The sequence below is a fragment of the Pseudorasbora parva genome, chromosome 18 (genome assembly GCF_024679245.1).
Source record: "Pseudorasbora parva isolate DD20220531a chromosome 18, ASM2467924v1, whole genome shotgun sequence".
Lineage (NCBI taxonomy): Eukaryota > Metazoa > Chordata > Actinopteri > Cypriniformes > Gobionidae > Pseudorasbora > Pseudorasbora parva.
In genome coordinates this window covers 29801896-30090253 of record NC_090189.1, presented here as the reverse complement: position 1 = coordinate 30090253, position 288358 = coordinate 29801896, and the positions used below count along the sequence as shown (strand labels likewise).

General features: G+C 38.2%; 13 protein-coding genes, 2 long non-coding RNA genes and 1 other non-coding gene across 23 annotated transcripts in view; 9 read left to right on the top strand and 7 right to left on the bottom strand.

Moving 5' to 3' along the window:
• amot (angiomotin) overlaps positions 1-33114 on the bottom strand; it is a 42134-nt gene extending 9020 nt beyond the window's left edge. Inside the window, exons 1-12 of one of the 4 annotated variants that reach the window (XM_067424007.1) lie at positions 32993-33114; positions 32667-32717; positions 13357-13500; positions 12895-12962; positions 12554-12614; positions 10678-11716; positions 9560-10082; positions 8747-8891; positions 6913-7005; positions 6602-6747; positions 5089-5238; positions 1585-1775 (exon numbers count right to left, since the gene is read on the bottom strand). In XM_067424007.1, the coding sequence (XP_067280108.1) occupies positions 1585-1775; positions 5089-5238; positions 6602-6747; positions 6913-7005; positions 8747-8891; positions 9560-10082; positions 10678-11716; positions 12554-12614; positions 12895-12962; positions 13357-13500; positions 32667-32717; positions 32993-33080 (2699 nt within the window). In that variant the 5' untranslated portion in view covers positions 33081-33114. Of the gene's footprint in view, positions 1-1584; positions 1776-5088; positions 5239-6601; positions 6748-6912; positions 7006-8746; positions 8892-9559; positions 10083-10677; positions 11717-12553; positions 12615-12894; positions 12963-13356; positions 13501-14902; positions 15851-31104; positions 31486-32666; positions 32718-32992 lie in introns of those variants that run through there. The other 3 variants (XM_067424008.1, XM_067424009.1, XM_067424010.1) reach the window with 3 other exon arrangements.
• Positions 33115-37796: 4682 nt separating this feature from the next.
• pgk1 (phosphoglycerate kinase 1) lies at positions 37797-49687 on the bottom strand. Its single transcript, XM_067423153.1, has 10 exons — positions 49529-49687; positions 47487-47537; positions 47109-47264; positions 45560-45704; positions 41433-41536; positions 41176-41295; positions 40160-40274; positions 39735-39914; positions 39258-39435; positions 37797-38625 (listed from the first exon to the last, which is right to left on the bottom strand). Exons 1-10 carry the CDS (start codon positions 49591-49593, stop codon positions 38486-38488), a joined length of 1254 nt encoding a protein of 417 aa, XP_067279254.1. The 5' UTR covers positions 49594-49687; the 3' UTR covers positions 37797-38485.
• An 862-nt stretch (positions 49688-50549) lies between these two features.
• On the bottom strand, positions 50550-51696 carry cox7b (cytochrome c oxidase subunit 7B). The gene is made up of 3 exons (XM_067423436.1): positions 51544-51696; positions 50860-50981; positions 50550-50781 (listed from the first exon to the last, which is right to left on the bottom strand). The coding sequence occupies exons 1-3, from the start codon at positions 51578-51580 to the stop codon at positions 50707-50709; spliced, it is 234 nt and encodes a 77-aa protein (XP_067279537.1). The 5' UTR covers positions 51581-51696; the 3' UTR covers positions 50550-50706.
• Positions 51697-52023: 327 nt separating this feature from the next.
• On the top strand, positions 52024-52134 carry trnal-caa (transfer RNA leucine (anticodon CAA)). The gene is made up of 2 exons: positions 52024-52061; positions 52089-52134. It is a non-coding gene; the product is annotated as a tRNA-Leu (tRNA).
• Positions 52135-55369: 3235 nt separating this feature from the next.
• On the bottom strand, positions 55370-57496 carry pgrmc1 (progesterone receptor membrane component 1). The gene is made up of 3 exons (XM_067422868.1): positions 57149-57496; positions 56199-56354; positions 55370-56096 (listed from the first exon to the last, which is right to left on the bottom strand). The coding sequence occupies exons 1-3, from the start codon at positions 57435-57437 to the stop codon at positions 56002-56004; spliced, it is 540 nt and encodes a 179-aa protein (XP_067278969.1). The 5' UTR covers positions 57438-57496; the 3' UTR covers positions 55370-56001.
• A 1270-nt stretch (positions 57497-58766) lies between these two features.
• fam114a2 (family with sequence similarity 114 member A2) lies at positions 58767-68293 on the top strand. Its single transcript, XM_067423906.1, has 14 exons — positions 58767-58908; positions 59353-59599; positions 60367-60466; positions 60560-60661; positions 60753-60880; positions 62274-62408; positions 62559-62717; positions 62805-62928; positions 65253-65338; positions 65420-65539; positions 65668-65807; positions 65885-65957; positions 67663-67716; positions 67833-68293. The coding sequence occupies exons 2-14, from the start codon at positions 59372-59374 to the stop codon at positions 67929-67931; spliced, it is 1548 nt and encodes a 515-aa protein (XP_067280007.1). The 5' UTR covers positions 58767-58908; positions 59353-59371; the 3' UTR covers positions 67932-68293.
• Positions 68294-68349: 56 nt separating this feature from the next.
• mrps17 (mitochondrial ribosomal protein S17) lies at positions 68350-69889 on the bottom strand. The gene is made up of 3 exons (XM_067423495.1): positions 69773-69889; positions 69451-69595; positions 68350-69317 (listed from the first exon to the last, which is right to left on the bottom strand). Exons 2-3 carry the CDS (start codon positions 69571-69573, stop codon positions 69024-69026), a joined length of 417 nt encoding a protein of 138 aa, XP_067279596.1. The 5' UTR covers positions 69574-69595; positions 69773-69889; the 3' UTR covers positions 68350-69023.
• LOC137046335 (uncharacterized) lies at positions 68359-102814 on the top strand. Its single transcript, XR_010898937.1, has 3 exons — positions 68359-68849; positions 102117-102209; positions 102351-102814. It is a non-coding gene; the product is annotated as an uncharacterized lncRNA (long non-coding RNA).
• Positions 102815-111602: 8788 nt separating this feature from the next.
• Positions 111603-114551, top strand: LOC137046044 (uncharacterized). Its single transcript, XM_067423097.1, has 5 exons — positions 111603-111769; positions 113045-113245; positions 113498-113605; positions 113861-113887; positions 113992-114551. The coding sequence occupies exons 1-5, from the start codon at positions 111631-111633 to the stop codon at positions 114549-114551; spliced, it is 1035 nt and encodes a 344-aa protein (XP_067279198.1). The 5' UTR covers positions 111603-111630.
• A 106-nt stretch (positions 114552-114657) lies between these two features.
• On the top strand, positions 114658-143274 carry elnb (elastin b). 3 transcript variants are annotated; one of them, XM_067423608.1, is made up of 53 exons: positions 114658-114788; positions 114919-115074; positions 115157-115219; positions 115328-115354; positions 116816-117100; positions 117211-117237; positions 117433-117552; positions 117774-117833; positions 118676-119071; positions 119160-119243; positions 119351-119398; positions 119491-119541; positions 119633-119665; positions 119744-119821; positions 119995-120036; positions 120109-120366; positions 120466-120492; positions 120763-120966; positions 121091-121120; positions 121792-122133; positions 122219-122248; positions 122373-122585; positions 124530-124559; positions 124649-124864; positions 124958-124990; positions 125070-125246; positions 125353-125385; positions 125992-126069; positions 128136-128195; positions 128317-128349; positions 128438-128527; positions 128609-128665; positions 128756-128851; positions 128956-128994; positions 129104-129127; positions 129233-129259; positions 129949-130032; positions 130739-130765; positions 131289-131339; positions 131438-131944; positions 132024-132185; positions 132384-132434; positions 132520-132567; positions 132700-133017; positions 133109-133147; positions 133247-133414; positions 135627-135695; positions 135836-135883; positions 135994-136035; positions 136174-136236; positions 138575-138631; positions 138779-138835; positions 142205-143274. In XM_067423608.1, the coding sequence occupies exons 1-53, from the start codon at positions 114707-114709 to the stop codon at positions 142249-142251; spliced, it is 5487 nt and encodes a 1828-aa protein (XP_067279709.1). In that variant the 5' UTR covers positions 114658-114706; the 3' UTR covers positions 142252-143274. The 3 variants fall into 3 exon arrangements, with proteins under 3 accessions (XP_067279709.1, XP_067279708.1, XP_067279705.1); XM_067423607.1 differs by having other exon boundaries at positions 117774-117835; positions 118669-119071; positions 119747-119821; XM_067423604.1 differs by having other exon boundaries at positions 117774-117835; positions 118669-119071.
• Positions 143275-144437: 1163 nt separating this feature from the next.
• Positions 144438-147032, top strand: LOC137046882 (uncharacterized). The gene is made up of 3 exons (XR_010899107.1): positions 144438-144763; positions 144832-144903; positions 146777-147032. It is a non-coding gene; the product is annotated as an uncharacterized lncRNA (long non-coding RNA).
• Positions 147033-152797: 5765 nt separating this feature from the next.
• On the top strand, positions 152798-166061 carry limk1b (LIM domain kinase 1b). Its single transcript, XM_067423328.1, has 15 exons — positions 152798-153461; positions 160204-160342; positions 161069-161178; positions 161288-161455; positions 161554-161659; positions 161749-161933; positions 163571-163760; positions 163860-163946; positions 164028-164159; positions 164285-164344; positions 164633-164698; positions 164783-164942; positions 165038-165093; positions 165184-165341; positions 165432-166061. Exons 1-15 carry the CDS (start codon positions 153412-153414, stop codon positions 165613-165615), a joined length of 1851 nt encoding a protein of 616 aa, XP_067279429.1. The 5' UTR covers positions 152798-153411; the 3' UTR covers positions 165616-166061.
• A 1116-nt stretch (positions 166062-167177) lies between these two features.
• On the top strand, positions 167178-178954 carry zgc:162239 (uncharacterized protein LOC558037 homolog). Its single transcript, XM_067423095.1, has 11 exons — positions 167178-167204; positions 167290-167517; positions 167623-167707; positions 168139-168225; positions 168359-168482; positions 170959-171093; positions 171202-171319; positions 171453-171542; positions 178204-178300; positions 178568-178707; positions 178815-178954. Exons 1-11 carry the CDS (start codon positions 167178-167180, stop codon positions 178824-178826), a joined length of 1143 nt encoding a protein of 380 aa, XP_067279196.1. The 3' UTR covers positions 178827-178954.
• A 488-nt stretch (positions 178955-179442) lies between these two features.
• Positions 179443-194359, top strand: septin4a (septin 4a). 2 transcript variants are annotated; one of them, XM_067424496.1, is made up of 13 exons: positions 179443-179534; positions 181274-181413; positions 182391-182705; positions 182872-182968; positions 184500-184586; positions 186029-186152; positions 186328-186462; positions 189694-189811; positions 191114-191215; positions 191299-191395; positions 191951-192113; positions 192231-192330; positions 192659-194359. In XM_067424496.1, exons 2-13 carry the CDS (start codon positions 181393-181395, stop codon positions 192716-192718), a joined length of 1419 nt encoding a protein of 472 aa, XP_067280597.1. In that variant the 5' UTR covers positions 179443-179534; positions 181274-181392; the 3' UTR covers positions 192719-194359. The 2 variants fall into 2 exon arrangements, with proteins under 2 accessions (XP_067280597.1, XP_067280598.1); XM_067424497.1 differs by lacking the exon at positions 181274-181413.
• A 144-nt stretch (positions 194360-194503) lies between these two features.
• mntb (MAX network transcriptional repressor b) lies at positions 194504-246659 on the bottom strand. Of its 2 annotated transcripts, XM_067424494.1 has the most exons (6): positions 246198-246659; positions 216380-217046; positions 207810-207851; positions 207347-207458; positions 196727-196919; positions 194504-195652 (listed from the first exon to the last, which is right to left on the bottom strand). In XM_067424494.1, the coding sequence occupies exons 1-6, from the start codon at positions 246268-246270 to the stop codon at positions 194973-194975; spliced, it is 1767 nt and encodes a 588-aa protein (XP_067280595.1). In that variant the 5' UTR covers positions 246271-246659; the 3' UTR covers positions 194504-194972. The 2 variants fall into 2 exon arrangements, with proteins under 2 accessions (XP_067280595.1, XP_067280596.1); XM_067424495.1 differs by lacking the exon at positions 207810-207851.
• An 8361-nt stretch (positions 246660-255020) lies between these two features.
• pafah1b1b (platelet-activating factor acetylhydrolase 1b, regulatory subunit 1b) lies at positions 255021-285001 on the bottom strand. The gene is made up of 11 exons (XM_067424772.1): positions 284830-285001; positions 269748-269999; positions 264391-264475; positions 264215-264289; positions 263909-264115; positions 260489-260657; positions 259974-260076; positions 259507-259735; positions 259283-259384; positions 257141-257297; positions 255021-257054 (listed from the first exon to the last, which is right to left on the bottom strand). The coding sequence occupies exons 2-11, from the start codon at positions 269777-269779 to the stop codon at positions 256981-256983; spliced, it is 1233 nt and encodes a 410-aa protein (XP_067280873.1). The 5' UTR covers positions 269780-269999; positions 284830-285001; the 3' UTR covers positions 255021-256980.
• Positions 285002-288358: the final 3357 nt, after the last annotated feature.

Genomic DNA, 288358 nt, shown 5'->3' with positions numbered 1-288358 from the left:
TACGCTATCTTTGTATTTACAGGGTAACGTTAGCGTAGTGAGATATAAATGCTATGTGTTTACTAGTGTATACGTTAGTTCATTGACAGATTGATGTTACAGCTAGCTAATGTCAATAAACTTTTTATCGGTAAATGTAGGCTTGTCAGTGATGCGTAACGTCATCTATGCAGTGTAATAACTGTTACAAAATTTTTTTTTTGACACAGTAACACTGTTATAAACCATCTACAAAAGTAAGCTTAGTGTAGTGTTACCACATTAACTTTATCACCAGCGTACACAGTTTGTGATAACAATAACCATAACGTGTTGTTCATTATAAACATGGGATTATGAATTATATTGAGAACGTCTTACATAGAAAGCATGTCGCAATGTCTTACCCTGTAAACTTTAGCCGCATTAATCGTGAAGTGTGCAAGCATTTCAGACTACACTCACTTCTGCTGGAGGTGCAGCAGGAACACAAATAGTTGGTACCAATCTTTTTTTCAGGAGGAGCTTCTTAGCAAAAACTGCTTCAAACTGACCATTTTTTATAAAGCAGTCTAGGGAGATGATTTGCGGTTTGCGCAGACATAAAAGCATTGACATTGATTGGGGGGAATATTCCCTTCGAAAACAAAACTCAGCCATGGCGTCTTCAGCGGTTCGGATTTAGAAAAATCTAAATGACTGCTGTGTTTGTTATTACACCCAAGAACAGAACCCACAATCGCTTAGACGCCATTCTGCTCCAGCCTATCAACAAGGGCGGACTGGCGATGACAAAGCTCGCTCAGGGAGGGTCTGAGTTGAAACGCTGCTGTCAATCAACAATCGTGGGAGAGGTGTGGGGTGTGGAAGGCTTGATTTGAGGGGAAAACATATAAGGAGATGGAAAAAAAAACACTGGATGGATTTTTATCATTGTAGGATGTTTGTGTACAGGCACTGCCAACACACATTTCCGTACAATCAACTTGTAATAGTGCATGTACCATTATATGACCCCATTGAAAAAATATATCTTTTAATTTAGTTTTCAGCACAATACTCTTGAGAAATATTAAATAACAGTGTATTTCTTTATTTATGGTTCTTGCAAAAAGACTGATTCTTCAAAGGTGGAAACTGGATTTTGTTCCAACATTCGATGGGCTACTGAGTGAGCTAGTGAGCATTATTCATATTGAGAAGTTACGATATATTAATCATGACAAGCATGATATTTTCTTGAAAATATGGAAGCCTGTATTAGATTACTTGAGAATATGATCATTATATACTGGGTCTCGTACTGCATTACATATTTGTAACGATTAATCTACCTTCCTGATGTTACCACTGTGATCAGTTTGGAACCCCTTTATTTTATGTATCCGAAATACTTATCCTCAACTAGAATTGCTTAACTTTTATGTATTCGGTATACCGTACCACTGTTTCCTTTGTTGGACCCTTGTTCAGATAAAACAAATGTCATATCAGAAAATTAAATAAAGTTATAGAAAAAAGAAAAAGAGAAATATTAAATAACTTCCTTCTACATTGTTGGTTAGACAACAGTCTTAGTTAGTGTATAGCAGTGAACTTGCGTACCTGTGTGTGGCCACAGAAGCAGCGGCGTCCAGCGCAAACTGTCTCATGACGCTCTCCTCCAGGTATTTCTGCTCCCATTTGGTCATGTCGGCCTCCAGGGCCAAAATCCTCTCCTCTTTTTCTCTCAGGTGTTCCATCAGAGCCGCTGTGCTGAACTCAGGACCTACTGTGTTCTGAGAACCACCATGCCTCTGTGAGAGCGAGAGAGGAAGAACTATTGAGACATCTTTAATTCTGACAAAAAATATGTAGCTAAAAATAGCTATTTTTTCCCATTTAAGCTAGCTAAACAGGATTTCCCCATGCTGATATCAAAATAGGTTCAAGTTGGTAATTGAACCAAGATTCTGCATGGTTTGAAAGTGACTTCTGTGTGAGCGGTGCTTCATACATTGCTACACTATTGACAATTGACATTTTTTGTCTGCGAAAATTCGCAAATGTGGCCACACCTTAACATACGAGTACCGCTGATCTAAAGTATTCTGATCTCATCTGAAGGTTGTTTCAGGTGTCCAGGTTGAGGGAACAGCACAGAGGAAGGATGTCCAGTTTCTGGGCCCCTAATGAAGAATACAGCTGTCTACTACTCCGCCTCCTCCTCTTCTCTTAATATAAACACATTCTCATAGGAGGCTGAGTTGCAACCTTTCCTCCAGATTAGGGGTCAGTAAAAATGCGACACAGAAAAAAGGTACGTAGGGAAACAGATCCTCTCTACAGGGAGAGTGTGAGCTCTTGCTGTCTATGACTGAGACTCATTCATGTATGAATGTTTGTGTGAAAAGAGGAAATGGCTGCATTGCATTTATTGCCGATTGATACAAGGGTTTTCGAACTGAGGTCTGGGGAAAGGTTCAAAGTAGGGCTATCACTAAAGATTATTTTGGTAATCAAGTAATCGGTCGGTTATTTTTGGCGATTAACTGAGTAATCTGATCTTTTTTTGTGGTAATAAAAATAAACTTAAGCAAAGACCTAAGCCTTTATAATAATTTAAAATACAATAACAATGAGGATATAATATTTGGTTCAAATAAAGTATCAAAAACAATTTGTAATCATATGGTTTCATAGAACAATACATGTTAAAATATATAATATACAAATATATAAAAAAATCTCTGTGTGTACATTATGTATTACGCCCGTTTCACACATACTCCGTCTGCAGTGCGTGTGCGGTGCGTGTTGCGTTGCGTGTGCGTTGAAGGAGCCCCACACCCTCTAGTCCTTTCACATATGCTGCGTTTGCAGTCCGCAACTGATCCGCTTTTACATACCACAAACACAGCATTTATTAATGATTTTTTATTTAAAATCCAGAAGTTGTTACTGATCTTGGCTCATCAGAATTGCAATTCTCTTTGTTTAATCTTTCTGAGTAGACAGCTAACGTAGGCTACAAGCCTACATTTAAACAACATTTTTTTCAATTCATTAATTCATATTTATATATTAATATACTTTAGATTTAGCTCACACAAAAGGCAAAACATTTAAACATAGGTTATAGCTTAAAATCATAAACAATAGTCTATTCAAAAACAGCCGACTCTCGTCTTTTCTTTCGTTTTTAAACCCTTTGAAAAGAAATCCTGCAGGTCAAAAATAACTTTGCATTTCACCTCCAAGAAAGTACGAGTGCTCTTCATTATGGCACATTTTTTACCTAAATGCCAGGTAAGGTGTCGTTTTGTTGCTTTACTTGAGAAAAAAGCCATGTGTTGACTTTGAAACGAGTATATTTTAAATGATATGCATCCGTGTTGAAATTACTAGATTTTCGCGTCAGTACATGTTTATTTTAATGCGAACAATGTTCTATCACTTTAATGCAGCAACGCAACGCAGCGCAGCAAAAAATAGACTCGGTACGAAAACGATCCGTGCACTGCTGCAGACGCAACGCACCTGGAACGGACTGACGGACAGCATCCGCGTGCAGTGTGAAAGCTGTCATCCGTTAACATGGGTACGGAAAAAAATACGCAACGCACACGCACTGCAGACGGAGTATGTGTGAAACGGGCGTTATAACAAATACGTGCAGAGGACGCCAACGGTCTGGTGTTGTTACAATTTACAGCAGATCAAATCCTTTTTGATTTGGCCATGTTTGCTCTCCATCTCCAAGTTTGGCCAAACAACATTTAATTACAATGTTTACTTAAAGGGATAGTTCACTTTGAAATTAAATTTTGATATGTTTTACCTTACCTCATGGGCATCCGAGATGTAGGAGTATTTGTTTCCCCAGTAGTTTCAATTTTGATCATTTTAGGTCAAACCGTTCTTGTCTGTGCCTCACATAATGCAGGTCTATGGTCACCACCTTAAAGAGCATACACAGAGAAGTCCAAATTAAACAATCCCCCATCATAAGTACACACCGATGGCCTAAGACACAAAACGAGCGGTTTGTGTGAGAAAACGAACAGTATTTATATCGTTTTTACCTCTTGTACACCACAGGAAACACGCACGCGCGCCCTCGGATCAGTCGGACGTAGTGGTGTACAAGAGGTAAAAACGATATAAATGCTGTTGGTTTTCTCACACAAACCGCTCGTTTCGTGTCTTAGGCCATCAGTGTGTACTTACAATGGGGGATTATTTAATTTGGACTTCTCTGCGTATGCTCTTTAAGGTGGTGACCATAGACCTGCATTATGTGAGGCACAGACAAGAACGGTTTGACCTAAAATGATCAAAATTGAAACTACTGGGGAAACAAATACTCCTACATCTCGGATGCCCATGAGGCAAGCTAAAACATATCAAAATTTAATTTCAAAGTGAACCATCCCTTTAATCTTTAATATTTTTCTACTTTTTCTAAAAGCTACAGCCACTGTAATTTCTTGAACAAGAACACGTGGACACAAAAAACAGGCAAAAACAGGTTTAGACTTTTATTTTGAAATCGCAATAAACGGCTGCATATTTAGAAAGATACTGATGTATTCTCCTATGTTGATGTAGATTTATAAATGATTTACCCTACAAATCTGATGAAATGGCGTACACCGCGATGAACAACAGATGAACGTTATAAGCAACCCAAACTCGCAGAGTTCGAGATCGTGCTCCGTTTGTGTAAATGATCGTGTGGAGCAGAACAGAGCCGCTATTGAGACACATGCACGTAAATGAAGCACATATTAAACCCCCATGGCATATATGCCTTTGTGAATTCACAATAGCATTATGCTACGGGTTTAATACATTGTGCAGCCTTAGAAAATTGTCTAAAATGCGGTTCATGGTTTCATGTCAGGGGAATGCGCCACTTGCAATATTTTTTCCATTACTCGACATGTATATATTGCAATCAAGGATTTTTTTTTATAATTGAGTACTTGAATTTAATCAAATAATTGTGTCAGCCCTAGTTTAAAGAGGAATATATATATTTCACAAAAATGTATATCTGAATATTGGATTTATTGTTGACAACAAACAGAATGTGGTCAAATTGAGGCAAGCTTGTTCATCACTTACCTGTTGCATTCGCAGTGATTCCAGCTCTCTCTCCAGTCGTGTGCGTAGCCGATGCTCCAGCTGTTCTCTCTTCTCGCATGCGGCCTGAAGCTGTGCTAAAGCCTGCTGCATCCGCTCCACCTTCTCCACATATACCTGCTTTTTCTTCAGCTAAACAAACACAGAGAAATGCAGGTCAAACCCTGCTGCTCATGCTGCACACAGAAGCCCGCCATCCACCTTACAATGCCTCCTTGTATCATTCAACCTCTCTCTCCATTGCATCTCTCAAATCCACCAGTGGTCGTAATTGCAGCCAAAATGAATGCCCCAATTTAGCTCTTGGGGGGGTGGGGGGGAATCATAACACAGAAGAGTGAGAGAGCGAGTGCAAAAGTATTTGGCTCCCGTTTGGAAGGGGTGGGTGGAGAGGGCAAGAATTCAGCCATCTTCAAGTCCTTTCATGCCAGACAACTCAAGAGGCTTTGTTCGGGAAACAAGCGGGCGTTTGTGACAGGGTAGAACAAAAGTGGAAAGGCCCGGTGCATTTTGGGACGCAAGGGTGCGCCCCCCGTTCAACGATGGCCAAAAGGCCATCTGGGAGCACGCCAGAAGAGCTCAACCACAGATTCCAACTGTTACAAACACTCAAGACCGGAGGTCAGAACCATCAACAATACTTCGGTTTGAAGGTTTTTTTCTCTGTTTTTTTCCTTGAAGCTTTTTTTGGCCTCAGGAGATGTTGTGTGGTTTCAAAGCAAGCTGCAGCCAACGGTTCACTCAAGCTTGAAGATCTTAACTGCAGCGATGAGAAGTTGATGGGAAGGACTTCAAAGAACTTGAGAAGGTTGAGCTTAAACATTGTGGCGGAGAACCACCGGGATGTGTTTGAGGGTAAGTGGGTTATGACTCCGAAATGTCCTTTTAATTCCGGTTTCGTTAAAGTTCTCCCACTGTTTACCAACCATGGACACTCATAAGCAGAACATTTTGACAGATGTTAGTTTATTTCCCCAAATGCAATCTGGTCTGCTGTACTGTTCAATGGTCAGTTCATTTTAAAGCAATCTGTGTAGTATCTGGAATAGATCAAGCCCTCTCTTAAATCTCCCCAGTGAAAGATGTGCCAAACAGGCAAACTACCTCAGCCCTTCTTTTGGATGGCAGCATGATTCAGCAACTAATTGGCCAAAATAAATAGACAGATAAATGAAAACAGAACTTGTTATGAGAAAGTGATGTACTATGTGACCACAAGAGGGCACACACATACATAAATGTAGAAATATGGTCACAGAAATTATAGAAAATGTAAATGTTGTTGACATGTAGGTGAGAATATGAACACCGGAGGAGTGGGAACCTAAATGTCTGTTTTGCTGTGATTGTGTCCTAATTTTACAATTATAATGTGATTAAAAAGTAAACAAATGCATCATACATTCAAAGACACAGCTATGGAGTGAATTAAAGCATGTGTAAAACAAACTCCTAAAATGGAACACGGGCACCCTTGATTATCAGTGAGCTTTACCTCCTCTTCCAGCTTGACCACTTTGGCTTGGGCATTGTTTAAGGCCTGGTCACGGATCTCAATGTGCCTGCGCTGGTCCTCGTTGGTGGAGCGAAGCGAATTCAACTCGATCTCCAGCTTCTCCTTCTCTCTCTGACTCTCTTTACCTGATAAATGAGTAAAATGAACATTCTGTACTTTCTTTCCCCATATAATCGCAACTGACATTTGCTTAAAATAAACTGCATTTCAAAACCAATCTATAATTAATACAAATGCATCACATTGGCTTCAAGGAAGTTCTAGATTTCTTTTAGATGAGGTCCACTCACCCTGAGCCAGAAGCTGTGAGATGGTTTTGCGATTGTCCTCGGTGCCCTCACAGTCTTTTGCTGCAAGTTGCTTGTTGGCGGTTTCCATTCGCTCTATTTAAAGAAATACACAATATCATTATACTTCCCCCCCAATTTTATGGTTCAAAAATATGACAATGCTTCATAAAGTTGGGTCATGTGCAAGAGATTAAATCAGAAAATAGGATGCCAAAACCAGACTGTGTCAAACTGATAAAATGAATCCATATGAAAGTTTATGTGGTATCTCATTACCAAATGTGGTTATTATTTTCTTGGGGGAGAAAACCACAATCAAGCCTTTCCAAAATACTAACACCAAAATAAAAATATTGAATTTTTACTTCATACATTCAATGAATGCAGCAAACAGCTGTGATTATTTTAACAGATGCTTTGTGCATTATTCTTCATCCTACCAAAACACCCTAGAATATGAAGCTCAGATTCCATGCCTCCTCTCAGAAATGATATACTACTGGGACTGGTTGCTCAGCAAATTAAAAAACAAAAATCTAACAAACATTTAATATTTATATTTTACAATTCCAAAAGAGCAGTCTTTGACATAATTCACAAATGCACAGTTAAGTCAAAAACTGGCCCAGATAAAAGGGCCATTATATAGTAGGGGTTGCTGTTTTTTTGAAATGGCAAACCATTCATCAAGGAAGCAGGCCAAACGTTAAAACAATATTTCCCCCATGTTAAGTCAACCAGACTGTGAGATGAGCATTCCAGAATCAAATGCCTTTCCCCCACTGTGCCTCAGTGCCTCGCAATAAAATTAAGATTCTTATCTAGATTTAAAATATAGATGAGAAGAACACTAGACACAGTATAATATTTTAAAAAGATAATTATGCTACAAGTGGTTGCCAAAGAGTATTACTGCACCTCAACTCATTCGTGTCCCTAGCAATGAATGCACCAAAGTTTAAAAGTTATGTTGAAATCCCTGACCCTAAAAATAAGCAATATTTATGGACGCCGTCGCAAACGACACTAATTATCAATCGTGAGAAATGTACTTTAGTGAAATCCATGCTTGAACAATAGCAGTAGTAGTATATCAGGCTACAGAAAATATGAGAATCACAGGGTGAAAGAAAGAAACAGCAAGAGAGAGAAGAAAAATTTGCTGTAAAACTCTTGGAGCTCCCTGTGGACAAAGTCTGGGCATACTGCCATAAATCAGGGGTTCTCTGTTCTCTGCTGGACTAAAGAACACAGCGAGGCATGATCGTAGAGGTGGCCACACTCAGGCAGAGTGGGCCTGCTGACAGCAGCAGAAAAATGAGAGCAAGAGACTATCGCTTTGGACTCCAATAGATACTACACAGAGCCATGAGATTTGACAAAAAAGAAAGCAAACTGAATGAAACTTCAAATGCTTTGAACTTGGAGGAGAATAAGAAGCCTTTTTTAATGGGAAGGACAGAATGTTGGAGCCAGATGGGATCACCGCAACATTCTCATTTACTGACCCCATAGTGTTACTCCATCTGATGTTCATACATAATGTTAACAAAATTTGGAAGCTCTACTCGGCTCTACTGCAACCTGTTATATCTTACTGTGATCCAGTAATCCATTTCACCCTGTCAACCATAAGCAGGTCTACTCTTAATGATTTTCAAGCTAAAACAAGCTAAAATGTTGCAATATATAATAAAAAATGACAAATATGCTTTGGAATCACTGCTTATTCATAAGATTGAATATAGTGGCAAGTTACAATTCATGGACACTCCTTTAATAACACACTCTTAATACCCTGCTTTTTCATTCAACTATCCTGCTTTGTTCTCACCTCTTAGGTCCCTGTTGAAGTCGTGTACCCTGCGCACCTCCATCTCCAGCTTATTCCTCATGGTCTTCTCAAGAGCTTCCCTCTTTGTGGATGATTTGGCCAGGTTTTCATAGGCTTCAGACACCATTTGGATCTCAGTCTCCAGCTGAAAAAGTAAAGAGACATCTTACAGAAAAAAATAAAGTATGGATTTTCAAAATTCAAAAGAATACAGTATTATGCACAGGAAAAAAACGAATGTACATTTCAAAGAACACTTCCTTATCTCTTCTACCCCTTCTCTGCAAAAATGGTGCTACTCTCAGAGCTGATACTTGGCGATCTGAGAGCCTATCACAGGGTTTCCCAACCCTGTTCCTGGAGGCACACCAACACTACACACTTTCACACTCTTCCTGATTAAACAAACCTGATTTAACTCATCAGCTTGTAAGTAGAGACTCCAAGACCAGAAATAAATGGTCAGATAAGAGTGACATCCAAAATATGTACTGTTGGTTTGCCTCCAGGAACAAGGCTGGGAATTACTGGCCTATCGTGACCTCTGGCCCACTTGAAAACAGTTACAAAATAGGTTACATGTCTGTGGTACCTGTTATGACCTGAATGAAACCAGCATTCAGCATTTTTCCCCATATCTCTTCAAGGATCTCCACAGAAGACCAAATTGAAAACAGATCACTGCTGAATGCTTTTGTTCACTCAGTAGCTAGCTAGCTAAACTGTTGTTGTTCTGAAAACTTTACTTGTGTGACATTTTCCAGTCTCCTGACATAATTATAATATAATGTGAACCTTCAAAGACGTTCTAACCTTTTGTAGTTTGGACACCTTTTCCCCACACACTTCCAGCTCTTGCTTAAGCAAGCGGTTCTCTTCAGACAGCATATCCACCATTTGCTGGGCACGTGCCAGCATGGCGTAGGGATCCCCTTGCATGGAGTGTGGATGTTGGTAGTGTTGTCCTGGATTCTGTTGCTGCTGCTGGGAGCCCTGCTGATGGTACTGGTGCTGCTGCTGGTGCATGTGAAGGCCCCTGGGAGCTGACCCGTAAGGATCATGAGGAAACACATGGCTGCGCTGATGGGGAGGGTGACCTGGACCTTGGCCATATGGATCGCCTTGGTGGGAACCGGGCCCCTGTGGGCTACGGGCACCCATTGAGAAGGGCAGCTCTCCTTGGTGCCCCATAGGTGGAAGAGGGTGAGAAGAGGCCAAGATGCTGCTGAGAGTGGAAGACTGAGCACGGGAGAGAGAGCCCCCTGATGTAACAGAAGATGAAGGGCTATGGTGATGAACAGACCTTTGGGAGTGACTTGAACTCTCCTTACTTGACCTAATGAGGGCAGAGAAATGAATAATATTCATATTTTGATTGATTACAGAAGTGTGAAAAACAAAAGAATGTATGAGTACTTTCAGTGACCTACAAATAATTAAGGCTGATTCAAACGTGCATAACCAACGGCTTCTTTTAACAGATTAAATCACCGTTGGGAAACAATGACTTGTCCAAAGTCAAAACTATGCAATGCATTCCAACCGTTCATAAAAATATTTTTCACAACATTCCTGATTCTCTGCAACATAACAGAGAAACTGTCATGTTGTGACATGTTGTAGATGATTATTAGAATTTGATATGCATTCTTTTGCTATATGCTACACACTGGCTCTGAGGTGAATGAATTCAGGGAAACAGGCAAAACTGGCTTTTCCCATAACTGGTTTCCTGACAACATGTCCCAGCATCGAAGGGAAGGGCTGTTTTGAGACTCATCATTTGGAATTTTTCAAAAACTGATAAGTCAGGGAATGTCAGGGAACTTGTGTTTTGAGGTGCATTGTTCCAGATCCTACAAATGTCCTAAAATTCAGCCCATTCTTTAGCTTTTAACTCTTTAACTTTAGTAAGCACTCTTTTAGCTCACCGGAAAGAGCCATACTCTGGTGGTGGCTGGTACCGGACATGAGGAATGTCAGCTCTGGCTGGCTGGCTTGTGCAACGGTGGTCTGGGTAGTAGTGTCCAGTCTCCTGGTGCTGATGGTGCTGCTGCTGGTGCTGCTGCTGCTGCTGGTGGTGCTGTTTGGATGGAGAGGGCATTGCCTTATATGGGTAGTCTGGTGGTGGACCCCTGTGTGGGGGTCCAGAGGGTTTATAATAGTCTCCTGGAAGTCCAGGGGGAGGCAACTGTGGGGAAAGTGGGGAACTGGTAACAGGGGCATGTGCCTTGACCCCGCTGGTGGCCAACGAGAGCTGCATTAGTCTTTCACTGAGAGAACGTACATGGCCTTGCTTTAGATCCTTGAGCCCGTCGTCTTGGTGTACTTTGCTTCCATTCACTCTCTGTACCGTGGGCCTGCCCTCTGGGGGTCGCACCTTAGGGTTGCTGACGCCAGTCACGTAAAATGCCGCACCAACTGACGGGGGTATCTGTGGTTGAGGCTGCTGGGGCTGATGACCACGGAAGTACTGCGACTGCACCTTGGCTTGGTCATATGTGGGCAGGTCTTCAGGATTCTGCCCCATTCCACTCACACAGCTTCCACCGCCTGACCCGGTGCCTCCACTGCCACCCCCTCCTCCTCCTGCAGAGCGTGTGCTGAGCTTCTCCATGCCACTGTCTGCCTGCAGCTCCTGGCCCTGAGGCTCCTGCCTCGCAATGTGAGGGACCATCGAGAGCTCGTCCCCTGGGTTGCCAGGCCCTGGGTATCCACTCACTGGACCTTGTTGCTGTTGCTGTTGCTGCTGCTGCTGCTGCTGTTGTTGTTGTTGTTGCAGGGCAAGGTAATTTCGGCCCTCCCCATAGCGCATTTGCTCCTGCAAGAGCCGCTGCAGAACTGTATGGCCACTACCGCTGCTGCTGCTAGCTGATGTGTCCTCGGAAACTGAGGCTGCCGCCCTCATTTCCAGCTCCCGTGACCTGCCCAACTCATGGAAGGAGGAGCTTCGGGCACGGTCCACACTCCCTGTGTAAAAAAACACACCAATGTATGATAAATTAATAAACACAGCCACTACCTATTATCATAAGCTGAACCATAATGAAGAAGCTACAAATAAGTCAGTTTAAGAAGCTGAAATAAAAGAAAACAGGGAGATTGACTAATGCATGTTCTTAGAGAGCTACCCCAATCTCACACCCCAACTGTACCAAACTCTTCACACGTTGACAGCTGGGCATCAGTCTTTAAGGTTATTATTGCTAAGTTATATGACACCAGATTCCACTTTAAATGTGTCAATGGTAACTCTCAGATGATCTTCAACCACTACTAATCACTATTACCTTATAAAGGATTAATCAAAATTACATTGTAAAGATCAGGAAGAGCCCAGGGTCAAGGTGTTAAAGTCCACCCATGATGCAAATCATTTTACCAATACCATATACAGTATATACCACATTACTGTACAACAGCTCCATTCCTTTAACATGCATTGCAGTTGAGTCATCTGATTATCCAAAGCTTATACATCTTCAAAGCTTAAACCCCAATCTCCCTACTGTCGGCTTGAGCTGTAGACACTTAGAAATCACAGAGAGCAATTTAAAACAATTGAGCTGTTAACGCATACAAAGCCATTATGTGGAAACCATTCCAAAACATTAGTGCCAATGTGGGGTGTAATGTGTAGTACCACTACAACTACATTACTACTGCAAAATGAAAGGTTACTGTCATTTAGTTTTGTTTCTCTTAATAGGTGTTAATCCGGAATGGTTGCCACTACTGGCCTTGAACAGAGTTTGTAGTTTAGTGGTTATTGCACCATCTAAAAAGTAATGAAGGGGAACTTATTACGTCTATTGTTTTCTGATATTCCCCGCATTCTCAAGGAGGATGAGGCTTTTTTCCGAAACATCTGTGGTGAATAAATAAATAAACGTAAAATGAGTCAGAAACAGAGCCATCAGTGTACAACTGCTTTCCAATTTGGAAAGCCAGAGAAAGTCGATAGAGTGAAAGAAGAAAAATACATTTCATAGTGACCCCCCCCCCCCCACCCCCATACTTTAACTTCCACTTCCTGTCATTCTCCAATCTTTCGTTCACCGAGACCTCCTCAGAGTCAATGACAGAGATGGCCACAAACAAAAGCAGGAAGAGAATATGAAATGGCGAGGTCACAAAAAAAAACTCACGGTTAAGATGAATGAAATGATGGCTGATTTCTGTTGATGAATAACTGGCACTTCATATATTTGAAAAGCTGAAAATTGTGCCAAAAAGATATTTGTAAGCAGTTTTATGTAACTTGTGTTTACGCAAATCAGTTTATACTGCAACCTTCGCCCAGTGTGGTTAGAGAAACTTTGTCGGACATATCTTTGGATCTACAAACCCCTTTACTGGAAAAATGTAACTACTTTTATTAATCATTTTAAGTATAAAATATAGCACACCTTTTAAGTGATGATAATTGTATCCAAACAGGTTCTACAATTTGGTAATTTGAATCACAGAGTAGGACAGACTAACTAGCCTATAACCTCTAGTGGTTTCTTTTGTCCCACTGATGTCCACCCCACCCATCTAGGTTCCTGTCACTGTGTAATTTTTGCTTATCTCCATTACTCTACTGTATATTCGACCAGGTCACCTACCTGTGCGGCTGCTGTAGCTGCTGTCGTGCGTCACTACTGGCTGCTCATGGTGCTGACATTCACTAGGGTCGCTGCTCTGAAGAAGCTCCTCAAGTTGCTCCAAAACACACAGCCGGTCTGCGAGGTCCCGAATGCCAAGCCACTCTAGAACAGGAAGGCACTCTGGCGAGTTAGAACAATGGGGGTGGGGTCCAAAGACAACTAAAGGGGCTTTTTTTTTGGGTTGTAGAAAGAAATACATTTCATGTGAAAGATAGGGGATGTGAAGTATGTTCATTTCCTGATTGTGACAAAAAAAAACACAAGGGCATTTCTTTTTTGGTTCTACCCCCTCACAACCATTACAGACCGTCCTGCAGCTGTGTAGCTAGGTTATAGAAAAATACCATGCTCAGCTACTGGACAGAGACCAGCAAGAAATTCTGACAGATATCAAATAGTTAAAGGAAGTGAGGATGGTTCCAGATCAGTTGGTAGAGATAGCACGGGGCAGTAGTTCAATCCAAACAGGATGTAGGGATGTGCATAGTTTTAAATGACTGGCATAAGCTACATGCTGCCAAAACACTGAATGAAGTGTGTGAAATCTTTATGCTTCTCTGAAAGCACAAGTCTCTGAAATTATTTTAAAACATATATGACCTTTTTAAGGCCATTAACATTAATTTTTATAGTGACATATACATTAAAATTCTCATTACTGTAATACAGCATGTTTTACTTGTGAGGTCGTTTTTAATTTCTATATTATTTTATGGGATTACAGTAAAAAAAAATAGTAATATACTGTTAAAAAAAATTTTTAACTAAAAGCAGTTAAACACATTCTACAATGACATAATTACTTAATTTAGATAACCCTTTTTCAGACAACACATTTTTGAGAGAAAACTCATTACAAGAACTCTTGAATCACTCACACCAAACTTCACATAGCTATGAAACCAAATCATACAATAAACCAGACCCCTCACTAATACGCCCCCAACCTCGGCAAAAACAGAAATAGGCTACAGATTCCTCCTCTCCTCACACCCCTGCTGACGCTCGAACCAAGTTCCTTGACTGTTTCAGATAAACTGTTTATTCCACGGCCAGAGCGCCCAGAAGTGAATTCATGGAATCTGACATGGCTAAAAGTGCACAGATAGGTCTCCCAACAAAAGTTTCCAAAGGTTCTGACCTCAGAGTCCTGCCATGGTCGTGTCAGTGACACTGTGCGCTTACAGTTTAAGTACTGAGCAAGGTATGGAGCATGTCAAGCAGGATTCCCAGAACTACAAACTTTGGAGAATGTTTATCTATCCTATTAACTTCAATAACACATTCCCTTCAAATTTACCATCTACAACATGCATACACCAAATGCCTCTTTTGTATAGGCTGACGATAGCTTTAAACAAAGTTCAAACATTATCATATTAGATAAATTGTAACTCTGAGGAACTTGGCATCCTTTTTACAGTGCAATCACACAAAAAGAAAATGAATTGAAAACTATTAAAAGTTTGTAAAATAAAATACAGCCAACACAAATTCAACTCACAGATGCTCCTTTCCACCAAAGACGTCTTGGGTGAGAAAACTCCACTGAACTCTCCTAACCCGTTGACCATTTGTCTCAAGTCGCACTCCTTTGTTCACACGCTCAACGATATTACTGCAGTAAGCTTGCACAGTGAACTAGCTAATGCATTCCATCAGGTGTGGCTAAAAGGATAGGTGAGCTGGATCACTGCCAGTTATCTACACACCTTCAAACCTGCCTTCTGCTGTTAACACTCCAACTTACATCAAAATGATCCAATTATCTGAGACTGGGTGTGCGGTACATATCTGAAATCTGACTAATAATCATAGTTGAAAAAATGATTGCGGTTATACAAATTACTTTTGTATGATGCTTGTTCGAAACCTCAAAGGTGATCAACTTTATTTGATCCAGTTTTTTGGTTTTAGAAACATTAATGAACAAGTGATCAGTTTGTTGGAATGTTTATTTTAAATTACTCACTAGGGGTTTCTGATCTCGCTTAGTGTGCTAAGAAATTGCACCTATTACACTTCAATTTATGTACGCTACAATAATCCAAATAGGTTTCATTTATTGAGATGTTGATGTGAAATAAGTTACTTGCAGCGAACAAACCTTTCTCAGGTAGTCCACCACATAACTGGATTTGAATGAAAAGGAGACATGGGATAAATGTACAATCTGTTCAAAGGCATGTACTTCCATTCAAAGACTGCTGAATAGAGTGTTAGGCCTCGTCAAAACTAATACGTTTTTTGTTTGAAAAAGCATCTTTTTCTCTCCATTTTGGCCTTCTGTCCACACTGAGACTCTGTTTTTACTAAAGAGGATCTAATGCTATTTCATGCATTCTGACTTTACTGAAGAGTTGGATTCTCATGCTAAACATGGCCAAAATGTTAAAAAAGACACGTTGGACAGAGTTTCTGTGCCAAATACATTCCTTCAGGATTCAAATAAATTTCAGAAAGCTTTTTTTTTCCAAGTATGGCCCTGTACGACGTCATAAAGCGTGGAATTGCTTGTAAGGGCACTTCTCCTGGATAAACGCCAACCAGAGCGAGAGCAAGAGCACGTCCATCAACGAGCTTCGTTCAGTTATGGTAACCATCGACAGTGCTGTCATTTTCTTAGACCAAGAAATCAACAATGTCACTAAGAAGTGTGTCAATGGTTGTGAGGGAAATTTAACTTTGTTCAGCTTCCCAAAAACACAGTGTTAAGGAAACAGTGGATGCAGTTTCTTTAACAGAACAACAGAGTTCTGAAAGGGTTCCCGGTCATGTGAAACTGCACCAAATGTCTGTGTTCTGTTGGCAATCGCTGCGTAAGGGCATTTAATGTAATCAAAACGAACAAATAGGGAATTGAAAGTTATCCAGGGATTTTTCCATGATGCATTTTGTATGTGCGCGCTTGTGTTTAGCTCCGCCAACTGCACGCCTGCAATACTACTCTATAGGTACTCAAGATAACATGAGATTGGCAGAAACTGTGCGTGTTATGTACCCTTTAATGACAACAAAGCTTTTTGGAAACGCTCTCTAAATTGGATTCATTTGACGTTTTCGCGTTACAGTGTGTACTGTGAAAACGGAGGTATCTGAAAACGATGATGCATGTTTAGTCATGTGACGCACATTGTACCGACAGATATTCATGTTTACACTGGCATTGTGCCTGTTATGTGCTTTTCACTTTCACACAATTGCTAAAATATGTTACTTTGCACACTCTTCATATGACAGTCCTGCAAAGATGACAGAAAATGTACTTGCATTTGCTGTCCTGCAGCAAAACATCAGAGCAGTTGCATTTTAAACCAAACATATAATGGTGAGTGGACTGCGACCTGGACGCATCAGTGAATGGCGAGATATTTTGCTAAATAAAATGATCCTACTAGAAGAATTGCACAATAACTTCATTATGTTTCGTTCATTCTGTATAATCTGGGGGCGCTTTTATGAGGTTGTACACATGCGCAATAAGATGAATTAACAGTTTTTTCCAACGTTAGTGTGGATGAGAAAAAGGAAAAATATTATACATGAAAATATGTAACCGTCTTCATCTTTTAGAAAGGGGGAATCATCAAAAAGGATCATAATATTAGGGGGCTCTTGCCCATCAAAAGGCCCAAGAAAACCCCTGGACTAGTCGGTTGTTGGAGGACTAGAAGATTAGTCAACCATCGTGACCCATTAATAACCCTAACATGCTGTCAACAGACAAATCGCTAAATGTCAGGCCAACTTGAGCAAAGAATGCACCTGCTGAGAACAGTTGAGTAATGTAGAAACAGGTGGCAAACAACAAGTCCGCTGATAAGAAACTGAAACACCTGGCTTGTCGTAACACAGCCAGCAGTTATTTCTTCCTCATATTCCTAACTGCTGCCGCCCATGCCTCTTTCAAGAGCAACTAAACAGAGCCAAGAGCTGGGAAACAACTTGTTGTCAAGCTTAAAAAGTGCAATTCATAAAAAAGGCTGGTAACCCTTTACAATAAGGTTTTATTAACATTGGTTAACTACATCAGTTATTATAAACTCATAATTCAAAATATTTCTAAAGCATTTATTTATCAGTTAATTTTAATCTCAACATTCACTAATATTCAATTCAAATCAAAAGTTGTATCTATTAACAGTAGCCAGACAGTAGTGGAGTATTTTTACTCTGCTTAAGTACATTTTTCAAGTGCCTGTACTTTATCACTATAGTACTGTACTTTTTTTTTTTTTTACTTTTACTTTACAACATTCCAAAGCATAATATTGTAAATATACTGCATTATGTTTCATATTGAATATCATTTAATACATAATCACATAAAAATGTAGTACTCAAGTAAAGGCAATTCAAAATTATACTTGAGTACAAGAAGGTACTCATTTTGTTTAAGCATTAACGGTAACAAAAAAATGTATTCATGAAATGTGCAGTAAAAAGTATGACATTATGCTTTGGAATGTAGTTAAGTACAAGTTTTTGGCAGGCTTCAAGCTGTATAAAAAAATCTCCTCAAGTTTTCTATAATGTGCCAAAAACGTTGAGGAAACATTTTCACAAAATACAATCTTGCTTCCTTGACAAAAACTTATTTGGTTTTATAATGAGAAAAATTCTGAAGTTCATGAATATAAATCGTTTCGAAATGTCACATTTTAAAGGTACACTATGTAACTTTTGTTTTGCTCAAAATCAACAAAATTGAAATAAAGAGTCAATACATCATCAGTTTTTGTGTTCCTTTGATTCACTATGGTAAGCCTATTATAAGCATTAGAGTAAGGTTGACCCACTGTAGTCACATGGACTATTTTAATGATGTCTTGACTACCTTTCTGGACCTTGAAAGTTGCAGTCTATGGATGGATCAGAAAGCTCTCAGATTTCATCAAAAAATATCTTCATTTGTGTTCTGAAGATGAATGAAGGTCTTACAGGTTTGGAATGACATGGGGGTGAGTAATTAATAATAGAATTGTAATTTTTGGGTTAACTAACCCTTTAAAATGTTGTAAAAGGAAAGCGGAGATGGCGTATTAGTGAACAGATACATTTTCATATGCAGCTCTCTAACAGAGTTCATTATCTATCGTGAAGGTTCAGTTGAAGCGTTGTGCTGGAATTTATTTGTAAAGAAGGACCATGTCTATTAAAAACTACAGTAATGTCTTTAGATACTGAGCATGAGATCCTTTCCAACTAAAAATCGTATATCTCTTAAGCTTAATAGTGAATATTAAACATTCACTATTAAGCTTAAGAGATATACAATTTTTAGTAGGATGTAGGATATACAATTTTAGAACAGTAGGATGACCATATTTATCTGCACAGTCATGCAGAGACAAAGCACAAAAACGTTAATCCATATGTTTTTTTGTTTTTTTTTACCACAATAGGGACAAAAGTTACTTAGAGAACATTTAAATTTCAGTGCTAACCATTCTGAGAAAGATCAGATCATTCAAAACTAGATCCATTCCTCCAACTGTATTTCTTATGTTTCTGGTTTCTGATGGTCTGAAACATTTTGAATGGATGCTGACATTATCTAAATATTTACGTTTCATGCAGTTTCCCAGGGCCCCCACGCGGACAGTGTTTACTCGGGTAATACATCAGGAATGTGGCCCAGGGTAGGTTTGAGTGCAGGCCCGATGCTGGCACTCTATCAAACAGCCTCTGACAGTACAGTCCATTCCTGCCCTCATTATGCTGAGGCACTCCAGGTTCTTGGTACAGTGCTGACAGATGTTCAGGTTAATATCTGATCCAGGATTGATGTTAAAGCTTGACTTGCTATAGCATTTTGGAATTGGAGAGTTGTCCCGAGCTGGTTTCTTGACTGTTACATTAGGACATGGTTGATAAACTTCTTAACTATTTCCAAAAATACACAGTGGTTTGGTATATAGGGTGACTAATCACATCACATCTAATCTTTCAACACACTTCTCCTCCCCCTCCCCCTACATTTTCAATGTTTTAGTCATAAAAGACCAGAAGCTGACAATAGAATTAATCTCCAAACGGATATATATATATAAGTCTAAAGAGAACAATATGTGTTTACTGGTGTTGTGATATTCTTGGCTAATGCAACAATAAAAGGCTTACTGGTCAATGACAAATAAGCATGTCCAGTTCTCAGAAACATGGTCTTTGTATTTAAATTTTTGTCTGGAATGACTCTAAAAAATGTCATGTGGTGTGACTGTCAAGTCATATTTCACTTACTCCTTGAAAATATATACATATTTTATGTTTGTTATTGTTTTTTTTCAGTTTTAAAATATATTTCATGTAAAAGACATCCTGAATCTTTACAAATACCCTGAATTTTTAATTCATATATTTTATGAATTACAGCATAATATATTTTAGCATAGTATTCTTGTCATAAAAAGCCAAATTAAACAATATTTTAAAAGATGTATTGACCTTGACACACATCCATGAGGGTCCATAGGGGTCCTTTTTATGATATAATTTCCTGTTTTATGCTCTCTTTTTTTTTGGCATGTTGGTCATACATCATGGCGACTAAAATATTAGCAGTTTTGAAGTAGTTTTGTTAAAATAATTGTCTAAGTACTAATAATAGACGATTATACCAAACTACTTAAACTTTTCAAAAATGTTATTCTTTAAAAGAGCCCTTTTTTTTGTTGTTGCTCCACTATGATTTCCGGAGGACAGTTTCATCACTCTGACATTTTTTTACTTATGCTGACCAAAGCAAAAATTTTAATAAAATCATGCTCATTGAAGGTATATTCAAGACAATGTGAATTGCATTGTAACATATTGTTAAATAAATGACTAGATTTAGAGACACAAATGAGAATCATGTGATTTCCCCCATATGCTCATGTTACTATAGGCAAGAACTTTACCCTTTGGTTCCACTTTTCAGAAAAACTGTGACAAAAGGAAGCAGGATTTTCCATTGCGTTTTTTTGTCTCACTTCCCGAACTCTGATGAATATTGCCGTTGGCAACAACGGTAAACTGTCTAATGCTGACAAGTGGTTGGGCCACATTCCACAAGGGCTAGAGTTTCACCACGACAACCTCCTAAACATAAACCTTAAACATTAAAGCGGGAAAAATCAGGAGGGTGACCTTAGAAAACGTCTGTTAAGGCAGAGCAAGCAGCCTTCTTATAGTTTAAAACACCACCCCCAACTTTCGCAGGCACTGTTTACATAACAGGGGAGCATTAGTGGAAGGTTTCCAGGGGTTTAATGAACTCCAGAGAGCTCGTCCATGTTAAGAGATCTTTTATGCTTTATGTAGGACATGATAACACTGACAATATTGTTACTGGTGAAGGAGGAGCTAATACAGAGGAAAGTTTGTGTGTTTTTGAAGAGAGAGAAGATTAAAAGGCAGAAGATTAAAAGTATATGGATTCATTGTGCTCTATATATATATATTTATTTTTTATTTTTTTAACTTGCTTGCATAAAACCATTAAACTGTTAGTTTACCAAAAAAATGAAAATTATGTCATTAATTACTTGCCATTATGTTATTCCAGCTATTTTATTAACCTTTTCAAGGCCCCGCCAGGTAGTAAAGCGACTCCAGTGGTTCAACCTTAAGTTTATAAAGCAACTAGAATACTTGGCGTAGTGTAAACGGTGCAGCACTTCCCATTTCTACAGCAAAACTACTTGCCGTGGAGCTCACGTCAACAGCGCCGACCAAAGGTAAGTCAGTGTTCTGGAAGCCCAGTACTGTTTACACAGCATCAACCGCATAAGAGTCTGACACAGGCTAGAAGAAATTGTTGAATAAAGTCGTTATTTTTGTTTGATTTTTACACACAAAAAGTATTATCATCGCTTCATAAATTTAAGGTTGAACCACTGGAGTCACATGGACTATTTTAACAGTGTCTTTACTACATTTCTGGGCCTTGAAACTTTTAATTACATTACAGTCTATGAGGGATCAGAGCGCTCTCAGATTTCATCAAAAATATCTTAATTTGTGTTCCAAAGATAAACGAAGGTCTTACGGTTTTGAAACCACATGAGGGAGAGTAATTTTTGGGTGAACTAACCCTTTAAATATGCTATTGTTAGTCAGTTCCAGGTGGTATAAAGGGGTGGTGGGATCATATGATTGGATAAAAATCTGGGTAGTGCAACATGAGCAACATAAATAATTTTGGTTTGGTTTCCTGGTAGAAATTTTTTACATTTAAACAACGATCTACTAAAGGTAATTTTGCCAATGCTTAGCATTACATAGCGTATAGACACCTCAAAATTTAAATAATTGGACTAAAAACTCTTTCGGAAACTTCATGAATTTCATGGGATTTTTAAGGGGGGGAAAAGACGTGGACCCCAAACCACAACAAACTATTCTCACACACTAATTTAACTAGCCTTCCAGTGTGCATCCAATGAGTGGATAAGACAGTGACAAAGAAACAGTCCGAGAACAAAGACACATGCAGACCGAGAGATTAAGGCAGATGGGGGAATTGAGAAACACATGGCAGGAACCGAGCAGGAAACGTAACATTCCATTCTGGAAAGGTCTGGCGCTGCAACCGTGGAGAAAACGTAAAGCACAGCCTCCCCTTGTGTCCATTACTCCCAGCTCGGAGAGATTCTCACACTGCAGGACTGGAAAAGCAGTAGGCCAAGAAACTCTGACACATCTGCTCCTTCTCTCTACCGCCGTTTCCATGTTCGTCGCAATATGTCTTCGCCACATTAATTCACCTCCTCCCTCAATTGAGCTGCTTTCTTGGAATTCAAGCGTGATTCATTTCAAGGGATTACGCTCTTTTAAACATGCGAGAGGGCTTATGGGAAGTCAGTGCTGAGAGAAACCAGAGGACAGCACTCAGGGCCACAACACTTCACTGCACAGTGGATTTGACTGTTTTAGGACAGAATACACTTCCAAAATACTCACTTATTTGGACATGGTTGCATGGCAATACCATCTTGTATTGTCTACTACCATTATACCATGGCATTCTCTGAAGTATCAGAGTATCATGTGAAACCACTGAAGATGAATATACTGATCATACAGTACATCATGCATGAAAAATATTAAGCCTATTTTAGGACCATTAAGGTATCTGAATATTATTCATTATCAGTAAGCTCATGATTAACCCATTACAAGCCCATCATAACGCATCTGGGAATTTAACGATCTCATAAACTTATTTTAATTTATACATTAATACTACTATGATATATAAAGAGTTTGCAATCTGAATAATGCAGTTGTTTCTTATTATAGTAAGAATGAGATGGTTTTTCATTCTGGTAATTCGATTTTGGGAGGTAAATGAGTAATCGTCATGAAATGTGACACACTGCTGTAAGGGTTTGAGAGATTTACCAATATCAAAATACCAGTATTAGAGTAGTATTATTTTCTGGGATTTTGTCGATGTGGATGATGATCAGACAATATTTTGCTGAATGTGTTTATTGTGTTGGCATCTTGGCAGGTTTAGGACCGCCGTGGACAGTTGACTCACAAAGTTTTTGTTACTCTTCATATTCTGAGCAGTTGATTTTGCATTTTTACCCTTATAAAGGTCAATTTTTTTCCTAATTAAATTTTGCCAATGCATCCGTTATCATGTCAAAGTATTACAGTTAGTCAATGAATTTAATTAGAATAATAAGACACAATAGGGCTATTACCGATGAAATTACATCAGTATCAGCTAAATTCCTTTTTGCAATGCAAAGGAAACAGAAACTTCATCTGAAGTGGCATTTAGATGCATTTACACAGACTGTTTAATGCAGCTGCCGTTCAACCTGCAGTTACAACTGCATAAATAATGTTTTGATGTTTTATGTTATATGAAATTATTTTAAAATTGAAAGATCATTTAAATATGCAACTAAAACCGCCAGTAGATGGCGACATGTCAATGTTAATGCGAATCATTGATTCTTTGGGCTCTATCGTACACGACGCAATTGTTTCAGCCCGACGTAGTTTTCATTTTCCTCTCTGGAAAAGCGCTCAGTCTTTCCGCTAGCCTGACAAGCCAGACCCACATCAAGATGTTTGGTCTGGAAACTCACCATAGACAGGGCTCAATCCGAGGGGCGGGATAAACGGTTGTCTTTCAAACTCCCTCTGCACGCGATAGGATAGTACTGCAACCAACCAGAGCAACGACGGTGAAGGGGAGCTCGCTGACTGATTTAACATTCGCTGTATCCGGTCGGCTAAACTCCGAACACATCTTCCCTTTTTAAAAATGACTTCAGTGCCGCTCTTTGTTCTTTTCTCAGAGGAAAGCTTAACTCCAAGTCTTCCGGAGGCGCGGGCAGAGCTGTTTCGAAAGGCCGCCGCCGTTCACCAGTTTCTGTGTTTACTAGAAGACTGTGTTACTAGAAGCACGCAAACGCAACTCGTCTGTCGTCATTATGGCCCCGCCCGCCGACTCTATACACGATGTGATTGGGCCGTCCAGATTCTGAAGAATACAGCTCAGATAGGAATTGAGAGTTGCTAGACCACACTTGCGGGCAAATTAAATTTGCTGCCGCTAGGGTGCGTCTAGATTTCTAGGCTATCTTTCCGCCATAGCATGAGCAGAACTAGCTTCTAAAGGGAATGAAGATGAGATGTTTATTGCACGTTGCGCTCAAAACACAACCATGACTCATTAAAAGAATGTGGACAACCGTTTTTGGATCATGTGCCTGGCGCGCCAACCGTTTTTTCCATCGTTAAACTAGCAAAAGTTGATTCGGACACTTAACCATGCACTCATATTGTAAAAATAGGGCCACGTATTAAAGGGTTAGTTTACCCAAAAATTTACATTAGCTGATGATTTACCCTCAAGTCATCCTAGATGTATATGACATTCGTCTTTCAGACGAATACAACCGTAGTTTATTTTTTACAAAGTCCTAGCTAATCCAAGCTTTATAATGGTAGCGAATGGTTGTGTAATTTTTTAAGTCTATAAAAGGGCATCTATCCATCATATAACTGCCCCACACGGCTCCAGCTTTAACACCTCTCGTGGATAGTGCTGGGCAACAAACTCAAGCCCCTCTTCTCTTATATCAAACAATACACAAAGAGTGGGGAAATATGTTGAACTAAATAAGCACGCTTCTTCATTCAAACGCGCTACTATTCCGTGTCTTTCTATGTAAACACTTAGCCTGCCGTGCAAAACCAGTCCGCTTACTAACGTTACAATTGTCTACACAAACCACGCGTAAACACACACACACACGTGCACAACTGCACTTCCCACATGTACACCTTCAAAGACAAAAATACGACGATATAATTCAAGTATAAATATGTAAATAACACAAGTCGCTAAGCATATTATATAGTTGTATTATATAGTTGTACCACATAGAGACGTCCTGCTCTAGTCGTTTTTTGCTGCTGCTCCTGTTCAACTGCAGCCTCTGGGTCTGATTCCGGATCATAGATGTATGGCTGTATCTGATTAAAAGCCATATTTTTATTTTGAACAAAGTTTTTTCCCGCTGTTAGGGATGACACAGCTTTACGACGCACTCGACTCAACACAATAGCAGCAGCGCGCACACTTCATTATTTAGCTCCGCTCACACGATACGCCTCCGCTCTGCTTTTTTCGGAAAGACTCGGAACAGCGCATCTTTCTTATATAATTATAAAAAAAATAAAGACTTTTCGGAGATATGCAGGATGCAATGCTACTCTATAGGTACTCAAGATTGACATGACACTGACTGAAACTGAGTGTTTCACCCCCCCCCCTTTAAAAACTCTTGTTTTAGACTAATTCATGACCGGTGTTTTGTTTTGCAATAACCTGTGCTTCTGCGTTCATCAATACACATGCGTCAAGGGCTCAAGGGTCAAGGGTTACTCTTACGCCGCAAGTCGACTTGTGTACTGCTGACCGCCAGAAGCTAGTTATTTTAGTCTATAAAGTTTTAAACATGGATATTTTTCTTACACAAACACTTCAGAGGGCCTTTATTAACCACCCAGAGCCGTGTGAGGCAGTTATATGATGGGTAGATGCACTTTTATGGACAAATGAACTAACAGCCACTGCCATTATAAAGCTTGGAAGAGCCAGGACATTTTTTATATAACTCAGATTGTATTCGTCTAGATTTTAATATACACCTAGGATGAAATGTGAGTAAATCATATACGCTAATTTTCATTTTTGGGTGAACAAACCCTTTAATTCAACTGATTCATTAAATGGACTGATTGATTCAGTAACGAAACACTGTGTGTTGCTCAGAAATGCAAAACAGTTCAGTTGCTGAACTATTATAACAGGCAATACTTTGTCTAAAATGCAAATCACTTATAAAATCAATAGCTGATATTTTTTTTGGGGGGAGGGGGACGACTGAACTATTTGTGTAATTGCTTAACTATATACTATATCAAATAATATAAATATAGCCTAAAAGACAAATACTCATACAAGGGAATTTTTACTCCATTTTATGTACAAATCACACAGTGGGATTGTGCAGTCTTAAATGCACACATGCAGTGGTCTAACCTAATCTGTAAATGCATCTGCAGTGTATGCACTCTCTAGGTGAGTTTTTGTTAACTAGGAGTGACATACTCGATAATGTCCGATTGCAAATTGTTAAAAGAATAATTATATTATCGTAGAAGATATACATTTCACCCCTTGGTTTTACTCTCCATTAACCTCCCAAAAAGGTAGAGGAAAGAAAAAGAAGAAAGAAAAAGAAAGAGCTGCAACAGAGGTCCTGCAAACCTGTGTGCCATTATGGCAGAAAAATCCAACATGAGTCACAAAATAATCCCTCTATTTCTTCTCTTCCTCCATACTCCAACTGCAACAAGGTCTCTATAATGTGGTTTTTCCCCCCACAAGTCCCTGATACAGGCCCAAGTATTTGGAAACAGCACTGCTCCCCTCGATTCCCTCTCAACCCCCACCCACATCTTCCATCCAAAGCCTTAATGAAAAGCATGTGCTGGAGATGCTTCATCTTTGCCACTGAAGCTCTGCACCAGTTTCTTTCCCTCAGTACAGGGGGAAAAAAGTCATAGTCAAGCCTCCCCCTCTCCCCCCCATGCACACACACACACACACACCATTTTGTCAGAGAAAAAAAATGGCATCTATAAAATCTGAAATTTATGACCGAAGTGACAATTAACAGAGTTACGGTCATGTACAACAGATGTGGGGGATGCAAGCGGCAAGATCTCGGTCAAATATATCCAATGTCAGTACAATTTTAATATCTATGTCTTTGTTAATAAACAGGAAACGGACTCAATTCGATTTTTACATTTTAAATTGATGAAATGTGCCCTGGTCATGTTTAAAAAAAATTACATTTAAATAATGAATATGTGTATACAATCACATATGTGTGTATATCACTAAAAGCAACAACACTAATTAAAAGTTTCTGGCAAGGTAAATCTTCTTCAGTCAACCAAAATGGTCACTTCACCGCTTTTTCATATTAAACTATGTTATTCCCTTATGGGTCCTGCACACTGTGCGATTTTTCAAAATCTTTTGCGAATGTCCCTTGTCAGACTGTACGAACATGATCGCCATGTCACACTGTAAGATCTCAGTTGACATTAATGTCAGACTGCACGATAGTGAAGGCGCGCTAAAAACGGACGCGCGCAAGAAAACTCACCCGGAGTTTTATATCATCAATGAATGACGCGTTCAGTGACAGTGAGCTGCATTACACGCGGGGCTGAAATGCTGGCTACAAAGAAATCTCTAGTACTCGTTTTGGTCATAGTTTGTCTTGAAAAACGGAGATATTTGACTGTCATCGTAGGAGAAGTCACACTGCAGGATTGTGTGCCAAATCTTCTGACACTGCCAGAATTTCGTCTGAGGTAAAATTTGATCGCAGCGCTCATTAATCGGCTGCCGGTGAACATGTCAAACTAACGACCAAAGACGTCAGATTTTAGCCTAGGATCTGAGGAATCTTTTAGGATTTGCAAAATTTGTCCCAGACGGCCAAATCGTGGCCAAAATCGCACAGTGTGCACCCGGCTTTAACTAAAACGAGTTGATACATACCTCTCTCGTCTCAGTGTGTGCACTTAATCTCTTTGATGCGCAGTGACGATCTGATAGCATTTAGCTTAGCTCCCTAAGCCCAGTTCATTCACTATGGTACCAAACAGAGATCAAGTTAGAAGTACCAAACACCTCCATCTTTTCCCTATTTAAATACAGTTACACGAGTAGTTGAACGATCAAGTATGGTGACAAAATAAAACGTGGTACCTCTCTAATCGAATTAAAAAGGAGAACTATAATGTATGGCGGATTTGCACTTCTGAGAGTACTTCGGCTCGGCGCAGTAAAAAGTCCCGGCCGAAACATCTTTCCTCACACCTCCCCCTCACTAGTACTCTCAGAAGTGCTATTCTGCCATACATTATAGTTCTCCTTTTTAATCCGATTAGAAACGCGCCACGTTTTATTTTGTCACCATACTTGATCGTTCAACTACTTGTGTAACTGTATTTAAATAGGAGAAACGTGGAGGTGTTTGGTACTTCTAACTTGATCTCTGTTTGGTACCATAGTGAATGAACTGGGCTTAGTGGGCTAAGCTAAATGCTATCAGATCGTCACCGCGCGTCAGAGAGATTAAGTGCACACACTGAGACGAGAGAGGTATGTATCAACTCGTTTAAGTTAAGGGAATAACAGTTTAATATGAAAAGGCAGTGAAGTATCCCTTTAAAATAAGGTCCCATTAGCTGATGCATCAATGCATTACTAACAATGAGCAATACATTTGTTCCAGTATTATTTATTAATCACTGTTAAATAATAAAAACACAACATCGTTAGTTCATGTTTAGGTCAGGTCCATTAAATAATATTAATAGATACAACTTTAGATTTTAATAAATGCGGAAAATTTACATCAGCTAAGATTACAGCTAAGCTTTAGAAATGCTTTTCATTGTTGGTTTATTAACAAATGGAAACTTATTGTTAAGTTTACAGTTATGTTATTAAAACAGAAAGTTCTGTCAAAACAGAAAGCATTATAAACTTAATTTGACCGTCTGGAGTCAAATCGCAAGCTACGTTTCCATCAAAAGTTCAATAAAACTTAAAGCACAAAACTGCTTTATTCGCAAATTCATGCAAAATTTCAGTGTTTTCATCCAGTGAGTTGAACGCAGTGATGTTAACTTGCTTTTTGAGGCTGTTTATTTGGTAAATGTGTTTCCATCGTAGTTTAGGCACATGTTTTCTTATGAGATTAAAAACATCTATCAGACTCAATTCAGCGCCTAAGGTTTTAATTCACATTTTAAGAATTTATGCGCATCTTTCAGTTAATGGGATTAACCCATCCCTGCGATATCCCAAAATGTGCATAAAAAAGGTGGATGGAAACATGGCTTCCCACCAAATTCTGAAATTTAGAGTGACACATAGCTTAAGCAATTAACAGACCCAAGATGAGTGAATGGCGAGACGCCGCACCTCACCATGTGATTGTGTCTGAAAAATAGTGACACATCCCACGGGGGTGTCTGACTTCCCTTCCCTGAGGTAAGCAGCGACGCATCACGCTGGGTCATTGGGTTACTCAAAGTCAAGACACTGTCTGTGATAATACTTTGATAGTTTGCACTGGGGAAACTATTTTAATAAATTAATAAATTATTTTAATTTGGCTATTTCTCCACGGCTAAACAATAAGTTGAGTTCAGGTTATACATGTATTTACTTACTACTTATTCATACAAACAAAAACTCAAATGTGACCTGGATTCAACGTCTAGTTCAACCTGTCTTATGTGGCTGTTATTTTGTATAAAAGTCATTTTTAACCTATATGTTTACCGACAAAAACATGTTACAAAATATTGGCGCTGAAGAGGCTTTTGGTTTGTTTTTACAGTATTTTTTTGTTTGCACAACGGCCAAGCAAAAAAAGGCTAAAAGTGATACTTTACCCAAAAAATTAATTTCTGTCATCATTTACTCGCCATCAGGTTGTTCCAAACCTATATGAGTTTCTTTCTTCTGCTGAACACAAAAGTTGATATTTTAAAGAATATGGGATTAAAGAATACCAAACAGTTGATGGACCCCATTGACGTTCATATAATAAACCCTATGGAAGGCAACAGGACCCATCAACTGTCTGGTTAAAGGCATTCTTCAAAATATTAACTTTTGTGTTCAGCAGAAGAAAGAAACTCATACAGGTTTAAAACAACTTGAGGGTGAGTAAATGATGACAATTTTAATTTTTGGGTGAACTATCCCTTTAAAGGTTCAGCACAGACTCCACTATCTACGGGCAACTTTTCATTATCAGTTTCATCAACATTCCTTTGTTAGTTAGCTCCATATCCTTTTACCAGTGTCTTTGAAAGGCTGTTTTTGTGTTATATGGACACGGCCGATTCACTCTAGGGGATCGGGGGATGTTGCGTTCTCAGCTGGACACAAAATAATTGTAAAAGTTCAAGAAGAACTGAAGGCTTTTGGGCTCCCAAAAAACTCATGGAAAAGGCAGTTGGTTGATTTGGAGGCTGAGTCAGCAAGCAGAACTCTGGCCCCTCTGAAAAAAAGAGGAGGGAGGCAGGGGGCAAAGGAAGTGAGGGATGGAAAGAGATGGAGAGAGGAGGGAAAAGCGAAAGAACTGACATTCCTGCACCGTGAGTCAACGCCGCTAGGCACTTTTCTGGCAATCCATCTCTACCTTTACAACTAAAAATAAAGCACTGTTCTGATAAAAGAAAGAGAGAGGATACCATCCGAATGCTGAGTGTCCAACTAATAAAGCTGTGGGTTTGTTCCGGAAGTGTGAGGGACATTTCTTGGAATGTTGTCCATAGCTACCCCAGTAACCATGTTAGTTACCTTCCTACATTCAGAGGGGGGCACTAAGTGCAAAAACACTCAATGAAAGCATTATGAGGAAGGGTCTGTACTGCTGCTAGCAATGGTTAAGTAGTAAAGGGCAATTAGTTTCACCTAATAAAGCCCAAGCATTCCTCATAACTTGGCCTCTTTCTTTGATTTCCAATAACACATGACTGCATTCCTGCCCTATGTAGTGAGCATATCTGTGTCCTGCTCCCCCTCGGCCCTGGGCGGCATTCCTCAGAGGAGTGGGGTGACATCCGTCAGCAGGATCTCTAATGATCCTGTGCAGCCTAATTCACTGCTTAACATAAATTACAATGGAAGTATGTGCAACGGTAAAAGTAAATGAGGTTGACAGCTATTGTGAATCTTTAAGAATTTGTGTGGTAAACACAATCAGTTAGCACGTGCTACTGCAGAAGAACTATGCATATTTACCTTATATTAATATATTATTAATAGCCTGGTACACAGTGTATGTATGTCGTGACTCGTGGGGCCATATGGAGCAGGTTGACCTGTAGCAATTGTGTCAGCAGTGCGCATGTCATTATCTTTCTTGTGTACAAAGTAACAGCAATGCAATTCATCCACTGCAAGAGGATGCAAACCATGCGAAGTATACACTTTATTAGTTAAGTTATTTAATGGGTGTTTATGTTTTTTAAAGCACGAAATCGTTCATACGCCTCACATTTGCATTCTGAGTAAAACTCGCTTACCTTTAATAATAATTGTTGCAAACCGACATGAGTAGTCTGTTAAAAATTAATTACCTTCTTAAGTTTTCACCACGTCCGGCGTTATTTCGAACTGCTGCCGGTTTTGTGCGTCCTAAGTTAAGTCCGTTACAAGTTTTTCGCGTGAATCCCAAGCGTCGAGTTCACAGAAGTTTGAACGCGTCAATCCAAGGGGACTTTGCAATCATCTTTGCACTTTTGTTCACACACAACGCATTTCCCCTTCTCCGTGTCATTTTTTTTGGAGCGGTTGAAATGTGTTTTCCACTAGAAGTGTGCTGTGAGGGGAGGACTAGGACTGCCCTCCTTTTCATACGAAGCTTGCAGCGAAACTACTTACAAACTCAAGAGTTGTGAGGAGAATGAAACTGTCCCCCCTTTGCTCAGAACTTTAAGGGAATCCAAAGGATTTTTTAAAGCCAGGAGAGCCCTCCTTCGGAGACTTTGTCGATTGTTCCTGTTCTTCTGTTGGCTTTGAGCAACGTTGCTCAAGCAAGAAAAGTACAAAAAGCTTTTGTATGCCTTGAAGATCAGGAGCCTGTCAAAGCGTCTTATGTGCAGCACAGCCCCCATTCGCTCACTTCAGAAGAAAATAATTAAGGAAATATAAAAACTGATGCTTTCCTCCACTTTTATAATATGCTTCATCTCTTAAAGAAATAGTTCACCCAAAAATAAAAATGATCCCAGAATGTATTCACCCTCAAGCCAACCTAGGTGTATAAAACTCTGGGGTGATTGGATTTCAATAATGGGGAGGCTATGCCACCAATGAGGGTATGAGTTTTAAAAAATGATAATAATAATTAATAATAATATAATATATTGTTTGTGTGATAGGGTGAACAATACTTGAACACTACCCATCAAGTCAATTTTATTCATAATCATTTTAAATAGCAACTATTCATTAATATTAAAATGTAAACATTTTTATATTACTGTACCAGTCTAGACTGGCAATATGTGGATAAAATATAAACACGTAGTGTTTTAAACAATATTTTTATTATCAGTACATTTTACAGTAACAAATAGATTTCAATATTTTAAATATGTTGTTAACCTTAATCAGTACATATAACAATAAATGATTTAGTGTTATTGCTAATATTTCTCTGCACTCTAAGAACAGCTGCAGAACAATAGCAAATGGCTCCATTTGCAAAAGCTTAATGATAATAGCTTGAAAGATGCCTTTCTACTAAATAAACAATACCACACCCTATAATGTCTCTATCCTTTCTTACTTTCTAAGATGAATAGCTCTACATTTGTTTGAAGTAATGGCAAATGTTCAATCAATGGGGTTTTGTAAACAACAAAGGATTGTTACTGACAGGCTCAGACTTGTAAAATAAATATATTACCTACCTCAATGAGAAACAGTCTACTACATGTGACAAAAAATATTATGATGAGGCCTTTGCTTCTTTTCATGTCTTTCCAAAGATTATTCATGAAAACTAATTCACACATATAGTGATATTAAACATATTCAGTGTAAACATGGGTAATAAAAACGCTTAAATCAGACCTGAAATCTTTTAGTTTATATAAAAAAACAAAAGTAAGACAAGAAAAGCATGTATTCTTACCTAAAACTGAATCAGTGACTTCCAAGAGATCTAATCCAGAAATTTCATTTTCTGTGAAGGCATATGCAAAATATGTTTATATGCTCTTTTATTCTTATTAACTAACTAAGAACAAAATGAACTGTATTATTGATAAGAGGCTTTAACAATACTATAACATTCAATCTCAGCAGAACATGAGGGTTGAACACTGTTACTGAGCGCCCTCTTGCGATGGCGCCATGTTTGACAAAAAAAAAGTATTACCTACATTTTCTGCCTTTTAATTTTAATGTTTTTGTGATGTTTTAACTTTGTATGTGTTCAATGAAAATGAATCGCCGTACCCACAAAACTCTGCGCATATTGAGGAAATCCAATATGCTTCATCCATGTGGACACTTGGTCTGGGCTCCAGTCTTCGATTGAACTCATGCTTGTATTTACACTCTCGTCTTCTGCATCCTTTCTTAAAAATACACATCACACAAACACTGAATGTAACATACAAATACCAAACAATTCACTGATATATACAACTCAACTTCAGACTGCTTACCAAAGTTATTGTTTGGAAAGTGAATAAAATCCTATGAAAGCCCTTTCATGTAAAGTAAATAGCATAGGCTATATAATCTGATCTCCATCTTCCGCTCCTGTAGCTATGTTGTGATAGCCTACAGTTGTTGATTAGAGGAATTGAGACGCTCTCATAGTCTTTACTGACTCATTCTAAACATGAGACAATTTAAAAACATAATCTTACCTGAAACCCAAAATTACCCTGAACTTTCGCACACAGCTGTTGTTGACTGACGTATACACACCTCGGCAGGTGAGGGCGGAGTCAAGACAACACAGTGCATTGTGGGGAATGTAGTCCAGATCAAAGACAAAAGTGGTCTCGGGAGAGGTTATTTGCCCAATATAGCTTTTAATGTGACGTAAGGTGCTATTAAACAATCAATATATGAAGAGAATGTTATATTGGGAACAAGAATTCACTAAACTTGGTTAACCCTAAATGCATGAATGTTTTGCTAATCACTAGGCCTATTAGGCCTAGATGAACTTATTTGGGTCTTTAGAGACCCAGATCTATATCTAACATGGATGGACCTCTAGCTTTCGCAATGTTAGACTAACAATTACAGAGGAATAAAACAAAGCATATTTGGTTACCTTTTGGAGCTGGGAAGAGCTCAATTTGAACAGATGTTTTATTATATCATCACTGTCCTCCTCAGAGCTCATTTCCCATTTAGCATCTGGCTCATATTCGCCATCTCAAACATATTCTCATAATTATATCAATACTTTTATCACTGACTGCTTCTTACATGGCCACCTTGTGGAATAAATGTAAATTGCACTTATTCAGTCATCAAAGATTAATTTATTGTTGTGCAGAAAAAAAATATACTGACAGTTACACACCTCGGGTTGTTTGCGACCCTATACCAATTATTATTATTTTTTTTCCAAAAAAATAATAATAATGGGAAAACAGGCATTATTTTATCATTTAACTTTTTGTTATATTGTTTATAATAAATTGATTAAGGAATACCAAGAAAGCCGATGTCTAACTTTAAAAAATTAATGAGGAGGATGGTAGTTGATAGGGAATGACCTTTTGGGTCACCAAAGAACCAAGGTATGCGTTTAGGGGTTAAGGTTGTAAAACGACAAAATTATTTGGCAAGAAAGGCAGGCTTAGGATCGTTATTATGTTGGAAAATACACATTTGATCTCCAAACAGATCCTCCATACTTGGCTACATTGTGTTCAACAGGATTCCCAAATATTGGACCATTTTCAAAGTGCCTCCAACATCTGCTGCAGACATGAACCTCCAATACCATTATGTTTCCCCTGCTGTGCTTAACGGCAACACGCAAACATTTGGTATTAAAAAACACCACCCATTGTTCAATTTTGAGTTGGCAGACTGCAGAACATTGCGCCAATCATTATGTTATTTGGCAAATACAAGGTTTTTCACAGTAGATGAAACTAATAAACAGTTTATTAACTGGTACACAATCTCTCAATCCAGTCACTTGTTGTCTCTTCACTTACAGTTCAAATGAAATTGGATGTTGGCGGTATTGGAGGCTTCAAATTGAAGGCTTATCCAGGTCTTAGAAACTGTTTTTGGGTGCTTTTCCTCATCCTGCAAAATGCTCACTTGTTTTCCTTGGCCAGCCACAGCACTTTCTGCATGGTAGTGCTCCCTCCCATGGGTGCTTTGAAATAATGGTGACATTGTGAGCATTTGCATCCAGCGCATAAGCAATATACAAAAACGAGTGACCAGATTTAGCCATTTTCCAATATCCAATATTGGATAATGTCTGAACAATATCCGCCTTGGTTGCAGCTCCCATTTTCACTAAAACTTACAAAAATACATCTAATAAAATAGCTAATACTTGCAATGACGTTCACACAAATTGGTAGGTTTCAAGGCATCAAAATGTAATATACATATTAGTTTTACACTTACTTCACATGCATTTTATATATATATATATATATATATATATATATATATATATATATATATATATATATATATACATCACTTTTTCTAGGTCATAAATCACTGTCTGACAGATATAACAACATTGTCATTAGTCTTAAAATTTTCGACCCCCAACATGAAAACCTCAAAATATCAGGGACACTCAATGTTCCTGGGGATCTACACAATTCAGATCCAACTCTGACAACACACCTATCTGTAATCATCAAGCGCCCGTGAAGATCCTAATTACAGGGTTTGTACATGCGCAGGGCGTACAGATGCTGAAAAATTAAATTCCTTTTGGGGTTCCAAGGACTACAATCAGATATCTCACTTACCAAATAATATCTGTCATCTTTAATATAGTATACAAAAATAAAAACAATTCTAATAAAACAACGTACAAACACAGTGCACCCAAAATCCAATAAGACCATGTGAAAGTCTTGAAAGTTAACCATTGAAATTATACTATGACAAAATATTATTCGAACTGATTTTATCCCCATGAATATATGATTGACCTGAAGAACGAAATTTGTATAATTTACTTGGAACTACAGGGAGTGCAGAATTATTAGGCAAGTTGTATTTTTGAGGATTAATTTTATTAATGAACAACAACCATGTTCTCAATGAACACAAAAAAACTCATTAATATCAAAGCTGAATATTTTTGGAAGTTTTAGTTTTAGCTATTTTAGGGGGATATCTGTGTGTGCAGGTGACTATTACTGTGCATAATTATTAGGCAACTTAACAAAAAACAAATTTATACCCATTTCAATTATTTATTTTTACCAGTGAAACCAATATAACATCTCAACATTAACAAATATACATTTCTGACATTCAAAAACCAAACAAAAACAAATCAGTGACCAATATAGCCACCTTTCTTTGCAAGGACACTCAAAAGCCTGCCATCCATGGATTCTGTCAGTGTTTTGATCTGTTCACCATCAACATTGCGTGCAGCAGCAACCACAGCCTCCCAGACACTGTTCAGAGAGGTGTACTGTTTTCCCTCCTTGTAAATCGCACATTTGATGATGGACCACAGGTTCTCAATGGGGTTCAGATCAGGTGAACAAGGAGGCCATATCATTAGATTTTCTTCTTTTATACCCTTTCTTGCCAGCCACGCTGTGGAGTACTTGGACGCGTGTGATGGAGCATTGTCCTGCATGAAAATCATGTTTTTCTTGAAGGATGCAGACTTCTTCCTGTACCACTGCTTGAAGAAGGTGTCTTCCAGAAACGGGCAGTAGGACTGGGAGTTGAGCTTGACTCCATCCTCAACCCGAAAAGGCCCCACAAGCTCATCTTTGAGGATACCAGCCCAAACCAGTACTCCACCTCCACCTTGCTGGCGTCTGAGTCGGACTGGAGCTCTCTGCCCTTTACCAATCCAGCCACGGGCCCATCCATCTGGCCCATCAAGACTCACTCTCATTTCATCAGTCCATAAAACCTTAGAAAAATAAGTCTTGAGATATTTCTTGACCCAGTCTTGACGTTTCAGCTTGTGTGTCTTGTTCAGTGGTGGTCAACTTTCTGCCTTTCTTACCGTGGCCATGTCTCTGAGTATTGCACACCTTGTGCTTTTGGGCACTCCAGTGATGTTGCAGCTCTGAAATACGGCCAAACTGGTGATGCAAGTGGCATCTTGGCAGCTGCACGCTTGACTTTTCTCAGTTCACGGGCAGTTATTTTGCGCCTTGGTTTTTCCACACACTTCTTGCGACCCTGTTGACTATTTTGAATGAAACGCTTGATTGTTCGATGATCACGCTTCAGAAGCTTGGCTATTTTAAGACTGCGGAATCCCTCTGCAATATATCTCACTATTTTTGACTTTTCTGAGCCTGTCAAGTCCTTCTTTTGACCCATTTTGCCAAAGGAAAGGAAGTTGCCTAATAATTATGCACACCTGATATAGGGTGTTGATGTCATTAGACCACACCCCTTCTCATTACAGAGAGGCACATCACCTAATATGCTTAATTGGTAGTAGGCTTTCCAGCCTATACAGCTTGGAGTAAGACAACATGCATAACGAGGATGATGTGGTCAAAATACTAATTTGCCTAATAATACTGCACTTCCTGTATAAGCAACAATCACACTCATAGCCATGTAAAATAACTCAATGTCCATATCAAAATGACACTTTTCAATTACTTGTAAACATGGCTCTTTTCAAGGGTTTGCCGGTACCTAAATATCAAATTCAAGTACTTCCAACACTATGTACTTACTCTTACACTTGTACAAACTCTGTAATTAGCAGCTCAGTAGTATGTAATCAGGGTTGGAGCTAACAATTGCAGGAAAGTAGATCTCTAGGAACAGGATTGGGCACAAGGTCTAGTTTCACAACCTTCATCAGCTCATCTTATGACAAGCCTAAAAAAACAACATTAAGTAATATTTATCAGTGTTTCTGGTTTACTAAAAAAAAAAAAAAAAAAACTTACTCATAAGGGAGTATGTGACACACTATGCATGCAGGTAAAGTATGGATACACACACACACACACACACACTTGGAGATGAGATTTATTATAATAGTACATTGTGTGCAGAGACCACACAAAAAAAAAAGACTCAAGGCAAAAAAAGTTTTGCTTTTTTTTTATTATTATCGCTCATTCTTTTTCCATGACAGGTCACCTGGGTCTAACATTAGCCCATTATAATAATTCCAGTGCGGAACATCTATCTCATAAACTGCAGGTCTAGGATGACAAGTGCAATATTGGGAGGAAAGTGTCTACATTATTACAGGTCCTCAACATCTGTGGGGAGGCAACAGATATCAAATATAAACTCTAGAATTACAACACACAATGGTTTACATTGAATGCACACATTCAGACTACAACACGACACACAATACTTAAGCAGGTAAAATAATCATAACAGGAACTGTCTTTACTGCGGATATCAACCTTTTGCTCATAACAGATGGAAATATTTTGAATGAGAAACCCTTGATGGAACAAAAAAAAAAAAAATGGATGTGTACGAGTGAGCAGAGCTGCGTTTCCAAAAAGCATCATTATCCTAATTTGATTGTAGAACCATTGCAACCAATGGTCTCGAAGATCCGCTTAGCTCACAATGCTTTTGAGAAACTCAGCCCAGGTCAGGGAGTCGAGCACAGCATACTGTAAGCTGTCCATAGAGAGCGGAGTAGTTGCATCCCTGATGGGTTATAGAATGCTGAACAAACGCTGAAAGAATAAGGATGACAGCTTCTCTGGAGATGAGCACCCAACCTCTGGCTGAAGAGCTTCGGAGTGCTTATACGTTGCTGAGGGCATCAACACCAGGCAACACTTTTCCCTCGAGCAGCTCCAGACTGGCTCCGCCTCCTGTGCTCACATGACTGACCTTGTCTTCTGTGTCCCACTTGGCACAGCAGGTTGCGGTGTCTCCCCCACCTGAAATTAAAAGAAACAAAAGATGTCAATTAGAAGTTTATTATAAGCTTTTTAATGGCCGAAGCGATTAGATAGCAGGGTGGCCGATATAGGCCTATGACGTCACACTATTTAATTTAAAGATTTAAAGTAAATAGCACATGCATCATTTCTGAATGTAAATGTATTCATTTTTGACCCAGAAATTGTGGGATCAAGTCCCAAGTCGAACAACTATGGGGGCAGTTGTGGCCTAATGCTTGGAGAGTTGGACTTGTAACCAGAAGGTTGTGGGTTCGAGTCTCAGAACTGGCAGGAAATATGGTGGGGGTGAATGAACATCATCCACAACTGAGGTACCACTGTCAATGGCTGCCAATACTCACCGCTGTGTGTATACACTAGGATGGGTGAAAATGCAGCACTAATTCTGAGTATGGGACATCATACTGGTTTACACCTCACTTTCAAAAAGCCTTATTAACCAAACAGAGAAACTTTTCAGCTAATGGTACTTATTCTGTCATTAAAAACTGCCAAATAAACAGCCTTGAAAATATATCAGTCAACCACTAGTCTATTAGACGTGTGCCATTACATGTATTTCAGGCAAGAGCAAGCGATTTGAATGGAAAATTAAACAAAATTCTCACCAATAATGGTGATACAGCCATTTTTGGTCGCTTCCACAACTTTGTCCATCAAGTTCTTGGTTCCACGAGAGAAGTTGTCCCACTCGAACACACCAACAGGTCCATTCCACACAATCTGCTTGGCTCTGGCTACAGCCTCCGCATAAAGCTTTGAGCTCTCAGGTCCACAGTCGAGACCCTGGATGGAAAGATAACCAGAAGGGTTTCTTTTGAGAACTGCTTCCCTCTCACTTACTGGAAAAGGACAAGATTTTATAGCTCTAAACAAGGGTTCCTCGAACTCTGTCCCGGAGGTCCACTGTCCTGCAGAGTTTACCTCTAACCCTGATCAAACACTAATCAAGCTAATCAAGGTCTTCTGGATCACTAGAAAAATCACAGGTAGGCGAGTTTGATCTGGGTTGGAGCTAAACTCTGCAAGTCAGAGGCCCTTCAGGGGCGAGTGTGAGGGACACTGATCTAAACGGTCTGCCTTACCATCCAGCCAGCTGGAATACCATCTGCTACTGATGCAGTCCCTGTTGCCGCCTTCTCGTCAAACTTGTCTGCAGTGACGAAGTCAACAGGAAGTGCGATCTTCACGCCGTTCTTCTCGGCTTTAGCCATGAGGTCTTTCACAATTTTGGCACCCTCTTCATCATACAAGGAAGTGCCGATCTGAGCACAACAAGAGAAAAAAAATATTCCAAAAATCAGGTTGTGACATACTCAGATACGTTTATGGATAAGTAAATAACCCCAATTTAGCTCATTTTCAGGGCATTCCGGTAGCCATTGCAATTTAAAATTTGCAGTGGTGATTTTGATCAATTTTTCAATAAAAAAAGAATAGATACATTTGATAAAACGAACACAGAACACCACTTTGGTTTGCACTGTGAAAGAAGCGTCAGGCCACTCACCTCCATGTTTTTCAGAACCTTGAGGAAGGTAAAGGCCATTCCTCCACCAATGATCATCTCATTCACCTGGTCCAACATGTTGTTGATCAGCTGAATCTTATCTTTGACCTTGGCCCTGTCCGATTAAAGCAAAAATCAATAAAACAGTCTTTTCAATGAAAATATTCATTTTAAAAAAAATTAAAATCTTATTGGGATGAAACTGAGAAACTTCCGCCTCTGACAAATTACAGGAAGTACCCTACAACTGTCTAATTAGGAGACAAATCTTAAGGATATTGTGCATTGCAGTACAACTTATCAGTGAGCCAATTCCCAGAGTGAACTTTGTTATTTGGGACAAACTCCAGACATGAACTGCTTAAGTCACCAGTGGAAATGAGTGACAACCAATGAATGTGCAGGGGCGGATGCTTTTAGGGGAAAAAATACATACAAGTACATAATATGTTCGCAATGGCCAGACTTTTGCAAGTAATTTGTATTAAACCGTCTGTTTCCACAAGAACACTCTGTAGTGGTCACTGCTTTACTTCCTATCATTGCATCCTGCACAATGGTTTCACCAGTTCACCAACAGGTTATAAAACTATGAAAAAAGAATAAATCTACAAAATGTTTAAATGTATAGAATTCTTTCTACAGCCAGATATGAGAGGCTTAAAGAACCGTAGAGCAAGAAGGATATTGTCACACATCCTCCTGTTGCATAAGAGGATAAACACAACTATTCCTGGACTGTCACTGTTGCTTTCTGAAGAGTTCTTTAATGGAGAGAAGATAAAAAAGCTCTCATGTATAGACAAAAAAACTGTCAAGTATAGCCCAATATTCTTTAATTCAGGTTAGTACACTTTGTAAAAGCCTTTCCTAAGATCATGAACAAGACCTTACAGGTCCAAAGCAAGGTCTTTCTATGTTTTTAATCACTAAACTTGGTTAAAATGATCCTCCTTAGGCAAGACACTATTCAGAACTAAAATAAGCTATCAGAGTACTCTGTTAATAAAACTCACCCCCCAAGAATGGCCAGGAAAGGCCTCTGTGGTTTCTCAAGGGCCATGGCAAAGTAGTCCAGCTCCTTCTTCATCAGAAAACCAGCTGCCTTCTGAGGGAGATTCACTCCAACCATGGAGCTAGAGTGAAACATTACAAATTAGTCTTGAAATATTGTCATGACATCTTGATATGATAACAATATTTTACAGACCAAACTCAACATGGACTATTTTTATATTTTATTTTTCTATCGCCGTTTTGTGTAATCGAGTACCTATGAGCTCTGTGCGCAGTTCCAAAGGCATCGTTGACGTAAACGTCACCCAGCTTGGACAGGGATGCTCGGAAAGAGTCGATTTCCGCCTGACTTGCTTTGGTCTGAAAAAATGAATCAAAATCATTTAAGTCATATGACGCCACCTGAAGAATTATAAAAAAAATAATTCAAAAACACACTAAAGATGAACCGCGTAATATCTGCACCTCAAACAACATGAAAGTGCAGCACAAAAATTCCGATTTGCACCTGGGATTAGATTGTTAGGATCAACGCAGAAAAATAAAACAACAGACGGGCGGAATGAAAACGTAAATTCACTCTCTGACAGTGGGTGGCACTTATAAATCAGAAGAAATACCTTGGTTACCTCAGTGCACAAAGCAGCCCTGTACAACTAGCCATTTCTGAAGGAAGTCAAAAAGTATTTGTGTTTTAAAACCTTTTGATTTTGTACAAATACAAAACAGCAGGTTACAGATTCTTTCTCTTCGATTCACTGTCGCCAACTTTTAAAAAAAAAACTGTCGCCAACTTTTTTTAAAAAGCATCTGTTCCTGAGCGTCACCAAGTCGTAGCTTTATGTAACAACAGTGCCTCTGACTGTGACCAAAAGTGCAAATCTTGTTGGTGTGTGTATTAGAGAAGCCTTTTAAAATAGAAAAGATCTTTATAAAAAATAAAAACAGTATACAAATGTTTCTGATGGTCTGAACACTCATTAACAACTTTTTATTTAAATAAAAAGATTTATTCGCACCAAATATTTGTGTGAACAGCCTCTAGTCCAGTCCCTAGGAAACTGATTCAATGTTATCATTTTATTTTGTCATCATTATTTTGTTTTAAAGAGATAGCATTGTATTGCCATGTCAACAAAGGTTGATAAAGGGCATTTTCTCACATTATTCTGGAAGTTTTGTTTTTTTGTAATGAGCCGGTTTTGGAAAGCTTCTGCACTGCAAATCATCCACCCAATCTGGCAACACTGCTTTTCTGAGATATGTGTAATCCAATGTGTAAACCAAAAAATAGTGCACATACAGTTGTGTTTGCGGAGTAAACTGGAGAAAATATTTTAAACCCAGTTACAATCAGACCCCTGGATCAAGACCAACAATATATGCGGTTATGATCACATTACTGCTATCCAAATGCACTCAAAGTTCATGACTTCTGAACTACTGTGAATGAAAGGTTACACAGATGCGCAGAAAATGCCACGCTGCAGTTCACTGAAGCTGCTTGCCAGCAAAGTACATGGCACTTTCCCAGTCTCTTTCTTTTGCCTCTACTCATCCCCCTCTTTTTTCTGCTCCCCTTCCCTGCATGCATTCCAGCCAGGGCTCCAAGTATCAGAAAAGACACATGATCACACATGGCCTTCCTACAAATGTCAATAGGTCAGCTGTGTACAGTATCTCTGCATGAACACACAGCCAGCGATGGCCCTTAACAGTAGCAGCTTGCGCTTTGTAGATAAATTCTTTGACACAGTGATAAAAGCCAATTATTAGTTTCTTGAGCCAAAACAGAATGATTTGGTAAATGATTTGTGAAACAAGCCTTATTACAGAGGGCTTATTTTACTGTGTGTATATTATATATATGTACTATATATGTAATGTATATAGATCTCATGTCCATCATCTCATTTAATTTCTTTAATTGTGCCACATTTCATTCCAAAGATCCAACTGTATAAGACAGGGTTCCCGAGGGTCCATAAAAAGTCTTAAATATTTTAAATGTTACAACAAATGTCATTTTAAGAGGTCTTAAATTTGGCTAAATCGCTGCTGTTGCACATTCTACAGGTTTGTGGTTTCAGATGGTAAATCAATGAATACCACACATTTATGCCGAGGAATTGATTGTAATTTACGGTTGATAAATTATGACATTGTTTACACTGTAATATGTTGTAGATGGTTTTAAGTGTCATTTATCTCCCTCATCTTTTTGAATAAGCAGCTGCAAGTGGTAAATCAGACATTTCAAAATATGTATATATAAATATGCATTTCTTATGTGGCTTCTCTCTGGGCTGCACCATCACAGGAAGGAAAGACTAAGGACATTATTTAACACATTTATTATAGATTTTACTAGTATTTGAGTAAAAATGTTTTTATGCAAGTTCTTTAAATGCATTATCAGCTAAATACAAAATCATCATCCAACTCATATATACTGATATTAGGAATGTATTTAAACGAATCACGCAAGGCGATTTACTAAGGTTTTTGCACTCGTCAATTTTCTGGTGTTTTGTGCCATTATTTACCACCACCAAAAGTGCCATTATTTTGTGCTATTATTTAATCTGTCTCTTTTGAGCACTTTCAACCACTTCTGTCCTGATTTTTTCCAAGGGGAGGGTCTAAGTGCAGGTAAATGTTTAGGCCTTTTTAGATCTTTCGATGTAATGGACGAAATAATCGAACGCAATTTACATATGAACGTGACTGGAGACAATGGAAAAACACACAGAGGGCAGCAGCTTCTGCTCTGAGTGCGTGTTAGAAATGGTGAGAGAACATTGTTTTAGGCATGTTTTTTATCTTCAAACCAAACTTGGATCTTCAGCTGACAAAATTTAAATCCTGTCTGGCTAGCGCTCTTCCCATAATGTTTATGCAGGTCAGTGGGCAGACAGTCTTTTGTGGCTGTTCGAACACATGAGCGTTTACACTACGAAAGCAATCCGGTCGAATGCGTTTTAAACTACATCTGGAAGTGGTTTAAGTGGTTAAGCTCAAAACGTTTTAAACCTCGTAACACCATCCACTTGCGAGCCGATCGACCAAAACGCATCTTAAAGGGATAGTTCACCGAAAAATGAAAATGTGATGTGACAGAGTGCATCCAAAATGTAGGTGTCTTTCTTCAGTAGAACACAAATGAAGATTATTTAATTCCAACTGTTGCAGTCTGCCAGTCATAATGCACAAAAACCCTGCTGCTCGTGACGACAAATTTGCTGCTCTTAAGACACAAACCGATCGGTTTCTGTGAGAAACCGAACAGTATTTATTTATTTTTACCTCATATTCAGACAAATCTCATCTAGTGTATATATATATGTATATACCTCATTAGTGCCTGCGCGGAACAGCCGAATGATGCATCTACATAATATTATATATATATATATACACACACACACACACACACACACACACACACACACACACACACACACACACACACAGGGTCATCAATGTAGTAGAAATGTGAAATTATTTTTGAATTTGGTGCCTTCTAGACTGAGAAAAGACAGAAAATGAATTGTCGTCTCATGAGGATGAAAGACTACAATTCCAAGAATGCGTCGATGCCCTGTGAGGCCATTCCCAAAGACACTGCTACTGGATTACTGTGACTGAGTTGGAGAAGACACTACAGTTAAATACTGAACGTATCTGTTCAATATAATGAGTGAGTTGCCACGTGAGTGTCATGGCACAAACGCTGCAGGAGTCAGATTGTATTTACCGCCATGAATGAGCTGAATGAGGTAAATGCGTCCGCGCTCACGGCATAACTTACATTCAAAACGCGTGTTCAGTCTGGTGCTTTTAGTTCATGCCTTTGGAAGCTTAGAAATTAATTTGAGAAGTTAAAACAATAACATTGCTCAGCATAGCTCCATTTACATGAATGCCTGCAGCTGCGAGCTAAGCTGTGAGTGTGATCTCCCACCCCCCCATGCACAGGTTGAAAACGTGGAAACGGCTCCCTCTGCTGGCTGTAGTCTTTGGCCAAAAATTACTCAGATGACACAAATATCGTCAATTTGCGTTATCGGAGGAATTTTTACAGAAATAAATCTCTTGTCTCAGGGGGAAATAGGGGGGGGCACAATCATTTAAATATACTCCAGGGTTTCTACTGAACAAAGCCATATGCTAATCACTGAAGTAACCCTTTAAAAATCTTACATTTTTGTTCTACTGAAGAAACAAAGACACCTACCGATCTCCTGGGTGCACTGGGGGTAAGCAGATAAATATCACATTTTCATTTTGGGGTGAACAATCCCTTTAATACCAGGTGTAAACAGGGCCCAAGATGACCAAGCACTTTTTACCTGCATAGTCACTGACGTACAGTGCACTGACCTTGTTCCCTGATGCATCTTTGCCCTTGCCCTCCTCGGCCACATGGAAACGCAGGTTCTCCAGCAGAATGACAGAACCAGCAGGTGGGTCTGCACAGGCTGTCTCCACATCTGGACCCACACAGTCCTTTAGGAACTGAACATCTCTTCAGAGGCAAATTAAACAGCAAGGTTGGTGGCGAAGCACTAAACTGCATTAAAGGGTTAGTTCACCCAAAAATAAAATTTATTTAATTAATGACTCACCCCAATGTCGTTCCACACCCATAAGATCTCTGATCATCCTCGGAACACAGTTTAAGATATTTTAGATTTAGTCCCGAGGGCTTTCTGTCCTTTGAATCTAAGTCTATGACCACTTTCTGTCCAGGTCCAGAAGGTAATGAAAACATTACCAAAGTAGTCCATATGTGACATCAGTTGGTTAGTTACACTCTTTTGAAGTGTCGACACTACATTTTGGTCCAAAAATAACAAAAACTATGACTTTATTCAACATTGTCTTCTCTTCCGTGTTCCTCAAATAAAGATTCAAACGGTCATGAATCATGTGAATCACGTGACATTGGCCATACGAATCACAAATCAATCTGCTGATTCATGACCGTTTGAATCTTTATTTGAGAAACACGGAAGAGAAGACAATGTTGAATAAAGTCATAGTTTTTGTTATGTTTGAATCAAAATGTATTTGAGGCTTCAAAAGAGTCTGACTAACCAACTGATGTTTTCATTACCTTCTGGACATATACAGCAAGTGGGCATACACTTACATTCAAAGGACAGAAAGCCCTTGGACTAAATCAAAAATATCTTAAACTGTGTTCTGAGGATGAACGGAGGTCTTAAGGGTGTGGAACAACATTGGGGTGAGCCAATAATGAAAGAAATTTCATTTTTGGGTAAACTAACCGTTTAAGTATGCACTGCTATTAAAGGTGGGATAAGTGTTATTTCAAAACCATTTTAGAAAAAGAACACGGGCCGAGTGGAATAACAAACTTGTAGCCAATCATCAGGTAAGTCTACTACTGATGGTGAGAAGAGTGCTCACACTCTCTCTGTGCACGTCATTATTCAAAACACACGAGTCACACATGACGGACATTAACCGAGTACTAGCCTAATATATGCTGCTTGACTATGCTCGTGTCATGTTCGCTTGTTAGTCCATTTGCAATCGTACTGTGGCTCACTTCAGCGATGATTCAGGATGACCTTTTCATTGAATATTCGACCTGGATTAGATACACAGAGGTTCTGCCATAGCCGTTGATGCCTCTGGGTTTATATATGTGTGGGGCGGTGCTATCAAAATAGGGACGTGTTTGTTTTGGTGATTTGAAATGTCAACAGCGGTTACCAGATAGCACTTACCCCACCTTTAAAGTGTCATCGTGAGGATGCTTTTCAACCATACATTTCTAATGTTTACACAGTAAAACTATACATCACTGCTGTTAAACAAATGTATCGTGAAGGTTTATATTATCTCTAACTGATGGTGTAATATATGTGTAGGTTAAGAAGTTTATATTGAGCTCTCCTACTTTCCCAGCAGGTTCTTGAGTTCTGCAGCCACAGGCTCCAGAGAGTACTTGTCTGGCATGGGTACTCCATCAGGCCGGCCTAAGTGGCTCATCAGGACTACAGCTTTTGCACCATTATCTAAACAGTGCTGAATTGATGGGACTGCAGCCTTGATTCTGAAGAAAGCATATATAATATTAGTTGCAAACACTGTAGCACAAGGCTCTTTTTCAACTGGGAGTCAGGTCTATATACAATATATGATCATTAAAAAAAAATAACATTTTAAATCACAAATTGGTATTTTTGTCTTAAATAGTTGCTCAAACTAAACCCACATTTAAAATACTATTGAATGATTATATACAATATTAGTATATCAGCAATATCCATCTCACCTCTGGTTATTTGTTATCGCCTTGTCTTTCATAGGGACATTGAAGTCAACCCTATTGGAGAAAGTAAAAAAAAATGTTTTTATTACAGCTACATAAAATGCAATTGTTCAATGGAATGTTTAAAATGCTCATTTTGCTCATAAATGCTCATTAAAAAATAAGTAGGTTCAAAAAATGTATTTAAAATATAAGCACAGTGTGAAAATTATCCACATATATTCACTAATGGGATGCCCTTTAGAGCAGGGTTTTATAAACAATATAGCATATTAACAGAGCTGGGTAGTAACTGATTACATGTAATCTGGATTATGTAATCAGATTCTAAATATTAAGCACTTGTAATTAAATTATGTTTGTACTTGTAATCAGACTACAGTTACTTTTCTATTGATTATAGAATTACACACTCACAACTGCAGTAAACTATTCATTTAAATTATCACTCAGTGAGGCTTTTAATGTATTACAGTCTTGGAAGGCTTTTTCCTTCAAATACATTAAACATTTCACAAATGCACATAATTTCATATGTACAAATTTGCAGAGCAGGGATTTTTTTTTTTTTTTTTGCTAGCTGAACCTATTTGATCAAAGTTCAAATTAATTCTATATCTATTTTATATTAATATGACAAGATTATCCTATTCAAATCAATGTGATAAATGAATTAGGTCAAAAGTAATCTAAATGTAAAAAGTAATCATAAAGTAGTCATATTTATATTAATTTTACTGTGTAAATGCAATGGATTATGTTACTAACTACAGTTTTTATCATGTAACTTGAAATCAGTAACCAACTACAGACAGGATGCATTTGAATGATGATGAAATTTGAACATTTCTTCTAAATGAATTAATAAAAATACCTATTACAAAAAGTTATTTTAATTAATATAGGAATTGTACAGTGATATCCATGAACACTTAAACCTAGTACATATAGGAGGACACACACTGCTGCACGTTCACACGTCTCCATGACTACAATGATTTAACGTTACGTCACACAGTAAAGCCCCCGCCTCAAGCAGACAGATGAGATGCATTCAGGGTAGATAAATGTCGATGCTGTTGTCCTGTAATATTTTTAATATAATATTAGACAATATTAAAGCAGTTTAAATCCAGCGGATGTTGTAAGACCAGGTGCTGCAACTGCTGAAATATACACCGACTCATCGTGACGCAGTCAAAATTACTATAAATTACTTATTCAAAAGGTGCTATTATATAAGTTGGGTATTTATACAAGGGTAAAAAAATGTTAAATAAAGCGGCAGACGGTGGGCGGGGCAGGTTTGTCTGCCAGTGTGGCTGGACGGTGTAGCCAAAGGACTTTTGACAGTGGGTGTTCAGAATACCAAAGGTAATTTGTGTCAAGCTGCTGAGAATGTGTGTACGTCGTTTAGCGGAATAAATTACAAACAACCGTCATTTACGTACATTAAAAATGTCCTGGCATGCGTGAGTGACACAAGTATGACAAACGAGTAAGAACACGCCACTAAATGAATGCGCTTGCTTAGTGGTAACCCTCCAGCACACGTTCAAATTGTATACGGTCTTTTAAACTTCAAAAGACCGTATAAAAAGTACGTAATGTGAAAACGTTCTGGTTGTCGGTATGATACAAAAATAAAGTAACAGAGGCTCCCTGGCCATTTGACATTTGTAGCTGGGTGGTGTCATCTCGCCAAGGTATTTTACAGCCTCTATAGGGGAAACATTGTGTCAGGCGTTTAAACATTTGGCTTTATTTTAAAACAAGTGTTACGACTGAAATTAAACTATGCGCACGCGCTTTTGGTAGATCTGCCATCCTGCACGTATCGGGAATCTTTAAAACGTGACGCGTGACAGATACACTTCCGGTTATCGATGACTGAACTTGTTCATTCGCATAACCTTGAGCGATGCCGAGAAATTAAAGTTTAAAATTTAAAAAGAAAGCATAGCCAATAAACGAATATCACGAACATGTTGATACATCGTTACTGAGCGATATAACGGAATGTGCCGATGACAACTCACGCTTACCTCATGACCACGCGCTTTCCTTTCACATCCACCTTGTCCAAAGTGAGTTTGTTTGACAGAGACATTCTGGCTGTAGACTTGCAGGAAAACTCTCCTTAACTGGTGTGGTGCAGTGCTGGGTAAGTTCCCGAATGAGAGAGTGACCTTAGCTTGATGCTGATGCACATAGTGTGGGCGGGTCTAATCGAGGCATGCGGTTCTAAATCCAGCACTCATTGGATATACTTGCTGTCAATCAATATGCCTAACCGAGGACATGCTGCCCCCTATCTAGAGACCCTACCCTCTTGAATTAAGGTAAGACACCAAAGGTGATTATGATAAACAAAATAAATTAATAGATATCACACCAATACTATTTTTTGTATTACACGTTTTCTGACATAGTTAATGTAAATTAAGTATAATCTATAATTCAAAATGCACTCATCTCCAGGACAGAAAACTGAACATTGGAAAAAGCCAGGGTTCTTTTTGTTGACATTTTAAGGGCTTTTTAAGAGGGGATTTTAGATCTCAATAAATCAGAGAATACCTCCAACATCCATGATCATTCAACGTTTTTTGTTGTTTAAATAGATCAGCCAAATTACATGATCAAAATGCCTCTGGAAAACTTAGAATTAGTACAAGTGGAAATGTATGGCTCAGTGCAGAAGAAATAAAACAATGACCTGTAAAGATACATACTGTAATTGAAATCTAGATGCAAATAAATAAAATGTAACATAATAAACATGTATGTGTCTTTTAGATGTTGTCTTTAAAAGACATGTTATGGAAGCAAATCCACTCCATAATATTAAAACCAATCAGTGCATTCAATATTTTTTGTTTTTTTTTTAAATTATAAATTATGTCTGAAATATCAGAACTATAATTGGAGTTATGTCACTCCATGGACAGCTTAGAATTTTATCCTAAATGCAAAACCTCATTCATTTGATGGAAGAACATGTCATGGTAACGTAATATTTAAAATGAGAAACTACATGTATTAAAGTAACCAAGATGACAAATATTGAGATTTATACTTTAATTTATTACATTTTTTACAGGCATGCCAAGACAGCAAGAAGATTGGATTAGGTGAAAATTGTCTCCATTTGCAAAACGGAAAAGTTCAGAATGTCATTCAGAAGCCCAGAGTATTCGGTCCACAATGGGAAAAGCATTCATCACTCCTTCCATTCCTTGGGCTGCACCTTGCCAATGGGTGACAAGTTCCATGTGATGCCTGTTGATGTGATCACCTGCAAAGACATTGCACAAAATGACATAACACTGAAAAAAGATAAGTAATTAGAAGATTTGAGTTTGCAGTCACTTACATATGCCCAAACTGCTGTGCAAAATGTGGCTCCGGCAATCATCAGAGGGGCCCCGTACTTTGCATGAAATTCAGGGGACATCCCAGACTTCTGTCGCACAGCCACCTGACGGGCACTTTGACCTAATGTAAAGAAAGGGTGAATTAAAGTGCACACATCCTTTAACACGCTATGCATTGCCTTAATGAACAACATTCAACAACTTTCAGTCGCTTAATTTATTAAAGACTTCTCATACACAACCATTGATCTTTTTTGTAAGCTTATTCAGGAGTGCAAGCTTACATCGAATAGACAAACCACTTAGAGCACACATTTTCAGTTTGATTGGTTAGAAAGATTTTATAAGTTAGAAAACATTTTGAAATTAAAACACAAATCGTTGCAATCTGTGCGATATTTTTACTACAATATTTAGAGATCATTCATAAGAGACACAGTTTTAAACGCACATATGGCAACTATATGAAAATAAACATAAGGCAAGGTGACAATAACGTTACTTTAAATTGTTTGCAAAAGCGTATAACGTTGCACTGCCTGGCGAGCTAAGGATGTATCCCATCAAAATTAGCTTTAGCATTCTGGGAAGTAACATCAGTCTATTTACCAATAAGGCAACGAAAGTTTTTTACTGCAACCTTAAATAAAACGATCGATCCTCGAATTAGATATTTAACTTACCGCTGAGATTCAGGGCAGCTTTGGCGAAGCGAAACATGTTTTTTTCTCGGGACAACTGCCTGAGCGTGCTAATACCCTTGAAGTGAATGGCAGAAACAAAATGGCAGGGCGGAAATGAATGCGCGAGACTTGCCAGCGCGCATGCACGCGAGGTGATGGCTAGCTATTTAGTATGAGGCGGTGTGTAACTTTAGATTCAACTTAACGTAAAATTTAAATGTCAAATTAAAGTAAACTCTGATAGTTTAAAGTGATGTGGTTTGTTGTTCATATATGGTGTTGTGTTAAGTAAGTTATATTATATAAGTTTTGTCTGTATATAAGACGAAACCATCACTGCTGTTTTACCTTACACTGTTAAAGTTAAACGGTAAGTGGGCTATTCAGTGTTACCATGGCATTGTGCTTATACAATTTTGGATTACAAGAATGCAAAGCACATTTCTAAAATCGGGTTTCTCAAAATAGGCTTTCAGTCGTGTCAGGATGGCCGAGTGGTCTAAGGCGCCAGACTCAAGGGCTGATCCCTTCCGAATAAACGGGTATTCTGGTCTCCGAATGGAGGCGTGGGTTCGAATCCCACTTCTGACACATACCTTTTTTTCCCTCTAGCTAGAAATAATCCGATATTAAATGTCCGATATTAAATTATCTTTCTTAAAGGAAATATACAAGTCTATCTTGTAATTTTTTTAACAGTGTGACTATTTTACATACTCCCAAAATTAGGATACAGTGGTACGGAAAATATTCAGACCCCCTTAAATTTTTCACTCTGTTATATTGCAGCCATTTGCTAAAATCATTGAAGTTCATTTCTTTCTTTTTTTTTTTTTTTTTTTGACATTTTTGCAGATTTATTAAAAAAGAAAAACTGAAATATCACATGGTCCTAAGTATTCAGACCCTTTGTATTTAGTAGTAGAGGCACCCTTTTGATCTAATATAGCCATGAGTCTTTTTGGTAAAGATGCAAAAAGTTTTTAACACCTGGATTTGGGGATCCCTGCCATTCCTCCTTGCAGATCCTCTCCAGTTCTTTTAGGTTGGATGGTAATAGTTTTCAGCCATTTTCAGCTCTCTCCAGAGACGCTCAATTGGGTTTAAGTCAGGGCTCTGGCTGGGCCATTCAGGTGTCACAGAGTTGTTGTGAAGCCACTCCTTTGTTATTTTAGCAGTGTGCTTAGTGTAATTGAAGGTGAAACTTCTGCCCAGTCTGAGGTCTTGAGCACTCTGGAGAAGGTTTTCGTCCAGGATATCCATGTACATGGCCACATTCATCTTTCCTTCAATTGCAACAGTTGTCCTGTCCCTGCAGCTGAAAAACACCCCCACAGCATGATGCTGCCACCACCATGCTTCACTGTTGGGACTGTATTGGACAGGTGATATTTTTCTTCACACATACTGCTTAGAATTAAGCCCAAAAAGTTCTATCTTGGTCTCATCAGACCAGAGAATCTTATTTCTCTGACGCTTGGAGTCATTCAGGTGTTTTTTGCCACAATTTTATCTCTGAGCTCTTCAGGCAGTTCCTTTGACCCCATGATTCTTAATTGCTCTGCACTGAGCTGTAAGGTCTTGTATGTGTGTGGCTTTCCTAATCAAGTCCAATCAGTATAATCAAACACTGCTGGACTCAAATGAAGATGTAGAACCATCTCAAGGATGATCAGAAGAAATGGAAAATTTCACCTGAAATTTAAATATATGAGTGTCACAGCAAAGGTGATATTTCAGTTTTTCTTTTTTAATAAATCTGCAAAAATGTCAATAATTCTGTGTTTTTCTGTCAACATGGGGTGCTGTGTGTACATTTATAATAATAAAAAAATAACGTAAATGATTTTTAGCAAATATATGGCAAATATTTTAGCAAATAAAATGGCTGCAATATAACAAAAAGTGAAATATTTATGGGGGTTTGAATACGTGCCCACTGTGACTCCCCTGTACCCATACCTCAATTTGTTCCAAATTATAGAGAGAGAGAGAAAGAAAAAAAAGAGTTTGTGTATTGTTTTCTATCTTATTTGGCATATGGCTTATATACAGGTCCTTCTAAAAAAAATTAGCATATGTGATAAAAGTTCTTTATTTTCCATAATGTAATGATAAAAATGTAACTTTCATATATTTTTTATATCTCAAAAAATTAGCATATCATGAAAAGCTTCTCTAAACGAGCTATTAAACTAATCATCTGAATCAACTAATTAACTCTAAACACCTGCAAAAGATTCCTGAGGCTTTTAAAAACTCCCAGCCTGGTTCATTACTCAAAACCGCAATCATGGGTAAGACTGCCGACCTGACTGCTGTCCAGAAGGCCTGAGGAAGATTGTGGAGAAGGACCGATTCCAGACCTTGGGGGACCTGCGGAAGCAGTGGACTGAGTCTGGAGTAGAAACATCCAGAGCCACCGTGCACAGGCGTGTGCAGGAAATGGGCTACAGGTGCTGCATTCCCCAGGTCAAGACACTTTGGGCTACAGAGAAGCAGCACTGGACTGTTGCTCAGTGGTCCAAAGTACTTTTTTCGGATGAAAGCAAATTTTGCATGTCATTCGAAAATCAAGGTGCCAGAGTCTGGAGGAAGACTGGGGAGAAGGAAATGCCAAAATGCCTGAAGTCCAGTGTCAAGTACCCACAGTCAGTGATGGTCTGGGGTGCCATGTCAGCTGCTGGTGTTGGTCCAATGTGTTTTATCAAGGGCAGGGTCAATGCAGCTCGCTATCAGGAGATTTTGGAGCACTTCATGCTTCCATCTGCTGAAAAGCGTTATGGAGATGAAGATTTGGTTTTTCAGCACGACCTGGCACCTGCTCACAGTGCCAAAACCACTGGTAAATGGTTTACTGACCATGGTATTACTGTGCTCAATTGGCCTGCCAACTCTCCTGACCTGATCCCCATAGAGAATCTGTGGGATATTGTGAAGAGAAAGTTGAGAGACGCAAGACCCAACACTCTGGATGAGCTTAAGGCCGCTATCGAAGCATCCTGGGCATTGAAGCAGTCATTTCTGCAAAAGGATTCCCGACCAAGTATTGAGTGCATAACTGAACATAATTATTTGAAGGTTGACTTTTTTTGTATTTTTTGAACACTTTTCTTTTATTGGTCAGATGAAATATGCTAATTGTTTTAGATAGGAATTTTGGGTTTTCATTTAATTTTTATCATTACAGTATGGAAAATAAGGAACTTTTATCACATATGCTAATTTTTTGAGAAGGACCTGTATAATATTATATATTGAGAAAACTGGAACTCAGGATAGTTCACCCAAAAATTTAAATACTGTCATCATTTACTCACCCTTATGTTATGAGTTTCTGTCTTCCGTTGAACACAAAATCTGATATTTTGTACAGTTTTGGTAAACAAGCAGACAGTAACATTGACTTAGTAATAAGTAGTAGAAAGAAGAAGAAAAATATTATGAAAGTCAATGCTAGGTATCCCTGTAAGTAAAACAAAAATAGCCATGTTATTATCACTCTATACCACTCAATAATGTCTTAATAAAGTGACATTAAATGCTTTTTATCATCAAATGTATGTAGTTTATACTCAATTATATATATATGACAGAACAGAAGGAATGTGGAAAGTTATGTGCAACAGGTTTTGATCAATTTGATAATTTAGAGGCCTTAGAAACTTGTGTATCAAATACGATACAATAGGTTTTATAGAGTTAACTTGCTACAGGGACAGTTCAACTAGAACCATTCAAATGCTTTGCTCAAGCCAATGACACATATCAGGCATATATACCAACATAAAGCTCTAAAAAAAAAAAAAAATACAATACTGCACAATGGTAATAAACCATATTATTTAATAATGAACATCATACACAGAAAAGGTGTTTTGCAAATACTTGTCTTCATAAAGCAATCTCATGGAATGTTTGTGTATCTAATCTACAAATCTCTCGAGCAGATGATAAGACTAGCATGAGAGGAGTTTTCTCAAAACCTCTCTTTAGTATGAGTCTAAGTCTTAATCTGGTTTGACAAGCACCCTTGAATGAGATTTCGACTTAGACATTTTAGTAGAATGCTCATTTAAAATGATTTGAGTATGTTTTGATGTTTATATATGCATTTGGTTTAAATGTTCTCTGGTTAGATACAAATCTGGAGTCAGCAATCTAAATAAGATGAGTGGGAAAATGTGTCCCATATTTATAGCAAGCCATATATTCATGAAGAATATATGTTTACCCAAGAAATCTTCAAATGACACAATTATGAGTCACATTTGCTGTAGATATAACATATATTCTACATTAGTTTTAGGAATACAGTGATATGAAACTATTTATAAACATATAACATGCTCATTAAAGTCACATTAAATTACATGGAGGTTCTGACAAAAAGTCAAGGGTGACTGCAAATCTAGGTCATTTAAGAACAGATGGAAGAGCACAGTTTGGATCCACATTCTAATCCTTCTTTTTGTCCTTGATTTCCTCGTCATCTGTGTACTCTGTCGGTTCTTCTCCAGGTTTAAGAAGCTTCCCCACGTAATCATATTTCTCTGCGGAGGAACATAAGAGCAGTTACTCAACATTTGCCTCATTGCAACACAGAGCACAACTGTAAAATCAGGGGGAGGAACACAAAGTGTCCTTCAACTCACGTGTGAACTGGGTCTCCCACTCGCTCAGGCTCTCTTGCTGCATAGCATTGAGATCTGAGAGATCATCATGAGTTTCTTTCAAGGCCTCCTTCTCCAAACAGAATGTGGCCAGTCCTCTGGATGCATCCCTGCCCGCGAAGACCCCGTAAGGGCCCTCTAAAAGTCAACAAATTAGATTTTTACAAACATATCTCAGAACGCAAAAGTAGTAGTATCTAATAACTTAAAGTGATAGTTCACCCATAAATGAATATATTCTGTCATAATTTGTTGTTCCAAACCTGTATGAGTTTCTTTCATCTGTTGAACACAAGAGAACATATTTTGAATATAGTTTTGGTAACCTGGTCATGAAAATAGTACTTGTTTCCTACTATGGAAGTCAATGGGTGCCGTCAGCTGTCTGGTTATCAACCTTATTAAAAATATCTTCTTTTGTGTTCAAAAGATGAAAGAAACACAAGGGTGAGGGAATGATGACAAAACGTTAACTTTGGGTTAACTATCCCTTGAAATGAAGCATCATTCTGTGCTCAGTGTGGATCTGAAGTATCCACTCAACCTTTATCCGACTTTAGTTAATTATTCACTGATGACCAAGAGTTTTAGGCATTGCAAAAGTGTGAACAAAAAACTAAACGCAGAAGTACTGCTGGCGCCTCATTATCAGAAGGACAATGTAAACGTAGCTACACTTTAACACGGTTGCGTGACATCTCTATTATCCTGAGTTTTCAGTAGGTTAGGGGTTATGACTTTGCATTTGTACCTCGTTTTAAAAGTGCGACAAAGGGGCGTGCCTGCGTTTTTAATAGGTAATTTTTAAAATTAAATAAAACTCGCATATCTAAGCGTAATTAAAGTAACTTAACGTTAATTCGTGTGCCACACAAAATCACATAAGCTAAGTTTGCGGTACTGCGATTGAATTAGTGACATTCGCGTGTTACCTGGTCCGTAGAACTTCTTCCCTCTGGTGACATCAAACACTTTCCCGTTGATAGCCATGAGGATTCTTGAGTTTTTCAGCCCATCGTACTCTTGCAGTTCTGCTAAAGTGAAATCTCTTTTCTTTAGTTTAGGCAACGGCTCCTCAACCGGGCCAAAGTCTGTAGGCTTGTCTCCGCGGACGATTTTGTACAGCAGGAACAAACAAAGACATAGCAAGCTAATGTTCAGAGGCGAAGTGAATATTTCCTGAAGAATTCCAGAAGTTTGCTCAACATTTTCTTCAGCCATTTCGTTTCTGATATTGTGCGTGAGAACATCGAGAGACTCTTCGACGACCACAGCAGTGCACCAATCACAGAAGCCAAAAACGCACAATGGTGTGACGCCAACCAATCAGAATCGAGGTGGATTTCTGGGGCGTGTAGTTTTTGAGATGGGGTTTGAACTTAACTGTAATATGTGAATTGTTTTCCCTTTACTACAGTTTTTCTCTCTCTCTTTTTGTTGTAGTTGTATGTTGTTTCTTTTTTTGACTTCGACTGGAATCAATGGTTTGAATAATTTGTTATATATTCAACAAAAAAATGCCCAACCGAGTGACAAAACAAACAAACAAACACAGCACACTGTAATCTGTGAACCGTGCACAATTTTACTGCTATTTTTTAAATACTGTTTTATAATATTGGGACATTAAAAAAATTATAATAAAAAGACGATATATTTTTAATTTAATTTAATCTTTATTTGTAAAGTTTTGTGTATAATATAACTACCAACCAATACAGTAAAACCTGTACTCAGATAAAAAAATACAGTTGAAAATTATAATAATTAAAGGGTTAGTTCACCCAAAGATACACCTGTAAGACCTCCGTTCATTTTCTGAACACAAATGAAGATATTTTTATTGAATATTTTGCCATCTGATGGCTCAGAAAGGCCTTCATTGATACCAATGTTATTTCCTCTCTCAAGGCCCATAAAAGGCACTAAAGACGTCGTTTCAAAGCCCATCTCACTATAGTGACTCTACAATAATTTTATGACATGACGAGAATAGTTTTTGTGCATCAACCCCCCCAAAAAATAACGACTTATAGTGACGGGGTGATTTAAATCAAAGTTTCAAATGTTATGAATCAGCTTATTGATTCATGATTTGGATCGCCAATGTCCCGTGATTTCAGCAGTTTGACACGCGATCCGAATTATGAATCAATAAGCTGATTCATAACCTTTTCGAAACTTCGAAACGGCCCATCACTATATAAGTCGTTATTTCATTTTTTTTGCGCACAAAAACTACAATCTCGTCGCTTTATAAAATGACATTAGGGTAAGTAATTAGGCACAAATTGCATTTTTGGGTGAACCCTTTAAGTCCATTTGTATTAACTGTGGCTATAATATATATGAAGTTCTTTCTTCTGTTAAAGACAAAAGAAGAAGAATGTCAGTAATCAAACAGGATTGACAAAATATCTTTGGTGTATATCCAGCCGAAGAAAGAAATTCATACAGATATGGAAGAACATGAGTGAATTTTTTGGGGTGAACTGTCTGTTGGTTCTGTTGGTCTGTTGGGGAGAGCGTCCTCCAAACAGCAGGTGGCAGAATAACATGTTGAGTGAATGTTTTCATCCTTAATGGAAGAGGGAGGGAGTGAGTGTGTGTAACGGGAAAAACAAAACAACAGCAGAGGACTTAAGTCCAGTGACGTGGCCGGACGAAAGAGAAGCGAAACGGGCAGCAATAGGTTGGATATTTTTTGGTTTTCCTTATTTATTTTAGTAGAAACGTCTTCCCTACATGGCTTTATAGCATCCAACTTACTGGAAGTTGACTAACTGGCTGATGAAAGTTAGCTTAGCTTTAAATACTGTACAGAACAGTATGCCACTGTGACAGATGTAATGTTTATTTAGCTATGCAACTTAATAGTATGTATGTATTCATGATCAAGTCATATCTAGAAGTTCACTAATGTCTATAATCTGTGTACTGAATCTTATTTTATTAAGAATCATCATAATCCTTACCCTCAGTAAGTTGTGCTATATGACACGTTGTGCTGCTTTGAAGGCAGTTTAAAATGTGTTTGTTTTCAATTCCATAAACTACTCTGTCATGTACTCAGTTATATATCATTTAGATATCCTGTGCATTAAAAGTAAGTTAACTATTTATTTGTCTATTTCAGGAAGCTGGTATGTGTTAAGATGTCCGACAGCGAAAGCTCCACATGTGACCAGACAGAGAAATCTATGGATCAGGAGCCCAAAGAGCCGTCATCAGCCCCCCGAGATGAGCCCTCTGCTGATGTCCAGAGTGACAGCTCTACTGATGTAGCACCAACCCAAAAGACGAGGAAAAGACCAGAACATAAACCTCCAGCAGAAGAACAGAAGACCCTAGAGACACCACAATCAACAGAAAATGCTCCAAATGTAGGCTTTTATCACACTTTTACTTATATTAATAAAAAAATGTATGTATATATACACACACATTTGTGCTTTAAAAGTTTACATACCCCTTGCAGAATCTGCAAATTGTGAATTTTTTTAACAAAATAAGAAGGATCATAAAAATGCATGTTATTTTTTATTTAGTGCCATCCTGATAAATATATTTTACATGCAGTCCACAAGGCAAAAAAATAAGATTTTATAAAGATGACCTCGGTCAACTTTTACTGTGATGGTTATTCTTGAGTTCCTTGTTTGTCCTGTGCAGTTAAACTGCCCAACGTTCTTCAGGAAAATCCTTAAGACTGTAAATTCTTCAGTCTTCCAGCATCTTATGCATTTTTGAACCCTTTCCAGCAGTGACTGGAAAGACAACTTTTAAAAAAGGTAACCAAACAAATTAAAAGGTTCAAGTCCCACAGTTGTCCTCAGTGTGAAAAGATAGATCTCAAAATCATAGTCACTGCTGGAAAGGGTTCAAATATGCAAAATACATTTTGGGGGGATGAAAATACTAATGTGCCAATCCGAAGACCTTTGCAGAGTACTGTATGTAGAAATGATTTGTAGATTGTACACCAGAAAATGTAGCTGCCTTTTCAAGAAGTCCAGTCTACTCTTATTGGTCAGATGGCCCTGTCTGTTGTGATGAATCAGACAATTTAGCCAAGCTTTGCCTTTTCTAATCCTGTCCAAAAACTATTCTAAAATTATCTATTAATAAATTGTCACTTTTTTCCCATCAGGCCTCTACAGAGACAACTGTTTCCCAGGGAGGTTGGGGTTACTGGGGCAGCTGGGGTAAATCTATCCTCTCCACTGCTACTGCAACTGTAGCTACTGTGGGTAAGTGGCACACTATTTTGAATACTTTTTTGTATTAAACAGCTTCGTTTATATATATCATCAACACTAAAACTGTTTTTCTCATTGTCTAAGGCCAAGGGTTTACACAGGTCATTGAGAAAGCTGAGACTTCTCTTGGAATCCCAAGTCCTGAGGAGCTTTCAGCTCAAGTGGAGGAGGAGGAAAAAACTGATGGTAATGATGTGCTCTTCATTTGACATGTGAATTAGTATACATGCTCTTACATAACCCTAGTATTTATGATCTTTCTGCCTTCTGCCTGCAGGTTCAGACAGCAGTGAGAGGAATAAAGATGAAGGGGAGAGGGGCGGTGGGATGGGCGGTGCTATGGGAATGATCTCCTCCAGTAGTATGGGAATGCTGTCATCTTTAACCACTGTAGTTCAGAGTACGGTAAGGGCAAGCTTTTTAGATATCTAAGATATAGATAGCTTTTTTTAAGATTTTAGTATCTATATTTATTTTCATATTTTAATTGAGATTTCTTACAGCTCTTACAGGTTGTTGGCTTTGTTTGTTTCGTTGCTTCTATTGCTCTACCCTTTTTTGTAAGTCGCTTTGGATAAAAGCGTCTGCTAAATGATTAAATGTAAATGTAAATGTAAATATTTTCATATTTTTTGTTGTTGAATGATACCATTGCTTTTTTAAATTATGTAATGATGTTTTTGGCAGTGGTTCTCAACTTCCAAGCAAGCGTCAAGATGACAATGATTTAAAATAAGACAAAACCAGCTTTAAAGCGGTCTGATGGTGCTACTTAGTAAAAGGTCATTATTTTGTTTATTGGGTGTCATAAAATAGGTTAACATGCTTTGTTGTTCAAAAACACATCCTTTTTTATTATTTTAGTTAGCCTGTAAAATCAAGTCATGACTGTTCCCTGAAAAACATCTAATAAACATAATTAATAATAATTCATTTATTATTATTACTATGCAATTTACAGAAACTAGGTGTCCCATATATCACAATTTCTGAAAATAAAACTTAGGTTAGTTCACTCCAAAAAAAATACCCCATGATTTACTCACCCTCAATCATCTTAGATGTATATGACATTCTTTTTTCAGACGAATAAAATTTGCCGTAAATTGAATTGCGCACGGCTTTCCTCCGGATTCCGGAAGTTACATATTTTAGTCTATAAAGTTTTAAATATGGATATTTGTCTTACTCAAACGTGCCACTTCTCTTCAGAAGGCCTTTATTAACCCTCAGAGCCGTGTGGAGGAGTTATATGATGGATATATGCACTTTATGGACTTCATAAATGAAGCAACAATTTACTGCCATTATAAACCCTGGATTAGCTAGGAGTTTTTTAATTTAACTCCAATTTTATTCGCCTGAAAGAAGAATGTCATATAGACCTAGGATGACTTGAGGGTGAGTAATCCATGGACTAAATTTTATTTTTGGGTGAACTAACCCTTTAAATATTTCCATAGACAATATTTGTAGGCTATAATTTATGTTTAATAATGTTTTTTATTTATTATCTGTTTAATCTCATGATTCTATTTTTGACATCCTTAAGTGCAAATAAAAATGTTAAACAAATTAAGTTGTGCGTACTTAATTTAATTACAAAAATAAGATTAAAAAGAGATGAAAGATTAGAAAATTATGTAAAAGCAGCATGTAGCATTTATTATTTTATGAATGATTGTAGAAATAAATATTAATAAAAAAATATTTTAAGCATTTATTTTTAATACTTATTTTTGTATATTTTATTTGATTGTATATTTATTTATTCAGTCTTCTTGTGCTTGTTGGCTAGGGTAAAACAGTAATAAGTGGTGGTTTGGATGCATTGGAGTTCATTGGGAAGAAGACCATGGATGTGATAGCAGAAGGAGACCCCGGATTTAAGAAAACCAAGGGGCTGATGAACAGAAACTCCACACTGTCACAGGTGCAGAAGCCGTGATGACTGTCTGTCCTAATGAGATGGAATATATTTATAGCAACTTCAACACACCTGCATAAATATAAGATATGACCTTATACTTGACTCGAATCTTTTGTATGAAACTGACCCGATTCTATTTTTCATCTCTCAAAGGTCTTAAGGGAAGCAAAGGAACGTGAGGAGCAGCAGAAAGCTGAAAACGTCACTTCGGAAACGGGCAAAAAGGCTCATTATGGAATGTTGTTTGATGAGTTTCAAGGCCTGTCCCATCTGGAGGCTTTGGAGATCCTCTCTAGAGAGAGTGAAGCTAAGGTCAATAGAATTTATTTTACAAATTCAAACAATGATAGTCTTTAAAACAGTGAAGGATTTTAATGTTGATGTTGTGTTTTTGCGCAGGTGAAATCTGTGCTGACCACTCTGTCCGGTGAGGAGTTAGCTAAACTGAGAGAGGAACTACAAGACATTAAAAAGCCTTTTTCCCTCATGGAGTTTGACGATGAGGTGGAGGATGATATGAAAGGTAAAAAGTACAAAGAATACAAGTTCAAGTTAAAAGTAACACACACACACAAAACACTGAGCTCGGCCGTTACTCTGCTCGTTCCTGCTGACGGCTAGTACTAGGCATCATTACAGGAATAGTAACGGCCGAGCTCAGTGTTTTGACTGAATAATACGTTATTTCTCTCAAAAACGTATAGTATGCCTCCTGGACACTTTCCATATATGGCGCGTCTCACTGTATTGTGTCATACTTTTGTATAATTTTTGTAATGTTTACCCTAGTCGCTAGCCACTGCCAGTATAGGAAGTAGAGGATGGATACCCGACCCGAGCCCGATGGGTTCCGACGGTACCCGACGGGTCAGGCCGGGTTCGGACAGATATTTAGAAATGAGGTTCGGGTCGGGCTTGGTCACGTCAGCGCGATAAGGCATTGAACCTTTTAAATTTAAAACTGCTTATTATGCAAGTAGCCAATAGGCCTGTTTAACTTGATGCAATGGTTTGTTTTTGTGATTAAAATAAATGTAAAATATTACCCTAACATCCGTCTTCCTGCATGCGGAAAAACAACGCGCAACACGTGTGTGCATATTGCCCGCGGCATCCTTGTCATTCCAGTGAGCGCAACTTCAGCTCTGCTGGCAGCAGAACAGCCTTGAAGCCATCCACAGTTGATGCAATCCTTTTTCTGCATAAAACCTCGATTAACCTAAACTTTGATGGATAGATTATGTAAGTAGATCCCATGTTGCAGTTTAGGAACCATACAGTTTGAGCAAATTGGTAAGATGACTTTCATTTCAATAAGCATTTCAATTGTGTTCCGTTAATGTTTTGTTCTGTTAGCTTGGGCCATTTTTAGCAGACCTTTGTTCATTTAATTTCAGTTGGCTATTTGATTGGGCTCTGTGTAACGTTTGATGCCCCATGCGCATGCTGATGCGCTCGTCTGTAAACATTTCATAATGCCTTCCTACAGTTGCTTAATAAAAGCGGGCTTTCCACACAAACAAACGTACATGTCATTAGTATATGAGGAAAAAAAATAGATTTTAACTGTCTGGCTCGGGTCGGGCTCGGACATAAATATTTTAATGACTGTCGGGCTCGGGTCGGGTTTGGTTACTGTTCTGTCGGACGCGGGCCGGGCTCGGACAGAAAAATGCAGCCCGATCCGCACTCTAATAGGAAGGGACACATGCAGGACTATTTTTAAATTTTCTGTTTTTGAGGTCCGAAAGGGATAGAAGGACATAGGGCATTGAATCAACAGCAGGGTGAGTAAAAGATGGCTTTCATTTAATTTCAGGGTGAACTATCCCTTTAAGTGAGTTTGTCATTGTACTGTTTTTTTTTGCGTGTTTTTCATTAAGAATAAACCACAATTCAAGCAACCCGCCCCTGAACTGGCGCTAATTCTAAACCGAAACTAAAATGAGCACGGCTGACAGGGCGTTTATTCACAGCCGCACAGTCATCCACCGTGTGTGTCCAGTCTGGCGCGTATTCAGTTCATGCATATGGAAGGTTAACTTTCATAGGAATTATTTGAAAACACTCGCTTTGCTCCGCACCGCATTATGAATACCCAAGCGGATGTGTGCATTTTACATTCTGTGAGTGAGATCACAGCTAAATGAGAAAAATGAGAATTAGTCTTCAGATGCCTTGTCCGTAATTTATAACAATTAATTTGAGCATTAAAGCATTAATTCGATCTCAAATGGATTCATTAAAATAAGTTTTTTCTCCACCACCTGCGTGGCATCATTAACCAGGGTGGTGGAATGACAAATTTACGACAGTACGGTTTCGGTAAACAGTTGTGACTAACTAGTTGATGCATACTACTATGGTAGTTATGCAGCGATTTACATTGTCGTATGGAAAACACACCCGTTTAGTTTAGTTACTGTCTCTATGATAACAATCATATTTAACTAAAGGCTAAAGTACTATTCCTGACTAAATCCGGGGCTCCCCTGTCTGTACAGTCACAGATTTTGGGTTTTTGAGACCGAATAGTAGCAGCCCGACATCCTAGTGACCACCTTCCCTTCAGTAGGGAGCAGTTTTTCCGACAGCTTCGGCTCTGATAGCTTCCAGTGTCCCTCTTAGTCGAGTGGAGTCCTCTAACCTCTTAATGGGGTTTCTTTCTGTACATTCCAGAAAGAAAACTTAATACTCCTATAGAGGCATTTCAGGGAGTTTAGAAACCTTTGTTTGGAGTGACTTTTGACTCAAAGAGCAACATTACGCTAAAGAAATCGGAAAATCTAAATATAATATAGGCATGTTGTTGTGCACATAAAGATAATTCTTAATCTTTATCCTCAGGAGATGATGGAGAGGATTTTGTGAAGGAACTGACAGATGTTCTTGAAAGATTACAGATCTCCACATCAGCAGACAAACTAAGCAAGGTATCACTTTAGCTTCTCTTTATAATTGTAAACTTCAAATATTTTGTGTCTCATTATTTACTTTTACTCCTATCCACTCAGGCCAGAAAAAACGCATTTAACTATATCACAAACATGAAGCTACAAAGTGAAGGCCCACAGCAAGAAGAAGGAGAAGAGGAGAAAGAACAGGAAACGGCAGTGACAAAATGCAACGTTGAGGTCTGCAACTCTTGCTATTAAGCCTACAATGAACAGAATGTATTTTGCATTATGCATAAATAATATGTCAAACATAGAATAATGTATCTTTTCATTGTTTTGACCATTTGGGTTACTCTTTTTCATAGGAAGCCCATTTGTCTGCCATTACAAGTCTGGCCGAGTTCTCAGCCAGATCCATAGAGCAGTTCCACAAAACGGCTGAAATGCTTCTCCACTGTCACACAGAGGAGGTGACGGCCGCGGAACAAGCCAAAGTCTTATCGCAGTGAGTTCTCTTGCGGCAGAAATTGTGCAAATTGTAGTATTTGGAAAAATTAAAATCATAATGTGTTTCACTTTCAGACTTACCATTGTTATTTGTAAGGAGGTATCACTACTATCCAAAAAGTTCACGTCGTGTTTGACTACCATTGGGGTAAGATAGTAGTCTGGAGATCTATAATATTGTTTATGATCATTATTGATTTTGGTAGTTTCAGGGAAATAGCATTTGCATAAAATACTGTGAAAATATACAGGTCCTTTTCAAAAAAATAGCATTCGATAAAAGTTCATTATTTTCCATAATGTAATGATAAAAATTTAACTTTCATATATTTTAGATTTATTGCACACCAACTGAAATATGTCAGGTCTTTTATTGTTTTAATAATGATGATTTTGGCATACAGCTCATGAAAACTCAAAATTCCTGTCTCAAACAATTAGCATATTTCATCCGACCAATAAAAGAAAAGTGTTCAAAAAATACAAAAAAAAGTCAACCTTCAAATAACTATGTTCAGTTATGCACTCAATACTTGGTCGGGAATCCTTTTGCAGAAATTACTGCTTCAATGCCCAGGATGCTTCGATAGCGGCCTTAAGCTCATCCAGAGTGTCGGGTCTTGCGTCTCTCAACGTTCTCTTCACAGTATCCCACAGATTCTCTATGGGGTTCAGGTCAGGAGAGTTGGCAGGCCAATTGAGCACAGTAATACCATGGTCAGTAAATCATTTACCAGTGGTTTTGGCACTGTGAGCAGGTGCCAGGTCGTGCTGAAAAAACAAAATCTTCATCTCCATAACGCTTTTCAGCAGATGGAAGCATGAAGTGCTCCAAAATCTCCTGATAGCTAGCTGCATTGACCCTGCCCTTGATAAAACACATTGGACCAACACCAGCAGCTGACATGGCACCCCAGACCATCACTGACTGTGGGTACTTGACACTGGACTTCAGGCATTTTGGCATTTCCTTCTCCCCAGTCTTCCTCCAGACTCTGGCACCTTGATTTCCGATTGACATGCAAAATTTGCTTTCATCCGAAAAGTACTTTGGACCACTGAGCAACAGTCCAGTGCTGCTTCTCTGTCGCCCAAAGTGTCTTGACCTGGGGAATGCGGCACCTGTAGCCCATTTCCTGCACACGCCTGTGCACGGTGGCTCTGGATGTTTCTACTCCAGACTCAGTCCACTGCTTCCGCAGGTCCCCCAAGGTCTGGAATCGGTCCTTCTCCACAATCTTCCTCAGGGTCCGGTCACCTCTTCTCGTTGTGCAGCGTTTTTTGCCACACCTTTTCCTTCCCACAGACTTCCCACTGAGGTGCCTTGATACAGCACTCTGGGAACAGCCTATTCGTTCAGAAATTTATTTCTGTGTCTTAGCCTCTCGCTTGAGGGTGTCAATGATGGCCTTCTGGACAGGTTCGGATCGGCAGTCTTACCCATGATTGCGGTTTTGAGTAATGAACCAGGCTGGGAGTTTTTAAAAGCCTCAGGAATCTTTTGCAGGTGTTTAGAGTTAATTAGTTGATTCAGATGATTAGGTTAATAGCTCGTTTAGAGAACCTTTTCATGATATGCTAATTTTTTAAGATAGGAATTTGGGTTTTTCATGAGCTGTATGCCAAAATCATCAGTATTAAAACAATAAAAGACCTGAAATATTTCAGTTGGTGTGCAATGAATCTAAAATATATGAAAGTTTAATTTTTATCATTACATTATGGAAAATAATGAACTTTTATCACATATGCTAATTTTTTTAGAAGGACCTGTATACATTTTTTTTATCATATCCTACATTATATATTCCTAATATATATTCAAATTCAGATTCTAATTGTTGGTTTTTCAGGCTAATGAAAAGGGAGAAGTTCTCAATCCACTGATTACCAGTGTTTTTCTGGAGGTTTGTCTCTAAGATGGTTATGCACATTCACATAAACCTAAATAAAATAAAAAGGCTTTTTAAGGTTAGTAGTTGGATGTTTGCACTGGGGTGTTAAAATCTTCTTTCAATTTTAGGCATCAAACAGTGCATCATACATCCAGGATGCGTTCCAGCTCCTCATGCCAGTGCTGGAAGTGTCTCATATTCAGAGGACAGTGGAATCGACACAGTGAGAACCACTCAGAAAACACCAAACATGCAGCATCATATGATGGAAGTAAAATAATGTGCGGTTTACATTCAGGTAGACATGGCAAGCACATGACAACGCTGTATAAAGTGCACAGCTTTAAGGTTGATTGGTGGCTTTTTTCCTATCTTGGTATATTTTTGAATAGACTGTGTCATAAATCTCTCTATAACTGACAGTGTGTAAATGAATACTGCAATTTAAATATATTTTATGTTCAAATGTAATGAAAGAAATAGAAATCATCTTTTTAAAATCTTAAGACTTCTATTGTTTTCAAATAATTATGCAAGTCATATCAGTATTAATGTTCTGTTATCTTTTAAATAAACAATTGTAACTTGTCTTCTGGATTATAGAAAATATTTAACTTTTTTCAAAAAACGCAATTTACACATAGATAGCTAGGTTACATGTTTTTAATGTAAAATGTGTTTGAAAATACTAATTTTTGGAATTTACAACACGTTCTGACCACAGACCAATTATCAATGACAAGAAACTAGTGTGGAAAGTGTTATTGGTCATTACTTCCACTAGAGGGCACTGCCACATTGAACTTCCACAGAAAACGACTAGTTACGTAGTAAAATGGTGATTTTAAATCTGCTAATATTCATAATTAATAATTTTAAATAGATAGTTCAGACAAATTTTATTATGGCAATAATTACTCACCCTCAAGTTGATCCAACCCTGTATTAATTTCTTTTTTCTATTTAGAAGAATATGTTTAACCAAACCGTTGATGGGCTCCATTGACTTCCATAGCATGGAGGGGGGAAATACTATGAAAGTCAATGGGTGCGTGCCATCAACTGGTTGGTTGCCAACATTCTGAAAAAAATATATTCTTTTGTATTTGGCAGAAGAAAGAAATCCATACAGGTGAAATTCACAGGTAAAATTCATACATACAACTTGGTGGTGAGTAAATTATGACTATTCATTTTGGGTGAAATCCCTTTAATAACAATATAGAACTGTAAAATTGTCGGTCAGTGTAAAAAGAAAAAGACATTTTATGTAAGTAATATTTTATGTGAAAATGCAGACATCAAAGAGAAACAGAACGCTATGAGAGAGAAGGAGGTACGGAGGCTGTAATGTTCAGTTGCCCCAGTTTTTCCGTTAAAGATACTTCTGCGTCTTCTGTGCTTTCCGTAAGAGGCTCCCGATACTGTTTCCCAGCGACCCTCTTCCCAGTGAGCGGGTCCACCACCTGCCCAACTTTATACACAATCTCAGCAAGTTCATGTTTGACATGTTTGGATCTTTTCTCCGGCAAGGCCTTCAACAAAACAACATCCCCAACAGTGCACTGCTCCAAAGCATCATGGGCAAAGTAGGTCGTCCTCTTGTTGTAGTACTTGGAAAGGAGCAAGTGAATAAATGCATCAGTACACGCGTCGATATTTTACTTAGTTAAACATAAGTGAGACTGCTGCGATTTAGTTTGTCAGATACGTATGTTTTATAGGAAGCGGGTCAACATATCTTACCTTGAGCAGGTAAGGATCAAGCACAAGTCTGGTAACTCGAACCTTTGCCGCCTTCTTCATCTTGGTTCCGATGACTTGACCAATGATCCATTTCGCATGGACCGATGCTTGACGCGCAGACATGTCGTGTAAGGTTTGCAGTCCTCTGGAATGTAAGTTAGTAAATGTTCACGTTAAACGCACTTGCAGGCAAAGCATCAGCTGCTAGTTCTAAGCTAACCGGCTTGCAAAAATCTGTTGGACTGAGGCTAACTTTCCATAACGCAACAACAACAGGCAGTTCTGTGTTTATGTAAAATAAAGGTGCACACAATACACTTACCGGATACAAACAAAGGTAAAGGTAAACGTTAATGTAAAGGTCAAAACCTCATGAAAACATTCCGCATGCGTCTGAATGTCAATACTCGTGGCTCATGTTGATGACGTAATATGGCACTAAAGCGTCAAGTATTATTTTAACCCCTTAAAACCCTGCGGTTATTTGAATGGACATCATTGGTTTTATTTTATTTTTATACACCTATATTGCAATGCTACATAATAAACATAAAAAATGTATCATGTGAAACATGAACACTAGTGCCAAACGTTTTGGGACGCCTGGCTTTACATGCACATGAACTTTAAGGGATATCGCATTTTTAATCCGTAGGGTTTAATATGGGGTTGTCCCACCCTTTGCAGCTATAAGAGCTTCAACTCTTCTGGGTAGGCTTTCCACAAGGTTTAGCAGTGTGTTTATGGGAATTTTTGACCATTCTTCTAAAAGCACATTTGTTAGGTCAGTCACTGATGTTGGACCAAGCCTGCAGTCTCCCTCTCATTTACTGAAGCTTTCGCGCCTCGATCGCCCCCCGGTGACCGGTCCCAGTATAGCCGCCCCTCTGTGATTTCTAATGGACGCGAGGCAAACTAAATAATAAAATTACACTTCAAAAAATTTTCCCCAAAGTTAGTTTATGTCACTGAAGGCAGTTATCATCACGATGATTTCATTTCAGGTGTTCGTTTTAAAAATAAGTTTAGTTTGAGTTAGTTATTTGATGCTATAAAAACGGGGGGTGTGACGTCATGATTGACAGCTGAGACTGACGGCTTCTCTGAGTAAAGTTGTCACTGAGGCACTAACGGACTTTTTTCGAAATTTTTGGGAGCAGATTAGAGCTTTAAGAGAAGACCTGATGAGTCTCTGCTATAATTTATCCCAAAGGTGTTCTATCGGTTGAGGTCAGGAGGACTCAGTCAAGTTGTGCAGGCCAGTCAAGTTCCTCCACACCAAACTTGCTCATCCATGTATCCATGTCCTTTATGGACCTTGCTTTGTGCACTGGTGCGCAGTCATGTTAAAACCAGAAGGGGCAATCCCTAAACTGCTCCCACAAAGTTGGGTGCATAAAATTGTCCAAAAATGTTTTAGCATTAAGAGTTTTCTTCCCTGAAACTATAAGGGGCCAAGCCCAACCCCTGAAAAACAACCCCACACCATAATCCCCCCACCAAACTTTACACTTGGCACACTGCAATCAGGCAAGTACCATTCTCCTAATAACTGTCAAACGCAGACTCGTCCATCAGATTGCCAGATAGAGAAGAGTGATTCATCACTCTAGAGAACACATCTCCACTGCTTTAGAGTCCAGTGTCGACGTCCTTTGCACCACTGCATATGACACTTTGCATTGCACTTGATGATGTGGCTTGGATGCAGCTGCTTGACCATGGAAACCCATTCCATGTAGCTCTACGCACTCTTCTTGAGCTAATCTGAAGGCCACACAAAGTTTGGAGGTCTGTAGCTATTGATTCTGCAGTTGGTGACTTCTGTGCACTGTGCTCCACAGCATGCACTGACCCTGCTCTGTAATTTTATGTGGCCTAGCACTTCATAGCTCAGTTGACTGTGGAATATTTAGTAATAAGGAATTTTCACGAATGGACTTATTGTACAGGTGTCAACCTATCACAGCACCACGCTTGAATTCACTGAGCTCCTGAGAGGGACCCATTCTTTCACAAATGTTTGTCGACGCGTCTGAGTGCCTAGGTGCTGGATTTTATACACCTGTGGCCATGGCAACATTGTGTATATTTTTTGATTATAGTAAAATTAAATAATTCTATATTAAATATTTAATAATGTACAAATACAATTATTTATCATATAATTATATCTAATAATATTATACCATATATTCTTCTTCTTCTTCTTCTTCTTACTACACAAAATAAAATACAAAGCAGTGCATTTTTTTTGCTCACACCTTCCATCATGCTGATTTGTGTATAATGGTATAACGTCACCTTTTACAAACTAAAGACTGCATTTGTAAACTCCCCCATAAAGCTCGCCTTGCACATACAGCAAAGTTTATTGCAGCAAAGAGCTTTGCGTATAGTGGTCCAACTCCCATTTTAGCTATTTGGCCTGTTGTTCCAACTGGCATTGTGTCAAGACTCAAGAAAATGCATTTATAAAATAAGAACGATGTGTCTAAAATAGGGGAACAGATCATGGCATACTCTAACGTGTGTTCGACAGTGCAAGAAAAAGAAATCAGCATGTCCCTGGGTGGGAAATGGATGAGGGCCAGTGCAGTCAAAATCTGGTATTAATCAGAACCACACAGAAAACATGGCTTGTTTCTATGCGATTCCCATTTAAGGCAGTGCAGTGGGAGTTTGCACACCATCCATCTGCAATGCACTTGCACATTCAGGAACATGTATTATATCAGTCAATATACTGACTGTTCCATTTCAGACCTTATAGATTTAAACAAATGTACCCTGCAGACTCGACACATTTATTTAATGTCAAGCAGATGAATGCTCATAGTACGTCTGTGAGTGGTAGCAAACACTGTTTTCCAAAAAGCCATGAAGCAAAGTGTCACTTTGCCATCAGCGATCTTTAACGTCTCTCCATCATCTCTGCTTCTGCTTAATGTTTTTCTCTATCTGAGTCACTGCTCTCCTGTGTAGCCTTTACTCTAGTTCAGTTTTCTTGTGATTGGAGGGCAGCAGATAAGAAGGCAGCAATGGACGGGAGGAAGGGATAGGTCAAAATCACAGGAAACAACCCACACCGTTAACATACACACTATAGCGTGAAAGAGGCCATGACTCATGCGGCCCAGTTTATTTTCTCTGGAGATTTGAATGTGACTTATGAACATTTTTCCCTGAAGAAATGAAAAGCAAATTTAAACACACTTGAGTGATGAACGAGATCGCTGTCACCATATTCCTGTTTTGCGCTCTATTTGTTTAATGTTATTGTATGAGGTCGGCGTCAGAGCGCTTACATGGAAAATGGCTGAGAGAAACAGACAGCAGTTCATTATATTTGTGCTCATAAAGGACCACACAACATTATGAATTACAGTAGCTTTTTTCATCCAAGTGTGAGTTTTTGTTAATTGGGGCAATGCTCATTTAATTCAATTTTGTTGGTTACCATGAAATCAGAATTAACTTTTTTTTTCAGGCCCCAGTTTAAAATTTTCTAGTGACAGATCACATCGCATTTTTTTAGTTGGCCAAACTGAATTTCTGTTAAATAAATTGCATCAATTCACAGAAATTACATTTGGCCAACTGAAACATTTAGATGTTATCAGTCACAATTTTTTTTTCAATTGGAGACATACATTTGTTTGTTTTTTACAGTTTAGTAAAGTCTGCTCCAGTTGCCATAGGCCTTTTTTCTCTCCGTTTGGCCTTCCGTTTGCATTGAGATGGAAATTTGTGTTATTTGTGTTACTGTTGCTATGCATTTTGTGCGGTTGATATGAATCATACTTCAAATTGAGTAGCTAGCAGTCAAGGCTTGCCCGTGTGGTCCGATCAAACAGAGGAGCTACTGTAGCTCAATTTGCTCAAGAAAGTAATGCTGGTTCTGATAGAAAGGTGTCCGAACACACAGTGCATTGCAGTTTGTTGCATATGGGGCTGTATAGCCGCAGACTAGTCAGGGTGCCCATGCTGACCTCTGTCCACAGTCAAAAGCGCCAACGTGAGCATCAGAACTGGACCATGGATCAATGGAAGAAGGTGGCCTGGTCAGATAAATCACGTTTTCTTTTACATCATGTGAATGACCGGTTGCGTGTGGGTCACTTACCTGGGGAACACATGGCACCAGGATACAGTATGTGAAGAAGCCAAGCCAGCTGAGGCAGTGTGATGCTTTGGGCAATGCTTTGACATGTACCACTTACCTATGCATTGTTTCAGACCATGTACACCCTTTCATGGAAACAGTATTCAGCAGGATAATGCACCCTGCCACGAAGCAAAAATAGTTCAGAAATTGTTTGACGAGCGCAATGAGTTTGAGGTGTTGACTTGGCCTCCAAATTCCCCAGATCTAAATTCAATCGAGCATCTGTAGGATGCGCTGAACAAACAAGTCTGATCCAAGGAGGCCCCACCTTGGAACTTACAGGACTTAAATGATCTGCTGCTAACATCTTCAGGGGTCTAGTGGATTCAATGCCTTGATGGTTCAGGGCTGTTTTGGCAGCAAAAGGGGGGCCAACACAATAATATGACATAATATTTATAATGGTCATAATGTTATGCCTGATCAGTGTATATGCAATGGATTTCAGCAGATGATTTTGCTAGACTGAAGACACAAGAAAAAGACATTAGCTAAAGCAGCATTTGAAAAATACCATAGTTCAATAGTTTAATTGTGAAAGAATATAAAAACAAAACAACACAATCTTACCGGTGAAAGGTTGATCCCATTTCTTTAGGAATTTAAATCTTGGTTGTGTGCAATGGTGCGGCATCTTGGAAAACACATTTCCATTTTTATTCAGACATGTCTGTAGAAGTCAAATGTGTCATCTACATATACCTATGGTTGTGAAGGTACTGAGCAGCACGCTCAATGCACATGTGCATTGACTTAACCAACCTGGAAAAAAAAACTTTTTATTGCTGTTTGAGCATATGAAACAACAATATGTTTAACATTTGATAAGTTTATTAAAAAAATCTTAACACAAAAATCATGATTACCATGTGAACACCCACATGTATTCAATGTGTAAGGAAATTGTATTCTTTTTTACATTATGATCACACACCGCATAACATTAGAGTCAATACATTAAATCTTGTCTTGAAAATGATATAAAATTGTCAAAATATGTTCTCATTCTGTTTACGCCAAATTCTGACTCTACCATCTGAATGTCTCAACAGAAATCGAGACTCATCAGACCAGGCAACATTTTTCCAGTCTTCAGCTGTCCAATTTTGGTGAGCTCATGCAAATTGTAGCCTCTTTTTCCCATTTGTAGTGGAGATGAGTGGTACCCGGTGGGGTCTTCTGCTGTTGTAGCCCATCCGCCTCAAGGTTATGTGTGTTGTGGCTTCACAAATGCTTTGCTGCATACCTCAGTTGAAACGAGTGGTTATTTCAGTCAAAGTTGCTCTTCTATCAGCTTGAATCAGTCGGCCCATTCTCCTCCGACCTCTAGCATCAACAAGGCATTTTCGCCCACAGGACTGCTGCATACTACATGTTTTTCCCTTTTCACACCATTCTTTGTAAACAGTAGAAATGGTTGTGTGTGAAAATCCCAGTAACTGAGCAGATTGTGAAATACTCAGACCGGCCCATCTGGCACCAACAACCATGCCTCGCTTTGCTTACTTTCAAAAGCACCTTTCTTTCCCATTCTGACATTCAGTTTGGAGTTATTGTCTTGACCAGGACCACACCCCTAAATGAAGCAACTGCCATTTGATTGGTTGATTAGATAATTGCATTAATGAAAAATTTAACAGGTGTTCCTAATAATCCTTTAGGGTAGAAGAATGTGGAGCTCATACTCGAGTAGGAAAAAACTGAGCAAAAATAAACCAGTTGCCCATCAATAAATGTTCCTCAAAAGCCTGATTTACCATGTTGTAATTTAACATGTTTTTTCCCCCTACAAATTATGTATGGATAATTAAGTTAAGCCAAAGTTTTTTCATTCCAGTAAATGTTCATCTTGAAATACTACTAACAATATAAACGTTATACTTATTTTTACTTTATACAAATCATAGCAAAGAAAAAAAAAAATACCACGACCTGAAGAATTATACTTGAATAGAATTAAAATGTCTTTTACTTGCTAAAAAACCATATACTATCAATCGGATGGCAGAAGGCATTGTTTCATCAAAGTTTTGACCATGATGATAATTGAGAGGCCTTATAAGTTTGTGCATCAAATATGATACAATAGTCTTTTACAATGATTCACAATGCTACAGCTGAAAGACTATTAGAATAATTTGTCTTCTTTAATCGTTTAGAGTTTCTGCATTTACAAGTTTGTGCACATTTGTTCACACAGTATAATGTATTTCTAATAGCTTTTCCTCATTGCTTCAGTGATTCGACTTTTCATTATGCTGATAAATGGCTTGTGTATTTTCATGGCAGATGCTCCAGTGTAATGTCTGTTGCAAGCTGATGTCAGTGTCTCTTGAAAACAAACATGAGATCACTATGGAAATATCGTCAGACTAGCAGAGGAAAGTCATTTGTTAATTACTGCAATAATATTTTTTCACTTGAATCACCGTGCAGGTTACGGCCCATAAAAGTTTGACACTTGTGCCACACCTGCGACAACAACACCTGCTTTTTTTTATGCAACGTGCACAATATGCAGAACACCCGTAAATACATTTGAAGAATGCATGGCACTTAGAAACATAAATAATGCACAGTTGGCCGTTGCATGTGGGAAAAATCTGCCAAGAATGAAGCTTGTGGTCTTGGTATCCTTGGGGGAAACGGAACAGCAATGGAGCTAAAATCACCCACCCACTCACACACACAAGTTGAGCAGTCTCAACTAGCTGGGCAGCGGTGAGTTATATTGTGAGGACATATCCCAGAAAGTTTCGTCATCTGAGTGGCAGCAGACGTACGGTCCGGTCCAACTCTTGTCATGCTGTTTACACAACGTTTCAGTTCTCCTATTCACAGCGCCTTCTGCAAACAGAACTTGTCAAGCTGTAAACATGGAGCGCTACAAAAACTGTGGCACAACAGTAAACCCTCTGCAGGAGTTTAAGAGTGCCAGTATTCAACATAGTATTATTTTAGTTTATTCTATGTATATTGAAAACATATTAGACTTTTGTTTATCTGAAACTCTGTTGGCTATGATTTTCTTCTCCCGCACCGAATTGCCGGGTTTGACCTTGTCTTACTCTTTCTCTAAACATTAAGTCATGGCCGCCTTAGCTTTGTGTAGCTTGGCATTGTCATTATCATGCAAACTGATGTCATTGCTACTATAGATGACATCGATAAATTATTTAAGCATCCAGTCTAGCCCGACAAAACAATTGACTCAACCTATGGTTTGAGTTTGGTCTACCAATAAGACATTGGCAGATATGATTTAAGGCTTTACGGCATGCATTGCTACTGTTGCTATGCACTTTGCGCTGTAGACATGAATGATACTTAAAATTGAGTAGATTGTTAATGAGAGGGGTGTTCTGTTGCTCTGTTATTTTTTTTCTCTGTTAAGTGATAAGACTTTTCCTCAGTACTTTTTCATCTGACAGATAATAAAAAATCCCATTGACCTACATTGAAGGAGGGATTTGAGTCGTATCTGAAATATCTTGGGGGTGGGTTGCAGTCCACAACCACCAGTTCCACTTTATATTAAGTATCTTTAACTTCTATCAGTCATCAGTCCTAATCCTCCTCAAACTATCTCCTGCCTTTGACACTGTGAATCATCAGATTCTTCTGTCCACCCTCTCATCACTGGGCATCCACAGGAATTCCTATCTCATATGTAGTTCTTCAAAGGTTGCCTGGAGAGGGGAGGTATCCAAAGCCCATCAACTGACCACGGGGGTTCCTCAGGGCTCAGTGCTTGGACCTCTCCTCTTCTCCATTTACCCTACATCACTGAGACCCTTTATACAGGCACATGGCTTCTCATTCCACTTCAATGCTGATGACACACAGCTAAACCTTTCAATTCAACCAGATGATCCCACAGCACAAATCTCGAGCTGTCCGGCGGACATCTCTGCATGGATGAAAGAACATCACCTGAAGCTCAAACTGGCAAAGACTGAGCTTGTCGTTTTCCCTGCCCATCCAACTCTACAACACAACTTCACCATCCAGCTAGGTTCATCTTTGCTTGCCCCTTCAGGCTTGGAGTAATCTTTGATGACCAGCTGTCTTTCGGTCATGAAGGTTTGCACTGCACGACATCAGGAAGATCAGACCATTCCTAACAAAGTATGCAATATAGCTTCTTGTCCAGGCCCTGGTTATTTCTAGGCTTGACTACTGCAATGCATTCTGGCTGGACTTCCATCGTGTGCGATCCAAATGCTTCAAATGATTCAGAACGCAGCAGCACGTCTTGTCTTCAACGAACCCAAAAGGCCTCATGTCACACTTCTCTTCATCTTTCTGCACTGGCTGCCCACATCAAGTTCAAGGCGTTGACACTTGCTTACAGATCCATCACAAGCTCAGCACCCGCATACTTTGACTCGCTCATGAGTCTACACCCTCAGCTAAGGAGCAGAGGCTTGTGGTACCATCAGAGAGAAGCATGAAATCCCTTTCACCTCCACCCGGAAGGCAGAATCACTGACAACATTTAAAAGACAGCTGAAAACTCATCTATTCCATAAGCACTTAATCAATCTCTGCTAAATGCATAAATGTAAATGTATTAACATCTAATGAAATTAAGTATACAGCATAATTATAAAGTAAACTAATCCTAGAACAACCCTTACCCTATAATAAATACGTTGTTTAATTACTATTGTGCATTATATTTAATTGTGCTAGTTTCCTTTATTTTTACATTTAGACTTCCTTTGTGCATCTTTACATAAAACACATACATTTTTTCACAATTTTTATACTTTAAAAACAATAATAAAACCATTCAACAAATTCAGAATTTGAGTTTTGGCTATTTATTAGCTATAAGCTAACTTGTATCTGTAACAGTGAGCTGTGTAGTAGAATTTGAAGAAGAAGCATGACGAAAAAGGAATGATCTAGAATTACACCAAGGTGTAACACTACCATACGTTACGTTAAAGCTACACTGTGTTTATTCTTAGCTAAAATCACTTAGTTCTTTCAAAAATATATGTGCTCATTAATGTATATTTACTTCTTTCAAGTAATAATGCATTCTCATAATTTTATAATATACCATTGAAAATACATAAGTGTTGAGGGTTCGGATGGCGGTCGCCATGTTGCTCCTCCATCTTGAAAGTACATTTGCCAAAGAGGGACATACCCGTAAATTCAAGCTTCGCTTTTCGCGTTTTTACACTCGATGGCACTGTGTCGCATGTGAAGAGGAGGATTGCTTGAGGCTGCTATATGATGATGGAGGATCACTCTTAAGCCCCTTTCACACTGCACGTCGGACCCGCAATATTCCCGGAACATTGCTGGGTCGCCTTCTGTGTGAAAGCAACCACGTCCCGGAATTGATTACCGAATTCGACCCCGGTCGGGGACCTAGTAACATTGCGGGATATGTATCAGAGTCGCCAAGGAAGCGGAAAAGAGAATTAAGACGGCAACGCGACGGGCAAATCAACAAGACAAAAGTAAATACTGGAGTGGCCTTTCCAAGATGGAAAGAGCTCATGAGGAGCAACGATTTTAAAAAGAACGCCGACGTTGCCTGCTTTCTTCTCGACAGGTAATATTAATTCAGCCTATTTGTGTATATTGGAAGTTTTATTGTTGCTTGGCTAATTATATCATGGTGTGCTGTGCATAACACTAGAACGACGTCTAGGATAGTTTTCCTCGCGTCAATGATGAAAAAGTATTGTTTACCTTATAACATAAATCCGTGTTCTATGACGGATAACATGAGATTAATATTTTAATTGCATTATAATTTGTTTGCCTTACGCTAGTGGTGTTGTACAATATACAGAATAATGATAGCACTGATAAAAGTTACTTTACTAAGAGCTTGCATTCGTCTGGGAACCTGATAGCTGATGTTAGCAATGAACTATTATTCAGTTCTATTATTCATTTTACATAGATTAACTTGATCATAGATCATTTGGTAAATTAAATAACTGCAAATTATAATAGTTTTCAAAAATTACCTCATCACTTGAGTTGACGCAACACTCACCGAAGAGGTCGAACTGAAAGCCATGACTAAATCGGCCACCGTAGGAGTTGAAACGAAATCGAAATTGAGAGGAACAGAAACAATTATTCACTGGATGGTCATATACCTTTTCACCACTAGATGGGAGAAAATATCACACAGTGTAGCTTTAAACAATGAACTGAGAAAAAACAAGGGCTTAGGGTCCGTTTACACGACACTGTTTTCCACTAAAAACTTTTTATGCGTTTTAGGCATTTATACAACAGTGTTTTAAGGGCCTGAAAAACATAAACTTTTTTAAATTGTCTAAGTGTTCAGTGCACACTTTTGAAAACAGTACCATTATTGTCTCTATAACCGATTTAAACAGCAAAAACATGCAGTACCGTCGCGAGGGCTGTGCCAAGTGTTCAACTGCACAGGGCCTAGTGCCTCAGCAAGGCCTTACGCAAAGTAAAGTGACAGTTGACTTGATGTAAAAAGCCAATAGTTTAAGTTTGTTTTTGTCCTTTAAAATACTATAATAATTAAAAGACATAGACATAGCTAAAAATGTGTACCTCAATGCTGTATTATTCTGCATGTTCAAATTTTATGACAAAAATTTACTACTAACTTGCGGTATTTTTTCTTTGCTTGAGACATGATTCATGCACGTCACTCAGCGCGGGATCGCACATCAGGCCCGTAGAGAGAGCTTTATTCAGGCCATTGGAATTATGCTTTTGGCTGCCTCTGAAACCATAGATATTAGACTAGAAGTTTAAGTAAATAGGCTACACTAGAAATCCACGAAACAAAATTCACTTTAAACAAAGACTTTTATTCAAAACAGTACTCAATGAAGTAATCATGCCTGACCCCACTCCTTGTCTCTTGGTGTAGCCCATCTTACTCATGCTGCTCAATTTTCATAATCAACATATGAAATAAATAAAAAAATATTATAGGCTAATATTTAAACATAGCCTAATTAAATTGCCTTTATGACAGCGGATATACAGTAACTTACAATACTTTGACATTTTTAGCCATACAGATAAGTGCAAGACATAATTATAAACTATAAAATGTTTACTTTTATTTATGTACACTCACAATAATAACAAAGACCGTTGATTCAGGGAACTGATTATTTTGCACTCCACTCCAAACGCTGTCTTCATTTAAAAAATGTATTTTGTTTATTAAGCGCAAAGTTTTTAATTTTAAAAGCATTTCTAAATTCAATTCATATTTCTAACAAATAAAATTCAAAGCCAAAATAACCTTGAGTACCACAATGCAAATACAAATATTTAGTTCTTTTCATTTTAATGAATGCTTGGGCCTGAAAACACAAATTTGCGAAAACGGTAATGTCATGTGTACAAAGAGTTCTCATTTTATAGGCCTTTACAAGCCAAGCCTGCCGCACTCTAAAGCCAAAGCGTCTCAATCATGTATTCTTTTTTTTTTTTAATATTTTATTTACAGCTTTTCACATTTTTACAGAACAACCCCCCACCCCATGCCAGCAAATGAGTAACAAATAATTCAAACAAATAAATGATGATAAAAAAAAAAAAAAAAAAAAAAAAAAAAAAAAAAAAAAATGATAAATGCCTATACATACATGTATAAGTACACATACCCACATTAACATACAATATCCATACATATGTACAGATACACATTATAAACATCTAATTACACATACATTAAAGTCAAATACTTCAATAAAAATGCCAACACCAATGATTGCCCAGTTTTAGAGGAAAGTTAGGTGTTGCACCCTGCAAGACAGTATATAATCTGCAGTTCCACACCCATTAGAGCATCCAAAATGTCAAATTCAATCATCCCTTTCCAGAAATTCCATAAAGGGGTTCCAAATCTGTAAGAATTTCTTCGGTTTACCAGCAATTTCATATCTGATCTTTTCCATATGTAGCACACTGCTAAACTCTGCTAGCCACATCTCAAATTTAGGTACAAATTCTTTGTTCCACATCAACAGAATTGCCTTCTTCGCTATTGTCATCCCATATTGTATCGTCTGGATTTGATTAAAGCTAAAGGTCTCTAAAGAAGGGGCCCAGCCTAATATTGCAACAAGGGGATCATGGGGAAAATCATTCTTAAGTAACTTTGAGTAAAAACAAAAGACCTCAGACCAGAATTTACATATTTTTGGGCAGAACCAGAATAAGTGAGCTAATGTCCCCTCATTGGACTTGCATTTGATACACAAAGGTGAGACAGAGGGATATATAGAATGTAACTTTGTACGGGAGTAGTGCAATCTATGCACAGCTTTATATTGTATCAGTTGAAAATTAGAACTGATGGAGCAAGACTTAATACTGCGGAGGGCGTCTGCCCAGGAGTCTTCTGAAATATCTATACCCAAGTCTTTTTCCCATGACATCTTTAAATGTTGTGTAGAAGGAACTCTGGAGTCATTTAGGCATTCAACAAATTTAGAAACAAGACCCTTCATGTTAAGTTCAGAAGTCATACAATAATAAAGATGTTCAGGGGGTTTATAGGATTCAAAGTTAGGTATATTACTTTTAACATAGCTTCGTACTTGTAAATACCTGAAAAAATGAGAAGGGGGTAGTCCAAACTTTTGTCTAAGCTGGGCGAAAGAAGCAAATACATTGTTAATGTATAAATCACTTATGGATACAATTCCTTTTTCTTTCCAAGATAAAAAAGTTTTATCTGTCTGTGAGGGAGGAAATGCGTGGTTATAGGCTATAGGAGTAAGAGAACACGTTTGAGGAAGTTTGAAGATCTTTCTAATCTGATACCAAATCTTAAGAGAATTAACAATAATGGGGTTACATTTCTTAAATGTTCTAATAGGCTTATTTCCTGCAAAAAGTAAAGCGGGAAGGGAGGAATTTTGAATATCCCGCTCAATAACGAGCCATGCAGGAATGGTGGTATTCAATACCTCGGGATATGCACTACGCCAGTACATTAAGGCCCTTAGGTTGGCTGCCCAATAGTAGTGCTGAAAACAGGGAAGGCCAAGACCTCCTACATCTTTCGATTTACAGATATGTGCTTTAGATATCCGATGGGCTTTATACCCCCAAATAAATGGCATGATCACTGAATCAAGTGTCTTAAAAAATGACTGGGCTAGGGAGATTGGAACATTTTGAAACAAATAGAGAAACCTGGGTAAGGTGACCATTTTGATTGCGTTGACTCGACCAATCATTGTTAAAGGAAGTACTCGCCAGGTCTCTACATCACTCTTCAGTTTGTCTATCATAACTTTGTGATTTGTTTCATATACATTTTTGAAATGTCTTGGGACAGTGATACCAAGATATTTTAATTTGCTTACAGTTCTAAAAGGGAGATTATTAACAAAATCTGGATCCATAGTGTCGTATAATGGCATGAACTCACTTTTCTGCCAGTTAACAGTGTATCCAGAGAGGGTACCAAATTCCCTGATTAGGTCAAACAAGAAAGGCAGCGATCTCTCTGGCTCTGAAAGAAAAAGAAGAACATCATCCGCATATAGCGAAATCTGGTGTTTTACACCCCCCATCATGACAGGGGATATATGCGGATGATTTCTTATACTTATTGCTAAAGGTTCCATCGCGATAGCGAAAAGTAAAGGGCTCAATGGGCAGCCCTGGCGGGTACCACGATGGAGGAGGAAAGGGAGTGATCTGTTATTATTTGTAAGAACAGAGGCAGAGGGGCAAAGGTACAACATCTCAACCCACGAAGAAAATTTTTGTCCCAGACCAAATTCCTCAATGGTGCTTAATATGTAGGACCATTCTACACTGTCAAATGCTTTATAAGCATCCAGCGCTAGAATGGCTATTTTATCATGTTTTCCTTTACCCCGATACACAATATTCATGAGCCTACGTACATTATGAAAAGAAAATCTACCGGGGATAAAACCTGTTTGGTCTTCATGTATTATTGAGCTAATACATTTACTTAACCTATTTGCCAAGATTTTAGTAAATATTTTAAGATCATTACCGAGAAGAGAAATGGGTCTATAAGAGGAAGGGTCCGTACTATCTTTATCTTTTTTTAGGATCAGTGCAATATTTGCAGAGTAAAGTGTTTCTGGTAATTTCTTGTTTTCAATAGAATTTTTAAACATCCTTAATATTAAGGGGCCAATTTGATTAGAAAAAGCTTTATAAAATTCTATGGAGAAACCATCTGGGCCAGCTGCCTTACCATTGGGAAAACTTCTAATAGCTGTAAGAACTTCTTCCAACGTAATATCTGAGTTTAAGTTTTCCCTCGCATCTTCACTGATTTTAGGAAGTCCGAGGGAACGAAGGAATTTTGTAATATCCAATGAGTCTACACTACTTTGAGAGGAATACAATTCCTGATAGAATTCCCGGAATACATTATTTATTTCTATTGGTTTATTGGTCAAGGCCCCGGATTTTAACTTAATGGTTTTTATGGCTCTACTAGCTTGTATGCCCCTCAGCTGACGAGCTAACAAGCGATTGGGTTTGTCACCTAACTCAAATTGTTTCTGTTTTATCTTTAATAACAGGGAGCTAATTTGGTCAGATAATAGTGTATTATATTCATATTTGAGCTTCATAATACTCGACAAAATTAAATTGGATGATGTGAGTTTGAACTGATGCTCAAGCACTGGCAACTCCGACTCTATTTCTGAAAGCCTTTTGCCCCTCTGTTTTTTCTGTTCTGCTTGGAAAGCTATAATCTGGCCTCTAATGACAGCTTTAAGAGCTTCCCATAAAGTTGAATCAGACACGTCCCCCTTATCATTCAGAGTAAGAAATTCAGCAATACGGGTGGCAAAAGTTTCTTTAAAACGGTCCTCATTTAACAAAGTGGGATTGAAACGCCAAGAATAGGGGGGGGTTTCCATTCCAAAGTCTACTGCAATAGAAACCGGGGAGTGATCAGATATTAAAATATTGTGATATTTAGAGGCTAAGATCTTGGGGGTTAATTTGGAATCAGTTAAAAAATAGTCAATCCTTGTATACGAGTTATGAACATTAGAGAAAAAAGAATAGTCTTTGTCAATAGGGTGATGAAGTCTCCAAATATCAAGTATATTCAGTGAATGAATGAGATTATTAAGAACAGTAGCCGAGTTAGATGGTTTGGGAGGGCTGGGGGAGTGCCTATCCATAAAAGGGTCCAGGATGCAATTAAAGTCCCCTCCAATAATAAGATGAGTGGAGTCAACATTAGGTATGATATTAAAAACAGATCGGAAAAAATGTGGGTCATCAAAATTAGGAGCGTACACGTTCACAAATGTAACATGTTTCTCTAAAATAGTGCCAGTCACCATAAGATAACGACCATTGATATCCTGTTTAGTGGACAAATGTTGAAAGGGAATATTTTTGCGTATTAATATAGATACTCCACGGGCCTTTGAAGAGAAAGTAGAGTGGTACATTTGGCCTATCCACCTACATCTAAGTCTGTGAGCGCAGGAATGCTTAATATGAGTCTCTTGTAGAAATAATATATCTGCGTGCAGACTATTCAAATGCGCGAAGACTTTAGATCTTTTAACAATATCATTTAAACCCCGCACATTCCAGCTCAGAATATTCAAATGCTTCTTAAGGGAGGTCATCAGAGTGCAGCTTGAGGTAAAACATAGGGTAAAATAAGTGACAATTAAGTACAAGGATAGGCATTGTTAGATGTACAAAACAGAAAGAAAAACAAATAAACATTAGCAATATAGAAAAGAGCTGACATACTTTTAACCCAATAAACTCGCTTCTCGAACCCCAGCGAAAATCTAAATACCCCATTTAAACGTGGGACAGCTGAACGGAACACAAAGATGAAGCGGAAAAAAGATGAAGCGGTCTTTTTGACAAAAGAAAAAAAAAATTCGACCGGCGAAACTAACTGTTCTTCTTCTTTTTCAAAGAAAAAAAACCACACACAGCTCCGCCTCCACTCGTAATGGTCAGGAAAAAATTCGCGTATAATGAAAATTCTATGTACGTTACACATAAACACAAAAGCATATACATATGGACAATCTTCGACTTTGTTAAGTCCTTAGTGACAAAGTATAGGCCGACTGATCCTTCAAGTCACGCTCATCGAGTCAATGGATTGGTCACCAAAGCTTGGAATAGTGTCTTACCATGATGTACCACAGTATACTTCACGTTCCATCGCTACGAGAGACTGTCAATGTATGATTCGGCCTCCTGCGGGGACGAGAATATTTTCTTCGTCTTCTCATGGGTGAAGATGAGACGGGCCGGATACAGCAGACCATATTTTATTCCTTTAGCTCTTAGTTTCTCCCGTGCTCCGTCAAACTGCTTGCGTTGGGAGGACACCTCTGCTGGAAAGTCTGGAAAGATACTGATACGGCCCCCCTCAAAAAAGAGCGGGCTTTGGTTACGAGCAAGCCGCAGTATTTCAGTCTTAACAGCATCATGATGAATCCTGGCAATCATAACTCGCGGCCTGTTGTTCATGACGGGGCCGATGCGGTGAGCTCGGTCAACCTTTACACCACCCGGGAAGTTAGCTTCGCCCAGTAGCGAAGGAAACAGGCCAGAAACAAACTGTGTCGGGTTGCCCTTCTCGACGTTCTCAGGGAGACCTGCGATCTTGATATTTTGCCTGCGGGATCTGGCCTCTAAATCCGTTACTTTAGACTTCAGAGATGTATTCTCCTGTGATAAATTGGCGCAAAGATGCTCCAAATGAGAGACGCGGCGCTCATAATCAGTGCTAGCCTCCTCCAGGTCAACGATACGGGATGTATTGGCCGCTAGCGTTGACTTCACTCCGGACAGGGAAGCCTCCAAGTCATTAAATCTGGCGTTCATGGAACAGTCCATCTTTTTAATGGCTGAAAGAATAGCCTTAGGTGAAGGCTCGTCTTCACCCTCCAAAGGTTGAGAGACATCGGTGTCTGTGATCACATTAACGGAGTTAACTTGACCGCAAGTGTTTGCATCGGCTAACTTCGGACTTGCTGGATTGCCTTCCATAGTGTCTGCAGCCGGGGACGGAGCCTTTTTGACAGTCTTTTTGGATTTATTCATTCTCTGTGTGTTAATTATGCTAAATTATCAAATTTAGCAGGAAAAACGAAGTTTTAGATTATTTATTTCCTCAAGTGTGACGGAGCTGAGTGAAAACGCGTCCTACTCCATGTGTTGCTCTCTAGCGCCCCCAATCATGTATTCTAATGAACATGTGATGTCATGATTGACAGTTTCTCTGGTCACTGAGGCAATAGCAGAGTTTTGGTGAATATATAGCTTAAGCTTTAATTTCTACATTTCCATAACTGTTTATTTTACACCCGCATAATGAATTGTTCTGCATTGAGTGTGGACGGGCTTTGAATACCGCAGCTCTACTTCCTGCTCTCTACTGCGCTGACTCCAGTCTCCCTGCGTAAGTTGTTCGTGGTGCTTCAGTGAAGACGCGTCGTCCATATTATTTTACAGTCAGTGTAGTGTTTCTTTACAAATTGACATCGCCAACTACTGGCCTTGGAGCAGAATACAGCCTTTTTAGTTGTTTTCGTGGATCTCTGTGGACCGGGATCTTTTCACAATGTCCTCATCTGTATATGTGAAAAACTTTTCCATTGTTAGAACAATTGTTGTTGTGTAAAAACATCCTAAATGTACAAGGAAAGATCATTAATGGAACAGGGAACGGGTGAGAACTAATTAGAAACCATGACAACTAATGGATGAATGAGAAGTCAGGTGACAGACAAACACCACTCACTTTATCTTCAGAATTTTTTTTTTTTTCTTGTTGTTGATTTAGGTCCCGCTTTAAAAGTTGGATGCATTTTAAGCAAAACATTTCCTAAACTATTCCAAAAATGTAATGAATGTATTATATTTTACCCTGGCTATTAATTTTCCACCCTCTACTACATGTTCTTCTTGTCAAAGCTGAATTTGTTATGATTTATTAGTAATTACAAATGTTTTACTCCAGAGCAACTGCTGATTTCACATTCCCCTCTTCCCATGGGAATCGTCATGCTTATAGTCATGCAATAGTCATGCTTTTCTTCCCCTCATAGTTTTTTTTTTTTAAGTTAATTTTACAATGTTGTGAGTGGCAGTATGAGAACGAGACATTTAGATATGTCTGTAGGAGTATTGAATGATCTGGCCATTGCCAGACCAGAGCTGAATTACTTGACATGGATGCCAGTGCAGAATTTATTTAGATGCCCTTGAACATGCTTGTTTGGAGGATTACCATGTGTTAACATTTAGCACATCACTTTTGAGAGTGCATGATATCTATGATGGTATGAGACTAAAAAAATAAAAAAAATGGCGGTGTCTTATAAAAAACACTTTTTGTTTCAGATGAAAGCATTGTACTGTAGAAAGTGTTTGCCTGGACCGCACATCCCTCACACATGCAGCTACAGACATACAGACAAACATAATCTCATTTTTTACTGTTTCCCATTAAAGTTATACTGACTAGTTTCCCCTAAAAACAACACGGGCATCCTCTTTTCCTTTCGGAGGCCCCTTTTCTTCTGTTGTTTCAATTCTGGTGACTCCTTCACAAATGTAGGTCATTTATGAATTGAATGATATCTGAACAATCGAACAGTGAATGTGTGCTGCAGGGAGTCACCCTCGTTCTGGTGTTTGTAGTCTACTGGGAGAATTAAATTGAATTATTTTTAATCTTTTTTTTTTTTTACATCATCTACTGAGCAATACATCTATTGTGCTGCAGAAAAGATAATTATTAGGATGCTAAGAGCCTTTATTTAGTTGAACTATATGGATTTGTAGGTTTATTCTACACTGTAAACCCACATAAGTTGGCAAAAGACATCAAAATGTTTGAGTTATGATTTCTAAATCTCCCACATAACATTTATCTAGCAGAAAAAGCATTATATATTGCCAAAAGTTTTTTGGATGCCTACCTTTACATGCAAATGCACTTTAATGACATCCCATTCTTAATGCGTAGGGTTTAATATGGATTTGGCCTACCCTTTGCAGCTATAACAGTGTTCTATCGGGTTGAGGTCAGGACTCTGTGCAGGCCAGTCAAGTTCCTCACCACCAAACTCGCTCATCAATGTCTTTTTGGGCTTTGCTTTTTGCACTGGTGCGCAGTCATGTTGATAGGAAGGGGCAATCCCTAAACTGTGCCCACAAAGGTCTGTGCACTGTGCGTCTCAGCATGTGCTGACCCCGCTCTGTGATTTTACGTGGGTACCACTTCATGGATGAGTTGCTGTTGTTCCCAATTGCTTCCACTTCCACTTTGTTATAATACCACAAACAGTTAACTGTGGAATATTTAGTAGTGAGGAATTTTCACGAATGGACTTATTGCACAGTTGGTAACCTATTACGGTACCACACAGAATTCACTGAGCTCCTAAGAGCGACCCATTCTTTCACAAATGTTTGTAGAAGCGTCTGCATGCCTAATTGCTTTATTTTATAAACCTGTGGCCATGGAAGTGATTGGAGTACTTAAATTCAATGACTTTGAATGGACGCCCCAATACTTTTGGCAATATAGTGTAGTGTATAATACCTAATTTTAGTATTTACTCTCCCTTTTGAGGGTCATGGCAATAGAAATCGCAGCCCAGTGTCAGTTAAATTTGATTTTGTCTATATTCTGTCTAAAAAAAATTTGTCTAAAAAGAAAACAAGTCCATAAAACTCAAAACAATGAAACAATTCAGATTACTTATAATGTGTCAGTTTTGTGCACCCAAAAGAAAAATAAATCTCTAAATACTCATGAAAGTTAATTTGATGAACAAATTTGCTCAAATTAAGTTTACCCTACTCAAACAAATGAATTACTTTGTGCATTAGGGTTTACAGCGCAGCCTTAGCAGTAAAAATGCATTTAAATCTCAAACACACATACGCATACAGTCTGTTTCTTTTTCCTTGTACCCCCAGTGAGGTCACTGATTATTGTTGGATCTGTTCCAGTCCTGACCACCAATGCTCCACCAACCATAATGCAAGTGCCTCAGTAAATGTTGCACAGCACCTTAATTTTTATCTTAATCTGTCATATTATGTTGGGGAAATGTTGCTCTGTCTTTTTAAAATCATATTTTTCTAAACAAACCAAACCATATGTCACCCTATCACATTCAACGGTCCCATATATTGAATTTCCTTAGATTACAAAAGTGGCATTTTAAAGAAAGGCAAAACAAGCATACTCTCCAAGCAACACATTTCACAATAATGTTTGTTTTAAATGACAAAAAAGTTAGTGAATCACATTTCATGAACTACACCAGTGTTTTCTCTTTTAGGATACCAGCATGAACTTGAGGGAAAGTGACTTAATGCAACCCCAAATCAAGAAAGGTTAGGGCATTTTGTAAAATTCTATTAAATCAAGAACCTGTGATTTTGAATTAAATCCTTAAAGGCAAATTGTGTAGTTTTTCGCTGCTATAGGTCGCCTATTCAAAACAAAGGCTTAGCTTGGTGACGGCGAGATTGAGTGTGGATTCATGGGAGTTGTCATCGTCACTTCACAGCCGGTGGAAAAGAATTGGGATGGGACTTGGGCAGAAATCACGTTCATGGATGAAATGATTAATATTACTGTAGTATGAAGCAGAGCAGGGCCGAGTATTCTGAGAATGCAACAAGGCCGCTGGATCTGTTGCTAATGAGAGACAAGCGTGACACGCAGCTTGAGAGCAGTGAAGCTTTTATTATGCCACAGTCGCCACTTCGCCTCTTCCGGTCAAGCTTATGTAGGGAAACGTGGCACTGTTTTAGATACATTTGAGTGTGTTGAAAACGTCTACTATGAGACACTTGTTGCACTGCAGGAAGCTACTGTAGATCGATATTAGGCATGGTAAAACATGGTACTCACAGTAAATCAAGAAAACAAGATTCAAATTATAAGACGGTTGAGCTACAGTGGGGCAAAAAAGTATTTAGTCAGCCACCAATTGAACAAACTTAAAAAGAGGAGAGAGACCTGTAATTTTTATCATAGGAACACTTCAACTATGAGAGACAGAATGAGAAAAAAAATCAGAAAATAACATTGCCTGAATCTTAAAAAAAAATGATTTGCAAATTATGGTGGAAAATAAGGATTTGGTCACCTACAAAAAAAGCTAAATTTCTGGCTCTCACAGACCTGTAACTTCTACTTTATGAGGATCCTCTGTCCTCCAATTGTTACCTGTATTAATGGTACCTGTTTGAACTCGTTATCAGTATAAAAGACACCTGTCCACAACCTCAAACAGTCAGACTCCAAACTCCACTATGGCCAAGACCAAAGAGCTGTCAAAGAACACCAGAAAAAAAATTGTAGACGTTCACCAGGCTGAGAAGACTGAATCTGCAATAGGTAAGCAGCTTGGTGTAAAGACATCAACTGTGGGAGCAATTATTAGAAAATGGAAGATATACAAGACCACTGATAAGCTCCCTCGATCTGGGGCTCCACACAAGATCTCACCCCGTGGGGTCAAAATGATCACAAGAATGGTGAGCAAAAATCCCAGAACCACACATAGTGAATGACCAGCAGAGAGCTGGGGCCATCAGTAACACACTACGCCGCCAGGGACCTGCAGTGCCATACGTGTCCCCCTGCTTAAGCCAGTACATGTCTGGGCCCGTATGAAGTTTGCTAGAGAGCATTTGGATGATCCAGAAGAGGACTGGGAGAATGTCATATGGTCAGATGAAACCAAAATAGAACATTTTGGTAAAAACTCATCTTGTTGTGTTTGGAGGAGAAAGAATGCCGAGTTGCACCATACCTACTGTGAAGCATGGGGGTGGAAACATCATGCTTTGGGGCTGTTTTCCTGCAAAGGGACTAGGACGACTAACCCGTGTAAAGGAAAAAGTGAATGGGGCCATGTATCGTGAGATTTTGAGTAAAAATTTCCTTCCATCAGCAGGGGATAGAAGATGAAATGTGGCTGGGTTTTTCAGCATGACAGTGATCCCAAACTCACAGCCAAGGCAACGAAACATTTCAAGGTCCTGCTGGAGTCTCCAGACCTCAACCCCAATGAAAACGTTTAGTGGGTGTTCAGTATGAAATCTGTGTTGCCAAGCAACAGCCCCAAAACATCACTGCTCTAGAGAAGATCTGCATTAAGGAATGGGCCAAACTACCAGCAACAGTGTGTAAAAACCTTGTGGCGACTTACAGAAAACGTCATTGCCAACAAAGGGTATAGCAAAGTATTGAGAGGAACTTTTGTGATTGGCCAAATACTTATTTTCCACCATAATTTGCAAATAAATTCTTTAAAAATCAAATGTGATTTGCTGGATTTTTTTCTCTCATAGTTGAAGTGTACCTAGAATGAACCTCTCTCATCTTTTTAAGTGGGAGAACCTGCACAATGGGTGGCTGATTACATACTTTTTTGCCCTACTGTACAACTGTCACCTTTCATTTCAATTACACTTTTTAGTTTGGGAACTGAGGATACTAATTGTTGCAGTTTTGCAAGTGGATTTTTTGCTCAATCTTACCTGATACAAGACATCTGCACAACAGTCCATGGTCGTCGCTGTCTGATTCTCTTTTTCATGATGGGCCATACATTTTCAGTAGGAGACAGATGTGGACTACAGGCAGGCCAGTCAAACGCATCCACTGTATAGTGTAGCATGTCTAAAAAATCACTCTGTTGTATAGTACCTGCTGAATGAGTCTTGGCATTTTCTTGCTTCCCAGAAAAGATGTCATCTTGATGCCATTAAATGTCTCTGTACAATCCTGACATATGCCTCCACGTCAATGGTACCTTCACACAAATACAAGTCACCAATACTGTTTGCATTGATGCACCCCCATACATGACATGTTTGCTTTTGCACCTGTCGCTTATGAAAGTCTGGATGGTCCCCAAAAACATGCTGAAAGTAAACTCATATGAACATTTCCACTGTGTTTTGGATCATCTGAGATGAGCTCGGGCACATAGAGCTCTGCTGCATTTCTGCTTTGAACAGATTTATAGCTTTCTCCTCGCATAACAGAAATCAATGTGGCCTTCCTTGATGCCACAGTAGACTGTGTTAAGAGATAACGGTTTTCCAAAAGACAGAGCCCATGTAGCTGCATTTAAAAGAGCAGCATGATTGTCATTCATATTTTGCAGAGGTTTACTGTCTAAATGTACTAAGATTTCTCCGGATTCCCTGAATCATTTAACAATATGGTAGATGGGGAAAGACCTACAAACCTGATTCCAAAAAAGTTGGGACACTGTACAAATTGTGAATAAAAACAGAACACAATGATGTGGAAGTTTCAAATTTCAATGTTTTATTCAGAATACAACATAGATGACATCAGACGTTGTAATTGATGCAGTATGTGGTCTGGCATTGTCATGTTGGAAAATGCAAGGTCTTCCCTGAAAGAGACGACGTCTGGATGGGAGCATATGTTGTTCTAGAACTTGGATATAACTTTCAGCATTGATGGTGCCTTTCCAGATGTGTAAGCTGCCCATGCCACACACACTCATGCAACCCCATACCATCAGAGATGCAGGCTTCTGAACTGAGCGCTGATAACAACTTGAGTTGTCCTTTTCCTCTTTAGTCCGGATAACATGGCGTCCCATTTTTCCAAAAAGAACTTAAAATTTTGATTCGTCTGACCACAGAACAGTTTTCCACTTTGCCACAGTCCATTTTAAATGAGCCTTGCCCCAAAGAAAATGTCTGCGCTTCTGGATCATGGTGAGTTATGGCTTCTTTTTTGACCTATAGAGTTTTAGCCGGCAACAGTGAATGGCACGGTGGATTGTGTTGACCGACAATGTTTTCTGGAAGTATTCCTGAGCCCATGTTGTGATTTCCATAACAGTAGCATTGTTCCAGATTCTCTGAATCTTTCGATGATATTATGCACTGTAGATGATGATAACTTCAAACTCTTTGCAATTTTTCTCTGAGAAATTCCTTTCTGATATTGCTCCACTATTTTTCACCACAGCATTGGGGGAATTGGTGATCCTCTGCCCATCTTGACTTCTGAGAGACACTGACACTCTGAGAGGGTATTTTTATACCCAATCATGTTGCTGATTGACCTAATAAGTTGCAAATTGGTCCTCCAGCTGTTCCTTATATGTATATTTAACTTTTTATATTTTAACTTAATGCTACCTGTCCCAACTTTTTTGGAATGTGTAGCTCTCATGAAATCAAAAAATTAGCCAATATTTGGCATGACATTTCAAAATGTCTCACTTTCAACATTTGATATGTTTTCTATATTCTATTGTGAATAAAATATAAGTTAATGAGATTTGTAAATTATTGCATTCCTTTTTTATTTACAATTTGTACAGTGTCCCAACTTTTTGGGAATCGGGTTTGTAGATAGACTAGATACTTTGCGATCTTGCATAGACTTGATCCTTTGCAAAACATTTGTCCTTTGTGTCAGAACATCATAAAACGAGGCGTCAGTTTACTTTCAGAGATTTGTCACTCACGCTGTACTGCATCCAGTTTAGATAGAATCTCTGATTATAACTGGTTTTATTGACTTTTGTTGCGTCACATCACGCCTCTCTCGTCCAGTGGACACAGTGTTAAATTGAACTAACTGCATTTAATTTAAACTATTATACATTTAATTGTAAATAACATGCATTTAAGTGGCCGTAAACATTATGACCATTATATTATTTATATTATAGTATAGTATATTCAATATTGTGACATCTGAATGAAGCGGCTTCTCGAAAAAGAAAAAGTGTGACATCCATAAGGAACTGATTGGATGGTTGTCATTTGCTATTGGTCAGTCTCATGTGAGTAGTAGGTTGTCCTGTCCTTGTGCCAGTAAAAGCATCATCAGATAAGGCATTGCAAGAGAGAGAAAGATTACACGGGTACATAAAAAAATTAACAAAAAAAAAGAATAATGATGAGCACAAATTAATCATTTATAATAAATACTGCAATGTTCCATACAAAATAAGATTTTTTTTTTATGGGGACTTAATTATGAAATATAAATTCCATTTTATGCAATTTTTTTTTTTTTAAAGTAGCCTAAAGTGTACTTCTTTTTCAAAAAGCTGCAAAAGGTGCTCGTCTTTGTGCCTGACAAGCGGGTCTAGGCTGATGTTATAAACTGCTGCCCATAGGCAACTTAGTTTTTGGAACAGAGCCATGGTCTCAGGATGGGGTATCACAGACAGCAGACACAATCAGCCCTACATTGCAATAAAAACCCAGTGTGTGGAACATTATCACACTGGCAGCGCTGACAGATTGACCGTGATGTCACAATTAAAACAATGTTCCTGGTCAAATACCATGAACGTTTTCAGCTTGAGGCAGTGAAGTCATCCGAACGATCCAGCCCAGACCACAGATAACAAAGCCGAGGTTAACTTCTATCTTGAATGAGCATGGGAAGGATGTTTAGACGTTAGAGTGAATTACTATCACTAGGACAAGCTGAATATTTCAGAGACATTTGAGTAATTGGTTCTGTGGTGACTATTAGAATGATAATAATTCATAATTAAGCAATAAGCAGCTGCAGCGGCTCAAATACAATATCGCCTTCTCAAAGTTATCGCAATTAACGTTTCCCTGGCACAAATGTTTTCGTCTACACTGAAGTCTTTGAATCTCATTTTTGTTTATGGAACAAATGCAATGCAAACTGTCTGTTGTGCTAAGCTTTTTTTTCACAACACTTCCTAGCAATCTGTGTCAGCATGCTGTATTGCATTCTTGTAGCTTAAGCAAGGATTTGCTCGTTGTATGCCTAACTCTCATGCCTATACTCTCAGAGTGTATTTCCAGGCTTATTTTGGCAGAGCACAAAATATATATTTTGAAAAATGTTACAGTGTTTTTCCCCTATATGAACGTACAGTGTTGTTTTGGACCCCACTGACTTTGTATTAGCAAAATCACTTGAAACTTTATTCAAAATATCTTCCGTTCTGCAAAAGATCCCTTTAAGGGCACATAGAATTCTCCCTTTAGTTTAATTGGCATTTCTTAAATCCACATACAAGATGTCTCGCGTGTTCTTGACATCAATATTGCACAGCCATCAATCTCTCCCAGATAATTATTTGCACATTTGCTTTATGAATTAACTTTTGCAGTTGTCAAAATCTAGTGTTTCTTCAACTAATGGACACTTTTGGCCTTGTGGACTTTAAGACAATAAACTATCTTAAAACATAATTTTCACACTCTGACTATAGTTTGTTTAATATGTCCTACAATGTATAAACATACAATACAAGAGAATTTGTCAGTTTGTCGCATAAGGGCATAAATTGGCCTACACTGCGGGGTAATGAGGGACAGGTGTGTGATGATTAATCATAGAGATTAGAAACTATATCTATACATGCTATCATCAAAGACATTTGAAGGCAAGCCTGCAAAGTTAGCAAAAAAAAAGCATAACGCCTGCTAACGCTGTGGTACGCAGGAAAGGAGACCAGAAGCTGTTTAATGGATGTCAAGGGAGGAAAGGCTTCACTATGGTAAATATGCTGCTTCTGTGGGAATACGGTTTACTATTTAATGAATCGACAGCCCATTGGCTAATCTTTAACCTTCTCCAATGGTAGATCCACACACCCTCATATCTCCCAATAATAATGCCTTGACTGAATCTGAAATTGCCCCCTATACCTTCAAATAGGCCATTATTTGAAGGGACTGCCAATTGCAGTGGTGTCGAAACCATAGTGGACATGTTCGAGTGCACTCATTCAATCCCACATTGCACCACAATAATGAGTGTACAGCCGATGTACACTCAACAACTGTGCGACTTCACACACTTGTTATCATTCACTCCTTCAAGTGAATTGTAATAGTGGACTAAAGCAGGGAATAGGAGATTAGGGTTTAGGGGGTGATTTCAGATTCAGCCCATCTCTGGTAACATAAGTATGGAAACAAGGTAAAACATGAATAAACACAGGAAATTATAACAGACCCAGTAAGACAAAAGAATGTAAAAATAAAAGTCCTAAAAAAAAGACACAGGGGAATTGTGACAACTATTATATTTATTTCACAGTATGACTTTTTACCAAGACAGTTATCATGTAACTTTGAAATAACAAATAGAAAAAATATAATTCCTCTGGGACATAAAAGTGCCTTAAAGGCACAATATGTAAGATTTTCAGATTAAAATATCAAAAACCCACTAGAATAATGTTATATATTTTGTTGACTTGTGCACTTGCATTATCCCAAATATTTTCAAGAATGTGTAAATCCAGAGAAATAAGCAATTTTAACCAGCTAGGACACAGACAGTGTCGTACGTAGCCTATCAGTGACATCATACCCCTGTTACCCTTGATTTATTTTATTTTATAGAATCCATGGAAACACCAAAGAATGTTTTTTTTAATGTATTTTAATGTATTTGTTTTATTTGACAGGTGAATAACTGTTTGGATAAATTCATCGACAGAGAACGAATCATTGTTATATTGCCCAACACAAGTAGTCTTATTGTTTAAATCTCGTTTTCTTGATTTACGGCGAGTACCATGTTTCACCATGACTAATATGGATCTAGCTTACTGCAGTGCAACAAGTGTCTCATAGTGCGCACTGATCGAAAACATTGTGTGGCATTATAACATAACTTTTAACACACTCAAATGTATGTAATATGATAAAACACTACCCCACATATGCATGAGTGGAAGAAGCAGAAGTGGTCGCCTGCGGTATAATACAGGCGCTGGTCATATAATTCAAATATCAGCAAAAAATGTATTTATTTCACTAATTCCATGAAAAAAGTGAAACGTGTATAATATATTCATTCATTACACACAAACTGATACGTCAAATGTTTATTTCTTTTAATTTTGATGAAAATCCCAAGTTCAGTATTTCAGAAAATTTGAATATTGTCAAAAGGTTGAATATTGAAGACACCTGGTGCCACACTCTAATCAGCGAATGACTCAAAACACCTGCACAGGCCTTTAAACGGTCTCTCATTTTAGTTCTGTAGGCAACACAATTGTTTGCCAAAATTTCTTAAAACCCTTTCTTTGTATTGGTCTTAAGTAATATGATAATTTTCTGAGATACTGAATTTGGGATTTTCCATAGTTGTCAGTTATAATCATAAAAATTTACATTTATAAACATTTGAAATATATCAGAAAATATATCAGAAATAAACATTTGAAATAAGTCAGGCTGTGTGTAATGAATGAATATAATATACAAGTTTCACAAATGGAATTAGTGAAATAAATGAACTTTTTGATGAAATTCTAATTATATGACCAGCACCTGTAAAAGCTCTGCTGCTTTCGAGCCGTGTGTTGTGCTAATCTCTCATTAACAATCGCCCTCATGCTGCTTCATACTACAGTAACGTTTGCTCATAAATGAGCTGGATGAACACACATGAATTGGCGACTCTGAGTCCAGACCTTAAATTCATTGAAAGTCTTTAGGATGTGCTGGAGACTTTACAGAGTGCTGGACTTTTGCATTGTCAATACAAGACCTTGACCAAAAATGTATGCACCTCTTGATGGAAAAGGTATACATTTTTGGTCAAGAAATGTTGAAAACATATAACATGCTAGAAACATAATAAGCCCTGCAATAATGAGATCCAATCATAGACTTATTTAAACTTTTTTTTTTTTTGGCCAGCATTTGCCTGCAAATGAAATATAGGGACAGTTTGGGTTTGAAGTTGAGCCTAAACACAATTCCACATTCTCAGTTTTCTTCTCTTGGTACAAAGTGACCTTACAGTAAAAAAAAGTCTGTTTTAACCAACAGTAAACCACGTTAATGATCAAAAGGATGACTCTCATTCTAACGACATGTTTTACAAACAAAATCCCTTTATCCTCTCAATTTACAGCACAGCGAATGAAAAGAACGTGTACAGGGACAGCTAATAAAGAGCTTTCTATTCATAGACGCAGCATTAAGTTTTTGGCTTACTTACGAGCCAGACGCTCTAAATTCAATATTTATATCCCTCTTCTGTGATAAGTGCTGATTCTATGTATGGTAACAGCTCACAGGTATGTGCCCGAAAGAAAGCCTTTGCCTCAGCCAGAATGTTGACGGACAGCTAACCAAGCTTTTTTTTTTTTGCTCCGTTTCGCTCTGATTAAATTCCCCAGCATTGTTTGTTCAGTGATTCACACTGTAAGCTCTAATGTTGTATATATAATGTGCTCACAACTATGGCATGTAACATATTCGCCACACTCTCATTCTACAGCGATATGGGCGCGTGATTTATGCCATGACACGCTGAGAGGGCTTAACTTTTTATCTTTTTCATTGTCTGGCAGGATGTTTGCCAAAAAGACGACGTAAGACAGGTGTCTCAATTACTATATCACTGCCTGAAGCCAAGGGTGAGCACGTTTTACTTGTGCTGTCTGTCTGCATGTAGGCTATGCATAAGGAGATATGCTAAGAATCACCATTCCTTCTCAGTGCAAATCGTTCAAAAATCATAACATGCATGGGGAAGCCTAGTGTTACATAATTTTACTTCAGCTCAAATCAAATACCAGCTTGGGTTTTATCAAGGAGCAGCTGTAGACATAATTGCGCTTATCTGACCGGCAACGATCTGCAAAATGAATCACTCTGCAGCAGTTTGATAGAAGGCCAGAAACTCCTGTTATAAAATAATGTTGTTAATGAGGAATTATTATGTAATTAGCTTTTAAAACAGACCCGACTCTACAGACATGGTTCATTGGGTCTGTATGTCCAATGGATCACCAAACATTGAGTTCTTGACTGAGTGATCAAACGGCACAAATTCAACTAAAGCAAATGACATGTTCGTATGGTTGACCTATAAAGTACATAGTTAAAGAGGTTTGTTTTAGCTGTAAAATCAAAGTGATTGACACATCACTACAGTATATTGCACTGTTAATTGAAGTTTAAAAGTTCAGTTTACCTAATTTCTCTCTTATCTTTGACACAAGATTAAGTTAAATAGTTTCGATTGTCTCTAGTTCTTTTGGAAATAGTTCAGCACTTAAAAATGCTTACAAATGTACTAGAGTAAAAGTTTTTTTTTTTTTTTTTGAGTTCCATTATTCAAAATATGGATGGGAACACTGCATTACAATGACGTCAGTAGACAAATCTGATTTAAAGTGTTTCCAGCTGGATGATTTTGATTTGATGTTAATGATACGGATCATGTCTATTTTTGTTGGGTCAACTACAATGATCAGAAGATGACTTCAGAATAGGATGGGGCGAATATGAAGTTTGAAACACTGAAACTCTCAACTTCTGAAGTTAAACAAATAGTATATGGTTATAGGCCATGCAAATATTCATAAAAAATCAGGGTGAAAAGTTCAACACATGAATGAATAGTTTTACCATCTAGAATCTCACAAAAATCCGATCCATACTTACAACACTATCTATGCAGTATCAGATCTTAAATATTATGATGTGTTTTGTTGCAAATCCTCCAGAGATGGTAAACTACTGTTATTAGATTTTATATTTTTCAGTGCAAAACGAACAACACAATCTGTTTTTCTTCTGGGTTTTTATCCTTGTTTGAAAACATTAATAGAATTTTAGCGTAATGAAATCATTCTAAACCCCGGGTGAATAGAATCCTGGGCTTTTCACACTGCGCTTAATGCTGCTTTCATGTGCTGCCTCGCAATTTCATACTTCCCACTTCTGAAGTCGTGATTATGATCTTGTTGCATTCAAGTGCTTTATTGTTGGAACAGGAATCATGGAGGACACCAGGTTTATTATTGCTTATTGATTGGGGAATTCACATTAAAACCAACAGTATATGTAGTGTCACATGCACTGACAACCATATAAACATTTACGATATACAGATTCCGATTCTGTAATTTTGGTCAAATGCTATTTTCAATGTGTATAAAACATACGCTTCAAATGATTACTCATGTGATATATGTAAATACACTACATTAATGACAAGACAATACAATCTAGCTGTTTTGGGGGAAAACTAATAACATAGTAATTGTCCCCGCCACCATTTTTAAAGCTTACGGCATACCCAGCTCAGGAATTTAGGTATCAAAATGATTTCCAAACTTCCCAATGGTAAACATGACATCAGAGGGCGTTCATGAATGAATACTATAATGGACTATAAATAAAATAAGCCTCTTCTGCACTCAAATTGTTGCAGTTTCTGTCAGCATTTGACCTTTTTTCCTACAATGTGCAGTGTTTCCATGACTGTCCAAATCATGCATACATAAAAACGATGTTTAGAATGACAGAAAAGTCCATAAAAAGTCCTTAAAATCTATTCAGAAAAAAACTTGATAGTACAGTCAGCAGAATATATGAGGATGTGCAATCTTAGCCTCTTTATAATATCAGGTGCAGAGTTCGTCCTAACAGTGACACTGACACATACGCAAATAAAGATGTTAACTCAGGGTTTAGGAATGAAACAGCAACGTATGAATACCCAGGATTGATTGTAAATCCTGGGTAAATTATAAACTATGTGAAACGTGAAGCAAGATAACCCAGAATTCCATTTAGCCATTTAAAATGACCTAGTTAGGGTTATTCTAAACCCTAAGTAAACGTAATCCTGGGTTATCTTGCTTCACATCTCAACGTTTACTCTGATTCTAAATTACAAGTTTAAACATCCCTGCAGGGTTTAGAATGGATGACAATGACCTAGGGTTAAGCAGTGTGAAAGGGAAAAAAATAAACCACTTAGCAACACCATAACAACCACCCAGAAATACATTGCAATGTTTTTTTGTGCTGTATAAACATCACTCAACTTTGACCAGAATGATTATATGATCATCTTCAATATTTTCATAAGAGGTTGTCTCTGCAACTGTTGTTCTTGTTTTTGCTGGCGACGTCGGCTCCTTGAGTTACATTGTCGTATTTCCTGTCTCTGGCTCAGTCACTTTCTGCTTGAAATGAAGCCTCATTTGCAGTAGACCTGAAATCATGTTCTTACCTCAGTCATCTTTAGGGACATGGAATGTAAAACATCTGCAATCCAATGAGGTAAAGACATGCTCTTGAATTACGCCAGAATGCTGGCACATTACATTTCCTACTGTTGGAAAGCTAATCCATTTGTTTATTCGGGGGTTCAGTGTTCCTGCTTAACCCTAAAATTTGTTCTGGATTAAATTACTCTACTAACTCAGACAATTCATTTTTCATGAATTACTGTTCTTGTCAGCATGCAAAAAGGAGCCGTTCAAAAGACGTCGATCACCCCATTGTTTAGTGAAATGGATAAACCAAAAATGGAAAACATTTAGGATCATAATTTGGGATCTGAGTTGGAATAAAATCCTTATGCTTAAATTATTCAGGAAACATGCAGTCATATGTATAGGAATTTGGTCATATGTTCCTAACTATATTTCTCCTGCAGCACCTCAATGGAGAACTGAAGGACAATTGAGGATGTAATTCGAAATGGTTCTCCATTTCCTGAGAAACCCAATAAAAACATGAAGATTTCAGGGTGAGATTTGTTTTCCCACAATCCTCTAGGTCTATCTACTTGACATTTTGATTAATGATGCTCTTGCACTACTCTGCTTCTAATAGGTTTCCTAAGACACGATTATTGTTGTGTTCTTGTTTTCAATCCCCTGAATCACAGAACTGCATTGACTCATGAGAAGAGGACTTGACAGGGCAGGCGACATCATGCAGCATAAGTCATTTGACGTCCGACGGTTCAGTGTTGTTTTTAAAGATGTTGTCAATTCAGTAAATTATGTTCTTAGCAATGGCCCTTATTCACCAAGTGCCTGACCTCTATTTGTAATGACTCCTCTTAAGATCAGTTGTTGTACTTGAGGCTCTTTAAGTGTTTTGCTTCACCCAAGTCAATTTAATATTTTACTTTTGTTTGCCTTACAATTTGGCCAGTTTTATTCCTTTACACATGCATTGCTGTGAAGTCAAAAATGGAACAGACTTTACCTCATAAAAATCACAGTGCGTGTTTACTCAGTCTAAATCAATCAAACGATGTCCAGTCGCGTTCTCACACTATTCCTGTCACCAGGTTAAATGCTGGACAGTATACTGTTAGTCTGATCTGGTGTTATTTCTGCTGTAACCAATAGCAAAATGATCACATCACTGGGAATCAGGGTGTTAAAAAATTCCCAGCAGTCTCCCTGTAAAGTGCATAAACATAGAGGATTCATTTTGGGACTCCGTCATGTTATATTTATGTGGCTGTTGATAACTTATTCAGCTAAGGTTTTTGATCTTTTAATCAATAATATTCATAAAAACAGATGAGAATCCATGCCATTGGTGAATTATGCAATTCGTGACAAATAAATTAAAGGGGCAGTCACAATCCACTTTTCATTCCATTGATTTCTACATATGCATGTGAATGTGAGAGACAGGAAACGCAAGCTCTAGCTCAGCAAAGAGTTTTTTGAATTATGTTAAATCTGACCTGAGAATTCGTATTACGTGAAGACGTGTGACCAATAGAAGATTGATATGCCAGCATGACCCTTCAACTAAAACAACCTCAATTCTGCGGTGTTGCAGTAAATTGGAGTTGATTGCCAATTTTTACATTTAAAAAATAATAATATATGTTAGATTATGTTTTGACTGTGGCAAGCAGGGCAAGGCCGAGAGCCGTGGGAACGGAGTGAGGCCAGTGGTGTGAGTGTTAAAGAGTGTCACCTGTCCGCCACACCAGTCTCCAGTCCCACGGAGGAGCTCCAGAAGGATAAAAGGAAGGATGACAACAGTGCAAGACAGCTCTCGGCTTCACCCTGCTTGCTGCAATGACATCATATTGCGACTGTTGCGCTGTCAGTAGAAATTTAGAGAGCTCAAAATCTAGTGTGACCGGGGCTATTCATGTAACATCACACCCTTATAGGAATGCCCTCCTGGAGGTCAAAACTAGGCTTCCCTCCATTTTTTTTCCAGGTTTGTGCTAACGGTGCTAGTTCTCCTGGGAAGTTTGTATTTCCAAGTTGGGAACGTCAGGAGCGTTCACGTAGCCTAGAAATCTAGACGCACCCTAGCGGCAGCAAATTTAATCTGCCCGCGAGTGTCGTCTAGCAACTCTCAATACCCTTCTGAGCTGTATTCCCCTAACTCTTGCCGGGCCAATCACATCGTGTATAGAGTCGGTGGGCGGGCCATAATGACGACGGCCGAGTTGTGTTTGCGTGCTTCTAGTAAACACAGAAACTGGCGAACGGTGGCGGTCTTTCGAATCAGCTTTGACCGCAACTCTGGAAGACTTGGATTTAAACTTTTCTCTGAGAAAAGAACAAAGAACGGCACTGAAGTCATTCTTAAAAAGGGAAGATGTGTTCGGAGTTTTGCCATCCGGATACCGCGAATGTTTAATCTATCAACAAGCTCTGTTTCTCATTCGTTGCTCTGGTTGGTGTAGCGTTATCCTATCGCGTGCAGAGGGAGTTTGAAAGACAACTGTTTATCCCGCCCCTCGGATTGAGCCCTGTCTATGGTGAGTTTCCAGACCAAACATCTTGATGTGGGTCTGGCTTGTCAGGCTAGCGTTAGTCAGGTCATTTACTTTAATGCGTTACTAGTATTTTAACATGTCATCTTCCTGAGAACCAAAAAAAAGGTTATGCGAATTTAGATTTTTTTTAAATTCCTATTTTATATGCGATATATTCTACTATACAGAGGACACCAAAACCCCTTTATTGAGGAAATTAAAAGACATGAATAGACAAAAAAATGGGATTTTATTTTCATTCATTCATCCAATCCATTTATTTTATCCAAACTTTGTATAAAGATTATTTTCAATGTTATGAAAGATATAGCCTATAATTTGATATAGGCTACCATTTTAGGCTACTAATTTGCATTTTTTGTGTTTTGGGACTATATGTAATGTACAAAGACATGTAATAATATTTTCATAAGAATCTTGTATATTCTATAAGAATATAAACTGTGGTGTTAGAGAAATTCGCTAAATAATGTCTCTACTGATGCAAAACCTCTATTCTGGGTCTCAGGGGGATATTTCTGTCTTGTGCAGTTCCATCTATATTTAGATGTCAATTCCAAAACTTTGCAGCAAGCAATATTGGCCATCGATTTTATAAATGAATGACTGTAGCCTCGAAAGAGCCTAGATCTCTACGATTACCAGGGGCGTCGGACTGGGGGGGTAAAGGGTAACGAGTACCCAGGGCCCAAGGTAGTGGGGGGCCCTTAGAAGTCAGTTTTCTATACATACATATACATTAATCAGAGTGTGGCTTATTTTGTTTACGTTTTAAGTGTTTTTTATAATAAAAATGCAATACCCCACCCATTGATATCACTATGGTATTTGGTACGGTAGCCCAGCAAGATGGTTTGTACCCAGGGCCCAAAATTTGGTGCTACGCTGCTGACAATAACTACAATGCTGTTGCTTTGTCAGTTCATCGTAATCTCACAAAGCTTCGCTATAAAAAATGACGTTGTCAACAATAAATCTCTTACTTACATAGTGGCTTGACTTTGTTTGTTATTAAGAGGTTTCGTGAGCCCGCATTAACTCCGCACTGAATGAGCTCTGCAATTTCGAGTGGTGAGATTCTGATCGCGTTCCAGAGATCAACAATTATCTGTGATTGGCTGCATCACTCACCGCTGAGTCTGTGATTGGCTACACCACTCACAACTGCAAAAACACGCTGTTAATAGATGCATTTGACGCTCTCCAGAGCTCGGACACAAATGTGAAAATCTGCCAAATTTGTTTCGCCAATATTATTAAGCCCCGTTTCCACCACAGGAACTTTACCCAGGAACCAGGAACTTTAGGTGGTACTTCGTGTGTTTAGACCGCAGGAACCAGGGTCTAAATGAAGTTCCGGGTAAATATTTCCCCCTCCAAACGGCCCTGCTCGCGAGGTAGTACTTTTTCAAAGTTCAGGAACTTTCGAGGGCGGGACTTGGGTGCTGAACATGCTGATTGGTCTAGATCAAGCAGCATTTTATTTCAACAGGCATTTTTAAAAGTCTTGCGAGGTTCAGTCTCGTTCAGTGGTAAATATCAGTCTTGCGCTCTGTCTGATGGCGCGCGTTCGTCTCAGCCATCTCACGTGCAATGTCCGTAATAGCTGATAATAATATACATTGACAATGTATATTATTATCAGCTATTACGGACATTGCACGTATGTAATGTAACATTGTAATTTTAAATCTAGCTTTACAATCTTTCTGAATATGCTGCATGCTGCTGAATCTGCATATTAGTGCTCTTTTCTGTCGTTGTTAATTACCTTAGTAAACCTATACATAACCAGCAAAAGCAGCACAGCTTGAATCTCTTCCATAGTCGTTATTAATTTTTTTTCACCATGACCTGACCGATTACTTTTAAGTGTGCGTCCTTACGTGACAGCGCGCGCCGCGCTCATGTTGACAAGAGAGGAAAGTTAATTTTTCGGAGGGGTAAACTTTTTATTTCGTAAGTTATGAAGATAATGTTGGAGTAATGACACAGCGTATATTGCCCCAGGCAGTTTTTACTTTAACTGCGCCTGACAGAACATTTTTTTTTCTGAGATGATTATTACACTTTACAACAAATAAATAGCTATAAATAATACTGTATTAGTCCTGGTGGCCGTTAAGAGTTGCTATGGCTTCAGTAAACACACTCCAGCTGCTGGAGAAAACAGCGTTGACATTTTTGATGAGGCAGACAAACTACATGTGACAAAATGATTGTGATTGAAAGTCATCACATGTAAACACCAGATCGGTTTAGATAACGTCTCATGTAAATAGTCCACCTTTCAATCGGTACACACAAAAATGATTACTGCAGTAAGACATGACCTTCACTGACTTGGAGGAACAGTCGCGCGCAGTCCTATCACCGGACTAATTTGCCTAATCTTCTCGGAACTTTAGATCGCGGTCGAAACGCAGACAGTTACAGGTCTGGGGGGAAGAAAAATTCCTGTAAAAAAGTTCCTGGTACAAATTGTTCCGGGTAATTTTGGTGGAAACGGGGCTTTACTGTGTCAACTGAGGGTGCTTTTGCTTGCGTTTGAGGGTGCTTAGCACCCTCTAGCGCCCCCGTAGAACCGGGCCTGTAACTACTAGTAAGACAGTGATATTAAAAGACCAAATTCAGTATACACCTTATGCGTTATGCATACTATATACAGGCTAGCAGTGTATATTCTCAAGTTACGTAATCAAAATGACTTTTTTCAAGTAACTAGTAAAGTAACGCATTACTTTTAAATTTACAATAAAATATCAGATTTTATTTTTCAAATAATTAACGCAAGCTACTTTAATTTCCCATGTATTGACTGACAGCTCTCCTGTCCCCATGCCGAGAGAAACCGTGTAGAGGTGTTGTGTGCGCTGTGTGTATGGTTATTGTAGTTAAATGCGAGCATGCGTTTACTCATCTCACTTGCACAAAAACAGATTCAGTATTCCTCAAAATGAATTAAACCAGTGAAATGCAAACTCACAATATTATGCAGACCTACAATAAGTTAAAAAATAATAATTACTCAAACTTTATTTACCAATGTCTCCTTCAGCCTGAGGCTTTTCACTTTTGGAGTGAAAGTGCCTTTACATTTTTTACAATTAAAAAACAAACATTGCCCAGCCCAGATGAGCACAAGTAACACAAAAGTAACGTAATGCATTACTTTGCATAAGAAGTAACTAAGTAACACAATTTGCTGCTTTTTAGAGAGTAACGCAATATTGTTTTGCCTTCCAGGTCTCCCCAGCAGTCACATTACCCCCTATTTAAAACCGGAAATTTTACATTTAACATATTTTATACATTCTTAATTTTCCGTTCTACTTTTCACTTTTATTTTTGATATTTTGATTTTTATATTATAATCTGTTGCTATATATTGAATGCGAACCCCCCTCTATAGTGGTGTAACCCGCATGCAAATCTTAGTGATCAGACGTTTCCTATTCTTTTCATCACATTGACAGTGGCCTATGCACCTGCTCAAACCCTTGTTTGTTTAAATATTCAGGCCCACCATGTATTTTATATAGCCCACAATGCAATAAAATTAGAGAAATGAGCAGCAGTGCCAGCTTATCTGAGGGACCCTTGGCTATTCTGATACCCCTCATCGCCTCAAAACCTGAGGCAGTTTCCCTCAGCCTGCCGGCCCTTATATAGACAGCAGACATTAGGTAAACGCAAGGTAGACGTTAGGTAAACTGAAAACAAGCACTTTTCAGTCAACAGCTGCACAACTGCGATATGCTTCTCTGCACTGGCACTGGGCACACCGCTTCAAGATTGTGTGCATAAATGTTTTATGTGGACGGGGGTGGTAGAGTTTACAAAAAACAGCTGTTAGAACACAAGAAACTTCAGGTGGTGCAGTATTGGATATATTTGTATTACTTTGTTAGAGTTCGACTTTTAGGTCTGAGATCCTCTGCAAAACAAGCCACATGCCAAGTCCACATGTGTTCTTATTGCAGCCTTATCAATGGACACCATGTTCTCCAGCTTTTCCTCAAATTAATTTATCATGTTCCTTCATTAAAGTGTCCATGCAAAACCTTTTCAACTGTGTTTTGCGAAAGGTGTTAAAACAATTTCTGTCCAATTACGGGATTGCAGAGAAAACACCCTGTTTTACAATATATCCACCTCTTCTCAAAAAAGAAAAAAGAAAAAGAAAGACTTTTGACATTTGGCTGAATCAGCTGTCAACCTGAATCAGAGTGTAACTGGGTCAGCAGATAGCAAGCTTATCGTGTTTCACCCAAGCCAAACATAGCATTCAGCTTGTTTTAAAACTGTCTGCTTATTGGATATCATGTTCACATGTGATTGTGTTAATATGGGAAAGTTCAAAAGAGACAAAAGTGGCTTGCCTCTCATTTGAGAATATCTGAGCATCGTTTTCTTTTTTATTAATAATTGCTTACTATAGGGCAAGCGTCACCAGTATTAATACATTCAAATTCCCAACCCTAATAATTAAAACTTTGTGCTATGGACATGAATGCTACTTTTTTTTAAAACAATCAGAATTAAAATTTGTTCCTGGTGGACAATAAAAGCTAAGAAAAAACAGACATACAGTATATTAAAGGAGGGACCAGAGGGATCTCAATAACTTACACAAACACAATAACAGATTAAAATGACCCCTAGTGCATACCAAGCAAGCGGACCGAGACCGCTGAAAAGATGATTCTTGGTCCACTTCCAAACCAACTCGACAGAAATACGAACACAACACGGACCAAAGACATGTAAACAAACCCAAAACAGGACGTAATGTCTCCAGATGCAACCCTGAAAAGGACAGAATTCTCAAGCATGCCTGTTTTTTATGTTTGTCATAGAAGCTACTTTGCCCCTCACAGTTCAGTAGAGGCTTCAGAAACGCTGTCTCCTCACAGAAGATCTTTGTTTTGTGTGCAATGGAGGAATTCCTGCTGTTTGGGTGGATAGTTCACCCAAAAATGAAAAATACCCCATAATTTACTCACCCTAGGTAACATTTGAATACGGAAGGTGGTCCGTCGGAAGCTAGATATTTTACTTTATAACGTGTTACATATGGATATTTTTCTTACACAAACCCATCGGTTCACTTCAGAAGGCTTTTATTAACCCCTTAGAGCCGTGTGGAGTTCTTTTATAATGAATGGATGCACTTTTTTGGACTTTAAACTTTGAGCTGCCATTCACTGTTTTTATAATGCTTGGAAGAGCCTGGACATTTTTAATATAACTCCAATTTTATTTGTCTGAAAGAAGAATACACCTAGGATGGCTTGAGGGTGAGTAAATCATGGGGTAATTTAAATATTTAGGTGAACTATCCCTTTACACATTTTATAAGATCTTCATAAGTTCTCAGCTGTTCAAAATACCAATAATATGTAGGCTATGCACATGCAAAGAAAAAAAATGCACTACAAATACCCGGAAGATACACTTATTTAACAGGGGGTGCGAAGTGTGGAATTTTAGACACTTCATGCACTCAACAACCTAGAAACACCCTAGCAACCGCATGACATCCTCCTCTCCAAAAGTCCTAGAAACTAGCAACAAACCAAAGAGAACGCCTTTGGAACTGCATATAAACTCCATAACAACACCTAAGCAACTATCCAGGACACCCTAGCAAGCACTTAAATATTACCCTAGGAACCACATAGCAATGACCAAGCAGCCACATCACAATGGAATAAAAACCACTCAGAGCACTTTAGGAAATCACAGCAACATTTTGGTAAAGTATTGCACTGGCAAACACTAAAATCTGGTTCTATGTCTATGATGCAAATGAACAAAGACAGAATCATTGTTAGATCTCTCTACAACTAGCAGGTGCCTTCTAATGTTTAGATGTCAATGCTTTCTCCACATGATCATTGCACAGTTATGGACAGGGATGTTTACTTTTGTGGCTTGGAAAGTCTATTCCATCCATTCATTCTTTATTCTTAATTACTGAGATGTGCTTCTTGCCAGCACTTCCCTTCTGAACCTCCAAACACTCACATAAAGGTATTCACATGTGCATAGTTTTACATTGAATTCAAATAAGCGTCTATCAGTAGAGCAATGACCTAATCTTATTCCTTGCCAATAGCCTGAAACACAACTAGTGCTTGAACGCAGACTTTTTGGCAAAACTCCTCCAGACCAAACAAGGAGTGCTAGACAATCTGGGTTGAAAACACAGCAAGGGGTGGGGAGGGGGATATGGTACCTTTCCAGAAAACCCCCTTGGTTTCTTTACAAAATTTGACACAAGCTGCCAGAATGTATGTATGCGCAAGAAATCTAACAGGCAGTTGCGAGTGATTATTACAACAGCCCATGAGTGTAAGTGACCAGTCATATGGAATGATAGCTTTGAAGATGAAACAATATCATAAAACAAAAAGAAAAATGATTTATCTTAGTACAAGTATATGACTGTCAAGATAAAGGAACATATACTAATGACATCCACGGCAGTTTTAGCATGAAGTATGACTCAAACTTCTGTTGTCATGTCTCCTGGACGTCATTCAGCCTAAAAGACTGTTTGAAGTACATTACTATTTATTACCTATTAAGGAGAGAAGCAACTTAACTACGAAAATGCTATTTATGTATTGGTCCCGGTGGTAAGCCTGCATTCTCAGAGGTCACATTGAGCCGTAAGGATGTGCCATTATTTCAAAAGTCTTCATGACTTAGCCGTCAACACCCTAGTTGGATCTAAAGGCTTTGGGACTACAGGGGTTATTAAAATCTGTGTTGTCAACCTTCAATAATGTGTTCCAACACACACCCATTCAGTGTTTTTCTATCACATACATGATTTCATGTGTTCCTCTGGGATTCATATACGTTAATAACAATAGAGTGATAGCTGGAGGCCGTCCAAGTGGCCAAGCTCTCTTCCTTCTTGAATGATTGAATAATGAGTCCGGGCCTTAAATTTTACTTACACCCCCGTGGCTGGAAACAATAGATCACGTAATAACCTTATCTGGAGTGATTTCTTACTGCTTTTGATTGGATAAAAAAGAAATGCTCTCTATGAGAATATCTGGCAGACGTTGCTCTTGGTGAGGTAGATGTTAAGAAAGAGAGAGATTTTCTCCCTCTCCCCATCCTCAAATATCTGTCGTTATTCTTTTGGCCAAGGCTTTGACCATTGTTGGCAGAAGTGACCCAAATAAATGCACTAGCACCAGTCATTCAGGGGGGTTAGGGGGTGGGGTTTAAAAAAACAGAAAAAAACAACATAATGTACAAGACCCAAGTGTGCTAGTTTCCCTAATTACGTAGTGTTCCTTCATCCTTACTTACTTTTTTTCTCTCTTTTTCATACTGACCCCCCACCCCTTATCCTTCTTGTTCAAGACATGGGTGTGCAATGATTTGCTTTTGGGGGATAAAACCCACAGTTTGGGAGTGGAGAGGAATATTACAGAGCAGGATGGCCTGGAGTAAGGTACCTCTGCTCTTGCATGGATTTCTCCTGCTGGCTCTATGTAGACCCTCCCTTCAAGGAGGTAAGGTGTCTTCAAACTCATTTGTCTTTTTCTGTCTTATTGCATTATGTGCAGGTGTACTGCAGTTATGGCAATAGCCTCACACTCTCTCTTAATATCAGTAGCACACTGCCAACAGTGGACAGTTATTTTGCATGTTGTTATCTGTAATGTTTTAGATGCATGTAAAGACTGGATGAATAAAAAGTGGTATCCAAAGTCCTTTAGTCCTTTATGGAATGTGTGTCTATTGTTGCAGGATGGTTTATTGTGTTAATAAAATTTGACTCTTGTTCCTTCATAATCTTTTAATCTTCATTAAACTTTATGAGGTGATGAGGCAATATTGCCAACTCATAATTTAATCAAGCTACAAGCTGTTAATTAAAGAGCTGGTTAATTAAAGAGCTGACATAAAATATAAATACAGAATATTTTATTTTATATTGCATTTTATTATTTTTGGATTATGTAGTGTTTAAACAAAATATTAATGAAATGTGTAACGAGTGAAACCTGATGCATTTGTATTTGGTGGAAGTTTTTGATACAATGACAAATAGTACTACATAAAACCAGATGGATTCTTATAAACATTATAAAGCTTTCTTTTTAAGGATTTTCATTTACTGTTTATGTTTTGGATAAAACAAGGTTTCCCACTTGCCATCTTTTATTCATGTAGAAGGAAAGATCTGAGAAGTTTTAGTCCAGATCATTACATCATGCACTAACAACCTACAAGCTTTTCCCAATGGCTTTGTAGAACACAGGAATCGGCTTTTTAGTTGTAAGCTCTTGGATAAGGTCATATAGGATGTTCTTCATATGAATCACATCCATTCTCTGTTCCCCTATGCCTCCAAATCTTAAACAGTAAGGCGAGAGGACACAAACTCATGTGGTAATGCATTCGGTGCTGTTTGAGGCTTTACATAAAAGACTTGATCTGGAGATTAGTTAGAACCCCTTGGGTATGTGGCATCATCACTAAATAAAGGACAAGATGGTCCTCATAAACTGGTAATGTGATGCAGGAGTGAGATCCTAATATCATCAACATAACAATAATAATTTAAAAAAGGGTTTGCAGTGGAGGTATATTCACAGCAGATTTGGTCATTTCTAATGTTTCAGAAAATATTCTCTGTTCCCCTCTTATCAATTTCTGCCTTTCTTTGTAGTTTGTCAGGTCAAACACACAACTAAATTATTCCTTATGTCATCAGTCTGGCATGTTATTCTGGATGGGACATATTAATTAAGAGATTTATTAATGTTCTCTTTCTCTCTCAGGAATCTACATACCAGCTGGTGCAGGAGGAGGAGCTGGAGCTGGATTAGGGACTGGTGTTGGAACTGGAGCTGGTCCAGGAGGTGGATTTGGTTCTGGAATCGCTGGTGTTGGGCCTGGAGGAGTTGGGACAGGATTAGGTGTAGGTGCTGGTCCTGGTGGACTTGGAACAGGGCCAGGGTTTGGCATCAGACCTGGAACTGGTAAGGTTTACATTTATTCTTAAACATTTCATGTGCAATTAGTGTCTTTAGTTTGCATATCAGTGAGATATTACAATTCTTGATAAATATTTCTCTCTCTCTCTCTCTCTCTCTCTCTCTCTCTCTCTCTCTCTCTCTCTCTCTCTCTCTCTCTCTCTCTCTCTCTCTCTATATATATATATATATATATATATATATATATATATATATATATATACACATTTATATATAATATATAATTTATTTATTAAGGTGCTGGACTGGGTACTGGAGGTCTTGGGGGAGTTGGGCCTGGTACTGGAGGTCTTGGTACTGGAGGACTTGGTACTGGTGGATTAGGCACGGGAGGACTTGGAACAGGTTGCTGAAATTTTCAGTACATATTACTTGTAATGTACCTAACGATGTTGCAGGATCGAAAGAAAATTAATAAAGTGTAATTTGTATTATTGAATTTAATTTATGTTAATATGAATATTTATATGAATATTTATTATATATTTTTATGTATTGTATTATTTTTTGTGATTAACATCATAAACTATTTAAGGACATGCTATCAAGGCACAAAAATGATCTAAATATGTAATAACCAATTTGATGTTTTTCTCACAGGGCAATATGTCAAGCCACCAAAAACAGGTGCGTTGTAACGCATACAAATTTTTAGGATTAATGTTATTAATATAGATATTGCCATGAACATTTATTTTACATTAGATGAAGAGTTAATTGTGTCAACACAGGAGGATATCTACCAGGAATTGGACCAGGTGGTGCAGGTGTTGGTCCTGGTGGCATTGGTCCTGGTGGCATTGGTCCTGGTGGCATTGGACCTGGTGGCGTTGGACCTGGTGGCGTTGGACCTGGTGGCATTGGGCCTGGTGGCATTGGGCCTGGTGGCATTGGGCCTGGTGGCATTGGACCTGGTGGCATTGGACCTGGTGGCATTGGACCTGGTGGCGTTGGACCTGGTGGCGTTGGACCTGGTGGCATTGGGCCTGGTGGCATTGGGCCTGGTGGCATTGGGCCTGGTGGCATTGGACCTGGTGGCATTGGACCTGGTGGCATTGGACCTGGTGGCATTGGACCTGGTGGCGTTGGACCTGGTGGCATTGGGCCTGGTGGCATTGGGCCTGGTGGCATTGGGCCTGGTGGCATTGGACCTGGTGGCATTGGACCTGGTGGCATTGGTCCAGGAGGCATTGGTGCCGTAGGAACAAGACCAGGAGGTGTCGTACCTGGAGGGACAGGCCCTGGTGCTGGTGTTGGAACTGGAGGCCTAGGAGCAGGTATTATTTCATGAAAAAAAATGTTAATAATAAGTAATCAAACCTATCTCAGTTTTTCCTTAACAAGGTTTTGCTAGTCGTTGGTGGGATTGTAGAATAACTCAATGTATCTTAGCCAAATGATATTGGAAACTTCATATTTGACCTATTTAAGGGTGGAAGACTGAGAATGAATTCTTTCTGGGAGGCAATTTTTTCTTTCACTTTATATTTTATTTCTGCAGGTGTTGGCAGCAAACCCCCTAAACCTGGTGAGTGGGATAAAACTGCAGTCAACAAAGTGCTTGCACGCTTTTTGCCATTTTTAATACATACAATATAATAAGCAAATAATTAATTGGTTTTATTGAGGTTTGCATGTGTCTTACTTCACACAAACAGGTTATGGCACTCTTGGAGCTGGAGGTCTTGGTGGTGCTGGTGGTCTTGGAGGCCTTGGACTAAGGCCAGGGGGTGCTGGCCATGGAGGTTTATTACCTGGTGGCTTTGGTGTTGGTCCAGGAGCTAGTGGCACTGGTACAGGAGGACCTGGACAAGGTAGAGAAACTACACAAAATGAAACATTGAGTTAGACATCTTTTATGGTGATGTTTCTTAGAATTGTATCATTTTTCTTCAGGAGTTGGCGTGGGCACTGGTGTGGGAGGGTTTGGCCCTGGTGGAGTTGGAGGTGCTGGAAGAGGTTATAATTTTAATGAAACTGAAATTAAATTTTAATGAAAAAATTACAGCATAATCCCAAATATATTATGTTTTATTTAGTGCATTTTTTTCTATTTCCTGCTTCTAGGTGGGGGAGGGAAACCACCCAAAACAGGTTAGCAATTTGTAAGATGCACAGTTTAAAGGGATCCCATGGTGTTGAGACTTGTATGGCTTAATATAACATAAATGATGTCTCTTACTGAATTATGTGGTAGAAAACCCATGAAAGATCTACGTTATTTAAAAAATCGATTTTATATTTGGACCATGGGCGGCGCCATTTTGTTTGCGTTCTAGGTTGATGACGTAGAGTGGTTGAACTCCTCAATCAGCTGGCGCTAACCGTAGCTATTTTTACCACAACGCAACTCGAAAATTGTTTCAGAGTTAAACAAAACCAATGAATTGCTTTGTAATTGTACTTAAAACACACTCAAACATACATGTGCACACAAACTCACCTACACAAGTCACAAACAGATCGGCGGGCGCGCACACAAACACCTCTGACAGACTGCTCTGTCTCAATCGCATGCATCATCACCAAAACATCCTGCCTCTCTTCCTCACGTTACTTTATCCCATCGTCCTACCTAGATATTTCCCTCTGCTGGTCACATTAGGCATTATAGTTAATCTACTATAAACAGTCTATCTAGGGAACAGGATGTGTTGAACAGAATATCAACACGGGAATAGATTGAGGGTTATGTATGCGCGCACGCAGTGCGTGCGCGTGTGTGTGTGTTCGCGCCGATCTGTTGGGGTGTGTGTGTGTGTTCGCGCCGATCTGTTGTTGTGTGTGTGTGTGTGTTCGCGCCGATCTGTTGGGGTGTGTGTGAGTCTGTGTGAGAGAGAGAGTTTGTGTGCACATGTATGTTTGAGTGCGTGAAGTCGGACAGCTGTTTGTAAATCGGCTTTACACTCGTTATTGCGGTGGAACGTGAGACTGAATGACTGCACTCGAACATGTCCCTATGGTGTCGGACAACACTACAAATGGCCGTCCCTTCAAATAATGCCCTATTTAAGGGTATAGGGTCGATTTCAGATTCAGCCCCTGTCGTGGAGACTGAGCAACCCAACATCTCGATTGAGACAGAGCCTGTCGTGTGCGCGCCCGCCGATCTGTTTGTGACTTGTGTAGGTGAGTTTGTGTGCACATGTATGTTTGAGTGTGTTTTAAGTATAATTACAAAGGAATTCATTGGTTTTGTTTAACTCTGAAACAATTTTCGAGTTGCGTTGTGGTAAAAATAGCTACGGGTAATGCCAGCTGATTGAGGAGTTCAACCACTCTACGTCATCAACCTAGAACGCAAACAAAATGGCGCCGCCCATGGTCCAAATATAAAATCGATTTTTTAAATAACGTAGATCTTTCATGGGTTTTCTACTACATAATTCCGTAAGAGACATCATTTATGTTATATTAAGCCATACAAGTCTCAACACCAGGGGATCCCTTTAAGATGTATTGTAGGACTTGCTGTAAACAGACTGAAGATTCCATCTTCGCTAAGGAATTTAAGGTAGATTCACTCCATAAACTGCATATTCACATTATTTACAGGTTATGGAGGCCTTGGTGGCTTTGGACAAGGTGGCATTGGTCCTGGTGGAGTTAGACCAGGTGGCATTGTCCCTGGTGGTACTGGCCAAGGTGGCATTGGTCCTGGTGGATTTGGACCAGGTGGCCTTGTCCCTGGTGGTACTGGCCAAGGGGGCATTGTTCCTGGTGGTGTTAGACCAGGTGGTGCTGGACAAGGTGGCATTGTCCCTGGTGGTACTGGCCAAGGTGGCATTGTTCCTGGTGGTGTTGGGCCAGGTGGTTTTGGACCAGGTGTCTTAAGTCCTGGTAAGGCATCTTTGTCATTAATAGTAGACAAACACCATTAGTTGTTTAACTGCCTTTATACTGATTCATAGTATTATTCCATTAAAATAAATAATTTTGCATTGTCACAGGAGCAGGCAGAAAACCTGGGAAACCAGGTATGATGTGAATAAAAGTATTTTGCAACTACAACTAAAAAAAAGTGCACTCACACTTCAAATATATATTTTGTTTTCACTGTGAACATCACTTTTTATAAATTCTTATAGCTACTGCATTCAGAAATATCTTCAGCATATTGTCAGAGGTTTTGTAATGAATATAGCTCTGACTATACCTCTGACTAAATTTAGGTTATGGCGGGCCTGGGGGTTTCGGTGGTGGACCATTTGGAACAGGAAGTCTTGGAGCAGGAGATCCCAGGCTTGGTACTTTTACACCTGGAGGTACTGGAACAGGCTACCCATCAGGTGGTAAGGATACACTTTATTTCCTCCTAGGTTGTAGACATATAATAAAGAATATAATTTAAAAATAAGCAAATAAAGCAGTGGACTTTATTATAATACACTGAATAAGATTAATTAAAACAAAGAAAAAAAAACAGGAATACATTTAAAGATGATTAGCATAAAATGCTTAAAATGAAAAAGGAACAAGCTTTGCTGCTTAAAAATGTTTCATTTGTTTTTAGGCAGCTATGGTGGTCTTTATCCTGGAGCTGGAACAGCTGGCCAGAAGCCACCAAAACCAGGTAAACTAGATCGATGGACACAGGTTAAATTAAGTTGATAATTGTAAGAAGATACTTTGTTACTTGTGGTTGGACACAGATCTTGATTTAGGTCCCGTTCTTTGCGTGTTTTCGAAGCTTTGATTATGTTTACAGTGTCCAATATAACATGAGTTCATGTTTCGCATGAAAAAACAGTATTTTTCACACAATTTCCTTATCTGTACAGCGCTGTTTCCTCTGTCCTAAAAACGGCCTGATGATTTCCTTGTTCTATGAAGTCCCTCCTTCAGAAACACGTAACGAGTTCTGATTAGGCCAGCGCTTCCCGTGTTGTGATTGGACAGCAGCTTAGCGCACTTTGTCCGGAAAGGTCCCTCCTCTTACCATAACGGGGAGATGCAAGCGCTGAATGTGCGCTCTTCTCCACGTGGGAGACCAACAAGACCACGCCCCCTATTTTGCGCGTTCTTGTGGGCGGAGGGTTAGTCAACAAACGGTTCTAGTGACGTCATTACATCCCTGCACTTCCTTCTGTAGTCCAAACCGGCCGTTCGCTGTAGGCTTTGAAAGGGAACTTCTGTTAAATAAAATATCTCGCTTGGCATTGAACTTTGAGCTTTATAATTTTACAGGTATTATTTATGCTCTAACAGCAACATTACACATTAACTAAAGTTGAAAGATGGAATCGCAAAGAACAGGACCTTTAAAGTATCTTGTCACTGTTTTACATGACAGCTAAAATATCTTCTTGGCAAAAAAAAAAAAAAAAGTTTTTTCAAGAAAACATATTTAACCTGATTGATCCTTCTGAAAACTAATTATACATGGTGGTGCTGTAATTGGACCTGGTGGTGTAGGATTTCGGCCTGGAGGTGTAGGAATTGGACCAGGTGGTGTTGGGATTGGACCAGGTGGCACAGGAATTGGACAAGGTGGCACAGGAATTGGACCAGGTGGCACAGGAATTGTACCAGGTGGCACAGGAATTGGACAAGGTGGCACAGGAATTGGACCAGGTGGTGTTGGAATTGGTCCAGGTGGGACAGGAATTGGACAAGGTGGTGTAGGAATTGGTCCAGGCGGGACAGGATTTGGACCAGGTGGCACAGGATTTGGTCCAGGTGGCACAGGACTTGGTCCAGGTGGCACAGGACTTGGTCCAGGTGGAGCAGGAGTTGGTCCTGGAGGTGTAGGAATTGGACCTGGTGGCACTGGAACTGGAATTGGAGGAACAGGAGTTTCACCTGGTGGAGGTTGGTTTTTGAGGGACATAATTGTTAAATCACTGCGTTATTTATTAATGTAATAAATAGTTTGCAACTTCATTATGGCTCCTACCAGCTTTTCTCCCCCAAACTGGATTACCTGGAACTGGGACAGGCACTGGGGGCAAAGTTGGAAAAACTGGGAAGGCACCAGTGCCAGGTAATTTGCTTCTATTGATAGAGCTCCCCCTTTTTTTGAATAATTTTAACAAATCTTTGATAAGAACGCATTGTTTTATATGTTCTCTCGTTCTGCATTCAAACAAGGTGTTGGGATCCCTGGGTTATACCAAGGGGGTATTGTTCCTGGACAAGGTAAGTGACTGAAATATTTGACAGTTACAAGATTTTCCAGTGTTTCTAGAATATTCACACAGATATAACAAATTAGCATTTTTTATGTGTAGGCTTTGGCGGTAGAGGTATTCTGCCAGGTGTAGCCACAGGATCTCAAACTGGTAAGCTTTACCTAGTTTATAGTTTATTTATAGCGTTATCCAACAATGAAAATGCTTTCTAAAGCTCTCTCCCCTATTTTGTTGTTTATAGGGCAGCTTGGTCAAGGTGCAGTTGGAGCCAATGGTAAACAAATTTACTGAAAGAACAATTCTTTCAATAAGGTATGAAAACTACTTCAGAGATCACTTCTCTTTTCTTTAGCAGGAGGCCGTGGAGGTTTTGGTCAACAAATACCAGGCGTGTTTGGTGGATATCCTCTTATATCACCTAAGTCTGGAGGTAGTAGGCATTTAAAAAATCTGTCCATTTATCCATTGTAGTTGTTCACATTTGAGATCAACATTTGTCAGACAATTCAATTACCTACTCATTATTTTAAAAACAATTTATTTGTCATATGATTACAGAGTTTTAGAGTATTTATAGACATGTACTTTCTTACCTCATTCAAGGCACAAGCGCTGCAAAGTCTCAGGCTAAAGCTGCCAAGTATGGTAAGTCATGCAGGAACAATATTTCAGTATATGTCAAAAGAACATGTTTGATATTTTTGACTCTCTTTTTAGGGGCTGGTAGTGTTCCTGGCCTAGGTAGTGGACTTGGTGTGGGAGGTGTACCTGGTGCAGGTGGCGTACCAGGAATAGGTGGTGTTCCAGGTGCAGCTGGTATACCAGGTATTGGTGGTGTTCCTGGTCAGGGTGGTGGGCTTGGTGTAGGAGGTGTTCCAGGTGCAGGTGGTGGGCCAAGCACTGGAGTCTTTCCTGGAACTGGTGGTGCAACTCCTGGTGTCCTATATCCGGGAGCTGGGGGTGTCTATCCTGGAGGTAAATTTAGGGTTGACTAGAAATAAAAATATTTTGAGATTATCTAAAACAGTGAAACTTGCTCAACTATTTTAATATCTATGAACTGTCTCTCATTAGGAGCTGGGGCAAAAGCTCGTAAATATGGTAAGAAAACCTTTAGATTCTTGTTATATACAATTACCTATCTGCTTCATGGAAAAGGATGGGTGTTAAAGAAATGACAACAGATATAAGGGTGAAAGCAACTCTTAAATCGTATGCCTTGTGAAATTTTTCATCATCAAAAATATTTATTAAACATGAAGAGCTGATTTTGCTGGTTTGATATTTATCATTTAGCAAATTATCTTGCCAAATATAGCAACAGAGAATCATTTAAATGTTCTATTTATTTACATTTTGTCTTTTTTCCAGCTTCAGGGATAGGAACTGGTTCTGGCTTGGGAGTGGGTGGTCTTGGAGCTGGAGGACTTCCTGGTTCTGGCCTGGGAGCAGGTGGCCTTGGAGCTGGAGTACTTCCTGGTTCTGGCCTGGGAGCAGGTGGCCTTGGAGCTGGTGGACCCTTTGGTTCTGGTTTAGGAGCTGCTGGACTCCCCAGACCTGGAGTTGGTCCTGAAGGTATCTTGAAAATAATCATATTAATTGAAAATATTATTATTATTATTATTATTAATTTGCTGCTGAAAGTTGATATGATCATTAACAGGACAATATTTATTTTTACTATTCTGCTATGTTTTAGGATATGCTGCGGCCAAAGCAAGAAAATATGGTATGACTATATTCTGCATTTTGCAATGTGATAGATCTATTGAAAGGCAATTTTTTTTTTAAAGTTTTTACTGTGTCCATAGATTTATATTTTTGCCTTAGAAACTCTGCTCCTGGACAATTACAGTACCTTCCTGTCCGCCTAAAATATAGGTGCTGAGGATTATTAGAGGCAGGTGTGTTCAAACAGGGTTAGGACTGAACTCAGGAAGAGTTCTCTCCTGGAACAAGGTTGGCTATGCCTGCCTTAGCTTCTCAGAGAATGCATGAAAAATTATTGGTCGATTGAATGCAATGCACATTTATAAGTATTACTGTATGCAATTAGTTTCCCCATCCTTATTATAGGTCAGTCAACATAACTTAATTATTGGCTTTACTGTTTGGCTCTTTTTAATAAAAGTTAAAAAAGTAAATATTATATCTCTCTAAATGATATAGAAAAATATTGTATACCCTACATGAGGGATCATCAACTATTGTTCCAGATGCCAAATTCAGTCTTAATATTTTTTTATTAGGTCCACTGATTGTTGAGATAAAATCACTGTATGATATTCTCCACCCAAAACTCAGACTTTAAGATTTTATTTCATAAATAAATTGTGAGATTGTATCCATCATAGAAACCAAAAGGAAATAAATTAATATTAATTGATAAATGTTTTATAGCTCAGCTTGGACGTACTGGAGGATTGCCAGGTGGAACAGCTGGTGTTGGACTTGGTGGACTACCTGGTGGAGGTCTTGGGACTGGTGGACTACCTGGTGGAGGTCTTGGGACTGGTGGACAACCTGGTGGAGGTCTTGGGACTGGTGGACTACCTGGTGGAGGTCTTGGGACTGGTGGACAACTTGGAGGTGGACTTGGAACTGGTGGGCTACCTGGAGGTGGACTAGGAACTGGTGGGCTACCTGGAGGTGGATTTGGTGGATTACCTGGCGGAGGAGCTGGTGGTGGAGTTGGTGGTCTTCCTAGCGGTGGTTTTGGAAGACTCCCTGGCTCTGGAACTGGTACTAAATGATACTATTATATTGTATAATGTAAATTTGAAGGATTGAGGATTTTTTTTATATTATGTTCTCTGATGCTTTGCAGGATATGCAGAGGCAAAAGCTCGTAAATATGGTAAAACAACAGTTAATTCAATCCTTCAACATACTGTTTGGAATTTTTATTGTTTTATTCATAGCATTTATTATCCAAACTTTATTGTAACTTACAACTCAATATATTATTTTTGTTTTTCTAGGTCTGCTTGGTGGAGGTGCTGGTTTAGGCCCAGGCACTGGATTAGCTGCAGGTGGATTACCAGGTGGTGGTGTCAGACCAGGTGGGGCAGGAAGTATACCAGGAACTGGAGTTGGACAAGGAGGCGTCCCTGGTGTGGGTTACGGTCCAGGAGGTGTAGCTGGTGGTGGTTTTGGACCTGGGAGTGTTCCTGGAAGTCCATTTGGACCTGGAGGTAAATCGGTATTTACAATTATTAGTAAATTATTTAACAATTAGTCTAAATAGTTTTTAAAGGACTATGTCTTGGAAAGCTAAAATGAGCATACTGTAAAAAAAATTATAATGCAGTATGTAATAAAAACAAAGTACAGGTAAAGCACATGTGAAGAATTGATACGTACAATTATTTTGTATTAACTAGAGGTGTAATGTTCTCTGTAAAAAAATGTAAAAAACTGTAATGTTCTCCACCCACGGTTCGGTAGGCACTTGTGTACCAGACATAGGCAAGTAAGAGCTGTACGTGTAAACCTCACTCCCCAGATCTCTAGAGATGCTCTAGCAACTGACGCTAGAGGCTGGGTTCTCCTTTTCGGAGCACCCAATACCTATGAGGACGGACCGGGTTCATGTTCTGCTTAGATCAGGTGGTGCAAACTGGAGGGGCTACACTTGCACAGTAGTTTATCTCAAATCTGATGACACAATGCATCTATAATATGGTTTGTTGGAAATAATGCGTAGAACATAAAGTTCCGCTAATGTCTGTTTTTGTCGATGGACACACATGCTGACTCCCCAATAATATATTACAAGAGTGATAATTAAAAAACGTGGACAAAACAGTCACTCTTTGTAAACTTTGTGCAATGAGTGCTGCTGTATGCTCAAACATTACCATTCATTTACGGCGTCATCTCCAGGATTTCCTTGAGAAGATTTGTGTGTGCACTCATCAGATAGCGCACAAATACTGAATTCTCTTTCAGGTCTAGTGCTTGAATGGACAAATTAACACAGTGATATAAACCGAACCGTGAGCAATTTGAAATGTTACACCCCTCGTATTATCACAGTACATTGTATTTACTGACATTTCTTGGACTGTAGTTTACTCCCTGTGTTGCTCTAGTATGTAAAAAAGAGTGAAAGAGAAAGGGGAGGAGTGATACTAACCACCAGACTTGACTGAGGATACACTTGATAGCCCATTGGCATTGCTGTATTTGCCCCTCAACAATGTTTTACCTCAAGAAAAATTGCAATTCCACAGACACAATGCATTGGTATACTTTGCACTGAATATTGACTGTTAAGGAGTGTAAACAGATTTTGAACAACTGTAGCTAAGATCTTTCTCTACACAACTGCCTATTGAGTTTCTTCTAAACAGTCTATGAATTATGTACAAGGTTCTTTATACAGGAATTCAGAGACGGACAGGCATAAAGTATCGCCTAAATCTCCCTAACCATAGAAATGTATTGTCATAAGTAAATGATAGCTTCAACCTTTCTTGGAGTTTAATTAAACCCTGGCCAATCTGGAAACCCAAGTAACATGTCTAGCCGATGACCTTTCTTTGGGTTGATTGTAAGTTTAGCCATCCCATTCTTGGGACTATTCTACTGTCTTATCAGTGTTCTCAGAGTGGAAAACTGCATAATTCAAGCACAGCAATGTAAGTTTAGTGTGGTTGGAGCACAATGTTGTGATTTTAAGCATAGATAGTTCCATAATCTGCTCTTCTTTCCTTATAGTTCCCTAGTCATGCATGGCCACATTGGTATGGCCATGGTTTTTTGAGTTGACATCTAGAAGTTGCTGGACTGTCGTTCTTTTATTAACAGGTGAACAGAGGTAAAGATCTGGAGGTTCATGCACAGGTGCTCCTCTCTAGATAGGGAATGTTACAGTCAGTGTATTTTTCAAGGGTATGCGATGCAACGATTAGTGGAGGTCCCAACAGAGGCACTAGGCTGAGCTATAAAACCTTGCTTTCTTTTTTGGTTTACTCTGATTTGAGACACTGCGATTAAAGAATTTAGATTAAAGGCCTAATAGAAAGTCACACTGGTTGTTTAGAGACACAATTAGCTAAAAAGTTGAATAAGAATTGTACATAGTTTAAACCACTGCAAAATCATTTCTCTAACATTGTCTTCTTATATTCTAGGATACGCTGGGGCCAAAGCTCGCAAATATGGTATGGGGAAGTTTAAAAGTCTTGTTCTTAAATCAGCCAATCAAATCAAATTGTAAATTACATTTTTTGTTCTTTTATTTTGCATAAAGGGGTTGGTGGAGCTGGTGGAATAGGATTGCCTGGAGGATTAGGAGGTTCACTTGGTGTTGGAACAGTTCCAGGTGTTGGAGCTGGAGGAGGAACACTAGGTGCTGGAATTGGACCAGGAGGGGCACCAATTGGTGGTTATGGACCTGGAGGGGTACCTGTAGGTGGTTATGGGCCTGGAGGAGTACCTGCTGGAGGATATGGACCTGGCTCTGGAGGTATGCAGACAGACATTATATTACATCTGCAGCTAAGGGGTTCTGTTAATTTCCATTTCTATATTTATTCTTTGTATCTCATTTTGAATACAGCTTATCCAGGTGGACCAAAGGCCTTAAAATATGGTATGGTATTTTAAATCAGTATTGTTATTGTTTTTTTCCCCTACAACTTGGCATCAACACTTGAATTATTTTAATCCAGGTCCTGGTGGGAGTGGAGGGGCTCCAGGACTTGGTCTGCAGGGTCAGGTAGGAACCGGCCCAACAGGAGGATTTGGTACTGGGGCAGGGCCAGGTGGTTATGGTCCAGGGACTGGTAGCACTGTTGGAGCAGGAAGCAGAGGAGGCCTTGGGACTGGGTATGGGACTGGTGCTGGAGGTAATTTAAGCAAGTCAAAATAGATCATTAGAATTAGAAAATATGTATTATTTAAGATGTATCTGATCTACATGTCTTTCAATTTATTACATAAAATGCCCTATAGGATATGGACCTGGATCAAAAGCAGCTAAATATGGCAAGTTTAAATATACTAGTACTACATACACATGAATACATGTTTTTCAAGTGGCTAAGTAGTTAATTTACTCTACATTTAAATAGTTACAAATGTATTAAATATTTGATTAAAGGGATAGTTCACCCAAAAATGAAAATATGATGTTTATCTGCTTACCTCCAGGGCATCCAAGATGTAGGTGTGTTTGTTTCTTCAGTAGAACACAAATGAAGATTTTCATTTGTCGTATAATGCATGTCAATAGGGTGTAATTCTATGAGAGTAAAAAACATAAACATACAAATCCAATTGATGTCTTAAGACACGAAACGATCGGTTATTGCGAGAAACCAAATAGTATTTGTTATTTTTTTACCTCATATCAGACAAATCTCACCTAGTTTTCTCCAGGGCCAATACTTCCGCTGAAGAAGGTCAAATTACTGGCACGATCATTTTAATACACATGTATTTTTAAAATATATTTTCATATTTCATGTACATTAACTACTAATATTTTAATAATTGTACAATATTTATTGATATAATAAGCTTAAGTGTTAAATTTAAATGTTCGCCTTGGAATGGTAGAAAATTAGTCTAAACCCAGGCCTATTTTGACAGGTTTACCTGGTTCTGGAGGTGTCTTAGGAGCAGGAGGTGTACCAGGGGCTGGAACAGGAGTGGTAGGAGGTTCTGGAGGTATATGAAGCTATTTGAAACATGCATTAGTTTTTTTTTTTCTCTTAAAGGAATACTCCACCCAAAAATGAAAACTCATATCGGTATAAATTTGTATGCCTTTCTTTCTCCTGTGGAACATAAAAATAGATAATTTGACAAATGTCTCAGTGTTTTTATTTCCTCATACAGTATGTTTTTTTGTCCTCAACAATCTTCAAAATATCTTCTTTTGTGTTCTGCAGAATAAAGAATTGTATACAGGTTTAGAACCACTGGGTGAGTAAAAAAGCACCCAATAAATTCCAAAACACTTTCAAACACTTCTGTGTGCTTTCAAATGCTCCCGTGGGCTGATCATTCCAATCACAGACATCTGATGAGTGTGTGAACATAATTGCCAATCAGAGGTGTTTATGATTCCACTCAACAGCTCTCAAAGCATCACATTTTTAACATTTCAGTACAGAAGTGAGTACTTTTGACAAGCTGACAGCTTCGATAAGCTGACAGATAGCAGGTTAATGTTTATATATGCTGGGTGAAATCGGGTTAAAAATCTAGCTGCATTGATCGGTTTATATTTAAAGGGTTAGTTCACCCAAAAATGAAATTGGGATGTTTATCTGCTTACCCCCAGTGCATCTAACATGTAGCTAGGTGTCTTTGTTTATTCAGTAGAACACAAATGAAGATTTTTAACTCCAACCGTTGCTGTGTGCCAGTCATATAATGGTAAGAATAGGTAACAATTAATTGAGAGCAAAACAAACAAACAAAAAACATGTTTAGACAACATGCACAAAAACCCTGCTGCTCCTGACAACACATTGATGTTTTAAGACACGAACCGATCGGTTTCTGTGAGAAAACGAACAGTATTTATGTTTTTTTTTTTTACCTCATCCCGACGAATCTCATCTAGTGTTCCCATCCGCTATTACTTCCGTCTGATAAGGTCAACTGGCTCAATCACACACATTATATATATATATATATATATATATATATATATATATATATATATATATATATATATATATATATATATATATTCCTAATTAGTGCCTGTGCAGATCGGTCGAATGAGGCATATACATAATATATATCTATGATCACGGCAGTTTGACCTTACCAATAATAGCGGATGGGAGAAGATGAGTTTCGTTGGGATATGAGGTAAAAAAAAACTCAGAAACTGATCGGTTCAAGTCATAAGACATTAATGAGTCGTCATGAGCAGCAGGGTTTTTGTGCATGTTGTCTAAGCATGTTTTTTTTGTTTGTTTGTTTTGCTCTCATAGACTTGTTACCTATTCTTACCATTATATGACTGGCACACAGCAACGGTTGGAGTTAAAAATCTTCATTTGTGTTCTACTGAAGAAACAGACACACCACATGTTGGATGCACTGGGGGGGGGGGGGGGGGGGTGAACTAATCATTTTTGGGTGAACTAATCCTTTAAGTCATTTATGACCTTACTACTATCATGGAAAATGGGCTAACGTGTTAACATGGGCACATGTATTACCGGCTTATTAAGCATAATCAAGGTAAGATAGTATGTGCAATTGTACATGTAAATGTGCTAAATTATGACAGAATTACATTATTGTTTACAGACATTTTACAAACCAAACTAACAACTGATTTGTATAAAGAATTTAGGCCCCACTTTATATTAGGTGGCCTTAAGTACTATGTACTTTTATCACAAAATAAGTACAATGTACTTACTGTGTTCAAATTGTTTTGCAAAGCACGTTTGCTGATATTAAGGTGAGATACGGGTAGAGTTAGGGACAGGTCTGATGGTGTGGGTCATTTTAAGGGTTAGGTGTAAGGGAAGTGCCAACTGTGTAATTACAAATGTAACTACAGAAATTAATTACATATGTAATTACATGCAGGTATTTTTAAAATGTAAGTACAATGTAAAAACATGTACATACACAATAAGTGCATTGTATCAAATGATGAATTAAAATGGTAGTAAATGGTAGTTAAGGCCACCTAATATAAAATGAGTCCAGAATTTAAATGATACAAAAACAAAAAAGTTAAATAAGTACTTTTTTCCCAGTTCTGCCAGGAGGGCTTGGTGTTGGCCTTGGGACTGGTGTTGGATATGGGGGATATGGAGGTAAAGTTTTAAATACAAGATGTGCAATGCTGATCACTAAACTTGAGACATAAAATGAAAAAACAAATGGTTTAAGCATTTTGAGGGTGAATTTCTTTTGTTGTTATATTTCATTCTAAAGGGTATCAAGGAGCACAAAAAGCACCTAAATACGGTAAACCACTTCATGGTACCTAACTTTTATAATTAAAACAACATATATTCAGGCCTAATATTTGACCCCATGCATCTGTATCTAACAGGACAACCAGCTGGTGGGGTTGGAGGTGTGTTGGGTGGGTCGGTGCCAGCCACTGGTGGAACTGGGGCTACAGGAACTGGAGTTGGAACTGGTGAGTGATCACTGCTAAAAGTAAATAACAGTTAATAGATAAAGGAAGGAATTTATTTACATGCTCAGTGTTACATCTCAGGTGGTGCAGGTGGGGCTGGAGGTATACAAGGTTCAGGAACCAAGCAAGACAAATATGGTGAGTTTGTGATCTTTGGTTATATCATCTAGAAATCCATCTCTCCAGTATAATATGATATTACTTTTCAAATTTTTAATTTAAATCCAGGGGTACCAGGCATCACTGGAGGACCAACAATTCCAGGTAGTACAGCTGCTACCGGCACAGATCGTGGAGCAGGTCCTAGACCTGGAGTTGATAGAGGTAATGCAGTTATTTAATGACTTTTGTTTGTTAATTTGGAATGTACTTGAGTGTTATTTCCAAAATAGTATCATAACTACCAGTCTTATCTGTTCCCTGTTTAGTGATTGGCAGTCCTGATGGTACAACTCGTAGTGATGGAGGTCAAGGACATTACTTTTTTCAATCTATTATAGATATTTATTATTTGTTCTTCAGCTGTTAATTAGCTTGTTCCTTCATTGAAATTTTAACATTTTGTTGAACAAACAGGTGGAACAAAAGCTCCCAAGACTGGTAAGAATATATCTGAAATAATACAGTTATTGTTTTAACATTATAAAAGCTTATATGAGCAGGCATGTCCTTTTATACATCAGTTTTGTTTTGTGATTATTTTAGAATCTGGAGGACCGATAGAGGGATCAGGTGAGTCCATTGAGGGTTGTATTATAAGAATTTAATGAATAATGGAACATTTTACAGCCTTTTAAAGTGTTAGAATAAAGTGTGAAAAATGAAAATTCTGTCATTAATTATGGGGGTCCCTTATGCCGTTCCAAACCCGTAAGACTTTCGCGGAACACCAATTAAGATATTTTTGATGAAATCAGAGAGCTCTCTGAGCCCTCCATAGACAGCAAAAAGGTATAAAGATATCCTTAATATAGTGGCTCCAGTGGTTTAACCTTAATTTTTTGAAGCAACAAGAATACTTTTGGTGTGAAAACAACAAACAAAAAGAATGACTTTATTTAACAATTTCTGCACTGTATTTACTATGTAAATAACATAGGAGACTGACACAGACGTGAAGAAATTGTTGAATAAAGTCGTTATTTTTGTTTGTTCTCAACAAAAAAAGTATTCTCAACGCTTCCTAAAATTAAGGTTGAACCACCTTAAAAGTGTTAATTAAATAGCTGTCAGAGAGCTCTCAGATTTGATCAAAAATATCTACATTTGTGTTCCGAAGATGAATGAAGGTCTTACTATTTTACAAATGGCATGAGGATGAGTAATTAATGAAAAAAAAATATTTTTGGGTGAACTAACCCTTTAAGGTGGATTTCCAACTTTAAAATGATAGGAACTGAGAAGTATGTAATATTTTTAAGGTGTTACTGGTGGGCCCATTGATGCTGAGGGGCTTGATGGAGCTGCTGGGACAAGAAGACCCATCTTAGCTGGAGAAAGACCAGGTAGACCCTTCCTGTTCAGTGAGCCTGTAATAATAATAATAATAATAATAATAATAATAATAATAATAATAATAATAATAATAATAATAGATTTTATTTATAACGCACTAGACATCCTTATCTTTGTATTTTATTTTGGTCACTGCATTATGAACAGATGAAGGTGACAGTTGCTGCCTCTCATACTTGTACTTTTCCACCTTCCACTTATTGTATATTTACTTACACCACTTATTGTTAAAGTCTATTATAAGCTAACAAGTGGTTTTAAAAGGAATACTTCACTCAGAAAAGGAAATTGTCAATATTCCCTCATGATATTCCACGAGATGTATGAAAAAACCTCTATGATGCTTGTATGCAGGTTTGTCAGGATATTATTTAAAAATTCAGCTTTTTGGCTGACAGAAGAATGAAAGTCATATAGTTTTTGGAGTAAATTATGACAATTTTATTTTTTAGCAAACCATTTCTATAATGGTTACTGTCAGTGTACTAATTAGCAGCTGTTTCCTCATGTGAATCATATTATAGCAAAAATAAAATCACATAAACACATATCAAAATATCCAGTATGTTCAAAATCACTGATATCAGAAACTGCTCCAGATTTGTATTTAGCTTCTAGCTGTGCTTTTACTACATCGATCAGTCATTTAAAGTTTAAAAATGTCTGATTACCTTTATTGAGATTTTCCCTTTTCAGGTGGAACGGGATCGCCACGGTCAGAGGGTAAGATCTGTCTTCTTACTGACCTCACACACGTGATCAATCACCTCAAGATTATCTTCTGTTTCTTCTTTTGGTTGATGGTGGAGTTCTATGGCGAAACTGCATTCGTCAGACTTTCATTTGCTAATGTTACAGCTCCCTCTGGTGGTGGCTCTCTCATTCATTCGGATACAGTAGTAGCCTATAATTATTTTAAAACGTATTAAGCTTTTGAATGTTTTTTTAATTCAAAGACATTTTGCATTTAAAATCCAGACACATAACATGTTTAAGACACATAAGCATTTTTTCTGAATAACTAGTTCAGTTAATAATGTGTTTAGGGGATGGGGCTCATGGTTAGTCAGTCAGTCAGTCAGTGAAGTATGCAGTCCTAAGATGAGAATGTTCCGTTTTAATTGTCAATTCATCTGAAAGGAATGTCTGTGGTTTCAAATTACTTGAAAAGATTTTGTATGCTTTATTCATTCGTAAATGCTTGTTTAACTGTGGCTGAATCAAATAACTACATGTTGTTACTTAGGAGTTGGTGATAGTGGAACATTACCGGGAGCCAAACCACTAAAACCCCCAGGTACTTAATGCCATTCACTGTCTCAATATATTTGGAAAGGCAGATGCTTTTTCATTTGTAAATGTTCATTTGTTTTTATTTTACTTGTCTTATTGTAGGCATTGGAGGTGGAGCCATTGCTGGACGTGGAGATACACCGGGCACTATTGAAGGAGGACCTGGAAGTGTAGGCGGTGGCCCAGGTGGGGTTGGTGGAGTTCCAGGTGGAGTTGGTGGAGGACCAGGAGGAGTTGGTGGAGGACCGGGAGTAGTCGGTGGTGGACCGGGAGTAGTTGGTGGTGGACCGGGAGTAGTTGGGGGTGGACCAAGCGGAGTTGGTGGTGGACCAGGAGGAGTTGGTGGTGGACCAGGAGGAGTTGGTGGAGGACTGGGAGGAGTTGGTGGTGGACCAGGAGGAGTTGGTGGTGGACCGGGAGGAGTTGGTGGTGGACCAGGAGGAGTTGGTGGTGGACCGGGAGGAGTTGGTGGTGGACCGGGAGGAGTTGGTGGTGGACCAGGAGGAGTTGGTGGTGGACCAGGCGGAGTTGGTGGAGGACTGGGAGGAGTTGGTGGTGGACCGGGAGGAGTTGGTGGGGTTGGACCAGGAGGAGTTAAACCTCCTAAAGGTAATTTACCATGAAAATTATCTGTGTCTATTTTTTTAATGTGCAAGTTTGTAAAATTATAAATCTATTTTAAATCTAGTTTACGGTGGTCCAGGTGGAACTGGAGCTCTGGGAGTTGGAGGTGTGGGTGGAGTGGGTCCAGGTGGAGTGGGAGGAGCAGGACTTCTGCCTGGAGGTGGTGGTCTGCTACCAGGAGGCGGAACTGCAGGCACAGGAGTTGGGGTGCAGAAACCAGGCAAAAGTAATCAAAGCATTCATCAGATCATCACACATTTTCATGTGCAATATTAAATATATTTAAATGAAAATGAATAACAAACACTTAAATATCTCAAGAATTGTTTTGGAAAACCGATTGTTTTACATATTTTGCATTTATTGGTCTTCAGTTAGAAGCTTAACATTTACAATAGACTTAGGTTTTGTAAATCTATTGCAGGCTATGGTGGAGTTGGAAGTTTAGGAGCCGGTGGGATCCTACCAGGAACTGGTAACTCAAAAAAGCTACCATATTCATAATATTTTATGCACTAGTTTTGTTGTGCTGAGAACTAAGTCTTTAAAAATGTTTGCAGGCCTTAGGTTTCCCAGTGGGGCTGCAGTGGGTGGAAAACAAGGAAAAGGTGTCAGAAAACATTCTTGCTATTGCACAATTCTTATAATAAAAATGCAGTTTGGTTGTATTTACAAACATGGACTGAACTGGAAAGACTAAGAGTTAAATAACTCTTTATCACTTTATCACTTGATCGAAGTTTATGGGGCAGCAGGCACACTTGGTGGACTTGGAGGCCCAGGCGGTTATGGAACAGGACCTGGTGGCTATGGAGGTGGTCCAGGCGGATATGGAACCGGAACTGGTGGCTATGGAGGTGGTCCAGGCGGATATGGAACCGGAACTGGTGGCTATGGAGGTGGTCCAGGCGGATATGGAACCGGAACTGGTGGCTATGGAGGTGGTCCAGGCGGATATGGAACCGGAACTGGTGGCTATGGAGGTGGTCCAGGTGGTTACGGTGGTGGCACAGGCGGTTATGGTGGTGGCGGCCCAGGCAGTGCTGGTGGACTTGGTGGTACGTTTTTTTGTGTTGACACATTTTTATACTGTATTTCCCTCGCACTTTATTACATTTAAATATTCAAATGTTCATTTGTCTTTTTAAGGGCTTGGTTATGGTCCTGGAGCATTAAAACCACCTAAAAGTATGTCAAACTCATTCATTAATCACTTTACTGATGCAATAACCAATCCTTAGGCAGCATTTATAATCACAAAAAAATAATAATGTTTTGTGTTATCAGGCTATGGAGGAACTGGAACATTAGGTGGGGCTGGAAGAGGAGGAATTGGTGGAGGTCTTGGCGGTGGTCTAGGAGTTGGACCTGGTGGTGCTGGTGGCATTGGTGGGGGTCAAGGAGTGGGACCAGGAGGTGTTGGGAGAGGTCCTGGAGGAGGAGTGGGTGGAGGAGGTATCATGCAGTTTAATAACCATTTGCACTACTGTCAAACTTCTTTTTAATATTTATTACACTTATAGAATTGTAAGGAATTCCATTATAATTAGATGACAAGATCCATTGAAATGCCACAATCCATTTAGATACCAATATATATCCATGTTCACATTGAAATGCATTTGCTACGCATCTGTGGCATAAATAGCTTATATGAAGGATATCCAGGTGGTGGCTTGGGAGCTGGAGCTGGGAAGCCTGGGAAATCAGTGGCCGGTTGCATAAACTGCTTAGAATAGTCTTAGTCAAAGTTAGTCATCTATTCATTTTATTTTTTTCAAGACCAGTCATAACTTTAAGTCAGTTACATAAAAGATAGATCGATCTAATTTGAATCTGAAGACTGATTAGCCATAATAAACTGCTAGTCTGTCAAACTAGTTCTTAAGACAGTCTTAAGTCAGCAGCTGTTTATGCAACTGGCCCCAGGTGTTGTTTTTTTGTTGTGTTTTTTTTTTAAAGTATTAACAATAGCTTGATGACTGATTGTTACAATGTCATTACATTAGCTTTAGGGCACAAATGTATATTCACTATGAATAAATCTACTAATCTGGCTTGGAATGTTATTAAACCTTTTAAGGTTGCACTTTATTTTACAGTATGTGCTCTTACATGTACTTAACTAAAGAAAATGCTGGGTAGTATAAGGTAACTACAGTATGTACTTGGGGAACAGGACCGTAAAATACAGTGCTACCACTTTTTAATGTTTCTTTATTTTATTTTTAAACACTTCAATCTTTTCAATAAATTTTCAGATAGTGAAAATGCATTTGAATGTGACATTTCAATTTGTCAAAACAAATGTTTACCCTAATAGATGATTGTACCCTAAAAAAAGGTCAAAAGTCAGGTGTAAAAAACTATTTTTGGAAAATTATTTTAGTTACACCGATCAAGCTTAACATTATGATAACCCTCGTTATATTGTATTGGTCCCCCTTTTGCGGCCAAAACAGCCCTGACCCGTCGAGGCATGGACTCCACTAGACCCTTGAAGCTGTGCTGTGGTATCTGGCACCAAGATGTTAGCAGCAGATCCTTTAAGTCCTGTAAGTTGTGAAATGGGGCCTCCATTGATCAGACTTGTTTGTTCAGTACATCCCACAGATGCTCGATTGCTCAAACTCGTTGTTTTGTTCCTCAAACCTTTTCGGAACCATTTTTGCTTTGTGGCAGGGTACATTATCCTGCTGAAAGAGGCCACAGCCGCCAGGGAATACTGTTTCCATGAAATGGTGTACATGGTCTGCAACAATTTTTAGATAGGTTGTATGCGTCGAAATAACATCCATATGGATGGCAGGACCCAAGGTAAGCAACGCACACGCACCCGGCCATCCACTTGATGTTAAAGAAAATGTGATCCATTGCTCCGTGGTCCAGTTCTGATGCTTTCAGTGGTGGACAGGGGTCAGGATGGGCACCTTGACTGGTCTGCAGCTATGCAGCCCCATAGGCAACAAACTGTGATGCATTGTGTATTCTGACACCTTTCTATCAGAACCAGCATTAACTCCTTGAGCAATTTGAGCTACAGTAGCTCATCAGTTTGATCTGACCACACGGGCCAGCCTTCGCTCCCCACGTGCATCAATCAGCCTTGGCCGCCCATGACCCTGTCGCCGGTTCACCACTGTTCCTTCCTTGAACAACTTTTGATAGATACTGACCACTGCAGACCAGGAAAACCCCTCAAGAGCTGCAGTTTTGGAGATGCTCTGACCCAGTTGTCTAGCTATTACAATTTGAACCCTCATCAAACTCAACTCAAATCATTACGCTTGGCCATTTTCCCTGCTTCTATCACATCAACTTTGAGGAAAAAATGTTCACTTGCTGCCTAATATATCCCACCCAATAACAGGTGCCGTGATGAAGAGATAATCAGTGTTATTCTCTTCACCTGTCATAATGTTATGCCTGATCGGTGTATGTAAAATATAAAGTGATATTTTTTTTCTTGCTGTGATTTCATAGTCCCATAGAGGGTTAAAACATAACACAGTAATAAGTACTCTTTTTTAAAAATATGCTAGTTTTTTTTTTCCACAAGGGAGTTTAAGTACTAAATTGGCACAGAATCATTCACATTGATTAAGACCAGTAGCATATAATAATGATGATGATGTACATCTCAGTTTACATGTTGTTTTTATTGTAGGGTATGGAGGTTTAGGTGGAGCTGGAGGTGTTGGAGGAGGCGCTGGAAGCCCAGTAGGAACCGGTGGAGGTAAAGTTTCTGTTAAGAATACATGCACACCTATGTATTCAGCTCAGCATTGTAACTTTAGATTAATTATTTCATAGGTGAGATTAAATTTTAAGTTTGAGACCATTTTCATTTTATTCATTATTGATTGTTGTTGTCAGGTCTCAGGTACCCTGGGGGAGCAGGAACAGGGAAACCTGGTAAAACAGGTAAATTCACTTATCTTACTGCATGCTTTGACGAATGAGCATAAATTGATGGCTGGTTACCATCAGATGGATGGATTTTATTTTCTTGTGTTTGTTTTAACGTATTAAAGGCTTCGGCACGGGTGCCTTGGGTGGTCAGGGCTATCAACCAGGTGAGACATTATCTTATTCCTCAATTCTGTTCAGGGAAATGAGGTTATCCACACCTTCTATTGTTGTCCCAGTTGAATTGATGAAGGTTTTTGAAAGAGCAGATATCAAGATACAGAGTTGGTCTGATTATCTTGCAGGTGGTGTCCCTGGATATGGGACTGGTGTAGGTCCAGGTGCTGGATATCAACAGGCATATCCAGGTAATGAAGACAAAACTAAAGAAAACATTGTGACAACTTTAATGTGCACACCCCCACCTCTGAGGATTAGAGAGAGCCTCTTTCAGATGTTATTCAAGAGTTAGTTGACCAACAAAAGGGAAAATTCTATCATAATTTACTCATGTCATGTCATCTCAGTCCCAAATCATGTCTTCTAGAAAGACACGATAGCTTTATATGATGAACAGATTGAAATGATAAATAAAATCTCAAATCTGCTTGCTCGACACACAAGAACTGATGAGGTCTGTTAGTGTGTCGTGCCATATTTGATGTGCTCTATGTATGTGTTGATCAATGTTTAGACTAAGGATAAAAGGCTAAGATAAATCTGTTCATCATAAAAGTCATCATGATCATGTCTCTTCAGAAGACTTAAATTACTTTGCTTCAAAAAGTTAATAAAAGTTTTGAGTGAATGGACTTTCAAGTGAGGGACAAAAGTCTGATTTTATTTAAAACTGTTAGCCTGATAAGCCAGACCTTTATCAAGATTTTTGGTCTGGAAACTCACCATTAACAGGACTTAATCCGAGGGGCGGGATAAACGGTTGTCTTTCATAACAGTTGTCTTCCAACCAGAGCAACGTGAAGCAGAACTAGTTGATAATTAAACTTTTGCCGTATCCGGTCTGCAAAACTCTGAGCACACATCTTCCCTTCTTTAGAATGATTTTAGTGCTGTTCTTTGTTCTTTTCTTAAAGAAAAGCTTAACTCCAAGTCTTCCAGAGTCGCGGCCAAGGCCGGTTCAAAGTTCGTTGTTTGCCAGCTTCTTTGTTTACAAGAAGCACGCAAAACCTCCGCAACTCTGCCATCATGTCAAGCCCCACCCAACAACTCTATGCACGATGTGATTGGCCTGACCAGAGTTTTTTTCCAGCTCGCAAGTCTATGGAGAGTTGCTAGACGACACTCGCTGCAAATTAGATTGCATCCTTCATATCTCCAAAAAGTCTTTAGTTTTATTATATTTATAAAACAAATATGGGCTGTACCGAGTCTTTCCGGAAAAAAGCGCCTGGAGGCATATCTTGTGGGTGGAACTAAAGAATGATGAGGGTGCAAAGCAATAACGTCCGCGTGGAGAAACCCTTGCTATCGATCTCAGCTAATAGATATATGATCCAGAATCAGATTCGGAGGATGAAATAAATTGAACAGGAGAAACAGCAACAGCAGGACGTCCGTCTCTGTGGTATGTACTGTATTTAGTGGCCTGTCAACATTTGTGTGTGTTTACTCGCAGTTTATGAGGACATGATTCGGTTTATGGACTATTGTATGTGACTAAACCTTAGCAGTAGCAAGCAAAACGGTTTTGCACGTCAGACTAGTGTAACGTTAAATATAGAACAAAAATGGAGTAACGTTAGCGCATTTGAATGACGAAACACGTGATCGTGCCATTTACTGATGTTTACTCACGCGACGATAGCCAACAGCACAGACATTTGAAGCAGTTTTACTCACCGGCTGCTTCCAAAGCAGGACCGAACCTTTATCGCTGGGACCGCTCCGTCAAAAACACACTTCTTGGAGTGTGGAGATCCACTTTGCGACGCGACTGAAGCGATGTTGTGAAGCTTCCCGTCATGAAAACGTCTGTTTTCATGACGGGAAGTCTGCGTTCAAATCGGTTTCTGTTCACGTCTGCGTTCAAATCGATTCAAATGCAGCTCTTCCTTCCCAGAATGCTGTGCTGAAGCGTTGAAGTCGCTTGATGTCACCCATAGGAATAAAGTGGAGCGCGGCGCGGACTATAACCGACATAAGTGTTCACGGACGACTGGATCTGCAGCTGAGCAGTGTTTATGGGCGAGCATTTCCTCTCTCGCTCTAGTCACGCGCGCGCACCCTACTGGAAGAAGAGCCGTATGGCCCATACAAGGACCTTCCGTTCTATTAATGTCAAACCGAGCCATACTCGAAAAAAACTCTCCGAAACTTGTGAGAAACCGGAAGGAGTATTTTTAACAAAGAAATACTCCATCAAACATCCAACATTAGTTTTTGAAACTTTGTCTATGTTTAGGATGGGAATCCAAGTCTTTAACAGTGTAAAAAGCTCAGTATGCATGAAACAGCATTTCACCCCCCCTTTAATTGAAATTTACTTCAATTACTTGAATTTCTCAGTCAAAACGTCTGGCAAAGACATTCAATTTATCTATACAAAATTTTTCTGAATCTAAACATTAATTTTAGTAGTGTGTAAATAAATGTCTGCGGGGTGATTTTGTCTTGAATCAGTGTGATTCAATAATCAATGTAAGTGGTTTAGCGTGATTAATGATAAGTTGTGATGTTGTGTTTTAGGCTATGGTGGCACTGGTGGAGGGGGACCTGGAAGTGCTCCTCTTACACCTCAGCAATGTAAGACATGCTGCTATTACATTGTCGTTGTTATTAGCAAATATTTCAAATGCTATGCATGATCAAAGTAAAGTTTGGACTAGAGCTGTGCATTATCCACAACCAATTCCAAGTATTTATTCCATTTAAATGTGTGATTCTTTATAGCAAAAGCAGCCAAATATGCAGCTCTTCAAGGCTTTCTAGGTGCAGGAGGCAACAGAGGTACTTAAACAGATATAAAGGCACTTCTTTCAGCCTTTTTTATGGACCATACCGCAAAAACCTGTCGGAACAATGACTTTTAGTTGTACATGGTAATGTTTTACTGTTCATGTCTGTTCATGTTCATCGACATTAACTTACTTTCATAATACACATTCCTATGTTTATTATAAATTACTTCATATTACTTCATATAAATTATTCAGTGCATGTTATTCCATAAATGTATGTAAGTAAAATGGCTTGCACACAAGTTTTATATTGCCCTTCAGGCTAAATAGAAAGCATGAGTAATTTAGTAATTTATGGGAACAGTGTTGTAGTCAGGGTTATTATAGTTAACTAAAACAAAAATAAAATATAAAAAACTTTTTTTCTTACTTTTTAAACTTTTCATTCATTAATTTTTTCTTTAGTTGCCAAGGCAATATTTCTAAAGGTGCGTTCACGTAGTTGCCATAACTATTCTGACTTGTAAAAAGCATTCACAGGATCGTAGAACAACTTTAGACTCTCAATTTTATGAGCTACGACATGTTCCATGTGGCCGCTGTTAGAGAAGCAATAGATTATCAGCCTAAAGTGAGATGTTTGACTGTGGGATAAGCCCCTTTTTGCATATTCCCCAAAAGGCCTATTACATTACGCTAGCCACAATTAGCTAGCAGATGGGATGTTGTGTCTTATAAACTCTCTAATGAACAGTCTGCCTAAGGGAATAACTATCGTGGCTGAGGCCATCAGTCCCAATAGCCTGAGGCATGTGGGGAAGGAGACACTGTTTCCTCTCTGAAACTCGACCAGGAGCTGGCTAGATAGGTCTTCCTAGGTACTCCCCCGGCACTCTACCGCCTAGGAATGCGAAAGATGGGGGGCGGGTAGGCTGTAACTTGTGAGAAGGTCTGCCGAGGTGGTGGAGGGAGTACAATCTGTCTTTCTAGGCATACAGAGTTGCAAAGCCTCATCATCCCTCTTTTTTCGTCACTCTTTTGCAAAAATGCCATCTGTACAACCAGTGCGTCCAGGATGGCTTCTTTCTCTCTGTCAGAGAGATCTGCTAAGTTAAGCCATCACCCTCTCTTGAATAACCATTGTGGCCATGGCTTTGCCCGCGGCTTGAACCGTGCATCTCTGAAGACGCAGGGACAGATAAGTAACATCACAGATCTCTTCCCACAGTGTCTGACCAGACATGGTAGACACTTCGTCCTGTACCCCTGCTTGGTGTGCGGTCAGCATAGATATAACGTTCAGAGCCTATTATATGTGCGTTCTGTCATGCTTGACTGGAATCGGTCCGCTTTAGATGGTAACGTTGGGTTTGCAGCCCCTGTGCGCTTTGGATGCAGGTGCACGGCAACCAATGGCTCCAGGAAGGCATTCAGAGAAGGCCTTCCTTCTCCACCCCCTCCACATCGAAAGCGGATCCTCCCTGCACGGGCATTTTGCTCGTAAACGGTTTGTCATTCCATGTAACTGAGACCTCCTCCAAGAGCTCTGGAAAAACAGGAAGGAGTTGTTGTGGTGCCCGTTTCGCTCTCTGCAGTCTCTTGCTCTTGTAGCAAGACTTTGCAGTCTCTGCTACCATAGTCGGCCACAGAATGTTTAGTTTTTCTGCAGTGCGTTTGCACACATCTTGCAGATCATGCAACACTGAGAAGCGGAGAGGATGGTGCCCCGTCCGCCGCCTCCATGGAACACGCTGCAGTGAGAAGTCGTGCCAGGTATGCAGGGGAGTCCTGGAAACCTTCCGCTTCTTAAGAGAGAAGAAATCTGATAGTCCCTCTTCAGCGAAATCAAACGTGTCCTCATCCTTACTGAGCACACTGGGCAGAGGGACACGTGCACGGTGCACCAAACTGTTCACCCCAGGATAAGGCTGACTTGGTGGGCAGCTCTACAGGAATTGATAACTGCGGAGTGGCAGCTGGAGCAAGGCTAGGTAACATGAGGGGATCCAGGCCTAAGCTTGCGTGCTAGCCTGTGACGAAGGCTCCTCATAGTGAAGCGTGCACAGCGTTCAGAGGAACCGGGATTCTCAATCGCCAAATGGGCATGCTTCAGCCCAAGACATGCAAAGCTGACCTGGTGTGTCTCCTTGCATGAAATTTTGTTCCCACATGAACAAATTCGAATAAAATCACTAGCTGAGATGGTCTGTATTGCTGCAGCCATCATTGTATCAAACAATCCTTGCAATCGGCTGGAATGCAAATTGAAGGAACCAGGCGAAAAACGCCGCAGTGACCAGTAGTTTGTCCAAAAGTTTGTTGGAATTTTATCCAAAATTTGTAGGCTTCTGGTGTGAAGCAAGAAGAGGTTTTTGAACGTTGTAGTGACGTTGTGTCGCTCCTCTTATACCAAGGGGTGAGGAAGCCACGCCCAGACACAGTGTCTGCCAGCCAATTGGAGCTGGCGTAATATAATAGGACATCTGAGGTATACGCGGAAGGGGCGTATCCCATAGTGAGACATTGAAACGTACTTGTTAATACCACTAACAAGGTTCAAAATAACCTCACATTAAAACACGGTAGCATAACGAGGGTCCCTACATGCAAACCGAGGCATTGAGAACTTTGTAAGTGTACAAACTGTTTAATAAGAAGATACTGTATAAAGCGAGTCCATTATACAGTCAGGAGCCATCTTGGAAAAAAGTCTTCCAACTGTGATTTGGAATCTCATATGGTCCGTTGTTTCTGGAAGAAAGCACTGAAACGCAACAGAGAATTTTTTTTTTTTTCATGAATTCGTTTTCACAAACTTAATTCCTATCGACTAGCTCACTTAGCGCACCGTTCGTGGCTCGACTCGTCGAGACTGTTTTCCAAGATGGCTGCTGTCTGTGTATGCGTAATGTACTGTCTTTATAAAGTATCTTTTTATTAAACAGTTTGTACACTTACAAAGTTCTCAATTCTTTGGTTTGCTTGTAGGGACCCTCATTATGCCATCGTGTTAGTGTGAGGCTATTTTGAGCCTTGTTATAAAGCCTTGGTATAAACTAACAATTTAATTTCACTTAATCTGTGCCCCATAGACGAGCGTTATAAGCTAAACTGTTTTAGAGATAAAACTCTTTACATTCGATTTTCATGAAAACACATCCCAGAGAACGACCTACTCGGTAACCATGTGTTAGTTACCCCTAGGTTCATTTTTCACCGGAGTTGTCCTTTAATAAAAAATTTAATTAACACAGCTAAATTATTACAACTTTACTTTTTTTTTAACGGAAATTAAAAAAATGATTCAAAATATTAATACAAATTATAGTAGGGCCTCAATGATAATACAATAACACTGTAGTTTGAATAAACACACTGTTATCATTACTGGCAGTAGTAACAGTGTCTTTTCCTGTAGGGGGCGCAGGATGCCAAGGCAAATACTGCGGAAGGAGGAGGAAGTGAGAAACCAGCGGAAAGAAGTGACCTCATAAACAAGTGGTGCTACTGCCTGATCTCAAATGCACTTTTTTACAGTTTAAAAGTGCCTAATGTAATATGTTTTTTTGTTTGTTTTTGTTTTTTTGTTTTTTTCAGCCGTATAGATGTGATGTGAACCTCACAAGGCACTCTTTGCACTGCCTCCCTTATTTACTTCACTAGAAGGTCTAGGTCACTAGACATTTCGTTTTTTTTTTTTTTTTGTCAAAACAATTTTACCATTCAATGTTCCATCTCAAACTGCTGCAGTTACAGCTGTGCATCTCTTATGATTTTGCTGCCGTTGCTCACTTACACACTTGCAGAATATTCAGACACATGTCGTCTAGGATTGTGTCGCTGCTATTTCAAGATGAACTGGCGGTGGGGGAAGCAGCATCATTTTCTGGCTATGTATCAAAAAGTAAAGGGAGCCTATTCTCCAGCTGTATGCATAAGACTTTCCTGTCTTTCTTTTCCAGCATCTTCAGTCTTTCGAAGTATAGTCACACAAAGGAATGGGATTTAGGCATACACATTTTTTTTTTCTCTTACAAGAACAAAATGCTTGTCATTACTGCAGTACACAGCATCTAAGTACTGAGGATTACAAGCTGTCTTCAAAGATACCTCAGGAACTTGAACCGGTTTCTTTTCTAGTATCCTGACCCTAGTAAAACCTTGTTTGTGTTTGTCTGTTTTAACATAACTCTTATTAAATTAAAATGTTGGGTTTTTAAGAGTATCTATGCATTTAACCCAACTCATTTTGGTGTTTGTGCGTTGTGAATGATCTGTGTTTGTATAAGTGCAACTTTTCGAATGTGACCTAAAAGTATGATAAAAAGCAATTCATCAGTGAATCGCCTTGCATTGTTTACCCTTGTTCTTCACTTTTATGCACTTGTTACTTTTGTGAAAGTCCAACTAGTTCACATGTTTGTATGATCTTTGATTTGTATTTGGGCCTTTTATCCATCATTCTAAAAATAAATTGTAAAAACAAAAGCATGTTTTTGTTTTCACTCACAATCTACTCTTAAATGCAGGGCTAATTTTGGGACAAATGAAAAGGCATGTGGGATTAATTTTATTTTTTTAATAAAATAAAATTTCACAAATGTCAGTTATATAACTATATAATATCACCCAAATTAAAAGGTCAGTATTGTAATAGCCTATGTAATCATTTTATTTTTATATTATTTATTTATTATCTTAGCCCAATTCACAGCGGTAAGCTTGAAATTATGTGTTCTGGTAGCTTTCTGCCAGACCTTTGAGTATGGCACCATTCGTCTTTGCGTCATTATGTCACGTTTGTATACATAAAGAGGAAGTTCTTGTAAAATCTTTTTCTCTTTGGTCAGAATAAAAGTGGCAGACTGTTCAGATGACATTTTCCTGTGAAAACTCTTATTTTGGTGATACTTCCAAGACGTAGAAGTATCCACACTGGTGCCATGAATGAATGACAGCCATACTTAAAGAGCATATTGCAGGTAAACTGACTCACTGGAGTCTCTAACCTGCAATTTATGCTCTTTTAGCTTGGAACATACTCTGCAAGAACAATGAAATTTGTTGGGTTTCCTGAGGTGGCAAGAACAAGAACAAAGTTCGTTCTGGCCAGTACATGCCATACTTCACGAGAAAAGCAGTTGTCGAACATCTGAGTTTCTCAGCATTAACCACGCCCACTTTAAATGTCTGACCAATCACACAATAGTTCTAGGACACCCGCAAGAAAAAAAGTTTTGCTCAGCTGAGTCATTTTATTTTCGCAGCCCTGGGAGAGAACTTTTTTCTCTGTTCTTGCTGAGTATGTTAAGCCTTTAAGCTTGGAACATACTCTGCAAGAACAAAGAAATTTGTTCGTTTTCTTGAGGTGGCAAGAACAAGAACAAAGATTGTTTTGGCCAGTACATTCATACTTCACGAGAAAAGCAAATTGCCGATCATCTGCGGTTCTCCACATTAACCACGCCCACTTTAAATCTCTGACCAATTACACAATAGTTCTCCTCAAGAAAAAAGTTCTGCTCAGGCGATGTGTCGAGAACAAGCTGCGAGAACTCTCAAACCAGTTCTCGCAGCCCTGGGAGCGAGAACTTTTTTCTCTGTTTTTCCGGAGTATGTTGCAGCCTTTACTAAAAACATTAGGTTCATCTACTGAGGAGCCGATGCACCTAACGATAATAAATCTGCATAACTGCAATTGCAGGTCTCAAACAGAGATGGCGACAAAGAGGCAAATCTCACAGACTGCAGCCTCCTGTCATAAACGTAAACAACGTACAGAGCTCTAGCTGTACTACTGCCATCTCTCTGATGCAGTTTAATTTTGGTATTGATAGTGTTGACATAGAAACACAAAAGTCTGAGTCTGAGGATGCGAACAGCTCCAGGAAGAACGTCACGGGTCACCATTTCGTATACGGTTAAAGTTGTGTGCCGTTTGTTTTTCGTGCTGCTCGTGACAACTCTAGTGGTGCAGGTATGACGCAAAAAACAAGCTCTATGATCAACACAAGTTTATAATAATTACACGTTTTGTGCATCAAGATTATCACAGATGAACGGAACTTTCATTAATTTTGAAGCCTAAATGCAGTCACCAGAAGTAAAAGGCTAAAGGTAGGCTACACCACAGTCCCTCTAACTTCCCAGAACGTTTGAGTTAGAATACAGGGCTTGAAATTAAGCCTGTTCATGTGCTTGTCCTGTTGTTGTAAATATAATTTATTCTAAATCAATATTCTCACCAGTGTTCAATTAGCTTGGCCATATTTTAAATCTCCATATTTGTGATACTTTTACCTTTTATGGAGGCATTTTCCCCTCAACTTATTAAATCGATGCTTCAGCTTTCATTTTTATTGTTTTATTGTTTTATTAGGATCCCCATTAGCGGCCCATTTAATGGCAGCTAATCTTCCTGGGGTCCTCTTTTAAAATTATTCACATCATAAAATCACACAAAACAATAATCAACACAAATTACAATAAAAATAATTCAAACATTGCGCTTACATTCAGAGAGAAGAGAGAGAGAGAAAAAAAATAAAAAATAAAAATAATAATAAATAAAAAAGAAAGAAAGAAAAAAAGACAATTTACAGCTGGCACTAAATTATTTGCAGCAGTTCCTTGGTTACTGTCCTCTTAAATTTGTATTTGTTCTGAATTCTGCGTGATGAGATAGAAAGTCTATTCCAAATAGATATTGCTCTGTAAAGTGATGTGCGTTTCAAAAAATTTGTCCTGGGAAGCGGAAGTTTTATATCACCACCTAGTGCCTGCCTGGTGGCGTGTAGGTGTCCACTTCCTACAAAAACAAACTGCTCAGAGAGAAACTGTGGCTGTTTCATAAATACTGCATTCCACAACATTAAAAGTAATCGTAATTTAATTTTGTCGTCAACTGTGAGCCAAGAAAGACGTTTATGCATCAGGGCCACGTTAGTTTTTAAAGAGCACTGGAGGACAGTCCTTGCCGCCCTATTTTGTGCCACTTGAAGCTTACGAAGATGTTTTTGTGATGTAGATGACCATATAATTGGACAGTTTTCTAAATGGCACAAAACAAGAGACTGGACCACCTGTCTAGCAATGGACATAGGAATATATGACATACATTTTCTGGACATTGCAATACCCTTCCCCATTTTAGCAATCATTCCATCAATATGAGCTGAAAAAGACAAGTAAGAATCCAAGGTGACGCCCAGTAACCTGGCTTGCGTCACTTGTCTTAGCTGCAGCCCATTGACTGACAAGTTCAAAGATGGCTGGGTAGTTAATTTCAATCTTTTCCAGAAAAACATAGATGTTGATTTGTCTACATTTAAAACTAATTTGTTATCTTTTACCCACTTGCTTATATTCTGCAAATCATGATTTAATAGATTTGAAACATCATGAGGATTTTTTGCAGAACAGTACAGTGTGGAATCATCTGCATACATAACAACAGTTGAATGTTTCACAATAAAAGGTAAATCATTTGTAAAGATCAAGTATAGCAAAGGCCCAAGGCAGCTACCCTGGGGCACACCACAATGTATTGTCTTAGTAGATGAATATTGACCATTAAAGAACACACGCTGCTTCCTATTGAATAGGTAACTCGCCATCCATGACAGAGACGAAGGTGTAAAACTATAACATTCTAATTTTTGAAGCAGTATTTTGTGATCTATCAGGTCAAACGCTGCACTGAAGTCCAACATCACTGCTCCTACTAATCTGTTTGCATCTATTTCTTCTAACCAGTTGTCAGTCATATGAGTTAAAGCAGTACATGTGGAGTGACCCTCCCGATATGCATGCTGATATTTTGTAATCAAACTATTAGAAAAAAAATATTTATAAACTTGTTTAAAAGCAATCTTTTCCATGACTTTGCTGAGTAAAGGTAATAGACTGATAGGTCGGCTATTCTGTCCTGTAAATGTGGCTCTTTTATTTTTAGGCAGTGGTATAATTTTAGCCTCCTTCCATTTCTCAGGAAATACGCCCTGCAACAAACTTAAATTGACCAAATGAGCAATGGGAAAGGACAGAGCTTCAGCTGCCACCCTGATAAGCCTGGAGTCCAAATGGTCCATGCCTGATGCCTTTCCATCAGGAAGAGCTGCAAGAATTTTTCCAACAGAACCTCTGTCAACTTGACTGAATGAGAAAGTGACAGAATGGTTCTTCTCACTCATTATCTTACTTAATATTGCATCATAAGATGCTGAGATAATTGGACTCATACCAGATCTAAATGTCTCTACCTTACTAATAAAATAATTGTTAAAATAATTAGTTATTCCCTCTGGATCTGTGATGAACACTTCCATCATTTTCAACATATGAAGCAGCTGAGTACTTACTCCTGCCCATTATTTGATTTAAAGTGTTCCATAATTTTTTACCATCATTTTTTGCTTCATTAATCTTTTCTTGAAAGTACTCTTTTTTCTTCATTCTATTCATTTTAACTACTTTATTTCTGAGAGTTCTATATTGTTTTTGATCAGCTAGTTCGCAAGAAATGTTAGCTTTTATTTTAGCGTTATCTCTAGACAGCATTAAATTTTTAAGAATTTTGTCCAACCAAGGGGCACTTTTATTTCTCACAGCTCTTTTTCTGAGAGGAGCATGCTTGTCAACTATTTTCATTAGTATGTCCATAAACTTATTAAGGGCTGAGTCAGGGTCACGGTCTTCATACACTTCTGACCAGTCCACACCTTGAATTTCACCCACATACTGCTCTTGGTTGAAATATCTGTAAGTTCTTTTATGAATTATTTTACAGCCTCCTTTAGGCAATTTAGTTTTCCTTGTGACTCTTATGATATTATGGTCACTACAACCAGTGGGCACAGAGACTGCTTTGGAGCATTGTTCAAAAGCATTTGTAAATATATGATCTATACATGTTGCAGATGAAACCAATGTACTTGTTGCAACCCTAGTGGGTTGAGTTATGATTTGTTTTAGGCCACATATTGCAGCTGTGGATTTAAGTTTCTTATACATTGGACAGTTTAGTGACAGCCAGTCAATGTTAAAATCACCTAAAATAAATATCTCTCTGTTTTGATCACAAACAGCATCAAACATTTCACATATGTTATCCAAATATTGAGTATTGGCACTGGGAGGTCTATATACACACCCAACTAAGATAGGCTTTATGTGTGGTATATGAACTTGTACCCATAATGCTTCAATGTTCTGCCATATGAAGTCATTTCGAACATTAACTGGGATGTTATCCTTAACATAGAATGCTACACCACCACCATGTCTATTTCTGTCCCTCCTAAACAATCTGTAACCATCTATCTTCACATCAGCATCCGTGAAGCTAAAATCTAAGTGTGTTTCAGATAAAGCTAGGATTTCAATACTATTGGACTGCAAAATCTGATATATATCATTAGTTTTGTATCTCAAACTGCAGATATTCAAGTGCGCTATTGTAATACCCTTAATTGGAAAAGCTGAATGACACAAGTCAATAGCCATGATCTAAATTACAATTAAAAACAGACAAATATATAAGTAAGCAAAACAAAAAGATTGAATGTTTACATACTTCTAACTAGGCTCCTCCACTCTTGGATTTTATGACCAGTTTATCATATTTCAGAGTGGCTATTTCTCCTCTTTCCCGGGCAGCTCGCAGCTTGGGCAGCAGTTCTTTTCTTTTCTTCATTACAGCCTCAGAAAAGTCCTCATTTATAGCTTTCATTAGCTTTCATTTTTGATTCTTAAATTTTATCAGATGTTGCCAATCAAATTAAATAATTTACACTGAGAAATGACCACTGCATTAAATAATGTTATAAGATTGCTATATTTTTGGAATATACAAATTAGAAATGTTAGAAATAAATGTGTAAACATGAAAGTAAACCTCCCGTAGGTGGCCCAGGTGACCGTCTTAATGAGTGAGTCATGATTTGTTGCTGATGTTACAGTTTCTTTGTTTGAGCAGCGCTCATTTGATTTCGATTACACTGTAAAAAATTATTTAGAAAAAAAGTTACCTGGTTGTCTTAAAATTTTGAGTTAATTGAAATTAAAATTTTGAGTTAATACAATTAACATTTTTTGAGATTTGACAACCTTTATTAAAATATTATTAAAAGATTTTGTAAGCATATTGGGTAATTGTGTGTGTTTTATTTCTGATGACGCAGTGAAACATGCCAAATTGTGCTATTTTCATGATTTATCAATTTTTTTATGTGGTTCAGATGCAAAAATATTTTGAGTTTCTATTTATTAGACACATTTCCTTCATTGTATCAACTCAAATGTTTAATTTCAATCAACTCAAAATTTTAAGGCAACCAGGTTACTTACTTTAAGTTAATCCAACAAAAATCAACAATTTTTTTTACAGTGTACTCGAGAGGTTGCGCAACCATCAATAGCACAACCTTGTTACGGTGTTCATTATACTACATTAGCCTATATATTATTATCCACTATCAATCGCCACTTACACTAAATTAATGCAGAATCATTCTTGCATTTTGGTCATTTTCTAGATATTCAGTTTTTTATGTTTTAATCAGGCTACTTGTCCTGTCGGGCAAGTAAAATTCTCTTTCACTTGTGCTGGACTAAAGTTAATGTTGTAAATGCGGACTGTGTTTTCCTTTTCGGTGTGATGTAATTCTGATGTAATTTAAAGGGTTAGTTCACCCAAAAATGAAAATTAGATGTTTATCTGCTTTCCCCCAGTGCATTCAACATATATGTGTGTCTGTTTCTTCAGTAGAACACAAATGAAGATGTTTAACTTCGGTGTAACCCCGGCATCCTGGCCAAATTTGCCCATTGGCCTCTGTCCATCATGGCCTCCTAATAATCCCCATATCCTGATTGGCTTCATCACTCTGTCTCCTCTCCACCAATCAGCTGGTGTGTGGTGGGCGTTCTGGCGCAATATGGCTGCCGTCGCATCATCCAGGTGGATGCTGCACATTGGTGGTGGTGGTTGAGGAGATTCCCCCCTTCTATGTAAAGCGCTTTGAGTGCCTTGAAAAGCGCTATATAAATCGAACGCATTATTATTATTATTATTATTAACTCCAACCGTTGCTGTGTGTCAGTCATATAATGGGGTGAAAGTAACAAGTCCATGAGAGCAGAACAAACGAACAAAAAAAAGATGCTTAGCAACGTGCACAAAACCCTGCTGCTCCTGACGACACATTGGTTTGTTAAGACACGAACCGATCGGTTTCTGTGAGAAACCGAACAGTATTTATGTTTTTTTTTTTACCTCTTTACCGAAGATTCTCATCTAGTTTTTCCATTGGCTCTAACTTCTGTCTGATAAGGTCAAGCGGACGCGGTCATAGATATAGAATCCTCATTAGTGCCTGCGCAGATCGCGCGGATGGGTTGAATGAGGATCTACATAATGTATGTCTATCACGCCGCTATTTGACCTCACCTAACGGAATTCACAGCCGATGGGAAAACTTTATGAGACTCTTCGGGATATGAGGTAAACAAATAACATAAATACTGTTCGGTTTCTTCTCAGTTCGTCTCTTAACAAACCCAATGTTCGCCAGCAGCAGGGTTTTTGTGCATGTTGTCTAAGCATGTTTTTTTGTTTGTTTGTTTTGCTCTCATAGACTTGTTACCTATTCACACCATTATATGACTGACACACAGCAACGGTTGGAGTTAAAAAATCTTCATTTGTGTTCTACTGAAGAAACAGACACACCACATGTTGGATGCATGTAAGCAGTTAAACATCACATTTTCATTTTTGGGTGAACTAATCCTTTAAAATAAAAAACAACAACAACTAGGGAAATAATACTATAAATTAAACATATTGATAAATTATGAGAATTACATGACAGATAACCTAATGTTTTTAGGGATTTTTGGTTCCCAGTTAATTTAAACGTGCAGTATGCAACTTTTGGCCACTAGGGGTCACTCATTCAAAATAATAACAACAGACGTACTTTGATGACGTCGGGAAAGTGCGTGGGCTCATGGGAGTTGTTGTCATTATTGCCACTGTCAACCAGCGAATCTGGCATCTCCAGCAGAAAACATGTTCACTGACAAGGTAATTGATTGTTATATTACATCTCTATTATTGTTAAGTTTAGTTACGGCTTTTCACGTTATGTAATGTAAATCTAATGAAATAGCAGCGAGCTACCGTTACTTAACAAACTTATCAGTAACGTTAGATAATGTGCGAGACAGAATGTTGTGCGGGCGGTCGCTATGCCAACATACCTATAAGTTGGTAGGCTATGTTGACATATTAACCGCGCATCATAATTTGAGTTACTCAAATTATAGATATGTTGACATTGCATCCGCGATTGTTGAACATTCTGTATATCAACTCTTCAATAAGGAAATAAATTTCAATTTAGTTTATCATTACCAACATAAAACATAGTAAATGAGAGAACCAGCACCAGCAATACGTTGTTCATTGGAACACGCGCTGTGTCGCTCCCCACGTTCATCAATCATTCTAATAAACATTTATTTTGGAACTCAGAGATATATGAATAAGTAGATCATTATTAAATCGATATTATATGTAGCTAGTATTAACATATGATAAAAGTGACGGTCACCTTATATTAATTGACCAAGATAGTGGCATATTACCTTATGAAGCTAACGTTACTTTCTCCAGCTACATATAAAACCAATCATAGCTAGTCCATCTGCGTTTTACACATGACATCATCGTGTCACCAAATATACGGATAGAAATACTTTTGAATCAGTTTTTAAAAAAATAGCTCTTTCAGTCTCCAAAAACAGAGAATCCGCCTGTTTGAAAAGCCGATACAAAATGTATAACAAATGTATTACGTATTCAGCTAAACGCGTCTCAATGTGGTCAAGATCGCTATGCAATATGCAAACATACAGCATGTTATGATTATATGATTATTATGTTAGCTGAATGGTTACTTAAATTACCTGTTTATTAAAACGCAAGCGAGATCAGCATCTCTCTGCAGTCCGAGCTTGTCACGAAGATTTCGCCATCACGTCTCTTGCTTCTTCTACTGTCCCAAAATCTTCTCGGGTCATTTTTTTCACCCGTACGTTTGCGCTTTGTTGAGCTGGCAAAACGTACAGGCAAAGAGTAGTCATGATCCATTATCATACAGACTTTTTTATACGGGGGTTCCCCTTATACTGTCTGTCAGTGTTCCTCTTTGAGTTTGGCGGTTCCGCCGAGTTCCGCAGGAAGCAAGACGCAAACGTGGATATGACGTGAAAGACTGGCGACATAACGGAAATAAAGACACGGTCCGTGTCTTCGAATTAAAATATTAATTTCTCTGGATTTAGAAGTTAATTGGAACTGTCGGGATAATGTAAACACACAACTTTAAAAAATATATAACATAGATATAGTGATCTTTTATATTTTTAATGCTGAAACATTACATATTGTGCCTTTAATTGAAAAGAGATTTTTTTCAAGTTCTTCCACAAAATAAGAAAGAGAGGTTTCACGTTTAGATATTTCGATTTATGACTGTGGAATTTAGCGAGTCATACCAGCACTAGCCTACTCTATAATTTTACTGCCGATGACGTGCGATGTCTGCACGAGCAGGGTGTGCAGAGGTGTGGAAATACATTGGCTGACAAGCAGGTAGGACACAAACATTTTTAGGTCCTGTGACTTCCACAGAAGAAATATTTAGCCTACATGTTTTAACATATGATCCCTTCTATCATTGATTGCTATCAGGATGTGAAGAGAGTTTAACAAATAGTGTTACAAAACACTACCAAAAACAAACCTAATCTACATTTTACTTATAATGAGCAATTTATATTTATTCATGTTTGTTAATGATATACTTAATATAAATTAATTAGTAAAAATGCAACTGTTGTTATTGTTAATGATAGGTCCAATAAATAAAAATAACAGATACAATTGTAACATTAACTAAGGTTAACACATCTTTTTCTAAAGCATTTTTAGTCCATGTTAACTAATGTAGTTAACTAATAACTACTAACAAACCTATTGTAAAGTGTTTTCCATTGCCTAATTGTTTCAGTATGGTTTCCAAGTGTATTACACATAATTCTGACAGCAAACATTCTTTCAAAAAAATGGAAATTGCTTCACTTGTTCCCGTAAGTAAGTGGTCCAGAAACAAATACGTGGTGAGCAGTTCCAAAAGCAAGATCCATTCACAATTTCTCTCGCATGAATACACTTACACAAACCCTCTCTTCATGAAGGAGTGGGATTTAAATGCATGGCTCTGCACGCCATGCAGTTCATGAGGGCGATCAGTTGTGGACAGTGGTCGGGACGTTGGGTAACTCAATCCTCCGACAGTAGCTACGCATTCTTTCTGAAGTTGAAGGTGGGCTAAAGTTAGGAGGAGTGGGAGGGATCTGTGTCTCTTTTCAGACACTTGGCAGGAAATAGAGTAGTGCAGCTCAGTGCTGCATAGCTATTATATGAAAGAAAAACCGATTCTGTTGTTTGCAACTGCTTTCCTTTCTGAGACTGCTTTCTTCTCCTCCCACTTCACTCCACCCCTGAAATGAGTGGGGGACAGTAAGAGGACTAAGTAGAGCGCTACCACAGCTGCTATGCTCAAGCCTTGTCAGGACCTGTATTGCCGGAGAGGAGGGAAGGCAAGGTAAGTCAGATTGGAATTTTTTGTTCACTAGTTTACGTGTTCTCTGAAATTTCAATGTCTTTTTCTTGTCTTTTTCCTCAAAGTTGACACACAGCTGTGGTTTTAAGCATGTTGCTACATGCGTCTCAGTTCATTTCTTGTAAAAAACAAAAACAGGAACTTCTTTGTCAACAGCCTGCTTTCAGATTGTCACAAGATATGGTTATGGGACTCTTAAATGACCATACATTAAAGACGAAAGCTTAAATACGATATTTTATTTTGTTACTTTATCTTCTATGTGCTGTAAATTTGTGGTCTTGTGAGATGGGTTGAGTCCCCTTAGGCATAGTCAACAGAAACAGAATTGTATTTGTGTTTATGTAAATACGTAAAGAGAATTCAGACTTTGTTTCACAGTTCTGTCCCACTTCTCTACTGAGAATCTGGTTTAAGTGATGGAGAACAATGATAACACTGACTTTTATTTTTGCAGTTCATTAGACAGTCAAACTTGTTCAAACAGGAATTATAAATGAGTTTATAGTTTCTACTAAATTCTAATTGTTAAAGTGTAGGGCTGTGTGAAAAATGCTATATGCAATACCTTGTTAAATAACGCGATATTCGGTATGTGATACGAAATTGCTATTAGTGTGTAAAATCTATTTAAATTCTTTTTTTTAATAAAATATTTAAAGGGGTGCGATTTCACTTTTTTAACTGTAGTTAGTGTGTAATGTTGCTGCTTGAGCATAAACAGTTACAGCGCTGAAAGTTCAATGCAAACGGAGATTTTAAAGTTATGGCAGTTTATTGCCTACAAAATCGTCCGGTTTGGACTACAACAAGTTTCTTCCCTGGATGGGTTTATGACATCATTAACCTTTGCTAATTACCGCAGATGTGACTTCGGCCGTCATGATAAGGGGCATGGTGTATCCGGCAAACTGTGCTTGACACTTCAGCCAATAAAAATACATGAAACTACATTTGGCTATCTAACCAATCTAAGACCATTGCGTTAATATACACAGATACATCATAAAGCTACAAAGGTTTATGGGAGTGATTTTCTTTTGTTCTTCTGTTGTTTGACAGACAGCGGCAGGGTTACTGTATTAGCAGGCTGTCACTTATATCCGAGCTAAGGCGCGGATCCTATTGACACGCATTCGGCTTCTTTCCCCAACTGATATCCTTCACTTAAAGCATAATCGACTTTGTTTACAAAAATACTCATCAAGACAGCCATTTTGACATAACTGTGTGTGTATTTGACAGTTTAAGTCTGTAACAAGACATGAAAGAGAACTGAAGAGATCACTTGCTTTCAGAGTTTCTGTGTTTGTAAGAAAGCAGACAGACAGCACGAGACTGCAAGTTGTTGTTATTCACAAGTTATTGCCTTCAATAACTCTTTTTACCATCTAGCAAGTCATATGTGCCATGTGCTCAGTCTATTCTCTGTTAAATGCATCAACCTAAAACGCTGTTGCAATATGCTTATTGTGATATGTACGTTTGAGATATTGCGATAATTTCGATATATTGCGCAGCCCTAAAGTGCAGTGTTACTAGTGGACTAATGGATAAAATATACAAATTATCAAAGTTTCTAGACAAAACACAAAGCACATTTGACTTTAAGCAAAAGAGTTTCCACATTTAACAGAACTTGATTTATTAAGCAATACATTTGTTACCGATTTCTAACATAAATGCTTTAGTTTGTTTTATTGTTAGTTCATGTTAACTAGTTAACTAAAACAAATGGATAACCTTGTTAAGTGTTACCTTAATGTTTTTTTTAAATAGGCTGTTGAAGAGACTGAAACTGATGCTCAAACACTGCAAAGGAACCAGTTTGATTACAATTACCAGAAAATGTTAATAATACTGTATTCTGATTTGTACCCAGAAGGTCTATATGTTGCTGTAATGAAGAAAGAAAGAAAGAAAGAAAGAAAGAAAGAAAGAAAGAAAGAAAGAAAGAAAGAAAGATAGAAAGAAAGAAAGAAAGAACGAATGAATGAATGAATAAACGAACAAATGAAAGAATGATTTTTGTGGTTGGAAATTAAATAAGTAAAAGTGTATTTAGTATTTAGTTTAAGAAGCACTCAAGTAAAGCACAAATTCTCTGAATAATACTTAAAGGGAGAATTTCCCCAAAAAGGAAAATTCTGTCATCATTTACTCTCCCTCAAGTTGTTCCAAACCTGTATGAGTATCTTTCTTCTGCTGAACACGATATTAGATATTTTTTAAGAATTTCAGTAACCTTGAGCACCATTGACTTCCACAGTATTTTTGTTTGCACTTGTATGTGTGCTTACGTGTAGTGTACTTACCTAATAAAGTACTGGTCATATAAGGTAACTACATAGGTTAAGTTTAGTTTTTGGGGTAGGTTAAGGGTTAATACCTAGTTATTATAATTACTCTGGGTACATAGTATGTACACAGGGAACAGGACTGTAAAATAATACATACTGTGGAAGTCAATGGATCCATCACCTGTTTGGTTACCCATATTCTCTATGATAGCATTATCATTTTTAGCCCAGGGGAACTATCACTTTAAGTATAGTAACGGAGCACAATTACTTCACACCGTGCTTTTCTGCTCTCTGTTTGCTATGTTTAAGACTCCATGGTGTGTGCTTAAGTGTGTGTGTGTGTGCACAATCGTGTTTGTGTGTATAATGTCCATGTGTTTCCGTGAGAGGGCTGTATGTTGTTGAATGGAAGGATGGAAGAGCAGATAACCACCAGCTGTGGAACACATGACAGCCATCCTGCTCAGATATTGCAAGAGAGGAAAAGCCCCTGGAATTCACTCTAGTATTTTATTTTAATTCAGTTTAAGTCAGGGCCATTCTGTCAGAGGTAGCGTGATGTTGAATCCAAAGAATGATGCATGAGCGCATAGACATATCAACATAACATTAATACGAAACACTGAACTGAAGCAACAGAGGGCTTAAATACACTGAGATCATCAACATAACAGGAAACAGGTGTGGGATAATTAGAAACAATGACAACCAACGAATGACTAATGGTGACAATGAAATAACTAGAAACTAAAGGAGACAACTAAACATGCCTGTGACACATTCATCAACTAAATGTTCTGAAAGTGATTCCAATGATATCAATCCACTGTGCTGTTATCATTGTAACTGTGTTGAGGACTCTGCTATTCTTTTATATTTGAAATTTTTTTAAAGCTCGTCATATTTATCATCCTTGGTGTGAACGGGCCTTTCCTCTTAACAGTAACATATAATCCTAGATTGCATGAAACAAAACAAAACATGGCCTGTACCATGATGGTAGTTTATTAACAAACTCAGGGTTACAGGATTAGTTTCGAGTTAACAAAACCAAACCAATCTATTCAGGCTTTGTTGGTCCCATGATGCTGATCGTCAGCTTTCTCTGTCAACTCAGGCTTTGATCCTAAGTTCAGGAGTTTAGCTGTGATATTACTATTAAACAGCCAATCACATGCTGTGGATCAGTGATGTGACATCAGCAGTGAACAGCCAATCACATGCTGTGGATCAGTGATGTGACATCAGCAGTGAACCGCCAATCATAGGCTGTGGATCAGTGATGTGACATCAGCAGTGAACAGCCAATCACTGGCTGTGGATCAGTGATGTGACATCCGCAGTGAACAGCCAATCATAGGCTGTGGATCAGTGATGTGACATCAGCAGTGAACCGCCAATCATAGGCTGTGGATCAGTGATGTGACATCAGCAGTGAACAGCCAATCATAGGCTGTGGATCAGTGATGTGACATCAGAAGTGAACAGCCAATCACTGGCTGTGGATCAGTGATGTGACATCCGCAGTGAACAGCCAATCAAAGGCTGTGGATCAGTGATGTGACATCAGCAGTGAACAGCCAATCATAGGCTGTGGATCAGTGGAACTGAGATTCTGGAGAGAAGCAGTGAGATTAATTTCTCTATTCTGGAGATCATTACATGATTGACAAATATTAAGAATTTAAACAAATTTACACAGCAAGAAGAAAAGAGCTGTCTATGAAAGAGGACAACTTAAAGAAAAAATATTAAATGTCAATGAAAGTAAAAGTTATGAAGTTAGTTTAGTTGATATATAGAGAGAATTAAATATTTAAGCTCTGTAAACGTCTTTTTTAATAGTTTTATTTATTGATTTTAAAGTTTATTTGTATGACTATATATGCTATTTATATTTATTTGAACAAAGTGCCTATTAATGATTGATTAACTAAAATGATAAATGTGTAATTGATTAAGGGTATAATAATTACATAAATTATATCTAAATCATTCGATATTGTGATTATTATAAATAAGCATTGTTAAAAGCCAGATGCTTTAGTCTTTAAAAAAACATTTTCTATAGGACCTTTAATTTGGAATAGAAATATGGGGGGAGTGGCTTTATTGCATTAGAAGTGTGTCACTTTACTCACAGCTGATTGGTCCAATTTCAGTTTGAGATCTCTTATCCAGAGCATAACCTGCCCTGGAGCAGGTTAGCCGTGGAGCATAAGTTACTATGGCGATGAACACAGCTAAAAGCAAAACCACTTTAATAGTACCTAAAACCCAGGATTGGCACAAACTAAGATTAAACATATCTGGCTAAAGCTAAACCGGCTTCATAGTATAAGCCCCAGGTACAAATACAACGTTTTGTTATGACTCATGAAACTCAGATGCCACAGTCCAACCTGGGGCCTGTACCATGAAGCTGGTTTAGCTGGCTAGCCTGATTTGTTTAAGCTTAGTTTGTGCCAATCCTGGGTTTTAGGTACCATTAAAGTGGTTTGGCTTTTAGCTGTGTTCATCGCCATAGTAACTTATGCTCCACGGCTAACCTGCTCCAGGGCAGGTTATGTTCTGGATTAGAGATCTCAAACTGAAATTGGGCCAATCAGCTGTGAGTAAAGTGACACACCTCTGATGCAGTAAAGCCACTCCCCCTGTTTCTGCTCCAAATTAAAGGTCATTACATAGCAAATGGTTTTTAAAGACTAAAGCGTCTTGCTTTTAACAATGCTTATTTATAATAATATTAATTTTGAATGATTTACTTATAATTTATGTAATTATTATACCTTAAATCAATTACACATTTATCATTTTAGTTAATCAATCATTAATAGGCACTTTGTTAAAATTAATACATAAGTCATATAAATAACATCACCTGCATAAAGTCATATGGACAAAGTTTTAAAATCAATAAATAAAAATAGCCTATAAAAAAAAGATGCTCACTGAGCTTAAATGTTTTATTTTCTCTATATCAACTAAACTAACTTCATAACTTTTACTTGCATTGACGTATAAAATTTTTTCTTAAAGTTGTCCTTTAAGTTTGTCCCGTTTTTTTATTTTTTATTCTTAATATTTTTCAATCATGCAATATTCTGCAGGAGAGAGAAATTAATCTAACTGATTGTCTCGCGAGAAGTGAATCTCAGTTCCACAGCGTGTGATTGGCTGTTCACTGCTGATGTCACAGCTAAACTCCTGAAGTCAGGATCAAAGCCTGAGTTGACAAAGAAAGCTGATGATCAGCATCATGGGACCAACAAAGCCTTAATACAATGGTTTGGTTTTGTCAACTCGAAACTAATCCTTTAACCCTGAGTTTGTTAAACTACCATCATGGTACAGGCCCCTGATGGGTCCTTAACTTAATCTGCTTGCAAACACTTTATTTATTATAGGGCCCAACTTATTGGTTCCTGCTGTATCAGTAGCCTATCCCCCCAGTTTGACAAGGCTTAAGCTAGTCACAGACTAAATGCATGTTTGAGCTGTTTTAACTGAAATCAACTTGCACTGACATATCTTAAAATATGTCAGTGCCATTGTTTTGTCTCAAGATGAAACCAGTAATGTTTTCTACTTAGACACATTTATAAAAGCTACTTAAATGCCCTAATTGAACTATGACCTAATCCTAGCTTAGTCTAAACCCTGTCTGTGAAACAAGGCCTATTTGCTTGCTGTTCAACCTTCAAATACTTGGTCAGCTTTTGCTATAGCAGTGCAGCACGCTTTGAGAAAACCCTCCAGCTTCCCCAGCTCCACATGAATAGATCTGCTATGGGTAATTAATGTACGCTACATTGTACAACAGCAGCATGTACTACATGGGAGGCGGGCGCACTAACAAGGTCGCTGCCGCTTGCATCGTTGCTCTTGCGGCCAGGAGAGTGACGTTTACATGCAGAGCTTTTACACTCCTACGTCTATTACACTCATCCCCTAAACTTCCCTCCCATCCGGGTCACGGCACCATGTGCAACCAGTGACACACGACACCAAGTGTGATATGCGGCCAGCGACACAAGTAATAAGCACTTTATTCTGCATCTGCATTAGACCAAAAATATCAACACTGTCATATCCATGACCATGCCAAACACTCAAAGAGTTGCCATGACAGAACTATATATATATATATATATATATATATATATATATATATATATATATATATATATATATATATATATATATATATATATATATATATATATATATATATATATTTGAGTGTTTGGCATGGTCATGGATATGATCACAGAGTACTTTATTTAGCATATTCTCGCTTACATAAATCAACAATATTGTCCTTCACCCACTAGTAAAAAAATATATATCTGGTGTCTGAATCATTTTTTGTTTAACGGTATGTACATAATATTTCCTATTTCTCTCTCTCTCTTTGTTAGGTGTTGCGAATGTAATTCTGTTCTTTCGCACTGGTACTATGAAAGAGATGGACAGATCTTCTGTAAGAAAGATTACTTGTCACGGTTTGGGGAGCAGTGCCACGGATGCTCAGAGTCTATCGCCACCGGTCTCATTATGGTAAGAAGTTAGAACATAACTGTGATAATGTGACATGTGTGATCAGAGGTGGAACTTATAGTTAAGTAACAAACAAAAAAACACTTCATGGACAGTACATCGGTACCATATACACTAAAAGAAATTGGCATAGGATTAACTTTTTGTAAATTCCCCAAATATTTACATAGGCACTGCAAGTAACAAATTGAATTCTGAAGTAGACTGAAATAGTATTTTCTTGTAAAACATTACAACTACAAAAAACTATATTTTTAACTGCGTAGTTTATTAGCCTTTATTGTAGATTTTATTTATTGTTCTGTATTGGTTGATATTGGGATACACATTATTTGTCTTTAACAAAGCATGTTATATTTTAAATTACAATGTTGTGATGCCTAAATTGACTTGAAAAAAATGATTTGATTGTTTTTTTAGTGCTTTTATTTTTTTGTTAAAATATAGAATTGTAATATTGTGCATATAAATGGACACAGTAATTTGATCTCACTTATCTCGAAAAAATGAGCTTGGATTGTTTTATGTTTTGTCACTGTTTCCGGCCTTGACCTGAGGGCCGACGAGACGACCTCTCCCACTCACAATCTTGCTTCCTTTCATTGTGCTGTTTCACTTGAATGATGTCACCCGCCCTGTCCCACCTCAGCACCACCCTCACAGTTTCAGCTGAGTTCAACAGTACTAGAACATAATAGACTGACTTTCTTTCTTTTATCTCTGCAGGTGGCTGGGAATCATAAATACCATCCCGAGTGTTTTCTCTGTGAAAGCTGTGGCATATTCATTGGAGATGGCGATTCTTTCTCTCTAGTGGATTATACCAATTTGTACTGGTTGGTTAATGTCAAGTCATTGTATTATTTGCTTATCTTGTGAGAATTTTTGAAAAGTCCCTCTGTTGTCAGGTTTATGATCTATGTCTCTTTTCTTCTTCTCTCTTAGTGGGCAGTGTCATTACCAGAAGGTTTCGACACAGCGTTCAGTAGCAAAATGTTCATGGTTTCCCCATACAGTGACATCGATGTCATTTCCACCCTCTGCAGAAAGCAAAAGAGGTTTAACCTTCACTGTGGAGAAGAATGATGCAGGCAATTTGATCACTGTGTCTCAGTGAGTCTTTCATTTAGACAAAATCACAAATAAAAATAATATGGGGCCACAAAACATTCCTAAATTAAATTGATAATTTCCTTCCCCTAAAAATCCAGGCTGGACTTGCATAACCTGAGTCCTGAGGTTAAGCCCTTGATCCATGTTGGAGACAGGATTCTTGAGATCAATGGAATATCCGTCCAGAACATTCCACTCAGTGAGGTCGGTCCAGTGAATGAGATAAGACAATAATACAGAAAATCTGCATGACACATCTCCTTTTTCTACTTATCCCTTCATTTTTTTAACAGATAGATCTGGTGATTCACGATACAGAGCATTGGCTACAAATCACGATTGAACATGACCCTAAAGACCTCAAAAAACAGGAGGACCTATCAGGCCTGCTGGGAGAAGAACTGGACCAGCCTGGAAAACTAAGTTTCTTTCCCCTTCCCAGCACCAGACGAATAACCCCTGGGTCGAAAAATATTCTGTACGAATTATGGTTCTATCAGATTTTTTCTTTTTTAAACGAGATACTAAACTACAAATGTTTTCCAAATTATACGTTTTTTTTTTTTTTTTTTTTTTTGCTTTCAGGTAAAAATATAAACATCTAAGCAAGATACAATTTTTGTGAAGCAAAATTAGGCAGATTTTCAGAGAATGCATCCTGAATTAATTTTTCGGTAGCACTTTGTTTTATGGTCCTGTTCTGCATGTACACCACAGTGTACTTATAGCAATTACAATAACTGGGTTATAACTAGGTGCTAACCTTGAACCTAAGCCTTAACAAATATTATAAAATGAAATGATATAAGCTTTCTGGACCAATACATATACAATATATGTGACCCTGGACCACAAAACCAGTCATAAGTCGTACGGGTATGTTACTAAATATATATTTTTTCAATTATTAGTAATATGCATTGCTAAGGACTTCATTTGGACACATTTAAAGATGATTTTTCTCAATATTTAGATTTTTTTTTTTTTGCACCCTCAGATTCCAGATTTTCTTGGCCAGATATTGTCCTATCCTAACAAACCATACATTAATGGAAAGCTTATTTATTGGATGTATAATATGATATATAAATCTACGGGTTTTCTTGGGGGTCCAGGGTCACACACACACACATATATATGTGTGTGTGTGTGTGTGTGTGTGTGTGTGTGTGTGTGTGTGTGTGTAATATATGTGTGTGTGTGTGTATAATTTTAGGGCTTCAGGTCATTTTGACCTGCGAGAGAAGGATTTGTTACAGTTTGGGAAGGATGAGGTTAAAGGGTGTTTAGAGTTGTTTGCTGGATAACAGGGCTAAAGATAAGAAACTGTGCAAATGTTATTTGACCAAAAAATCAGTAAGCTTTTGTAATGCCCTAAATAAATACATCTATCTGCAATTGCATAAAATGAGATTTAAGAAAAATTATACATTTTAAAAACCCTCTATAGAGGTTTGTTGTTTATACATTTCTCATAAGAATGTTCCCTATGAAGACAAAATCCTAGTTTATTATCAAAACATTTTTTGGTTATTATATTAAAAAGTACCAAATGACTTAAAGGAACACTCCACCGGTTTTAGAAACAGGGCTTATTCAAATTCTTTCCTACATTTAGATATGTGGGCAAATGCATTTTTGTCTCAGTGCATGCATTGTTTATGCGCAGAGATATCACGTAACACATTGCAAAAGCTCAATATACAGAGGACGTTAGGATGAGAACAGTGATATCCCTGCACCCAAATAGCAGTGCTTCACCTGTGCTTCCCCATAATATAGTCCCAAGTCAATATCTGCCTAGGAAATTGCCTCGTCTTGATCTGAATCGCTATTTGAACTCCTTGTGAATACACACGCCACAAGAAGTAATTAGGTTTTTTTTGGACCACTTTTACTTGGGACATGCTAGCTGGCAACATAGGATTCCATTCATTTTGCTAAGCTAGCGGCGACCCTGAATGCACTGAGACAAAAATGCATTTTCCCACATATCTACATGTAGGAAAGAAGTTAAATAAGCCATATTTCTAAAAACGGTGGAATGTTCCTTTAAAAAAGTCATATTTCTGCCATGTGCTTACTAACATTGTTCTTGTGTGTGTGCCTCTGTAGGCGCAGCTGCAGCATTGATAAAGGTCCATGCTTGCAACGTCACGCTGCACTTCTTTCCCATAGAAGAGACATTAATCGATCAGAGTCTCTGCGTTTTGATGCTTTGGACAAAACACAACGTATCTTTCGACCCTCCGACCTAATATATGGTGAAGTTTTGGGAAAAGGCTGTTTTGGACAAGCCATAAAGGTAAAGAAATAAGTCTAGCTGGACTGACAGTGAAATACAATTCAGATCACAACACGATTGCTAAATTACACCAAAAAACTGCTTCCTTTGGGTTGTCAGGTGACACATTTGGAAACAGGGGAGGTCATGGTGATTAAGGAACTTCTTCAGTTCGATGAAGAGACTCAGAAGACATTTATGAAAGAGGTTTCTTATAGTTTTTTTTTTCTCGGACAACTAAAAAGCAAGTGGATTGTTTTCTAAAAAAAAAAACTTACTTGTCTCCAGGTCAAAGTAATGAGATGCCTGGAACATCCTAATGTCTTAAAGTTCATTGGCATTCTCTACAAAGACAAACGGTTGAACCTGATCTCTGAGTATGTGCAAGGAGGAACGCTGAGGGACACCATCCAGAAGATGGTTTGAACATCTGTTTTTATATTTATATCGGATATACTCTCTTTGCATGACGTCCATGTATTACTTGGTTAAAAGCATTTTCTTGAGGGTCTAAGTGAGTAAACTCATTTTATGTCATAATTTAGGACTGGGATCACCCTTGGAAACTTAGAGTGAGCTATGCCAAGGACATTGCCGCTGGAATGGTACGTAATGAGGAGCAATGAGTGTTTTTCAGAACAGTAGAGATCAAATGTGAAGAATACATTTAAAATTTAAAGTTCAAGCAGTACATTACTATCCAACAATGCATGAAAAGGAATCTTTCCTTGAAATGACTCCTGTCCTACGCCCTATTGCCTTATTTGTTAATGTAAAGACATGTCTTGACAGGGAATATGAAGCTGACGTTTAATTAGCATCCAAATATGAAAGCCGCTTTGCTATATAATTATACAGTCTACATATTCATTTATTCTCTCTGTCGAATACAGGCTTACCTACATTCAATGAATATCATCCATCGGGATCTAAACTCACACAACTGCTTTGTTCGAGAGGTCAGAATACATGTCAATACTCATAAATATGGAGCATGCCTTTAAACGAACTGAATTGTGTGACACTACTTGTTGTCCTCACAGAACCAAACAGTGGTAGTTGCCGACTTCGGTTTGGCCCAGCTTGTGAAGGAAGAGAAGACGTCCTCTCCTGGACTAATGTCCAAATTGAACAAGCTTTGTCGTAAAAAGCGGTATACGGTCGTGGGGAACCCTTACTGGATGGCACCAGAAATGATCCACGGTGAGTGAGTCAACAGTGTAATAAGACTGACAGGGTAGGAATTACTCCATTTAATTGTGACTTTTTTTTTTGTTCATACTATTTCTCACCTGCAGGAAAAGTCTATGATGAACACGTTGACATTTTCTCATTCGGGATTGTGCTATGTGAGGTAGACTTATATATTTCCCAGCTTTTAGTCATCATTTTGATTTAAAATAGGCCAGTGACTAAAAATATTTGTATATATTCCCCATAACAGATTATCGGAAGAGTATATGCCGATCCGGATTACCTCCCTCGTACGCAGGAGTTTGGATTAAATGTGAATGAATTCTTGGAGCGCTTCTGCTTCGAAGAATGTCCTGAAGCTTTCTATCCCATCGCGGTTCTGTGTTGTTCCTTGGAGCCTGAAAACCGGTACTTGTCAGTTATTCATCTACATAACCCTACCCCAAATTACATTTTATTTGCTAAAATATGGCATTTTCTTTGAATTCTTTTCTATAGTCCCATTTTTGCCAAATTAGAGGAGTGGCTGGAGAACCTGTATATGCACTTGGAGATCAGACTTCCTCTGATGTCAGAACTGGATAGGATCCGCCAAGCATTTTGGGAGAACCACAGCAAACCAAAACAAACGTATGGGATTCCTTCGAAACAGATGGACAACTCAGCGTTAGGCAGAAGCTGAGACCTGGCATACCTATATGGCAGACTAGCTACAGTATTTTCATGTACTGGTTTTCAAATTCTCAGACTGTTATTTACAATGACCCCACTTAAATATGAATTAATGATATTACATGCCTCTCTCAGTGACTTCTCTGAGCCATTTTTTTCAATGACTTTTACTCAATTTGTCTTAATTTTGAAGATAATATCTATTGTTTTATCATATTTTTATTAAATGTTTTGCTTGAAAAATATTTGTAATAATTCATTTGAAAATAGTCATTTCATTTTATGTTTTCTTATGTAATGCAAGACAATTGTACATTTTAAGTATTTTGGGGTCACTGCACATTTTATCTGCTACAATAATTTGATCTCAGACACAATGGTGCTCTAGAATGTTATTGAGAACAGTATTATAAATTTAAGCTACAAAATATTTGCATTAAATGTTATCTAATTGTCTTTTTGTTTGTATTTTTAATTGCGATTGTACATTTAATATATATAGGCCTGTGTGTGTGCGTGTGCGTGTGCGTGTGTGTGTCAGAAACTGTGAAACTCAATCTGACGGAGCTAATAAATGTCATGTTTTCATTTGATTTCATTCGAGACGGCGGTTTAACGGTTCAGCTCGGTCACCGAAACAGATGCTCCAGAAGTAGGAAATAATACAATTATTTCAGATTTACTATTTTACACATTTAACGTTATCGACTGTCTGTTGGACATTTTACAGCCGACATTATGGTCTTTTGAAATCTTAATTTGTAACGATTTACCAAAAATATTCCATTGTTTTGCTCCATTACCAATAATTCACAATGGTATTTGTAGTAAAACTGTTATACACATAGCTATTAATTAATCCGCCAAAAAAACATGGTTACTACACTTTAAGCCGGTCAATTTTTTTAAAGGGCCGTTAATTTGTTTTAGCGAAAATAACGTTAGCATTTCTCAATAGTTTCGGAACATATCTAACGTTAAGCACAGTGAATGAATGTGAATGTGCTTTAAAAATTATTTATTAAATTGTTCCTCCCGCATTTGTTTTTTTGTTTTGTTTTTTGTCAATAAACGTTCGTTATAAACAGCTAACGTTAACGTTAGCTGATATAACCGATGAGGCGATTTGGATATCTAAATTAACAGTGCTGATATCAAGTTGATACTTGACATATAACGTTAGTCTTATAAGAAATTAGTATTTTTAAAACGCAGTTTATGGGTCATAGAGCCAAAACATGACGTTTTATTACTGCTTGGTTTTGATGAACGTTCATTGTAATCACTGCATATTTTGAAACATCTATCACCACGAACATAAAAACAGTAAAATCTAACTGCATGTATTGAAAATCTACAGTGTCTATTAAATGTCCAGACAGTTTACAGATTGAGGACATGGACCTTCAAGGTAACAATAAATCTGTAAATACATTTTCTTTTATCTCACTGCAAATTGCTGTTGTTATAGATAATAAAAAATGTATGCTATATAGTTAGTGTTGTTTAGGAAATAACTTTTTTTAAATAATCATTATTATTTGTCTATTTCCCATGTCACATCGTCTTATCATGCCAATATCTGCCTTAGTTGATGAGGTAGGTCTTATATTTATGAATAAGTACAAATTCAATTTACACAAGCTGTCAATCACCACATTCAGTCGATCTGCCTTTCTGCTAGATTTGCGTAGCACTGGATGACTCTGGAACGGAGAGTCTCCCCAGGGATCCTGACCCTTCTCTTATTGACTTGGCTCAAGCAGAGGACACAGATAAATGTGCCCTTTTCTCAGACGCATCCTACTCATCCTCATTTCTGCATGAACAAAATACTCTTCCAATTGATGACAAATCACCTCTTAGACACAAGAGTCCACTGGGCCGCTTTGACCCGTACGACTCCTCGGAGGTACAGTGCTGCCGTGGCCACAGTGATGATCTCCTATTCTATCAAAAACACAGTAATATTGTGAAATATTCTACTGTACAGATTATTTATTGTTGTCCTTCCCAGGAATATGTTGGCGTTGTGACACTGCCAAACCAAGTCCGACAGAAAGCAGTGAAAAGGGGATTTGTGTTCAATCTGATGGTTGTTGGTAAAAATACACACTATGCAGTTTTTAATATAGGTCTCTTATGCTCACCAAGGCTGCATTATTTTTATCAAAAATACAGTAAAAACAGTAATATTGTGAAGTATTATTTCAAATTTAATAATATGTAATAAAATGTAATGGCAAAGCTGAATTTTCAGAATCACTCCAGTCTTCAGTGTCACATGATCCTTCAGAAATCATTCTAACATGCTGATTTGCTGCTCAAACATTTCTTATTGTCAATGTTGAAAAAAGTTAAAATATCTTTTTTAAAGATATTTTTAGAAAGTTCACTTCAAAAGCATTATTTTGAAATAGATTTTTTTCGTAATAATGTATACATCTTTACAGTCCATTTAATATATCTTTGCTTAAAATGTTTTTATACTGAACTAAATTTTAATCTTAAAATATATCATTTGTATGTTTAGGTGAGTCCGGCTTAGGCAAATCCACTCTTGTCAACAGCCTTTTCCTCACAAACCTCTATACGGACAGATGCATGCCAGATGTTTCAGGTACACTTAACATAACTCAACAACAATTGTATTCCTACTACTTATAAAAGCAATACTGCATTGATTAAGGATAAGGTGTCAAAAATCATGCAAAGAAGATATAATTTAAAATGTTTACATTTGTGTCTCACAGAGAAGATAGCTCGGACAGTGTCAATAACAAAGAGCACCGTAGACATTGTTGAAGAGGGAATAAATCTAAGGCTTACTGTTATCGACACCCCTGGTTTTGGAGATGCCATTAATAATTATGAAAGGTACTTAAGTGTTAAAGTTGCACTTAGTAATTTTTGGTTTATGTTGCACTTGTTTATATTGAACTTATAATGACATCAAGGGTTTTTTTTATGATTCATTTATTCTCCAAGTGAAACTGTTCAATAATAGAACAGTTTCAGCCAATCTGGCTATGGAAGCTTGTTTCTAGCCTGGCTCCGCCCCCTAAATACGTCTACTCCGCCTGGGATTGCGGTATATTCTCTGGTTTTCTCTGGTCAAACATTAACCGGCCCAATCAGCGAACAGAGAGAGTGGCTGAGAACGATGACGTTTATGTTGTGTGCTATGACATACGTCACGACCAAACGTTAGGGATTGGTTATGGCAGATCCAGAAAGCTCTGGCCAGATCCAATAGTTTTTAAACTTCAACAGAGTACCGCCTTCAAGGAAGTTAATGCTTGTCAATGGAGAGGGGTAGGAGCAGGCTAGCTTGTTTCCGACACAGAATAATTATAAAAAAAAGTTAATTGTGACTTTTTGTCTCACAATTCTGACACGTTTCTTGCATTTGTGAGTTTACATTTAGTAGTTTTGACATTTTTCTCTCAGAATTGCATGAAATAAAGTCACAATTGCAAGTTATAAAGTCAGAATTGCGTAATATAAAGTCACAATTCTGAGGAAAAAAGTGGGTTACACTTTATTTTAAGGTGTCAGTTAAGTACTGCGTAATATTAATTAACAACATGTACTTACTGTACGGTTAGGGTAGGAGGTAACACTTTATTTTACAGTGTCCATGTTACACATTACATGTACCATAGTAATAACAGTAAATTATTCATAATTACATGCAACTAAAACCAAAACCAAACCCTAATCCTACCTATATTACTTAAATATATAATTACACTATAACAATGACACCTTAAAATAAAGTGTAACCGGGAAGGATTAGGGTTTGGTTGAGGGGGTTAGTAGCATGTAAGTAGTATGCATAATTTACTGTTATTACTATGGTAAGTACATGTAATATAATAACAAGGACACTGTAAAATAAAGTGTTACCAAAAAGTAAACATTTTTCCATCAGAACTGGACTTCAATAAAGTCGCAGTTATCTTTTAAATTGTTTTATTCTGTAGCAGAAACAAGCTTCCATATCTGGCAGTGCTGGGGAATGTTACTTTTAAAAGTAATGCTTTATAATATTGTGTTACTCCTTAAAAAAGTAACTCATTGTGTTACTTATTTACTTTTTATGGAAAGTAATTAGTTACATTATTTTTATGTTACTTTTTATCATCTGGGCTGGGCTTGCCTTGAAATGAGAACATTTCCACCGTCGGGCCGAAAGGTTCTTAGAAGGGCAAGGATTGGTTCCAGTTGTGTTTCCACTTGAGCCTGGTACGGCACGATTACAAACTGTTTTTAGCTAAAGAATGTGAAAGAATGAATGCTGTGCTGGTAGAATGCGTGTAGTGGCGTCGCAACTCAGGATTTGTCACTTGTCCTAATTCCTGGTTACCAGTTTTTTTCTGCAGCTGCGTAAGTGTGCTATTTGAGCAACGTAGACGCAGATTAATAATCAAATTAAAATAAATACCTGAGTGCCCTCAATAACGCGATAGCTATTTACGGAATAGAACGGTTTAGGCAATGAGAACCGTTCAGCTTGACGGTGGAAAAGTGGATAAGCCTCGGGCTGAAGGAAATGCAAATTCACACCTGTAGCTCAAACAAACATTTCAGCTGTGCTGCAGTTCTGAATTACAGAAGAATAGGATACAGGAGAAGGAAGTTCAACACAATTCAGCAATAAAAATGAAGCACAAATGTAATGTTTATCTAAAGGAGTTGAATCGGATCATTGAGGGTCAGCAGCAGAGACATTGGTTATTAAAGTGAGCTAAAATAAATCAAGTATATTTGTAAAATTTCTCTTTTTGAGGAATACTGAATCTGCTTTTGCGAAAAGTGAGATGAGTAAATGCTCACATTTAGTCTAGAACTAATATAAGCATCATGTTTACACAGCGCACACAACACCTCTGCACTCAATAACCATTTATTTTAAGGGGAGCTGTCAGTCAATACATGAGAAAGCAAAGTAACTTGAGTTACTTTTTTGAAAAAGTAACTTAAATATTTTGTTGTTTTGTTGTAAAATAATGCATTACTTTTAGTTAACTAAAAAAGTAATGATTACATAACTCGCATTACTTGTAATCCGTTACTCCCATGCAACACTAGTTTCTGGTATAAAATTCAGGTCGTCATGTGAGCTTTTATTAGGCCGTGACTGAGTCTACATGTGAGTGTATTCATTTTAACATAGTTTTGTACTATTAATAAATCTTATGTGTGTTGCCATCAAACAGCTGAAAATCTTTTCCAGAAATATCAAGCTCTGTTTTTCTCGATTTGACTCTAATAACTTAAGTGACCGCCTGTTATCCGGTATAAGTACACATTCCAAAAACTATTTATTTAGACATGGTTTTGGTTACAGCTGGAAGGCAGCTGTTCAATATGTAGACCAGCAGATGGAGAAGTACCGCAGAGATGAGATCGGGCTGAACCGTAAAAACATAAGGGATAACAGAGTGCACTGCTGTTTGTACTTCATCTCACCTCATGGCCATGGGTAAGACTTCTCAACACAGGTCTTTGTGTTTATTTCTATCTCAAGCTTTCACTAACCATGAACATATATACTGAAGTCAGTTAAAAAATGTAATTTGTTTTGCCTCAGTCTCAAACCAATTGATGTGAACTTCATGAAGGCCCTGGATCAGAAGGTCAATATTGTGCCTGTGCTGGCTAAATCAGACAGCCTCACTCCAAAAGAGACACGCAATATGAAAGCCAAGGTGAGAATGAGCATGTACTGAAAATCTGTTTCAAAAGTTTATCGTACAGATATTTTTGAGAACATGACTTACTTTGTTAAGAACAACCACCAGATCTGCTATTTAAGCAAATGTATCGCATTTGATGCCATAGATTTTGACAGAAATGGACAAATGCAAAATCAAGACCTTCCAGATTCCAGAGTGTGATCCGGATAATGGGCAGCAGGATCTAGAGTTAAAGGTCAGCACTACAGTCACTATATTATTTTCTTTTGGAAATGAGTCACAGATTTCTTTTTGCTTTTTAAAAGCAGTTGTGACATGTATTCTTTCCCTTGTGAAAAAGAGGTACACTTTAGCACAAAAAAAGAGTAACAAAAATAACATGCTTTTAAAAATGATATTTCTTTATTTATATTTACATATTAATAAATCAAAATATATTATAGTTTAAATTTATATTTAGTGCAGTTAGTTGAACTTAAGAGTGTTTTTGACCCACTCAAGTATAAACTTAAGTCCATCTTTATATGTAATCACATAATTACTTATATTGTTTTTGAAATATGGTGAAATATACTTTTAAATGTACTGATAAGCATTTATAGTAAACTAAAATGTACAGTAATGTAATTTCTATTGAAATTTGTATATAATATGATCATTTGTAATGATGAAGTTGCTATTAACTACATTTAAAATATATTTACTTTAAATGTAATATAGAATAATACACTACATCATTTAAATCTTTAAATGTAATTTTAAGGCATAATATGTAAGATTTTTAGATTCAAATATCCAAAAACCATTAGAACAATGTTATATATTGTGTGTACTTACATTAAATGTTTCCAACAATGTTTGAATCCAGATAAATCAGCTATTTTTAACCAGTGTTATGGACCGTGTCATTGCATCATGTCAGTGACATCCTATCGGCACTACCATTGATTTCCATAGAATCCATTGAAAAAACCAAAGAAGCTTTAATATAGTATGTATTTTATTAGACAGGCAAGAAACTGTTTGGATCACTGATCTATAGAGAACTGGATTGCTCGTGACATTATAAAAAAACGAAGCCCGCCATATTGGTATTCCTTAGTAAGCTCACATGTTCTATTGAATTAATAGGAAATTATATGATTTTACTGAGAAAACCCAGTTTATATATATGATGTTTTCCTGTACGTTCTTACAACACAAACGTCCTAAGCAATAGCAAGTAAATGTTATTCATTTATAATCAGGAATTTGCCCTGCTTATTAAAAAATTAGGTTCAATTTTTTACAGTAGTAAACATCTGATCAGCTGATGGACAAGACACTTCAGCATATGTATTACAAATGTCAAAGTGCACATTCTGAAATCAGAATAGATATTTATGCCTTGTAACATGAAATTGTCTTGTACTGTTATGTTTATCTAGGTATATTTATGTTGTGTTGTAGTATTGTTTTTATTAATACAGTAGGCTAACTGCAAAAGTTTCAACAATGATTTTGTTAACAGCATGCGTTTTGAAACAGATAATGATTTAAACGATGAATAAATTAATAATTAATTCAACAACATGGCATACTAAATACTTTACTTGTCCTGTCTATTAAGGACAACTCCGGTGAGAAATTAACCTAGGGGTAATTAACAGACGTTCTCTGGGATGCATTTTCATGAAAATTGAATGTAAAGAGTTTTAAATATAAAAACAGATTAGCTTATAACGCTTGTCTATGGGGCATAGGATAAGTCAAATTAAATTGCTAGTTAATATCACTAACAAAGCTAAATATAGCCTCACACTAACATAGTAGCATGATGAGGGTCCCTACAAGCAAACCGAAGCATTGAGAACTTTGTAAGTGTACAAACTGTTTTAATAAGAAGATACTTTATAAACACAGTGCATTACGCGCATAGACAGTAAAAGAAATGGACAGAGCGATCCCATAGACTTATACAGCGGAAAATTAAGTTAATTAGAGGCACTCACTTCCTGATGGCTGAGCGAACTGCGCAGGCTCAGACTGAGCTTGACGACGTAGATGTGACGTGAGCAACCTGTCTGACAGTTGTAGGTCTTCTAGTAGTTGTGGAAAGTGAAATCTGAATCACGTTGTTTAAATGTTTTGTCTTGTTGCTTTTGGCTCTCTCTGGGCTTCTCCCTATTCTTCTCCTTTGACTTTATCAGACTTTATGTCTCCACGTCCCCCCGACTGCCTCATAGACAGTAAAAGATTGCCTGCGAGCGTCTCCTCCGGTCTATATCATAGACAGTAAAAGAAATGGACAGAGCTATCCCATTGACTTCAACGGCGGAAAGTGATGTCAGTAAAGGAGCACTCATTTCCTGATGGCTGAGCGAACTGCGCAGGCTCAGACTGAGCTTGACGACGTAGATGTGACGTGAGCAACCTGTCTGACAGCTGTAGGTCTTCTAGTAGTTGTGGAAAGTGAAATCTGAATCACGTTGTTTAAATGTTTTCTCCTGTTGCTTTTGGCTCACTATGTGCTTCTCCCCATTCTTCTCCCTTGACTTTATCAGACTTTATGTCTCCACGTCCCCGGACTGTCTCATAGACAGTAAAAGATTGCCTGCGAGCGTCTCCTCCTGTCTATACGTGTTTCTTTATAAATAAACAATGGACAAATGGAGTCTTTAAACGCCTCAGATGTAAAGTTATTCACTGTCAAACTGACAAAGTGAATGGGAGTCAATGGGATGCTAACAGCAGGTGATGGCTTGGTTAGCAATGGCCGCCCCTATGGGTGGAAGGCTTTCTGAGTGCTAGATTACCCACTTGGTTACGCGTTCACGGACAGGCGCCATTTTGGAAAACAGTCTCGACGAGACGATCCACGAGCGCTGTGCCAAGGGATGAACTGTGACTTGGAATCTCATATGGTCCGTTGTTTCTGTCGCGTTCCGCACTGAACATGACAGAGAAAAAAATAAATAACTGTCCATGCAATTAGATTTCACAAACTTAATTCCTATTGACCAGCTCACTTAGCAAAGCTTTCGTGGATCGATTCGTTGAGACTGTTTTCCAAGATGGCTGCTGTCTGTGAATGCGTAATGTACTGTGTTTATAAAGTATCTTCTTATTAAACTGTTTGTACACTTAAAAAGTTCTCAATCCTTCAGTTTGCATGTAGGGACCCTCATTATGCTATCATGTTAGTGTGAGGCTATATTTAGCCTTGTTAGTGGTATTAACTAGCGATTTAATTTGAATACCCTGTGCTCCATAGACTAGTGTTATAAGCTAATCTGTTTTTAGAGATAAAACTCTTTACATTCGATTTCCATGAAAACACATCCCACAGAACGATCTACTCGGTAACCATGTGTTAATTACCCCTAGATTCATTTTTCACCAGAGTTGTTCTTTAAGAGTCTGAAGTAGATGTTGCTCAATTAGGAAATGCAGTTCATGCATCATAACTTATTCATAACGCTGACTGCTTTATTTCCGAGATGATGCATGGTAAACGTTGAATTTTAATACAATAATTATATACATCAAGATTTTTTTGTGTGTGTGTGTGTGTTAATTCAGTTACCTGTGTTGGATGTGTGCAGTAGACAAACCCACATTAACGATTTCAAAATATGACTTATTCTCTCTAAAAAGACCATAAACATTACAGATAACTTCTGAAATAACTATTATTGTACATATATACAGTGCATCCGGAAAGTATTCACAGCGCTTCACTTTTTCCACATTTTGTTATGTTACAACCTTATGCCAAAATGGATCAAATGTATATTGTTTTCCCTCAATTCTACAAACAATACCCCATAATGACAACATGAAAGAAGTTTGTTTGAAATCTTTGCAAATTTATTAAAAAATAAAAATGAAAGAATTCACATGTACATAATAGGGTTGCTGCACGATTAAAAGGAAAATATCTAATTGTGATTATACTGGTTAAAATTGCGATTGCAATTTCAAATCTCAGATTTGTTTTTTATTTTTATAATTTTTTTTACATATACATTTTACATTTAATCATTTAGCAGATGCTTTTATCCAAAGCGACTTACAAAAAAGGGGAGACCAATAGAAGCAACGAAACAAGCAAGGCCAACAACCTGTAAGAGCTGTAAGAAGTCTCAATTAATTAGCACAGTACACAATTTTTTTAATTTTATTTTTAATTTTTTTAAATAGCCATCTACGATATCCACCTACAACAAAAACTCACGTACGCAAAATACAGAACACTGGATTTTGATAGCCCTGATAACAACCCATTAGGACTAAGGCTGTTGCCCCAGCTGTTGTCGTTAATGCAGATTCAGTGGCCCAATGGGTTTGTTTTGTATGGCATTCTAGCTAAACGCACAGCAATAGCCATCTACAACAAAAACTCACGAACGCAAAATACAGTACACCGGATTATGATAGCTATGATAACTATGTAACACACCCGCCTGAAGGCACAAATCCGGATGAGAGACGTAGATATGATCCAGGAGTGTGCGCTTTTTGGTCATTGCTGTGGTGATCAGTAAGTGCTATTCTGTATTGGTCAGGTGCAATTGGAAAAGATGTGTCTTAAGATGTTTTTTAAAAATGGCTACAGACTTGGCAGCACGAATTAAGATCGGCAGGTAATTCCACCAGGTGGGAACGGTCCAGGAAAATGTCTGTGAGAGTGATTTCATGCCTCTTTGGGATGGAACCACAAGGCGTCGCTCACTCACAGAACGCAAGCTTCTGGATGGTGTGTAAGTCTGAACAAGCGAGTTTAGGTATATTGGTGCAGAGCCAGTGGTTGTTTTGTAGGCGAGAACTAGTGCCTTGAATTTGATGCGAGCAGCCATTGGCAACCAGTGCAGTTTGATGAAGAGAGGCATAACATGCGCTCTCTTCGGCTCATTAAAGACCACTCTCGCCGCTGCATTCTGGATCAGCTGCAAGGGTTTGATAGTGCATGCTGGAAGCATTGCATTTTTACAAATGAAAAGTGTGTGTATATAACATTTTGTGTTTATATATATTTATATGACTAATAATAATTATGATAACAAAATAAGAAATATTACTATTACAATAAAAAAAATTATAATTAAAAATAGAGTATGTCAGAATAAATATAACAATATAATAATAACTATTATTTATTATTATATTTTACAGAAAACTTATTTTACAAAAAAACTGCTGGGTTACCAATTAATATGCAGACAGCCTATGACTAAAAACAAATAAGACATTAGAAACATTAGAAAGGTCTAAGGAGTTATTGTAAAAAAATATATGTATCATTAGAAAAATCTTTTTTTTTATTTTTTATCTGTGATATCAAATTTTTAAAGTCTTTAATTTGAAATATGAGCCTCTTGTGCATCCACTGTGGGGGAAAAAACTATACATTTATTTAGATAAGTATTATTTTTCTTATTTGTTCCACAAATGTTTAATTCATACTGGAAACGCCACATTTGCCTCAGAGAAGTAATAGCGTGTATCTTAGGTTCCTACTTCAGTAGTCAGGGCACTGATCAGGGGGTGCTTCCCAATTCTTATTTGTGCATCCTCGTTTCCTTTCCTAGCTTCCTTTCCTCGCTCCTTAGCTCCACCCCTTCAGGATGCGAGGGAAGGACGCGAGGAAAAGACGCGAGGACGGAGGAATTGAATCAAGTGAAATGATATATCCTCGCTCCCTTTAAAATCACTTCAAAGCGGCTTCAATTAGTGAAGTTTTTATTCACAAAATTTCGGGAGGAGCACGTCCAGATAATTAAACCTCATCAAGGATGTCTCGGTACATTGCTGCATTCATCTTTCCCTCAATCCTGACTAGTCTTCCAATTCCTGCTGCTGAAAAATCCCCACAGCATGATGCTGCCACCACCATACTTAACTGTAGGGAATGTATTGGCAAGGTCATGAGTGGTGCCTGGTATCTTCTAGACATTACACTTGCCATTCAGGCCATAGAGTTTCATCAGACCAGAGGATTTTGTTTCTTTTGGTCTGAGAGTCCTTCAGGTGCCTTTTGGAGAACTCCAGGACCCCTTTTACTGAGGAATGGGTTTCGTCAGGCCCCTCAACCATGCAGGCCTGATTGGTGGACTACTGCTTTCCCCAGATCTCTGCCTCGATTCAATCCTGTCTTAAAAAAAGTCTACAGACAATTCCTTGGACTTCATGGCCTGGTTTGTGCTCTGACATGCACTGTTAACTGCGGAACCTCATATAGACAGGTGTGTGCCTTTCCAAATCATGTCCAATCAACTGAATTTACCACAGGTGGACTCAACCAAGTTGTATCTCAAGGATGATCAGTGGAAACAGAATGCACGTGAACTCAATTTTGAGTGTCATGGCAAATGCTGTGAATACTTATGTACATGTAATTTTTTTTTCCATTTTTTTATTTTTAATGTATTTGCTAAGATTTCAAACAAACTTAAGATTTTGTTTGTAGAATTGAGGAAAAAAATAAATAATTTAATAATCAGTTTTGGAATAAGGCTGCAACATAATAAAATGTGGAAAAAAGTTGAGCGCTGTGAATACTTTCCGGATGCACTGTATATCTTAAAAGAAATCCTGTGAGACTGGTACGCTAAAAATCGTGTGATTTTAGGTCAGTGTTTTGGCTGTACGTCAATGATGCCCTCTGTTGGTAGGGAATAGGCTTCACTGCTTGCTGACAGTTCAGAACACGGCTGAGCAATCCAGTCATAGATCAGTGGTTTGGATATACATTTGTCAACATAAATTGACATTTAAGTGCAGTTCTTTAAAAGTGTGTCATGAAAGAAAGTGTACTTTCTGTAAGTACACTTTTATTCCATAGCATATTCTCTGCTAGTTAGCTTGTTTATAATCCTTCTGTGACAGCTCTACAATGTTTCCATGTCCTCTCATAGAGATGTATACCCTTTGCTGTTATTGGGAGTAATACAGTAGTAGAGAGAGATGGCAGAAGAGTTCGAGCTCGTGTCTATCCATGGGGGATTGTAGAAGGTAAGTTCACTCGCACCATGACATGTCATGAGATCACTCAAAAATAGAAATTATGTCATTGTATCTTTCGTTATCATGTTGTTTCTAATCTATATGATTTCCTTTTGTGTAACACAAAAGGAGAAATTGTGAAGGATTACACTGCTCTTTCCCTTATAAAGAGGAAGAGACCATTTTTTTATTTGCAAAAATCTTGAAATATAGCAGAGAGATGTGTATACTGTATGTAACAGCTCTTTTAAGCACCACCCCTTTTCTCTCCAACAGTTGAGAATCCATCTCATAGTGATTTCGTGCATCTGAGGAACATGTTGATCCGCACACACATGCAGGACCTGAAACATGCTACTCACCATGTGCTGTATGAGAACTATCGTATCAATTGCCTGTGCAAGAACCCGTGCTTGGTAAAAACAAAAACAAAAAACAAAAAATACATGCAACTCATTTATTCTTTAGTGCTGAGAGAATTTCATAAGCTTGTTAATAATTATTTTTTTATTTTCACCAATAGGCGAATGTGTAAGGATTTGCCAGCTGGATAATAGAAGAGGACAATATGTGCGTCACTGAAACCACTAGATGGAAGAGGCAATAAATAGATGAATAAATGAAATGGTATTATATAGAATGACTGTTTTATTTTATTTCTCATTCTAATATAAAAGGGCTGACAATTTACCAGCCAATTACATTAATTATAAAATGAATATTGTACTTTTATTTAAACACTGAATAAAAGCAGAACCATGTTGAATGTTTGAAGGTACACAAACCCATATCTGTGGTTAATGAATAGATCTGGGGTAAGGCAAAAAAAACGTTTAAAAAAAACTAAACACAAATTAAAAACGATTTAACTATAATCTGCATCTTTTTATTGCTTTTAACTTTAAATTATGGAGAGTCAAAATTGAAAAACATAACTAGCAATACTTTACAGTAGAAAGCTTATTGTCTTGTTCATTTTTGTCACTAGTGCCCCAGTCCTCCCTCACTTACACTCAAAACTACAATTCCCAGCATTCCTCCTGCTCATAACCTGCACATACTTATTCATCATCTGCACCTGCGTCTGATCAGCATGCTCACCACAACAATATTTAAGCACACACCTAAGCCTCATTCATTGTCTATGACATGGATAACAGACTTCTTGCCTGAATACTTACTTCCAAAGAGCTGCTACTTGCGCCTCGTGTCTCTGATTCCCCAATGATCCTCTTCTCTGCCAGTAAGCCACTTCCCTTACCTGTGTATGCACCTGTTTGGACCATCCCTGGAAGTGTGTGCCCAGTAGAAATCTTGTTCCAGGACTGGGGCCCTTAGGGAAGCTCCTTATAGGCTCTCTGGGCCCCCCTGTACACAGTCCAGTCTATGTATTTTTTATTTTTTTATTTTTTATTTTTTTAAGTAAGATTTATATTGTTATGCATCTTTGTTTTTGTTTTTTACCTAAATGTTTTTGTGCAGGGTTTCACAGAGCTCACTATATTTTAGGACATGTCCTACCCCTTTTCTAGGAGGGATACCATCCTGCAGATTTTAGCTCCAACCCTAATCCATCACACCTGAAAAATTTAACCAAAGTCTTCAGTAATACTTAGACAATTATATGTTGTATCAGAAATTCCATTAGATGTATATGATTGATTAGGAATGGTGCTAAACCCTGTAGGACCTTGCAAGATGGGGCCTCCATGGATTGGACTTGTTTGTTCAGCACATCCCACATATGCTTGATTGAATTGAGAGCTGGTAAATTTGGAGATCAAGTTAACACGTCAAACTCGTTTTGTGCTTCCAAAACCGTTCCTGAACAATTTTTGCTTTGTGGCTGGGCACATTATCCTGCTGAAAGAGGCCACAGCCACCAGGCAATACTGTTTCCATGAAAGGGTGTACAATACATGGTCTGCAACAATGCTTATGTAGGTGATGCATGTCAAAGTAACATCCACATGGATGGCAGGACCCAAGGTTTCCCAGCAAAACATCGCCCAAAAGCATTACGCTGCCTCCACTGGCTTGCCGCCTTCCTAGTCACCTAGTCATCCACGTGATATAAAAGAATGTGGGCCTTTCGGCGGTGGACGGGTCGGCATGGGCACCCTGACTAGTCTGCGGCTATGCAGCCCCATACGCAACAAACTGATGCACTGTGTACTCTGACACCTTCCTATTAGAACAAGCATTAACTTCTTGAGCAATTTGAGCTACAATAGCTTGTCTGTTTGATCGGACCACACAGGTCAGCTTTCACCCACCACATGCATCAATGAGCCAAGGTGGCTGCCCAAGACCCTGTCGCCGGTTCACCACACTTCCTTCCTTTGAAATTTTGATAGATACTGGAAACACCCCACAAGAGCTGTGGTTTTGGAGATTTGACTTGCTGCCTAATATATCTCACCCACTAACAGGTGCCATGATGATGAGAATAATCTGCGTTATTCACTTCACCTGTCGGTGGTCATAATGTTATGCCTGATCGGTGCATAATACATAGTTTGAACTTTACAGTGTAACCTTAATCAGAACCATATCTTAGTAGGACCATTTGAAATAAAACAGATGATCCCTTAATTAACCAGAAAGGTTATTTGACCTGCTGTATGTCTCATGTTTTTAGCAATTAGTTCAGAGTTGAACAAATGTATTATTTACTTAGCCTTGTTTAAATTTTTTCATTTATTCTATTTTAAACGCAATATAATTATCATATTATACCGACCAGAAAACGCTATGACGCGAACCAACGCGTCTTTAAAGCTGGCGTCGGCACCTAGTCGACCAATCAAAGACCGGTAAGCGCGACGCGACTAAAACGCTTCCAGTAGGCTACCCTGCAAGGGAACGCGACGCACAGCACATCACAGCTCTCATTGTGCTGGTTTGTGTTGTTTCATTGTTTTTGTTATATCCTGAACATTTAGTGTCAGGAAAGTGTTTTTCCTGTTCTAATCTCCACAGATAAACTCCGCAAAGAGGAAGATTAATTTAGGTTAACGTCAACAACAGCTTTGACAAGTGGATGTAAACTCCGTCTGGTGAAATGGAGCACCTGTCGTCGACCACCAACCGGTTCGTAAATGCGATGTACAGACAACGCGGTAAGGGGTGTTTTTGTTGTTGTTTTTATTAACTATTTATTTTCTAAATTATGGATATGCAAAATATAGGTCATATACACGTAGCTAACCGATTTTACATACGAATTTAACTTTTAATATGGTCTCTCTTCTCTTTGTTTACACATTCATTGGCTCAAGATCCTGAGGTATGCATGCATAACAATTCAACTACTCTTTTATGATTGAAATGTAGTTAAATTTTTAACAAAACAATCAAACTGTGCCTGCAGTCACGACCCCCACTTGTCTAGCATCTTACTGGAGATCAGAGCATTAGTGTGAGGTATTAATGTGTCTGAACTAATGAACAGTGACAGGCTGGATGAATGCGGGTCACGTTGTTTGCATTAGAGACTGAGCGACTTCCTGTGTTGAAGCTTTGTTTATTTTTGACATTCAAGCCTGTTGAGTGTCCTGTAAAATTATTACAAGTAACGTTACAGTAAAAACATGGTAGTTTGTTGACAAAAAGCTCTCTTTCTAAATACGGGGGAAACTGTTTTTCATGCAAATTGGAGTGTGACAGACCCAGTCCACAATCACTTTAATTGCATGGAATTAAGAACCCAGTGTTTAGAACGATATGATGTGAGAACTAATTTTTGGGGTGAGCAGATGGTAAAGTTATGTATAATTAAAAGCAATACACCCCTTATGAGTTTCATGCTTCCAATGCACTTCAATATAATTAAAGTAAATGGGGTCTGGGAAACGCATAAAAAAAGAAAAAAGAAAAAGAAAAGCTATTTTGCACAGTATGCCAAAGTATCATATACCATTACTATAGTGCGCACGGATAATGTGATATTAGATATTAGATTCTGAAGTTGGGGTTGTTGCGCTAGCCCTGAGTTTATGCCCTGAGTGGGCATTCCAGTTAAAAGTTACGACTGGAAACTAGGATTCTTCCACTTATTTAGAGTTTATCAGAGTGTATCTGTGTCCTATATCTGCAGTTGTCTAGTTTAGCCATAGAAGACTGTGAGGACGCTGAACTGGCCTATACCATGAGAGACCTGCCCCCTAGAGCCGATCACACTTTCCCTGGACAGGAGGTGCCCATGATGGACAGGGAGCCCGATGGCAGCACCCACCCTCACACCCCAGGGATGTCCACTTTCACACGACCGATGAGCAGAAGTCTCCTGGGCTCTGAGCCAGAGTTACCTCGCCGTGGCCCGCTCAGCTCCATGAGCTCTCTAGATTCTCCCCTGAGCCCCTCTCGCCCAAAAAGTCCTTGGGGCAGATTTGAACCCTATGACTCAGCTGAGGTAATGATAATGCTCTGTTTGTGCTGTAATAGTGACTCAGGCTATAATATTGCTATATAATATTGCTATATAATATTGCTATATAATATTGCTATAATATTGCTTGCTCCAAACTTTAAAAAAATTAGATCACCATCTGAGAATTAATTTTTTATTTTATTTTTAGGATCAAGATAAGGAGTATGTTGGCTTTGCGACGCTGCCTAATCAAGTGCACAGGAAATCTGTGAAAAAGGGGTTTGCCTTTACTCTTATGGTGGCAGGTGAGGTCATCAGATTTCAAAGACAGGTAGCTTAAGTAAAAGTTATATTCTGTGTTGGGGTAACTTATTACAAGTAACTGGTAATCAATTACATTTTTTTAAGTAACTAGTAAAGTAACACATTACTTTTAAAATGTAGGCAAGGCAAGTTCATTTGTATAGCACATTTCATAGCCAATGGCAATTCAAAGTGCTTTACACAGAAATGAATTAAAATAGCGGTAACATGCATGAGAAAAAAAGAGTACCATGTGGACAAATACAAAATTAAAAACAAGCATAGTTAAAACAGTTGTAATAATAATAATTTTAAATAATTTAAAAAAAGGACAGATCCACAATAATGGTCTGATATAAAACTAAAACATTCTTCAGTTTACAGCCTACATACATGTACCATCTCTATTAGAACACCTCTCCTTTATTTCTTTCTTAAACACATTCATAACATCCATTTTAATCACTATTCCCTGATTTTTACTCAGCAACCTTCTTGTTAAACCCATTTTTACTCATCATACCCTCCACAGATTTACACATACTCAAACCTTATTGTCAAACTTACTATTTCCATCAAACCCAGGAAGCTGGTTCCAACTGCGGCTGGCATAATGGCTAAAAGCACTCTCCTTGCTTTGAGTTAACTCTTGGTATTTCTACTGATTTGATCCTGCTAATCTGAGTGACCGGTTGGGTTTTGTATTTAATCAGCATATCTGCAATGTATTGAGGTCCTAGCTCATTGAGTGATTTATAAACAAGTAATAGTACTTTTAAAATCGATCCTAAATGTAACTGGAAGCCAGTGTAAAGACCTGAGGACTTGTGTGATATGTACACAAAATGTGAGTTACTTTGTTACTTTACAGCTCACCTGTCCCAATGTTGAAAAATCGTAAGCACAAAGGCATTTACTCTTCTCACTTGCACAAAAAAGATTCCGTATTCCTCAAAATGAATACAAATGCAAAATCAGAATACTATGCAAACCTTCAATAATTAAATGTTAAATAAAACAAATTTATTTATGCATTTTTATCTCACTTTATAGACCAATGTACTTGCTGCTTTGACTTTGGATGATTCCGTTAAACCATACCCAAAAATGACTTTAGATTTTCTTGTTTTTATTGAAGTAAGTGTTAAACATTTTTCTCCTGCATCCCATTATTCCGTTATCCAGAATGGCAGCACAGTTGAAAGGTTTGTTTGAGCTGCGCCCTCTACTGTGCACGTGAATTTGCATTTCCTTCAACCTGAGGCTTTCACTTATGTGAAAGAGTCTTTACATTTGCTCAAATATAACTTTTATTTTATTTTATTTATTATTATAAAAAAAGAAAGAAAAACCAGCCCAGGTGAAAAAAGTAATGGTAATGTAACATCACTTTTCTTAAAAAGTAACTAGGTAACGCAATTAGTTACTTTTTAAGGGAGTAACGCAATATTGTAATACATTTCTTTTCAAAGTAACTTTCCCCAGCACTGGTTATATTTGATGTGCTATAAAATTTTCTTTTGATTCTTCTAGGGGAGTCCGGTTTAGGGAAATCTACACTAGTCAACAGTCTCTTCCTCACAGACCTTTACAAAGACAGGAAGATGCTCAATGCTGAAGGTAAGCGTCAGAGATATTATCATTAACTATACAAATAAAACCATATAACGCTTTCAATAATTCAAATGACTTAAGCTGAAATATGTATTCATTCGACTGAAATGAAATAAAATATAAATACAATGACGTAAATACACCATCACGCATATTTTTAATTTCTTAATTAAAATTAATTTTGATAATTGCGGATGATTGACATCAGAAGTTTTTTTTTTCATCCACCTGGAGAAGGAGCTTTGATTTAGTTTTATTTTAGTTACACTTTCTTTTCTTTTTCTTTTACATTTGAGTGACAGGTGTGAGGGGATGATCACACAGAACACTGTTTTACTCATAAATTATCATATAGAATTGCAGTTTTTATTAGAATAGGCTACGTAATAACTGCAAAGCAGCAGCGATGACGAATAGAAAAGGCAGGGTCTTGAGCGCAAACCGCTCTGACAGAGCTTTATGATTGGCCCACAGCAAACTTCTTACATCAAGGCAAGGCACGTTTATTTATATAGCACACTTCATACACAATGACATTTTAAAGTGCTTTACATAGAAAGGAATTAAAATAGGGATAAAAAATGCATAAGAAAAAGAATACAATGTAAAGAGAATTAAAAATAATAAAATGATGATAACCAAAGAAAAGAACAAAGGTGAACTAAAACAGTTATAAAAAGAATTTTAAAAAAATGATGCATAGATAAGGTGATGATAAGACATGCAGTCCGACATACAGTGGCACAGTACTCATTCAGTAAATGCACAGCTAAACAGATGTGTTTTGAGTCTGGATTTGAATGTGGCTTCTATTGGAGCACATCTGATCTGTTCAGGAAGCTGGTTCCAACTACGGCTGGCATAATAGCTAAAAGCAGACTCTCCTCTCTTTGAGTGAACTCTTGGTATTTCTAACTGATTTGATCCTGCTGATCTGAGTGATCGGTTGGGTTTGTATTTAATCAGCATATCTGCAATGTATTGAGGTCCTAGCTCATTGAGTGATTTATAAGTTACATTACAGTGCACTCGGACCTTGTACATGCTCATACCGGTAATCTTGTATGTATGAATCTTGTGTGTAATCTAAAAAACAGTAAATACTGTGTGTGTGAAAGGCTTATGTAGGCATGGTCAACTCAGGTTGTAAAATGTCATATGGTATACCGACCAAAATTTTGTAATATTTGATTTACTTTGAAAAATTTATTTCAAAACCTTTTGAAAAAGATTTGTACACTTTCATATATTCAAGGTGTAAGGAAAATGAATACTTGATGGTCGCACTCGCACCACATGAAATTTTTAAAGTTATCTAAAAATGTTTTTAAATGGTATATACAATTTTTTTTCTTTTTTTAAAAGCCATATAAAACTAACATGAATACAATTGCCTATCTAAAACCTTGGGATGTGCGTTTTAAACCAAAAAAATTTTTCATTTGCAGAACGGATCTCGCAGACAGTGGAGATCACAAAACACACTTTGGCTATAGAGGAGAAGGGAGTCAAGTTGAGACTCACCATCGTGGATACGCCAGGATTCGGGGATGCTGTCAACAACACAGAGTGGTAGGACTGCGTTATTAGTCGTTTCTCTCAGGAAAAAGTTTCTATGACTGTCATATTTTGCGATTGTTACTCATGATAAGATTTTGTTTTTGTGACTTTGTTGATACAAAGTATCTATCAAATACATTTGCTCATTTTCAGCTTTTTAATATCCATTTAATGTTCACTGTAATAGCTGGAGGGCCGTTGTGGACTACATTGACCAGCAGTTTGAGCAGTACTTTCGTGACGAAAGCGGCCTCAACCGTAAGAACATTCAGGACAACCGTGTGCACTGCTGCCTCTACTTCATCTCGCCGTTTGGCCACGGGTAACACACCCTGACAAAACAAGTTGAAGTGCTTGTTATTCACAAGTAGTGATGAATAGTTTGGCAACAAGTGTTTAAGACTGGTTGGCCAAGATAATGAAAGTGCTGTTTTTAAAGAGTGCAATGTGCTTAAAGGTGCACTATGCAACTTTCTTTCCACTGGAGGGCTCCTATTCTAAACAAAGGCATAGTTTGATGACACCAGGTGTGAGTGCAGTATTTTGGGACATGTGGTCTTCACCTCACAGCCGGTAGAAAATAGGACTCGGGCAAAAATCATGTTCATTGATGCGGTTATTAACATTACTGTAGTGTAAAGCAGAGCAGGACCGAGTGTTGTGGGGCTGAGCACGGCTGCTGGAGCGATTGTTATACAAACACACGGCTTGCGAGTACCGGGACTTTCATTATGAGGAGACGGAACACAGTCGCCAGGCGCGCGCACATCCGCTTTTTCCGGTCAGGTAAAGCAGCTATTTTTATTATATCAGATACATTTAAGGAGCCAAGGGCTTCGGCCATCCGTCCGCTCTCTTCCCTGAACTGAAATGAAGTAGTGGGCTGTACTTTCCACACGATTGACATCAGGTTCAAGTACGCCCACAAGCCATGCGAGGTATTTGTGTATTGCAGGTTGGCTGGTGGTTATGTTGCCCGCATACCGCCTCCCATGGCCGAGACTGGTATTACGACACCTGTCAGGCCGGGGCTAGTAATGCTACTGCTAATTAAAGGGGGGGTGAAATGCTGTTTCATGCATACTGAGCTTTTTACACCTTTAAAGACTTGGATTCCCATCCTAAACATAGACAAAGTTTCAAAAACTAATGTTGGACGTTTGATGGAGTATTTCTGTGTCAAAAATACTCCTTCCGGTTTCTCACAAGTTTCGGCGAGTTTTTTTCGAGTATGGGTCTAATTGACGTTAAATAGAGCGGAAGGTCCTTGTATGGGCCGTTCGGGCTCTTCTCCCGGAAGGGTGCGCGCGCGCGTAACTAGAGGGAGAGAGAGGAAATGCACGCTGTAAACACTCTCTCAGGTGCAGATCCAGTCGTCCGTGAACACTTATGTCGCGCCCCGGGAAGGCAGCGCTGCATTTGAACCGATTTGAACGCAGAAATGACGGGAAGCTTCAAGGCATCGCTTCAGTCGCGTCGCAAAGTGGATTTCCACGGTCACTGCTGTCACAGGACTTCACCAAATCATACCAAAGAAGTGTGTTTTTGACAGAGCGGTCCTGCTTTGGAAGATGCCGGTGAGTAAATCAACTTCAAATGTCTCTGCTATTGGCTACCGTCGCATGAGTAAACATCAGTAAACGATACGATCGCGTGCTTCGTCATTCAAATGCGCTAACGGTTACTCCATTGCTGTTCTGTATAACGTTACACTAGTCTGACGTGCAAAACCGTTCTGCTTGCTACTTCTAAGGTCTAGTCGCATACAATAGTCCATAAACCGAATCATGTCCTCATACACTGCGAGTAAAGACACAGAAATGTGGAGAGGCCATTAAATACAGTAACTTACATACCACAGAGACGGACGTCCTGATGTTGCCGTTTCTCCTGTTCAGTTTATTTCTCCCTCAGATTTGATTGTGGATCATTATCTGTATTAGCTGAGATAGATGGGTTTCTCCACGCTTGAGGACGTCACCGCTTTGCGCGCTTGTGATTCTTTAGCTCCGCCCACACGATACGCCTCCAGGCGCTCGGTTTTTTCCGGAAAGACTCGGTACAGCCCATATTGCTTTTATAAATATGATAAAACTAAAGACTTTTCGGAGATATAAAGGATGCAATACTACTCTATAGGTACTCAAGATTGACATGAGATTGACTGAAACTGAGTGTTTCACCCCCCCTTTAAGGTTGATATCTCTGCAGCATTATAACTTGACTTTTTTTTAAGGACATCTTCGCCCTTATTTCTTCTCATTCTTTTGATGCGTGTAGGTCACTTTTTGGATATTTTTACCTCAATTATTTACACATGGCACCTTTTAAGGGCTGTTTATTTGACACCATTTTCAACTAAAAACTGAAAACTCTTGTGTTTTAAGCATTTATTTACACGACAAAGTCATTTGGGGGGCCTTAAAATGCAAACGGGATCCTAAAAAGGATTTAAAGTGCAAGGCTTTGAAAATTACATCATTATTGTCTCCATGTAAACAACAAAAAGGCGAATTTGTGAAAACTCTGACATGCATATTGCATATGCAGTCTATAAAGCACATGGCGTTTCTTTACAAAGTGACATCACCAACTACTGGCCTGGCAGCAGAATACATAATTCGCGCACGTACGACAAAGTTGTCAAAAGAAAAACCTCTCCGTTTTTAGAACATTGTCATGTAAAACGTGCCTTGTTCTAGCTTGTACAATTCTGGACAATGAAACTGCACTTCTGTAACTGTACTGCTAGCACTTCTCATGTTATTGTATGGAAGCTTCTTTCTGCCATGGAATAAAAAGTAACTAGGACCTTTTTGTCTAACTTTTTTTTCTTCTTTTTTTTTTCTTTTTTCTCCACAGTTGCAAGATTGTCTCGCAATTGCCTTTTTTTCCCCTTCAAATCCAAGTTTGTCTTGCAATTCTACACCTAATCCTAAACCTACCTATACTGGCAATTTAGTGGGGTGTACTGTAATCTGACGGGGTACAGAATTCTGCACAACATTGGAAACAAGCTTGCATTTTATTGCCTACTAATATGGAACGCTTGTTGTATTCCTTTAAGTTGCTTTGGATAAATGCATATGCTAAATAAATGTACTACCCCATGTGCCATAAAGGGGAACCGACGACTGATTTTTAAAGTTATTATGCTTTCCAGAAACTGTTGTGACTAGCTAGTTAATTTCTCCAACGATGCGTCATACTATAATGATAACGAAGTATTGGTTAGGTCATTGTAGATAAAACAAACTCGGGGGTGATTAAATGGCCGGCATTTAATGTTTAATAATTTATATATCTGAGAAATAAATGTTTAGGCTACTATTATCGTTTCCCCTTTTTTTACTTTTTTTTTTCTCAGTTTTACAGATTCAGCTTCACATATTTTAGAAACTTGAACTGTCAACCAATATTCACAATGACAATTTGGCTTTATAATATATAGATCTGGAGTTTTTACTACATTTTCCTGGAAATGTACCTCAGGAATCATGGGAGTGATTGTTTTTTTTTTTTTTTTGTTTTGTTTTTTTCCCTCTTGTCACAGTCTCAGGCCGATGGATGTGGAGTTTATGAAGACGCTACATGAGAAGGTCAACATAGTGCCTGTGCTTGCCAAAGCAGACAGTCTCAATCCAGCAGAAGTCAGAAAAATGAAAATGAAGGTCCGTATGCTCCATGTATATGAATACTGGTTTGTGCATATCGTTACAACCTTATCTAGAGTGAGGAACACAAGTGAAAGCACAACTTTAGGGATGCACAAATGCCAAAACTACAAAGCAACACAAGCAAGCTCCTAGCAGGAACAACTAAATTCCCTACCAAAGAAAAACAATAAAATAAAAATATGATTTACTACCCTACACCCTGACTAATTAAAACAATGTGTAGACTCTAGGGGCCCGTTCTTTGTACCTCGCTTAATTGATTTGACGGATCCCAGATCTTTTAATCGTGATAACTGATCTCTGACTAATTTGGTTCTTCAAACGAATATGCGGATTGGATTAAAATATCTGGATTAAATTGAGATCACTGCTCATGCCTGTGTTCCCTGAAGAGGGCAGATGCATCGATACTCGAAACCACGATCAGCAATGCAGCGATTGGCTGGTGTCAAGACAACGTAATGACATATAATTATAAAAGCCACCTGGCAAAACCAAAGACCGTAAAAAAATATGGACGACTCGACATCATCCGTTTCCTCTTGGCAGATTTGAAGCTTTCAGGCGGCCTTGCACGGCGCGGACATCTTGGGACCGAGTCTGCGCAGTAGCGATTTCGGGACCGGAGTTGCGCAGTAGAGCGCAGGAAGTAGAGCAGGAAGTACAGCTGCGATATCAAAAGCCTGCCCACACTCTCGCAGATGCAGAACAATTAATTATGTTGGTGTGAAATAAACAGTTATGGAAATGTAGAAATTAAAGCTAAAGCTCCAATTTGCTCCCAAAAATTTAGGGTCACACCCCCTGTTTTTATAGCATCAAATAACTAACTAAAACTAAACTCATTTTTAAAACGAACACCTGAAATGAAATCATCGTGATGATAATTGCCTTCAGTGACATAAACTAAGTTTGGGGAAAACATTTTGAAGTGTAATTTTATTATTTAGTTTGTCTCGCGTCCATTAGAAATCACAGAGGGGCGGCTATACTGGGACCGGTCACCGGGGGGCGATCGAGGCGCGAAAGCTTCAGTAAATGAGAGGGAGACTGCAGGCTTGGGCAAAACTTGTCAAAGGAAAAAAAAAGAAAACACAGCCTTACAGGATTTAAAGGATCTGCTGCTAACATCTTTATGTCCGATACCACAGCACACCTTCAGAGTTCTAGTGGAGTCCATGCCTCAATGGGTCAGGGCTGCTTTGGCAGCAAAAGGGGGACCAATACATTATAAGGTCATAATTTTATGCCTGATCAGTGTATATCACAGTCCCGGCAAGTTTGTTTTCTCTCTAGATTCGTGAGGAGATTGAGAGACTCGATATCAACATCTACCAGTTTCCTGAGTGTGATTCAGACGAGGATGAGGAGTTCAAACTTCAGCACCAGGAACTGAAGGTGACCCGACCCAGCTCCATATGTACGTCAAATTCACCAGAACACAGACTAAATTCAAATGTGTATTTCCTTCTTTGTTACAGGACAGCATTCCTTTTGCTGTGATTGGCAGTAACGTCCAAGTTGAAAGCCAAGGCAGGCGCTTCAGAGGCCGTCAGTACCCCTGGGGTGTGGTGGAAGGTACTCGGACTCTAGCATAATGCCGTTGAATACATAATTTGTCTGAATGTATATGAATAAAATAAACTAATTAAATGTTCCTGCAAATAATTTATGCTGTAGTAATCTTTTGTAAATGGCCTTAAGTTAATTCATGTTAAGCAGTACTAGGTACTATACAACAAAATGTAAATGATATTATTGGCCAGTGATGAATTTAAATTTGGATCCTACTTTACCTGTATACAAATTCATCCAATAATATTGCAATTTAATTGAATGTATATTTGACCTTTTTACAGCACTACCATTTTCATGTTTTTACACTAGAGGGAGCGTTTTGCTTTTAAGAAATACATGCTCTGTTTTAATGTTATTTTAAGGTGGAGTAATATTAAATGAACTGCAAAACTCATCATTTCGTCCGCATGCCCCGTGTCACCTCATATACCCTAGTTTGCTAACCACTGCTATAAGGCATGAAGATATTATAACATCATGATTTCCTGTAAAGCAGCTTTGACACAGTGTTTTTGAAAGGTGCTATACAAATTGGATTTGACTTGACTCTTGCAGTGGAAAACCCAGCGCACTCCGACTTCCTGAAGCTGAGGAACATGTTGGTGCGCTCACACATGCAAGACTTGAAGGACGTGACGCGAGAAACACATTACGAGAATTACCGCGCTCAGTGCATCCAGAATATGACCCGCATGGTGGTCAGGGAGAGGAAACGCAGGTCAGAGGATAAACTGACATCACATGATCACTGTACTCTGCAGTCCAGATGAATGGTGTTCCTGATCATTATAAGTGCTTCATCTTACGGTTTCATTGGTTGTGTTCGTTCATCCAGTCTGTGTAACCGGTTGAGAGACAGCGCCTCAGAACTTCCTGTGCCTTTGGTGCCTGTGGACAGTGACACGGAGCGCCTTATTTGGGAGAAAGATGAGGAGGTAATATCGTTTTTTGTTGTTTTTTTTAAACTAGACCATGCAATGACTTCTATTCAGAATGGATTCACTGGATGGATCTGCTATTTAAAAAAGAAAAGTCAAAGAATACGTATTTTGCACTTGATACTCATTTCAAGTACAAATATGAAATAAATGGTTGTAATTTTGTTTTAAGTCTGTACAGTATGCATAGTGCAACAATAAAATTTGTACGTTAGTATATTTCAACACAGCCAATGTTTCACTCTTTCCTTCCGTTTAAACTTTTAATTCATGGCAATATAATTGTTCAATCAATTCATCTTTGTCCTCCCTTTTTCTTCTGCAGTTACGGCGAATGCAGGAAGTTCTGGAAAGGATTCAGGAACAGATGCGTCATGGATATTAAGACAGACTTATCCATTAATGTAGATGTGTTTATGATTGAAATACAGTTAGACATGTTGACAGTTTTGAAGGAAACTGCAGGGAATACATTAACTGTAAAATGTGTCCTGTGAATATGTGTTTGAAGGAATATGTGCTAAATTAGCCTTCAGAATCATCAGGAAGAGTATTTAAATAATTCACATTTAGATGACAAAATATACTTTTTATAATGTAAATATGAACAGTTAGTGTGGTATACAAGAAATTAGACCAGTACAACTTGACTTGTAAATGTCATAAGATTTATTATGAATCGTCATTTTCTGTAGTAATCTAGCATATTTTTAATAAGTTTTATTACTATTTAGTTAAACATGGTGGACAATTCGATCTTAATGCAGCCCAAAATGTACAGGCGATATAACTTAAACTTTCTCCATAGGGAAAAATGCACAGTTTTTCATATATTTATATATAATATCAATGTAGAATGAGGTCTAACGGTCCCGTCCACATCATACAGTATGAAACATGGTCCCAAAAATGAAATAAGGGAAGGGATTAACATTTAAACAAACAAACAAAAACTGCAATCTACATGCAAAACCAGGCATCAGCATAATCGTAAAATACATACACATATATGTGAATGCGTGCATATACCTCACATGTATACATACATCCATACACATATATTCAAAAAAAAGAAAAGAAAAACACACTAATAAGTTTCACAAAGGTTAGGCTATTTTTTTTTTGTTTGTTTGTTTTTAACTGAGTGTGAAGCACAGATTGTATCATTTCATCTTCACATCCCCCATAAAGAAAAAGGAACAGAAAACCCAAGCCTCGAATTTGGGGCATTTGCAGCAGGAAGAGGATGTTAAGAGCAGGAATCACAGTGTTCCGTTTGAAAGTGACAGTATAAAGCAAAAATGTGTTGTAGGCCTACCTAACCATCGACAGAAAACCGTCGAGTTCACATGGGGACACTGTAAGAGGGCTACTTTGTGCAGGTTCAACAATGACTTCTATTGGTAATGGGGCTTTTTGTCCTGATGTCCTTGTTTAAAACAGAAAACGGCATGTTTTAACCTCCTATAATGCTTTTCAACAAGCGCCTACTTCATGACAATTGACACAATCGCGCATATAAATGAAAATGGCTGTGCAGCGATGAGCGCAGAATGTACACCGCGACACTGAGCCACACTGGACAAGTGCGCGCGCAATAGAAGCCATCTATGAACGTGCGCGGTTGGTTTACGTTAAGACTTCATTCAACGTGTTCCTACAAGCACGAGAACATTGGTAATGCTGCTGATTTAAAGAGACGGAAATGCCCGACATCTCGACGGTCTGTACCACGCCGTATGTAACATTTTAAGAGTTTGAAACGTTAATCAAGTATTGTTATCATGTTAAATATCTGAGCACTTGATGAAAGTTATAAATGTTTGTACTTTCAAATACATGTCTGCGTACAGGTCTTTCTTAAATGCTGAATTGCATGTTAGTTGAGTTTCCTTATTATGACCCATTAATTCGCCTCGATCCTTTTAATAGTACTTTTAAGTATGTTTCGTGTGTGACTGGTCAACGGTCATGGCAGTCTTGTGCGCGTGCGCTTCTTATTCAGCAATGTTGTTGCATTGCGTAGGCAGCAGGTGGCGCCGATGGGCTTGAATTGAGGCGTAGGCACTTGCATTTACTCATACAGACACTTAGAGAATTCTGATCTTTCTGAAGTCTGAATGTACCTTTTTTGTATTCAAAAGCCCCGTTTGAAGAGTTTTAAAAGCTCCTAAAAATATGGTTACACAGTAAACATTTATTTTTTTTCTTCTCATGCTTCCAGTATTGACCTTTAAGCACATATTTTTGATTAACATTGTGGAATCTTTTGGTGAATGAATGTAAAGCGTGAGAATTTGCATACAGAAAGGATAGGAGGATAAGAGAAGAACTGATTTGTTTTAGCACTCCACTCTCACATTACTAAAGACCGACACTCAATGTCTTCGAATTTAGTTAAGCAAGTGCATTACATGTATTTCATTCCAACGCTGCATGGCAAAAGACACGCAAGCCCCTTCTACACATGAAAGAGGACACGCTCCGATCCTGACAAGGTCCTGGCGTGAATGAGCAACAGTAGTGAATTTCTGACTGGGATCTAGTCGTTCTTTTAGTGATTAGATCGCCGTCTATCTTGCTCTCGCTCTGTGAGACCTCTTTTCATTTAAGTCTTTCTGCGCAACCTCTCTTTTCTCTCAGGCCAGCTTTAGTGTGCTGACGGGAAAAGGAGGAACAGTTACCATAGTCACTGGATTGAGCACCGTCTGGCCCACCAGCCCAGTGTGATGGTGAGCGACCACGGCCGTGGGTTTCCCCACCATGGTGGCCTGCTGGCCCGTGACCGGTGTGCCGTTAACTTGGGCGTGAGTGTGCGGGTGGTGTGCTAATGTGTGCGTAATGTGCCCCACCATCGTCGGTTGTGAGACGGCCACAGACTGAGGGTAAATGGCTGCGGGAAGGTGTGCCACGGGATGCACTGTGATGTGTCCAATTGGCTGGCCGGCACTAGAGGGCGCAATGTGCGCCAGATGTTTAGGCCCAGCTGGGATGACGTGATTGACGGCCTGGATGACGGACGCATGGGAAACGGAGGCGTGGGTGATGACTGTTGGCTGAGGAGGAGAGATGATGTGGGAAGGCGGTGCAGGGGCGATGGGTTGAGGGGTGACCAACGCTGGCTGCGGTTGGCTGGGTGGAGCTGAGGGTGGAGTGGTGGGTTTGTGTTGAATGGAGATGTGTGTAGGGAGGATGGAGGGTGGAGGCATGGCAGGACGGGGCTCCGAAGGTGCCGGTGCGGGCAGTTTTGGCGCAGAAGACGAGTGTGGAGAGGAGAGGAGGTCGTCCTCTACATCTTGGTCGAAGTTGTCTTCACCCTCTGAAAAAAGCGGAAAAAGATTCATGGTAATCAGATTTTACATTGTCTCTTACACCCTCAGACACATTCAAATTAATCATATCAGGGGGGAAGATTGATATTTGATATGAGCATGAAATCACACTTTCAGAAGAACAAATGGTACGAATCTTAAGAGAACCCGTTTCTGGTCTGGTGAAAGAAACCCCAACATGGCCTCAAAGGAAAGAATGAATAGTTAAAATTATTTTAATATATTAAACTTATTATCCATTCTATATCTAAATATTTTAAATGTTTTATTTCATTCTATGGGTCTGTTTCTAGTGCAAGGCTTTTACACCAATACAAAATATTCTATTTGAACTTTCTACCCTGAAAGTTCAAAGGTTTCTACAAAAATATTATGCAGCATGACTGTTTTCAAAATTGATGATAAGGAATGTTTCTTAAGCTGCAACTCTGCATCATGTGACACATTGGATCGCTATCGGAAAGAGTCACATGTAACCATGATAGTCTGGAAATATTGTCCAAATCCAATTAAAATTGTATTAGGATTTTAAGGGGTGGTTTAAACCTTCAGAAACTGAAAAGTACTGCACATGTGCAATGCTGTAGTCATGACGGATGACGCGAGGAACGAGCTGTTGAATGAAGTGTCAAATGACTGTCATGCTATTCTAAAATTCTCCTTTCACTTGTCGTCTGTGACGTGGAGCAGGACAACGTCCCATCGGTCCTTGTTTGGCACTCCACAGACGCCTTGTTTTGGGTGCGGGAAGGGGCATTTTTACTGGTTGATTACTATAAGCAGCACGACACAAAGCTTCATGTGCTTGTTTCGTCCTGAATTAGGACCCAAAATAGAGCAACATCAAGTCTGCTCTTTAAAACAAGTTATGTAGGAGAATGGTTACTATTCAATCAGTTTCAATGTGAAGATTGTGACAAACACGCACATAAACCTCATCCCTTTATTATCAATCGGAATTAATTCAAAATGCGTAGCTTGTGATGCCTGCTGGAAGTTCAGCTTAGCCATCACAGGAATGAAGTGTTGATAATCTGAAAGTTCACGTGTGTGTGTTGTACCTGATGCTGTTGATGTGGAGGCCTGATCATCTTCAGGTTGGACAGTTTGTCGGAGTATCCTGTCGATCTCTATGACGTCTATACACTGGCTCAACTCGTTCTTCAGATCCGCGAGTCTCTGCTGAGTGGCGATCTTCTCCCGTGCCAAGCGCTCCATCTCGTGCTCGTACTCCTTTTCTTTCCGCTTCAACGTCTGCAAGAAACACGACACGTTAGTCTGCATCACCAGCACTTTGACATTTGCATGAGTCATATTTATTCTTCGGACTAACACTCATCATCCCTCAAACACATTTTCATTATTACATTCCTTAAGGAAGCATGTTTTTAACAATTAAATGACATCTGAACTATATACATTTTTCTTTTATCTTGCTAAATAAATGGAAACCCACTGGTCATTGGCCACCCTACTCTCTAGATATTGGCACAACCCTACTCTTATACAAGTGTCATGGGACTTTGAATGATCACACAGAGTCAGGAACAGGATGTCTTATCTGAAGGACGGTGCTTGTTAAGGAATGAACTGATGTGACATCATTTAGAACAAAATCAGGCCAAAATGAAGTTCGTTTGGAGTTTGTTTTGAAAGCTCAAAACAGCTTTATAATACCATTGGTCCATGGCGATTATGTAATAGGCGGGTGTGGCTCTGAGGCTCCACCCTCTTTGAAGGGTAAAGGTTCACGCCATGTCGAAATTACCGCAATTACATGATTTCAACTTGTAAAAAGCGTTCACATCCTCATAGAGTTTTTAATTACAGCTTGTGAGACGGGAATCTGAGAACTCCTACTTATACCACGTGACTACTGCTGACTATTGCAGATTCATTTAGGCATTAATAGTGGTGCCATAAGGCTTGTTACACTTCAGACCGATCAGCAGCTGACTTGAAGCAGTACATGCTAGTAAGATATTTAATCCGACTTGAGACAGCACTGACGTCACGTCACATATGCCATCAAAGATGTCCGACTTCATGTCTCCGTTTTCAGCTCCTCCCCGACTGCAAGCGGCAACACTTGTCAATCGGTTACATCCAACCACAGCCTATGTCGAACACGCCTATAAAACGCCTTATTCCTAGCCTGACAAGCCAGACACACATCAAGATGTTTGGTCTGGAAACTCACCATAGACAGGGCTCAATCCGAGGGGCGGGATAAACGGTTGTCTTTCAAACTCCCTCTGCACGTGATAGGATAGAGCTACAACCAACCAGAGCAACGAAGGTAAAGCAGAGCTCGTTGATAGATTAAACTTTCGCCGTATCCGGTCGGCAAAACTCTGAACACATCTTCCCTTTTTAAGAATGACTTCAGTGCCGCTCTGTTCTTTTCTCAGAGAAAAGCTTAACTCCAAGTCTTCCAGAGTCGCGGTCAACGCTGATTCGAAAGACCGTCGTTCGCCAGTTTCTGTGTTTACTAGATGCACGCAAGCACAACTCGGCCGTCATTATGTTAAGCCCCGCCCACCGACTCTATACACGATGTGATTGGCCCGACCAGAGTTTGCCGTTTACAGCTCAGAAGTGTATTGAGAGTTGCTAGACGACACTCGTGGCAAATTAGATTTGCTGCCGCTAGGGTGCGTCTAGATTTCTAGGCTACATAATTCCCAGTCCTAAGACGTAAACAGCTCCGAATATAACATCACGTGTGTGCGACAAAATGGCGTTCTTTTGTTCAGTTTGAGTTCAGACGTCTGTTTTTCATGTTTAATACTGTCAAAGCTGCTTGAGTTTTAAGCAAACAATTGTATAAACTGCTATATAAATAAACGTGATGTGACTTTACTAGAGTGCCGAATTGCTGAGATCATGCAAACATATCCTCCATGTTCCTATGATCAGATGAACTTATGCTTTCTTTAAAAAAAAAAAAAAAGCTTGTTGTTGTTTTGTTGAGTTTTTTACATTTTATTTAGTTTTAGTGAGCTATTATTAACCCTGGAAGGAATACCCTGTGAAGTCTGCTTTGGATGTATGAAACGCACCTTAGATGTCAATAATGAAAATTTAAAACAGAGCAACAGTTTCAAGTCATAAGGGAAGAGGAAAAAAGGAGGAATAAAAAGAAAGGATGTGGCAGTGACACAGACGAACGGTTTGACCCACTTTCTTGTGTTAATCATCTGACTACAGCCATCAAACCAGGCCAACGGGAACAAAATGTCTGGATTTTGAAACCTTTGAAGAGGATCAGGTATGTCCATCCACATTCAAGAAACATACGTAAGAGAGGCCTGGCCGTGCGTGAGCAGAACTGCTCCGTGACAGCATGTTCAACATACGTGGTCATACGACTTTAGGAAACAAACTGTCCTCAGAGCAAAAGCAGTTTACACACCCCGCCCCATCTGTCAAAGCACGTGATGGCTCCTACACGCTCACATCAGTCAGTTTCCTCCTCCGTCCCTCCCTCACCTGTGCTCTGCCAAAGAAACTGTGACAACATGGGCATTTTGGCTCCCAATTAGCAGAAGCCCTGTGGAGTCACAGAGGACTGCGGTATACAGTAGAACAGAGCACAGCGAGACAGTGAGCCAGCGCGCAGAGAGAGTGAGCGTGCAGAGGTGGTTTTCGTGCGTGTCTGGGATTATATAACCCACTGATACAGTATTAAGGGAATATAAATGCGACTGGTGCAGTAGGTTGAGAGCAGAGGCAGAGAGAGAGGCTGTCCTAGTGAAGCCTGATCCAGGATTAGTCAGATTGGACTGTCTGGCCCTAACCCCCCTTCACACAGCAGGCAACACACACATAAATACATACAAGCCAACACCTTCTGTTTTCTGCATACAAGTAGCCTAATTAAAATGAAGAATATTAAAATATAATACATTCTTTTAAAACAGTATCTACTCCTCAAAAATGTAACTACAATGGTTATATTAAGCTGCAATGGAAATCATTTTTACATTGAAATAAAATTACACACTCACCAAGAACTAAGTGCAGAGATGTGCAGATATTAAAATTATAACCAATGGATAAGACATCCAAGTATTTGGGGTTTGTTAGGTGTGTTTTTTTGTTTTGCTTTTTACAATACAAGTCTCTTATTCTTACCAAGGCTGCATTTATTTGATAAAACATACAGTAAAACAGTAATATTGTGAAATATTACAATTTAATTTTTTTTAATATATATTAAAATTCAAGTTATTCCTGTGATGGCAAATCTGAATTTTCAGCATCATTTATATGGTCAAATGATCCTTCAGAAATTAATCTAAAATGTCGATTTACAGCTCAAACAACATTCCTTATTATCATCATCAGTGTTGAAATTATCATCAATGCTGCATAATATTTTTGTGGAAACCATGAAACATTTTTTTCAGGATTTTTGAATTAATAGAAAGTTTAAAATAACAGCCTTTATGTGAAATACAAATCTTTCGTAACATGATTTTAACCATCTGTCACGTTTGATCAGTTGACTGCATCCTTGCTTAAAGGTGCACTATGTAGTATTTTTGCTAGCCTGACGTGGTCATACTCAATTCTAGTCAGAATATGAATCAGAATATGAGAATATGAAACTGCTCCATTGGGCTGTGATTATGGGGTGTGTTTCAACCGAACCAGGAAAGACATCAATTGGATAGAGCTACAACCAATCAGAGCAACGAAGCCACGCATAACATTAGTTGTCAGACCCAGGAATGCGAATTTTAGCTGGCAACCTTGCAAAAATAACACACATTTTACCCCCCAAACGCCATTTTTTCCCCGGAAAAAAATGGCGTTTAGGATTTGAATAAATTCAACCAAGCCCCTTTGATGACGTGGATGATTACGTTACTGCTCATGATCTGTCCGTCATCGTCTAAAGCCCGCCCTGACAATTTCATTGGTCTGAACAGTTTCTGTTCAGGCATAATCACTCCTCTATGGATCGAGTCCAGACCGAACCGCCCGAGCTCAAATGTTGTGGGAGAGGCTGAGCTCGGCTGGCATCCCAGCTACATTTTTGCAGTAAAATATCCAAAAACCACCAGGCCAGTGTTATATATTTTGTTCAGTTGAGTTCTTACTATATCCCAAATGTTTCCAACTATTTGTAAATTGTGAGAAAATTGCTATTTTAACCAAGGAGCCGGGACGTCTGCTGGAGTCGCCTGTCAATTGCGTCATATCTGCGTTACTCTCGGTTTCATTTGACAGAAGTGCTTTACTCTTAGCAGTGTGAACAAGTATCACAGCAGCCGCTAGGCAAACGCACAGAGTAACATCATACCATAATTTTAAACACACTTAAATGTATCTGATATCATACACAGAGCTGCGTTACCTCATACTCATCGCACCGGCGACTGTGTCCCGTCATAATAAAAGTCCCGCTGCTCGCGAGCCTTGTGTTTGCGTAACAATCGCTCCAGTGGCCTTGCTCAGCTCCCTCAACACTCGGTCCTGCTCTGCTTCAAACTACAGTAACGTGAATAACCGCATCCATGAACTACACCTTTGTTTTGAATAAGCGGCCTCTAGCGGACAGAAAAGTGTAGTGTAGTGTAGCTTTAATAAAAGCATTCAATTTATTTTTAAAAATCAAAAATCAATCTTCCTGACACTGAACAGTAGTGTCTAAATAACATACTGTATATAATTCAACTGTATATAATATCTACTGATCCCAATAAATGAAACAATTTTATCGGTAACTGATATTTTGCGCATGCACGCAAAAAAAATCATGGCATGTCAAAATCTGTGATTTTTAGAGCTTCCTTGTAATCGTTATATTGTTTTATAGAGTGTTTTTGTGGACAAACAACTACTGAACTAAATATTGCTAAATGCTTTAGATACACAGTGCAAAACTGCAACCAATTAGAATGATGACAACAAGGATACCAGCAGTTACACAAAACTCATTCCTTACATCATGAGTGCTGTCACTTTAGCTAGTGATAACAATCCTGATACATTAACTCCAATCCTGATGTGAGCTGACTGACCCCAGGCCAGTTTTGAACCCACTCCATATTTTGTTTGAGAAATCAACTACATGTCCCTATAGACTGGATATTCAGGTCCCACTGGATATCACCACGGCAACAGCTGGAACCCGCCATGGTCTCCTTGGCAACAGAGCAAGGAAGGAGCAACGATGATGAGAAGGTGTAATAGAGAGGCAAGGGCTAATGCGATTGGCTCACATCGACCTCTAGAGTTTTACAGTCCGATGGCTTTCGCACTCCCTCCCCCTTTCACGTCTTCATGTCCCCCTTCCTTTGTGATTGGAAACACTCACCCGCTCCGCAGCTCTCTCTGTCATCACGTGTAGTCTGAGGAAGAGATCACTCAAGTAACACTAAATTTATACATCCAACCAATGAAATAACTGCGTGATGGAATCATAAAAATTGGCTATTAGACATGCAATATTTCATTTTATACATGCTAATTTTATATCTTATCTGATCTTGTCTTGATTTTGTTTTAAAATATTTTATATGAATTTTGAGTAAATATCTGATCAATTTGAACTTAATGAGCAATTAACAGAAGTTATTTCCTCAGCCTTCCCTTGTGAAAAAGAAGTGCGCTTAATGGTAAATTGAATGTGAATTCTGGTTAAGTACGTAATTTCAAAATGTTCTGACTACAAGCATTTATGGAGAACTAAAATATACATTGTCATCTGACTAATTTCTACTGAAACTTGTATGTCATGCATTTTATAATAGTTGTAATTACACATTTGTGGTGATTATTTAGTACATTTATAATATAATTACTTTAATATTTTAAATTATAATGTGCTTTTAGTATGTTAGTCACTACCGTTAGTTACATACGTTAAAGCATTTTTCCACAGTAAAGCATACTTTTAAGACAAAAAAATATTAAAACAATTATTTCAAATGTACTTTAAAGTAAAACTTAATTTGTTAAAGTGCATTTTTTAAAAGTGCATTTATGAACGTGTACTCTACAAGTACACTTAAGTTGCCTTTTATTGCATAAATATAAATATCTGCAAATACACTTGCAGTGTAAAAAAAACTTCTACTTAGGAGTGTTGACCCACTGAAGTAAGACTAACTGCATTTTATATAAATGTAATAAAAACTATAATACATTTTCATTCAATTGTAAATATCATGTAGTTAAGTTTCTAAAAACATTACATTCATTTCGCACTTAAGTATATACATTTAAAGTATATTATTTCCATAATAAGTACTAAAGTGTACTTTTTTACAAATGTTGTCACTGAATATTATGTCAATGACTAAATATTCTTTACTGTATATTAAGTGTTGTTTTAAGTGTTTAATAAGTGTTCTTTTCTTGCAGTTTTAAGTGCATTATCCTTGGCTTAATTTTTAGAAATTGTTATTTGGCTGCACGTGCATATCAGAGAATTAAATTCATATCAGCCACAGAAAACCAATTGGTCAAATAATTTGTGAAATTTTGACATCAGCACTGGGTATTAAAAATACCTGATGGTACCAGAACATTATTGCAGCTGTGATATGAGCTCTACGCATGGTTAAACCCGCAGACAGAATTTGACTGATCAGTAACAAAATCTTCCAGATCAGAAACAAAACTCAATCCACAGACAGAGGAACCCATGCTGTTCACTGACCACCAGCTCTGATCCTCGTGGACACCTTGTTTACAATGATTCACGTGACTACGGCCCACAAAAGAAACACACACACACACAAGGGCACCGACTCAAACAATGAAGCGTAACCTACTTTTACAGAAGCATGCCAAACGGCACGCGTCACACCCGTAATGAAACAGGTCTATCAAGACGCAGCGTGTCATTTAAACAGCCTCGTTCAGTATGTGTGTGTGCGTGTGTGTCTGGTGGATAGACTGTAAAAAAAAAGGTCTGGCGTGAGCACCAGGGTTGCCAGGTACGTAACAAAACAATCTTTAATGCCATTCAAAACCTGGGTGGTGGTGGTGGTGGTGGGGGGGGGGGGGGGGGTCGCTTCAACTCGCACTCCAGCAGACTAAAAAACAACCCGCAGCAATGGTGAAAAGTAGCCCAATCCGTGGGAAATCCACAGACTTGGCAACCACGATGAGGAAAAGAGGGCGGGGAGCACTAACACAGAACAGCAGCTGACGTCACCGGGCTTGCGCTCGCCATGTGCTCTTGTCTCACGTGGACGCGGGAGCAGGCTGAAAGCGCGCGAGGGAGGGGGAGGGAGAGAGAGAGATAGAGAGAGGGAGCTTGCAGAAGAGAGTAGCGTGCAAGTGGGCGGCCCACATTCCCTCGCTTGTGCTTATTGTGTCTTTATTACCATCGCTGGCTTCAGTTTTATAGCTTTTGTGATCAAGTTAACTCAGATATATCTTCCATAAACTGGTCACCTTTCCACCCACGCTATTATACTAATTGGCATGGCTGCAGTTTGCAAATTAAATGATGGAGTGTGTGACCTTGGGGCTTTTATGTCAGCTGTATCTACGTCAGTCATAATTTTCTGATCCGGGCAAAATGATATGCACTTTAGCACCGTAACAGGGTGAAGGGAAACAATGTTCTGTTGACCTACATTCTGTGACTGACCACCTAACTTAATTCTGTGCAAAATTTTAGGTAAAATAAAAATAAATCAAGGAATCTGAGATTTTTAAAATTAGATGTTGAACATCAGGCAATGAAAAACTAGATGGAAAGAAAAAACAGGCAAATGGAAAAAAGTAAGAATAGAACAGGGGAAGAGGGTAAGGAAAAGATATAATGAGCCCACACGGAGAAGAATTCGACTCAGGATGTTTTGGCAGATGCACATGACACCATTCTGCCAGCAGAGTATGTGCTGAGAAGTGAATGTGGGTGGGAGGGTGAGAACCAGAGGATAAGGAGAAAACGGTCCACAAATCCCCATCTTGTGACCTATTCCCAACACGTTTTACAATTACAAGTTATTCGTTATTATCATACAATATGCTTTAGGCTTAGACTATATTACACTTTTTTTTTTTTATGAATTCAAGTTGCCGTCTAAGAGGAAATACACCATGCTCACATTCAAACATTAACTTTTACAAGCAGATGTAACAGTCCTGCAAATGGCATAAGGCTGGATGTGTTTCTAGGTAAATGTTATAAAAACACGACTGGCTCATCAAACAATAGAGAAAAGAATACATTTTAATTATACATATACATACATGCATATACAGGTCCATCTAAAAAAAATAGCATATTGTGATAAAGTTAATTATTTTCCATAATGTAATGATAAAAATTAAACTTTCATATATTTTAGATTCATTGCATACCAACTGAAATATTTCAGGTCTTTTATTGTTTTAATACTGATGATTTTGGCATACAGCTCATGAAAACCCAAAATTCCTATCTAAAAAAATTAGCATATCATGAAAAGGTTCTCTAAACGAGCTATTAACCTAATCATCTGAATCAACTAATTAACTCTAAACACCTGCAAAAGATTCCTGAGGCTTTTAAAAACTCCCAACCTGGTTCATTACTCAAAACCGCAATCATGGGTAAGACTGCCGACCGAACCTGTCCAGAAGGCCATCATTGACACCCTCAAGCGAGAGGGTAAGACACAGAAAGAAATTTCTGAATGAATAGGCTGTTCCCAGAGTGCTGTATCAAGGCACCTCAGTGGGAAGTCTATGGGAAAGAAAAGTGTGGCAAAAAACGCTGCACAACGAGAAGAGGTGACCGGACCCTGAGGAAGACTGTGGAGAAGGACCGATTCCAGACCTTGGGGGACCTGCAGAAGCAGTGGACTGAGTCTGGAGTAAAAACATCCAGAGCCACCGTGCACAGGCGTGTGCAGGAAATGGGCTGCAGGTGCCGCATTCCCCAGGTCAAGACCCTTTGGGCGACAGAGAAGCAGCACTGGACTGTTGCTCAGTGGTCCAAAGTACTTTTTTCGGATGAAAGCAAATTTTGCATGTCATTCGGAAATCAAGGTTCCAGAGTCTGGAGGAAGACTGGGGAGAAGGAAATGCCAAAATGCCTGAAGTCCAGTGTCAAGTACCCACAGTCAGTGATGGTCTGGGGTGCCATGTCAGCTGCTGGGGTTGGTCCACTGTGTAAAATCGGGTGCAGGGTCAATGCAGCTCGCTATCAGGAGATTTTGGAGCACTTCATGCTTCCATCTGCTGAAAAGCTTTATGGAGATGAAGAAGACAGTGCCAAAACCACTGGTAAATGGTTTACTGACCATGGTGTTACTGTGCTCAATTGGCCTGCCAACTCTCCTGACCTGAACCCCATAGAGAATCTGTGGGATACTGTGAAGAGAAAGTTGAGAGACGCAAGACCCAACACTCTGGATGAGCTTAAGGCCGCTATCGAAGCTTCCTGGGCCTCCATAACACCTCAGCAGTGCCACAGGCTGAATTTCACATTTAATCTCCAAATTAATGTAGAAAGCATTTGATCTAACAGGTAGGAAATATACAGAAAGTGAATAAAGTTATCAAACACTTCACAGTATTAACTGCATAAATTATACATTAAATATATATTATAGATTAATCCTTATTAAAGCTACAAAAGTTCAGTCATGAGTAGCGAGTGATTTTCTCTTTGTCTTTTGTTCTTTGAGTTACATAAAGTGGCAGCAGGCTAATAAACTGCTGATGTCTGTTATTAAAGACCTGAAGCACATGACTCCGATCCAGATCTGATACGCATCTGATGTCCTCACAACTCATCTTCACAGTTTACAGTCAGCTTGTTTTAAGTGTGGAACACTTCAATCCAAGTTCCCTCACGAATATATCAAGTATTCAGTCAGTTTATCATGAAATTCAAACGATAAATGCCATTTTGATCACTGTATAGGCACGTCAGTCCAAGCGGCGGCACAATCATCTCTTTCTAAAGAATAAACATGAATTAATATCTTAAGATATGTTGAGGATACATTACAACATATGTTGTGTATTCGCTCAATCAGTGTTTCAACCTCGAAAATATATAGTATGTTATGTCCGTGTGTGTGTGTTATTTATTTTTATACTTTGTATTTGTCTTGGCATTCTTTGTGGACAGCAAAGAAAGAATTTCATTGTACAGAGAAACTTGTTTCCTTACTGTGCATATGACAATAAACGTTTTGACTGGACTTGATTACAAAAAGTAGCTTTAGAAACAAATGTTTTATTTGATTCAACATAGAATTTATTAAATAAACCTTTAGGCTAAAGTGACCATGATTTTTTTCAAAAGCTGCATCTGAATTGGTATTTAGTTATATTTACAGACCTTTTTTTAACAATGAAGTGATGATCTAAATAAGAAACTAAAACTGCCAGAAGGTGTCTGTAATAAGTAATTCATTCATTCGATTTGTTCAAATGGCTGATTCATTCAAGAATTAAGTAAATGGCTCTTTTTATGAATGGGACAGTGATTCATTGGTTCACCTGATTGATGCACTCAAAACACAGATTCAGCCAGTAATGAATCAACTGAATGAAATGTAAAATGCCCTACATATATGTCTGGGGCGGGTGCGTTGGATCATTTACTTTAATAAATGTGTTAAATGGACAGCTCTAATGTTATATATATATAGTATACACATGAACACATCCTAGTTTTATAGCACACACATTCAATCCCATCTTTGACTTACCTGGATGTAGCGGAGGGCACTCCTCAGGACACTCAAATTGGAAGTTTTCTTTTCATCCACATTAGGAACGTTCTTCTTGAGGGTCTCAAAACATTCTTTTAGATGTGCTCGTCTATGACAGAAAGAAAAGCACTAATCACTCTTTTTTGTGCAAAGCAAGCAAGAGTTTAAACAGATGTTTAGGCGAAGCATTTTGGTGATGGAAGTAACAGCAATGAAGAAGTCAACAGGCAACTGATTTGAAATATATTTGTTTCTGTGGTTACTAGTAGGGCAAAAGTCTTCAAGCAAATAAAACAAATGCACTATTGCAAATCGACCAAGGGTTAATGTATCTGTGATCACTCCTGTAACCAAACAACTTACATTAAGGCAACTGCACCTCAAACTCAATGAGTTCATATGCTCCACTCCTGTTTGTCGAAATGAATAAACACAAAAATGTAAACAGAAGTTCACCCACCTGTTCTTTTCCAGCTTGTTGTGAACTTCTCGAGTTCCAGCTCTGCAGGGAAAATATTAAATACGTTTCTACGCTGTATGTAAACTTTCATAAATCAACCCATTACATTTCATATCATGGTCTCTTGCACGTGTGTGTGCAAATAAGTACTTCACTGCAAAAAAATATTCTGTCATCGCTCACCCTCATGTCATTTCAAACACTTTTTCTTCCAGGGAACACAAAAGATTGTTCAGGCAGCTGTAACCCAAACAAAAGACAGCATACACTAACCAGGGGTTGGTCAAGTTCCAAAAACAAAAGACATAAAAAGCACTAGAAAGTGCTCCCAAGGCGTCTTCTGTTGCCAAATGATAGCTTCATGTAAACAAAAGGGCAAAATCGCACAAAGTCTTCCTCTCATTGGCACGCATGAGACATCATGAGTGAGTTTATCATTTGCACGTTTTGTCTTGCCAATTTAGAGATTCAAGCGATTTTAAACCATTCCAGTACAAGAAGGGGCAAAAGAGAAATCAATTCGGTACTCACATGCTGTTAATCTGTGCGCACCGGCGCACACACATTCATGCATTGCGTCACAGAACAAGGCTCAAGCAAGGAATAGTTGACGAATCGCTTTGCAGCTAATTTCATTGGTTAAAGGTGCCCTAGAATGAGTTGAAACAATATGTTAAATTGTTCTCTGATATCTACATAGCGGGTATGTGGCTTATTTAAGGGCAAAAATTGTCCAGATACAGTTTTACAGGTCCATTTACAACCCTAGAAATTGTCCCTAGGATATAATGCTAATGTTTTTGCCTTATTTGGAAGAGTAATGAATATTAATGCTGAGTTCTGCTCTGATTGGCTTATTTCAGCAACTCACAGCACACAGCAGTTCAGTTGTTCAGCGAAGCGGCTCGTGAGTCCTGACAGAACACAGACCGACTGAATGACACTTTAAACAGAACATCTCAAATGGAGATTGCTGAAATGCATCCTACTTGTTTATTGTTTTCAGATCATCCGCGCAGAGAGAGAGCTCGCGTGCATATAGCTGGCAGATTGTACATGTTTAGGTAAAACACCGGATAGTATAAGTGTTCTTTTCACAGAAAAGCTCTGATTGGGGGATTTAAATGACTGAAATCTGGCAACCGCACAAATGCTCTTCTTTCCCTCAGACAAAACCAAAACCAGTGCTTTTTGTTCAAGTTAATTTTTTTTAACAACATTTTAGACTTGTCTTTTTTCATCAACGATATTGCATGTTTATATAACGTTAGTCACAATGTAGGCTACGCAGTGACTGTGATGTACTCTTAATACAAGCATGCAAAAACATCATACTTCAGTTCTCAAAAATATAAATATATATATTTTTACAAAATGAATAGAAGCATTGTAAAATGACTATCGTTTTAACTTATATGGTGGAGAAGGTGACGTTAGCAACTAAACGTCAATTAAACTAACGTAGTGTGACAGTGTGTAGTAGGGGGAATGCACACTAAGGTATTTTTAAATAATTCAATGACCTGAAGTAAATTATTCCGCTTATACTACAGTTACCACACCCCAAAGCATTGTTCAGATGACGTATTTTAAGACATTTGTCAGGTTTTATCCTTAAAACACTCGTCTGTAGGACTAATTTCTTACTCATCTCATCCCAAGCCTCAGTTGCTCATTCCAAAATGTCATAGAGCTAGTGACGGAGGCTTCAGCCAAATCAATCAGAAAGAGATTTTAAGCATAAAATCACTCAAGTCTGTGTCTCTCAGTAGTGTTCATTAGCAGCGTCTCGACTGTAAATTATCTGCTTCAAGAGCAGTGCCGTTATTACCTTACTGCAGAGAAATGTCTAATAAAATTGTCGGAGCAGGTTGACAACACACTTTTGTGCGAGTATGTCCGTACTCTGTGCGCACGTTTCGAGTGGAGAGAGCGGCAGAAAGAGAGTATGTGCAATCTGTACATTATAAAATGCAATTTTGTGGGGAAAAACACGTAAATAATTTGTCGTTTTTATCCTATTGTTTATTGCCATATTTATTGTCTTGTTTGTTGTAGGTTTTGGTTCTTTTGCTGTTGTCGACTCTAAGGACCTTTGAAAAAACTGAAATCATTTGAAACTGCGGTCAAGACCTGAATGGAAATACTTAAGCTGTGCATTTGCACACTTTGGAACATTCGTCAACCATTCAGATTCAAGCATTCAACAGCTCTGTAACATTACTGTAGCATTACAACCTCAGGTGTGCATTATTTTTTCTAATAATTCAACGACCCATAATAAATTATTGCTTACTTGAGGAGCCTTGATCGGTGACAAAATACATGAATGTGTTTGACACTGACAAACATATCACAAGGCATCTTAAAAGGGATATTTCACCCAAAAATAAAAAAGCCCATGATTTACTCACCTTCAAGTCCCCCTAGGTGTATATGACATTCTTCTTTCAGACTAATAAAATATAGTTATTAATAGAGCTATATTAAAAAAGTCCTGGCTAATCCAAAATTTATAATAGCAGTAACTGTTGTTCTGTTTTTGAAGTCAACAAAAATGCATCTGTCTGTCAAATAACTGCTCCACACGGCTCTGGAAGGTTAATAAAGGTGTTCTGAACCAAATCGATGTGTTTGTGTTAGAAAAGTATTCATATTTTAAACTTTTAAAGTAAAGTTCCAGCCGATTGCCTTCTGAGGAAAAGTGTTGAAAGTGCCTTGTCGGATTTCAAGATGAGTACGTGATGTCTGACGTAGCTGGTAGCGTAAGCCTTTGAACTGCAGAGGCACTTTCAACACTTTTTCCATAAGTTCAATGCGGAAGGCGATCGGCTAGAACTTTACTTTTACTTAAGTTTTAAATATGGATATTTTTCTTACACAAACGCATCGATTCGCTTCAGGAGGCCTTTATTAACCATCCAGAGCCATGTGGAGCAGTTATTTGACGGACAGATGCAGTTTATGGACTTTAAAAAGAGCAACAGTTACTGCTATTATAAAGCTTGGATTAGCCATGACTTTTTTTTAATAGAATGCCTTTAATATTTTATTTGTCTGAAAGAAGAATGACACAGCTAGGATGACTTGAGGGTGAGTAAATCATGGGCTAATTTTCATTTTTGGGTGAACTATCCCTTTAATGATTCATTTTTGAAAATGTGCGAAAGATTTGAGTGTGCAACAGATTTTCATCTGGGATCTCAATGAATAATAAAAATATATTTCATTGTGTCCCTCACATGATGCTATCAGAATATAGTGGAGGCAGTGGGGGAGACAGAAGGGTGTCTGGGCCTACTGGATACCCCTGACATCTGATTGGCTATCCCTACATTTGGCAGATGATATAGATGATGATTGAACATGATGATTGAAATTTTATTTATTGTTGAAAGAAGCATTTATTTTGATGTGTGGCAGCGTGGCGCACTTTTAAGCCGTGGCCACGCTAAACTTTGAGCATGTGAAATTTCTTCGGCCACAGCAAAAGTCGTGATATGATGTCATACTCTGTCTTCTTTATGAACATGAATTCAACATAACAAATAGCAATATAATAAAAATGTTTAAAAAAAAACTATTAACTTGACTTTATTGCGAAAACAGTGCTTTTAATTCAGCCAAAAAGTCACGTTGTGATGCATCAATCTTCTACTGTTCACGCTTCTTCACAGGTCAGAGTTCACCAAACCTGAACTTTAGATCTCAGCGAAATGGCTAACTTTCTGCTTGAGTTTGCGTTTATGGTCTGACACATTCGTATGTGTGGAAGTCAATGGAACGAAATGTGTGGTGTGACTGCCCCTTTAATGTATTGACATCGAAAATGATGTTTCTATTTATCTTAATATTCACCCCATGTATAAAAGTAGTTCCACCACTGAGTGGAGGATTCATTAAAAAACATTTAATTGTGCTTTTCTGCAAAATATCACTTCACAGAAGAAATAGTCATTTGGGTTTGGATTGACATGTGGGTGAGTAAACGATGATATCAGAAAAAACACAAATGCAGTCTGCAACCTGTAAACACACAGCATGACCACCGTTCTACTTTTTAAAACTGCAATCTCCTAACAAAATAGCCAACCCAGTTTCATTCAGTTATGATTACATGTGTCTCCTATGGTTTAATCTACACTGCTTTGAAAATCTCTTCAGCTTTCTGGTAGGGCTGCAAGAATAATCAAAATAAAACCAACACAGCAAAATGGGTTGGTGCGAATATCAAATCTCCCTGCGGATTTCTGTAAAAATAAAAATGTGATGGATTAAGGCTTTGGAAATTAAAACATTAAGACAGCCATAAATAATAGAATTGTAATTCTGCAGTTGTAATTTGAAATAAAATCTATTATCACTATATAATTTTTTGTTAAATAATTTATTTTATGTTAGCAATACAATATTAGTATAGTAGTAATATTTCTTATAGTATTTTTTTTAATCTAGTAACAATTATTATTGTTGTTTTTATTTTATAGCCATATATATATCTGTGTGAGGGTAAATGTATAGTACCAGTCAAACGTTTGGAAACATTACTATTTTTAAATGTTTTTGAAAGAAGTAACTTATGCTCATCAAGCCTGCATTTATTTGATAAAAAAATACACTTAAAAAAACCTGCAATATTGTGAAATATGAATAGATAGAATGATTTCTGAAGGATTATGTGACAGTGAAGACTAATAGCTGATGAAAATTTAGCTTTGCATCACAGAAATTATATTTTAAAGTATATTATAATAGAAAAACATTTTTTTTAATTGTAAAAATATTTCAAAATATTATTGTTTTTACAAACTTTTGACGCGTGTATGTATGTATGTATGTATGTATGTATGTATGTATGTATGTATGTATGTATGTATACACATACACACACACATATATACTCACACAGTAGATACGGAAAGTATTCAGGCCCCCTTAAATTTTTCACTGTGTTATATTGCAGCCATTTGCTAAAATCAATTAAGTTAATGGCATTAATGTACACACAGCACCCCATATTGATAGAAAAACAGAATTCTTGTCATTTTTGCAGATTTATTAAAAAAGAAAAACTGAAATATCACATGGTCCTAAGTATTCAGACCCTTTGCTGTGACACTCATATATTAAACTCAGGTGCTGTCCATTTCTTCTGATCATCCTTGAGATGGTTCTACACCTTCATTTGAGTGCAGCTGTGTTTGATTATACTTGATTGGACTTGATTAGGAAAGCCACACACCTGTCTATAAAAGACCTTACAGCTCACAGTGCATGTCAGAGCAAATGAGAATCATGAGGTCAAAGGAACTGCCTGAAGAGCTCAGATAAAAAATAAAATAAAAAAAAATAATGCTGCAATTAAGGTTCCTAAGAGCACAGTGGCCTCCATAATCCTTAAATGGAAGACGTTTGGGACGACCAGAGCCTTTCCTAGAGCTGGCTATCCGGCCAAACAGAGCTATCCCGGGAGAAAAGCCTTGGTGTGAGAGGTAAAGAAGAACCCAAAGATCACTGTGGCTGAGCTCCAGAGATGCAGTCGGAAGATGGAAGAAAGTTGTAGAAAGTCAACCATCACTGCAGCCCTCCACCAGTCGGGGCTTTATAGCAGAGTGGCCCGACAGAAGCCTCTCCTCTGTGCAAGACATATGAAAGTTTGCTAAACAACACCTGAAGGACTCCAAGCTGGTGAGAAATAAGATTCTCTGGTCTGATGAGACCAAGATAGAACTTTTTGGCCTCAATTCTGAGTGGTATGTGTGAAGAAAAATATCACCTGTCCAATACAGTCCAAACAGTGAAGCATGGTGGTGGCAGCATCATGCTGTGGGGGTGTTTTTCAGCTGCAGGGACAGGACGACTGGTTGCAATCGAGTGAAAGATGAATGCGGCCAAGTACAGGGATATCCTGGACGAAAAAGCTTTCAACAAGACAATGTTGTTCACCTTTCAACAAGACAATGACCCTTAGCACACAGTTAAAATAACGAAGTGTGTGAGTGGCTTCACAACAACACCGTGACTGTTTCTTGAATGGCCCAGCCAGAGCCCTGACTTAAACCCAACTGAGCACCTCTGGAGAGAGCTGAAAATGGCTGTCCACCAACTTTTAACCTTCCAATCTGACAGAACTGGAGAGGATCTGCAAGGAGGAATTGCAGAGGATCCCTAGCCTAGGAATCTAGACGCACCCTAGCGGCAGCAAATTTAATCTTTAATCTGAGTGTCGTCTAGCAACTCTCAATACACTTCTGAGCTGTAATCGCCTAACTCTTGCCAGGCCAATCACATCGTGTATAGAGTCAGTGGGCGGAGCCATAATGACGACGGCCGAGTTGCGTTTGCGTGCTTCTAGTAAACACAGAAACTGGCGAATGGCGGTCTTTAAAATCAGCTTTGACCGCGATTCTGGAAGACTTGGAGTTAAGCTTTTCTCTGAGAAAAGAACAAAGAGCGGCACTGAAGTCATTCTTAAAAAGGTAAGATGTGTTCGGAGTTTTGCCGACCGGGTACGGCGAATGTTTAATCTATCAAGCTCTGCTTCACCTTCGGTGCCCTGGTTGGTTGTGTACCGTATCCTATCGCATGCAGAGGGAGTTTGAAAGACAACCGTTTATCCCGCCCCTTGGATTGAGCCCTGTCAATGGTGAATTTTTATGTGGGTCTGGCTTGTCAGGCTAGAGCAGGGCCGGCGCTCCGCACACGCACATCACGCACTGCGCGTAGGGCACCAAGTGCTTGGGGGGGCACCAAAAAATCTGGGTCGTGAAAAAATCATCACAATAGGCTAGCCTACTAGTATAAATAACACATAAAATATTTCTAAAAGCATGTTAATATACAAATGCAATACAAAAGTAATATAGGCTGTTATGAAGGACTGTCATGTGTACATAATAATGTACTATGATTGTTTAAAATCATAGTTTACCGCGAACTGAAAGTATTAGTAGCATAGATCCTTATCTATCGCAATCGTGCATAGACAATTCTAATGGAGAACGAGTATTCCTCTGTACTATAATTATTATAAGACATGTTTACATATATTTACCATGAGTGCTATATTCTTTGTTGTACATTCGCGAGCTAAATGTGTATGCCGTAAATGCACCGTTGTGTTGTTTACATAAAGGCAGCCGGAATGGCGCTAATGACGTTACGGCCGGCAGTTCGAGCCCCGCTCAGAACAGGATTCTTACATGATGATAAAATAAGCCTACATGACAATTTATAGGCTAGTAAGTGCGGATTTCATTTCTTGTGTAACAGTTTAGTACTTTGTACTGTTATTTGTCCATTGTTATCATAATTACACATCATTTATGTGTACTGCTATTGGCATCCTTTTGTATATTGTTATTTACCAATTTGTATGTATATTTTCAGAACCACAAACTTGCCCCGACTTATGGTGGAGAATAAATGTTACAGAAGAAACATCAGTCCTTATTGCATTCTAACTGGATGTGCCATAGTGATTGCAACCAATTACAACCAGACAATTTAAGTACTTCAAAACATAGGACTAGACCAAATTAGTCGAGAAAAAGGTGAATCTCTGTGCCAGACTCCCTCTGGTTTTCAGTAGAATCCCTGAATATTTTGTCTTGTGGTTATCAATGGGGACGTGGCTCAGAAACTGTCATATGATGACCTGATAGCTGATTTTGCAGCTAGGAAATGTAGACGTGTGCCTCTGTAGGGCCTCTGACAACTGATGGTAGTGAAAATGTTTAATATAGTTCTATAGAATAGCAGAATGGACTCTTTATAGAGATGTAGTCCCTCTGTTGAGTAATTTGTACTGTGCAGTTATGCATGGTTATTAGCAGTTTAAAACGTGCACTTTAAAATTCATACTTTATAAAATTCATAGACTTATTCTATTTACACAAAACTTTTTTTTTGCACTTTTAACTTTCTGTGTTTACATTGTTCAGTTTCAATTATTCATTTGCAGCAGTTATTTTGGAAGTAAAGAGAACCTAAATAAGAAATTCTGAATGGTAGTTATTTCTTTGGTGGGTGGGTGTTTGTTTGGGGAGGGGAGGATAGGGTAGGGTGGGTTGGGTGGTGGGGTGTTGGGGGGGGGGGGGGGGGGGGGGGGCACCGCCAAGCATTTGTGCTTAGGGCACCCAAATGGCTAGCACCGGCCCTGGGCTAGAGGATTCCCAAATCCAGGTGTGAAAAACTTATTGCATCTTTACCAAAAAGACTCATGGCTGTATTAGATTAAAAGGGTGCTTCTACTAAATACTGAGCAAAGGGTCTGAATACTTAGGACCATGTGATATTTCAGTTTTTCTTTTTTAATAAATCTGCAAAAATGTCAACAATTCTGTGTTTTTCTGTCAATTTGGGTCAATCTGTCAATTTGAGTGAAAAGGGAGTCTGAATAATTTCCGTACCAACTGTGTGTGTGTGTATTTATATATTTATATATATATATATATATATATATATATATATATATATATATATATATATATATATATATATATATATATATATATATATATATATGTGCAGCTCTACTTTGTTGTATAAAAGCACAAAACATGGCTCACCCTCCAGGTCTCCTTTTCCCATCCAGATTGCGTGGATCTTCCACAGTGGCTCCATTAGTCCTGGGCAGTTGGCCTGCCTGAACCTGGGCCAGCATGGGCTGAGGTTGGGGTAGTGCTGGCTGGGGCAGAAGGGCGTGTTGCTGTGGTGGGTGCTGGGCTGTGATGATGGGGGCTGGATATGGCTGCAGCAGTGTCTGTGTCTGTTGTGGCTGCAGCTGTTTGGGACCGTTATTCGACGGAGACAAGCTGTTAGTTTCTGTTTTTACATGTGCAATCAAGTGATGATGTTGCTGCTGCTGCTGCTGTGGAGGGGAGTGGGCGTCCTTGCCATTGGGACTGAGGAGAGGGGCTGCTGGTGGGGACATGGCTGTGGCCAAGGATGTGACTACTGTCATTGGAGAAGTCCTGTGAAGGGACGCAGCAGTCTGAATAGGAGGGGCTGCAGGGTTGGCAGGGACCACTGGGATGGGAATGACAGCTATGGGAACAGGTGGTGGGAGGGGAGGGGGCGGGACCGGAGGATGGTGCTGGTGGTGGCGGTGCGACTCGAGCCGCATGTCTTCTGCCCAGGTCACATGGTTGACTTGGACAGACTGGATAACTGGGGCGGAGAGCTTCTGCTCAGCCTCACGGGATAGAAGGGCCTTCTCTCTCTGCTGCTCCTCCTCTGTAGAACAAAGAAAAAGAACATCAAATGTTATGCACAAAGAAAGACAAAATGATGAAAGACCTTTCTGCTATTTGAGAATAATATCCACATTTTTCCAAACAAGCCTACTGCGTTTTAGATAATGGGAGGCACTTCCAATACGGAGAAGTTCCACTCAAAAAGACTGAAATAAACCATAAGGTTACGCTACTACAACTAATCCGTATCCGTCAGTTTGACTGAATGAGCTGTAAAATGTCCTTTGTGTTCTATTTTCAGACATCAGGAGAATGATGTAACGCTTGGTATTTTAATGTGACATAGGATAACAAGAATAACTGTGGCAAGAGCTCTTTTCAGTCGTGGCATTCTTTTCCTCCTGATTATTTCCCCCCCTTTTTTATTCCACTGTAAGCGTATGAATAAACAACAACAACATATTATACTGTGCATTTGTGGCTTACTCTCCCAATTTAATTTACAATGTATCCCATGAATAATTCACTGGAATGCATTAAGTATCTCTCGTTTTTCTCCCAAAACTCTCACGTCTCTTTCCAGGTTTGTTTTCACACTGATGCTTTAAAACGTAATGGTCTCCCTTTTTCCTTTTTATTACTTCTAATCCCTATTATTATTTGATCAACAGGAATGGTCCAAAAGCAGGAAAATACAATAACTGTTGTCCGTCAAAATGGTGGAAATTACTTTATGTTCCAGTAAACGAACACATTTGATTAAAGCAACCTATGTAACATCAACTAATAACTCGGGCTGTAACAATATATCGTGTCACAATATATCACAATACAAAAATGCAACAATATGTATTGTGGATACTGACAAAATATTTTGTGTATAGTTTACCCAATATTAAGATTACTGTGAGAGAAAAAAAAGTTTTAGTGTCAGTATTAAACTACTAGAGAGTGTTGATATATGTTGAATATAATGCATAATAATGAATATTTGTGCGTACAGATGATGCCAAATGTCTTATTTTACCAGTAAAAAGTGACCTATATTATTAGGGGCCAAGCCCTGAAAGGGCTGTAGCCCCTATTGCAATCGTTAGTTTACTTTATTATTATTATTATTATTATTACTATGGGAGTCAATGGCAGCCCTATGAACCGTAAGTAGGAAAATGATGAAATTTGGCATAGTCATAGATATGTTCATCAATAGTCAATATGCCAAATTTGGAGTCTCTAAGACCAACTCCATAGCGCCACCACCAGTCCAAAAATTCAACATTTAAACGTTTATAACTTTTGAACCCTTTGGAATAGAGAAATCAAACTTAGTTCACCTGATTCCTCTCATCATGCTGATCAAATTTAGCATCTTACATTAATGCTCCGCCCATTACAGTAATGGCCATTTTGAAAAGTACAGTATTCAGTTTTTTTGCTACTCCTCCTTCAAAATTTGTCCAATTCTCACAAAATTTGGTAGACATAATATTTGGACAGAGCCGCATAGAAATGACTGAACAGATTTTTTTTATTCATCTTTGTTCAAAAGTTATGCTCTCGTAAACTTAACAAGGTCGACCCAAATATGGTTAAGAGGCTGTATCTCGGCCAAACTTTGACCAATCAAAACGAAAATTGGTATGCTTCATCAGACCCATGATTTGAGGGTACGTGCCAAAGTTGGGAACAGCGCCACCTAGGGGTCGTGAGATATGAAAAAAGGCTATTTTTGCCCATAACTTCCGAACGCTTTGTCGGAAAATCATATTATTGGTATCTATGGATTCCTCGTGACATGCCGAATCCGAGGATACCGGATATGTCAGGATCGGATGAACCACGTGACCGCCATTTTGAATTTTGTCATAAAATGTGATATCTTTTGAAATATTTGACATATCTGTACAAAATTTGGTATGCGTGACCGACGGCATGTCCCGGACGTATCTGAGAAGTTTCAGAACAGCGCCACCTAGCGTTCCAGAGATATAAGATTTTTTGCTAAAACGTTTATAATTTTTGAACACTTTGTCCAAATTTGATATAATTTATGTCATTTTGTTCCCTGGCTTATGCAGATTCAGACGATATATAATTTTTCATTTTCCAAACATGTAACTGTCCGCCATAATGAAACAAGGGAAAAACAGTTTTTTTGCTACTCCTCCTACAAATTTTGTCCAATTTTGTCCAAATTTGGCTCAGATGATGTTCGGACCGAGCCGCACAGAAATGACTGAACCGATTTTTGATATTCGCTACCGTTTCGGAGAAATCCGTCTCTGAAGTTGACCTTGCCTGTGTTCGTGTCTTTATGCTAGTTAGCTTAGCATTCTAAATGGTTATTTGCAAAAAAATTCTTCCGTTCCAGACATGAATTACTTCTGAGAATGATTTAAACCAACTTTTAAAAATATATAATGTTGTTCATTAAATCAAAAATTCTTCATTTTGAGTCGATTTCTAATTTGAACTATGGACATACGACATACCGACAAACACGTGTCTTCCCTGTGGCGCAGTGAGATGAACGTCAGACACCGGATCGTGAGGTTATGGGTTCGAGCCCCGTGGGGGACAGCTTTATAAAGTTGTGTCATTTAGTGGCAAAAGCTGCGGTTCTGCCTTTAAAAACTCAAGCGTTTATAAAATTAAACAACCCATTGTATGAGTGGCATGCTGTTTAAAGCAACCGGCTAAAGCTTTGAAACTTGGTCCGCTTCAGCGGACTCATACTCTGAGATTTATCTGATCTGATCTTTTTAAATATAAAATGAAGTGCATTTATTTAAAAAAGCAGTAAAAAAAAAAGCAATATAAGCAGTTTCATAAATTGGTTGGTTTTCCTTTTCATAATCATATACTTTTTTGCCCTTGTGTTAATTCTCACCTTCATATGTTTTTTTGGCATTGAGTGTAAAGTAATAAGCTAGAGATCAGAAGGGTGTGATTAGATGTTGGTGGTGGTACAAGTAAACATTCATTTTGTCAGTTGTTCTGGCTTTTATATATGCAAAGTTAAAAACAGAGTTTTAAACTCAATACCACTTTGCATACAGTGGATCATGCATGGTCAGTGGGCACTTTAGCATAGTACATCATTTCTGTCTGTTCTGAAGAACAGAATCACTGACTAAAACCAACCATATATTTTGTTCCAAAGTATATAGTAAGGTACACTTTCAGATCCATACAAGAAACTATCAAGAACAATTATGTCAGTGTTTTAGATGTTGCCCTGAAGGGTCACTTACTAAATTTTACCATTTCAAAAGAATAAAAGATCTGTTGAATATCGTACTACAAATTAAATGAAAATTAAACAAATGCTCAATCCTCTAAGCTCCATTACTTTTTGTAAAATACACCAAAGTATGTGTAGGAAAACTGATATAGAGTAAATGGAAGTTTAACCGAAGAGACAAAGTACATTTGAATAATATTTTATTACATTCTTTGCATACATCTTTATTCAATTTCATTTGAAAATATTGTGCTTTAATACCCCACTGAGTAAGCCAAAAGGCAACAGTGGCAAGGAAAAACTCCCTTAGATAGTAGGGTGGAACATTATGGGCAGTGATTAAACACCTTGGAGCAGTGGACCACAATCAGCAGAGTGGTAAAGGAAGAAACCTTGGGAGGAACCAGACTCAGCAGGGGCAGGCCATCCTCCTGTGGCTGACACATATTAAAGTCACTTTTCATAGGCCAAATATAATAAAAGCCATCCATTCAACATTGTTATTGTGGAGATTTTATATTAACTGGTAAAATGACTTAATTGACTATTGACTGCCTGCATTCATTTACAGTTGATAGTTGACAAGGCTATTGTTGCCTATTAGTAGAAGGGAAAAGCAATAAATAAGAGTTATAAAAAAATCATAAAAGTATAGAATATTTTCAGTAACAACTTTGAATGTATTTATTCTACAATACCTTTTGTAATCAGTTAAGGAGTTCATGTAGCATAGAATCTTGTGATTCATATGGTGAAGTCATTTTATAATATTGAAAATATTGCATTTATTGAATATATATTTCTTCACAACTGAAGGGTTTACATCACATTGTATGTTAGCTTACCTTTTTTGAGAGTAGTGGACATTTGTATATGGGTTTGTGGACCTCATAATAGCAACAGTAGTTATGGAGTTGTTGCACAAATCTGAAAATGTATTAGTATGTCAATCAGTGCTTGTTGTGTATATGTTGGAAAAACAGAAATTGACTTAAATTTACCCTTTTATCAGTTGTGCAGTTCTTTTTAGGGGACCATTAAGCAGAATATATTTTCATGGGTCTATGGAGGAAGATCATCTTTCCAGGAACCTGTAAAGATGAGTCATTGAATATGGAGCATTTCAAACCAATGATTACACAGTAATAAAACCATTTTGCAATTACTTTAGCTTACCTTTTAGTTAGTAGTGGACATTTCTAGAAGAGTTCATGGAGCAGAATATCTTTTGATGGGTATATGGAGGAAGTTCTTATTTTCAGGAATCTGTAAAAATTACAGTCATTGAATATGGAGTACTTAAAGTCAATGGTTTACACAGCAATAAAAACGTTTTGCAATTAATACAGAAAATGTCAGTTAGCTTACATTTTTGGTAGTTGTGGACATTTGTATAAGAGATCATGGAGCACAATATCTTTTGATGGTATATGGAGGAAGTTCTTATTTTCAGGAATCTGTAAAGATTACAGTCAGTGAACATGGAATACTTCAAATCAATGTTTTACACAGCAATAAAATCATTTTGCAATTAATGTAGAAAATGCCAGTTTGGTAACCTTTTTGTTAGTAGTGGACATTTCTAGAAGAGATCATGGAGCAGAATATCTTTTGATGGGTATATGGAGGAAGTTCTTATTTTCAGGAATCTGTAAAGATTACAGTCATTGAACATGGAGTACTTCAAGTCAATGGTCTACACTGCAATAAAATCATTTTGCAATTAATTTAGAAAATGCCAGTTTGATAACCTTTTTGTTAGTAGTGGACATTTCTAGAAGAGTTCATGGAGCAGAATATCCATTTGCAAACTTGTACAGGACTTTGGGGGGGGGGGGGGTCTCAGAGAAAGTGTAGCATGGTAGGGGCACAAAAAGGAAAACAATGCAGTTATACGTTCTTCAATGCATGTCAGAAATGTCAGTACCTTACTGAAACTAGTACTATTTCATGCTAACTGTAATAAGTTGAGACCATTTCAATTGCAACATGTTCAGCATCTTTGATATACACATGGTCTATCAATGTACACTTTCAGTTGTAGGATATTGCACATGTTGAGTGTATCCATGGACTTCCATTATTGTCCCAATTGATGATGTTAGGATTTCTTCATTGAAGTCTCCCATGATTACTTTCTTTCCTGGATGTTATGAAGGCCACATATGATAAAAGCTATCCATTCAACAGTTATTGTGGAGATTTTATATCAACTTGTAAAATAACGTAATTGTCTATTGACTGCCTGCATTCATTTACAGTTGACAAGGCCATTGTTGTCTATTAATAGAAGGGGAAAAGCAATAAATAAGAGTTAAAATCATGAAAGTATAGAATGTTTAGAGTAACAACTTTGAATGTATTTATTGTACAATACCTTTTGTAATCAGTTAAGGACTTCCTCATATGAATCTCAAGATTCTGATACATGAAGTAATTTCAGTGCACTTCAGAAATCTGAAAATATTGCATTTATTGAATATAAATTGCTGTACAAGTGAAGGTTTTACATCACAAATGTTTTCTACCAACAAAGACATTTTATGTTAGCTTACCTTTTTTGCCAGCAGTGGACATTTGTATAGGGGTTTGTGGACCTCATAATAGCAACAGTAGTTATGGAGTTGTTCTAAAAAAGTATTAGTATGTTAATCAGTGCTTGTTGTGTAAATGTTGGAAAAACAGAAATTGACTTAAATGTACCCTTTTATCAGTTGTGCAGTTCTTTTTAGGAGACCATTAAGCAGAAAATCTTTTGATGGGCCTATGGAGGAAGTTCGTCTTTTCAGAAACCTGTAAAGATGACAGTCATTGAACATCGATTACTTCAAGTCAATGATTTACACAGCAATAAAAATAATTTTGCAATTCATGTAGAAAATGCAAGTTTGATAACCTTTTTGTTAGTAGTGGACATTTCTAGAAGAGTTCATGTAGCAGAATATCTTTTGATGGGTCTATGGAAGAAGTTCTTATTTTCAGGAATCTGTAAAGATTAGTCATTGAACATAGAGTACTTCAAGGTAATGGTTTATACAGCAATAAAACAATTTTGCAATGAATGTAGAAAACGCCAATTACCTTACATTTTTGTTATCAGTGGACATTTGTAAGAGTTTGTGGACTTTAATAATCAGCATTTGTTAGTGACTTGCTGCACAAATCTGAAAGTGTACAGTTAGTAGAATAATCTTTTCTTCAAAGAAAGTGTTTAGTGTCTGCAAAACTGAAATTGATTTAATATAATTTACCTTTTTATCAGTTGTGAAGAGCATTATAGGAGTTCATGGAGCAGAGAATCTTGTGATGGGTTTATGGAGGGAGCAATGACAGCGTTTCAGTAATCTGGAAATATTATATGCATTGAACTGCTTCAAAAGTAAAGGTTTTATACAATTTTTTTTGCTGCTAATGTAAAGCTGTGCCTTAAATATCTTCCATTAAAATTTTAAACTCTTAAATGTACACAAGGACAAGCATGTCAACGTACCTTTTTATTTGGTCTTTTCTACATGTTTGTTGGATGTTTTAATGCAATTCTATTCACTGTATTGTGATTTTAAGAGATAACTGGAGGAATGCAGGCAGTCTTTGTAGATGCTTCTTATGTGGTTTGGAAGCATTCAGTGTTGATTGGATGGCTTAGGCTATGACAGAAATTAGATTGCTCTTTACTGTTTTAGACCACATTTCTTGTTTTTATCTGAGAAAAAAAATTGGAAAGAAAAAAAAATGAATGAAACTAAACACTAAAAACCTTGACTGGATGTACTTTTGGAGCTCCAGAAAGAACAGCAATCATGGGAGATGTAGGATTGCACATGATCTTTGGAAAGAACTTGGTATGGAATGGCCAGGATTCTGTAGCCCTTGGAATCTCAAGATAGTTGTCAAATAGTATGGAGAAAAACAGAACAGACAGTGTAGTGATACAAATTTCACAGAACAACATGTTGCATAAATCATATTACCTTATATTAAACAAACTGTTTAATATTATTTTAAAAATGAATCTGATACAGACGGTCTAATAACACCTTTTCCATTTGCAAACTTGTACAGGACTTTGGGGGATCTCACAGAAAGTGTAGCATGGTAGGGGCACAAAAAGGAAAACAATGCAGTTATACGTTCTTCAATGGATGTCAGAAATGTCAATACATTACCTTACTGAAACTAGCACTGCTTCATGGTAACTGTAATAAGTTGAAACTATTTCAATTGCAACATGTTCAGCATCTTTGATGTAGACATGGTCTATCAATGTACCCTTTTCAGTTGTAGGATATTGCACATGTTGAGTGTATCCATGGACTTCCATTAATGTTCCAATTGATGATGATGTTAGGATGTCCTCATTGAAGTCTCCCATAATTACTTTCTTTCCTGGATGTTTTTCCAGCTCAGCAATAACATGCATCAGATTTTGTCTAAACATGTCAATTTGATAAGAATTAGGCCTATAAAGCAGAACAGCAGTCAAACTGATATGTGGAACTGAGAAGTATAGACATTCCAAATTACAAGACTTTGGAATTATGACCTTAAAAAGCATGTTTTCACAACAGTAAATTGCAACTCCACCTCCTCGTTGTTGTTTTAAATTAGTGAAAAGTGGAGTGCTGTTGTCATAGCACTTAGCTCTTGGATTATGCTTGAAGATAAATCCTGGTATCTCTATTTTGTCTTCGGCTTTTAGCCACGTTTCAGTGAGACAGATACAATCCGCATTCATAAGTTGTACATGAGCTTGAATATCTTTAACATGAGCTTGAAGACTTTGTACATTATGAAGAGCAATTGTGAATATACCAGCTGTCTTTAAGAAACTGTAATTTTCTAAAGGAAGTTTTGGCATATTTTTCATTGCCAAGTCAATTTTCTCATTACAGTATATGACAGACTGCTTGAAGTTTTGAATTATTAGTCCGTTGACAGTTCTCACACGACTCAAGGCAACATATGCTTGTCCTGAAGTAAAGATCTTGTCAAGTGATACAACAGCTTTATCTAATGTGAGTCCTTGCACTTTGTGAACAGTACATGCCCATGCCAATCTAAGTGGAAACTGACGTCTTAAACCACCGTCATTTGTGACTTGATCTTCTTGCACTTCAATTACTGTAGAATTTGGGGAAAATGCATGTCGTTGTTTTGATCTTTGAATTTTACCCACATTTGGATCATCAAATTCAACATGAATGGCTGATGGAAAATCCTCATCATAATCATCAACAACATGATCATTATTATCATGCCGTTTTTGACTTCTGCTTATGTGGACAACTGTACCAAAGGCTCCATTGACAAGTCCATCAGAAACATCAACGTTTTTCTTTAACATAACTCTTGCTCCAACACCCAATTGAACACATTTAGCCAAACAGGAGTTGAAAACATTTGCATGAAATCCAACTTTTGGTTCAATCCTTCCAGTTTTTGGATTTCTCACAAAATCTTGAGCTTGAATACTGATTGCCTCAGGACAAACCTTGTGTAGTTTCTGAATGTTGTATTGATCAACCTCTTCATTTGTAGGAAATATATGAACATCACCACATTCTTCTCCGGTTTCACGTTGCTTCAACATGTTGATGTCACTTGAGCTTAGAGGTTTATTTTTTTTACGAACTCTCAGACGATTTAAGGTTTCAGCAAAGGATACATCTTGTTGCCTAACAACTTCACTTAATTCAGCAATTTCAAAGTTGTTGTCCCAAAGGTTAACTCCTTTTGTATCAGCATAGAGCGGAGTGTCTTTGACAGGTGGCAGCTGATAAAAATCTCCTACAGCTACAAGACTGACCTTTCCAAACAGGGAGTAGTCTCCGGTTTGTTTAATTTGTCTTAATCGACCATGAACATATGACAAAAGCTGATGGCCAACCATGGATATTTCATCAATAATCAAAATCTGCAAAGATCCCATTTTGGAACGGAGAGAATTGATTTTGTCATCACATAGGGGTTGATATGGCAGTTTGACATTAGCCCCAATTGAAAACGTGTTGTGGATCGTTGCAGCACCAATACTGTATGCAGCTACTCCAGTTGATGCACATAGAATGACACTCCTATCATCAGGATTTTCAAACATCCGAGATAAGAGCCTAGAAGATTCATAGTATATTGCTTTGATTAAATGACTTTTTCCTGTGCCTGCTCCACCAGTGATAAACAAGTGAAATGGTTCAGGGTTTTCTCCAAGCAGTTTTTGTAGACACCATTTGCGAACTTTGTAAAATATTGCAGATTGTTTGGTGTTTAGTGATCTTAGTAAACACAATGCTTCGTCTCTAGACATTGTAGCATTACTAGTCTCAATTGTGAATGCAGTTCGAGGGTTTGCTACAAGATCTGGAATAAGTGTGTCAGAATCATCTTCATCAGCAAGCATGTTATTCTTCATTAGTTCTATACATTCATGACGTTCCTTTTCAGTTTCAGGACACAATGTAGCCCAAGCATCTTCTAAATTAACACCCAGCTCCAAGAGCTGTTGAGCTCTGTCTATTTCAGCACTTTCCTTTTCAAACAGTGCTCGATTATTATCAACAATACATTTGACTTTGCTCACATTACTTCCACATTTCACCGCACCGTTGTTGTAGAAATCCTCGTAAGTGTTAAAATGCCCAGGCTTCAGCTGACAATCTTTGTAATGTGGTAAAAAAAGTTGTAACAATGAGTGATGGTACTTCTCTGGATCTTTTGTTGGTGAAAATCTTGGATACCTTACTACTGCAGGTTCAGTTCGAGTTCGTCGTATCATATAGCCACAGTTGTTGTTAAGCTTGATCACATTTTCTTTGTTTTGTGAAGACATTTCAGATTTTGAGAAGATCCTGTATTCTGAACAAAAGCTGGCAAGACATATAATGTCAAAACGGTCTGTTTTTGGTCTATTCTTGTACCGGTCAACCAGACTATTCATCCAAAAACAGCCTTCTTCACCAGAATGGTCATCTTTGTTCTGGAGTACACGCAAAGGCAAACTCATCTTCACAGGATCTGTTCCAATTGGAATAAACTGGACTTTGCGAGAGCATTCTTTCAAGTGCATACCTGTTAGTCGGTACACTGCCTCTTGTGCTGAAATTTCTCTGTTGTGTAGATATACACTTCCCAACATTTTTAACGCCGATCTTGCTTCAAGATTCCCATTTATAGCTTCATTTTGTGCACGCTGCAACAACAATCCCATTTCTTGTTCTGCTTTTGTGATGTAACTAATAATGTAAACCACTACTGAGTAAGCATCTGTGACATACTGGATATCCATATTGCCTTGCCATGCACGCAACAGATGTTTGTTATATTGGTTTACCCAAACATCTTTTGGATTTCGTTTCAAGACAATACTTTTCTTTTTGGAACATCTCTTGTATGCCTTTTCAAACACAGCCTGATTAATTCCAATAGATTGAAAAAAGGCATCCGTTGAATCAAAATTGACTTCAGAATCTGTTAATGCAGTTTTGATTTTCTTTAAAATTTCACTTGCGGTCTCATTTCCAGCATTGCCTTTCAAATCATCTCGAATAGTTCTTGTTACAAAAGTGCGGCTAGATGGTGGTCGTGGAAAATTAAATCTACAAACAGTTTTTTTCTTCCGGCATGTCTTAGAATGTCTGCTGCTGTGCTTTTGAACACCATTGACAGTCTCATACAGTTCAGTGTCATCCTCTCTTGGGGTCTCGCATGTAATGTAACGATCTATGAAAGCAGCAACCAAATGGTCATTGTCTTCATTGTCTTCATTTAACTTTGGAGCATTTTCAACCCAAAACAGACAATGAACATGAGGAGATCCACGCTGCTGAAACTCTACACGATAAAAGTAGTCTTTGATGTTTCCAATAGGTTGAGCGGGTGACATAATGACATCTTTTAAAAAGCAATGCCATCTATAATCAAACATCCTTGCAGCAGTCACTGGGTTTCGTCTAATCAGGCCACATTTTTCAGACCAGTCAAGTTCATCAGCATTTACATTTTTTCCTTCTTGCTTTAGAATGGTGTTGATAATTTCAGGCCATCTGAGATCAGCAGAACTAAAGGATGCAAAGAAAGTTGGAATACCTAGTTGTCTAATGAGTGCAAAAAGGTCCTTTTGAGTGGTTTGCCAATAGGGTGGTGTTCCACGGACTGGTCTCAAAAACTTGTATCCTTCATCATAATTCAGTATTTTAGCTAAAGACTCTGGGTTTGTAAGCATATCTGATGTTACTTCTTTTAACAACCTTTTGTCTGATCCTTTTCGCAAAGCAATGGAAACGTTTGACACAATTTGATCCAGTTCCGATATATATTGTGCATAGAAAATGAAGTCTGTGCTCCGTGCAAAACGTCCATCTGCATTGAGGATTCGTGCATTTAGGTATCGCGACAGTGTGATTTTTACCTCCCTCTCATCATGGAATGTTGGACCACCAATTGGAAACAGAACAGGGAAACATTTTGCTTCGTTAGTTTTATCAGATAGTAATTTAACAGGACTGTTACCTTCGGCTGGTGCCACATTTAATACATCTTGAAAATGCTGATCAATTATTTCCGAACCAAGATCCACAGGTTGTAAACAGGTGTCTGACAAAAGAGCACTTTGCTCCTTTATGTAGGTCAAGTCTTCCTCTTGCGGTTCTTCAGGATCATTTTCCTCTTCACTCTTTTCCACTACATCTTGTTCCTTAATTTCACCACAGACATTCTCTTGCAGTTCATTCAAAGAGTTGATCCACTGTTCATTAATCTCTATATCCCTGTACCATTTATTGCACCCAATCAAACACATCAGAGCATTTCTAACACGATCAGTGTGTACATACTTGTACTCATAATGACCTTTGTAGGATAACTTGCGCTTCAGTTTGATCCTTATCATCTTGTCATCACATTCATTACGTGGAAGAATATTTGACACATCTGCAGCATTTACAGGAACACACACTACAGGTCCATGGCAGCCATTTTGTTTTCCATGGGGAAGACAGAGTAATTTCAAAAAAGGAATGTTACGTGCAACAAGATGTTGTTCCAAGGAGTTAAGACACTTCAGTTGATTTGGAATGTCCACCAAATGCATATTGTTAGCAACACTCTCTTCAGGTAACTTTCCACCAAGGATTTTTCGATGACACGTTGGACAAATCCACAATTTGCACCTTGGAGAACAACCAGAAGAATTAGCACATTTTTCATCACAAACATGTACATACCTCAGTGTGATGCATCTTCTCCCCAAAGCAGCAATGTTTTCTCCTTTGTTTTCATACCATTCTGTTCTGCATTCAGTTACTTGCTTTCTGAAAAGTAAACGGTGACAGACACAGCACACAAACTCTGGACCTCTACTCACTTCTTGACGAAAAAGGGCAATAGTAACATCTATGTCCCTCTGTTTCACTTTCTTTCTTGTATACACATCACAGCCTTTTTGTATTTCACGGAAACGAAAGTTCTCATTTTTATGATATTTGTTCTTCTGATACTTACACATTCTTACATTAAAATTTGGATTCTGAATATTTCTTTTCAGAGAATACTCACGCACTCTTGCATTAAAGGCCGGGTTTTGAAGATATTTCTTCTTGGAATACTCACGCACTCTTGCATTAAAGGTCGGGTTTTGAAGATATTTCTTCTTGGAATACTCACGCACTCTTGAATTAAAGGTCGGGTTTTGAAGATATTTCTTCTTGGAATACTCACGCACTCTTGCATTAAAGGCCGGTTTTTGAAGATATTTCTTCTTGGAATACTCACGCACTCTTGCATTAAAGGCCGGGTTTTGAAGATATTTCTTCTTGGAATACTCACGCACTCTTGCATTAAAGGCCGGGTTTTGAAGATATTTCTTCTTGGAATACTCACGCACTCTTGCATTAAAGGCCGGGTTTTGAAGATATTTATTTTTGGAAAACTCACACACTCTTGCCTGAAATGAGACATTTATATTTCATTTGAGAATACTGGCAAACAAGTTTCTGAAACTCAATATTCCTTGAATACTTAATCGCAGAACGTTCACACTTGGACAGCTTAAAATCAACATTTGTGTGATACTTTTCATAAAGCTTCTTAAGTTTTTTCTGCCTATAATCAGTGTCATTGCAGTATTTTGATTTAAAATAATGCATTTTTTTGGTTGTAGAAGGTTCTGTAGCGTCACTTACCTTCCTTTTACGCAGGCACATCTTTCTCACTTCATTTGAAGTGGCATTCCCACATGTTCCTGCACAAATGTCTTGATCTCTGTGCTTAACACAAGTCACAACTTCATAATGATTACGGTTACAATGTTTCAAATAGATTGCATTTGGTGTAAATACCTGTCCAGTAGGTTTGTGTGCATTCCATATGCCATCATTAAAAGTCAATATAGTTGTATTAAACAGATTAGAAGCAGCAAAGATGTCAATTTCAGTTACCCATGACCCAGAATAAAATATTTTAGATTGTGTCAAGTAGTCCTCTACTGATGTATACTCACTTCTCACATACATCTCAAATATCGAAGCATTCATTTTCAGGTGTTTGACAACTGCACGGCGAACCTTTAAATGCTTGTCCTCACTTCCACATATTGCATATGCCAGAGATCTGAAAAAGCAGTTACCATCTGGTTTGATACTCTTTGTCTGACACGGACCTGCAATGGGACCATAGTGTGTTATATCACAAACACTGTTATCATTTGTCAGACCCACACGTTCACATAAAGCTTGTTGATCTTTAAGAGTCAAAGGAGAAAAAAATAATTCTGGAATTGAAACATCAGTAATAATTATGTCATCTCCTAGAAAAATTTCAACATGTGTTTTAACCGGTTTCTCAGAGACCTGTTCATCCAGCTTTTTTCTTCTTCCCCTCTTTCCTTTACTTGGCAACACATTACACACTGACTGGGGCATTGGAAGGTTAGTGCTTGTATTTGCAACTTTAGGTACTTCAAATTCAGATGAGCTTACCTCAGTGGTCACAAATGTGCATACCTTGGGTGTGTATTTTAAGACTTCACTGTAAAGGGCTTTACCCGAAGAGCATGGAAAACTGCTGCCATCTGCCTCCAGCAAGTGCGAAACTTCAACAGCTGCATGAACCAAAACTCCAGTTATCTCAAATTGTGGCTGACATACCCCAAATGACTGTGCAATCTCATTAATATAGTTGTACAATGATTCTATGGTGCTGTGATAAACAACACAACTTGTATCTGTTTTGTTAGCATGAGAATCAACAAAAGCATACCATGTACCCTCCTTAATAACTGCACATGTGTTAGCACAAATAGTTAAGAGGAAAGCATCAGCACTCAGTAAAGCTTGCTGAAGAGCTATATCGAGTGGCATGACCACACCACATAAGGCTTCATCATACTCATTAACATCAACAAATCCAGTGAGAGATTCTGCATACTCTATGGAAAATGCAGTATTACCCAGCACATGTCTCCTTGGTAATTCATGGACTGCAATGTAATGCCTACCCATTACTTCCCGGTCATTTATGTTACCCTGGTTTCTTAGAGATTCATAAAGGTTTGTTCCTGCCACCAAGACACCATCAAGATCTTGTGTAGTCCAGGACAGCACATTCTTCATCTTGCTTGTCAACACTGCTGTCAGACTGATGGCACCACATTGTCTGTTGCGTGAATCTCTAAACCGGGCATCACCTTGATGGAATGAACCTTTCAGCACTGATTTCTGTGGATATTTGATACATACAGGTAAAATATTCAAAGCATTTTCATGTAAACCTTCAGAAATTTGAGTTTTCATTTGTTTTTTCATTGACTTTGATTGGGTTTTCACAGGGTTTTCACATGGTTTCAGAGGGCTTTCACATGGTTTCACGGGGCTTTCACATGGTTTCACAGGGCTTTCACATGGTTTCAAAGGGCTTTCACATGGTTTCAAAGGGCTTTCACAGGTTTCCACAGAGATTTCACAGATTTTCACAGGGTTTTCATAAGTTTTTGCACAATGGCACTTCCCAGCACATACCGACAAATGTACCTTAGTTTTACGAGGAAGTGGTGAGACCTCGGCTCTACTTATTTTAAGAGGGAGCTGTGCAGCCTCTGCTTGACTTTGTTTAAGAGGAAGCAGTGCAGCCTCTCTTGCACATCTTTCTGCATACAGCCTCTTGGCAATCGCAGACCTCTTCTTTGGTCGTGGCATCTGTTTTAAAAAAAAACAATTGTATGTAAATAGAAGACAAGATATTTAAACAACACAAACAGATAACACTTGGTATTCAAACACTACATGTTAATTTCAAATGAAAATATCATACCAACAATCAATGAAGCATTCAATTATAGGACAGTCACCCTTAATTTGAACTTTTAGAACTTTTTTAACTAACATTTTAATAAAAAAATAAACATACAAATTTGACTTGCCTCGACAGTCTTTTACCAACACACCAGAAGACATGAAAAAAAAGTCTTGTTAGGCATACATGATAAACTTAAAATGTTCAACATTTAATCAGTATACGCTTAAATACTTCTATACAAATTTGAGTTGCCTCAACTTGCAGTCTTGACCAATACCAAGTCATCACCACACATAATAAAAAGAAATGTTTGTGAGATGCATTGACCTTCCATGTTATAACTTTATACCACTTAAAAAGCCATCTAATACAAAAAACATCTTGTAAATCAGATTTTACATGCCATTTAAATACTTTTAAGTTAACTGAAAATGGATTACACCCACGTTATATTCTTAAGTCAACTAAAGTTTTACCCCTAAAAATAAACTACTCATTTAAAATGTTAAACAGTCATGAAGTTGTCAAACTGATGGAGATCTAAAAACAGCAACACTTTATTTACAAGTAACACAGATTGCCAGTATGTGGTCTCTTTACCCTCAGCCTTATTAAAAGTAAAATTAACTTACCTCAACTCAAACTCTTACAAATTCACCATCACATGCAAATATAAAAATAACAAATAAACATTGTCAGGTATACATTATCAATGCCATTTTCATGTAACTTAATACTACTTTATATGCACAATGTACATACAAGCCAGCCACATATTAACACCACAAGAATTTCAACAGACAGTCCTAATAGCAACCCTTTCCAATAGTTTGATTTGTTAAATTAATTTATATAAACCAAGAATGAACAATAGATCTACAGCTTTTTTTAAAACACAACATGCACTAAATATTCTTTAAGCTACAGCTGTTAATTAGTTAATGCACTGTAAGCAAACATGATCAACACTATCTAACATTACATAAATACTGTAAATTAAATGTTAAACTAAACTTTGTAAACAGTTAGTTATAAAAAGTAAACTAGTTTAAAAAAAAACATGCAATCAATAACATTTTAATATTTAAAATGTAATTTACCAAAAAGGTTAAGAAATGCTAATGACTTGCACTACACATTTAGTTATCAAAAAGTAGCAGAGTAATAAAGAATACACTAACATAATAAAAAGCAAACATTTCAAAGCAGCCATTGTCACCAAATTTTCATTGCAAACAATACTCAAAATTTAGATATTTTAACTCTTAGCAGCAATATAACTACTTTACCATAATGCTCATAAAAATATAAAGGCAAGTTTCATAAAATAAAAATATAAAGGCAATTCAAAACAAGCTTTGAAAAAACCTTACCTGCTTGTAGGAAGACAAAAGCAACATACCAGTCATTTTGTCACCCTTATTTACTTCAAATTGAGACCAGGTGCTGGTTAATTATTATTGGCAAGCGTATGAACCAATGTTTGCGTGTGAACATTCTCACCTTTGATCTGAGATTCTCTGCGTGGTGCAATGTGGTGAAAAACAGTGCCTGGATCTTTTAGATCATGGGTTTGAATCTTATGAGAATCTTTTTGAAATCTTCTACTCTGAAGCCTGTTGACTGTGCCTGAGCGATTAGCTCAATGTGCTATGCCAAGGACCCCGATGTGTTGTGTTGTGGGTTCTCCACTCGGAGTCACACATGCCCAGACACAAGAGGTACTGTTGCAGGATGTGATGCAGAAGTTGCATCTGTTCCAGGCATTGGGCTTAAGAATGAGCCTTTAAGGCACTATTGAATGCAAAATGCAGTGTGTTTTTGTTCAAATTCATTGTTCTTCTTCTCAAATGATCCATACCTTCAACTAGAGCATGTGTGGCACAGTGAGATGAGCAACAGACATTGGATCCAGAGATAGTGGTTTCGAATCCTGTGGAGGGCAACTTTTAAAAATTGTGTGTATTTTCAATGTGATGTTTTTCTTCTGGCTCTGCACTGCTATTTGTCCAATTCTTACAAAACTAGGCAGAGATGAGCTTTCATCCAAGTCGCAAATTAATGACCCAATGGTGAAAAAATGTCACAAACTTAACGATGTTGAGTCAGAAAGGGTTCTGGAGCTATATCTCGGCCAAACATTTATCAATCGAAACGAAACTTGGTCCGCTTCAGTGGACCCATACTCTCAGGATCTATGTCGAGTTTGGGAACAGCACCACCTACAGGTCATGAGGACATTTCTGCTCATAACTTCTGAACAGTTTGTCAGAAAATCAAAATCTGTTCCTTGTTTTATGCCAATCTAAATGACATCTCATTTCTCATTTTTCAAACATATGACTGTCTGCCATATTGAAGCAAATAAAAAACTATTTTTTCACTACTCCTCCTTCAAATTTTGTCCAAAACCACAGAACTGACTGAACAGATTTTTGATATTCACCACCATTCCTGAGAAATTTCTCTCTGAATTTGACCCAGCATGTGTTTCTGTCTTTATGTTAGTTAGCTAAGCATGTTAATTGTAAAATTTGCTTTTGTTTCACACAAAATGTCTGTTTCAGCCATTTGTCTTTCTGACAATAAACTTTTTAAAATATAATATGCTATGCATTTATATAAAAATTCTTCATTTTGAGTTGATTCTCACAAGAACTATGGGACTTTGGAAGCTGTGTGAAAGCATGTCTGCTCAGTGGTGCATCAAGATGAATGACAGCTGTCAGACCAAGAGGTCATGGGTTCAAGTCCTTTGTGGGACACCTTTATAAAATTGTGAGTAATTTAGTGGCAAAAGCCGCAGCCTTTGCCTTCAAACACTCAAGTGTTTATAAAATTAAACAAGCTATTGTAAAAGTGGTATGCTGTTTAAAGCAACAAAAGCTTTGAAGATTGTTTGGTCAAATTCAAAGTGTAGCAAGTTATGTTGTTTATGCATGCAAATTCAACAACGTTTAAAAGTTTTCTAATCAAATCCAAAGTCCAAAAATAGCCATAATTAAAGGACCAAGACCTGAATTAATTCAATTAACCAAAACTAATAATAAAATCATAATAATAAAATAAAATGTTATTGTCATTTTTTTATTGCACAATACATATAGATATATATATATATATACACAAGACTATACATAAACCAGTATATTATTTTACCTACCTATACCACAAATACATAACAGAGAAATAACAAATGTAGTGTAATGACAAACAAACCAAATAACATAAAAATCCATTCACAATGTATCACCAAACACCTTAATTTACCAATACATTTATAATCAACATCAATGAATCACACACTCAACTTAATTAACTGTGAACCAACTCAATCTGTTTTTAATTAGTAATGATAAGCTACCAATCAATGGTGAATTATGTTAAATACCACAGTACCCTCATCAGAATTTCTTTAGATCTTTTGATAGACAAAACTGAGAAAATCATGAGTGAACTTTCAGACTCAATTTCAGGCTATGCACATTCTGTATCAGCCATAAAATTATCTAAAATTAATACCAAATATTTCACTGCCTTACTACAAACAGACAGGGACACATACCACCACACAGTTGTCTTTCAATGTGAGCAACACGCCTTATGGAACAATGCTGCAAAGAACGGCTCCGCAATTAAACTCACATATGCAAAGAAAACACCAAGTAAGTATGCTTTGTCTATTTTATTCCACTTCCTATTTGTAATTAGTGTGTGAACTGTAGTAGCTACTCACTTGATATCCTGCTTGTACGTGAAGTAAAAATTACATTTGTTTTTACAGACAGCAACAACACAGAATATGATATCCAGTGCAGCAAAGCTACAACCCTGGAAGTCACTCAAGTAACATTCCCCCATAAAGCTCCAAAGCAAGTTCACCCTACAACCATTGATGAGATGAAAAGTCTCGATGCACGGCATCATGTAAGTTCTGCTGAATATTTTCATACAAAATGAACTGCATTGAAAACTAACCTCATGAATGTATTGCTCTCTATCTATCTATCTATCTATCTATCTGTCTATATCTCTATATCTGTCTCTCTCTATCTGTCTCTCTCTGTCTCTCTGTCTCTCTGTATCTCTCTCTCTCAATTAAATTCAAGATTGCTTTATTGGCATGAATGTAAAAATACAATATTGCCAAAGCGAATTACATAAATAATAATACACATTGACATAAATAATAATAATTGATAAATGTCTCTGTTTCTCTCTCTCTCTCCATATCTCTCTGTCTGTCTCTCCATATATCTCTCTCTGCAGATACCCACACTAAAAGCCACAGTAAAAAAAGTAGACTCCGTTAAAAACGTCTTTTACAACAACACAGAGGGAGAGGTAATGAACTGCTGGATAATCGACAAAACTGGCGAAATCCAAATTGCCTTGTGGGACAGCTGTATTAACGACATTCGCCAAGGAAACTCATACGAATTCACAAATTTGACAACAAAAAGGTACAATCAAAGCACATGCTTGCAAACAACAAGACATACTACAATTACACCTACCCCAACCATTCAGATTTCCTCAAAACATCAACAAACGTATGGAGAAGCAACTTCTCACAATACCATTACTTCTCCTTTGCAAGGTGTCCGTATAACCATAACTAAACAGTGTCCAAAATGCACGACTCCGCAACAAGACTTTCCTCCAAAATGTGCGTTCCATCGGTGCATGAAATGTAAAATTTTAAGGCGTGGAACTGCATACATTACTAAACTCGGTGGAATATTTGAATTTAAACAAAACAAAACGGACATTTCTTTAACTGTGTCAAATTCTGTTTTGAAGAATTTTTTAATCCCACGTATTGATTTAAGCCATACCGATGCCCAAGACATCGAAGAGATGTTCCTTGGCTTGAACACTTTAACTGTCACATACACGCACAACATGGACGTCCTACAAATTCAAACACCAGACAACGACACTGATGAAGAACTTCTTCAAATTGAAGAATCGGAATCATCACGACTACATGGAACTACATGGGTTTCCAGCCCGCAAAGACCTGTAACAAAGACGAAACATTTAAGTGATGAGGTATGTCAAATTGAAGAAAGTCAGTCATCTGAAGAACATGTTGCTGTTTCCACCCTGCAAAGACCTTTAACAAAGACGAAACGTTTAAGTGATGAGCTATGTCAAATTGAAGAAAGTCAGTCATCTGAAGAACATGTTGCTGTTTCCACCCTGCAAAGACCTGTAACTAAGACGAAACATTTAAGTGATGAGGAATTTCCAATTGAAGAAAGTCCGTCATCTGAAGAACATGTTGCTGTTTCCACCCTGCAAAGACCTGTAACAAAAACAACACTCATGCAAAAAAAACAAAAAAAAACCTTGTGACTATGCCTGTAAGCAAAGTTGACCTTGTCTGACTTTAAAATGTTTTTTTGTGTGTCTCCTTTCAGTATTGTAAAAGTATTCTGTAACAGCATTGTTTCCTTTCAATGGGTAATTGTTTTTTTTTTCCTTGAAGTATAACCAGAATGCTGTACCGAATTTTTTATGAATTGCTTATTTTTCTACTTTGTTAAAATGTGTTTCAAGTGCTTCAATTTTTTTTTTCGTTAATTAAATCCCAAAGGATGTGCTAAAAAATAAATCCAGTATAACTCTTACTTTTCTATGCCTTTTTTTTATTTTTTTTAAACAAACACCTAATGGTTATGTTTGATTCCAGTGCAGTAATTCATAAAATTGTTTAATCCTTTGTCATTTATAGCCACTAACTGTTCTGCCTTCAAATCAAATATCTAAAATTTAACAAACCATTGTATAAGTTGCATGCTGTTTAAAGCAACCGGCCAGATGTGGACAAAGTACACAACTTCATTACTTGAGTAAAAGTACAGAAGTATTTATTTTTAACAGTACTTAAATATCAAAAGTAATTTCCTTTTGTGTCAATGCATTATTTCATTGTTGTATAAATTCACATTATGCCATCATGGTTTAAGCCAGTCAGTGATGCTCCATCTGACATACTAACATATGACTAACTTAAACTCATTTAAATACTTGTATAAAGGTTAAAAAGCCCTTTACAAAGCTGCTGTCGTTTTAAGGCTGAATGCACTCATCCAATACACTGATATACACATCTGATATTCTCCTAACAGTTAACCTTCACTTAAGACATAAACAACTTTGTTTGTGAATACTTGCCAAAATGAACATTTTGACATCCATCTTCCATTTTGCCATAAACTATAAATCAGTGTTCAAAAATGCTGGGAAATCATTGAACTTCATGTGACACTACAAGAGTGATTCCTGAAAGGCTTTCTGCAAAAACCCAAACACCTTAAACAACAACAAAAAAATCATCCACTGACTTTCAAATCTTTTATAATTATGTTGAGCCAGAACGGGTTCTGAGGCTGTATCTCAGCCAAACGTTGATCAATCGAAAGTAAACTTGGTCCGCTTCAGTGGACCCATACTTTCAGGATCCATGCCATGTTTGGGAACAGCACCAATTACAGGTCAAATCCAGTGTTTATTAAGCTTTAAACCTTGTGAACCGTATAATGAAATTCATGATGGAAAAAAAAACATGCATCCAAAATATCTAAATAGCCTAAGACAAAAGCAACAGGGGCTTGGCCCCTAAATAGCTGCTAGCAGCTATTATGGTCTAGTTTTAAATATATCTAGTCAGTGACATAGTGCAAGCATATTCGTCTATAATAATTCTGTATTTCAGCTTCAGAATCATGAATATTTTTATTGTGGTGTCGCCATTGTCCTGTGCATTGGGTTACCAGCACCAAATCCAACCCTATTCATGTCCACTCCCAATGTAATGCTAAATTTAGCATTTTAATCAACAGTACAATTTTTGTTATCATTTAAGCATATGTATTAGAAATAATATCGTATTGTGAGTTCAGTATCGTGATATGTAATGAATCATTACACCCCTAGTATTAACACATCTGTAATATTGCTGTGGAAATAATCAAGCTTTTGGGGTTATTCATGGTATGTTGTTGTAGAAATTTGTTAATGCTTTTACACTTCAAAATTTGATTTTAATGTTCGATAAGTTGAATGTCATCTCACTGCACTTGTTTTTGTAATTGTTTATTATTATTGCATTCATAGAGTGAACCAGTCGCCGATTGTTTAGTTATTACTCCAATAATTCGGGAAAGGCGTTTCATGGTTGTAGGAAAAAGGTGGATACTGTAATGCAAACACTGTTGGATGCTGTATAAAAATGCTGTATAAAAATTCTAAAATGTGCAAAAAAATGTATGATATAAAGAGTTATCTTCTTGACTCTCACTGGAAATTCTAAGATACAGACCAATATATCAGCCAAACCTATTAGTGATTATTGGAAAAAAACATTTTTATTTCCCTTCATTCCAAAATCTACCAGCACCCATGGAAATAGATCAAAATGATTTCTGATGTTCAGTAATTTGAGTAAATATTGTGTGAAATACTAAATACAGAAATTTGAAATGAAAGAAAATCTCATTAGTGGCCATTAAACTGTACCAAGTCCATTCCAATCAGCCACCCTAGTCTGGGCCATTAAAACCCAACTCATGTTGGCCAAACACGACTTGCATTACCTTTGTTATTAATGTAAGTGATTCCTTATCTACAGTACACACTGACTATCACAGTATAATCAAAATAATTTTGGCTCGTCTTGTGTTTATTCATTTTTCTCAGACTGAAATGAAAATGAAAATCATGAAAATCACATTCATGTTACCCTAATGCAGTTTCCTGGTTAATTAATAGCCTGAAGTAAATGGTCACAGCATGTATTTCAAAGGATGTTTTAACATTTATTATCCTGCTATGATGTTAGTTCTGATTGACCAATGGAAAAAACATTACATTTGAGGAGTAAAAGCCATAACTAATAAATATCTAGCAATACTAAAGATCAATACCCATTTAGAGATGAGTAATGGAACTAATCAGTGCTTGTCCAGGCTCTGACTAAAAAGCTCTTTTAGGACTTTGAAGTGTAAATAAATAATGAGAAGCTGAAGACCAACAGAAGAGACAATCCTGTGATTTAATACATCAAAACTGCGTGCGCTATTCATCTAGCAAGACTCAAAACCTGCGCTGTACCTATACTTTCCATTTTAAACAGAGAAAGCCGGTGCAGGGCACAGCAATTCATGACTCCATGACCGACCTGGGTGGGGTGTGTGAGCTAGCAGTCCTCAACGGTCTGTCTCTTTAAGAGAGAAGCCCCAGTAAGAGTCTTGTCTAGTCTCCAGCTCTACACTGACGTCACACAGCAGTCTGCACGGGAAGCCAAGAGCAGCCGTGGGGAACCTGAAGCTGGGCCGTACCATCTCCAGCCTAACATGCCACCATCATCGGATGATTTCCATGATTGATCAATGGATCTATTGTTTATCCCCATCAATCCATATTCAGTTGCATCTGAGATGTGACTTTAGATCGATGTTTGAATTTTAATACAGGACCTGCGGTCCAAAGTGTCTTTGAGCCACAAGTATTTTTTGCATTGCAAGACATTCCTGGGGCAGTCATGGCCTAATTGTTAGAGAGTCAGACTGAAGGTTGCGGGTTCGATTATCAAAACCGGCAGAAAATAACTGAGGTGCCCTTGAGCAAGGCACCCAACCCCCAATCGGCTCCTCAGTGAATGGCTGACCAAAGCTCCGGGTGTGTGTGTCCAATGCAGAGGACAAATTCAGAGTATGGTGTACCATACTTGGCCTTCACGTCACTTCATGTGGACGGCACAGGGATGACCTGATACAAAGCGCTCTAAAAGGGTTAGTTCCCCCCCAAAAATTAAAATAGTCATTTAATCACCCACACGTCGTTCCAAACCCATAATGTTGCGTTCACACCAGACGCGAATGAAGCAATAAGCGCGAGTGTTTTACATGTTAAAGTCCCTGTAAAGTCAAAATAAGTATGTGTTCTGAGTTCGTCACACCACAGAAAATTGTTATTAACCACCCAGCCAAATTTGAATGATTAAAAAAAAAAAAAATTCGCCAAATAAATATAAGAGATCAAAATCTTGAAAAAATTAGCAGTTTTCTCTGCTCTCAAACGTTGGGGGCGTGTTCGCTGGCTGCGCTGAAACCACACCCACTCGTGGGAACACTACCTCCGCCTCACTTAACTGTCACCACTACAGCCAGAATGGATGCTCATCATGCTCCTAGCAGCTTATTAATTGGGCTTACAAAGCCCAAAGCCATATATGTTTGAGCCTCCAGAACCAGACACAAACTTAGAAGACACTGACATATTCGATTACCAACATTGTTCCCCTCAATCTGCAACAGTATGGTACATATTTTTTCCCCTTTCCATTTTCCCTTTATAGTCACATATCAAACTAACAGCCATCATGGATTACAGATATAATAGTTGAAATCACTTGTCCAAGGAATCATATTGATGTGTATAAACAAAACAAAATCATATTAGAGGGTTGCAGGATTTAGTTATTGTGGACTAACGTTATCTGCAATGATTATAACATAACCACACAAGGAAAATTACACTCTTTTTTGGGCATGTAACGTTACTATGGATGATGTTGGCATCAGCTGTCGGCAGGACGGGAGGATGAAGGCCGAGGCGGGAGATAGTCGGTTCAGCCCAATTCACCAGTAACACCGGATTATCAGTGAATCCCAGTTGTCTCCGACGAAAGTTTATAAAACTATCCTGTGTAAAATGATCACTACAGAGGTGGGTGTTGGTGGTGATCCTTAGCTCTCCATAAAAGTGGCTCTTCACAAAATGATCCACCTCGGATATGATCATTTTTCGGAAATTTAAATAAGGACACCGATCTGTTTTGTAAGTGATCACATACAGGTAATTAGCATTTCCGCGACAAAGGCATATCAAACTGTAGGCTGCATTATAAACTAATAGTAACTAAGGCCGTGTGTCCACCAAAGCGTTTTTTTCATGCAGCTGTCTAGTGTTTTCAATTGTTTTCAATAGGAGCGCCGCGTTTTTAGAACGTCTAGAGCGCAACGAGGCCCTGAGCGAGTATTTCACGCTCAAGCGCTGAGGGCTCAGCGTTTTTTACTGGTCGCCGAGAGTTGAAGAATGTTCAACTTTGAGTAAAACGCAGCGCTCATCACTGTCACTTTTCACCCAGTCGTCCAATCACAGTGGAGGAGAGGCGGGACAAATACAACACCGACCAACTGCAACATTCTGTGTGTAGTGAACAGATGACAACAAGCAATAATAACGGAAAACAAAATTATTTAAAACCAGAGCCAGAGCAAATAATTTACATTGTATCTGCAATTTAATATAGAACCAATACAGAAACAAGAAAAGAATTTCAACAGAAGAAAAACGCTTTGGTGGACACAATAATAGTACTGGCGATTGAGCGGCAAACTGATGTGCTCTAGTTAGAGCCTCAGTGGCTCCAGTGCGTCATCGACAGTAGGGGCGGGGCCAGGCTCAGAGGCTCCAGTGCATCATCGAGCCACCGTTTTAGCCCCACCAAGAAAATCCGGAGTACAGCAATGGTGAAAAACTGTTTAACAGTCTAACGCCACAATTCAGTACTTCACAGTTCACAATCTTTGCAATGTGTTTTAGCAATACATTTCTAACATTTATAATGTGTTTAGAATTGTTTTTTAGAATTGCCTTTACAGGGTCTTTAACTCAATGCAAAGACGCAAATAGACATTCTGGGGCGGGAATTGAGCATTTAAAGCGTGAACCGTGCAAGTTCAAAAATCGGAACTTTGGCGGATATTCGCGCCATGTTAACCAATCAGGAGCCTGCTCTAGTAGTGACAACAATGTGGACAAAATCATATGTGGAGACCCAGAGCTGTACCATACATCTTCTTACTTTATAGAAACGGAAATAAAAAGGATCTTACTTGGAAGAAAGTGAGTGAGGAGGTCGGATAATCTGGTAAACTGTAAAAAATGCTCTTTACTCAATTTGAGCTATATATATTAGGGTGATTAGGATAATAGTTTTTGCCATTTAAATGACTTGGAAAAAGTGTCCCAATCACCCTGAATTCACCCTATTGAGGCTACAATAGGACGAATAGCGGGATTTATTCGTTTAATTGTCTTCTGATGTGACCGGTGAACGCACCATAAGACCTTTGTTTATCTTCGGAACACAAATTGACAGCAACAATTATTAACAGTTTAAAGGTCGAGAAAGGTAGTAAAGACATTATTTACATAGTCCATGTGACTACAGTGGGTAAACCCTAATGTTATGAAGCGACGAATACTTTTGGTGAGCAAAAAAACTAAAATAACGACCGTTTAATTTTTTCTTGTCCATGTCTGTCTCTGGCGCTGCTTGCGTTGTAGTAAACACAGTGCAGAGCTTCCGGGTTCTACATCAGAACGTTGAAGTCAGTGGTAGGGTCAGAAAGCCCTCGGATTTCATAAAAAATATCTTCATTTGTGGTCTTAGGGGTTTGGAACCACATGAGGGTGAGTAATTAATGACAGAATTTTCATTTTCAACTAAACCTTTACGGTTTAAAACTACGATATGCCACAAATCTTCCTGCATCAGACATATAGGACTATGGACAAATTGGGACTAATAATACAGAGTTAAAATCCCTTAAAAATAAAAGAACACCGAGATCAATATTTTCAGTGCATGCATATTTCTCAATATAATGTTCATAATATTCATTACATACTGAAATGTCATTTTCCTTGATATTTAAATGCATAATGAACAGCATGTTGGCAGGAATAGAATCACAAACAGTTCAAGAGCACTATTGGAAGTGAACTGTGTCATCATGCAAACGTACAGCCGGGCTAATAAGCTCTGAACAGCTCATGAAAGTGCCATCTATTGCTCTCCATAAGCAGCATCTAAAGCTCTCGAGACGACAGGAAACAGATGAGATTCTATGGTGATCAGCGGGCTTTATGAGTGTGTTATAAACATGGCATACATTTAGTGCTAAACTGTGTAACTGGGACAAAGGAAGCTTCTGATAAAGTTCCCTCAGTCAGTCACATCTAATATACTGCAAAAGGTCCATTCTATTCACAGGATAATGCGCAAACCAATACCAAATATTCTCTGACAAACTAAGCCCGAAGACAGCAAAAGGAACTCACATTTAAACAAACGACAAACTTCATTTTGAGCAGTACAATCATATGCAAACATGACATTTCATTTATTAACCTAGCATCTTTGTTACTTGAAGATAAGCAAGTGTGCTGGCGGGTATAGGGCTCTATTATAATTATGGGTAACATAAAAATAACAAATAATTAGTGTTTGGACAAAGACCAATCATTACTTTAACGCTCTACATTAATTTAATTTGTGTCTAAAGCAAGTGAAAGCTTAACCAGGTTTTACTATGAAAAGTGAAAGGAAATTATCTTCGCTTTTATGCGAATAAACTGGCCTTTTTTGATAACAGAGATCAGAAAGTGTGGGGGATCGCTCTCATTTCCTTCAACACAAAAGAGTCTTAGAGAAGAGATTTAATACGTCACATCTGAGATTACAAGCAATTCTCTAGATCTAGTACAAGGTCAAATATTGTGTAAGTGTATGCGATGCATTTAAAAAGAGTCTTTCAAGAGAAAGGCCTTGCAGAGATGTTCAAAAATATGCCCACAATTGCATTTATTATTCTGCAAACTATTCATCTGTATTCCAAGAAAATCAAAAACAGTCTGCAAAGCTCTTACTTGGATGTGCATGTTAAATGCACATTATATAACTTCTGCATTGAAGGAGGGTGGCGTTGCCCTATTTTCTCCCCAGTTGTGACCTGGGGAGGGGGGGGGTTAGGGCTGTCTGGCGCGCACGTGGTCGAAGAGGGCGGTCTTTCAGCACGCGGTATTTGCTGTGGGTGTGGCTCTACTGACACGTCACCTCGAGAATGAAACAAAAAGCCCCCCGCTCTGTTTAAAGCGATAAATACATCGCGAGTATAATCTTACATCGCATGCTTAAAGGGATATCGTTTCGACATGTAATGCTGCAACAACAAGCAAAACGAGTTTGATCACGAGGAAGTGTAAAAGGAAAAGTAGGCTGGTCTTTAAAGTCCTGAGTGAGATAACCACTCAGCAATGTCATTATGTAAAAAAAAAAAAAAAAAAAACCTTTTGGTCTAATGCCACCGCCCATAAGAAACACGACGTTCGCTAGTTTTAGCTATAACCTGCATTAATTAGTGGACAAAAAATGGTGGCTGTAATTTTAGAAATTTTACCCAAACAATAAAAGCGCAAAAATGTTAAACTTGACAAAAAAAATGTTTAAAAAACGTATACTGGGGTAAATGTACCCACCCACCGCAGCGCTATTGAGCGAGTATAGTAGCACACTAAATATAGCATGGATTTAACCCGGAAACCGAGTGAGTGAAATATGCCCTAGTCACGAAGACTGCACCCTACAAAGAGTGGAAACCCTCGAACATGACCACTGAGAAAGAGCTCGTCTTATAACAGGAAGCTTATTTGCATTTCCCCCCAAGGAAATATTACTGTAGTTATTTATCTTGAAGTGAGCCGGCATGAAAATGCAATTTGCAGGGCAAAATCCCCAAATGTTCATACTTATCTAATTTATCCTGTAGATGTATGCAATGACCCAGATCCCCCCCGCCTTACCACGTGTAATCTGTTGTTGCTGGGCTTGCCACTCCAAATACCTGGCCGCTTCCAATAGAGTATCGATACTCATTTTGAATACCGATACAATAAGTTCCCGTTAAAATGTACGCACGCCCCCGATACAGATATGCGTGTTGGCTTAATCACAGTAAAATCCACCAGCTTCCAAAGACAGTCATAAGACATCCAGGGCGCTCCCGAAATTCATCAGACACACATTACTTCATTGGCAACAAGATGGCGATTGGAGTAACAGAAAACACAACAAGTCGAAAGGCATACCGTTCAAGGTCCGCCCTCGCCAGTGCTACTCCTCCCTCCTACTACCAGAGATTAGAAAGTAGGGCAGAACACGCTGTCACGCAAAGCGATGGGATCGGGACTCTACGATGAACATAACCTCGCAAATGAGATCGAAATGCGTATAGTAATCATCAAACCATCGGAATGAGATTTAGGACACCATAGACGATGTGTAAATTGGTTTCCGGTCGTTTACTAGACCATAAAAGGATGAGATAGTGTGAAACGTCTACGGGATCCAGTTTCCGGGTTTCGGCGGCAGCCCTACCCTGCAGTGCATTAGCACATGTCGATGCGAGGGAACCAATGGGCGTGGAGAACAACAAGGCATGGTGTCTGTCCACATGGGCAGCCGCTAAAGGCTGCGCGCGGCTCATTTGCATGGCGAGACCGTATATGGCAAGCCGTGTTACATTTATTGCTCTTAGCATCTACTTTTAAGACTTGTTTAAATACTTGGAAGTTAAACTAGTATTTTAAATTTAACAAGCATTTATTTGCTTGTAGTATTATGCCTTTGTTAAAGGGGTCGTGAACTGCCTATGTTTACATGCTACTGTTGTTGTCTGAGGTTCACTTATGACAGTGGAAAAATTTCTACATAAAAAACATTAATAAGTAATAGGCTATTTTCTACCCTGTTTTTGAGACTTGGTTGTAAAACATTTTTATGGACATGCCACATTGAAGATTTGGAAGTAAACGCCCACTACTATGATTGAGCTACTACTGTGTTTGAGCAAGGCTGTAACCATGACTTCATACCTGTCAACACCCCCGTTTTTGCCGGGAGTCTCCCGTTTTTCACACCTATCTCCCGTCCCCCTCCCATTTTGTAATTTCTCCCGGAAATCTCCCGTAGTTTGTATGGCCCAAACTTCGTTCTTTGAATAATCACAAATATGTTATTTCAAGGTTGTTCAGTTGCCAGATCTTGTATGCAACGCTGAATCATACAGTCGTCACATCACACAAATTTCAAACCATATTGGCCTCGACCTGGCAACCTGGTTGCGCTGTTGATATCTGCACAGGGCGCGGGTTATAATTATGAGTGTTATAAGTTATAATTATGAGTGTTATATTAGTTATACCATGGTAGAAATGGGAGAAGACTCAGCTGGTAAATATTTATTTTCTCTAATCCCCTGACTAGTGTTACATTATATGATCACAAGTTTATTCATGCAAATAATTTTAAACCACTTAAGAGCGACAAGACAAAGAGAACATGCTGTATGAAAAACTCACACAACGGCCAAATTCAAGTCCTCTTTCGCGCTTTAACGAACAATAACACACACAATTATGCCAAGATGCCAGTTTTGTTAAGTTTCTTCATAAGAACAGCCTTAAAAAAGTGAAATAACGTCTTAAATGAGTTTAAAGAGGTGTGAGAAAATGAGACGTGTGTGAGATACGCATCATTTGCGACAGCCGGCAGCGGAAGATCTTTTAAAGTGACAGTAACCAGAGTCCTGCAACGGGTCGGGTACCCGCGGGTATCTGCAGGTACCCACATAAAAGTGGCTAAAACGGGTGGATTGTGACATTTATAAAATTCACGGGCGGGGATACGGGTGGATAATTAACTCTGTGGTAGTAGCGCGGATGAAAAATAGGCCTATGTGCAATATTTCTATGACGAGGTGAACGAGAGAAATAGAGCGAGCGAGACAGGGGCGTGATTGTGAATGAGTGTCACCTGCGAGCCGAATTGGTCTCGAGTCCTCTGAGGGAGCTCGGAGGCATATCATGGGACGAGAGATCACCACACCTGGATTTGACGTTGAGTCAAATAAAGCATTTTAATTCGAATGATTTTAGCGTGTGTGATTTATCGCGGGCACGGGATGGGTAACGGGCCAAATATTAACGAGTCTGGGCGGGTGCGGATTTAATTTTGAAATTTTCACGGGTCGGATCTGGTGCTAAACCTTTCGGGTACGGGCGGGGACGGGTCTCCAAAAATGGACCCGTGCAGGACTCTGACAGTAACCACTGTACAATGAAAAGAACACAAGTAATTAATTGCTCACTAAATATGCTCTGCTCTTGACTAAAAACTTTAGTACCTTTAGTAAGGATTAATCTATATATAATGCATAACTTATGCAGTGCAAACAGATAACAATTTATGTATATTTCCTACTTGTTAAGTTCTTGAGCACAGGTATATGAAAGTATCATGGGTGTGAGGATTGTTTTTAAATTAACTTAAATTAAAAGTTATATTTTTTGTTAATGTGTTATTTTATTTAAGTGTGAATTAAATATTATTTCATAGAGACATCAGAAGCTGTATTACTATCCAGTTTTGGCTACTATACTGGCCTAAAAAGATAAAAAGGCTCTATTAAACAAATATTTATGTTGTTTCTACATTAATTTGGAGGTAATATTTAAAAAAGTGTTTTTAATAGCAGATAATTAAGATGAATCATTTTTATGAATAATTAAAAAACGAAGGAACGTATTAATTTATATGAATATAAATTAATTAATATAGTGTGTGGAGGTGTGTTTGGGGTCATGTTGGAATACTGCCCTGGGGCCCAGTTTCTGAAGGGAGTGGATCATGTTCTGCTTCAGTATGTCACAGTACATGTTGGCATTCATGGATTCCTAAATCAACTGTAGCTCCTCAGTGCCGGCATCACTCATTCAGCCCAAGAGCATGACACTCCCACCAATATGCTTGACTGTAGGCAAGACACACTTGACTTTGTACTCCTCACCTGGTTGCCACCACACACTCTTGACACCATCTGAGCCAAATAAGTTTATCTGGGTGTCATCAGACCACATGACATGGTTCAAAGTAATCCATGTCCTTAGTCTGCTTGTCTTCAGCAAACTGTTTGTGGGCTTTCTTGTGCAGCATATTTAGAAGAGCCTTCCTTCGGCAATGACAGCCATGCAGTGTCTGATGTATGGTCTGAGCACTGACAGGCTGATGATGCAGAGCACATCACTCAACTTTGGTCAACCATGCGAGGCCTGTTCTGACTGGAACATGTCCTGATAAACCTGTGTAGTCTTGGCCACCATGCTGCAACAATTTTTTTTTTAAATATATGAAATGTTTAGCTACTTATATCTTACACACTTTCACTGTAAAGCTAAAAGTGTTGCGTTGGAATTCATTGACCATTTCCAGTTATTAGGTTGGCATTACGTCATGAAAGTTTGGAAGAAAGCCTTAGGGTTCCATTTGGGACAGGGCCTATCTATCGCATTTGTTTCTAACATTTCTTGTCTCACTAGTAAGAATCAGATTTTTTCTGTTACTTGTCCCATGTAATGCTAAACTTTAAACTTTATAGTTAAATTAAAAATCAAACCATAGCCTAATCAATATTTTACTATTAACAATTGGAACAATTTCTAATAAGATTTTTGCTATTGTGTACAAAAAAAAAGGAGTTAATTGAAATTATTTTTTCTTACTAGAACACTAACTAATGTTTTATGCCGCATTCCAGGCAACCCGTGTTTTTCCAACCTTCTACACGTAAAAGTGCACTGGAACAGGCATCAAACCTGTGATATTCCACCTTTGAGCTCGTACTAGATCAATGTACTCCAGTTACGAGTTCTGACATCATATAGCCAGCAAAACAATGGCCACCTCTATGGATGTGTGTTTATGGAAATCATACATTAAAAACCAAGTTGTTTATTAAAATAAGGTATTGCACTTTATATAATATAATATAAATAATATAAATATAACCTTATTCATCAGCAAATGTTATGCATTATCAGCAGCTTTTCTAACGTTAGCTAGTTTTCAGTCCATTGAGTGGAAGAATAAATTTATACCAAATACATTTCCAAATATACAAATAACATGAAACAAATAACAGCTTATCTTGCTTTATGCACTGTTTTTTCTCCCCCTTTTCACTCAAATAAGCAAGAAGTAAGCACCTTTGGGCGATAGAAATTATTGTAAATGAGCATTAGCCCCGTTCCAGCATGTTTTGTTTACATCTAGCTACGCAATTCCTTGCGCTCAGGCAGTTTGGTGTAACTTTGCCTGGAACACTACAAGTCATGAGTCGTGGTTTTAAGTAACTTACGGGCTAAAACACTTGCCTGAATGCAGCATTAGTTTTAAGTAGTACATGTGAAAGCGGCTTGCCATAGAACGTGAGCCTGCCTCGCTGTCTTGGGACCTGCCAATCACCCTGAACGAGTATCTATCGCCACGCCCAAATCGTGGTTAGGCTTGTTGAACTTGAACGTGAATGTTCACAGTATACCGACGAAAACAAAGCGCCAAAATCTCCGCGCACTTTTTAAAAATTTGTATTTTGTGCGGTACTCGTACACCAGCATGTTTGTCTGGTGTGTGTTTTACTTTATCCTGCCATTAATAAAAGTTCTTGAGCAACCGAGGGCGCGGTGAACAGACGCAGTCACGAGTGACGTAACTATCAAATATTCAGCTTAGCTTGTTTTACAGGCTAGCTCGGTTATTGAATAAACGAATTATTATGATATTCACAAAATGTCTGAATATATTTACTAAGTAGGTAACATCTATCTAAAAGCAAAAGACAGTGCACGCGGTTTGCTTTGTAGTAAGCGAGTCAGAAAAATTTACATTTCATTCAGCTCTGGAAAAGCTTACAGTATTTAAATATATAATTATTACATTTTATTTAATTGAAATGTTATATTCAAACACATCGTAGTTTTGATTTAATAATGTATTTATGACTCTGAACTTCTAAAAAATATAAACATGACTTTTTAATGCCACTTGTATTATTTGAATTTTCAAACTTGTTTATGTGGTGCTGTAACAGGCTCGTGCCATGCTGACATCTCTATGAATGAGCGCTTGCATGGCAACAGACTGTGATTGGTTGATTTGTAGGGATACCCTAGAATGACCAGCACACAGTCAGAGTGTCTCCGCCAATCAGCACTGAGCTCAGAGGTGCGTAAGAAAGACATGATTATACACACACACACACACACACACACATTAAAGTACATGCCAGTGTTTCACACATGAAGAGCAAATGCCGACACATGCAGCTCGTGTATTAGACGGCACAGACTTTGCTAACTGTACTCAGTATGCAGCACAGAGAGTCCCTCCCCATCACTTACTGGATCACTGCATGCTGTGAGGATGATGAGAAAGTGAGATGTATATATGTATATATATATATATATATATATATATATAAACTATAATGTATGTATATATATATATATATATATATATATAGAGAGAGAGAGAGAGAGAGAGAGAGAGAGAGAGAGAGAGAGAGAGAGAGAGAGAGAGAGAGAGAGAGAGAGAGAGTAAATGATTCTTTTTCTGTAAATGAATACGGGTTAAAGTCCATTTTGACCAAGATAGGCTACATATAAATGCATATAGTTTTAAGTACAGGAACTTTACAAAAAATACTTTTTTGATACTGAATTATGTTTATAAACGTAAATATGCATGCATATTGATGAACTATTGCAGCATGAAAAAAAAGTTGTTTTCATTTTGCTAGAAAATATGTTTGTTTGATCAATTTAGATTGATTTTGAGCATTCATTGTTTAAAACAATTTAATTAAATACTTTGATTTCAAAGGGATTGATATCAGTAATTCTCAGATTATGTTAAAATTTCCGCATGTTTTTTTCCATGTAAAATTTCAAATAATTAATTTTGTATTATTAATGAAAAGGGGTAAATGTACCAATAACAAGATAATGAATCCGGTATTCAATGATCCAGGAATGCAAAAAACATACAGATTTTGAAAGCCGAAGATTCAGTTTTTTAATGTAAGCACTCCCTCTAGTGGTAAACTAGCTCTCAGATAGACAGACAGACAGACAGACAGACAGACAGACAGATAGACAGACAGACAGACAGATAGACAGATAGATAGATAGATAGATAGATAGATAGATAGATAGATAGATAGATAGATAGATAAGGCATAACATTATGACATCTGACAGGTGAAGTGAATAACACTGGTTATCTCTTCATCACGGCACCTTCATCACGGATATATTAGGCAGTGAGTGAAAATTTTGTCCTCAAAGTTGATGTGTTAGAAGCAGAGAAAAATGGGCAAGCATAAGGATTTGAGCGAGTTTGACAAGTCACCTTTATTTATAACGCCAATTTTTTACAATGCCAATTGTTTCAAAGCAGCTTCACAGTGTTAACAGGAAAATAAATCAAACAGAATTTGATTCGGCTGTTCAGCCGCTCTGGAGAACACCGTGATGTTATCCAGCTAATTTCAATTATAATAGCGTCAGTGTGGGCAGATCGGTAATATAGTTGAAATTTAATTGAAAGAAATTTAAATAAATAATAATAATATAAATTTATTTGACAAGGGCTGAATTGTGATGGCTAGATGATTGGGTCAGAGCAGAGCACTCTTGTGGGGTGTTCCTGGTCTGCAGTGGACACTGGACTGCATCTATCAAAAGTGGTCTGGAAAAGTGGTGAACCGGTGACATGGGTGGCCAAGGCTCATTGATGCACGTGGGGAGCCAAGGCTGGCCGGTGTGGTCCGATCAAACAGACGAGCTACTGTAACTCAAATTGCTCAAGAAGGTAATGCTGGTTCTGATAGAAAGGTGTCAGAATACACAGTGCGTCACAGTTTGTTGTGTATGGAGCTGCATAGCCGCAGCCGCCCATGCTACCCCGTCCACCAGTGAAAGCGGCAACAGCTGTTGGCAGATGAGCAAAAGAATTGAACCACAGAGCAATGGAAGAAGGTGGCCTGTGTGTCACTTACCTAGGAAACGCATGGCACCAGGATGCACTATGGGAAGAAGGCCAGCCGGCTGAGGCAGTGTGATACTTTGGGCAATGTTCTGCTAGGAATACTTGGGTCCTGCCATCCATGTGGATGTTACTTTGACACGCACCACCTATCTAAGCATTGTTGCAGACCATGTACACCCTTTCATGGAATTGGTATTCCCTGGTGGCTTTGGCCTCTTTCCACAAAGCAATAATCGTTCAGGAATGGTTTGAAGAGCACAACAACAAGTTTGATGTGCTAACTTGGCATCCAAATTCCCCAGATCTCAAACCAATCAAGCAACTATGGGATGTGCTGAACAAACAAGTAGGCCCCACCTCCCAACTTACAGGACTTAAGGATCTGCTGCTTACATCTTGGTGCCAGATACCACAGCACACCTTCAGGGGTCTAGTGGAGTCCATGCCTCGACTGGTCAGGGCTGATTTTGCAGCAAAAGCGGATCCAACACAAAATTAGGAAGTAATAACATTATACTCCAAACATACAGCAAAAAAAATACCTATTACTACTGCTATTACATTGATGCTAAACATGCTAATAACTTGAAACTTTCTGTGTCAATGAAATCATGACAGCATCGAATTGAAACGGTGATTATAAACACTTCTGTGTAGCTTATTGCTTTCTCACTATTTAAGACAGACTAATAAAATGGATTCAGACACTCCCTTACAAGTGAAACATTAGAGCAGGAAATTAAGACATTGGCTGAAATGTCACATGGTTGGCCAATGTGTTAATGCTGTGTGGTCATGGTGTCTGTTACAAACAATGACCATCTCATTAGCCTCCATAGAGAGAGAGAGCTGAGCGTTTGGTCTCACACACAGTAGTGACTGTTGCCAGGATACAGGAGCGGCCGTCTACATGTCTGATGTAGTGGGCTGAAATATATTAAAAAGACAGCCCTGTCCGCAATATCCTCAACACTGGGAATGTAAAGATACCTAACCAAATTATAAAACATTATTGGTGGTCTTTTTTTTTTTATAGCTCTCGCTCTATTAGGAACATTGCAAGTTTATATTAAGTTTCTTGAATGTCAGATTGTCTACAAACACATAACTGGCAGAGGAATTCAATAATGACGTATTATTTTTAAACCTTCACGAACCAAAATCTTTAGTGCCGGCATCATCCAGTTTCCATAGAAACCAATGTTTTGGTGCCAGCGTGTTGAAGTTTCTCGAATCATCAGATGTGCAAGTCATTGCGGCAGACCAAAGGCTGACGTAACGTAACAGAATCAGTACATGATTCAGCCTAGCAAATATTCAATCAGCAGTCAGCACTCTCATTTAAAGAGCTCTATATGGGATTTAACATATGAACGACGCCTTAATCAGTTCTGCTTAATGTCTGAATATTATATATTACTTCTGAGGATAAGAATTTAAGATTATTTATTTTGGTCTCCTGCCAACTAGATGAATACATGCACAGAGAGCAAAACTGAGCATCCCTTCTATCTATCTATCTATCTATCTATCTATCTATCTATCTATCTATCTATCTATCTATCATGGATATGAATTACATTTTAATTAAAATTATTTATGTTGTATTTGTAAGAAATATTTGTGTTATGTGTGTGTTTTGGAAGAAATGTTGCTATATTCATATAGATATATAAAGAATAAATAAAAGGCCACTATTTTTGACCACAACTGAACAAACAACAACAACAACACAGATGGGCTGATTTATATTTACAGATATTTTATTATTTTAATTATGTTGCAAACAATGACATCAAGATATACTGATGAACAATTATTTATTTAAGTGAGTGCATGAGTGTGTGTCAACAGTGAGACCACAAAAAGCAGAATGAAGTCCTCGATATTGGGGATTCTCAGTACATTAACAAGGCAGAGAAAGCGAATAGCTGGAGTCAGAGTCTGCCGTGTGCTCACAGACAGGAAGTGACGTCCACACACACACACCCATAGATTCTACATACACAGCTCTGGGATGGCAGTGTTTGGGCATACATGACTCTACTGTTCAAAACAGTACGCTGCGGACCAGCAAGCACAGCAAACTACTCACCACTGATGTAGTCTTATAAGATGCTAAGTGTTGCCTTGCACGGCAGCCAGTGGAGAACATTTTAAACTCGCTCTTGTCGGACTCTTTGTCTGTCTGCCCCGTTAATCTGATAAGGAGGCCATCTTCCTATAAATGTGTTCATAGAAAACACATACACACCTTAATAGTCAACACAGAGCAGCCTATAGATATTGCACATCGATCTATCATGGAGGCGTCGTCCTCAAACTCCACAAGGTCCGGGACAGCGAGTGTCTCCCTCTGCAATACCAAAAACTTCCCCAATTCAAGAGAGACCGACTAGATCGCTCGTCGGCACGCAGGGACCGAGCAGTACCACAGAGTACGCCAAAAAAGCCTGTACGGGCGACGTCTCCTGCACACAGGCGGAGCAGGCAAGCAGCAGAATGAAGAAGCAATGAAAGCGCTATATCAAATGACGTCGAGTGGTTCGCCGGGAGGGGTTTAATGAAACCTATGAACAAATGAAGTCATTTTTGAGAATAGCAAGGCAGAATGTGGGCAGTCAGAGCAAAAGCAGGGAAATATAATAGTAGAGGTGCTAAATCAGGACGTGGATGAGATGTAGCTGCATTTGTGTGAAGTGTTTTTTTGTCCCACGGTCCTGAAAATGAGAATGTGTGCAATTAAGTATGAGTAAAACGGCACTTCACTTGCCCTCTTTCAGTAAATAAAGTATATCAAGGTCCTCCAATACCAAGTTGTGGTGATGGAGGGTGTCAGAATAATATTTTCTGTACAAAAAAAAAAAAACAGAAACAAAAAAGACAATGTAAACCCTGCATGAAACACTATTGCCTCCAGGGACAAGTGCACTTTACTGATCCATGTCCTTATAACAGAGATTACTCTTCTAATTTTGTGTCTTCTGCACTCCTTTTCTAACAGGACAGCATATAGGTTTGCCTAAACTGTTTCAATAAGCATGTTTTTAATAATGGAGAAGGACTTCATGGATGAGCTTTGAATGAGAACTCAAGTTGTATCCTACTATTTAGCACTTCTTAAAGTGACGAATGTCAAAGACGCTTCTTCTCGTAAAGGGGAGAACTGCGCGTCCAGACAATATGGTGAAATTACATCGCAGGCCCCTGGAACAGACGCGTTAGGTGGTTCATCTTCAGTCAGTTTAAAGGTTAAGTCTTTCTTTTCTGTATAGCAGAATGCGACAAACGTCAAAGGAAAGAAAACGTAAACGGTTTTGAGTGCCCTGTATCCTGAATTCCCCAAACAGCATCATTCTGCCTTCTGTTGATAAACGCTCGAGGCGAGAGCAGCACCTGTGCTCCGCATCCCTACGGTACTTTAGATGAGAAGCAAAAAATTTACAGTATACAAGTTTTGGATTCACCATGCAAGAATACTTGTTTTACTTTTTACTAATTTTTTTCTCCTTGTGAGTGTCTTGTGTAACATTTAATAAGCTCGAACTACATCCAGAGTAATTTACATAAAAGGACAATAGTAATTAGAAGAGAGCTGGATGAGGTGGTAACCATAGTAATGAGTGCATCCTGAAGAGCAGGTGTGGGAGTGGCCGAAGTGGTGGTGCTGGGGGGAAAGGGAAGGGGCAGATCCTACGGCGTTCAGCGACATTCCCACACTTTGACCGTTTGATCTACACTTCCTGTCACCACGTAAGGAGAAGTCTTGTGGAAATCTGTGGAAGAAAGATGTTTATAATGTGGAATAAGGCTAAATGTTAACCCCTGTGCATTTCCAGATGACACCATCTGCTCGGCTTACCCAGAGAGGTAACGAAGTGTTCATGGGCACACAGGGTCTTCATGCAGCGCTTGTTCTTATAGTCCCAGATGCGAAGGGTCTTGTCATCAGCACAGCTCACTACGAATCTCCCACCCGGATGGAAAAGAACTCCACGCACCCAGTTATCATGGCCGACCTGAGAGAGAAGTAAAAGAATGAAAAGCTTGGAATTTGCCATATGATTCATTAGATCTTATAAATGTCACTTGTGTGTGTGTTTGAAAAAGATGTTCCTAATATTTCATCAAACAAATACAGAGCAGTACTACATGATATGCGTTCTGTATTAAATATCAATAACATTTGTGTGCACATCTAAACCATCAAATACACAACAAATACCGGCTTGGAGAGTATTTACTTAAATCATTTGGAGAAATGGGAGAATGATATTATTAGATCTGCACTGCGTCTTAAAGGGGCAGCAGCCTAATAAACCTGCTGACAATTGAGCCATTAATGTGAATCAAACAACAAAAGGCAAAGAGAAAATACTCACAGCATTAATCTATCAATTTATACAGTGAAAACTGCAGTTATTTTACATGTATTTACTTTATTAGATTTCTTTTGTAGGCCATAATGCATAATTTTAGTAGACCTTGAAATTAAAGCACTGTTTATCTCATTTCTATCTTGTTTTATTGTGTATTTGACCATTTGTTTGCACTGTTCTCATATTGTATCAATGCATATGAAACACAAAAATGCTTGCCCACTGGTCCATTTACAAATAGATGTTTTATATTTGTTTTTTGTTTTCAAACATTACTGTTTCTTTTACGATAGATATTTTACTTTTCAGATTATAAAGCAATGTTTATATTGTTATATAAACAATATAAACCAATATATTTATAATGTTATATATATATATATATATATATATATATTGATAAGCGAGTATCAATATATATATATATAATATCAGTATATATATCAGTATATATATTATATATATATATATATATATATAATATCAGTATATATATTATATATATATATATATATATATATATATAAACTGATAAGAATACTGTTAAAGTACAGGACCGATAAGCAGCATCTGTAAGACTAGTAATAATGCAAAAACCTTAACGATACCCATCTCTAATTACGACCGAAGTTGTGGTTGCATTTTAGCCTAGAAATCAAGATGCACCCTAGCGGCAGAAAATCTGCTGCGAGTGTCGTCTAGCAACTCTCAATACATTTCTAAGCTGTAAAAGCCAAACTCTGGTCGGGCCAATCACACCGTGTAAAGAGTCGGTGAGTGGGGTTTAACATAATGATGCAGAGTTGCGCTTGCGTGCTTCTAGTAAACACAGAAACTGGCGAACGGCGGTCTTTTGAATCAGCTTTGACCGCAACTCTGGAAGACTTGTAGTTAAACTTTTCTCTGAGAAAAGAACAAAGAACGGCACTGAAGTCATTCTTAAAAAGGGAAGATGTGTTCGGAGTTTTGCCGACCGGATACGGTGAATGTTTAATCTATCAACTAGCTCCGCTTCACGTTGCTCTGGTTTGTTGAAGCGATATCCAATCGTACGCAGCGGGAGTTTGAAAGACAACCGTTTATCCCGCCCCTTGGATTGAGCCCTGTCAATGGTTTCCAGACCAAACATCTTGATGTGGGTCTGTCTTGTCAGGCTAGTCGCATTTATTATCACTCAGCGAATTTTCCCAGGCAAAATAGTCATTTCATCAGGAAACCACTCAACTGAGGATTCCAGATTTTCCAGACTTTTCAAAGGTTTCAAGTTGGCCAGGCACATTTGCAGCATAGACCAACAGATAGCTACTTGCTTTGAAAGTGACTTTTTTTGCTAAATGCTAATATGACCGCACCTTTAGAATATCATGATTTCAAATAGTCGTAACTATAACATCTCGAAAAATTCAACACTTCATGTCATAATTGTCAACACTTTGTGATTGAACAAAGTATGATTTTTTTTCTTGTGGTGGAAATGGGCCTGGGTGGGAAATAAAAATGCATACCAATTTTTTTTTTCAATAGGAAAAAAAAGTAGCAAACAGTACATTCGTATTCCATTCTGAAAATAGGCAGCGTGACTATACATGATACAATGAAGCTGCCTGAACTATAGCTCTACTCACCAGTGTCATAAGGCACATGCCAGTACTTATATCCCACATTTTAATGGTCTTGTCTCTGGATCCAGATAATAGGAATGGCCCAGGCTTTCCACTCTTCTTGTTCTGCAAGCAGAGTGTTAACATGACAAATTATTAACAGAAAAAAATATATTTTTCATGATGCAGAAAAGGGAAAGAGAGACGGTAAAAATACCAGAAACGTCCCATGAATGAACACAAAGTACCTCAGAGCCTGTAGCCTCAGATATGGTGGGGTGTGCGCTCTCAGGGGCCCAGGAGATACACTCCACCACATGCTCGTGCTCCCGCAGCTCTGCTTTGCACTCCTTGGTGGCAACCACCCACACGCGCACCGTCTGGTCGTTAGAGCAGCTGGCCAACAGTGTGCCGTCTTGATTGGGCCGGACCATACGCACCCACTCCCTGTGACCTGTGAACGTCTTCACACAGTAACTGAGGAAAGACAGACAGAACCATTATACATTCTCACACACACAGTTTTGTATTGTTTTAAGAAAAAAGACAAATTATGTAATTACATTGTCATTTAAAATTATTTTCCATATTTTCCATTTCTTGAGGCCAAAACTACAAGATTTTTTTTTGATCAACATGTGACTCACTGAAATTCTTGAAAAAGAACAGTATTGAGCTCACAATTAGCCACACAATGTGCTGCATTATTACTCACCCAGTGGCCACTTCCCACATTTTCATGGTCTTATCCCTGGAAGCAGACACTATGTGATCCCCATTGGGCATAATGGCAACCGACGACACATTGTGATCGTGTCCTGGGGATGGGAGGAAGATGAATGCAATATAAGGTGTGATGAACAGCTCAGTAAGTTGAGCAAAAAGTGCAAGTGACTGGATTTTTGACTTTCATATCGATCCTGTGTTGAGCAAAAAATAATAATTTGAATCTTGATTCTAAGGTCGGTTTCTGGCCGAAATTAAAGGACAGGCATATGATTAAAACAGGCACCTTTGTTATTTGAGTGAGAGATTAAAGCCGTCAGCCTGGTTAATCCTGCCCCCAAACAAACCTTTACCCCTCCCCCCGGACCAACAGGTCCAGACTGAATCTCATCTCCAGAGATGGGATTCTCCAGCACACTAATAAGCTTTAAGCCTATATTGGAAGTGGCTGCAGTACATGGTGGGTCAAAGGTCATTCAGGGAGCAAATGGAGTAAATGTGTACCGTGCATGGTCCTGATGCACTCAAAGCCCTGGAAGTCCCAGAGTTTGATGGTCATGTCCGCGGAGCAAGAAGCCAGCAGCTTTCCAGCCTGGTCAAAGGAGATGTCCTGCACTGAATCAGTGTGACCCTTCAGGGTCCGCTCGAAATCCCCAGCCTCGTAGTCCCAAACCTGCGCAACGGGACAGACATACACACTTTATTCAATGCGATTTAAAATAATGTTGCTCAATTTCAAAAACAGATTGTTCAGTTTGCGTAAAACATCGGATTGCTCTGGTACAGCACAGATTTAATTTTTAGAATCAAACTACACCAATACAATTCTCGATAAAGCCCATAACCAAATAAAAACAAATTAATAATCATATTATAAATGTATAACAAGATACAGAATAAGTATTCTATATAACTATATAGAATTATTAAATGTACTGTGGCGTTTCATAACTGATATGATTATTACTATAAATACTACACATAGCATTTTTTCAATTTGTTTTAAATATACACTCCCATTCAAACATTTGGGGTCAGAAATACTTTTTAATGTTTCTGAAAGAAGATTCTTATACTCACCAAGGCTGCAATTATTTGATTGAAAACACAGTAAAAACAAGTAAAATTGTTAATATAATTAATCATTATTTTTATAATATATAATAGATCATATATTTTTAAATGCAAGTTATTCCTATGATGGCAAAGCTTCAGTGTCACATGATCCTTCTGAAATCATTCTAATATGCTGATTTTCTGCTCAAGAAATATTTATTACCATCACTGTTGATAATGGTTGTGCTGCTTAATATTTTGTGAAAACTGATAAAAAAAATTCAGGCATCTTTGATGAATAGAAAGTTAAAAGAAAACTGCATTTATCTGAAATAACTTTTGGGTTTATATTTACTTCTGATCAATTTAATGTGTTCTTGCGAAATAGAACAGTATTCATTTTTTAAACAAAACAAAATAAAAGATTTCTGATCCCAAATGTTTAAATGATAGTGCATATGGAAAAATGAAAGAATGAACAATGAGTGAACCAATGAGTATTGGTTAGGACACCATTTTTGCACCGTTTTATGACATAGCAAGCTGCACCGCTCACACAAAGTGCAGGATTTTCCCAGGAACATCAAACTGCACAGCGTCATTTACATAAGGTAAGAATTAACACTGACTTGTCAACTACTTTTTTGGACAACTAGAATAATCGAGTAGTTGTGCGAGAGATATTTCCCACTAGAGCCAATCTAGAATGTTAAATGTACAGTAGAAAAGATTAATAGCAGGTTTTCAATCCTGCACAGAAAGACTACACTGCTTCAACTACACCTGCAAATGGCAGCAAGTAAGACAAAGTACATTGAAGGGATTAACTCTTTCACACGGCAGTTTAAAATATTCTAGCTGAGCCTACAGCGCAAGTTATTTTAAGGTGGCTGTTATTTTAGAACAAGTCACCTTATTAACATACACCTAATAAATGCTTTTCCTGTGATGCACTGCAGCCACAGTAGTGCTGTATGGCAGATGTATTGCTTTTATTTTGTTTTACCTTTTTTTATTAAAAATATTTCACAACCTTGTTCGCCATGTCATCAACTACCTAATATTCCAATTCTCAAACACATGCAAGTAAATGTGTTTTGTTGTTTAAAAACCTTTATAATGATCATGTCAGTTGATCTATAAAGCGTGATAGGCGCCACCATGCTAGTTTGTGCTGGATTAGGTCAGATTTACAACATATAAATTCATCCACTTCTCTAGAAATACATGGAGTGTAAGAAGAATAAACTTCAGTTACTACACGATCCACCAGTGACACAAGGCTTAAAACTAATCCCAGACTAACATGCATGTTTGAGCTGTTTTAACTGACAGCAAACACAGATATATCAGAAAACGTCAGTGCCATTAGGTGCATTTACATGGAGCACTGTAATTGGTTTAAAAGTCAAATCCGAATGAAAATGCTACATATAAACACCTCAATCAGAATAAAACTGCCCAAACTGAATGAAATTGTAATCGGTTTGAGAGGGGTGGGATAAACCTTTTCATGAACTAATCAAACGAAAAATTTCACCATGTAAACGACCTGACCCGATTACTTTTAAGTGTACGTCCTTATATTGCGTGACACACAGCACGCACCTTCACCACTGAAGAGCGTGTGCCGTGCTCATACACACCAGGCTATAATGAGAGGAAAGTTCATTTTTCTGAGGGGTAACGTTGAACTTTTTATTAAGTCATATATAAGTTATGAAGATAATGTTGGCATAATGACACAGACATAGCCTGTCTACACCCTCATCTTGACAGAGTTTGTCCCAGGCAGTTTTTACTTCAACCGCGCCTGACAGGAGAATTTATTTTTCCGAGATGATTATTACACTTTACAACAAATAAATAAACTTTTATAAAACTGTAGTCTTGGTGGTCGTTGAAAGTTGCTATTGCATCCGTGAATGCATTCCAGTTTCTGTACAGGACCACGTCAACATTTCTGATGGAAGGGGGACGCACACCGGACATGAAGCTCAGCGTTGCGTCTCAGGATGCCAGATTTTAGAGATGTGGCGTGTGCTATGCTTCACTTCGCGTCCGGTGTGCGACCCCCTTGATGTGGCAGACAAACTGCATGTCACAAAATGATTGCGATTGAAAGTCAGCACATGTAAACAGTCCACTAAATCTTTCAATCCGAATGATGTTATTTGGAATGACAAAAAAGTGTGCATGTAAACGTGGCTACTGTTTTGTCTCAAGATGCAACCAGTAATGTGTTTTTAAGTTTTAATCCTGGCTTGATCTAAACCCTGTCTGTGAAACCAGGCCTATGTGTATCTGAAATGAATAAAACACATTGTCAAATTATAATTGAAAGGATTGTTATTGCCACTTCTGTAGACATCAGTGTGTATTTAACATTTATAAATGTACTGTTTTGCTATAACTTATGTGTATTTAAATGTCTGAAGCAGTTGATCACGTGATGCACTAAATTTTATAATCACACCAGTTTGATTGTATGCAGTTAAATCTATGAGGGAAAAAAAGTCTGATGCAAAAAGTCTCTAGCAGTCTAGGTGTGAATTACGGGTGATCTATAGACCTTCACATGGGAAAAGGCACAAAGAAACGCATAAAGAAAAGCAGACTGAGAAATGCTTAAAACTGCACTGTCTGGTGTCCAGAGAACCACTCGCTGCACCGTTGCCCTGGGAAACCAGAGCATCACGATTTCTCCAAGGAGATAGTCAGTGACTCAGCAGAAAAGAATGAGAGCAGATGGATTTGAAAACTGAAACGTGGCACAAGAAAACATCCATACAGCATATGCATACGTCCTTGTACAGCCTATCAAAGTCAAATCATCTGATGCATAAACATACAGAATGACAAAAACACCTTTATAGTGGCGTCCTCTGAGGCGGAGACCATGAGGCTGAACACAGGGTGGAAGATGACGCGTGTGACAGGGCTTCTGTGACCGCTGAGGGCGTACTTCTCTGGCGGGCGTGGGATCCACTCTTTGGGGTCTCGTTTCTGTGCCACGGGGCCTCCTAAAGTGATCTCCTCCTTAGCTTCATTTAGTTTGGACTCCAACTCCATTACCTAACAAAATACAGGAAATACTGGGATTACAGACATCTGTGCAATCATTTTAGAAATATTGCCTTGTTTTTTTACAGAAAAAATACATACTGTACCAACCTTTTTTTGTAATCTGATGACTGAGGTCCATTTCTTTTCCAAAAGGCCTGCATACTTCTTATCCAACTCCTCATTCTAAAATAATAATAAAAGTCAGAATGAGAATGTGACCTACTAACACAACAAATGGGACTGCCTTATTTATTTTAAAGTTTAGTGTGAAAATGTGTTACTACCATGTCCAACTCTGCCTCCTTCTTAAAAACAGAATACGCCTCTTCGTAGCCATTGGAGCGCAGATAATCTGCTATTGCTCGATTTCTGAAAGGCAAATATGGGACTTTATTAGATAAAAAGGTGTGTGATCATCACCCAGTTCAATTTAGATTTAATGCATATAAGGTAAATGATCAACGATGATACTGGATTTAAAAATCACATTAGCAGTGACAGAGATGTCAATATGTAGCAGGTCACAATCACTACAGAACCATGCAAATGTTGTTAGGGACACCAAGACTCACTGGACGTGCAGACTGCAAAGTGCAAAGCATTTAATATGCTAGATTATTGTTCAATTTACGGAATCAGTCATGAAATAAAACTGTGTACAGAATTAAATTAAACTCTACGAAGAAAAGTAACAACTGAATTTAGCTGCAGCATATGTGGTCATTATTTTGCATTTGTTAAGCCACGTCTCCACAGCAGGAACTTTCCCCATAAATTCGGGACTTTGGGGTGGTACTCACTGTGTGTTTCAACCGCAACCAGGATCTAAAATGAAGTTCCAGGTAAAAAAATTCCCCCGTCAAAATGTCCCTTCTCATGAGGTAGTAATTTTTTAAAGTTTAAAAAATGCTTATTGGTTGAGTTCATGCAGCATTTTATTTTAACTTAAAAGTCTGTTGTGGTGCATGCAGCAAGAGTTGTTTGCTATTTGAATCAACAATGAAGTTTAAGTTTATGCTTTATTAAGTTTATATGCGGCGGACAAAAATCGCATGCAGTCCTACTAAACTGGACTAATCTTCACATTACACTGTAAAAAAACGTCACAGCCTGAAATTAAATACAATCGACTTGGATGTTTAAGTTATTTTAACTTAGATTATGTTTAACTGACTTCCCGGAGAAAAAGTTAAATTGTTCTGGGTAATTCCAGTGGAAAAAGGGCTTTAGTTGGTTAGTCAGTTTTATCCATCTCCGTAAGGAAAGCAAGTTTGCAGCATAATCAGACAAAAAACAAAAAAAAAAACATATACAAACAAGTAAACTAGGGCTGGGTATCCAGGTTAAAACTTTTTAGGGACCGACCGAATTGCCTCGATACTATCAAGTGTCGTAAAAGGTCTTGTTTTACGATACCAAATTTCAATACCAATGGGGTTGATCTTTGCCACTGTCAGCGAGCCAATAACCATGCATCATGATTGGCTGTGGTGGAAAAAACATTAGTTTACACTGGTTACGCCCAGTGACGCGGCTTGCACTTGTCTTACGGGTGTGGAACGACATTAGGGTGTCATTGATGACATCAATTTCATTTTTGGGTGAACTAACCCTTTAAGCCGATTGTGCCTAAAGGGGGTTGCACACTGGACCCGAAGCTCAGCGCTGCGTCTCAGGATCTCACACCGCCACCAGACGTGCAGATTATATACGCGCAAGCTAAATTTTGAATCAACTTCTGACAGAAGAGTTGCGCGATGGGTGTATCTGGTAGCACAGCGTGAAATCAGTATGCACATTGACGGTTTGAGGGAAATACAATATAAATTTAATATAAAACCTTGAAATGGCACTCTGTGGCACGGCAGGATTTTAAAAAACTTCACCACAGACAGGCACCGAATGCCGCCACCATTGCAGTGTGTGTACACTTATTGAATGTGTTTGAAATTTAAAAGCGTGGCCCAACGTCTTTAAAATATTGAGCACCCCCATATTGCTAAAATGGTATGATCCTTGTTTCATAACACCTACGAAGATTCAACCGTGAGATCGGTGGTCGAATCGGGCTCATCATATCGATGCATTGAATCTTAATCAAAGTAGAGGTGACCCCGAATAGTCGATGTACCGTATTTTCCGGACTATAAGTCGCACTTTTTTCATAGTTTGGCTGGTCCTGCGATTTATATATCAAATTTAATTCATACTGACTGACAAGAATAAACATATAGCGGCGAGAGGGCGCTTTATGCTGCTCCTGTAGCCTACCCCCGAAAAAAAATAACTGAAAACAGACAAAAACTCTTAACTGAAGTATTAATTTAAAGACAACAACTTAGAAAGAACACAAACAAAATGCCCCCATAAAGAAAATCTTATTCTGCAAATTACAAATTGCATGTAGTAAAATATGCAGCGGAGAACGATTCACACAGCGTTCGTCTCACGCGACTGAGCCTCTCCCGGCAGAGAGTTCAAGCGTCTGTGGACTCGTTCCTTCAGCTCTGGCCATCTTTCTTGCAGTCCGCGATTAGCTTTCTTTCTTTTCGTCATTACAGTTAAAGTAACCTCTGCTTTTCGCCAGTCCCTCACAAATTTCTCACTCCCTTTAAACTTTCTTTCTTCTGCTCGGTTATGCACGGTGAGTGGGCGCGAGCGAGTGTACGCGAGTGGGTGCACACATGCGCGCGCATCTCCCGCTCTGCTTCTGCCCTAATGCGACTTATAGTCCAGTGCGACTTATATATGTTTTTTTTCCTCTTCATGACGCATTTTTTGACTGAAGCGACTTACAGTCCAAAAAATACGGTAATCCAAATGAAAGGTGAATTTCTCACAATAGGTGCGCACGTATCCACTACTGACGAGTCAGCAACGTCAACTTCATCTTTGCAGTCAACACGGACTTCAGAAAACACTACTTTATTAATAAACAAGTAATTATAAACGAGTCAGAATGCAAAAAGTCTGTATAAAAAAAATTAAAAAAGTAAGGTAATCTTGTTAAAACAGAAAAATTAATTTGATATTGAAAAAATTGTATTGCCTAGGAACTGATATCAAAGTCAAGGTATCAGTATCAATATTTATAAAAATTGAACGATACCCAGGCATAAAGTAAACAAAGAATTTTCATTTAACCAGACCAGCTGGCCATTTAAAAAATGTAATTGCTTGGGGGATAAAAGATTATTTGGACCTGTTTTTCATACAAAGGGAAACAAACATTACTGTTGGCAGGTGGCAACAATTCAAAAGCAGAGGCAAAAAAAAATACCTCTAATTCACAATATTTTTTTTAGCTTTAACGCTCTTTCTTTACAGATACTTTCTATACTATTTAGCGTAATCCCTTACAGTTTACTTGCCATTATCACTTTCCTTACTGATTTAATAGATGTTTTGGCATTGCAATAATTGTGTCCGCACTACATGGTTATAAAGTGTGCACTTAAGTGGAGACTGAGGGGGAAAAACGGAGCAGGGAAGTAACCAAAACAGTGCCCTGGTTGTCATGGACACCTGCCACTGAGGATGGAAAAAGTCTCAAATGACAGAGCAGAAAATGCCAAAATGGAAGACTGAGCACTTTCACTCCATCTCTTGAGTCTCAACAGACACACACTCACATATACACACAAACCTTTTCTCTTTCTGTGCTTCATTATGTAAAAGAGTCTTTCACCTCTTCAGATGATGGTAAATATTTCATGAGCTGACCAATGGGTTAAATTTAGGTAGTGATGTCAGCATCTTCAAGACTAGACCTGGTGACTCCTCTGAAGGAAACTGAAAAGAACACGAGCTGCCCAGTAACCAAAAGCAAAAACTGATTTCAAAGAACAGCCACCTGATGGCATTTTTTAATGTAAATATAGGCAAAAGAACCAGGCAGGTTTCTAAATGGTGCCTTTTTTTTCTTCAGTTAAATACTTTTTCCCAAACCTATGATGTCCTGAGCTGACATCAAAGGCAGCAGATGGGGAAAAATAGCTATGAAATCCATTAAGTGCCCCACCCAAAATACATCCACTATCTTCTACAATCTACTCTGCATCTGACATAATGCAAAAATGTGCATTTTCCATGCAGATATTAACAACAAAACTGATTTCACAGAGGAAGCATGAGTAGTGTCACAGTTTTGATGTGAACATTCGTATTGGCAGTCGTCAAAACACGCATGTATCTGCTGGCAGACACTCCTCTGCGGAGTTGTGTGCCCTTCTAAATTGTTAGGATGTTGTAGTGCTCTCTTAGTTGTATTGCACTCCGATGAAGTAATTAACAAACCTTTTGAGAACTGATTTTAGACATTTGTGAATCATTTCAAATCAATACTAGATACAATCATTCATATGTAAAACATTTCCCCACCTTAATTGAAATGTTCCTTTCGGTCACTGCATTGCACATAATATGAATAAAAAATATATATCAGCTGTCCATGACAGGCCTAAATCAGGCAAGGTCCCAGCTCAAAAACCGTCTAATTCATGTTATTGGCAAACTCCCCAAAATAGATTATTTTGTCAATAACACACAACCCTAGAAACCAGTATGACAAAGGTTATTTGGTGTCAAGAGCAAAAATTATAAACAGAAATATTTTAAAATGCAAAGCATGATTCAACTTCAGTATAGTGATTAGTGCTGCATTATAATCATTGGCCTCAACTGGTTAAGTCTTTGATGTTTGTAATGTGGCTGTGGCTTTGGCTTAAAGGCTTCAGCGGTACAAGCTCCCAGAAATAACTTTCCATCCAAACAAGGTGGCCAGCCAACAAGGACACATTCAAATGTGCTCAACAGTTTAACAGAACTGCCCTTTCACCGATATCATATCTTCTTAACACAGCTTCTTCTAACAATCACCCTTTAAAACAGTGAATAGAGAAATTTCCGGTGCACCCGCGATTACCCAAAGACCCTTGGTGCAACATAAAGCATGGAGAATGCACATGGATAGTCACACAATTATGAACCCCTCCTCCACTCCACAGTCGTGAGGCTTTATGAAATATTAAAGCTAACTAGCTGTCGCAGGAAGCTCCCTGAGGCGCATGCAGCCATGCTCTTCGCTAGTGCAATGAACTGCCCTTGATATCAGGATTCACAAGGTATAATCATTTAATTTAATTACATGTTGATATATGAGCATTTCAGAATCAAACTGTATTTTCTGGATTATAAATCACGCAGAAGACTCTGTGCACACCTACCTACATAATTGCCACAGACCAATGGTAGTACAAAGGTGTTTATCATCCAAAGCAAACTTTTCCTGGAAAGTTTGCTTTGGCAAGCTGTTTCGAACTCCAAACCAATTTTGTTTTAGCCTGATTTTGATAGTAACAATAGTACGCTATGCTACCTGATATTGGAAACATTATTTATTGTCATAATCAAACTCACTGGTCTGTAACAAACACAGTTTTACCATTTGCTGCTCTTTGTTATTCTTCCAGTTATCAAGTTGTAGCAGCTAACGAATCAGACATTCACAGAAAACAGCTTACTTCCACACTGCAAATAGTCAGGAGTGACTTATTTTCCAGAAAATATGGTAAGTGACAGCCTATTAATGCTACTGAGATCCAGAGATGGATGTTTTGATTGCATGTGAATATGGACTCACAGTTCATCTCGTTGCCTCTGTGACAGCACCATGGTGGCAGGAGGGTGGGGGCGCTGTCTCTGCCCCAAGTAGGGAGCTGGCAAACAGTCCCGAGCAGCTCCTCAGCTGGTCGAACTGTGGGATGAGACAATCTCACACTCTTGTGCAAACCTATGTCAATTGTGGTTTGGAGGCTTCCTCCACAGCGACACACCAGACCACAGCAAAACAGATGACCTGCTGGAACTAACACCAATTTGATCCACTTGCCATCTAGGGAGAAATAGGGGAAAAGAGATTCATTAGAAAAGAAAGTTCATTGAAGATAAAGGTGATTAGGTGAAGCAGCAGTAATTGTGCCAAACAGAAAACCTTTACAAACACAGTAAAAGAAAGAGCCATTATTCATCCATTAGCATTCTTACTCACTCGCTTACACACACTCTCCAACTTATATTAAATGAAATGTGTATCTGCCATTCTGGCCATGTGCACTCATTATAACGCATTACATCCCTCCCAAACATCCACAGTAACATTCAGCCCCGTGATGACAACCAGACTGGAAGTGCTGGAGGTAGTCATGGTGTGGTGTAAATCCCCTCAGCTAATCCTGAGGGGATGGTGGTCCAATAAAACAGTCGTCCAGACGAATAGTGGGGTGTTGGGGACTGAGACAAGACTTTGTAATCCTTTCAGTAGGTTTTGATGGCCTGCAAATATCCACTCTAATCTGTATGGTGCAAACTAAAATAGCTTGACGCAGGTGTAAAATAATATGGCGTTCGTGAAATATCCAGACATGTAGGTTGGAAGATATTAATATTGTGTTATGCAATGAATATTTTAAATAAAATGTCAATTCAAAAACTGGATGGGGAAACATCCTAACAGGTCATGCAATTAACAGACATGACCAAGTACACATGGTATGATGTTGGGTTGTCCCAGACGAAAGATGACAAGATTTCTGTGGTCATGGCTCCTAAACAGTGGTCCTACTTCGGAGAGAGCTTCAAAGATGGCTGTTGTCACGGTCTTTCGGACCAAAGACTTTAAGAGCTTCTTTATGTGTAAGATTGATGATATTAGAAAGAAAATTATAACCATATAACCATGCAGTCATTTACTACAGCAGTGGTTTCCAACCTTTTTTACTCGAAGACCCCACTCCTCTCCGAATCAATACTGCAAGGCCCACTGACAAGAGTGCACATTCACGTTTTGTTTGTGAACCAATTATCGCATGGGCCAATTATGTATGACTCCTGCACGGCACTATAATAGTCTTTACTAGGGGTCGACCAGTATTCAGGACTGATGCCGATTATTACAGATCAAGTATACCGATAACCGATACATGTATCTAGTGTAAAAATTGATTTCAAAATTAAGAAAAAAAAGGCCTCTAACAAATACTCCCTTTTACTATATCTTTAATTGTAGGAACTGTTAATATTAACAACATTAATATTAAGAATTTAAACAACAATAAGTGCATGGATCATCCAGCAGCATTCTGTAAACATTAAATAAGTAAATTTAAACAACAACAAGCTACAAATAAACAAATATTGGAAAATAAATGTAAGCTCCCTGAAGTTTTATAAGATAATAAAATGGCTAACAATTAGTAGTCCCAATCCAGCAGCACCAGTAGGCTAGGAGATATGGCCTAAAAATAAAATCTCTGATTTTATTTTTTTAATTCAATTTATAATTTTTTCTGGTTTTCTCCCCTACTTGATCTGGTGATTTAAATGATGCTTGTGCTTTCACTAAGAAGTGCTGCTTTAAATGTTGTTTGCGTTTTGATTTTAAGAAATGCCATTCCGTCACCGCATTCATTTCAAATCAATGCAATTTGTCAGTTTTAACTGCAAGAAAGCATGTCAAAATGACCACTCTCAACCTGTAAATGTTTAGCTCATCCAAGAATTTTAATTCTGCATTTACTCACTTGTTGCCACTCATATACTCACTTTGTTTCCGCGCGTCACGCAATATTCTGAATGTCCGTGTTTACTACAGTATGTGCGTCGTTGTAAATCTGTTCATCATAAACTATCGTTTGTGTCTCTTCAGAGACTTGGATTTGGATTAGGCACTTGATAATTTTTTATGATGCCTCTATGATTTTTTTGGATCTTTTAAGTTTTGTTCGATACATTCAAGAAGCATGTTTTCTTTGAGGATAGTGTTTCAAACACTTCTGCTTTCAAAAAACTTTCAAACATTTCCATATTCTTTCAAACCGGTGCCATGTGTTGATCATTGTAGCAATTGCAGGCATATCCGATGAGTGCGTGAGCACAATGGCCAGTCAGAGGTGCTCACGATTGCAGCTCAACAGTGCTCGTCACATTTTCAGTACCGATTTGGTATCGCGGTTGGTACTTCTGACAACACTACTTTGAGCAGGTAAAATTAAAGGTTCAGACTGACAATAAAACTGACTGACAAATCATGATATCGGATTGAACCGAATCGATGACATGATCATTGTAATCAAACCGAACCGAACCGTGAGACCAGTGTAGGTTCACACTAGGGCTAGGCGATATCTAAATAAAAAAATAAAAATCTCGATATTGTCAATATTTTTACGATATTCAATAGAGGTCAACCGATTCATCGGATTTGCCGATTAATCAGCACCGATAGCTAATTGGTGGAACAATAGGTTATCGTCAAAAATCCATACTGATAGTTTTTCTGGTTTGCATCCATTGCGGGAGCGGCTGAGAAGGGTGCCGTCATTATACAGTAGCCTACGAGAGCTCTGAGAAGGGTTTACTGGTATAGCGCGAGAGCGGGCTCTAGATGCCAAATAAAAAAACTATCACTGTTTACATTAACACGTAAGGACACGCGAGGCTGCGCTTCACAGCACGCTGCACAGAGCCCGCTGACACATCTGACGGACGTTTAAAACAGCGAAAGGGAAACGGTGTGAAAACAGAACACTTCAGTACATGTTGCCAAATCATTATAAAGTTTTTTTTTTTGGTGACTAGATGCTTTAGCAGCGAAAGAACAGCAGTATGTATGTACTTTACTTTGTCGTCATGTCTGAGAGGATGCTTACCAGTGGTGGAGGAAGTACTGAATCTCAGTACTTAAAGTACAAATAACCAGAGTCATATTTACTTAAGTAAAAGTAGAAGTACTACAACGACAATCCTCTACTTCAAGGGGGGGTGAAACACTCAGTTTCAGTCAATCTCATGTCAATCTTGAGTACCTATAGAGTAGTAGTGTTGTCACGATACCAAAATTATGACTTCGATACGATACCAGACTAAAATATCGATACTAAATCGATACCACAGAAGAAAAAGATAAAAAGATAAGATGCTTAATATGACAACAGAACTTGTTATTATTCATTGTTATTACTAAAAAGTAATGTGTCCAGCATGTTCCTTAGGGTTGGGCATCGTTTTGATTTGAACAATTATTGATCAATTACTATTAAAATTATCTCATAATTTTTATTTTTTACAATGGGGTAATTGTGTTGCAATAGCTTACACACAGCACAAGAAAGCTTGATTTCGAATGGTAAATTGAATTTAAAAAGTAAACAGTAATAAAATAAGAACAAATAAACAGATTACAAACCATAGCACAAATAAATGCAATAAAATAGAAGATACAAATTAATTAGACTGCTTTATTTTTTCAGGTAGGTCTAACATTCAGGTAAGAAACTGATTTTAAAAAAATGCATAGTAATTACATTTAAAACAACATTGGATAATGTTCTTTGTAAAAAATTCAATAGCGTACAGATGAAACTATTAAAGTTACACAAGTTGATCAGTCAAGAGCAGTTGATCGTTTGTCTTTTTGTAATTTGAATAACAAATGACTGCGGTCCCTTTAAGACTAACGGACGCATGGATCCTAAACACTGTTCCTGTTACTCGTTCTTCCTGAACTGTTTGCGACTGTGTTTATGTTAATACTCTTCCAGATGTGATAATTCTTTGAGTGTATTTGACCAATAATAAGCTGGAAAAGAAGCAAATGTTTGCACTTGTATCATGTCAGAGGCGGCTTTATTACGGTAGGCTATGTGTGTGTGCTTCAGATGTGATCACGAAATCTGCGGGGATTAGTAGAATTAATTTATGCGCAATCCCGCGCGAAATTCAGACCGATCACACACTAACACTAACACACTGTCATGAGGAAAAAGTCCAGCAGAACGCGAGTTCGCCGTGCTCAGAGGTTAACCGGGCTGAGTGAGAATATGCCGGTGTGTGTCAGCTCGCTTTCGGTCAGAGAGGAGAGCGCAGCTGGGATCGATACTGTAAAAACTGAGAATCGTATCATTTCAGATATTCCAGTATCGATACATATCGAAATAGATATTTTTGACAACACTATAGAGTAGTATTGCATCCTTCATATCTCCGAAAAGTCTTTAGTTTTATCATATTTATAAAAGAAATATGGGCTGTACCGAGTCTTTCCGGAAAAAACCGAGCGCCTGGAGGCGTATCGTGTGGGCGGAGCTAAAGAATGACGAATGTGCACAAAGCAGTGACGTCCTCAAGCGTGGAGAAACCCATGGCTATCTATCTCAGCTAATACAGATAATGATCCACAATCAAATCTGAGGCTGAAATAAATTGAACAGGAGAAACAGCAACATCAGGATGTCCGTCTCTGTGGTATGTACTGTATTTAGGGGCCTTTGTGTGTCTTTACGCGCAGTTTATGAGGACATGATTCGGTTTATGGACTATTGTATGTGACTAGACCTTAGAGGTAGCAAGCAAAACGGTTTTGCACATCAGAGTCAGACTAGTGTTATACAGAACAACAATGGAGTAACCGTTAGCGCATTTGAATGACGAAGCACGCGATCGTATCGTTTACTGATGTTTACTCATGCTACGGTAGCCAATAGCAGAGACATTTGAAGTTGATTTACTCACCAGCTGCTTCCAAAGCAGGACCGAATCTTTATCACTGGGACCGCTCTGTCAAAAACACACTTCTTTGGTATGATTTTGTGAAGTCCTGTGACAGCAGTGACCGTGGAAATCCACTTTGCGACGCGACTGAAGCGATGCCTTGAAGCTTCCCGTCATTTCTGCGTTCAAATCGGTTCAAATGCAGCGCTGCCTTCCTGGAATGCTCTGCTGAAGCGTTGAAGTCGCTCGACGTCACCCATAGGAATAAAGTGGAGCGCGGCGCGTCATAAGTGTTCACGGACGACTGGATCTGCACCTGAGAGACTGTTTACAGCGTGCATTTCCTCTCTCCCTCTAGTTACGCGCACGCGCACCCTTCCGGGAGAAGAGCCCGTACAGCCCATACAAGGACCTTCCGATCTATTTAACGTCAAGTAGACCCATTACTCGCCGAAACTTGTGAGAAACCGGAAGTAGTATTTTTAACACAGAAATACTCCATCAAACGTCCAACATTAGTTTTTGAAACTTTGTCTATGTTTAGGATGGGAATCCAAGTCTTTAAAGGTGTAAAAAGCTCAGTATGCATGAAACAGCATTTCACCCCCCCTCTAAGTAAAAGCAAAAAAGTACTTAATTTTAAATGTACTTTTAGTAATAAAAGTAAAAGTACTTGTATAACAATTTATTCTCTTAATGTCTATATTCTAATAATTAAAAAGAAGAAAACAGTATGGGCTGTGGTGTTTTAAGTTAGTTTTGGGTTAATGTAGGCTAATTATGCATATCATCTGTTGCCCAGTTTACATTCTGACTCACAATATCAGGGTGATCTGCAGAGTTAAATATCAATATTCAGAATTAACATTTTCATCAGCTTTGATGTATTTAAATCTTCATATTTATGAGGATTAATCTTAAATATAGGATATGTTTCAGCTTTTCTTTTATATTTTTAAATTTGATCAATATACTTGATTAGGGCTGGGCGATATGGCCAAAATTTCATATCCCGATATAGCTCATTTGATATCCCGATAACGATATACATAACGATATAGCAATTTTTCTGTTAATTCAGTTTATGAATAATCTATAAAAAATTGCAATGTGAAAATGCAGTTTGAAATGATATATATATAAAAAAAACAAATAAAGGTAGTATGGACAGGGGCGTAGCACCAAATTTTGGGCCCTGGGTACAAACCATCTTGCTGGGCCCCCGTACCATGTATGTGTATGTATAGAAAACGGACTTCCCTGCCTTGGGCCCTGGTTACTCAGTACCCTTTATCCCCCCAGTCCCACGCCCCTGAGTATGGACTACATTTTTATTTTATTTAGAACCTTTTATTCAAGCAAGACAGTTGGTAAAGTTAACACCTGCCTAGGGATGTTAACCGATGACCATTTGACCGATGGTTGACCGTATCAACGTTAACCGATCAAAGTTGTCAGTAAAAAAAAAAAAAGTGATCTCTAAATTAGGCTATTATACAGTGGACTAAACGCTACTAGTTAGCCATCTCATTCCAAAATCTTTTCGTGTGAAGTGAACATATCCCTCGCACTCAATTTTTCATAACTCGCCTGTTTGTACTTAATAAACCAATAAAAACATTTGACGCGAGGTCACAGCGCTTGGGTTTGCGCGCACACAAGGTTTGCAAAAAGTAAACAGGTTAAACACTCGAGGTTAGAGCCAGGGCAGACGACAATATGAAGCGTGCATTTCGCTTAAAATGGACTTACATTTGGAAATATTTTACATCTACATTTCAGTGGTAACAGATGATCGTTGATGTTGATCGTCTTTCTTTATTATTAGCACTACCTCGAACTAAAGCGGCGTCTCTTCGGAGCTGTCATTTTCTTAAATGAGCCGCGGCAATGTTTCAAATGAGCTCATAACGCTAGACAAATGCCTTTATTTTCAACGCGATCACCTTGCTTGTACCCAAACCATTTTGAAACTAAGGAGCCATTGTCCTCAGATTACAAACAAGCTCCACGGCGGCGCGTTTGCGGGACTCGTGTTTCGCGCTGTGGGGAATTTAAAAAAGTGACGTGAGTGGAAGGGAGGCGCGTGTGTGTGTGTGTGTGTGTGTGTGTGTGTGTGTGTGTGTGTGTGTGTGTGTGTGAGAGAGAGAGAGTGAGAGAGAGAGACAGAGAGACACAGAGAGAGAGGGAGCACGGCTCGCGGCTGTTATTTCAAATAGCGTAGCATATTTTAAACTAATCGGTTAACCGGTTTCAACCGGCTAATGAGGCTCGGTGGTGGGTCAAGAAAATGTTTAGTTTTCGCCATCCTACACCTGCCATTGAAATATTTCAATATATGGCTATATGGTGTGCCATGCGTAAAAGCCCGTTGCAGCGTCTGTGTCAGTTTGTTTTGCGCGCTTATGCCACCACTCTGGCATGATTATTACCCTGGTACCGCAAAGACCAAGACCGTCTAGACCCTGGTCGAACCGCGTCTACTACCGTCTTCCTCCATGTTTGTTTATGTATTGCAGCGTGCATGCCGTGGCGTGAGGTGCATCTTGACGTAAAATTCTGCTGTAAACGCCTTATCGTGGCGTAAACGATAGAGCCTAATATAAAACGATAGACATTTTCTATCGTCCAGACGATATATTTCGTCATATCGCCCAGCCCTATACTTGATTAGCGTTATTAGAATAACGCTTTAAAGTTGTTAAATAAAATAATTTACACTGACAAATTACAACTGCACTAAATAATGTTATGAGATTGTTTTAACTATATATTTTTAATACAATAAGAAACGTTGGAAAGAATGTTTAAACATGAAACTAAACTACCAGTAGGTGGCGGCAGGTCTTAATGAGTGAGTCATTGAGTCAGTTCGTTCAAACGGCTGATTCGTTCATGAATGAGGCAGTTGTTTATGAACAGGTCATTGAATTTTGATTCAACCGATTCATTCGAACGCTGAATCATTCATTAACACTATTGCTGTGAGATGCGTTGTGGTTCTGATGTGGAAATATGATCTGATCTTGGAAATATTTTCGCTGCTGTCATAGAACAAAAGCAGTTTATATTGCATCTAAAATGTAAGTGACTAATTTTAATTAATTGTTTATGGAACTGCCATGAAATCAGTGTCACTTTTCAGTCGTGATGGTATTCAGGAAAACAGCACTCTTGGTCGCGTCATGTGATTTTTTTTAACTGTATTATACGTTATAAAATATAAAAACCTTAACATTTTGAATATTTACTGCAGTATGTTACTGAGTTTCTCTGTACGAGCGACGTTGGTTTGTTTCCATTTCTCCTCGAGAGGCTGTGCGATTGTCAACAGCGCAACCGTCAGTTCATACATTAGCCTATTATGATCCATTAATTTTCCGAACAAACCTTAATCTCGAGCCCTGAAACTGATCAGAAAATGTAACGAAAATGTAACGAAAATGTAGCGAAAATGTAGCGAAAATGTAGCGAAACGTTTTAGAAATGTAGTGGAGTAGAAAGTAAAATATTTGCTGCATAATGTAATGGAGTTAAAGTAAAAAGTATGCACTATTGATTCTACTCAAGTAAAGTACAGATATGTGAAAAATGTACTTAAGTAAAGTAACAAAGTATTTGTACTTAGTTACATTCCACCACTGATGCTAACATTAGCAGTAACATTTACCTCAAGTAGACATGTGCCGATTTTCGGTAATGCGATATATCACGATAATGAATATGCACAATATTGTTATCAGGGGCACTTCAAAATATCGTAAATAATAATTTATTAACAATTATTTATTTTTTTATAATGCACTCAAGAATACTTTGCTCATCAACCGTATAAATGCTCAACACCGCTGTATTCTGTGTCAAAGGGACACGCGCTCAGATGTAAATGAGAAGCACATGAACGAGTGAAGGAGGACGCGCTAATGTGCTAAAGTGCACGCTCAGTGACAGCAGAGGGCGCTGATGAACTGCAGAATGCAGCGTTTACCCCAGAAACCCGCAAACAAAAGCAACTGCTAGTGACGTTTTTAAAACAGCCGTTTGTTTTTTGTAATCTCAATGTTGTTCATCACAGGCTCAGCAGCAAATACTTAATACTTTAAGACTTAGTAGACTATTGATTTTCAAACTTAAACATTTTTATGTTTTAATCTGGACTACAACATGCCCTAATGATTGGAATTTTTGATTATTCGTTATTGTTCAGTAAAACTTTGAGACATACAACTTCATTAGTTAACATGTTAATTTATTATTACCAAACTGACAATGAAAAATTATTTATTCTAAGTAATGTTAATTTCTTCGTTACTGTTTAATAAACATTAAAATCAAAATAACTATTTTAATGGACCTAAGAGAAAACTAACAATGATCAGTATTTCTTAACTAACATTACCAAAAACATTATACTTTCTGTAACAAATGTATCTTAGTTATCTAATAAGCAAATTAATCTTAGTTAATGCATTAAATAATTAGATCTTATTGTAATTTGGTACCTGACGTTCTTTATAGCCTAATTCTTTTGCACTTTAATCTGTTTGGAAATTATACTTTTACAGCTATGGAAAAAATTAAGAGACCACTTAACATTGATTTCTCTTAATTTTTTCCAGAGCTGTATATATTTTTGGTGCATTGTATTATTGTATTTAAACATTCAGTTATTTTTGTTATTACAAAAATAGTTCTTAAAGCTGTTATGCTATGACAACACTTTTTTTGCAACTTATTTCAATATCGTATACCGTGATAAAAGATCAGCAATTAATTGCAACATTAAAAATTGATATCGGCACATGCCTAACCTCAAGCAGTTAAAGCAATGTAACAACTTACTAGGTAATGTGAGAAACCAAACTGTATGGTCATGCATCCGACAGAAATATAAACACATCAGAAACGCATTCAATTTCAATACATATTTTGTTATTTTGATAAGCAAACTGTTGTGTTCTAAAAAAGCATACTGTTTGGATTTATATGAAATAACACTTAATATAATACAGTATTTCATTATAATACATTATTTCCAATATTCCATTTGTAACATTAAGTAAGGTTAAAAAATGCTGTAGAAGTATTATTCATTGTTAGTTTTATTTGTTAACCTTTTTATGCACTATGAACTAACATGAATGATTAAGAAACAATTGTATTGCTCAACTATTATTACACAGAGTAAAATGTATATTGCGTATCATTTATGTAAGCTAGCTAAATAAGCTAATAAATCCTTGTTAACAAATGGGACTTGCAGTCTGTTACCTGACATTCACACGTTTCTAGGTTATAGCTAAAGAAACATTTATTTGTAATATTTTAATGTTTTAGTTATTTTCTGTAGACTTTTTTCTGTTAGAACTCGTAATTTTTAGATTGAAATTTTAGATTGAAATTTAGAATTGCATATGTAAATATGATTAATGTGTTGTTATTATTATTATTATTATTATTACTTTTATTATTATTATTTTAATCTAGTATCTTTTAAAAAATTATCATTGATTAATCGGTTATCGGCAAGCGTGGTCCAACCTAGCTATCGATGAAATCCACTATCGGTCGACATCTAATATTAAATATATATCTCGATATGTTTGCTATTGCTTTTTCTTTTGCCCCCATTAAAAACAACAATAAACTATTTATATTAAATTTAAATACAAATTAAACCAAATTAAATACAAAATGTTTAAATGTAGTAAACCGGCAGGGATGACCAAAATCTTATTTCATGATATGAGTAATTTAATATATTTTTTTAAATGTACTTTTATTATTACAATGTAGATTTTTTTATACAAGCAAAACATGCAAATTTCAAACAATATAACAAAAACAGTGCTTTATTTTCAGCTACAGTGGGTCTATTTAACAGTAGCAAGTCCAGAAATATATTTATTTATTTGTTTGTTTTTTTATTTTTTATTTATATATTTATTTAAAAACTGCTTAGTCTTCACTCTATACATTAACTATAGGCTACACTTATTCCTAGTAAATATATTAAAATTGTTTAACCAAGCATGGGGTGGTTTTATATTTTTTCATTGTTGTTTGAGTAACTTTAAAATCATACAGAATACTAATATTCATTATATCCCCAGCCCTAGTTCACACCCCTAGTGGTGACTGGCAAATTTCATGCTTACGTTCACTTAAGAACCGACTATGTTTAAGATGATATTCGACAACAAAGGCAATTTGACAATTTTGTGTGAATATGTCCGTACCATCTCAGGAAGATGTGAAAGACTATTCGGCATTCTAGGCACGTTCGGGATCTGTGTTGCTGCCCAGCGCAAGTACCAAATTGAGAGACGCTGGCATTTTCTTGTCGTTGTGCGCTTGAATATTAAAGGATTACTTCAGCGATTAGCATATGGCTTTGTCAGTAGAAACCCTGGAGTATTTTCAAATGATCGTGCTTCCCCCTCTCATATCCCCCTGAGACAAGAGATCTATGCAGTTTATTTCTGGAAAAAATCCTCCGATGACGCAAATATTGTCATTTTGCATCATCTGACGATTAAAGACTACAGCCAGTAGAGGGAGCTATTTCCACGTTCTCAACATGTTTCCAGAGGGAGCTGTTTCCGCATGTTTCCAGTTTAAATACAGATTCACCTTCCCAACGGGGAGTGGGATCGCACTCACAGCTCAACTCGAGCAGCTGCAGGGATTCATGTAAACGGAGCAGTGGAGCAAAGTGTGCGTTTCAACTTCTCAAATTAATTCCTATGAAAGTTAAGCTTCCCAAGGAATGAACTGAAAACGCCCCAGACTGAACACACGCTGTGAATGACTGCTGTGCCCGCTCTTACCTCAGCTCTCATCACGAGAGCTCATTAGGGATGGGCGATATCTTATCGTTTGCGATACACTGGTAAAAATTCTCCCCATAATAAGAATTTGTCTTCCCGCAATAATAACGATAAACCCTATGTTGATGACGTGACCCATTCGCATCTCTCGTGCAGACAGTAAACAACTATGGCGGAAGCTGCAGAGGAGTTTATTGCTGAAGGAGGAGCTCTCTCTACAACCTGGAGCTAGTACACAGATATATTCACGCGATGAGCACTTGAACAGCTCTTGAGAGATTTGCACTTTGTCCAGCAATCCGTAATGCGCGCTATTTTAGTTTGATCTCAATCAATACACAGTGTATTTGACGCAAGGTAAACAATATAGCATGAGGTGTCCAACTGAGAGCGCTCAGTCTCTCACACACTCAAAGAGAGAGAGCGAGAGTGTCTTATACCACGCAGAATCGACGTGCTACATGCAAACAATATTCTTTGTTGTATTTTCCTGGTAAATAACAGCGTTCGTTTGGAATTCTTGCCGTTTGCGCAAACGGCAATCTCATTGGCTGGCAAGCACCTAATACTGTAGCCGTTTTGATTTCAGAAAATCAGCTCAAGCAAACACTGACAATGCGATTAGTATTCATAAACCCAACAACTCCTCAATCCTTAATGCGGTTTATATTGTTATTAGTAGTAGAATTCGTACTAGTACTATTATCGTAATCAGTATTATGGTTTTTATTATTTTTTTTTACAGAAACACTGAATGACTAACCATCTCTTAAGATCCACCACCAGTCCATCAGTTAAAATGAAACATATGCATTCATACATTTCCATGATTACCAAGTTTTAGTTCAAATAACTAAAGTTCTCTCATTAAATCATTATTTGCTATTTTTCGACGTGAGAACAGTTAGTTACCTAGGTTATCACTAACTTTAATCGTAACATCGTAACAAGAGTATGACAACAACAACAAAGATCCTCTCAGGATACCTGGAATCATTATTACAGTACCCCAGGAATATCATTTTACCATTTTTGTAGCAGAAACACCATCAAACCGATGAGAGGAGCAGATTTTCCAGTGTTTCTCTATGGCGCTGAAACCTAAAGATGTCCGAGTTCCGGTGCCCATGCAACTGATGCTCAACTGCCATTGGCTCATGCGTTCGAGGGGAGGTCTGGTGATAGCCAGACAATTCTCATATTAGTCTTTGCTGCAAACTTTCATTCACTCACTCTTTTGCTGCCAAGTTCCCAGCACATAACTGCATTTGTTTGTTAAAGATTGACTGATCATTTCCATTTTGTGGCAGTGTTGGCAGGGTTAATCCTAATTAAATTAAAGTGAGAAAGTACAAATAAAACTGAGCATACTCTGTAACCAATGACATTTCATCCTGATTCACAGAACAGCGCATGATCACAACAATGGCGTAGCCTATAAAAGAACATTCTGACGCCTGCATTTAACATTTGGAACATGGCTGTAGCCTGAAAGGAATTTGATACGCATTTTAACATAGTTAATGTCCAGTGTTTAGTGGATCAAGGCCACACAGCCTAAAGGCCCATTAACTCACACCAAAGAAGACTAATGTTCTGTGTGGCAAATATTTGAATTTGAATTTGAATGAATGGCTGTTAATTTATCTGCAGATTTAGATCGCCACAAACATTTGCATGCCATCAATATAATGGAGTTTTATGACGGATACGGTGGTAATATATTTTCCATTCCATCGCACTACAAACGAAACAAGATGCTGCTGTTATATAAACTACAAATTGGTGGTGGTCATGTTTAAAGACATAAACGCTGTTTCTTCTCAGTGGGTTTCAGAAATGGAAAGTTGCACACCACTGACTTTTTTTTGCAACAATTTAAGCAATGAATAGAACACATCATTATTTGTAATTAAATATAATGATAACACACAGCCATACCAAAAGAGACAATCATAAGAATGTTAATAAAAAGAAAAGAAAAAAAATGCAAATAGAGGGCATCTCCATAAGCAAATCACACCCTGTCATTCTGCTTTTTGATAAGCACCACCTCCTGTCAAAGAGTTCTTTCTTTTTTCCTGCAATGGTCTGAACAGAAAAAAAAATTAATGGTAAACCTGTGTTAATTTACAAGAAATCCAAACATGTTGTTTGTAATATATCGGATGCATTCAAGGAAAACGCCTATAAAGTGTATAATCTATTGATTTAATTTCCACAAAATTATCTCAAGAATTGTTTACCAGTGTCATTTTCACTGCTAAAAGCTAAAAACGAAAGGAAAAAAGGAAGATGATAAATTAACAGCATTAAATTGCAAAGAAGACGTCAGACTGAATGACGTCAGATGCAAGGCAAGCTCAGGCCATGTAGCCCTAAATGAATAATGCCGGATAAATAACAATCATTAGCAACAGTAAAGCAGCACCCACGTGGTAGGAGAGAGCGATGACAGCTGGATAATCTAAGGTGTGCGAACATGTATCGACTATCAGGTGTTACTAAGGGCAAGGCAAAAGCTCACACGCCTCTACATGTCATGATTCTTGATCTGGTACTGATTTAAATAAAACTTAGTCCTGTTTTTTCAATATAAGAGTCCGATGGCTCCCAATAACATTTAAAATTCTTGCTTATTTATAATATCATTCCATCTTGAATACCGAATCAAAACATGGCAGCCAGACAGTCAACGTTGACAATGTTTGCCAACTTCAATCATAAACGGATCGACTATAAATTAGCAAACACAGCATAACATAACTACACACCCTTGTTGACAGACTGAACAGTCGATATTATAAGAACAGCAGCGAACCGTACAGTTATGCACCGGCATCGACGTGATGAATCTCCGGCCTTCAACCATCAGTCACACCCAATCCCAAACACCCCACACCAGCAAGTTAAAGAAACCTTCAAAGGCTTCATGAAACCACTTAAGTGCGAAAGAGGATTTGATACACAGAAATACAAATGACACTTGACTTGTTAAGGGAATTTATTGCCGAGATGATGCTAACATGAACTAGCTAACATTAGTATGGGTCAAACCGATAAAGGCCGGCTGTCACAAATTCCCCGTCAGGTAAGAGGCTTAATGTAATTAAGTGAGGATTAAGTTAAAGTATTGTTTATGTATCTTCGTTTGTATGCAAGTTATGACACTGCCGGTGTTAGTTTATATTGCTCTCTAATATTCCCACCCTTATTTTGCTCTAACGGCCTGTCCGCCATTTTGAGTCAGGCAGGCAGGCGGCGCAAATTTCGCAGCCACATACACACTTTTCCCGACTCACTTTCACCATAGCACTGCCGGTAACGAATATAAATTATCCTTACCTTCTTATATGAAAGGTTTCTCATCTGCCAGATCACACAGCCAAGTAAAAAACTAAAAACGAATGAGATATGTCTCTGCTGAAAGTCACTTCCGATTTTCCGGCTCAGTCAGCGCTGTTTCTCCACCTTGATTTCTGCACCGCATAACCGTCTACTGATGACGGGAACGCGCACGGTGCACCCGGGGCCGCGCCCGCCTTGAGGATCACAGCGGTCACTTACATCATAACCTTCAGCTGACACTGAGGATGAGCCAAAACAATTTTTTGCCCTTAAAATTACTTGGAAAAAGTGTCCCAATCATCCTGAATTCACCATACTACAGTTGGTAAATCTTTGGTAAATCATGTAAAATCACAACAAATTAGCCTATGTGGTCTCTTTCAAACATGAACTATACTAGCTAGGAAACTGCACTTCATCGTCCAATTTAGTTAGTGCCTCCTTAGCAGAAATGTTTTTTTTTTTTTTTAATGTTTTTAAAAGTGGTCTCTTAATCTTATCAAAACATTTATTTAATCAATTTGAACATTTGGTAAAAATCAAACACAACATAATAATGTTCTTTTAATTGAGTCTTTGACAATTATATAATTCAAATCAGCCTTGTTGCTGTATTAAAGACGTTACATTAATGCAGGTTTCCACATTAGAAAATAGTCCAATAGTCCAATATGTCCAGTGTGTTATCAAAAGGTGTGATGAAGATGGATATGATGAGTAGCCTAATGATTCATCGATTAAATATTAAGATCAGTTGGATTAAATGATAGATAAATGTGTTCAACTGAGAAGAGATGCAAATTAAACATATTAATAGCACTGATAAAAGGTAGGCCTATATGAATGGAAGTTTTATATGGATGAGACAATTATCAAAAAATATTTTGTGTAGGCCTAGTGAAATGATACTTTACTTTACTTTGAAAATATACGGAAATGTTTGGGGGGGAAAGTGCATTTTTAATGACCAGTTGTGAGATTAGAGTTTTCTAAATGTAGCTCTTGCTTGTGTGTTTACAATTATTATATTTTATATTTTGCAGATGTAGTCAGGTATCCCTATTATCCAATATTGATTTTGAAATAAATGTCCAAAACAATAAAATAAATATCTAAATAAAGACTTTATATATTATATCTTATTTGTATATTATATCTTATTTATATATTATATATATTAAAATATATAATTATTTAAGTGTTATTGAAGTATTTATAAATGGCAAGGGATGATGAATGCTTCATCTTAAATGCCATCTGTTTTGTGTATGATCAAAAGTGTGTGTGTGTGTGTGTGTGTGTGTGTGTGTGTGTGTGTGTGTGTGTGTGTGTGTGTGTGTGTGTGTGTGTGTGTGTGTGTGTGTGTGTGTGTGTGTGTGTGTGTGTGTGTGTGTGTGTGTGTGTGTGTGTGTGTGTGTGCGTGTGTGTGTATTAACATTCAGATGCGTATTAATGTGATATACCTTAAGAGAGAAGGAAAAGAATAGGTGATTTTAGTTTCAGACTGTCAGTGATAAAAAAGATGCAGCTGCTTCAGTTATCTCCCTGGAAGCGTTGTAGCCTGTATTACCATAGCCATTCCAGTTAAAACCCGTGAAGTCCACCTCCACCAATACAGAACTGCAAAAATATGAGTTAGTTATGTTACTAACACTGATAAATAACAAGCACATAACCAGACTATATCTGACTCGAAAAGTTACTTCACCTCAAAAAGACAAAAAGTTATTTTTTCCAATTTGAAACCGCTTGCCTAAGAAGCTTCCATCGCCACAAATGCTGCTCATAAATATTGTTGTAAAAAAATACAGAAATCTAGAATATAAATTTAACTCATGTTCAGTGTTACAGTCAGTTGGTTTAGTGCCTGAGCAAATAGCCATGGCTGCCTTTTCATTATTGAAGACTTTGAATGTAATACATCCAGGCTTAAATTGTGCTGGAAAAAAATATAGATATTATTGATAATTTATGTTCTAAATGTGATATTATAACTGTCAATAGATGAAAGTACTTCCTTTAAAAATGATTTGAGAAATATAGACATACTTCTTACTGAAGGACCATTCAGATTCCTGGTGTAATCTGCATTTCCGGCATCATACACAATTGAAATAGCAGGTCCATTATCAATTTTGCATGTCCCGATTCCAAACCTCACAGGGAATTTTTAAGAAAATTAAGATAAGAAAGAATTCTGTATTTTTGTCTAAAAATTCCTAAACGTATATACCTTCATATTTTTTCATCAATTTTACAAAATAGAGACAAAGTTGATCTGACCTTGAATAAATTGTAAAGGTTTCCTCCGTAGAGGCTTAAGAAGCAATTTTCAGTGTGGTATCGCAGGATACGCCAATGGTCCAGTGTTCCAATTCCATGTTATTAGGAACATGCCACACAGGATTCTATACGCAGAAAGGAAACGGATTGTTCAGATTGTAGATAATCATATTATGATTTTTGAATGTAACAAAAAAGTAACTTATAATCATCACTATAATCATACCTCTGCCCATGTCACTTCACCATCAGGCCGGTTTGCGTTGCTGCCCTGCTCATGTAACCCCTACTGCTCAGACCGGGACTCGAACCCGGGTCCACCGGCATGAGAGTCAGACGCTCTAACAAGGAGGCTAAAGGCTGCAACCTCTAGCGTCAGTCGCTAGAGCATCTCTTGAGATCAGAGGAGTGAGGTTTACTCGCACAGCAACTACTACCAGCTGGCCTCTGTTACACTCACCCCCCTAAACCTCACTCCCACCCGGGTCACGGCACCAATGTAACCCCTCTTTTCTGGTTCGCTCTTTGTATTTCGACCCTCCCGGGAAGGACCACACGGAGACATAAACTGAGCTCACTCGTGTTTACATTCTCCTCAACAGCTTAATGCGACTCAGCCTACAGTTCAATAAACAACAAACCAGGTTTTCACCTAAGAGCTCAATTTCTTTCTTTTTTCTTCATTGAACATACAAAACATAACATCATACAAATAATAGTGCATCATACCTGAAACACATGAAATGACACCACAAAGATGTAATATACAGCTCATCCGGTCACACAACTGGCAGAAACAAATGCAAGTGTAAAAATAAGCAACAAGAAAATACAGAGAAAGATTATCAGTCAATCCTATATCACTTATAACTCAAAGCACTTTTTAAAGAACAATTTTAACCTTAAAAGATCATTTCTGACCATATTTTATTTGTCTGACCGGAGAGAGACTTTACACCTACCGTTCTCCTCAACAGCTTAATGCGACTGAGGAGAAAATGGCTGACTCTAGTTATAATTTACCTTAGTCACCTGTAGGTGTCCCCATATCCCTGTAGGTGTCCCCATATCCCTGGATGCACTCAATACACTCTCTTAATGGAAATTTTTATAAAACAAACTAACATTTTGGCACAATTCATAACAATTTTCTTTTTCCTGTTACACTCACTTAACCAGCGATCACCCACAGTACACTTACAATGTTGTTTTCATGAACGCTGCATGGCCAACAGCGTCCAGC

Excerpts from the sequence above, each read along its gene's own strand:
- mrps17 (XM_067423495.1), bottom strand. The coding sequence starts at position 69,573 with ATGTCTGCGCGTCAAGCATCGGTCCATGCGAAATGGATCATTGGTCAA. Across the intron at positions 69,318-69,450 it reads TTGATCCTTACCTGCTCAAG|TACTACAACAAGAGGACGAC; the intron begins GTAAGATATGTT and ends CTCCTTTCCAAG.
- fam114a2 (XM_067423906.1), top strand. The coding sequence starts at position 59,372 with ATGTCCGACAGCGAAAGCTCCACATGTGACCAGACAGAGAAATCTATG. Across the intron at positions 65,339-65,419 it reads CAGCAGACAAACTAAGCAAG|GCCAGAAAAAACGCATTTAA; the intron begins GTATCACTTTAG and ends CTATCCACTCAG. Across the intron at positions 65,958-67,662 it reads CGTGTTTGACTACCATTGGG|GCTAATGAAAAGGGAGAAGT; the intron begins GTAAGATAGTAG and ends TTGGTTTTTCAG.
- pgk1 (XM_067423153.1), bottom strand. The coding sequence starts at position 49,593 with ATGTCTCTGTCAAACAAACTCACTTTGGACAAGGTGGATGTGAAAGGA. Across the intron at positions 39,915-40,159 it reads AGGTTCTGAAAAACATGGAG|ATCGGCACTTCCTTGTATGA; the intron begins GTGAGTGGCCTG and ends TGTTGTGCTCAG. Across the intron at positions 38,626-39,257 it reads TGGCTGTATCACCATTATTG|GTGGGGGAGACACCGCAACC; the intron begins GTGAGAATTTTG and ends TTTTAATTTCAG.
- zgc:162239 (XM_067423095.1), top strand. The coding sequence starts at position 167,178 with ATGCCAATATCTGCCTTAGTTGATGAG. Across the intron at positions 167,708-168,138 it reads GTTCAATCTGATGGTTGTTG|GTGAGTCCGGCTTAGGCAAA; the intron begins GTAAAAATACAC and ends TTGTATGTTTAG. Across the intron at positions 168,226-168,358 it reads ATGCATGCCAGATGTTTCAG|AGAAGATAGCTCGGACAGTG; the intron begins GTACACTTAACA and ends TGTGTCTCACAG.
- septin4a (XM_067424496.1), top strand. The coding sequence starts at position 181,393 with ATGCGATGTACAGACAACGCG. Across the intron at positions 184,587-186,028 it reads GAAGATGCTCAATGCTGAAG|AACGGATCTCGCAGACAGTG; the intron begins GTAAGCGTCAGA and ends TTTCATTTGCAG. Across the intron at positions 191,216-191,298 it reads TTCAGCACCAGGAACTGAAG|GACAGCATTCCTTTTGCTGT; the intron begins GTGACCCGACCC and ends TCTTTGTTACAG.
- elnb (XM_067423604.1), top strand. The coding sequence starts at position 114,707 with ATGAATTCTTTCTGGGAGGCAATTTTTTCTTTCACTTTATATTTTATT. Across the intron at positions 131,945-132,023 it reads AGGAGTTAAACCTCCTAAAG|TTTACGGTGGTCCAGGTGGA; the intron begins GTAATTTACCAT and ends TTTTAAATCTAG. Across the intron at positions 133,415-135,626 it reads AGGAGGAGTGGGTGGAGGAG|GGTATGGAGGTTTAGGTGGA; the intron begins GTATCATGCAGT and ends TTTTTATTGTAG.
- cox7b (XM_067423436.1), bottom strand. The coding sequence starts at position 51,580 with ATGTTTCGCTTCGCCAAAGCTGCCCTGAATCTCAGCG. Across the intron at positions 50,982-51,543 it reads AGCTGCCCTGAATCTCAGCG|GTCAAAGTGCCCGTCAGGTG; the intron begins GTAAGTTAAATA and ends TCTTTACATTAG. Across the intron at positions 50,782-50,859 it reads GCACAGCAGTTTGGGCATAT|GTGATCACATCAACAGGCAT; the intron begins GTAAGTGACTGC and ends ATGTCTTTGCAG.
- LOC137046044 (XM_067423097.1), top strand. The coding sequence starts at position 111,631 with ATGATTTGCTTTTGGGGGATAAAACCCACAGTTTGGGAGTGGAGAGGA. Across the intron at positions 113,606-113,860 it reads CACGGGAGGACTTGGAACAG|GGCAATATGTCAAGCCACCA; the intron begins GTTGCTGAAATT and ends TTTTTCTCACAG. Across the intron at positions 113,888-113,991 it reads TGTCAAGCCACCAAAAACAG|GAGGATATCTACCAGGAATT; the intron begins GTGCGTTGTAAC and ends GTGTCAACACAG.
- pafah1b1b (XM_067424772.1), bottom strand. The coding sequence starts at position 269,779 with ATGGTGCTGTCACAGAGGCAACGAGATGAACT. Across the intron at positions 260,077-260,488 it reads GTGCATCAGGACCATGCACG|GACACGATCACAATGTGTCG; the intron begins GTACACATTTAC and ends TCCCATCCCCAG. Across the intron at positions 257,298-259,282 it reads GCATGTGCCTTATGACACTG|GTCGGCCATGATAACTGGGT; the intron begins GTGAGTAGAGCT and ends CTTCTCTCTCAG.
- mntb (XM_067424494.1), bottom strand. The coding sequence starts at position 246,270 with ATGAGTATCGATACTCTATTGGAAGCGGCCAGGTATTTGGAGTGGCAA. Across the intron at positions 196,920-207,346 it reads GTGCCCTCCGCTACATCCAG|ACGTTGAAGCGGAAAGAAAA; the intron begins GTAAGTCAAAGA and ends TGTTTCTTGCAG. Across the intron at positions 195,653-196,726 it reads CTCCACATCAACAGCATCAG|AGGGTGAAGACAACTTCGAC; the intron begins GTACAACACACA and ends CGCTTTTTTCAG.
- limk1b (XM_067423328.1), top strand. The coding sequence starts at position 153,412 with ATGCTCAAGCCTTGTCAGGACCTGTATTGCCGGAGAGGAGGGAAGGCA. Across the intron at positions 161,660-161,748 it reads AGAACATTCCACTCAGTGAG|ATAGATCTGGTGATTCACGA; the intron begins GTCGGTCCAGTG and ends TTTTTTTAACAG. Across the intron at positions 163,761-163,859 it reads GTTTTGGACAAGCCATAAAG|GTGACACATTTGGAAACAGG; the intron begins GTAAAGAAATAA and ends TTGGGTTGTCAG.
- pgrmc1 (XM_067422868.1), bottom strand. The coding sequence starts at position 57,437 with ATGGCTGAAGAAAATGTTGAGCAAACTTCTGGAATTCTTCAGGAAATA. Across the intron at positions 56,355-57,148 it reads GAAGAAGTTCTACGGACCAG|AGGGCCCTTACGGGGTCTTC; the intron begins GTAACACGCGAA and ends GTTGACTTTTAG. Across the intron at positions 56,097-56,198 it reads GTGGGAGACCCAGTTCACAC|AGAAATATGATTACGTGGGG; the intron begins GTGAGTTGAAGG and ends GTTCCTCCGCAG.